The sequence below is a fragment of the Diachasmimorpha longicaudata genome, chromosome 4 (assembly GCF_034640455.1).
Source record: "Diachasmimorpha longicaudata isolate KC_UGA_2023 chromosome 4, iyDiaLong2, whole genome shotgun sequence".
NCBI lineage: Eukaryota > Metazoa > Arthropoda > Insecta > Hymenoptera > Braconidae > Diachasmimorpha > Diachasmimorpha longicaudata.
In genome coordinates, this window is record NC_087228.1 from 9,075,442 (window position 1) to 9,350,422 (window position 274,981).

Consider the following 274,981-nt stretch of genomic DNA (forward strand, 5'->3'; position numbering starts at 1 on the left):
AAAAATCTTATCTCCAATTCGTCAACAGCTATATTACGTCGTCTCGTTGCTAAGGACAAAGGAGATTACGGTTTCCGAATCAATGAGCATCGTCAGTGGTGAAAAATAGGGGGAAGAGTGCATTCAGCTACTTCATCTGACACCGTTGAGTGGGTGAGGGAGAACGAGAATAATCGACGCAGGAACAAGAACTGGGGATTCAACACTGGAATAAGCTTAATTTTCTCGAAGGACGAGAGCTTAATGTCCCGTTTGTTTCTCCCTGTCATCTCATTCTCATTTTTTTCGTCTCCCCGGATTAAACATTGTCCCCACCCACCCTCCGTTATCCTCACTACCCCCATCATTAAATAGAAAGCACAATGCATATTTCAGGAGGCAGGAGACTGTCGCCACAACGCCGGCACAATATCACTCAAAGGATAATATTGAGATATTGGCTCTCAGCTGAATCGCTCGTTAACAATCACAATTTTTCATCGCTCCTCGGTGTTTCTTAGCGAACAATTGTTTCATTCATGATTACTAGAGGGGTAGCAAGAGGCGCAAGACATTGTGTACACGTTTACTAAGACACTGGAGCTGCCAGTAGTCAGACTCCACCGGCTGCTGGGAGGAAAGAAAGACGATGGAAAAAAAAATGATAAACAAGGAGCAAAAAGTGTAGATCTCATTGAATAGATAATGGACAGCTCAGCAAGGAGTTAACTCTGTAGTGGGCCAAAACAATGATTAAAAATGTAGGAAACAACGACGATTAAAAAGAAATAGCTGGGAAAGTTTTCAGGCTGTCACGTTCACTTGAACGGCGCGCACTTCAGTCTACGACCAACGCCCTCAGGTAAGTGTTTGTGTTTGCATTAATTGCTGAATCGCTACAGGCAAAAATGATGGAAATAATTGCAGACTCCGGCAGCGAAGAGAGAGGAAGGGCGTGTGGAACAATGGCGTTACAAATTGTAAATTAAATTGTAGCCGACAGACATTTGCATTATTGCTAACCATTCTATCCCTTTAATGCGCTCAAGGGAAGGGGTATAAATGACTGGGGGCCGGAGGGGAAGGGGGGGGGGGTGAATGCAGACTCATGCCACACCACGAACGTCCCATTAGTTCTCAAAACTCGTTAATTTTACCTCTTACCCCTGCTCGGGCGTTAAGATCTTAAGGCAGGTCTCTGAAGGTAACTCGCAGTTCTTTTATTACGGTAGTGTCTCAATTACATTCAGGTGTGCAATTCGTAATCTGCGGATTTGTTACAATTTCCGGACTCTTCGTCTCGTGGTCAAATGAAAAATCGTGTTTATAGTCTTTCGTCCCGGGTTACTTGAATTTAATGATTTTTTATATTGAATCATCACTTGTTCATGACGGTAAAATAAAAATCAATCTCCCCCTGGAGTATAATGCAATGTTACTGGGGTAGGAAAATGAATTTATGGTAAATGGGACTAAGAGGTAAAAATATACGAAAGTTGAGGCTCCCAGAGTACAACGGCTTTTCAATAAACCTGAAAACTCATGGCCCACTTTTGGCTCCCACTCGTACCACTCCCCCTATTCTTCTTTGGCAGCACCAAGCCCAACACCCCATCCCTTTCATCCCACCCTCCCCATAATTTTTTTTTCCCACCACTTTCTTCCTCCTCAAACCCGAGGGAAGTTTGGATGGCATAACGTGAAAATCGTCCACAGAAGATAAAACACAGTTTTTGACTTTTCAACAAAACTCCTCACTTTATAATTTTTCTCCCTTGTCTTTTTCCCTCCGCTCTCTATTCACCACTTTCATTCTCAAACTCTCTATAAATGAACTTCAGATAAACCCGCAGCATTCCAGTCCGCGATAATGTCTGATGGCAGAGGAGTAAAAGATGGAGAAAACTTGAGTATTGAAATTTTATTTTTCCGACTCGAGTCAGTATTAAATGTGAATTTACAAGTTTAAAAGTTGATAAATTTTGCGTTCACGGGAGACTGTTTTCTCGGGTTGAAGTGCACAAATGGCGAAAAAATCCGTGAGACTTTAACTGTCGAAAACAAGCTGTTAGCTCTAGGTGGCAATAATACACGTTTGTGTATTGAGCTCTTCCTCGCGTTGTGACTGCCAACGGGGTCGAGTGGAAATAAAAATCACCGGTTTAAAGGTACAGAAGAAAAGGAAACGAGGGGGAAGCTTGGGTTATGGCTTTCCAATGAGCCCAGTGGAAGAAAACCGTCTGGTGTGTCGCTGTCGTGTTATCGGCGCACTCGTAAAACCAACTGCATTTACCATTGAAGTCGAGTCATTGTGCGATCGTATCGTTATGACGCCAACTTTTGGTTAACAAACGGCAAACAAAATAAAAATAGGAGACGATAAACGACCTCCAAGAGAATATTTTTGTGGCGCCTTAGGTGAGGTGATGAGCTGGGTCTCAAGCTCGCTAAGTTCACTAAACATAATTTTTAATCTGCTGAGGTCAACGAATGGTAAATTCACATGAATTTCCTGTTTCATAAATTTTATCAAAAATAGTTCAGTTGATTTTGATGGTTTTAATTAATTTTTTTAGTTTCAGGTTTTGACTGACACACGGAAAGAAATGTTGGATAGAAATTAGACTTGTGAAGAAAAAAAAAGAAGGAAAAATAAGACTTGGGAAGGTAATTTTTATGATAAAATTAACCTTCGTCCCTCGTTTCGCCCCCTGGAGGTCTAATTTTTACCTAAAATTTCATTCCCTGTAGAACTTCAATCAATCCACCACATGTTCACCTAATTTAGGGCAAAATCCAAAATCCCAATGTGAATTAAATCCTGAAATGAACTTAAATTCACTTGTCATTACAAGCCGCAAGATGCGTCCACATACTCCACGAAATGCAATACTTCCACTCTCCGAGTTTATTCATGCTTGAGCAACGAGCGTGGAAACTCGTTCAATTTTCCAGGGCAAACCTTAGCTTGCAAACGTACGATTTAAGTAATACGAGAAACTAATTACGAACAGTCGTTGCTTCGAAGGAGTAACGGTTACTTGAAGCGCGCCTGTACGATCCTCCACCAGTTACGTTTAATCCAGCCATGAGACAATCAATAATTCAAACGTACGACGAAAATTTTCTCGTTACCCAAGCTGCTTCCATTAACCTCATTAAAAGCCTCGGGTAGACTAAAATTAAGTAGATAATGTTGAAGAAAGGAAATTTCATTACGAGAACAGAACAAGTGTTTTCCCTAAATTTTATCAGACTCAAGACAATTAACAAACATTTTTGTTATGGTTTTAATTATTTTCAGGCGAGCACTCGGGCCATTTTCGTAGCTAAGAGTAACGTCAAAAAGTACAATGGACGAAAAAAGGCCTCAGGGTAGAGGCGTAGCTCGTGCACTAGGTGAACAAGGTGGAGCAGGAAAAAAAAATAAAGTTTCCTCTTCTCTAGAAAAAATCCCCCACCGTAAAGAGTCCCTTTCATCAGCTTGGTTTCCTCATTAATATGACCACGATGGTTATATATACTAAAGTAGCCTTTGTACCTGTTATTTATGCAGAGATGCGTATATATCACACACAGGACGGCCATACTCTTTGTGGGTATCTACGTCTCGGACAGTTCTCTTTGGCCCTCAACTCCCACCGCAGCTTTGTACTTGTTTCTTCTTAGTTTCGCCGTTTTAGCTTTTTCCGAGAAGTTTGAACATTTTTTTGCGGTTATAAGGGATGTGTCATTTATGGACTGAAATGAGTAAATCATCCGGATAATGGAGAAAGAAATATTCACTGTGGGGTAAGAACTTTTTGACTGCAGTCCTGGACATTTCTTGAAAATTCCGTAACTCGTCCGCACATTCTCTGTCGCAATATTTCATTCACACAATTTTATTGAAAAAATCCCAACAATTTCATTTTTCTCCACAATTCATTGTGTTGAGACACGTTCAATATAATTTTCAGGATTTTTCTTGTTTTCTAATATAAACTACAAAAGACTTGGAATATTCGTAAATGCTAATCCCGAGACCCTAAATCCGATGGTCCTGCAGTACCGGGAATCGCACTGTAATGCGCGATTTATCAGGAAAATGACGGTAATTGATTGATGAGCTATATCCATAACATTCCTGAGTTACACCTCCGCATGTAAATTATCCCCTGGACGGGATGACGAGCATGTGGGATCCCCAGGCATCACTGTTGTGATGTCAGTAGTACAATCACTATGATTCACCTGCGCGAAAAGGGGGAAGTCACTGGGCACTAACCTCCGGTCATGGTCTAGTGGTTGGGGGGCCCACGACGATGTAAAACGGTCATACGGTTGTTAAATGCCCACTGACACACCTGCCAACGGTCATCCCTCTATCGTGTGGGTTTTGATGCATCCGTTTGGCCGTTGACGATACGGTTACTTCATCCGAAAGCCGTTGCCGGTCGCCCTTAAGAAATTTCTCTGCATATAACACCTCCATTTCGCCTCTTCCCCTAGGAAAATCGTGAGAATATGGATTATGGGGCAGTGTATGGCATCATACGAGGAGGGAGATCTCTAATTTGGAATAGAAAATTTAAGTCCCCGGTGCCAACGAACTTGGGAATTTTTTTTTTTATTTTGGATTGAGATATTTAGGGTGAATTGATGGGGTAGGTTCTTAAGAGGAAGCTGATGCCGCGCGTCTTGATTCAAGTGCTCAATTTCTGAGATGAACTCTCGAGGTCTTTACGGGCGAGGCGGGCAAAGTGGTGGAATGAAGGCGGAAGTGAAGCATTAGCTAAACAAGACGATGGGCCACAGGTGATGCTGACACGAGTACTAGTACCTTCAGTGAACTATGGAATTTCTCAGGGTTTCAAATAATTGGAAAATTCTATTATCAGCAAACATTGATTGTCCTCTTTATAGGTTGACAGCTCCATAAAACATTTAGTAGGGGATATTTTATCAGTAGTTTACTGCTATAGAAAATATCCTCTTTTTGTTAAAGTTGATAGCTATTGTTATTTTTATAAATAAACATTATCTTTACTCAACCCTCCTAGTCAAAGGCAAAACTTTTAACGTCTCCTCTGTCGTTGAAAATTTTAATGGAATTAAAGAACAGCTCAGCATCACGTATATTTGTCTCTTGTAATTCGATCATTGCTTCTCGTGCCCTCGAGGTGTAAAGCCTCGATAATGATTATCTCACGAAATTCGATTTCGGAGGTACTGCAATTGAGAGAATTGAAAATGATGGGAATTAGATTTGAATCCATGCAATCCAAAGTGTTTGGATCAATGTTCGGTAATCGAGTTGTCTAGTTCTCACCTGAAACAACTACGGAAACCGAAGTGTACATTCAGGTACTCAGATAATTATTTTCAAGGAATCCAGCCCCCACGTTCCCTTTATTCGTTATTTTTATTATTTAGACTGTAATATTTTCACATTAATTGCCTTCTCTCCGGTCCTCATCTCTCTGCGCATATTATTTTATTTTATTAACAACCGTGCGCCTTGTCCGAGTATGCAAAATGCACGAATGATGAAATCCATCCGCCAATCGTGCAGCAATAATGGAAATTGGATTAGACAGTGTTAAACAATGAAGTTATCGATCTTTCAAGAACATAAGTACGCAACAAATAAAAAAAACTCGAGCATTCCATCAATCACATTGAGTATCGAGGAAACGTACTCATTGCTATTGGTAGACGTAACTCCACTGGATATACGCATCGATGCAGAGTGAAGTATTTGACATGCACTCCAGTATGAAACAGAAATTCTATTCTGAATTCTCCATAAATTGAAATTCCGTGTTAATTCACACGATGCAAAGCGGGACAAATTTGATGAAATAAATCGGGGTGGTATTAAATTGAAATAATCCAAGAGTTTATCAGATCAAGTTTATCCTAATGAAAATAGGGGATACGTTGTCATTGAGATATAAATCTCGTGAAAGGATCTTATGCTGTTTTAAAGCAGTGGAGTTACAAGCTCGGTTTTAAAGTAATTGTCCGCCTTTTGAGTGCTCTCAACGAGGTGAGACGCTGACGGTATAATTTAGCGAGAAACGAAGTCGAGGGTGAGGTCGAGAGGAGTATCTCTCCCTCCCGATTAAATGATTAAACGTAGACCTCTACTATTCCATCTTCTTTGCATTAAATTCTTCGTTATTCATTCGAGCGCATTGTTCATTTCAGGGAATCCCTTCATCAGACTTGAATTTTCATTTTTTCCAAGCTCTCCTCTAAGCCTTATAAACCACTCTTTATTCATGAAGTGGGAGGATCTGGACATCGGATAATTGCAATGAATTGTGCATTGGATGTGAATATGAAAATTATGTATGTTAAAATCCTACGAATTTTTTGCATTAAATTAGATTAATAATTATTTTTTCAAACATTAATAATCATTTGAATTTAAATTCCTTCCCTGCAAAGTTATCCGAATACTCAATATCTACGTTTCTTCCATTCACTATCCCTTCATAATTCATCGAAATGATAGAAAAATATGAACTCTTGCAGCGGATGAAAATAATAACAGTGACAGTTGATAACCTCGACATTTGACAGCTCGTTAACTCATTTTTGTGGCAGTCTATGCACACCACGTGGGCGTCGATTTTAAACCACCACCTGTCAAGTACCCGTAGCCATTGCTGGCCACGCGAGACAATGTGCCAATATTCTGTCCGTGAATTTTTACCCTACCCTTTTGTCATTCATCTGGAAAGCTGCCAGATGGATTAATTATAATCCCTCGGTGACAAATATTTTGCTTGGTATCAAGCATTTCACGGGGATGAGGATAATTTAACGGGGTCGACAACCTTTTTGAGTGATTCATGAGAAATGCATTAACATCAAAATCGCAGGCGTCAGGATAACTGTCTCAATTATATTAATTATACTAAAGTGAAATAATTTTCAAAATCTGTGCCCCTCAGTATTATTTAATGGAATGATCTGTCGATCCATTCCCCGGGGAATATAATTATATAATTCGATGGTCCTGAAGGAGAATTTTCTGACCATCAAGACAGATCGAATCTGAATAGATCAAAGAAGAGTTTATTCATTCCACTGGTGCATGCAATCGACCGGAGACAAGGGAACCTGGTGCAACACAAAGTCGCGAGGACCAAACAGTGATTGCAGCAATCTCGATCATCGCATAATAACGGCAGCTGCAATCACGGCCGCCATCTGCTGCTGGGATGCATAGAAAACGGACGGGGCCTGCTGGTACTTCAAAATGCCCCGGGACCCACCAATTAGCCTCGTCCACGAGACACGTGCCCACTTGCACTTCCAACCACACGGATTTTTGTGGCCTCAGTTAGTGATACTTTCAGGAATATTTTTTATCACTTTTTTGGGAAAGGAGAAACGACAGTTGGCCGGCACTGGAACATCCTCCACTCGTGCCATGGGGCTTCCATCCTGCCTTTTTTATAATGACTCACAGCCAGTGAATTATTTAACATGACCAATGCAGATGGAGATATATTTGGGTTTATGAATATGGGAATTGTGACATAATATCACAGGCTGATATGACGGATTCAATGCATCTTCTAGGCCACGTCACTCACGCGTCTAAATATCCGAGATTCATTATCTCTATTCGTATTTCAATTTATGAATATATCAGTCTCATGAATAGAGACTGATGGGGCTTGATCTGGAATTTATTGAGAGGGGGAAAGTTAAATTGACCAGCATGTGAGGTGAACAATCTCTGCTCTTGGTTGAATGAATTTTGAGGGGTTTACGGGAGGTTTATAGCGGTGTCGGGGGATATTTCATTTTCAAATTGATATCAGTGCTTATTGCTCTACCTGTAGGCTCGTCGATAAACTCAAACACTGGTTGGAGGGGACGATTGTACTCTGCCGGTACGTAGAAACCATTGGATAAGTTATGGATAGTCGGTTTCTCGGGATTTATCGTCAGAAAGACAAATATTTGCAAAACTTACATTTGAAGAATTTTTCCATTGAAAAAAAAAATTGTACGAGCCTACAACCAATTTAAACAGTGCCTTCAGGCTATAAAATAGCTTACAGAATCTTTTGTACAAAGCACCGTACCGTAAATCAAATGTTCAATATCAATGGGAATGTGAGGAAAATGTCGATGAAATAAATATTGTCCCAACTCTCTTATGCTCGTGTCTTGTTGAGTGAATTTTTAATAAAAGTTATCATAGAATGGTGAAATACAGTAGTAATTAAACCGATAAACGTATACTAATATCTTCCAGAGCGACTATCACGCCCTTTATCATCTCGCCCCTTACGTCTCTCCTTGGATCGCGATCGGCGTTCGCGAGATCTGGATCGGCGTTTGCGATCACGACCGCGTGATCGTGAACGAGACCTCGATCGTCCCTTAGCACTGCCGCCACCTCCACCGCCGCCTCCGCCACCTCCTCCACCGCCACCCTTTTTACGACTGTACAAGTAACGACGTAATTCCCGGGAGATTGGCTTCAAGTGCATGAAGTTGCAGAAACCCGATCTCGTGCATTCTCTGTAATTCAGAAGATGAATAATTCGATAACATGCAGACGATGAGGCTCTTGATCTCAATCTTGTATTGCTAAAGAACGAGTCTGAATTAATTGTAATAAACATACTGACCCCATTTCATATTGACGACAGCAAGCCTCCCTGAAGTCCGTAACTGGCGATAGTTCGGCATAAACGGGACGTCCGCCGAACCATCTATTGTTGAGGTCATTGACTGCCTTCTCTGCGTCCTCCTCACGACGAAACTTGATGTAAACATTACCCACGAGGTGATCCCCCAGGTTATCGCACACATTCATCTCCTCAATTTCTCCATATTTATCTTCACACTCGACGAATACATCCTCGAAGAAGTTATCATAGTGCTCCTGCATCTCCTCGTCGGAGACATTGGCAACCACTGAAAAACGTAACCCCGTGTGTATTATTATAATTTTTAGAATAGAAAATTGTGGTCATACAAAGCGATCGGTGACAAATACTTACGATGAGAACCATCTGCACTTTTTGCTGAATTTTGAGGGTTCACGTACAGGTTTTGGAGCAAACATGTCTAGAAATACACGAATCAGTGAGAATAGTATATAAAATGGTAATAACGTTGAGGTAATAATTAATAATTCTACTCACCTGACTGAACGTTGGTTTATTATGAATTCTCGAGCATCGATCTCCGTGTCTGCAAGCTCCAATTTTGAAGTAGAAGGAACAGTTAACTCTGAAATAAATCAGAAATAATGTACCCATATTTGTAAGATAATTAAACGAGCATAACTATAAATAACAAATGAGCAATGAATGAATGTTCTGAAGTCTTCAAACAGTCCCTTTCCCCTCGTCAAAATTACGTGAATACTCACGTAATTAAAATGAGCCATTTGGGCTCAGAATGTGCTCATCACCCATTGACAGATCTCATAAAAAAGATAATCCCATTCGATAAAACATCAAATAGCTATAACTGCAAAATATTTCGCAAAAATTCAAGAATATATGCTGTCCTCCACATGTCCCCGGTTACACCTTCAGTCCCATGAGTTCAGGCCAACACATTTCCTGATGCATTTCAATACCTAGCTAATTAACCTGCCTAACAATTAAGATTACGACACCTATCACCGCTGTTTATGTGATGTTTATATTGACAATTGATTGATTAAACTCAAATATCACGAATAAAGGAGACGGTGAGAGATAACCAAAAAGGGGCAACACTCGATCCAATGCGTCATAACCTGCTAACATTACCATGACTTAAAAGCACACTCACTTGTCTTTCTCAGTACCAAAAATAGAGGCCAGGTACTCAGCCATTGTTGCGAATTGCGCCCTTCCCTGGGTGCAACGAGCGCAATCAATGGACACCGATTTAAATAAATGATGTGAAAATTCTAGTCACTTCACCAACAGGACGCTACGCAGGCTACACTACATTGTTCAAGATGTCGGACAGGCCAGCTGACATCCCTCCTCTGGCGGTAGTTGCTGGAGTTATCCATTCTCTGGCGGGAGACCCTGTGAATTTAAATCGGAGACAACGGAGATCAACAAAATTTAGCCCTCTTCGGACCCTTTTATATGGGATTTGCGCAAGGGAAAAAATTCTAGTCTTATTGACATTGGTATTTTTATCTGAACTAAACCGCGAGGAGTCAATTTCAAACAAAAAATTGTGACAATTCACGAAGTGATACCAGAAATCATCACAAGTGATCAAAAGAGTCATTGTCCGGGCTCTACAGCGCGGCGTTCGTCTCATTCCACACAATAATCGATATTGTATGCTAGTAACAATTACGTCTTTATATGTTACCAAATAATAAAATGAAAAAGATCTAGCGAGAAATTTCCCAGTGCCCTCTACAACTTCTTCATTTTCACTTGCATTTCGCCCCGAAAGATGGCCGATTTCCTTCGTTCGACGGTTCAAATTTTCGAAATGAAGGGTCTCCGATTTAATGAAATCATAAAATGGATTTTTCCCGCTACAGAGTAATTGTTATATACCAGTATATCTGGGTATATCAGTTATTGCGGAATATTTATTCTGATAAAAGTTATTTTTCCGTCCATTCGTGACTCTCGCATACACTGCCCCATAAATAATAGATAACACACTCGATGCACTGTATAATTTGCATATCACAGTGCAAGGGGTGGCTCTCCCCTCCTGTGTCGCGTAATAGATAAAAATTACATCTGGGGTGGTCAAGTTTGCATGAGTCATCCGATCGATTGTTCGCGCCTGCAAACTCGGTGTACGTTCGTCATATTCCTAGCATTTTTTTTAAATAAAAACATGATGATCATCGAGTGGAATCGATCGAAGATTTATTCAATAATTAATTCTAGAGGGAAAAACCGCAGGTCACACTGCGGAGAAACTTTATACTTAATTTATTATTTCCAATTCTCAGTAGAATGTTCAGACAATCTCGTGAAGATTCGGTATTTCATGCAAATTATTCATCGATTTATTGGCAATCATCTCAAGAGAATTGAGTATTCAAAGTCACCTCATGAATTGCAAGAGTTATTAAGCAAAAAACTCATATAAAAATGCATTTAATGACTATTTTTACGGCCCATTCCATTATTATTCTCTCTTATTAGCCCACCAAGAGTCAAAGTTCTTTGAGACAATTCATATACTACTTATAGCACTGAAGAGAGGCACTTCATTTTGAAATATGCGTCTGCATACAGGACCGCAGTCGGTGCTAAATCAAAACCGAGAATACAATTGAAAACCGCATCGTAAAAGCCCCCTCCATGACAAAATACATTTTTACCAGGTGTATTATCGTGAGAAGACGTTCGAAGTAATGCCAATGTGACTGAAAGCTTTCTGATTTTTACAGTTGCTGCGTGAGCTTATCTCCCTCATATTTAATTCATTTATGCCCACTGTCTTGTCATAAAAAACCCACAACTCAGCGGTACCATTTTCATCTGCACTTTACGCTTCTTCATTCGACTTTTCTCTCTGTAACGAGAGTGTGAATGATACGATGAGTGGATAATGTTACTGTATTAGCAACGTCATCTGATATCACGTTATTCACGACTCAATGAGTAAGAGTTGAATTGCGCGTAATGACAAATCTTGTGAAAGAGTTCAATTCAAATGTGACAGATAGCATCATCGATAAATATTGACTTACGGTTTCTTATCACATCTGATAACGTCGAACGACAATTGTGTAATTTTCGATATATCTTGTTTCGTTCGTTGTATCTACGGAAAATAAATTTTCAGTCAATTGAAAATAATCGTCAACTTGAAGTACAAATACACATAATTAAGAAAAATAACGTTAGCGATAGGACTTGAGTTTTTCAGTTTCACTAACTCTAGTCGTTAAGCATGTCACCCTTAATTGCAAAATAATTGTAAATGTCAAAATTAATTCTCTAACGAATTCTGGTGAGGAGGTTTTCTACAGATAAATGTCAAAATAATTTTCATCTTCTCGACTAACTATATCCGTCCAACACGCTTTCTTCCTCGTTATTCACGTGAAAATGGCTCTTCTCACGCAGAGTCATACAATCATAAATAAGTAATAGATTCAGTGGGTTGTATAAAATCGTCGCGCGTCCTGATTCACCCAACTCCGGAACTATGAATCAAGCCCGACCACTGACAAGAACAATAAACAATTTATCCTCTATCCTTAATTCGACTTTTCCATGGACTAATCTCGCTCGTACTCATGGACTACTGAGGGGAAAAAATTACACGCATTTTTATTGACGAATTGTTGAGAAAAAAGTGATCCCCGTATGGAAACAATGGCGTTGTCACCGGAAAACCTTTGAGTTGAGATTGAAAAAATTATATATTCTCTCTTACTGTCGCGTGAACCCACAATTACCTGTGGCGCGTGTTCTTTAACTATTATCCTCTTGGGAATAAAAATTCTCAAAGTTTTTCACTCACTTCCAGCCAACTCTCGCATTCGAGAGAAGAATCCATTTCCCTTTTTTTATTCATTGGCATTACGTGTTTCCAAACATGCTACTCTGATTCAGACTGAAGACCATACATCACCTGCTGTATTCGTGTGTTAGAAATTTACTGAAGTTTCATTAATTGTGACAAGACATTTTTTATGATTCGAGTTTGATTATTTTTTTATTGACATCCCAAACAAGACCCTATCACGTTTAATTAAATTAAATTGAAATTTCATTTTGATTAGGACTTTGAGAATATTTGTTTTATAAGTGAGATTAATTATCCCCAAATTAATTGCTATAATTCTTCTGATTAATTTATCAGCGTAATAATTTCAATCAACCGCGATTCAAAAACGACTAGTGAACACTGGAAGCACATCTTTCAGTCAAGTATTATTCAATTACTCATATTAATTATCACCCACCAGATAACCGAAATAATATTGTTCATACGGTCGTGGGGAGGCGCGCAGGCGCCCCCACGAGCCTCACGTAGATCGAGACCGGGAAGGTCAGCCGTCAAGCGCCAGCTGAGGATTCAGTCCACGCGCGATCACCAAACCCTGAGCACACGATTTCTCCGCGACTTCTCTCTAAATCCCATTAATCCACCCAAAAATTTCCCTCCCGTGTGAATTCCCCTGTGGTGGTACATCTCAAAATTTCCACGGTAGCCCAGAAATTAAAGGGTCGAGTCATCGAAATCAAATCGAACGTCAGTGGATCGATAAACAAGACCCACGTGTTTCAAGGTCACCGCGTTAAGAACCTCCAGACGCGCCGTGACGCAGTCACCGAAAATTCCACTGATCGCAACAATTCGATTGTACTCGTGAAAACAAAAGGATCGAGAATGCCCGCCGATGCAGAACTCAGCACGATTTTGAGCCGCCGTCAGAAGATCAATGATCAATTAGAGGAGGGGAAGGAAGTCAAAAAACAGTACAAATTTGTTAATGTTTACATGGAATTTCACGAACTGTCTCGTCGGGAGATCAAGCAGTACGAGCAGACCTTCAACAGGTGAGTCTCTGTTTTTTAAACCATTTGGCGTATGCTGGTAAATCTCAGTCTGTTACTGAGGCATTTTTATACCACTACCTGTTATGGTAGCGCTGTCAGATGATGAGAGCACGTCAGTTGTAGATCGATTTATCCCCTGACTTGCGGTCAGCGCTGGATCAATGACTCGTGACGTTTGTTCTTCCAATTTAATCATCAGTTTTCTCGATTCAATTGCGTGAGACGAACGTGAAAAAGGGGGGGGGGAGTATTCAGCTGTCTAATTATATCTTGCAAAAAATTACAACCTTTGCAGATTTATTTTTCATGGTAAAAAAGATATTACGAGAATTTACAATTTTTTGTTGGCAGAATAATTTGAGTAAAGCAAAGACTCATTAAATCTTTGAGTCTTTACTTGATAAAAAATTTATGAACACTCATCTGTATATTTTTTACAATTTTGCAAATAATTTCGATGGATAATCTTTGACCGTTCGGTTTAATTTTTTTACATATATTATAGTGCGATTTAATCCTTCCAACAGTTTATGCAAAAGGAAAATCCTATGATTTCCGTCTACAAATAGCCACTAACGAGTAATGATTAACGCACCGCACGTATCCGAAGGTAAAACCAGTGTGAATTCTTCTGCATTACACCAATAATCGAGATTATTTTCCCACAGGATTTATGAATCCATAATTATTTCACGTAATTGATTTATTACGAAGATAAAACTGTATAAATTAATTGTAACGACGAGCACATACGTGTCACGCTAGTTTTTCACCGCGTACTTTCTCCCAGAATGGAAATGAAAATGTTCTTCATCCAATTCCCCCTTCGCGATTGATTTGACAGTTATAAGAACTTTTAATTGCCATCCTGTACGATCAGTCTCAAACTGTCATTATTGCTCAATTGGGGCATCATGGTGCCTTCGGAGCGATGAAAAGTGAGAGGAAATGATTGATGTATCTCATTCCATTTTTATTTATTTACAAAAGTCATCATCATTCAATCTCGAGAGTCAACAGCTCTTGTTTGTCGCATTAACTCTCCCCAGATGTCTCAAACGAAAGCAACAGGACAGTCTTCGACATTTAGGTCGTAATGAAAAATATTTACATTTCAATTTAACAGCTGTTGCTCTGTATCGTTCAAGTGTTATTACATATCGAGAGAACGAGTTCGTCAATCCCTGCACTGAGCTAACTCTGACTGCACCTCCTGTTTATTTAATTTTGAAGTTATTCTCCGGGATTTGATGATTCGTGCCAAATATCTCGACGGGGTCAACATCCCCGCTGGTCTAGAAATATCTCACCACCGCGGTTCCAGAAATATTTGCATTATTAATTATTCGTTTCACTTCTGCACCGGCTTCAATCAACTTACATAATATCAGCTGAATAATGAAAACTAATTTCTCAGAATTTTTAGCAGAATCGATAATTCGTTGAATATTCGAATTTCACGTTTTCGAAAGAGTTCGGAATTTTTATTTCACTTTTTTGCTGGAAGAATTCAGGAACTTGATGTAAATCTACATCGTTGTAATATATGACACCATTGAACTGACTCACGTGTTAAAATTTGATTTATTTATTAAAAATTTCATATTATTAATTGTTTCCCCTTCGCATGGATTTTACAAATGCGTATGATGCCTCCACAGAATAACAGAAAAGTGATGGTAAAGTTTAGTCCTTTCGAGGAAGGAAATGCTATTTAGCTGCCCCGGATCCTGGTACATACAATCGTTACAAGTGGGCATTTCGAGGATATATCTAATTCCAGGAAACACCTGGAGTCTTGTGCGCTCGAAATCAGCCGGCTGTACAGTCCGGAGGCAGGAAAGTGCGTCCCTGGGCCTACCTGGCCACTCTTCGCATTGTTGGATCCGCCGGTTCAAAATATTTCCCTTCCTCCCCACCCGATCCCAGCAAAAAGCCACGAAGAAGAAAAAAGAACGAGTCGAGCCTGGCAGTGAAACCAGAATGAGAGCTCGCCTCGATAAAATACCATTTGAAATATTCGCGGCCCTTTAAACTCCCTCCGTTTATTTAATAAAATAGTTTTAAGGGCCCTCTTTATTTACTCTTCGACGTTTTTCTGAATTGAAGGGTATCAAGGTACTTTCAGTGCTTAATTTTTTTTTCTCCAGTTAAATATTTCCCCGCGAACCGGATAAAACCAGAACAAAAAATATTGAAAAATCTGAAGTGATGAGTTTTTTGACAATTTAATTATGATATGGCAGAGTTCCTGATCAATCTCGTTGTTTTTGTGGGAGTTCCTGCTCAACTCAATGACTTCCGAATTAAAAAAAATGAGTGGAGTGAGTCACACTGTCTGACCAGTTGGCTCCTGAACTCTCCGATCAACACAGGCGCTTCCTGATCCCGTCTAATTGAAATGCTGCAATCAGGCCATTTCCCCCCTGGTCTGGCCTGATTTAAAATGGCAGTTGTCAACTCTACCTAACGAACCGTGATTTTGTGATTAGCTTTTTATTGTCACTGACGCTTTTCATCGGGTTATATTGAATAAATTCTATTTCACTACCAATTAATTTTCCGTTTCTGAGCAAAACAGAAAGAAGAAATATCGATTACTGAAACAAATCGAACTTTAAATATTGAATTCAAGGGTAATTTGATTGTTCAATAATTGGTGTTGACAGTTGCCGTTCTCAGCTTAATTTCAAATTGCCAGATGCACCAGTTCCCTGAGAAACACATCACAGAAGCCCAGAACATACCAAGTAACCGTCATCGTCGCCGTGATATTTGATAATGGACTACATATAGTTATCTCTCGTGATACACTTCCTGCTGTTGATTTAACCACATTTCAGAGACATTTAACCATCCGGATCGAGAAAAAAGTCCCCCCTCCTGATGTTAAATGCAACATTCTCCTATAATTGCACTCAGTAATTATATATCTTGTTAAGTTCAAATTTCTCGTTTCCCCAAGTTTTTACTCCTGTAAATTATGGAAAGCCTCATTGCTTTATTGCTATATGAGTCCCTCTTCAAACTACAAAAGGAGGGAAAAGTCCTCACGGGGCCTTTTACTATGGGGTTTCCCCGGAATATACATTTTCTCGACAAATTCACCTGGTGACTACCAAGGTCGAATATTCTAACAATTCCCGTATTCCAGTGGGAGCCATAAAATTCTAAATCCGTGAAATTTCCACCGCACGTTGTGTCTCGCACATAATCATCTCCTTGAATTGAATCCACACGGAAACAACCGGTTTTCATGTGCTTATCTCCCGACAGTTACATGTGACTTAAAATCCCACGTTTATAAACTTCACGCGATTTTACGGTATAGGCAGCACGCCGCCCTCAGTGTCACTTGATTTTTATTTAAACTCTCAATCCGCGGAAATTATCTGCATGCACGTGTCACGGGGGTCGAGAATAATCGAGAATCGTTGGGAATTTGTGTGATCGAGAATAATATGTAGTAGGAGATGATAATGTTGTTGGGCATGCAATGAGTAAATAGGTGGGTCCGTTATTCATGTTATATGGCACGTCTTGAATACTAATTGCTCTCCAGTAGTCCAAATGTCTGAACGTATTATGTGTCAGGTTGATATCAAAATTAGAAACCGTTATCGATACATTTTGCACCGACGTCGCCAGGAGAATGTCACCGGACTAATCAGCGGCGTTTGTTTTCGTTAATTGATTTTTCATCTTTATGGCAGCAAATTGAATATCATTTTTTATGGCACAATCATTTTTGTCCCTCACGAATAAGATAGTTCCTGGACTTCCCGCAACGGACAATATTCAACCCTCGATTAGTTCCGGAAAATTTTACCCATCTGCTCCGACTTTTCGGGAATTTCCGGTGAAAAATTACGGTATCGATTTTGTAGTTTGAAATCGCGATTATTTATTACGTCTCCACGGAGTGAACCGCCGCATTCCTCGCATTTTCTACAGTCTTCTCTACTAAAAATGAATATTATAGTAAAAATAGTATTGACGTAACCCCCACCGTGAAAATCTCCCCTACGAAGTTGTCCTCAAAAGGAATTCCCTCGCACTCCCATGGACGTTACTACGCAACGTAAAGCTAAATCCAGCTCAGTTTATGACTCTGTGGCAACATCATGCTGCATATAATCGGCGCACAACCCACGTGGACTGTTTAATCGATCGATTTACACCCGATGACGCGTTGAATTTGCCTGGCAGACCCAGTATTTTACCTTGACAAAAAAATTCTCCCTCGTGACAGGAGAATCGGGCAATTTTTTACCGGACAATTTCTCCCCCCGCCCTAGAAATTTCACAATCCCGTGAATTATAGCAAAGCAACATTTGGCCTACGTCTTTCACACGGAGAACCTCACTTTCCAATTCGCGAGCATGCACATGGGCATAATGCCACCCATAAACGCCATTCGAATTTAATGTCAGGCTGATGCCAAGGCCATTCTTCAGGGAATGCCAACTTGGGGGGAAAAAGAATGAAAGTTTAGTCTTAAAATGGACTAATGCAGTTGTTTTCTCGTTCGCATCATTGATAATCACTCACTTATGACTGAAAAATTTCACATTCATGGGGAAATCATTGGGGATAAGCGATACATTACCTGACACATCATTTCCATTACGGGTAACGGTGAATAAATGCCAGTTACCATGATTTTCCGGGGATTTGTTCAGGGCTTGGGATCGATGGAAAAATAATAAATGAGGGAGAATAAATTTAATTGAGTGATTAGAGTTTTAAGCGGAGAAAAATTGTCTAGGCTCTTAGAATATTAATATCGAAATTTTTCATTTATGTGAAATTTGAGATATTTTCGTTGGCGTAGAGGGTACATCAATCTTTTGATTATCCAGACAAATTTGATTTCCAGTTCTGAATTTAAATGAATTGGATAGAATTACAAATTCCACAGGTTTATAAATTTGAGAGAATTCATGAGGGAATTATTCTTTATGTGAAATGAAATTGAAAATGAAAAATGTTGATCAATTTTCAACGGAAAAATATTTCTTTTACTGTCACTAAACCGGAATTACCGCATGAAAATTATATTGAACAACAATAACCAGTTCTTAATATCTTTCCTCCGGGTAATAACAAAGAGCCAGAAGGCCCGCATTGAATTCTTCAGCAAGGCTTCCAGCACCAGCCCTCGAACATAATATCATAGACGTAACACCCAGGGTGTATTTCACGATTCAGCGAAACGCGAGCACCAAGTACTCGAGGGCCTTTCATTATCGCGCGTTAAAAAAGAAAAAAAATCCCATAGCCCAAGCGGCACGACTCCTCCTGCTTTTTTCATTTTTTTTTCTACATGAGGAGCACTCAACCCGGTTGAGACAAATTTACTTTCTGCTCTTGTCACGAAAATGTGTACCGAGACTTTTGGAACTCAGATGGTGATAATTGTCATGCCATGTGCACTTGTCTGAGCTGTTGTTTGTCTTGTCTAGTTTTTCTATTCTTACATGATCACGTCATGATTTCATTCCACATGTCATTCAATCCCCAGTGAAAAGATCGTGGACTCTTGGTGTATCATATTTCTAAACGTTACGTCCTGGAAATCGTCGTAATGCCATAGAATTTTCCATTGGGTCAAGGATTATTTATTGAGGGTACATTCACCTAATGATTCACATTAATGGTTCACAATTGACATTTTGCAGGATTTTTTGTCATTACTGGATATGAAAATAAGAAAGAATATTGATTTCGTCACTTCGATCAACAGTAATTTTTTAAATATATTATTTATTCATGTTTTATTCCTTACTGAAATTAAAAACTACATAATTATACAAAAGCAATCAAATACCTCGGAATTTCATTTGGAAACTCGCTTTAGATTCTGCCCAGAAAAATATTTGGCATTTTTTTTTCCTCTGGATATGAAAATACTTTGCAAATATAAACTCCATTCTCCAATGTACATTCAACTCTAGTCGAGTTTTTAAAAATCCGATAAATATTTAGTGGAGCCGATGAAACAACTTTTTCCTCCGATGAAAAACTAATTGGAACTACTTCATTGAATTCCGATAGATCGAAAAAACGTGAGAACGGGTATGGACGAAAAAGTTGACGCTGAACTCTGTGCTCCATTTATTGCATTCACGATATCTAATCCTGCAATAATGATTTACCCTCTGGTACAACTCGTTTTATTAACACAATTCAGGCGTATTGAGGTCAATATTTCCATTCGCCAACAATTCAATTATCCCGAGTAATATCAACCACTCCAACAATTACATTTGTTCCAATCATTACTGTTGCGCTAATTAACTTCATCATCATTGATGATATTCCACTCGGGGACGATAATCTATTAGAAATTACTGCCGAATTTAATATTCTCATTACTGTCTAATTAAAATATGACAAACAAATTAAATTTCCGTGATAAGAAATATTTTAAAATTGAACAGCAATTAAACTTTAATTCTCAATATCTCCGAGTGATGTTCAATCATACCAGAGTCTCCTCCGGATTTCCTTTCTCATTATTAAAATTAATTAATCCCGAGATGTGAAAGAAAAATTCGCGGTCGTCTTATTTCTTCTGTTGGAGAGTAAAACCTTCTCAGAAAGGACAAAAGTTCCATTTGTTCACCTTGGCCGAGTTTCCGCGTCTCCCTAATTGGTATTTCACGACGCAGAGCTTTATTGCATCTGTAAAAATCCTTCATTAAATCCGAACGTAACCGGAAATGGATAAAACCGAATGAAATTGATTTAAATACCCAGGAATTTCGTGCATGCATCGCAAATTACAGACGTCAGGGTCACGGATACCAGGCAGCTTCGCGGGGAGTAATTACCTTCCCATACGCGAGCGATATTACTTGAGATTTAATGAAAGTTGCCGTAGTGAGACTCCTATCAAACTTCCATACTGCCTCATTTCCTGCATGTGCGCCAAGGAAAGTAAAATCGATGAGATGCAGTGGTATTTCAAGGCTCTCAAGGTCTATTGATTTCTGTCCTCCTTCATCTGGATACCATATCCATTGACCTTTACCGCCAACTACGCATCCCTCGCATCTATTATTATAATTTGTCACCTGACTATAACTTTTTTACTCCGACATTTCAGGAAGCAAACGAGTATTTTTAAACGATATGGAATTATGCTGCGGGAAAACGTATATTCGCGTCAATTAAAACATTAAAGTAATATACAATAAAATATCATTGTACGAAAATAAATGTATGATTGATTTTTTAACATTTAATTCACGGATAAGTCAACTTATCTCGTTTTGTCGCTTTGCCATTAAATTTAGGTGACGAAAACTGAGAGAAAAATGAGAAAATGGCAGGGAAATTAAATAAATATAGTCATCGAGCTGTGTAAATATGTTAATTATAAATGAATTACTCCGTCAAATATTTTTATCGTACATGAGGTGATGGAGTGAAGAGACTATCGCATAGCGTGACAATGAGAAATCACATAGTTTACCTATTCTCGTGGTGCTATCTAAATTTGTACGAAACTTCAATGTTTCCCAAGTAATCGTTATCGTGAAATTTTTTCGAAGAAATCCCAAACTCCAATGGCATTACTCACGTGAGATATTAGCTTTCCTTGCGGCTTATTTATCGATCACAGGGATAGGTCCCGGTGAGCGACATTTCGAGTGATGCGGATACCCACGTCTGAGGTGATACTGCGCTTGGTCCAACTCCCTACGTAATCTCCTTTTTCCGTCTTTAATTTTTGCACGTCGTGTGTGGATTTTTTATCCTTTAAATATTCCAAGCCACAGCGACAAATGGAATTCGATACAGCTGAGCTGTCCGGACACACTTGATATCGCATTACTCACTTCCATGAGAGAGCCGTACAAACACTGGTCTCTTGAACAAGGTAATGGGTAACAAAGGAATACCATAAAACGTCAGGTGACGAGATTTGTGGATACAAGTATCAGGTAAGAGAGGTATTCTCGGCGGCAAATACATCAATGTTGGGTGACAGAATTATGGGGATGGAAAAAATTTAGAAAGCTCTGAGGTTTAAAGTAAGTCCCGACGTAGAAAATTAAACTCGACGTACCATAAACAGTCAAATTTTACCACCTGTCACTCGACTTCATTAACTAATGTTATTATTTTTAAAAGAAAATACGCGATTCTGCTGGTATATTTCTCTGCGCGCATTCGTCGGGGCAAATATCAATAATTATTTAATTTCAATGGAGTGCAGAAGAGAAGAACAAATAATTGAGAGAATAGTCATGGCTTTCGCTTTGGGAAACAGCAAGTTCCGCCGCCACACAAAACACTCGGGTGAAATTCCTGTAATTTGTGAAATAAAAAATAAAAGAGTTAGTGGTCATTAAAGCAGGCTCTGTTAATTATCCCTTTGAGCTACACCTCGTAATGACTGGCTACAAATATTGTGATAGAGCAGTGATAAACCGAATGAAGAGAAAAACATTGTGACTCATGAAAAAAAGAAAATTGTGAAAAATAATTGACAAGAAAATTGCGCATATGTACTCTCCGGTTCAGTCATTGTGACTGGTTCGGTTGTATTTGTGTACTTGCACACACATGGAATATCAAAACCTGATGACCGTTGCCTTGACGTGACTTGCGCCAAACTGTTATTTCACGAAGTGCATAGCACGAGTCACGGGTCACAAACAACCTGCAGCATTATTTTTTATCATTCCAGTGATGAGGAACGATGAATTGAGAGACAGGGGAAAATGAAAAATGTGCTTTTTTTTATTGAACTCAATCTTTTTCACTTCCTGACAGGGGTTTTTATTGAATTTCTTGTTGTGCAATTGTGTCGTCGGGTTTTATCGCAGATGAATACTATTGAAAGGGACATTCATGACGGTTGTAATGTCGGGGCGGTGACAGTTGACTGACTTGTACTTTGGATTTTGCGCACGTGGTATGACGAAAGCGCTTGCCAATTCTCAATCTAGGGTAAAAACGTGTACTTAGGAATAGTTTCACCGCATTACCATTTACTGGCGGCTTGAAAAATCATTAGGACAGACTCTTTGTTACGTAATTTTACACAATACTGTGCCACCTGCATACCGCCAGTCACTTTGTCATGTTTCAGGTCTTGACAAACGTGCTAATTAGCATGAAACATTTTTTTTCTCGGTTATCGCGTTTCTAAAACAGTTTTTTACTTGGGTTTATTGTATGTTGCGACACGTTACGTTTGACTTGAATTCATCGAGTCCACACGAAGCGGGGGATTTTGAAAACATGAAATTGAGTAACGAGTTGATGTATTGAACACTCAGGAATTTTATGACACAATGCAATGGTGACATTGGATATATTAATAACACTAATGATAATAGCATTTTGTGAACCTCCTTTGAACGAAGTTGGAACCAAACTTTATGATAAACATTCATTTTTCGTTAATTGCGATCCGATGTCATGAACATGGAGTGCCTCAGGGGGGAGGTTTATATCCGGCGGGGTGAAATTGTACCTAACGTAGGAAGGAGGTTGTGAAGTTTACTTGAGCAACAGACATCCCTCCGGATATATGTCACGTTTGAATAAAAATTGAATTGTTAGTTTTTTTCGAAAATCCCGACATTTCGAGTGAGACAAAGGGGCGAGTCATGTATCCAAAGGGTTGAAATTTCATCCATCGAGGGGAGGGGATCGTGGCTTCAAATTAACCAACCCTTTTCTCGGGATGCCCGGATTTTCAGTTCTTTCTGGTCCCGTTCCCCAAAATTTACAATTTTTCAATTACCTTTGTTTTAATTTATAATTTGGAAAAATCGAATTGAAGTTTCGGGAGTCGCATCATCAAAATATGTTTGAAAGTATCGGCTTTAATTTTCAATATTTTTTCTTTCAGGTTTGATGATGGAAAAGATGGGTTCCTGGATCTTGCCGAGCTGAAGCGGATGATGGAGGTCCTTGGTGCACCCCAGACCCACTTGGGGCTCAAGGCCATGATCCAGGAAGTCGATGAGGATGGCGATGGTCGCATCTCGTTTCGCGAGGTGAGTGACTCCTTCATTTCCTTTATGAGTAACAAATATTTTTGGTTTTGGCTTTCACTCGTTAAATGCAAATGAAAATGGTTTTCAAGTGTAAGGCCCCAGGTTTTTGTAATAATTTCGGCATTCAATGGGAGAATTTCACAGGCATTTCTCGAACCACCAATTTTGCACCCAACGGCAGACACTGTGCGAACAATAATTGGTATTTACGACCGCTAAGTCGTCAATTTAACCGGAAATATCATAAAGTCGGAGTCATTCTCGGTTATAATGCGATGCTCACCACTTTCGGGGCGTTAAATTTCCCAATTCGTTAACAATCGAATTGTCTTCTGTTGTGAATTACATGAAAGTACGTAACTATTAAATTTACAACTTTGAAATAGTCCTAATCGTAAATTGGGGAAATCGGCGGAAAATTAGAGGGAGAAATTTTCATTACTCAAGTGGGGCCTGTAAAGGTAACTCAATAGGTCGCCATTTACGAGGTACGGCGAAATGGGGAATTGACCATTCCTGGAAACCATCGAGAAATACGCATTTTTACAGATATTGTACCTGGAGTTCTTGTGAATCATATAATTCCGTTTTGTTCCATGATCATTCGAATTACTCACCGGGAAAGTTATTTACTCCGCCACAATAGTTCACTGTTATTCATAATTTATCGGGAACTGTTCCACTCTTGAATTTTTTTTGCAAATCTATCGCGTTCTGGTGAAAACTCCGTCACATTTGTTTATAAAAAATCGTGAAATTTCTGGGAAGATCAACAACATCGACTTTTTCCTTGCTGTTCACTTCACTGAAAAAAATCGGCACATCATGATAATTGTCCATTGTTCATATTTCGGCGAAAATGTTTCTATTATTTCTATTTCTGTTTGTTTTTAGTTCTTGCTGATCTACAGAAAAGCCCATGCTGGAGAATTAGCGCAAGATTCTGGTCTCGGGCAATTGGCCAGATTGACAGAAGTGAACGTCGACGAAGTTGGAGTCACTGGGGCTAAAAATTTCTTTGAGGCTAAGGTAAATTGCTCGAAAAATACCCCTGTTAATTTTTCAACTAGAGCATGTCACCCACAATTCACTAAATTTTCTATTCTTACTTACTGCACACACACTCATATACATTGAAAATGGAGAGACAAATTCGACACGCGAAAATCAAATGAACAACAGATCTTTCGATTTAAAAAAAAATTTCCTTTTCATTAAAAATATGAACGTGAAGTCACGACCTGGACGACCTCCTCCCCGTCGTCAGCACACGGTGGACTCCCCCTCCCTTCTTTTATCGCGTGAGATAATTGAATACACCATGAATGAACCTCAAATTGAATGATTGTTCCTCAATTTCTGTTGTAGATTGAACAATTACGGAAATCAAGCAAATTTGAAGATGAAATTCGAATGGAGCAAGAGGAACGACGACGCGAGGAGGAGGAGAAGGCAGCAAGACGTGCGCAATTTCGCGAGAGAGCCGCTATCTTCGGAAAGAATTAAGTCTGAATTTTAAAAAACTAGGATTAGGTATTATCGTATAAAATGACAATGCTTTTTATCAAATCCGTAGACGAATTTTCACAAGCTGCGCAATATGGTATCCTGAAGTTATTCGAATTACGATTATCGGTGTTATTTAAGAAACAAAATTATAGTTTAGAATGAAAATGTTGAAGGTATAGAAATTACGAACTGTTGGCATTCAATATCATTCAAGTTTTTAAAATTTAAGATTATAAAAAAATGCGCTTAACATATTTTAGCAATGAGAGAGCAACTGAAAGTGTAATTGTATAAGTCTTTAGAGTGTAAAGTATTTTACTTGTTTTTATCTTATAATATCGTGATATCTCACGAATTATGGTCACTTATCGTCTAATCGCAGAGGGGTAACACGAAATCTTCTTGATAGAAGCTTCTTATTTCGTCGTTAAATAGGTCATATCACTTTTAATTGATAGTTTTCATCGTCAAATTTTCTTTTACCTTCATGTGTACATAAACTGATTTATCGTCCCTTCATTCATTGATGTAATGCCGTGGTTTTATTATTTTAAGAATATTCATTGTGATAAAATAAAGGAAAATTATCAAAGTAAATATATATTTTTTCTTTTCCTAAAGTAATTAACATCGCGTAAATTATGTGAACAGCTGCTTCCGAATTAATAAAATTCTGCTGAATGGTCACAAAAATTTAATTAAATGGCGCCATCATATTTTTGAATCATAAATCTTGAAAAAGCTATCACGACCTACTTTATCGACTCATGGAAATATTGGAGGCGTTTGTTCTCAGAGTTACCACTACAGAAATCCTAAAAAATCCCTGACACCAATTTATCCCCCTCCAGCCTCTTGGAATTATGATTATTCTTGTTATGTCGCGGAGAACGTAAAAAAATCACCTTGTGAATTTGTCCGCAATAAAAATTATGACATGGCAAATGGATCAATAAGTTAGTTGAAATGGCTACGAACACATACAGTATTGTTGAATATTACTACGACAGTGCGCCAAAAAGGCATTCGTGTGGCTATTGCAAAAAATTGAGGAGTTATGAACGACATGGTGAGACAAAATTCTCCAAATCAGTTAATTGTTCACTATCAAAATTTAGAAGAAGAAACGGAAATAATTCTAGGAATGTGGGCCCACTATCTGACTGTCCAGGACTACCAGAATTTGATTGATAGGGGCTGGAGGAGGAGTGGGTGTTATTGTTACAAACCTGTCAACACCCAGACGTGCTGTCCCATGTACACAATCAAGTGAGTATTTTCAACGGACCATTTGAGATATTTTTTCACAAATGGCAAACCATTATTTAGCAAACATAATCACAACGAAAAATCCAATTTTTGCAGATGTGACGCATTGGACTTTGTGGTTTCAAAATCACAGAAAAAAGTTATCAAGAGAATGGCGAAATTCTTGAAGGATGGCGAAAGGAAGGTTCAGGAGAATGAGAGTGGGAGAAACCACAAGCCTTATAGCGGTCAATTATCTGAAATTGGTAAGTAAAAAAGTGTCAACTAGTATCAGAAGTTCATGATTGACGTCAGAAAGAAATATATTTTGAGGACGATTTTATTGAATAACCCAGACAATTAAACAGAAAAATATATTTTAGTTTTCCTGGCTTGTGACTGATCTTGTTAAAAAATTCTGCAGTTTATCCCCATTTTTTTATTTTTTTTATTTTTCATGCAGACGTCGATGATCTCCCAGAAACAGAGCTTGCAGAGTATGCAGCGCGTGCCCAAAAGAACATTTTCCAGGATGAGCCAATGTTAGTCACCGCCACGTGCGAGAAAAGATTATCGCAGTGTCCAGAGAATGTCACAGAATCAAAAATCAAACGAGGATCACACGATAAGAGAGATAGCGTTCAAGTGCAACCAATGGTGGATGACAATCAGTCAAATCAACCGCAAATTGTGAAACTAGTACCGGCTCCTGAAGGGCAGCCAAGAAAGAAGAAGCTGATGAGGATTGAGAGGGCGAAAAATCGGCTGCTGGCCCAGGGTAAGACGCTGGCAGAAATCGAAGATTTTTACAGGAGAAAAAAGAAACCGAGTAGGGCGAGACCCATTGAGGAGCTTTTACCGAATTTAGAGGGTGGACAGAATAAGTTAGAATTGAAATTAGTCAGAGTATCGTCTGAGGAGTTTATGGAGACTCTGGATGAGAGCGTTGAACTATTTAAGAAATATCAGAAGGCTGTGCATCATGATAAACCTGAGGATCGAGACAAGGCGTCGTTCATCAATTTTTTGGGGAAGAGCCCGTTGATAGTGAGTACCTTAATTACAGTAGGATGTATCGATGAAAATATAATTCACTTACCATTGAGAATAAGTCACGAATCCTAGATAAAAAAAATAACGTCAAAACCTTATACAAAGTAATAAACTTGAACTTGAATATTTTTTATTATTCATTGCTTGGCTGTAGCACTGGAAAGTTGCTGGTGGTCCACCACTGGGGTACGGATCCTTCCACCAACAGTATCGGCTTAATGACAAATTGATAGCCGTTGGAGTTATTGATATCCTGCCCTACTGTGTATCCAGCGTTTATCTTTTTTATGATCCTGAATATTCATTTCTTTCACTTGGCACTTTCAGGTAAAAACAATCAAATCTACCCGAAATAATTCTAAGTGTCTAAAATAATTATTCAAAATTTGCAATTGAAACCCCCTAAGAATTTCTAGAAGCTCGTTGATTAATTCGGAAAATAGTGAGACCTTTATCATTGACTCATCCCTTTCAGATAGAAAATTAATATTATATTTGTTTAGCTCTTTAATCGAAGTTCGACTGGTTCGAGAATTACATGCGTTAGTGCCAGACCTCAAGTACTACTACATGGGCTATTATATCCATGAAATTCCCAAGATGCGCTACAAAGCTAAAGTAAGGCCATCTTTTTTGCTCTGTCCTGAGACCTACACCTGGCATCCTATCGAGAAATGCACACCAAAACTGGATAAAGATAAATACTCACGTCTTAACGAAGACATCAACGCCCTTGACGCGGATTGTGTGATCAGTGAAGACGACATCAACCAAGTAAATATCGTACAAAACCTCTGAAAAAATAACTGGAAGCGGGCAACGTTCTTGTCCAATAATTAATCATTTTGTAGAGTATGAAATAGGTCATTTATTTACGTAATACACAAGTCCGTTAATAACATTGAGAATTTGTCATTTGAGGCAGAACAAAATTACAGCAAATTACTAGAGATTAATTTGTCTCGTTGTTTGCTCTAATTTTTTGCATTTCATGAACAAAAATAACTGGAACAATTTGAAGGGACGGATTCTCATACATATTATTCCAAAATCATCAGTTCTTTCTACGATTTCTCTCCGCATTTAATTATCTAAACTATCTCACAATGTCCTGCAATCCTAATAATTCATAATTGCTTGTTTTTCTCATGCAGGTTCGGGTGTACTATCGCGGTCCACGATTATACGGAGAGGTTCGCAATACTCGGCTTATGTGTAGCGGAAAGGATGACATGAAAGAAGTCAAGGAGTATGCTGAACTCGTCGGTAGAAAATGTGCTCATAATATGTGTCTCTTCCGATCGTGCTAATCAATCTGATCCCTTAAATCTTTGGATTGACTTGGCGAAGATTAACGGCTCCATTTCATTCGATTTTTCTTCGTGAATTTCAACTAATAATTGAATTTCAATAAAATTCATAAAACATGAATGAGCATCTGTCCTTCATACATGCACCTGTCTTAGGTATTATTGCACCATAATTGTACATTTGTACTTATTGTGTTATGTAAAACTTGTTGATGTAATTCAACGCTTCCTGGACTACATTGCCTTGGAGATGAGTATTTTTTTTCATGAAAAATGATACAGGAAATATTGCTTAAAAAATTCATTCATGAAAATTGTCGTATCACAATGAGTCTTTGCAAAATTTGGATTATTATCTGCGACCGGCGGTCTCGCCTTCTTCTCGGGGTTTCAATTCGTTCCAACTCTGTACTTTTCCACTACCGCCAGCAATAAATATTGCCATGCAAGAGATGCAAACTGTCGCTCCCATCCAGAAGAGAAGTCTCCACTTTTCGATTGGATTCTGCATTACAAAAAATTTTTTTCAATTCTTCCATGCAAAGAAATGAATTTGTTTAACGACTACAAGTATTTATTTAATTTTTTTGGGGCATGAATTAGTCGACATGTATTAACACCGATGGATCATTTGCCACATCCGCCCGTACAGGTCGTACTATAATTCCAAAATCATATAGAAACGATCTGTACCGACCGATCTGAGGTCATGAATACATGAAATGTTCGTGTAGCTGTTTGAACACAATTATAATCCCTGTCCCTTGAGTTATTTAAATTTTGTCCCATGTTGCATGTTGATAAGCGATGATGTGATCATTTTCCACAATTCCCAGTACTGGTCGTACTATAATTGGAAATTCATATAGGTACAACGAATACTGAGGAGTGTGGAATGATACGATTATTGAAACATGAGTTGAGTGTGCGAAAAGCGATCAAAAAGTTTGCACTATTACAAAAAATCCTAACATCTAAGTAGCCTGAAATAAGAGCTTTAACATTCCCTGGAAAATTAAATGAAAATTGAAGTGATGAGTACTAAATTATGTTGATTTTTCAAGTACATGGCAATTGAAAATTGTTTCCCCTTGTTATTTACCTACAATGACAATGGTGTAGTAATGACCTAAAACTAAGACAAAAAATGCGAGCAAGTGGTAGCATAACATCAGTTCAGCGAAATTATTCATAAAAGTTATATTACTCAGTCGCTACACAGATGATTATTCATTTTTTCAGGATTATGAACCATCGTACTATATTTACGCACCACACAGTAGCGACAGATGCCCATAATCCTAAAAAATTTTCCCAATGGCGTGGCGATTAAATAAGCGTGATGAGTAACTCCTTCCATCCCGAGTACAAGTCGTACTATAATAAAAATTCCATATAGAAACGACATGCACTCAGGATCCAAGGAGAATGTTACTTAGGAATTAGATAAGCCGATGAAGCAGAGGGCCCGCCCCGTAGTAACTTGTCGTACTATAATTGTAATCCCATATAGAAACGATAAACTACTACTGACTGAACCATCTAAATGTGCGATAAAGTACCCAGATGTATGTGCTATAATTATAATTAGCCATCCAAACGTCGAGTACATTTCAACTGGAAAACTTTTTAATTGCAGCGATGTAACTTGATAAGCGATGATTTTGTGTTATGTAATGCACATGAAAATCCATGTGTTAAAACAAAAATACAAAAAAGTGATTGAAACAATCACAATTTCTCAGTACTGGAGCCGTACTATGATAGTTATATAACACAGTACAAGCTCGTACTAAGGTATTGGGATTGCTAATGAAACATTGATAAGCAATAATGACAAAGCTTTCAAATAGTTTAAATTTTCCATGACTTACGCCGTATTTTCCAGCTACTTCTTCAACAACTGGTGAAATAATAATCCCCGATAAGCATCCGATGGTGTTCATTATTCCGTACAAGAAACCAGCGTAATTCGGTGATAAATCTTGATTATTCGATAAGTTTGAGATTGAAGCGGCTCCATTGAAGCCAAGTGCCAGGACAAGGAAGACGTTTGCCCAGAAGAAGGAGCAGCCGAGGTAGCCGACGATTATCAAGCAGATTCCTGGCAATAAGTGAGCTGCGGGAGTTATGAAAACTCTGATTAAGGAACCTTAAATTGAGGGCGGAAATTAATTGTCTTACAGAAAATAGTGGCGACTTTTCTCAGAGCAGTCACAGACATAAACTGTTTCCTTTTGATAATATCGCCAGCCCATCCGAAGAAGAAGGCAAAGAGAACTCGGCTGGCCCACGGCAGTCCAGCAACAACTCCACCTTTTGTCAATTGGAAACCCAGGGCTTTTGTCTGGTACAGCATCATGCCATTTTGATAGAAAAATAGCAGGAATAGGTTGCCGAAATGACAGAGTATCAAACATAAGAATGGAATTGATGTCATAATCTTCAGAATGGGAGTTTCACTCAAGCTTGGCTTCTGTTTTTGAACAGTACCTGCTTGAGATCTGCGCAAAAATAACATATAACGTTATTATTCCGTTAATTATCAAGCGCGGAAAGAAAATTAATTTTTACTTGCAGGAGGCACAAGGGGTGAGTTTTTTGGAACAATTATGACGAAAGAAAAAATATATTTACTCTAGAATGAAGTTCTTCTCTTCCTCAGAGATGCCCGGGTGTTCCTCAGGTGAGTCCCAGGCAAACAGATACCAAGCAACAACCCACACAAACATCATAATAGCCGGAATGTACCATCCACTCTCCCAGTTCATGCTCTCTGCAATTCCCGAAATCATTCCAAAGAGAAAAATAGAGCCAAAAGTCCCTCCCTGCAGAGTCCAAACGAAGCGTCCTTTTTCGTCCGGTGGGGCCCACCTCGCCACCAGGGTATGACAAGCGGGAAAAGTGATGCCTCCAGTGAGACCAATGACCACTCGCGATAAAGCGAGAGCTATCCACGATAAGTGAGCAAGTATCGGACTGATCAGGGACACAACACCGGCAAGTATTGATGACCAGAGGATCGCCCGCCTCGGTCCCCATTTTTGGGCCACAACACCGCCGATGAAATTCCCGGGAACGTTACCCCAGCTGTACGCTGAGATCAGTTGGCCACGGATGAAAGGCGTCCAGTCAAAAGGCCTACCGGAGAACAGATGCATCCCGCCTGAAGCTGGGGGTGCCTCTGATTCGTCCTCTCTAAAGGTAACTGGAAACATTCATCATGTTTTGGAGATTGATGATGAGGGAGGAAGCGGGGCACGCCCGATGAATTAAGGGAGCTACCACTTTGACAAAAATTGAGAAGTTGTTTTTCGATAACAGATAAATCTTACCCATTCATAAATGGACGTAAGATCTGAAAGAATTTTCAATAAGTCTGCAGAATTAAATAAGAAAATTCAGTTGAGCTTCTCTCAATTTTTTTATCCTCAAGCGTTACCAGAAATATCACTGAATCCAAGGATCACTTGGTTCAAGAATAAAAGAATTCTTTTTCTGAATGGATCAAAAAATTCTACTCGTAATTGATGATCAAGACCTCTGATAAAAATTATTTTCGTACCATTGAGACCGGGAAAGACAGTGTCATTAGCGTCTCTCTGAAAAATCGCGTGTGAATACCCAGGATCCTCCATATGATCAAAAATTATCGATCTTCCCTCTCGGTTAGCTTGAGCCGCAGCATCGCGAACACATGCCCCCGAGAGTTCATGCTTATCCCCCAGTGTTCGTATCATGGGTACCGCTAATATGCTCATCTGCAGACGGCACATGTAGCTCGTCCAACAGGCAGTGAACATCATGATGCAGATGATAACTCGTGATGGTATCCATTCTGCAAATGGAGATGAAAAGTCATTCCATTTTTCAATATTTGCAAGGTTTGATTTAGTGAGTCTACGAGGGAGCGACTTACGCAGGCATTTCCACATTTCCGATTATAAATTACGATTCAAATGTCTTTAATGAATGATTCAACGGAACCTACGAAACTAGCTGAAGTTGATTGTGAAAAATATTTTTTAATAATAAAACAGTATCGACTCATTGCTATGGAAACCGAGTTATTTCTGAATAAAAATGACTGCGAAAATCACGGTTGATTCGGTTCATTGTTCAATACTAGAAATACCGAAGAACAGGAAACCAATGCGAAACGAGAGGACTCTGTAAACAACTTATGCAATGTTCATTAACCTGGTTGAGTGACATCAATAATAGCATGGCAGTTGTATCTGCAAATCGTTTTTATGTGATGATTTGATAGATATTGTGCGATTTTTGGATCACTTCAGAGATAAGATCAATTTCGTTATTGTGTACCCGAAGGAAACAAATTGACACGAGGGGACATTGAATTTATTTGGCGGGAAATAAACTATTTATCTATATTTACTTTTAAGAGGCTTCGAAAATTTGTTATGGTTTGAATATGAAAGTTGGAAATTTTCCGTCAACCCTCTACTGCCCCCCACTTTTCGAAATTGTTTGTGGTGGTCGTGCGGCAATGGGCATTTCTTATGGCGCCCTAATATTCGAACAACCCCCCCACTCCTCTTGCAATGAACCTTTCGAACTTACGTGAAGCGATAGGTCAAACGTTTCGTCGTTTCTCAGGTGATTCTAAATTAAATTGTAATAATCCTTGTTATGAAAATAGAAAATTTTTCTGGGAGTGAATTTTGAAATATTTCATCTGACCGATAATTTGTTTTTACACAATATGGTCAAAGTCTGTCCCTTCGTTTGTTTGTAAATTAATAGGGGTTTCTATATTAGGTTCATAGGAGGGTACGTCCCGTCTCGGAAAATAAAATTTTGAAATATCTCAATAAATATAAATTTACTAATACATCCCGAAGTAATAATAAACTCTAGGTGGTCTAAGAAAAACAATAATATAATTCTGTTTGATGGGAATTTAAAACAAAATTCTGAACAGGAATTTTGGGTATTTGGTTGTCTGAAATAAATATTATTGGCAAATTTGCTTCATTTTCTTGAGCACTTCTCATTCGAAATTATTAACTCGGTAAAGAAATTAACGATTAGAGAAAATTTTCAATTTCACAATGCGCCTTAAAATCAAATTGAACTACCACGAGCAATAACTTCAAAATTTTCATTTTGCCCGTGTAATTACTTCTCGATTCTAATTTCAAACGGTTGAGTGCTGAGCGAAATACGCTGTTCGCAACTACAGGAGCTCTATCAGACTTCCTCAACGACTCAATCTCAAACGTCTCCGTTAAATTTAAAAATTACTTACTTGGTGTTAACTTTCGGTAGATTTTCTCGTACATAGTTGAGATAACGGTCGATAAAATGGTAAAAAATGAAAAGAGAAGTCAAAAATAAAAATTCACAAAACCTGAAGACGCCGATGGTACCATTATAGCCAAACAACTTTAAACTTGCACTGATTTTACTTTGATGTGACTGAATATGAAAAATCTCGGGATGCACTGGATAGTTCTGTATCAAAAATCACGGAGAGACTAATGAAAATTAGTTGCCAACAGGTAAATATATATGGGCTGAGGAGAGTGAGGGCAAAAGAGGAAGGGGGAGGTCAGCAGAGCGTCTGCAGTATTCAACAGGACTCCCTCAAACTAGTGGATAATCCAGCCAGTCCTTCAGACGAAGAGGGGGTCCAGGTATATCTGTGCGGAAATTTCCGGCTGTCGCCTATTCATACTTTCTGGCAACGAAAATCCCCAAAATGTTGAATGGAAAATGCTTAGGCAAGTCTCGAAAGTTTATGACCTTTCCAATATTCTGCACTTGGTTGCAATTATAAGAAAACTTTCAAATAACTTGACAAAATTACTTTAAATATTTGAATATTTATTTTCCAAATTTTTTCGTTGATTTTCCTCGCCCAGCAATAGACTTATCAATAATGAACGTGTGGTATGGTACGTGCCGTGAGAATTTTTCGATTATGTGTTCATTTAGTGGGCACTTTGCGATAAGAAAGAGCGTTACGGAAGTTTACAAATGTAAAACGTCAAGTGACTTTAATATTTTTCAATATTTTTGAATTTACGGGAAATGTGAGAATGCTAAATGACGGAAGAGTCGTTAAACTGCACATTTGACGCATTTTGGGCTTTGATGGTGTCATGAATTGTTATTCTGAGTCCACGCGCGTAAATCCGCACCATTTCTATTTATTATCAATATTAAAATCAATAATAATGAGGAAAAATGAATGTTAATAACGCTTTTCACAACAAGAAGTTAATTATTGAGTAATTTAATCAGAATCCATATTCTCATATTCTTCCTCTTCTGCGTTTCTTTTTTGGTTTTTCAGTTCTTTTTTATTGTTAAAACTAAAACTTGAGGGCTTTCAGGAGAATCCATACTGTTCTCTATTTTTGTTATCTAAAAAAATATTTTAACGGCTCTATTGTAGAGTCATTGAATTCCGTTCATTTTGGCGTCGTTGTCCAATCTCCAAATGGGGAATCCCAAATAAGTCTCACCTTTTATTTTCTAAATCTCTTACTTCAGGTATTTGTACATATTATTTACGGTTTATTGTTCTATTCCTCAGTAATGTAGTCATAAATAAGAGCAATAAACACCCAGGAATTTGCGGAAATATTGAAAAATCATTACTGCCGACAAATCTTAAGTGAAAATAAAGACGTCTAATCTTCAAATAATTAAAACAATTTAAATGAAAAGAAAAATCACCCAATGGATATCAGTATAGTGTCATAATTGCGCGTCGAAGTATTAGAGGGCAATATTCTCCGCTTTTTTTCAAGAGTATTCAACTCAAGATAGCCAGTAGAATTTATCAAATGACTATAGGAAAATAACAATAAAAAGAGTTCAAGTAAAAACTGCGCAAAACTTTTGAACAAGCCGAGTAACCATTAGTTGATTTTTAAAATTCCTATTAATTAACAGTACTGCATTAGTACCACCTCATAATAATATCTCAATTGAATCTTTCAAAAATGAACATGAAAAATTGCTGAAAATTGCGTCAGACATTTGAGGATCCCTGGGGCTTCTTCTGGGACAGGAAAGAATTTTCTTCACCCAATGCGGTGCAGTAAAATTTTAAATTTGCCCGCCCCATATTTTTCACAATATCCAAAAGATTTTCTCTACGGAATGAATTTTCCTTACAACTGCATGGATTTTTAGATATTTTCTGCCTACTTTTTCCCTCTCCCCAATCATTTACTTTTCGAAAAATACCAAAGGTTCATTCCAAATATTCTCCTTAACCCGCCAACTGTATTGTCTCCTACCAAAGCCTGGAGACTGTCTCCGGGCGTAAGTAATCCGGAGGTACCGGTATTACAATAGGTAGATGACGCATAACTCAACAATACCCTCCTCTCCCCCCCTGTACCGAATGGCCGACTACTCCAGGTAATGCAATAAACCCATCAAGGCCATAAGAATTAATTTTCAAAAATTTTCACTTCATCTCCCTTACCAGACAGGCTAAATAGCTAAATAGCCTGGGTAATCCCTTCCGACTGCCCTCCGTGAGTTTCGCAGTGACCAGGGTCATTAAACAATCCAAAGAAGTAATAATTCCCAGGTATGGCTCGTACTTTTAAATTCCCGAAACGAAAATGTCTGTCCAGTGGTAAAATTTTTTAAAAATTTCTCCAGCATTTTATTCAAACTGTGATTTCTTTGGTACTCACGAGTTCGTCTTTGATATCCGAGGAGAGGAACTTGTTCGTCGAAAATCTCGTCCTCGCAAACCTCGACGTCATTCATTGCTAGTTAGGGAATCACTGAGTCTGGGGCATTAGCCACAGTTTTGATATTTATTATCAGTTAAAGTGCGAAGGTCATTAAAGCTCATCATTACAGTAATTCACGAGCTATTTGATTTGAATATAACGAGGGAAATTCAGCGACGTTGGTAACACTCCCTAGATCTAGGGATCTTTAGTCATTGCGAGATAATCACTAGAGTGACAAGCGTTTTTCCAGTCTACGAAACCATTCAGACAATTTCCAATTGCTTTAGACTTATTTCCCAATAATTACGATAATACGAGAGGACTTTTGGAGTATTTAGACATTGTGGGATAAAACATCTGCGTCCCATCATGACGCTCAACAAGGTAAGAAGGATTTACCTACATTGTAATGATTTGTGCATTTTCTGGGTACGGGTTTTGGTTAGGTTGAACTCCCCTTTTGTTTCAGATGGAAGTGGACGAGAAACTTTCAAAGGGCGAGGGTTTCAAGCCGTATTATATTACGAAAATTGAGGAATTGCAGCTTATCGTTGCGGAGAAGGGGCAAAACTTGAGGAGATTACAAGCACAACGTAATGAGCTCAATGCTAAAGGTATGACAGTTGGGCCCAGATTATTTTATGGGCCTATTTATTGTTCTTATGCTGTAATTGCTTTTTCCCTTTACAAATGAAAGTTCCCTGAGATAGAATCATTTCTTGATATATTCAATGTGACATGAAAAATAATTTAGAATGAAACATTTATGAACGAAATTCGTCAGCAATATGAACAATAAATTTATCAATTTAAAATTGCAAACTTGATCAGTGATACTTTTAATCGACAGAATTTCTCTTTTCTTTTCAGTCCGTATGCTTCGAGAAGAGCTCCAGCTCCTCCAAGAGCAGGGCTCCTATGTTGGTGAAGTTGTAAAACCAATGGACAAGAAGAAGGTTCTCGTAAAAGTTCATCCCGAAGGTAAATTTGTCGTCGACATTGACAAAAACATCGACATAAATGACGTCACTCCAAATTCACGAGTTGCCCTTAGAAACGAGAGTTATACCCTTCATAAAATCCTCCCTAACAAAGTGGACCCTCTGGTATCGCTCATGATGGTAGAAAAAGTTCCCGACTCAACTTATGAGATGGTGGGGGGTCTCGATAAGCAAATCAAGGAGATTAAGGAGGTGATTGAGTTGCCTGTGAAACATCCGGAGTTATTCGATGCATTGGGTATTGCTCAGCCCAAGGGCGTTTTGCTTTATGGTCCACCAGGAACTGGAAAGACTCTTCTGGCTCGAGCTGTTGCACATCACACAGAATGTACGTTCATTCGTGTATCTGGATCAGAGCTCGTTCAAAAATTCATCGGCGAGGGTTCGAGAATGGTCAGGGAATTGTTTGTTATGGCTAGAGAGCATGCACCCTCGATTATTTTCATGGATGAGATCGATTCAATCGGTAGTTCGAGAATTGAATCGGGCTCTGGGGGTGACAGTGAAGTACAGCGAACTATGTTAGAGCTGTTGAATCAGCTTGATGGCTTTGAAGCTACTAAGAATATCAAAGTCATCATGGCCACCAACAGAATTGACATTTTGGATCCTGCTTTGCTTCGCCCTGGAAGAATCGATCGTAAGATTGAATTCCCCCCACCAAATGAAGAGGCCAGACTCGACATTCTCAAGATCCATTCGCGGAAAATGAATTTAACGAGGGGAATCAATTTGAGAAAAATTGCAGAATTGATGCCTGGAGCCTCTGGAGCCGAAGTTAAGGTAGATATTTTCTTTTCATGATTTGGCAGATTAATTTATGGGGGTTACTAAGGGTCACTCGGCTTTTCTTTTCAGGGTGTTTGTACTGAAGCAGGTATGTATGCGCTTCGGGAACGTCGGGTGCACGTGACACAGGAGGATTTCGAAATGGCCGTTGCCAAAGTTATGCAGAAAGACTCTGAGAAGAATATGTCTATTAAGAAACTGTGGAAGTAATTTTTTTCATTTAAATGTATTGCTAAGAAATTTAATAAATGCTCTGGCTAATTTCGATATATTTTTTTATTTCTTCGTACCTAATCCTAGATCGATCACCGCATGCGGAAAACGCTAAGCGATTTTATGATCATTTCATTTTATAATCATTTATATGGTAAAGTTAGTAAAGCCATGAACTTTTTCTCTGGTTCCTCCACAGGACTTTTTCATATATTATAAAGTCCTGCCTCCCTCGCGCCAACATAAAAATATATGTTACGGGATATATTTTGTACTGGACTTAAATTTTTCTGGTGATAGTAATATTCCAAAGATTTACCCTCTGGTTAATCGTGGACGGATTCAAAGGCGTCATGTCTCCCGGGAAAATCCGTCGATAAGTTGAGCTTCACTTACTTGCCTCACCCTAGCGCTGCAAACAGTTCGCCAATGGCATCGTAGTACCTCACCCCAAAAGAGGTAGGGCGCCACACGCAATATCTACCCAAAGATGAAGATCTTCAGTCAATTCAATCCTCGTTGGCCAACCTAGTAGCTTTTAGTATACTAATCTCAGCATAAGTTTTAACATCGGGTATAACCCGAAGTCTCCCCTCCCTTCTCCCTTCATGTTGGTAACGCAGTAATATCCTGAAATTACGCATGCGCGAAGAAGGGAGGGGAGACTTCGGGTTATACCCGATGTTAAAACTGATGCTGACTTTAGTATATCTGTTAATGTGTGTTTAGAGTGCATCGAAAATAGTTGGGAGACAGTTTCAGTGCTTAGAATAAACAAACTCTCTGTTCATCAATGAAAAATTAGTTCACACGATTGTTGATAAGTATTCTCTTCCAGTTATATCCAAATAATTAGTGTCACGCAATTCTCCGAAATCATGGATGATTTTAGGTAAGCAACGATTGGAATGATTTTGAGGTTATGTGACCTCCAAATATTTCATTCACCGGTCTTATCCTCATTTTCAAAAAATTCTGAGGATAATTACCACGAATTTCCTTGTAATTAATGAACGAATAACTAACTCTTGAAATTCTCATCAGTTTCTCTGAGGAGGAGGGCGCAGACACCGCGGATTCCCTGGACATAAAACCCCCTCAAGCAACAGTTGCCCTCCACAAATCAAGCTCCTCACGTCGTAGAGAGAAGCACAGTGACAGACGTGACAGACGTGAGGATAAAGAACGAAAATCTCGTCATCATGACCGAGAAGAAAGGTACGTAACCGATATTCTTTCCATTAAAAATATAAAATATGTGTCTAGTGAGTTTAGATTAGTCAAATACATGAATAGAGCATAACTTCAATCACTCTTATTTCAAAATTTAGGTACAGAGATAAACACAGACATCGAAGGCATGGGATAGAGTCCCTAGACAGATCCGACCGTCTGGAAAATTCCAAAAGGGACAGAGATCGGGCCGAGAGACTTGACAGGAGCTTGGAGGCCCACTCCAGGGATGGAGAGTCTTCTAGACATGAGAGAAAAGATCGTACTACTGGAGATCGTGTACTCGAAGATCTGCGAACTAGGTGAGATATAATTTGTCTTCACTAATCTGGGACCCCAGCCCCATAAAATATTCTTTCCAAAATCGCAGCGGTGATTGTAATAGTTATATTTAATTTTCGTCTACCTAGTTACATTTGTATATGTATTTTTATCAAAAAACTTACTAATAATACTCACCAAAAGGACCTTCATTTCAAGATTGCTGGATAAACGTCGTGAGAGACGTGACGATCCTCGGGATATTCGGGAGTACAAATCCGAATCACGACGCGAATTGCGTATTGAGGAGACAAGAGACAGACGCGAGCTGAGGATTGAAAGTCGGGAGAGTCGTATCGTGACTGAGGACAGTCGTGATCGTCGTGAGATTCGAGTAGAGGAGCGAAGGCACACGTTTATTGACGAGCAGTACTCGGAATCCGAGTTGATAGAACGTGTGGAAAGGGAGAAGAGACACAAGAGGAATCACAAGCATGAGAGGACCAGGGACAGGGAGAAAATTGAGAGGGAGAGGGAGGAGAGGGAGAAACAGTTGCGGGAGCCAATGGATCTTGGGCAGGATGAAGAGGAGCCCATGGACATTACTGATCACCCAATCATTCTGAAAGATCCCAAAGAAATGACAGAACAGGAACTTCGGAAAGAAAGGTACATGAGCAAATAGGGTAATATGGGCAGTTGTGATGATTTTTCAAATGTCGCGAAGCTACTGAATTTTTAATCATATAGAATTTTTTGTCCTCAACGGAGTGCTAATGATCTCTTTATAGAGACTAAAATTATATTCACTCGATTGATTGAATTCTAATCTTTCCGTTATCGGATTCTTGTCGCAGGCTGCTGGAAGCTGATCGCGAAAAGGCCGCAAGACGGGAAAGGGCGAGGTTAGAACTGGAGGAACGAAGATTAAAGCGAGGGGAAAAGCGGGTCCACAGTCCTGAACCTGATCCTGATCAATCTGTTGTGGACTTGTCTGATGAAAGTCGAAGTGAAACTGATGATGAACAATCGAAATCTCCGAAGTGAGTATTCTCTTCTGTAGATATTACAATGTTGCAGTCAACTCTTTTTCAAATGTTTCAATGAATAAAGCTAATCAAATCTTGTTTTTTTACTTGCGTCAGGTCTCCAAGACATTCTTCCGAAGACCGCCACAGTGGAAACGAGCGTTCGTCAGACCATCACACGTCTGACTCCACGAGTTCCACTTCAGAGGATGAGGAAGAGTCAAACGACTCAGCTCACGGTTCAAAAGAGGACTCCAACGATGGTTCAGACTATAACAATGCCAGTCCCTTATCAGTGGATCGTCTTGCCAAATCCGATCACTCGGACGGTGACTCCCCAGGTCGAGTTGAGTCGAACGGAGTGAAACCAGAGGAGGAAGAGGAGGAGGTGAAGAAAGAAATTGTCCCAGAGCTACCGCCATACCTTCCTGCCATCCAAGGCTGCAGAAGTGTTGAGGAGTTTCAGTGTCTTAACAGAATCGAGGAAGGAACATACGGAGTAGTCTACAGAGCTCGTGACAAACGAACTGAGGAGATCGTTGCTCTGAAGCGATTGAAGATGGAGAAGGAAAAGGAGGGCTTTCCCATCACGAGTCTGAGGGAGATAAATACTCTTCTCAAGGCCCAACATCCGAATATCGTTACCGTCCGAGAGATTGTAGTTGGCAGCAATATGGACAAGATATTCATTGTCATGGATTATGTGGAACACGACTTGAAGTCCTTGATGGAGACTATGAAGCAGAAGAAACAAGTTTTCATTCCTGGGGAGGTAAAGTGCCTCATGCAGCAGTTGTTGCGTGCAGTAGCGCATCTGCATGACAACTGGATACTTCATCGGGATCTCAAGACATCCAACTTATTGTTGAGTCATCGAGGCATTCTCAAGGTTGGGGATTTCGGGCTGGCGAGGGAATATGGTTCCCCCCTGAGGCAGTACACTCCAGTGGTGGTGACTCTATGGTACAGAGCACCTGAACTTCTTCTGAATGGGAAGGAATACAGTACTCCAATAGACATGTGGTCAGTTGGTTGTATATTCGCGGAATTGGTGAGAATGGAAGCACTGTTTCCTGGTAAATCAGAAATCGATCAGTTGAACAGAATTTTCAAGGAGTTGGGAACACCCAGTGACAGGATGTGGCCAGGATACAGCAAATTGCCGATGGTCCAGAAGATCACTTTTGGACACTATCCAGTGAACAACCTGAGGCAGCGATTCCACATGTTCTTGAAGGACCAGGGGATGGAGCTGTTGAATAAATTGTTGACGTACGACCCAGCTCAGAGACTGACTGCGGAGGATGCGGTTAAACATGGCTATTTCACTGAAGCTCCACTTGCCATAAATCCGGATATGTTCCCAACATGGCCTGCCAAGTCTGAACTAGGTGCGAGGACGGCCAATGCATCGCCGAAACCGCCTAGTGGAGGTAGGGAGTACAAACAGCTTGGGGATGGCGATGAAGCTGACATCAATTCTTCTGGGGGATTCCACATGGGACTCCTCGACGGGGGGAGACCTCCACCTGTAGGAGGGGGTTTTCATCTGAAATTCTGAGTGTTTTAAGAATATCATCTAGTGTTGCATTTTGTGTGAATGGAAGCGTATTGTAAGTTTTAATTGTGAAGGATTCTCCTTTGAGGAACTACGGTAGCCAATTATACACTCAATTTTGTATAGAACAATATAAAAATGATAATTTTTTAAGTGAATAAAGTTTTGAGGACTTAAAAATGTTGTGTTTACTTCAATTCATTTCCATGGACTATTTATTATTTATTATTTATATTTATATGACAAATAAAAGCATTGCACGTCTCGTTATGAATGGCTGTAGGAATCCGTAATCCATCTCTTCAAATAATGACGTCAGAGGTGTATGTCATAATTAAATACAATGACGGGAATTTTCACATTATTCGGGTTTATTTATCTAGAATACTTCCATGATACATCAATGAGATTTTTTAATTGATTTGATAGACGAAATTTCGTATCTTTTTGGATTACAATAATACAACGAGTGAAAGCTCTAATTGGTGCAGCCGAGATAAATATATTTTTGTGCAACACTCCACAGTAATGCTTTTATAATCCAAAACTACGTTAAGAATAATTCTTCATCTTATTTCCCTGCATTGTTCATGTTCTTCGGCAGCCCTAGGAGTGAATTGATGATCTCCGAATTGCGTTTTGGATGACACATGATTCCACGCTGAGGTAGTAGGTAGAGTATCCTCGCTAGTTGTAGCTCATTGTCCTGAGGTATATTTTGTTATTGAGTAACTAATAATGAGTGTAGAAACAATTTTGACGGACTGAGAGAAAAAATGATTTTCTCAAGCTGTGAAATTGTGATTAATCATATTGAAAACTTTCGAATTGGAATTAAATTATTATTTCTACCATAATTTTCAACTAGTAATTTTTTTGGCCCAAGCAAGACTGGTTTGAGAACTGGTTCCTTTTTCTTTCAGTGTAATACTACGTTATTCTCTCAATGTAATCTCTCAAGGTAATACCACGCCTCTCCCGTATGGAAAATTCGCTGTCATCAGTTCGCGATCAGCATCGTCAATGGTACCGAGCGTTGAATCTACTATGATTACCAGAAGTATCACAAAGAAAATGGAATTCATGTTTTTAATTGAGGGCTTCATGCTCCTGGAAATTAAATTATTTATAATTGCACTTATTAGATTCAATTAACTCTCCATGATTTCCACACAAATTGATGTATTACCTCGGCTTAATTACCTGCTCCTTCCTTCAAATAATCTTCTATGAAATAATAAGATGTGGAATATTTTATACTTCTGTTGAAACTTCGATTAAACCTTGCGATCCTTTCTCAAACGGTATCAAGACAGTTGTGCCGCTCCATTACGATATCCTCGGGATTTTATACTATCAGATAATGCAAGCATGATTGAATCCTGTCGAAAGCTGTCAAGAAAATGCTGATGAATATTGCGGAATACAGAAGATATAACGCTGAAATTTCCACCACACTGCGCACTATAATACATTACGCGATTGAAATCAATATAATTCTTTCTTCTCAATTGAAGCCATTTACATTTTGTACACTTTTACTTGGGAAATTTTGAAAAAATCTAAAACGAAAGATAAATACAACAGAATTAATTAAAATAAAATAAAATTTATTTTGTATTTCCATTTTTTTATTTGTTATCTTTGCTTAATTGCCTCGTATCATTTAACACAACACAAAATTCATTACCAATTTAAAGTTATTCTTAAATATGACAGTAATCGTCAGCCAACCTATATAACATTTTTCGATTATTGACACAAACCTGAAAGCAACAAAAAATATAACTTTAAAATGTAATCTGTACGACACTGCATGCAGGTCGCTAATGAATAATTACTCACTGATTTAGGATGCCCTGTGCTATTTCTCCTTGCTATGGTACAATCTGGAACTGGAATAAAAATATCTGTGGGACCCGAAGGATCTAAAGATCGGCATTTCACACCTTTTGCACAATCCAGCTTCTAAAAAACACTTCAGTTAGTATCATCTTACAAGACTGACTGCGACTAAATAATTAATGAATTCTTATGTACCTGACGGGAGTACTGATGCCTGGACATAAGGCAGATGTTTCTAGCCCTGGTCAACTGACGCTTACAATTTTTAATTGTTGAAGGACAATTATCGAGACACTGGGAATCGAACCTCCTGATTCAAAAGTATCGGTTGAGTTATTAAACACAGCAGAAACAAATATTTCAATCATATTATCAATGTGAATACAAATATAAATGTTTGAATACATTAATTTCAAAATTAAGTTTTGGCAAGTATTTCATCAGATGTAATGACTGACCTGAAGTACCCAGCAATGTTGTCTCTAGAGCAGACCGACCAAGTGAGAAATTCAAGTCTAGTTTTATCAATATGGCTCATAATTCCAGGTGCCCGTGCACAACCCCGAAGTCCATAATCATGTTCAGTCGAGAATCTATATACAAATTACAAATCACTATGATATCCATTTCAGTTTAAATGACTCAGAAATACTTACATATGTCCGAGTTCGTGAGCGCTCGCAGAATAAATCGTGTTAATGTTCACAATTGCAATGCGCGATTGTCGATCCCAGCAAGAAACATTGAACCGTGTTATTCCTGAAATTTCCGTGTTACTTTATCCAAAGGATTCTATGAATAATAGAACATGATAGTAGCAGCTGTAATTACCTAATATATCCTGATCCATTGTATCGCTGAAATTTCAGAAAGTTCCAACGATTTATCATTGAGTGACGGAAGGAGCAATATTTCATTAGAATATGATAAAAAATCCTACGCGGTAAAGCTGAACAGAAAATCATAGTTATAATCTGGAAATTGTTGACGGAGCTTAGAAAAGTGCTGGCCTAGGGCCTCCAGGGCTTCATTTGGATCTACAACCAGATCATCTTTCCTTCTGAGGAATTTATGGGAGGTGATCCATGGATCCGAATAGTTATCCTGATGGAAACAACATTGCAATTTATTTCCAGGGACGATAACAAAGTATTAAGACTTGTCTTACCCTAGGAATGATGATACCAGCAACATTGATTTTGATTTTAGGATTCTCCAGGACATTGAAGAGCATATCAACGGCATTCCAGTAGGCTATCATTCGCCTCAGGGTTTTCGTTTCATTTTTCCTGATGGGAAGCAGCGGAATAAATTATTATAAATTACGGATCCTTTGTAGCAAGCGTTTTTGGCTATTCCCTATTGTTTCGACTTACATAGGATTTTCAGGATTTAGCTGAATCAATATTTGAGGATAAACAAATTCAGGAGGAGTACGGGTGCCATTAGCATGGTCAACCTTGATATTCTGCAAGTCGTTTGTCCCTGCATGTGAATAGAGAGGGCTGTACTTGGTCTTATAAATACAGGAAAGGTTTTTTTTTAATTAGAATGGTACAAGGCATTACCCAAAAGCTGCGAATGATTGAATGAGGCATACTTTTTCAAGAGATATTTCTTATCATAAATGTGCTCCACAGTCTCCGGAGTCATGGAAGCCGTCGGCATTTCTTCGAAGCGATAATAGTTCACCCAGCCCTCCTATAATTCGACAGGAATTCCCAATGTTATCTTGCATATACAATATTATAGTGACGTAAATGTCGCCATAAAGACGAAAATGAAAGAAAATATTTTCTAGTAACGTACAATGGAATTGTCGTCATGGAAAACAACGATTGCAGCCCGATTGACGTAGTCTTGATAAAAATCGAAGTCCCCTATTTGCTCCATTATCTAGGGGCACATCAATAGTTTAATCAATTTCTTTATTCATTCTTCTGATGAGCACTGATAGTAGAATTTCCGAATTGATAGTACCTCGTCATATAATGTATACTCAATTTCTTCAGTAGAATCATTGCGTGCGGCATTCCACACCGGAGTCTCATTGTTCATGAGGATTTTTTCAGTGAGCGTTAAGTTCAGACGAGTATCTTCACCATCGATGTTTATATTAACAAAGAATTCGTCTGTATTAAGATCCCGTTTGGCCCTCTTGGGAAATCTCACTTGTGCGAATCCATAGTCTGGAATTACAGAATTTTTAGAGGAATGAAAATTGGAATCAATTATCTGAATAAAAATGCAATTAATTACCTGAATTATTGTTTAATTCGTCAGTTCTAGGGAATTCCTCGTTATTTATCTGACTTTCCAGCTGAACGGCATAGCTGGACGCACAAGAAGAAACAAACAAAAGTAACATTAACCGCTTCATTTTTAGTTTATTTTGTTCAACGCTGCGATAAATTTATATCAATTTTTCTAAAAGTACATGCTTATATACTCGAAAAGCCAGGAGTTTAATAGTTTATGACATTTGTAGCCTGATAAACGTCAAACGGTTCGAAGCGGGTGTCATCATGATATAGTCATAAGCAATATAATGGCAGATAGTGACGAAATATTACGAAATAACATTCCTTAATGTGACATGTCATCATTTTTTATCTTGCAGAAGTACATTGTTATCCCAAAAGTATGAGTATAATTTATAATACCCTCTGGGTATGACACTTGAACGACGAATTTTAGTTGGACAAAGGTTTGATATAGAGGTGAGGACAATATTCCAATAAATATTCCCAACTCTTACCAATAAATAGCGCATCCCTACGACTCCGACTTTTATGACCTCCAGGTAGCTTTCGACATTGTAAAGTGATAAAAAAAGGTCTTAATTTTTTTAAAGAGCTTTAACATTTATCAAAACCCTGAGTCTTCATTCGATGTTGCGTCGTTGGTTCATGAAATGATCCAGTGTCTGACATGAGCGTGAGAATCTCTCAGAAAGCTCTTGCAGAGCGTATGGTCTGGGATATTCCCTTAATCTCGATAAAATACTCTGACGCAAATTCGCAAAAAGTGGACCGGAAAATTTGGCCAAAAATATCTGATACTCCACGAGTTTAGACCTTTATATACTTTATTACGTCCCCATCCTGTTTCGTTGAACTTGCCCGAGAGAACGGATATCTCTTAGCAGCTGGTTCCATGACGGTCGACGTTTAGTACCGATTGAATTCTCCTATCAAGACATTATACCCAAGACTGCTTAAACGAGGAATTTATTCTCAATTCCAGGAGATAGCCTGTCAGAGTCAAACTGGGAATAAATTCTTCGAGTCAATATGGACTTCTTATAACGAAAATCTAAGTTCCCGAAATACTTGTTTCCTCCACCATAAATTTGTCCCCATTGAAAACTCCTTAGTGGCTCTCCCATGTTTCTCATTGCCATGCGTTATAAACCTCAAATCCCCTAAATTTTGATTCGACATTGAAAAACGAAAAAATACCATTAGTGGAGAGTATTGAACTGAGTAGAAATTCAAACCGTTATTTCAAATTTTCGAACAAAAGTACACAGGTAGGACTCATGCTGTTAGCCAGAAACAGGCTTGGGTTTGGCCTGAGGCGGCCTTGAACCGATTTAGTATGTTTTAGCCGCAGGGACATGGTCGCAAGCATCATCGCGACAATGTGACGCCTCTTTGAGAGTCAGTCAACCTGTTCCAGTTTACTCACATCATTGTTCCGCCATCTTTCTTCTCCTAAAGGAGCTTCATTATCATAACAAGCGTTATTTGACACGCAGCCAAAAAAAAACATGTTTTACCGATGAGTATGACTAGAATCAATGGTCGTAAAGAAAGAATAGCATTCCGGAAATATCCATGGCCATAGCCTTCTAACTACTCGAGCATTATCTGCACGTCCAAGTGCATAATTCGAAATTTGCACAGAGAAAAATGGACGAGGGGAACACCCAGAAGCGATGGATAACAATTAGCAGAACGAAAAATGTCTCTTATTTGGAGAAATCAGACGCTGTTCGAATAGATACGCTATTTTTATTGAACTGATCCTTTGATGATCAAGATCATGGTCAGATGTTTCCATCTTCCATGACTGAGCGCTGAAATTTCCGCAACCGCAAGGACATAAATCTGGGCCGGAAATAGTCACTTCTTTATGGTCAATAAAGCGCTTCCACATATGCTCAGTAAACATTTTACAACAGCCGCGGCGGCATTGTTCTTGCTTTATTTTTTAAAAATAATTTTTTTTTACAGTGATAAGAAGCTCTTCGAGGTTCGAGTAAAAATTCTTGTATTTAGTAATATTTAATGACAGGGAATTGAGACAAGAGTAAACGAAATTTCTCTGTTTGGAAGTTCCGGAATTTTCCCTGTAAAATACTGTTTGAAAGACCAGCTAAAACTGATACATATTTCACTCGTTGAATACATTAGTCGACACCATTATCACATACACGAACCATCCATTAGAAACTCATACCCCCCATAGTAATCAAAAAGCCGAGTGCTCCCTGACCGTGAAAGAGAAGACATCGTCAATAATTTTGCAGCAGTCGTAAATCCACCACCGATGTCATAATTGCTGAGTAGGTAACGCTGTAAGTGATTAATTTATCTCAAAGTCGTGCTACTAAAGCCATTACACCTGTTGTTCCTAGATTTACAGGATTCGAACATCCATTAAGATAAAAAGCATCAATAATGGAGCGAATCCGTGAATCGTGAAGCATTACATCATTGACATTGATTAATTTTTTATTCATCCGAGATCGATGTACTCCCACTCGACTATTTTGAATATCGAGTCCCGAGGTGGCAACGACCTTACGAAAATGACGAGTGAGCTGTACCGTCGCGATCCACCGACTCCCAGAGCGACGATTGAACTCATTAGGTGCGAGCCCAGATAAGTATCGAAGAATATTCAATGAAATATTGAATTAAGCAGGTGAGAATGTAAATGGGGGGGAGGGGCGATTAAAATTTGAATAGCGGATGGGATTTCATGCGGAGATAAAAATATTTTGATTTTCGGGGGTACGTTAAACTCCGGGAATCCATTGCTAATTAGTGCTGATACTGATAAATAAATTAATGTAAAATATATAGAGAATAGATTATGTCCTAGAAACAGTTGTAATTAGTTCACATAATTAATTGCGCTTTGAGAGTGACGTTGAAGATGGGAAAATCAGTAGCAATGAGCGAATTCCTCGACCTCCCCCTCGCAATCCTCAAAATTATTGGTATGTAAGACCCGTAATTATGAGGTACAGGTGAAGAGTCATCGGACCACTGTTTCTTCCACAGACTTGCAAGGGCACAAAGCATCGGACGTTGTGGCACGCGGTGCGGGCAGCGAGGGGGACCGCGAGTATATATGGGGCCTCATACGCGTCCGGAATACCACATTCGTGATTTTGCCCTAGCCAGCAAGGCTGTCTCAAGGGGGAGTCTGTCCTTCTTCAATTATTGCTTGACAAAAGACACGGCAATACACAACAGACAGTGCCCCGGTGCACACGCGAAGACGAAGTGTGTGTCCCGCTGGTGTTTAGTTTAGGCCCGTTACGAACTATCATCAATACGTGTCAAGTGGTTTTCTTGCAGGAAAATTTGAGGGCCTTTGCTTTGAGGTAAATCATTACATTCATTGAAGGGGTTGTTAATATATTCATTAGGGGAAGGCGACAGTATTCATTAATGTCATCCGGCTCGAGTTAATATTGTCGATCAGGAGTGCAGATAATTATAATTAATTAGGAGCTTTATTTGGAGTTTAATGAGCTGGAAAGATTATGGAGAAGATTTCAGATGATTTCATCGTTCCTCGGATGCAATTTACGTGCTCGGTATAATTTCGATAATTGTCATCTTGGGGGTAATTATGAATCATGAATTGTAATCGCAAATTGTAATCAGTCTTCGGGAAAATAGACCGATGCCAAATCGATAAACTCTTTGCTTTTTATTTTTTCCCTTAAATTCGTGATTTATCATTTTCAAATAATTACAATGGCTTCCTCGCTCAGTATTGAATTGAGAATTACTCATTAACAAAAAAGCTAACTCGCCTCACGGGTTAATACTCCCATTTGACGGCCCACACTTCTCAGCCTAAGTGTAGCGAAAATTGAAATCTGATACTTCTCCCACTGGAGTCGAAAATCCCTCGATGCCAGGCCTTTCGCCCATTTATTTTTCTCCGTATAAAAAACGAGAAACGTGGAATCGAATAACCAGGGACCCGCAGGGCGATTCTCCACTCTACAACTCGGAATATAAATTAGCATTTCGCGAATACACGGGGAGTTTTTGGAATCCACATGACCGTGAAATGTATCTCAAACAGGGGATAATCCCCACCGTCAAAGAAAATTCGTCGGCTGCAGTGATTGTATTTTTTTATTACTCCGTTCATTCTGGAATTAATGAGTAGTTTTTATCCAGGCAATGGGTTGGCCAACAGTGGCCTTGTTGGGTCTAACGACCCTGACGCTGGTCACATCGTATCGCATGCCAGACCACGATCTTCTACCACCAGTCGAGAGGCCCATTTCACATTCTAATGGTGATACCCTTCGCCGTATATCTGCGCAGAGTCAGCCAGACGTTATTTCTGACAATCGGCCTAATCTTGAATTCGAGTCCTCCCATCATGTACCCCTCCGCGATGCTGTGGAGTTCAATCCCCACGTTGGTCACTTCACTAGTGAACGACTGCAAGAGATACCGGAGGACATTCCATGGAGGTTCGTTCAATTTTCCCTCTGAGAAATAACCGAAATAGTGATTAACAGGAAGAAATTCATTATTTGACGGCAGATTCGCCTCCAAAACTCCCCTGAGAGAAGCTGTAGAGCGTCGTCCACCGCCTCCCCTGGGGAATCGAATAGTTAACCACGAAGCTATTTGGCTAGAACAATTGCTCCTCCCTGCAGTTCGTCGTAATGAAGGCCCTAACAGTGTTGTCTGCCACTTGGACTCCAGTGCAGTTTATAGGAAAGACCCGTTCTCGTTGATGCCTCATGGGATTCCCAGTAGAAAATGCTCGCACGTTGTTTACAATTCCGCGACAATAGGTATTACATTTTTTGTTTATCCACATTGATAAGCTCAGAATATTAACAATCCATTTGGTTGAAAAAACAATTCCAAGAGAGTTATTGCGACGGGACAATAATTTTCCCTGGAATGTTGTAAAAAATAGGACAAGTTAATTAAAAAATACAACGGCATTACAAATGAATTCAATTATTAAAGATCCTGCGAAGCTCATCATCATCCCCCAGGACCCGGACTACGACGAGATCAAAGGTACCCCCCTTCCACAATGTGATCTCCCCCAGCATAACAATGAACCATTAATGAACCAGTAATTTAATTACCAGGCGGTTATAAAGCAGCCGTCGGTCTGCGCTTCAAAGATCCTTCCGTTCGCGTATTGATTTCAATAGTCTCCCCTGACGCCGGGAAGCTCTACACAGACATAGCGAGTGACTCCCGGTTGACCAAGCAGTTCCTCCAGTCTCTGCTTGCTTTTCTCCAGCATCACCAGTTCGATGGGGTTGAAATAAACTGGGCGCACGCACCCAATAATCGTCTCAAGTCCTTCCTCCGAGCTCTCCACAGGCCTTTGACGTCCCAAGGGTACATCCTCGCTCTCACAGTGAGACCGGAAGACGAGGTAGATCCGGAAGTTGCTGATCAGACAGACCTCCTGTTCTTCCAAGCATGGAAACACACTCCGCAGAAATCAGCGCGTCATCCGGCTCCACTTTCTTTCGTGACGCACTTCGTTGGAAGCTGGTTAAAACGTGGAACCAATCCTAGAAAAATTATCCTGGGAATCCCCACGTTCGGGAGGAGTTATACACTGAGATACAAAAATGATACGAATGCTGGAGCTCCTGTGATTGGACCAGGTATTTTTTATTTGTTTAGTTGCATTAATTATTTTTGTCTCAACGACATTTTTCTATTATTTTTACTTCACTGCAGTTATCTCTGAAATTTGAAATGTCCTCTGCCCTTTATAGTCTCAAAACATTCCCAGAAATGACAATCCCACCAGCAAAACCAATGTCCACAGGTATTCCCGGTCGCCATACGAATCTTCCAGGTGTCTGGTCTTACTACGAAGCATGTTCCATGATCGAGGAACAATGGTACGCAGGGAGAGACACCGAAGGGTCCTACCTGAAGCGCGGGGACCAGTGGGTGGGCTACGAAGATCCAATATCAGTAAAACTGAAGACAGCCTACATCAAGCAAATGGGTCTGGGTGGAGTGGATCTCTCCTCCCTAGATCTAGATGACTTCGTGGGACTCTGCGGGGAGAGCTGGCCGATGCTGATAACCGCCACCACGAGCCTGGGTATCTACGACATCCCCATCGGTAAATGCAGTGAGGATAAGGTGACGAGTGATCCTGATAACTGCTCGGGCTTCCTAATCTGCGATAAAAACAACCTCTACAAGGGTTCCTGTGGAATGGAACGTTTCTTCGATGCCATCACCAGCAAATGTATCAAAGCAGATCCTGCCATATGCAATCCTGGATATGTCCAGAGCTTTGCTGGGGGACATCGTTACCTGGCGAACCTGAAGGAGAAGCAGCAGAAGCAGAGGCTCCAGATGAGCCAGAAGGGACCGAGGGTCGTTTGCTACGTCACCTCGTGGTCGCTCTATCGAAAGGGAGAGGGCAAGTTCGTCCCTGAACATTTGGACACGAGACTCTGCACTGATATTATCTACGCATTTGCTGCGTTGAACCCTGATACTTTGATGATTCAACCGTTTGACCCGTGGGCAGACGTAGATAACGATCTCTATGGCAGAATCACCGCGGCGAATGGCCCCAGAGTCCTCCTGGCAGTCGGTGGCTGGACTGACAGCACTGGAGACAAGTATTCGAGGCTGGTTCGCAGCCCAGAGGCTCGACAGAAGTTCATAGCTACGACAATCAACTACCTACACATGAATGACTTCGATGGACTATCTCTGGAGTGGAACTACCCGAAGTGCTGGCAGAGCGATTGCAAGAAAGGCCCGGATTCTGATAGACCAAACTTTACGAAGCTTGTTCAGGAGATAAGGGAGGCGTTTGATCAGGCGAGTCCGCCCTTGACACTTGCTGTCGCTCTATCCGGGTACAAGGAAGTCATCGACAGGGCTTATGATGTCGTGGAGATATCTGAAGCTGTTGAGTTCATTTCTGTGATGACTTATGACTATCATGGAGCTTGGGAGTCTAAGACTGGGCACTTGGCGCCTCTTTATGAGAGGTGGGGGGACGATAATCCGTATTATAACATCGTAAGTCCGATAATGTATTATTCATTCATTAATTTTATTAATTATTTTTCTTTGAGTGGAGGAAATTTTCGACAATTTATCGGCGGAGAATTCAAAGTTCTATCAAAATTATGATTTCCAGAATTTTACGATGCACTATCTGATGAGCCTCGGAGCCCAGAGGGAGAAACTTGTTCCAGGAGTTGCTTTCTATGGACAAGCTTATCGTCTAGCTTCAGCCTTTCAGCACAACTTAGGGGATCCTGCGAGTGGCCCAGGTACTCCTGGTGAATTCACCAAACAACCTGGTATGCTTGCGTACTACGAAATCTGTGACAACATCAAGCGTCGTAAATGGGACATCGGCGAGGGCCCCAGTGCTCATTTCAAGGATCAGTTTGTAGCATTCGACGATGCAAATAGTATTTCTGAGAAAGGCTCTTGGATAATGCAGAATGGCTTCGCTGGTGCAACTGCTTGGACAGTAGACTTGGATGACTTCATGAACAGATGTTGTCTGGAACCATTTCCACTCCTGCGAAGTCTCAACCGAGCACTAGGTACAGATTTACCATTACGTAACTGATTTTTTTTCTCTTCGATTTCGTAAATTTGCGTGCCTCGGAATCTAGGGCGTCTTCTGGACCCGGCACCGATTGACGAGAACTGCGAACGCCCGTCAGATCCAGCCACCCCTCAACCCCCCACCATGACCACTCACAGCGATGCCAACGACGGTGTACCCAGGCCTACGCATTCTATGACGTCGTCAACTACGACGAGGGCAACTACGTGGCCAACTTGGACGGAGAGACCCAGTAAAAAACCAACGACCACCGGAACTACTTGGCCGACGTGGACTTGGAGCACTGCAGGAACTACTAGCACTACAACTATCAGGTAATTAGGAGTTTTAAAAATTACAGGAGAACAAATCTATTAAAACGAGTAAACATATCACTCCTCTGATCATGAGAATAAAGGCACGAGAAGGTCCTACTCCCGATGTTATTCGAAAACCGCAGGATCTCATGAATAATCTCCTCCATAATCGATCGATAAATATATCAAAATAATAATCAGTGCCCCGAACTTTATATTTCCCAAAAGAGCACCAACACGCTTGACAACAACAACAAAAAAACCCATCGACACCGATGAGTCTCCAGTCCCAGGTACACCTTGTACCACAGGTGAATACGTGCCGGACCCACATAACTGTGGTAACTATCTCCGCTGTGTCCTCGGTGAGTTTCGACGTGAGTTTTGCACACCAGGTCTTCACTGGGATGAGAAACGCGGACGTTGTGATTGGCCGGCAACTGCTAAATGTCAACAACTCACTGGTAATTGATTACGTATTTTGAATAACGACGCGACGCATCAGCACTTCTTCGATGCTATCGTGGAAACCAAATCACTTCAGAACCACAGCAGTATTTTTTTTCATTATTACTAATTAATACAGTATTGATTGAGTGACGGCCTGTCCGTTCATTTAGTCGCTATCAAACCTGTTTCCATATTCAAGACGATGTATTCGCAGACGAGAGAATTAGCGACACGGATCCGGGCTTCACACGTAGTATTCACTAGTGAAATTGTCATTGACAACAGAGACTACGTGCTCTCGGGTCGAACCTGTTAACGATATCGTGAATAAGTTCCAATGGGTGCAATGTACCGTTTACATGGTATTGTTCTGGTGGTTCTTCATAGCTGTTTAGCATTCGAAAGGAATCCCCCGGTAACGGGTATTAAAAATGTCATCGACGAAGGTAACAGACATTCTTGAGACGATAAATAGTTGAATGATTCTTTGGATAATTTCGCGCGTTGTAGAAATCCTCGGTTATGCTTAAAAGCTCCAAAGCTTCAGGAGTCGCTTATTCCCCCACAAAATCGTCCATCACCTCTCTAAATTCATTCAAGTCCTTCGGAACAATTACAGCAAGCGGAAGTACTCAGAAACCCTGGATATCTCAGAGACCAACATACCAGAAACCGACAACCCCGTCACCAAGACCTCCATCACGTCCGACGACCCCAAAACCAGTCCACGGCCCCGTCGTGGGACCAAAGGAGTGCGAGCACGGACAGTACTACCCGTATCCTGATTCCTGCACCCACTTCTTAATTTGTGTGAATAATAATCTTGTTATTCAACAATGCGGTCCTGGTTTGAATTGGAACGACAAGAAGAGCATGTGCGACTGGGCTTTCAAGAATCCATGCAAAGATAAGCCGAATAAGACTTCAGCCTTGATCATGAAGGACAAGACAAAAAATGTAAGTCACTTTGCAACTTAAGGCACTGAGGAAAAAATTAACACCAGGAAGCGATGAATATTTTTTCATCTTTTTCCGAACAACTTCTTCTTATTCTACTTTACATAATAGTTGTTCAACTCCACTTTTAGGAGCCTTGCATCCCCGGCAGTTTTAGCGAAGTCCCAGAAGACTGTGCAAGTTACCACGCCTGTCTATGGGGTCGCCACGAGAAATTTGCATGCGCCCCAGGTCTCCATTTCAACAAGCAGACCCACATCTGCGACTGGCCAGCACGCGCCAAGTGCACAGAAGAACCCGTTTACACAGAAAAACCTCCAGTAGATCCCTTCATCCATGTTACAACCACTCGTCGTCCTGTTAAGCCCACGAAAAATCCGATAACAACGACAACCCAGAACTGGAATGAACCGTGGACCGAGAAGCCAAAGCCCCTTCCCCCGCCGATAATTGATCCATCAAAAGTATCTCCCCTGTCAGGGCACTTCAAGGTTGTCTGCTACTTCACTAATTGGGCTTGGTATCGTCAGGGAGTGGGAAAGTATCTCCCTGAAAATATCGATCACACTCTCTGCACGCATATTGTTTATGGATTTGCTGTGCTGGATTATTCTGAACTGACCATCAGGGCTCACGACTCCTGGGCCGATTTTGACAATCGATTTTACGACAGGGTTGTGGCCTATAAAGAAAGAGGGTTGAAGGTGCTGCTGGCTCTCGGAGGGTGGAACGATTCGGCTGGGGATAAGTACAGCCGATTAGTTAATTCGCCTGCTGCGAGGAAAAAATTCATCGATCACGCTATTAAATTTATTGACAAGTACAAGTTCGATGGGTTAGACATGGATTGGGAGTATCCAGTGTGCTGGCAGGTGTGTATCCATTATCATAAAACTAATAATCTAATGAAGTGATGATAATCATTTCCGGGCTCAACAGGTCGAATGCAAGAAAGGACCGGCGTCCGACAAAGAAGGATTTGCATCACTTTTACGCGAACTGAGCGCCCAATTCAAACCCAGAGGTCTCCTCCTCTCTTCAGCTGTATCACCGAATAAACTGGTGATTGATAAGGGCTACGATGTGCCCACATTGGCAAAGTACCTGGACTGGATCGCAGTCATGACTTACGATTATCATGGGCAGTGGGACAAGAAGACAGGCCACGTGGCTCCCATGTATTACCATGAGAACGATGATGCTTATTTCTTCAATGCTAATTACTCCATCAATTATTGGATTTCCAAGGGTGCACCACCGAGGAGTATTGTGATGGGTAAGAATTATCTAATGATTGCGGATGTGAAAGACAGAATGGGACATTCGCGGAAGGAACTGTATTAAATATTTTAAAAATATTTTGATCCTGTTATGTACTCGCAGGAATGCCACTATATGGACAGGCGTTCTCGATAAACGATCCAGGTGCGGGAACAGGTCTGAATTCCCCAGCAAGTGCTGGAACAGCCGGAGAATTCACGAAAGCCGCGGGATTCCTAGCATATTACGAGATCTGTGACAGGGTCAGGAACCACGGCTGGAAGGTGTACCAGGATCCCCAGAGGCGAATGGGTCCTTACGCTCACAAGGGGAACCAGTGGGTGAGCTTCGACGACGCAGACATGATCCGTCAGAAGGCCCAGTACGTTCGTGACATGGGTCTGGGAGGTGGAATGGTATGGGCCCTCGATCTTGACGACTTCAAGGGCCGCTGCGGCCAGGGAGAACACCCCCTGATGCATACATTGCAACAAGTCCTGGCGGAGCCGCCGACCAAGCACGACAGACCCATAAGACCTCCTGCCTTTGGAGAGAGTCTAGAATGGATCTCAACTCCTCCCAAGAAGATGTCTGCTGCACACCCGGGGAGTCATGTTCAGAAGAAGGAGGATGGATTCAAGGTCGTCTGCTACTTCACCAATTGGGCGTGGTACAGGCAGGAAGGGGGGAAGTACCTTCCTGAGGATATTGATGCCGACTTGTGCACTCACGTGATTTACGGCTTTGCCGTTCTCGATGGATCGACCAGTACCATTAAACCCCACGACTCTTGGGCGGATATCGATAATAGTAGGTATTTATTATGGCTAAAGTGATGGTGGCGATAGCAATGGGTTTGTAGGGATCATTTAAGTACCGCTAAATGACAGATGTAAATGAAATATTCAGGAGATGTGCGGTATCTGGTCTACTGTGAGATAAACAGTGAATATTATAAATCACGAGTTCTCTGAGGATTCTCTGGAGGAATTCTGCTTTAAACTTCGGTGTCGTCCTTTTATAGTGGGAGTTATTGGGCGAATAGAATTTTTAATTTTTTTATTTACATGAATCACATGACAATAATTCATTCGCCTCATCCATTCAGAGTTTTACGAACGAGTAGTCGCCTACAAAGCAAAGGGAATCAAAGTATTGATTGGTATCGGTGGCTGGAACGATTCAGCTGGTGATAAATACAGCAGGCTGGTGAATTCTCCGTCCGCAAGGTCACGTTTCGTCACTCATGTGGTTCAATTCATAGAGAAGTATGGATTTGAAGGATTAGATTTAGATTGGGAGTATCCAGTGTGCTGGCAGGTAATAGTTAAATTTTTTTTTAAAGTTTGTGAGCAATTGGTTTTCTTCGATGCTGGATTTTTTTAGGTCGATTGCTCGAAGGGGCCATCGTCAGATAAACCGAACTTCACAGCATTCGTTCGAGAACTCAGTGAGACGTTCAAACCCAAAGGACTCTTGCTCTCAACGGCAGTATCACCTAGCAAACGAGTTATAGACGCCGGCTACGAAGTCGCTGAATTATCGAAATACTTCGACTGGATTTCCGTGATGACTTACGACTTCCATGGCCAGTGGGACAAGAAAACCGGTCACGTAGCACCACTTTACGTGCGCAGTGATGACTGGGAGCCAACATTCAACGCCAACTTCTCGATTAATTACTGGATCGAGAAGGGAGCACCACCCAGGAAGATTGTTATGGGAGCACCACTTTATGGGCAATCGTTTAGTCTTGCTGAGAGAAGTGAGAGGGGATTGAATGCTCCTACTTATGGTGGTGGAGAGGCTGGTGAAGCTACTAGAGCTAGAGGATTCTTGTCATATTACGAGGTAAATGGATTAGGTTTTTCTGAACAACTACGTCGAGAATTCGAGAAAATAGCTCATTAGTCGATTTGAATCGAGTAATCATTGAAAAAAATCGTACATCAATTTTTTTCATCAAGTCAAGTCATCACATTACATCTTTTAAATTCTTCTAGATCTGTGAGAGAATATTGAAGAAGGGATGGTCGGTAATTCAAGACCCTAACAGACGAATTGGGCCCTACGCATATTCAGGGGATCAGTGGGTGAGTTTTGACGATGCAGAACAAATAAAATTGAAAGCAGAATTCATCAAAAAGATGGGCCTCGGTGGAGGAATGGTGTGGGCACTGGACCTGGATGATTTTAAAAATCGCTGTGGGTGTGAACCGAGTCCTCTTCTACGAACTATGAACAGAGTATTGAGGAATTATCCCCCAGGACCGACGTGCTCTGTCACAGGGAGACCTCCAATCATTCCCCCAGAAGTTCCAACTCACCCCTTCACCCCTGCACACACTTCGACGTCTTCGCCATCAACAGTGGGTCCAGACACAGATGATACAGTCGAAGTTGAAGCAGGCCCACCGCCTCCAGCTGCCATACCCATCGGTGAGTGCCAGGGAAGACTCTTCATGCCCCACAAGTCTGACTGCTCCAAGTATTTAATATGCAATTTTGGACAAATCCAAGAGTTGTCATGTCCCAGTGGTCTCCATTGGAACAGCGATCGTTGTGACTGGCCGGAGAACAGCAAGTGTAAGAAGAATCTTGGATTAGGAAATTCTATTGAATTGACCAATTATTTGAGATAAGTTTAGATGAGGCCATCGATTCAAGGAGAAACGTTTTGATATTTAAAAATTCTGTGATGAAAGGTTTTTCACGGAAGAGGCTGTCAAGGAAATTGAGCAGCCAGAATACTCCTCTTTTTCAAAATTATCGTTTTCAACTCTCCAACTTGAATAAATGTGGTTGTAAGTGATTGCAGTGAAAATATTTCACGAATAATTCTATAATTACAGAATTTTTCAACATCGAAGTGCACCTCCCCTCAATTTTTAGCTTTGAAACTCTTCCGGCTGACATGATTATTAAATAGATCACCGATCATAATTATTATGTCATCTGTGAAGACAATGAAAGTACTCCGTAATTATGTATCTTTTTTTATCACTATAAACTGAATAAAGCTTGATAATTTTTTACATAAAAACTCCGCCCATTGATTACTCGTCTTCTTTATTTAAACCAAAGCTTATTTATTGCTGAGTAAACTTGATATTTTACATTACAAAGTTGTAATAACATTGATCTTATGAATAACACCTAATCTATTCGATAATTTACAAGTTGTTTCGATAATTTTTAGTGTGGAGTCGAGAAATTCAGATCGTTAGTTTGTAAAAAAATGGGAAAGGAAATGATTCATGCGACGGAATCTTAACTGTTGATCATAATTCTATATAATGCAAGTTATAAATGTACAAAGCCGAGTTACTCTAGTTCTCTCTCATAACATTATTGACGTAATCATTGCGATTGTGCACTTACTCTCTGCATCTCTAATTTTCCTTGAAAACGGCAGCAGTAATCGCAGTTAATGATTCATATAAATTCTTACCGAAATCTGCTAACCGTTAAGGCGAATGGAATTAGTACTACAGTTTTGGCATTCAGACGGATTTTTTTTATTAGCACTAGTACTTTTCACTAGTATTTTTATTCAATGAAAAATTTTATTCATCAATTGTGAGTGAATTTCATTGATTCGATATCTAATATTCAATATATTTCCTTTAATCTACATCTCGTTGTTTATATAATACATGCTTTACCGTTATTGTATCTGTTTACATGATTTTCAACATTTCGCTTCTACCGAAATGTTGGATTAATTTTCAAGGCCTAACGAGACTCTTCGAGGATATCTCAACAAAAGTAACCGTCGAAGAGAAATTCCGCTTTAGCAAATCGTTTTAACGTTGTAAAATGATGCAAAGCTGCGGACGATACACAATTTCCACTTATATTTTTGTTCTATGAACTTTTGAATTGGATCCAGATCGAGACACGAGAGGCCTTGACTCACTGTGAGGAAGCTCGTTGATTAAAAAAAACATTCTCTCATTATTTTCACTAATTACGAGAGCTATTTTCAATCTACCGCGTAAAATAAAAAATACGGATTTATTCTTTCACGAATTATGAATGACATTTTATTGTTAATTTCTTTTTCTTTAATTACAGGACAGGATTGATTTACGTATTTTAATTTCAAGGCGAGTTTTATATTTATATATACGACACTGTCATGGCTAAATTCATTAAAAATTTGAAAAACATAATGGGGTTTTTTTATATTTTTGTCTCATGTTGAAAGGTATTAATCTTATGCTTGAAAATAACTGAAATCTTACTATATTACAGGCCACTATGAATCAACTATCGAATACTTTTCGTTGGAATGGCTGGCACAGACTCCCCTCGATTAACCAGAGCTGTGATATAATGTGTATTTCTATAACATTAAACATCTACTTCTAAGCTCGTTTTTCCTTGACTCAAAAATATTACTTCATAATTTGGTTAAAAAAAAAACTTGTGTAAAATAACTTTCAATGTATCTGAATGAACAAGGCTACCTCATGTTTTTCTTCAAACGAGACCGAAGTCAGTGTGCACAGTAACATCTCGATTGTTGGGTTTCTCAGCGGCTGCCATGTTGACTTCGACGAGGGTGTCGACGCTGTTGATTGGGCAACCCTTGAGGATCTTTTGGGCAGCGAGACTGGTGAATTGGACCTGCATGTCACTCAGGCTTGGATAGGAGTACAGATCCCCTCGACTCACAGTCTTCTCGAGATTTGGTTCTGACCCCTGAGGAGCTCTGTGGCTCTTCACACTCTCGAGATTTTCGATGTAGACATTGTTAAAGGAGCCTCCAAAACCGTCAAACGATTTTGTGGGGGATGGGGGATTCGATGAGATATTGTTTTTCGAACCTGGATGGAGAAGGTTACGGTAGCTCAAAGCATCTTTCGATAGGGATAGGCTGAGCTTTCTAGAGTTATTCATCGCGTCATTTGTATTCTTGGTTGTTGGAGCAGATACAGTTGAGTTGTCAATAGAATTCTTGTCAATATTGTTGGCAGAACCATCGATCAGATGTGCTTGACTGTTGTTCAAGCGATTTGTGAGTTTAAGCTTGTTAGGCGCGTCCTCATCCACCTTTGGTTTATTCTCCTTATCAGATTCTGATTTAAGGTCTTTTGTAGCGTACAGGGATGACGGTCTCTCCAGTTTAATCGGTTTCCAGTCCTCCTCGACTTTGCGGGTCTTCTCGTCATCTGTTTTAGAATTTACCAGTTTCTCCTTCTCCAGCATTGCCTTCTGCACTTTTTCATTCACCAACTCTTGTTTCTCCTTATTGCTGGGACACGTGTCCTTCTCGGTTACGTTCTTGGCTGTACCGTTTTCGAATGTTATTACGGAACGCATTGGTGAATTATTTTGGTGGACGTAGATCTTGGTTCCCGGAGAGCCGGATATAGTGGTAGTACTGGAGGCATTTGACGCCAGGGTTACACTGCTGGAGATGGCACGTTCTTGGGGTGGACTAACGGGGGAGAGGTTTGTAGATACTTGAAGGGTTATCGAATTTTGGGCCTCTTGGAGCGGGGTTAGAGCTCCTTGTTGGATGATCTTGAGGGGTGATGACTTTGATGATATTGTGGTGGTCTTCAGAGGGGAGGAGGAGAGTTTGCCACTTGAAGTCGATTTTAGACTGGAGTGGGTTGACTGAGTTGAGCAGGTTTTCTGCAGAATCTGAATAGGAAAAGGTTAATCGTAGAATGATATTTCAGAAATGTCTGAAGATTATGTCCACAAAGCTCAGAAAACATAATTATAACTTACTTTATGTTGTGGGGAGCTATTCGAGGATTTAGTACCACTCCCAGTCGAATCATGACTCGGCCTTCTCGAGCTGTGCCTTGTACTCGACCTTCCAAGTGTCCCTGTCTTAGCCGGACTTCCGTTAGTAGCTCTAACGGAGCCAGAACTACCACCACTTCTGCTTGGCGATGAGTTACTCGAGTGTTTACCATTCTGGTTCTGTACCCTGCCCTGATAAGGATCCTGGCTTGCACTCGATGGTAATACAGACGCCCTGGAGGTGCATCGACTCAGGCTCGAGCACTTTGAGCGCGGTAAGGTGGAGCACGGTGAGCGATGTCGTCGTGAGCTGCGCGGCGTTGAATTTGCCAACAGGCTAGTGGAGTCACCGCTTGGCTGGCGTCTGTGACGACGAGGTAAAGTCGCTGAACGCACTGAACTCGAGTCATCCCACACTTGGAAACTGGCTTGTGACTGGTCCAACCCTTCCATCATCTAGAGAATGAATTAATTGATTGAATCCCAATGTCACAGTTGCTCAAAAAATTATGAAACTATATCCCACCAAAAGAACCTTGAAATTTAATTATAAAATTTAAATGATTACAACGTTTATTTAAACTACTCGTTACCAGTAATTACACATGATATTTCATGAGAAAATGAATGAATGTCATGAAAAAACTGACCGATGGACTAGCAGCTCGTGTTTGCGTTGCAACACTGTGGAGATGAACGACTCTGGGATTAAACCACTCAGTAGGCGGATACTGAGCACTGAAGGTACCCATCAACGGTGTTCCCTTCCTCCTCGTACTGCGCCGAAACAGCCTTGATAGTAGGCCTATCTTCTCTGAAAATATACCAGACAGACCTTTTTTTTAAATAATATAATTGCAACCTCATGGCTCAGTAATTTACGTCTAACACCGCAGGAACGAGGAATGGATTGGCCAGCTCAGGGGTGACTAAAAGGCATCTCTTCGTGCTAATCACTCGTACGATTATTCAGTTTGCCGTGAAATTTTTTAGTCTCTACATTATGCTAAGCTGTTCGTGTTAAATAGGCGTTTTATGTTAATTAATCATCCGTCACCCGTGTTAATGTTAATGGTACAAGCCATTCCCCGTTGGGGTTACTCACTAGTGGGACTGTGAGGCGCACTGTCTGTACTGGCATACTCGGCGCTTGATGAGGTGTCACTTCTCTCCGGTCTTCGTGGTAATGAACGGGAACTTCCGCTTCTGTGTAATCTACGAGCTGAACCCCACAGTCTCAACGAATGCCGCCTCTCCAATCGTCCTGGCACTGATCTGCACCTCGCGAAGAGTACTTTATCGTTTGGATTACCTTGAGAAGTAGAGAATTTTTTTCTAATCCAGTACATTATACAAAATCAATCAATTATTCTATCGAAATTCACCCAGTTGTTCTTCCCACTGTCACCGTACCCCCTCCCCCCCCCCAAATACCTCATGATTAAATTAGAATTGTTGCCAATAGAAGTTTTCAATCAAATATTTTTCTACTTTCCTAACAGTTAAATCTTCCCTGAAATGTTATCACACTCACCTACAATAAATACTCAACACTGAGAAGAAAAAAAATTATCGTGAGAATGGAAAATAATGGAGAATAGGTGGAGACAAGTACACGACAGTTGATCCTTGGCCCGGCGTGTCACTCTGTCATGTTGGGTTAACGGTAGACCCTGTCGTGACCAACAGCTAATATATCGGTTCTACTAAACGTTTTCGTGGGTATAACATCGACACAAGGGTTACTCGATGTTTTTTCTATCCCCGAGGGTACAGTACCACTCTCCAGTTCCCTTTGAACATGCAAATCATCGGCTCATGCTACTCCATTTGTCATCAAAATTTTTCTCCCCGATTGTTCCCTATTTGCTTTCGTCCCCTGTCCGACAAGGGATTAGCGACAAGTGCGGTCATACGGTCACCAGTGAACACCGTTAGAATTGCAACAAAAGGGCGCACGTTCGAGGATCCGTACGTGAAGCTTGAGGATGAAAAAAAGGACATGAAGTTGATCGTTTCACGGGGTTGTCGACCGCATTCCACGGGGTCTTTATCCTCTCAAGGTTTTTCATTCGATTATTTTTTCTTCCATCATCTTAAACACTTTATTCACCAGTTTTTAAAGACCATACGCCTACACATCGAGTGCAATAATTTTCCAGTGGTCGATTGTAGAAACAAGTGCGCAATAAATTGTAAATTTTTATGAAACATGAAAATGTAGTTAAAGGACGAAGACAAGGAGTATTGGCTTCTCCAGGGAGAATAGGGTGTGGGTTTATTACTGGTGTACGAGAGAGAGCGAGAGAGAAAGAGAGAATCATGGGGTATGGGGAATTTTAACAGGGTAACCGGTCAATGCTTTTCCAGTGGAAAGGATGGGACGGGAGCAAATGGTAAACCGGCAGCTCCCCAATCGTAACAGCCAGCGCATGGTGGAATCTCCCCAAGGACAGCAACAACATAAACGTGAATCTCGCGTGTCTGGGTAGGAAACACTCTGGTTTTAAACCATGTGTGATGCTTTTGTGACATTCTTGGCGCCGATATTCTGTTTTATGGACAAATGTTCTAGGGATCGAAGGATCTCGACGTTGTAGAGGAAGTGAGACATCTACTTGGTACATCTATTTGAAATTATTCTCCCTTCACTTATTTGTCTATTCTTTTACCTCCACAAATGACGTCAGCGAGATTCGTTTGTACAGCCTGATGCGTCACATTACCATCCCTGAGGGTGATCATTTCACCGTGAACGAGTGCCATCGCCTCATCATTGCTCATCAACATACCACCCTGTCCCCTGCAACTCCCCACATCACGTGAATTTCTCCTCGATCCACCCGAGTCTCTTCTCAGCCGTCTTGTCTCCGGTGTTACGACAAAGTACCCCTGTGACGTGTGATAGATCTTTCTCTCTTGCATCAACTTGGCTAGTGCATCGTAAACCAAGTCACGACCAGGTCGCTGCATCGTCGGGAAGGCATTCCTCAGGGCTGAACGGAGCGTGTCAAGGGTGGCAGCTTGTCGTTGCGATGTTAATTCCAGAATTGCCCAGCAAAGGGCCTCTGGCAGGGGGGTAAATTGTCCTTGGGATACGGGTGCCACTAGGCAATCTTCAATGTCACCTGTAACAACCGTGAAAATTCATTGGTCAACTGCTTTAATATTTTCAAGTCAACAAAAAAAAAAAAAATCTTATGAAGAGATTATGTTCATCAGTCGCTATCGATCGTGATCTAAAACCACTCACTAATGTTCCGAATCATCGAATGATGAAACGCCTGTCGAAATAAACAGACATTGTTCCATCTGTTCCAATCTCCGCCCAATATCTCCAATGTCTTCATTATTCTCTAAATATCTCAATCAAAATTATAATACATATCTCACAGTGACTATGTTACGCCTAGAGAGGTATATCAGCTGTCACCTTTCTAATCTTGTATATCCAAGTTTCGAATTTCGCGTTTAATACATCTCTCACTCCTTTCGTCACAACGTTGTCGAGTGGCAACTGTCTCTATATTTATGTATTAGAAGTATTCCGGGGGAGAAGGGAGAGGGTGAGGGAGAATAAAACTATCGTGATTTTATTTTCAATAGTAAAACACGAGACTATCGACGTGGTATCGAGTTTCAACCTGGCGACTTCGTACGACATGAGGCACCTAAGCACTGCAAACACGCCTCAGGGACGATACGTACGTGCAGCAAGTGGGAATATGAGGGGATTCAGTGCAGCACGAAGGCTGCAGATAAATTCACTGCCAAGACGATCATTTTTTTTGACTATTTTTCTTTTCACTTGATACGGATGAAAATTCAGTATTTTTACGGGAGACAGATTAAATGATCAACAGTTCCAGGATTTTAATTAGGAATTTCTGAACGAAGTGTGGTGGTAATTAATGTTGAATGACGCGGACAAATATTTAACGAAGCATTGAAGATTCTCTCGATCGCCTCCAAATGAAGAAATCGATCAAATCCAGCGTTACTATCCACATCGGCGTTCCTTCGACGGTGAAAATCCGGTATAAATTTGCCCGTAACAAATACCTTGAACGGTATGCGTGAGAGACACCATGGCAATGGTCGCCCATTTTAAAATAAAACTACACGCATGCAATTACGGTCCTAAGGAAGAGAGAGAGAGAGAGGATGTACAGAAAACCCATCCAGTGTTCACTTTTCTGAGAACAACCACTTGCGGCTGCGCTCCGAGGGAACAGAGGAGATACTGAAAAATAAAGTACTTTTATATTATGTAGAACTGGTGAGTTGATAAAAAAACATTCTCAGGCCACTCTGGATAGTCAACGTCTCAATTAATTATTATGGACGCGTATTTATGGCGTGTGAATTGCGGCCCTCGCTTTGAACCGAAGATTTACAGATGGAAAATTCACGATTCAGTCGCGAGAGTTTAATCCTCGCACTGTAGTTCCATATTATTGGAGATTTTTTAAAATTCTGTTTAGGGGAAGGGCATCTCAAAATATCAGGTGTGTGATATCAATTCCTTTGCTCCCTCATTCGAAAATGAATAAAAAAAGAATTTGGATTATTTGACAGAAATAATCCCTGAAAGAGTTTCATTTCCTCTCACTTATCCATCAAGTCACGTTTCGGGAGGACATCGTGCTCCGGGTCCAATGGGAAATAGTATGGATTTATTCCCTCTCGGGTGGTTCTCAAAATTTCCGAGGCAGAACACAAAAGTTCGCACGTGGAGGGAATAAAATTTCTCGAATAAATGAAAAAAATGTCACTGTCCCGAAAATAACTTTGCTGGATTACCCTCATCACCCTTGAACTGTTCAAACACCCACCACATATTGGTTTATCTCAAATATCTGGCGCACGCCTAGACATCATTATCGACGACCACGAGCATCCAATATTCATGTCCAGCAGTCATGTTACCCCGCAAAAGGTAAATCTAATCACGTACTTGGGGGATGTTGCATTAGCGTTTGCATTATCTCTCATGTAGCGCGAATTATGCGTCTCGAATTTATAATGAATTTTCATGTCCAGGGCGAGAGGGGGGGGGCAATTAATCGAGCGGGTATTAATGGATTCGAGAATTATCGTTCTACCATCGAAAATAAATGAATATCGGACAGGGTTAGAACAGTGTCCGTGACTCAAGGCTATTTTTTCCCATCTTCTGATTAATGTTATGGTCATCACATCGGAGATTCAATAATTCATGGACAAATGCAAATTTAAAATGGCAAAGAATTTCATTGCATAAATCAATGGCTTGAATTTGAAAATAAGTTTTATAAATATTTCCAGAAGCTTGAACAAGAACCCTCGACTAGTTTATCATCCCCTGAATTCCGATGGATCGTCATAAACTGAGCCATAAAATCCATAGCATGTTTTAATCATCCCTGCAACCCCTAAATTCTTCAATTTTCCCGACCCTCGCATGCATTTTAATCTCCCTACCGCCCTTTCACTATCATACTCCCCGAGTCTGGACTCCTCACGAAAAGGCAGACAAAGGGAATTTGTGATCAGCTGTGTTTTGGGTTGCCCTCACTGGTCAGACAAAGAGAATCCATTTCTACTTGCTGTGGTGCAGTTAGTGGTTTTGATCTATTATTCGGGAACTCATCGAAAGTTCAGATATTTAATCGATGAAAAAAGGATTTCCATTTACATTATTTGCCCACAAATTCGCTAATGATTGGAAATTGACAATTTGCTGAGATTTTTTCATAAAATTTTGAATTTTTAACATCAGTCTTTTAAAATGTGTGTAAGACCACAATGTAACAACAATTATGAGTGAGTTCACTATCAGTGAGTTCAAAGTTCCTACAGCAGAGAAGAAATCACGGGATTGAATCCCACGGGGCCCCTGTAAGTCCCATAAAACTTTTATCCTCACCACAGTTGGAATGTCTTCTCTTACCATCGTTTGCCAACGAATGCAAATAGCACATGCTGCACCTACAACGCACATTTTCCTCCTTTATAATGACCAAACCAGCAGTCAAGAGCTCCATCTCACATGTCCCTACCACGTCATCAATTCTCACTGATGATCCATAAAATTCATCGTAATCTTCAATTATTTATTTAATTTTTTTCCATCAGCACAGCTGGGGCTTTTTATATCACTGAATTTTAACCATTATGAGCATCGTTATTTCAGTTTAGCAATGTTATTCTTTATTTTCCCCTATTTCACCAGCCAAGAGACAAGTGGAGAAGGAAGAGCACCAAACCCACACCGTTCATCCCAGGATTACGTTTTTATACGAATGGTGCGTCAGTGGTGCAATAAAATGAGACTTCGAGGACATAAATACGTTACAGATGGCTGGAAGAAGCTTGAACGCTCCACACTCCACTCATTCGTGAAGATAACGTGTTATATTTCAAGTGAAATTATTTTTATTCAAGATAAAATGTTACGTGCCCCTTATGCAATGAAAATCCACTCTGCATCGATACTTAGTTTTTATTTCATGAAGTTTTTACGTTATGTTGTGTCGGTGAGTTTTATGCAGTCGTAAAGACACGAGGTGAATACAAAATTCATTTATGCCGATTGATGTGTTCATAAAATTCTTCTCATTCAATCAAATGTTTCCTAGAAAATACGGCAATTCCATTGTTATTCAATGCAACAGAATGAAATATTTAAGTGATTCTGCACGAAGAAAAATTCACCAAAAAATGCCAGTCACAACCGAAATGGAATTACTCAATTTGAGAAAATAGAAAATTCAAGTCATTCTACATTTTCATATTTAATTTAAGTATTAAACTGGTATATAATCATATTTATCAACAATTTATTGATTCTCTTGAATTTTATTCACAAACTTCACATGTCACAATTATTTCTCCGCTAGATCCAATCAAATTTTATGGAAATAATCTCTCTTCCATCAAAACTCGGTTTTCATATCATCAAGTGTCCTGTGCTATGTTGTACCAGCAAATTTTATGCTTTCATAAAGTCCCGATGTGAATACAAATTGAACTCATATAAGTCGAATTGTCTGTAAAATTCTCCGCATTCCCCGCGAAAAATTCCGCGAAAAATATGGAAACCACGTGAATCATTATTCCGAGTGATTCATGGGGATTTTAATGGACAAATGAAACCCCTGAGACTGATTCTATTGAATTCAATCATTCAAAGGAAAAACAAATCAACTGAAAGTGTAATGATACACCAATAGAGCTGCAATAAATACCCAGAATATTGTCCGGATAAATTATATGTACTGGAAATACGATAAATTCACCATTCGAGATCTTGCGGCAATTTATTGGTGAATAGAAGAATAAAGCCGATGGGGGAGGGATTGGTCTGATACCACGCGTCCGGAGAATCGATTCATGCGTAACTACACGAGGAAAAGTTGGCCACCCACGCGAGGGCCCCACTCACGCCCTTTCTGCATTACTGAATGCATATTGCGAGAGAGGGCTTTGGCTCAATCTGGACAGGTGCGTGTATACACACGGGGGAATGAAGGGGGGAGGGGGGGGGGTGAGTTTATGGGGCCGGTATTTTCTGTACCAGACACTATGTCATGATACAGACGTGTGTATAAAGTAGAGTGCGTGTGGTAACAGTGAAAATAGACACCGGAATGCGATGTCCGTGTCTTCTAGAGTCAAAGAAATGACATTTTTAATCGAACTACATTTTTTATTGACAAATATGGTATTCTAAAAATGCTTCTGTTGATATTCAACAACTCGGTGGATTTGTTTCGATGAAAATAATTGAATAAGACGAACTAAACATTGAATAATTCATTTTATTTATAGTGATGGAAATGAATATAATAATGTTTGTTTATTGTGAATTAATAATCAAGTCTCACTGCTTATCGCATATTCTGAAAGTGGTATACATAAGTGAGGTCATTAATGCGATACTTCTGTAAGTCCACAGATCGTCGATTGATTTGATTCCAATTCGCGTGTTTGTCTGATTTAGAGCGTTAAATGGTAGATTGACATTGTGCAATAATTAATCGGCAAAACCGTTGACTTGACTTTTACATTGGCTAGTGACACTAAACCCGTTTATTGCGGGTGGTTCCCAAGGACCGTTCATGAAAATTCAGTCAGCGGGTATTTTTCTTCCCACCCTGAGAATTCATAAGTTCCGGCATATGGAGGATAATTCCCCCCTGGAGTATCCTGAGCACGTTGAATTACCGGGAAAGAGTCATTCAAAGTTCTTTACGACTGGTTTAAACTCTCGAGATGAGATATAGGAGAAAATAGCGGGTGGCGGCCATCGTGCGCGGGAAAGCTGCGCGTCAAGCGGCGCCACTTGACACCCTCCGGTAGGTAAAAATCGGGTAAACGAGGTTTGGGATGAATGCTTGTTTGTAAATAACTCCGGTTGAAGTTGGGGAGTAAAAAAATTGGTTGAGTGCTGGGGGAAGAGAGCAAGTGCATCCGCAATGTGTAACGGCGATGATCTGGCTCAATGGGAGTTTCGAGAGAGCCACGTGGAGATGTTTATCTCCCCCCGTCGGCAATCCAACCGATCTCGATTCTTCTCGATAAGCCTCTCAGTCTCAATGTACCGCGGTAATAGCGGAAAAATAAACGGTTAAGAATGAACAATTGCAAAAAAATTGAGGTTAAGTGGGTGCGCAAAAACAAAATTTTCTGTAAATTGAATTGCCATCACTTAATCATTTCATGGAACACACGAGTCAGGGCATGTTTTCTGCGTGGGAGAGTTAGAGCTCAGGCATAAACCCCTCTTGTGTACCACACGATCTCGTTTACGATGCCCGGATTTGTCGGGGTACATAAATCGATTAAAAAAACTCCCTCAGAGTTACGGAAAAAATCATCACCGGTGAGGTATAAAGGCAACAAGTTGCACAATTTCCATGGATCGTCGAATGAGCGCGAGGGAAAGGAGCCACTGTTGCTGTTGAATCGCCACGCCCCAGTGGTACAGCATCCGATCTCCAGGTGAAACGAGTTGTTCGTCTTGTATTGTCATGTTGACTAGACGTATTTGACTCTAATGATCCATTCAGTTGACATTTATTGCTGGGTGCCATATTATTATATTCAATGTGACGGTTTTGTTTGTCTCTTTGTGCTCCACTTTTCTGTCAATGGGTTAGAAATTGAAAACGAGGGGAAAATCCGGGGAAAGAGTTATTGCACCCTTTCTGTGCCGTTTCCGTAATTTAAATTGTTAGTAATGTCAGCTCACTCGAATAGTCAATACATGGAGACAATCGCTGAGGAATAATCGCGAGCAGTTACTCGCCTTTTCAGAATTTTTGGGCCGTACTAACGATTGATTTATTTCAAATTTACGATAATTATCGATGCATTCTTGGGAAATTTTTATCTTCAATAAATTATTGTCAATAATTTTTTAAGAATAGCACCTAAATAAGTCAGTAACAGTAAAAATGTCTGAAAATCACAATAATTTAATCTCTGAATTCACGTCAATTTGTCATTCCCCCATTTTTGATTCGCAATTTGAAGAGTAATTTTCTAACAGTGGCCAGCAACGAGAAAGTAAGCAATCAAAATCTGTCGCAAACAAATCTCACCGATTGTGAACGTGAGAGGTGTCGAGGGTTCACATTCGAGGATATCTCATCACTTCAGCAACAGAAGGAATTGTATCTCCTTTTCAATTCCCCCTTCTCCCCCTTTCCGCGATTCTCTTTTCACTTCGATCAAAAATTGCTGGAAGTTGCATTTGCCCCCGAGTGTTACACACGGTGAGGAAAGGAAAAGTTGAAAAAAATTAGAGATGCAATGAAATAGAGGGTATAATACCAGGTATCATCTCATTGGCGGAGTGCAAGGTGCTGGTGTTAGATACCAGATCTTTGCGAAAGTGCAAGTATTCACAAAGTCAAATAGGGAAGTATAAAAAAGAAACGATCAATCACGCGGAAAATTCCACCGGAAGTGGGAGGATTTCAGAGGTAGTGAGTAATTGTCTTCAATAACAGGTCACATCAGTTTCTTTTTTCCACTTCTTCTGGGTGGAAATGTTCGCTTCCTATTTTCGAAACAATAAAACATGTGCGAGGAGACAATGCACTGTGTTCTCTGCTTGATTCGAGAAATTCATTAAGAGAATCGTTGGGAGAATTAACTTATCGTTAAATTTATTTACGAGAAATATTGTGAGACTAATTGTGTATGTTAATCACTGAAGTCCCATTTTGTCGTTGAAATGTTTAAATAAATGACGAATTCATGGAAACTCTGGAATATTTCCTTTTAAAAAATTTACGATGACAGGACAAAATTAATTAAAATCGTCAATTACAATCGACTGCATTTCACAGCCTATCACCAGCAAATTATGTTGAGGCAAGGAGAATGGCAGCTAGAATTCACACTATGAAATTGAAATGTGAATCGCAAAGCGATCTAGGAGTATCCAGAGGTATGGTTCGATGAAGCCAATAAACAATGAGATATATGGATGTGTATAATTCCAGCTGCAACTTGTGTGGGCGTTTGGTGCCTCAATGGATCGATGAAAGGCAACAAACTCGGTATCATAATGTCCCGGGGGTTAGGCGGATGCCGGGAAACCGGGTGGAGACGACGTCGTGAGGGGGGAGTAAAAAGCGTTGCCAAAGATACCAGATCACGTATTGGATTTACATAGAACAGGCTGGCTTTCTTTGAAAAAAAAGGGAAAAGGGGAAGAGCAAAAACAGGATGGGAATTCGCCGCAAAGGTCTTGTTACGAGTTGAGATGATCCCGTGGTCTCTTGCCATTTCTCATGGACAAAAGCGATCTAGGAGGTCACCTCCTCGACACGATGGATCGTGGTGATAAGGGGTTTATCTTCTTTTGTATTCAACTTTCCCGGACTGTGGAGATATCAAACCGGGGTCTGGAGAAATGGATAGGAAAATTTTCGTGAAAATTGTGCCAGGAAAAAATCCCAGGACTGGTACAAAGAACTTCATTCACTGAAACCTGATTTCTTCTCCCATTTCTATAAAAAAATTTCAGAAAAAAAATACAGTAAAGTTACCAGACGCCGGGGATCGCTTTAAGGGATCTAAATAACCTTCCCCTGGTCTCCTGCAATTCCCATCAATAGTAAATGAATCTTTATCACCCGGTGTGAATGGCATCATAACAGCAATGCTAACCCGAAGCTTAATTCCCAGATGCGCCAAGAGCACCGATTCCCCCGGGCGTTTGTGAACGATAAATACAACAACAGTACTTTCGCACGATTGGTCATGCCGATAAGAATCACTACTTTCGCGCCTTAGTGAAATTCCAGCTGTTTCCTCTCTGGGATATTGTCTCCAACGATTGAACAAAGAGAGACGAAAGAAATGTAACGAATAAACGTGATAGGTACACCCGAGTCTCACCAATGTCGGAAGGAATTCGCTGGTGGATTACAAAGTATTCCCAACTCTATCTGGAGTTACATTATGTCCAACAAGGGGAAGTTTGTCGATTGAGAGTGGGCGACCATGGTTTTCCTGGTTTTTCGATAAGACGCAAGCGAACTATCACATTTGTACGATGTGGCATTTATACGTAGGTTGGATACCAATGCACAAAGGTAGGAGGAAAGGGGAATGATAGAAAGGTGCGGGCAGGCTAATAATAGACTTCAACAGGGAGCTGGCAGCAGGTGGGTTTTCATATCGTGACCTCGGATCAATGGGAAATGACGGTTTATGTCAATAGGTCTGATAACACGTGATTTTCGGTGCTGGAAATATTTTGTTTCATCGAGGGAAAGACGAGGAGAAGAATTACGAAATCCAAACTGGATCAACGACGATTTTCCGTCTCCAAAGACTGAAAATATAGTTCAATTCAACATTATATATGAGATTAATTATAAAGGAATCATATTCCGGAGAAAATCATTCCTCAAAAGGCTAACAGAATCGTCGACAATTTAATGACAAGCCAAACAGCGAAATATCTAACAGTAAAATATTTCAATAAATATCATTCCCATCAGTTGCATCTTCCCAGCAACATCATCCAGCCTGAAAAAAAAATAACACGAAGGTTTCGTATTCGTGCAGACGTCAAGCAGCGATAACAGCATCTACAACTGTCATCAAAAAAAGAAACACAATCTCAGTGAATAGAGCCAAGGTGAGGTTGGACAGGTACCGGTGATTCTAGAAATATGAAACAGCCTTGACGGATGAAAGAGGCCGGTAAAATTTCAAACTCGAGTGAGATTAAGGACTGTGTCTTTTCAATTCAATTGTCATGTTGGGGACAATTAAACGAGACAAACAAAGTGGATGGTACGAAGGGGGAGTGGATAAATGCAGAGATCTCTCTGTACGCAACGATCCGATTCCGTTGGAACAGTACCTCTGTAAGTCACATATGCTAGAATATATTCAAACGAGTGGTCTGTGTCGGCAAAACGGTTAATGATTCCTGATAAGGTCGGCTGCTCCATGAACCATGTCGTATAAGTCATTCTGGGCAACTTGGCGACATGCCAAGTAAAATGAATCGGTTTAGATTAAAGTGGGATTTTAATGGTCGACCTTGGTCTCAGTGAAAGAATGAGGAATGAGGGAAAATACGGTAATTCAAGTCTAGTGAAAATATCGACAGACGAAACGTTGAAATCAATTTTAATAATCTATCGGTAACAGGTACAACTGCAATTACCCGTAGACATTGGTAACAATGCTCCTGGAGTATTGAAATTACCGTGAAAATTGATTACAATGAGGCTGTAAACCATTACCATTGACTCGTAAACTGCATAATAAACATTTCAATGGACTGTTTCGAGTCAAGGATGAAAATAATGATGGATACAGCGGTGTAACGTTGTCATTATCGACGTTAACAACCGATCATCTGGAAAAAAAGCCACGGGGAGGACCTCACCATCACTCAATTTTCCTCTACTCTCATCAGTTGTTGGCTGATAAAAACGAGAATTTTTTCAAATTTTCGTAAGTTTTTTACGATATTTATTGCTCAATTATTCTCTCCTCTAATAATCTCCTTTCTTCTCTGGGTTATGAACAAATTACATGAGAGCAAATGAGTTCTGCCAGTTTCTACCAAAAACGATAATTTTCGTAGTAATAATTGCTGTCCTGGAACTCTGATGTCTTTCACTCAACTAAATTCATTCCATATCAACATCTCTGAAATTCAGGTAATCATTTCACTCATCAAAAACCTCCCCACCCCATTCCATCGAGGCAATACTCAGAGACATTAAAAATAATTTCACACAACTATCGAGAGAAGGTGTGGTGCTGTCCCAGGGATTGAGGTGGCCATTGGTACGTGCCAACACTATCAGGATTTATGTCCCCCCATGCTGGCAATCAATACCACCTAGATCCACAACAGTCAGGTATTTTGTTTGTAACACGAGGTCTGTTGAATAATAAAAATGGCTAAATCCGTGAATAAAGTTAAGAGAGTAAATACCGGCTTATGCAATAGTGGTGTTTTAATGGTGTTTCCGAGCCAATTGTTACGTATATTGGACCACCAGAGTAATCACGGAAATACCATGCAAACAAATAAATGATTCTTGTTCCCAGGGATCACCAAATTCAGATTTTCAATTGAATTTTACGATTGGTTGCATTAGACTTCGTTATCGGCATTTGCCTCTCAATCCATTCACTCCGGAGAGCCACATGTCAAATGTATCAGCAGTAGCATGAATTTGCAAGAGTCCAATGGGTTCATTGAGTCACGGTTCACCCCCTTGTACCCCCTAGCAGAGACATTATCCATTTTCCCACGTGTACAAATACCTCGGAGGGACTCAAACTCCGCCCACTTAAACTCTCTGGGTCACCGTATCATCGGTTCACCAGGTACTGATGATCTCCCTTCTCTCCCTCGATGTCGTATATCGTCTTCTGCCACTGAATGCACTCTACCAGTAATCCTTGCCCCCGTTGAATGTAAATTTCATGTAAATCTCTCAACCTCTTGAACGTTGAATCACGATGAGTGGTACAACGACTTTTAACTCGTTCTTTTCGTTGACTTTCTTTAATTTTATACGCGTTTGGGTTTAGGTCTAGCTTGGAGATGGTGTGCGGTGGAGGGCAAAGGTATTCGTGATTGTTGAGTGTATGGGATCCGGGTCGGTATTATTCAGCGAGAATACTATTTTTTACACCCCTTCAAATCCGGAATTCATTAATCCTGTTGTCTCTAATGATCTGCGTTTAGGATACTGGGAAAAACACATTCAGCTAAATGTTCTGATTCTTCTTCTTCATTTCTTCTGGCGATGAAATCTCGCACGTTGTGTCGCTGAGTGAAAACGGAGGCGTTTAACCTACTTTATGATACACAGGAGTCATAGATTTGATGGAAGGAGAGAGAGGGGAAAAAAATGTACGAGACAGCCGTGTGGATGGTTGTCTTTATCGGTGGTTGAAAATTTTCGGATTTATGAATCAAAGGATTTTATTTCAATGGGGAAAATTTCCGACAGCCCACGCGCCATTCACATAAGTCTTTGTATTCCTGTTTCAGTAGCATGTTTTAGAAAATAGATGAGGTAATTTTTCGCGGTGTTTGGACTTTTTTACGATGTCAAGATCTTGATATACGAGCGGAATTGATTTATGGAGAATGAATGGGACTACTGCAGTCCCGATAATTGAGGCGAACATTTTATTATAAAAATAAACCATAGAGGCACATGTAAAAATTGCAATTTTGTCAAATAAAATTAAGAAAGTAGAGATTTTTGGTTTCATTTCAATTGAAACAAAATGAATGCGCAGATAAATTTCATATTTATGAATGGAATTCTATTTGAATGGCGAAAATTTCAGACAACCCACGCGTCACGCACATAATTCTTTATGTTCCTGCTTCACTATTGAATTTTATGGAATAAATAAAGGCATTTTTCGCGAATGTTTGGAGCCGTTTATTTGGTTGGGATCCTGATAAATAAGCCAAGTTGATGTCTGTAGGACGAACGGGTGGTTTCACTTACTCGAGAATTGACGGGGGTTTCTGGTGTTACCGTCCTGGTCAATCGAGAGTGTTGACTCTATTACACTTGTGGGGGATTTTAACACGTGATGGAGATGCAGATATGAAGAGAGAAGGGGAAATTATAACTCTCCCGAGACTGCGTGCCTATTTAATTTGAAATAACTCGGACTATCACAGTGTGGCAATATAAAGCGGAAAAACGAGGATTTATGTCGAGTCGACGCGTGGGTTGACACTGTTGGGTATGCATTTTCGATAGAACGGGGTTTCGACTTCCTACAACTGTACCAGTCGCACCTGGCAGCTAAAAGTTCATTAACGAGTTGGAATTTTTTTTTCAAGGAGAATTTCAATGTTCAGTGACATGAGAGAATTATTCGTTTCAGAAGAATTTTTTAATGCAGTTGTAGAGAATTGATTTATTCTCGGGGGCAAGGAGAAAAGGGAAATTGCTAGATTGATGGGGAATGTGAATTATTTACTGCATCTCTACGGCTAGTTAATTCATTTTGAATTGTTAATTATGAAAATATGTAAATTTTGAATGGGAAAGAAATTTCTAACCAAAGTTCCAGAGATAAATTTGGGAGGTGGAGCTGCGGAAAAAATGACCGAAAATGACTGGTTTGTTAATGGTTATTACACGCAACGCGTATTGTTAGCCATTTGCTATTTTTTCATCAATTATTTTTTTGCACATTCTCTCTGCCTCAGTTTTTATGGAGAGTCACGCAATAATTACGTTTCGACACGTAAAAATTACGTTTCGAACCATAAAATTTATAAAACTTAAGAGGAAACTTTTATTTTTCGCTTCACACTTTTTCCGAGTTTTTACGTAAATATTTTCGAAACTACCTTTCGCACCACGTTTACATTTTATGGTGCACTTTCTGCTGTTTTTGTGCAAGAATTCAAGTTTTTTTTTAATGGATCTTAATATCATGGGGTGAGAAAGATAATTCATTGGAATCATTTGGATTGAAACTGAATACATTGTTGAAGATTAATTTGCAATTATTTAATTGTCCACTTTACTTGAGCTGACTTTCCCTGCATAGATTTTTTTTTCAATTAAGCACATGATTCTCCCAAGTACTTCTTCCTGTCTCGCATTAAACCAATATTTTCAATTTCAAATTCTCATTTCTCGTCAGAAGTGAAAACTCCCAACTCTTCACCCTTCCGATATTCAATTACTGCGTGATAAATATCATTTACTGCTGCACTGTGTAAACAAACGCGATAAAGTAAATATCATTGAAAGTGTGCAGATCAAAGGTGTTTTGACCGTTCACCAGCTTTCCCAGCATTTAACAACCGACACAATAATGCCATTATATCCTGATTTGTTCGATTATAAAAAAATAGACAGGATCTAGCACCTCATTTACATGTGAACAGCTTCCTTTTGGTCAGTCAAATTTTCTATGTATTCAATTTCACTCGATTTCACATGATTGATAATAATCAATTGACTGCAATTTTCATGGCCTATTTCTTTAAAAAAAAATTGCAGGAGTTCCTCTCCTTTTTGTGAATACTGTAAAAAAATTTAATATTCCTGTGACACCAGTCGGTGTATGAAAGCGCCAAAACCCGATTTTTTAGCGTAAAATTCCTAGAAAATCCTTCAATGTTTTCACAATTCCAAAAATTTTCTAAAATACCGTAAGTGGATCTCCACATGGGATTCAAATCAGACGCTTATCCACATTAAAAAGGAACAAACGTCGGTCTAAAACAACTCCGCAAAACTTTCATCTTCTACAACTAGGAATGCTGATTCAAAATTAACTACATCGAGAAAGTTATCCGGTGGTCATCGTCAGAAACTCACCTCCCATTCAATTATCGGAAATAACGCGTAAGTGCCCGACAATCGGCATATGATTGGTAACGTGGGAAACAGAAGTTGGCGATCCATCACTCGGCGTTCACTAATGAAATTTCCGTCGGTATCTCGGGAATTTTGAACTTGAACCCTGGCACATTGGTGAGGCGTTGATACTCTTCTGATATTCTATCCATTGGGTGTCACTGGGTCACCGGGTATAACACATTTTCACGCCAGAATACGTGAGTAAATCACGACTTCCGCGGGTTTGGTTGTATGGGGGAATTTAATTCACTAAATGCCACGGAGCCCGTTAGATTACGTACCCAGTCATGTCGTTTTACACAATTGTACATCAGTGCTCGGAGTAGTTGATGAGTTGGCTGGCAAACACACCACCCACGCGTAAATTAGATCTTTTAAATTTTGCAAAATTCATTTGCATGAAATTATCGTTTATTCTAATGGAATTAGTCATGTCCAGAGACGTTAAACCTCAACACTTTTGTGGATAAATTATTTCTTTATATGTAAATAATCCATTTGCATAGATAAAAATAATAACTGCATTTGCTGCATTAATGGAATATTGCTCTCTAATTGCCCTTCAAATTGAATTTCCGTTCTCCTTATTTTAATTAACGATAAGTCTCTCTCGAGGAAGAAAAATTGATTGACATTCCAATCGCGCACAGTCGATTAATTTTTATGCATCGCGTGCTACTCAATCAATTCATAATTAATTAGGAACTCGTCACGTTGGAAATTATGAAGCCTCAAAATATTTATTGCGAAATAATTTCTTTACGTGTGAAGAAATTATTGGCTCGGATAAAAATCATGACTCCATTTCATAAATTAATAAAAAATATCATGTGTCTGAGTTAAATTTCTATTCCACATTTTGCTGCAATTAAAAATGAAGGAAAAAATAACCAAGTGTTTCACACGTGAAGAAAATATCTGATTGACACTCTAATCTGGGTACAATCTTGGTATTATTTTTGCGCATCAAGTGCTATTCATAGCTCCAAACAGACCACCCTTTCACTCCCATGGGATAATCCCAGTGGAACGTTCATCATCGCGAATCAACGCTTCTTTATACAATTTTTTTTAGTTATGCACAATTCAATACCTCAAGAGTTGTCCCGGTTGAATAGAAATACCTCGATTGCTTGCGTCGGCCGGCCGACATTACGCGCGCATGGCCAATCACCCGGGAGTAAAACCCGATGAGCCTAATGATAGTGAAGGTCGTATCGGGAGGAAAAAAAATGCCAATGAATCGAGTGAAATACAGTCAGCAAGGCGGCAATTACGGAATCGACGACGACTCGGGTATTGTACGGTGCGCTGCGAGTGCGACGTCACTGGTGCTAACGAGCCACACCAGGTAGACCATCCACCGTTGATCTTGAACTTGGTGATCTCCTGTCTTCGATTTTTTTTCCCTTCAAATTCTTCGTGCACACTCGCTTATGCTCGATACCTCGTTAAATCAGGGGGAGGTGCCTCAGGGATTGGCATTTCACGTGATCAATGATTTGATTTATTGATCAATCAAATTGCAATGTCGGGATAATCGTTCAATCATCGGTACCGTAAGCACCCAATGGATTTGGAGTGATTGGGGAAGGGGAATAATTATCTAATATGTCGAAGTTGAAGTGATGGATTAATATATATTGTTTCACTTGAGAATCGCAACTACTAATAAGTTGATGAATCTCATTCAACCCAAATCCTTCCCTCCCCATTTTCACCACAATATCTCCACAATTTTCCCTCCTATCTTCCCCCCCCCCCGAGATCATGATCAATCTGACGAAACCCTTCCCCTGTATTTCTCTCCTGGGAATATTCAATCTTTTGAAGTTATACGACGTTATTCAGTCTGAACTCAATAAAAGTCAGTACCTGGTGTATTACAATCGGATCTGTCCCAGTTGTAGGAGGCGAGGCACTGAAAACGTCTCGTTGTTTTGCGAGCACTTCGTGATTTAGTGAGCCCCTTCGACTCGCCTGGGCTTCCAATTAAATCGGCTCATGACACCCCCGTGTCCCCGCCACATTTCATTTTATCGGTAATGATTCTGCCTTTTTCATCCACTCCTCACCCTCCCCGCATGAGAATGGTTTAGCCTCAATTCACCCGTCGATAAGATGTTCATTGGAGTTCACAAGAGAAACGAATAATCTGATAATATTGAAAGGAAAATTGTACAATGCCTCTGGGTTTGGAGAAAAAAATTTTTCTTTCTCCCTCACCAGACGGCCAAAGATTTTGCATACACGGCAAATAACGAGCTCAATTGATAAGGACTCTCGATACAATTTATGCACGTGAAGTCAGCAGGTACTTTGAAATAAAACGATAAACAAAGACGGAGTACACGCCTCACGACCGTCTTCTTCCGATCACGATCGATGGGATTTGGATACCAACGAGCCGGGTCACAAGGTAACCCGCGACACTGAGCTAAGTTCAGTGGGGGCTCAGTAGAAAATAAAAGGGGAAAACGAGGTGAATTAATGCAGAGCAGTAGCTACGTGGGAATATCGCTGATTTGTGAAAACACCGATCACATATTCGGTAAAAATTGAGAAAGAAATTCCTCGGATGAAGAATAAATGACTCAATCACGAGTGCATTGGCAGATTTCTCCCAATTTCCCTGATTTGTTTTTTTCTCACGTTAATTGTTCAAAGTTCATAATTATGCTGCTGAATTATTTATATTGTCAATGGATTGCACAATGTTTGGGATTTCTCTTCGTGTTTTGCATTCATCGGTTTGTCCTATTTCGATGACTGGGAAGGGTGCGCGCTTCGTGCGCGCATGAATTGGCTTGTCGGTTAGGTACATTATTTATGGGCGTTATGTACTTATATATTTATTACGGAAGGCGTTAATAACGCGCTGGTATTGTCTTGAAGTGAGAAAAAATTGGATTTTTTTCCGCGCTCACGGGAACAAAAATTGATTGTTCACTATCAATTTATTTATCTAATAATTTACTGAATGTAACTGAGTCAACTCAGCATTTATGAGTGATAAATGAATGATGATGAACTCCATATGAAAAAACCCTGATATGTGAAAATGCAGATCATCAGATATTTCATAAAAAAAAAAACATCTCCAGATGATGAATAAATGACTCAATCAGAAATGAAGGATTGGGAGAAATTTCTCTGATTGAAATAAATGAACTCTGTCCCATATTGCATCAGGGCCCGCTGGGTGCGAGTCACTTCTCACGAGAATGAATCGAGACGGTAAAAATGAGAAATAAGAAATGAGTGAGTGGCCAGCGGCGCACACGCGCCCCGCCCGGGTATCTCTCACGTTTTATGAACATGGGGGTCGCGTGTCCGACCGGAGGAAGGCAAAGACCTCTCGGTGTTTTGTGAATTTTTTTTTTCTCCACCTTTTTACTCGGTTTCAGGCACTCGGAGGCTGGGTAAGACAAAAGGGAACGTAGATGGGTCGCACACACTTCCGAGGATAGGACGCCCGTGGGCGGGTTACCGCTCGACGGTGTCGGACGCTTTGGCATTAGCAACGTGTAATTGAATTTGCTGGAAACACGGTCAAGTTGCCAGGAGAGGACATGGTTTTGCGGTGGTTTACGAAAAAATCGAAACATTATCATAATTCCGTGGAAAAGGAATGGCTTTTTGACGTATGAATGTGTTCGATGTTTTGTCACGGAAACGTGGAGAAAATAAATTTAACAAAAACGATAAAATTTTAGGTTTTTTTCTATGTATGGGAGAATATTAAGTCGGTCATCTGTCTTCATCGTTTCTGAAACTTTCAATGAAAGTATTTTCTAATTTTTGCAGGTAGAAACGATCTATTGGTTGATAGATTGTATTCAAAATTTTATCTGTTAACTTTCAGGAAAAAGGATGGAGCGTTTAGTGAAAAAATGCATAACTGTTTGGTAATTTTTGCTGGATACTGTTTTCATGGGGAAATTATGGAACAGGTGCGTAATTTTTAAAGAATTTTCACTTTCGTCCATCGCTACGTCCTTAATGTTTGCCAAAAAATACTCCACCGGTGCAAAAAATAATGCGAAGGAAACCGTAATTTCGCCTTCGCACAAACAATTTTTTACTCAAAAAATAATTGAACTCCCTGCATGATAATTCCCCAGAAGAAAACCGATCCTCCAAGACACCGATTTATTCGCCATTTAGATCATAAATTGATTGCGTGAAACTAGCAAATTAAAAAAAAAACGTTTCCTACTCTCTCAGGGCAATAATCATCAATTCGTTTTTGCGAAGAAAGGCTCCCTCCAGGCCTGTGTATCTGTGACATTATGATAAATGTGTCAAGTGATCGGTATGATTAGTCAACTAACCGGGATCGATTTAATCTCGGTGGCTCCCTGCCTCTCATTAAAATGAAATCGAAATATCATAGGATAAAGCCGGGTTTTTATTCAGAGCCGTTTGGCGACTGGTCTCGATAGACTACATCGATTCGTTCTGGAAGTCTATCTCATCCTGTATGTAGATTGATAATGAGCACATCAGGGAGAAGTCGAATCACCCCTGATTGCTCCTCTTAGCGCCGGTTATAAGTATTTCTGACAAGGATAAAAGATGGCTCATTAGGGTACTCTCTTCGGCAACTCTGAACAACAATTTTCTACTGATAAATTTGCATCACTTAGTTAAGGGTGATTGAATTAATGAAACTGTGACATGAAGCACTAAAAATTCTGCATTTCCCCGACACTTTTTCACCCTCTCAATCTCGACCAATTGAATCGTTTTATCCTCTGCCATTTTATCCCGACCCGATTCATTAATTTAATTATCTCTGCTCTAAAAATTAATTTGTAAATTAATGCGAAATATTTAGCAACAGAAAGTGAATGATTCGCGACCACTAAAAATCATTGGTTGAAATTACCGATCGTTGCAGACCCGGTGTCACTTTGAAAAGTGTCGAATTTTTTCGCCTACATTTCCCTCCGTCCGCCCACCCACACGCAACCACCGATTGCGACAGAATATTTCGAGTGTGCAAATATCTAGGAAAAAATCAAATCCTGCTGAGCAATCGATCAATTACATGCGTCAGCGCCGAAGGGTAAAAAATACCTATCGATAAACGAAAAAGGGATTTTTTCCAGCTGTAATTTTCCCCACGAAGGATACGGATTGCGTGACAAGAGCCTCACGGGAGAGTGTATATGTGTCCATCGAATCGACATAATCGATTTGAATCGACCAAGGGTGAAATAGGTTTATGCAAGCGCGAGTGTGTGGCTCGCCGGAAGGCAGACTTTGTTCCTGTCTCTCAAACGGGACTGCATGAAGGAATGGAATAAAAATTAACGAAATAAAAAAAAAAAAATGCCGGGAAAAATCACTCATTCCGGTTCCAAATAGGTAATTCATCGAGCCGTTCGACGCTGAGGAAAATCGCATTACGGATCAATCGGTTATTATCGCTTGTGGGGGCGGTACTTATCGGCCAACAGGAAAGAAAAAAAATTGTTAATCTATTCATAAACACGATTTAAATCTGTACGGGAGAAATTTCGGCACGAAAATTCATTTTTCAAATCTATTAGTCCTTTTTTAATCGAAGGAAAAATTACGAAATGCGCGCGGACAGCTTTAATTATTTCTAATTAAATTATCCGATTACGTAAATTTGCTGGATAAGCTGTCTTGGACTTGTCTCGCGTCTCGTTCACCATTAATCATAATTACTGTTCATCGACGTGTCCACATAAATATTGAGAAAACATTCGCGCGTCTATATCAGACTCGGCCATTTGTTAATAGTCAACCGACCCAATCAACAGTAAATAATTTTCCGTATCTGCATTGAATCTCGGTAAACATCTCCACTTCGATGGTGCATTCTCGTTCCTCAAAACACTTTGTTGCTGTGTCATGTACAAGATAAGACGGAATTTAGTGAGTCAAAAACAATTCTCAAGCGACTGGATTGGCTATAAAGACAGGCGTCTCGGGTTGCAGTTGAAACACGTTGGGATTGAAACATTTCCTAACGATTTCAAATGGAAAAGGTGGATTGCCCACGCGCGAAAATCCAAGCGCAGGCGTTAGAGGCCGTTGTGGGATATGCGTATGTGTGTGTGACGGGGCGTGGTGAAATGTGCGAAAAAAGATTATCCCCGGATACTGGTGGGAAAACATTGTCCTCTTTTGCATGGAATCATGTGAATAAATGCCGTAGATGGATAGCAGACATTCCGGGTTGAATAGCCATCCGAAAATTATGTTAATTTGGAGTATCAATATGCGGAGAGAAATGGTGGCGGTGTCTTTATTAAATTCCCTTGATCTTTCGAATGTTTCTTGACTCCGGGGTAAACAGGATGAAGGAGTTAAACCGGTCAATGTTGTCGTTGTCCTTCCAACGAGAACGTCCTTGTTGCCGTGGACTCGAGAATGAAAAATCGAGAGTTCAAAACTCTCACTTGCGCTGTTGTTGAAAAAATATTAAAATTTCATGGACACAGAGTTCGCGATGAAAAAATTATTTTTTTCTTATTTTCAATTTCAGTTGTGGAGATGAAAAGTAGAGGATTCCAGTAAAATTTATCGAAAAAATTCATGGAGAATACAAAATAATAATAAATGATCATAATAGGAATAATATTGGTAATTCACGAATAACATTTTCGATTAACAAAATATTATTCCCACTAAATCACTAATCCTCATCGATAAACCCCTTCAACCAATAAAATTGCCACGAATCGTCCAATTTGCCTGATAGATGCAGCAATTCAGCATGCAAGTCCATTCGTTACATTTTATAAAAGGCAAAGGTGTTGTACATCAAGCAAAGGCTGAACTAACGAAGCATCGAGGCGGTATCGATAGTCACCTGTTGGATTGGCGTCTCACGACTTCTAACTCGGATTTTGTTGTGTACTGGTGAGATGATCGACCGGGGATATATTCGAGGTGAGTGAGTGTAAAGGCAAACGAGCTGGGAATTCTCAACGGGCGTTGAATCCTCACTGATGTATACAGGTATACAACACGTCGGCAAGTGGAATACCCTTTGATCGACGAGTGCACCAGTGTTACAAGGAGGGTTACATGTCTGTCGATTCACTTCGTCTTGCTTGAGCGATGACTCGGGGGGAATTTTCGTAAATCGAAAAGGTTATTCTGCAGTGATAGAGAATTCTAGACTGAAAAAAAAAACATTTCTGCCAAATAATCATTTACTTCAGAAAAGTATTTGAAATGCGTCACTTATATTGTCCTAGAACATAATCATTTTAATTATAACGTTGAGTGAACTCCAGTAATAATTGTGAGCATTAAATAATTCATCGCAATTATTCCCTGAAAAAAATCAGAACTTTAGAAATACGAAATAATTATCAATGGAGTTCATTCAAGGTCACGTATAAAATACTCGTTCTCTAGAGTAATAAATCACAGTCGATCCCATCGGGAGTAATTAGACCGAAGAAATACAATTGTTAAAAAATAAATACTTCTCTGAAGTGAATGGATATTTGGCGAAAATATTTTTTTTTCGTATATTTATCATTCGTCCCATGATGGATTGTCCAACTACATTAGATGCAACACAAGACCAATTTTCCACTTGTTTTAATGAACTGTTCTCGCCCGCTCAATTCACCTCCTCAAAATTTTCGTTGTTTTTTCTCCTCTGATGTTTCAAATAACACTGGGAAACATGTATTATGCAAAATCCCCGATTCTAACCGACGATGCCAAGTCCACAATTTATTCAACAATGTACCTCCACGAATAACAAATGAAAAAGAATATATTGGGAATAGAGAAGGAATCTGCTCACAGTAGCGAGACTCCGAGGAATTTTCAACGAGGTACAACCCTAGGTGCTTGGATAGTGTACCCCATCGTGGACCATAGATCACCGGGGAATCTTCTTCGTGGATCTCCGGGATGCATAATCTTGCGCCTCTTGGTGTAGATTACATTATCTCGAAGTTGGCGCACGCCAGTGTATCCCGGTGTTGTACACCCAGAGGGGTACACAGATCGAATGTCCAGCGCACTCTCACCCAGGGTACTACCACAAGAACAGAGGACAACGAGGTGGAGAGGATAAAAATACGGCTAGTGGGTATTTAAACTACCCTACAACGTGAGTACGTGCAATACCAGGAAGACTAGGTGAGTAAAGGATACACCGAATGATTATTCATATCGTGTAGGAGAAGGCTAGTTGTACATGTGTTCACACGTGTTCAGGGACTCAAAGAATTTCAGGTACATTCATCAAATGACAGAGAGAAAGGGGATTTTATTTTTAGAATTTTATCCACAATTGGTGGGAATTTATGATTGTGACATTCAGTGATTGCAAAATTTGGAAATTTCGTCTACCTTTCAATGATGTAATCCCTCATTTTGAGTTGTATCACTGATTTACAGAAATCCATCTCTGATTTTCACACAAAAAAAAATTTGCAATTGAATTAATTAACTATTCAAAAATTAGACTTGAGAGTCGGAGATTTTTGGCCGAAATTTGCTGATAATGATCCTGATTTCACGAGCTTAATTTTATCAGAAAATTCTAATTGAAAGCTTGTTTTCATGTTGCTTAGTCTCATTCACCGAAAAACAGTTTCCTCGAAGTTGTCTGTTATCAGGCACCTAGTCACTGATTGATGAAAATAGCTGTACAGCAATCCAGCCCGAATGTTTACCCACGACAGCAGATAGCTGTTGATTTTTACCAAAAATAATTAGCCATTGAAAGACAGATGGCAACATCTTTGGGCGCTCGTTCTCCATACATCGATCAGTGTTTATGAAGACGCGTAGGAGTTCACCGAGGTCCCGAAGAAGTGCCACGATGCCTTACCAGTGATGCATACACGAAGAGAAAGGGTGAAAAATCACGGTAGGGAACTTGCAAATGAGTGGGAGTGTTATCTGGAACGGGCCAGTTCCCATGACCAGGTATGTGAACTCTTCTGTCTACAGTTGACTCTAGTTTGCCCTGATTTCTGAATGTTAACGCCTAAAGTACCCAACAAACACCTCAATCCCGAGTTTATTCACTCATCGAGATAATTTACCACCTCAACCCTAAACGTATTGCCACTTCTATCCAATAAAAATCCCATAAATTTCACGTATTAAAATTTGATTGTAATTTCAGCATCAGTGACTCAAACGACTGCATTCGCTTCATGAGCATATCCGCACTTCGCTTTCCCATGTTCAATATGGAAAATTGAATTAATAACTGGCATAAATTGTTCGTGACGAAACACAGCAATTCAATATCAAAACTGTGGGGCCTTTCGCTCTCAGTTGGCGAGAGAAGTACCCGCATGATCGATTTTTGAAAATGTAATCGCTCTTTCTTCCAACGGTTCCAACGGCTCAATCCACTGGCTCCAATGGAACCATCTGCTTTATGAGCAGCGGACACTCACTTTCCCATATTTAATATAAAAAACTGGATTAATAACCGGCATAAATGGCTCATGACGAAACTCAACAGGTCAATACTAAAACCGTAAAGACTTTCGCTGTCGGGCGTGGTCAAGGAAGTCACAGTATTATAATCAAATTTGGGAATATGTGGGCGTTAATTTTCATAAATTTTCTGTGCGTAAACTATAAAATGAACTTCACACATCGAAAATTGAATATTGAGAAATCACTGTGAAGTTTTTGGTAATTCATTGTGGAATTGGACAAGAATGAGAATATTGAGGTTCAATTAATAATAAGGACAAATGATTTTGAGAAGAAAATTGGTGAATTAATAACCATTTGATTATATGTTGAGCAGCAATGATGCCGATCGAAACATCTGCTTTATGAGTATCAGCACCTTGCTTTCCCATATTTAATACAAAAAACTGGATTAATAACTGGCGTAAATTGTTCATGACGAAACACAGCGGTTCAATATCAAAACTATAGAGACTTTCGCTCTCGGGTGTGGCGAGAGAAGTAACTGCATTATGATCGATTTCGGAAATGTGTTCTCTCCACATTCATCTTGAGGAATAGCTTCTTGGGCTTTCACTCTCAAGGACTAATTATCAATAAGCTCTAGACACAAATAAACCTCCTATGATAGTTTTATCGTAATGCAATAACTGGCAGGAGTTGACAACATCTTTAACTCCATTAATTTTAGTGAGTTCATTTGCTAGTTTTTCATAGCATTTTTCTATTAATTTTCTCTCCTAAATTTCCGTAAATACTCAAATATTTTTTTGATCTAAATGAAGACTGTCAATTAAAAATAAAATGACCTTTCACATAACGTTTTCATTTTATCTTGAGGAGTAGTCATCACTTGTGCTTTCACTCTCAAGGACCAATTACGATTGAGCACAAATGGGCCCATTCTGATAAGTTTTGTCGTCCATAATAGCAGAATCGCAGTTGAATCTTTTCTCACAGTTTAAACATATAAACGTTAGTCCAACAAAACCCCCGGATATCTCTGTGTTACCCAGTGCGTCGTGATACTGAAAGAAGTTACCTCGTGCGACGAAGTTGGCCAGAAAATTGCCGATTCTCGTTAAGATAACGATAAATGCACGCGCGGCACAGTATAAAGTTACTCGGTTAACTTCCATACGTATAACGAGTTGAATAAGGCCCCAGCATGAGTGGATCCAGGGACACGGATGATCTTATGCCGGTTATAATGTTGTTGGAGATGAGAAAAAAAAAAAGTTTACAAATTCTCCCAGGGCTCTGAGGATGCGGGATAAACGCCTCATGATCGCAGTCAAACGTCTCCGATGGCTTGCAACAATGTGCTAAAGGCCCGTGTGTGTGGGTTTGAATGTCGTTCGATGCCAGTCATTTTGCAGGCCCCACGTGAAATCATTTGCCCCATTAAGCCATTATCGAGAGGTCGACTTTTCCTGATTTGTATGGATGGCATTCTCACACTATTTGGGACGATGAAACGTGACAATGAGGTTGGACACAGGCAATCATCAATTTCATCATTTTATGCTTTTGAAAATTGTGGGAATTTTCTGAAATTGATCAGACAAACGACGATAATGAGGCCGAAATTTTGGGTCATCAGGAAGAGCGCAGGTTCTCCTCTCTTCGAACTTGACGAAATCTGGGTGAAGAGATTTTCAAAAAAAAAAGCATGAATTGGCATTCTCTGGGCCTAAACGTATGGGCCCCATCGATTCTACACATTCAGAATCCCTCGAACTACATTACCACGTACACTAGCCAAGTTAATGAGTGAACCACCTTGAAGAGGCAGTCTTAGCAATCGTGATGCGACATGACTCGGAATACACCACACGATAGACGATTAGGCTCCCGCAACAAGTCCTAGTGCACCTTCATCTACTTGGTGGGCGTGACCGAGGGAGGTCCAGGATTAATTTATTAGCCGAGTGGCAATTATCCGTTACTCCATATCAGTGTATTCGCATTCCCCCGGTTTTTCCCCTGTTTGTGTTGGTTGAATATTGGTTTGCCTTTGTGAGAGGCCAGTGTCTCAAGTTTTTATATCAGTGAAGATCGATACACCGCGATTTTCAATGCTCGTGGCTTCACCTAACCCCCTTGGGCTATCACGTGGCTAGGTGATCCAGCTATTGACTACTGGTATTCAATAATCGTTTAATTATGGGCTTGTGGGTGCATTGATCGTACGGTTCACTGGCACTTGGTGTTCATCACTGATTGGAGATTGGTGGAAATTCAGTCACGGTCAGGTGATTATTAAGTTTTGATGTCTGAGGGGGTAATTCATTTATTTAAAGGCGGACAGATTTGTTAATTAATGGGAGGATCGCGCATTTGGGGTTTTTATTAATTGATACGGTTCGGTGGATTCAGCACAGACTCGTGAGTCATTTCAATTTCCTGAGATTTTTCACGATTTGCAGAATTCACGTACGTTAGTAATAACAAAAGGTTAATAATAGAGGGCAGCATGGGGTGAAATTAATTGTAAAATATTTTTCATCCGAGTGTCACACGCGTTTTCCATTTCTTTTTTGATGAATCAATAGAAAAGCCGTTCTTTCACAGCTTTTATTCCTGTTATTGTCAACTTCTTTCATCCCAACAATTTGCATGAGTCGCGTGGCCATAACCAGGGAAGATGCACCCAAGCCACTTACCATACATGACAAGAAGAAAAGACAGCAATTTTCACCGGAGGGGGTCGACTTATTCGACTCCTAGATAGGGAAATCGCGGCCTGTCAACGTTTAAGCGTGAGATACTCCTTTAGAGGACATGGCCTCGGCCTCGGGCGACTCTCCACCATCGAGATTACTTCCCACAACTAATACTTGTCCCAGTGAATAATATCAACTATCTCGACTTTAAAATCATGTTCATGATTTTTTTTTCCATTCATTTCTTATTCCTTCATTTTGCAGATAATGGGTGAAACATTTTGTGATGCAGTCACGTGCCTCGAGGTAGTCGAGGTAGTACCGACCCAACTGCAGACTACGACGGGCTTTTGATAATGAAAGGATGATAAAAAAAAACTGTGGCTTTCTAAAAGCTATAATTAAAATTGTAATTATATTCATTTATCATTGTGAAATGAGCAATTAAATCACTTTTAATATGAGCTGCTGGATGAAAAATGGGAAGAACTTATCTGACCGAATGAGAAATGTTTAAAATTGTTGGGTTGCATTAGTCCAAGTGAGGGGAAAGGGGATGAGGCCGTGGAATTGGCCGGGATAAAACTCCCCCTCCGGGCGTGCGCCACAGTACGAGAGAAGGTATATGTTGGGCATCTCTTGGTAGAGATGGTGAGGAGATCTGTGAGAAGTCGGCAACACCACCAGGCCACTATCTCTCCACCGAATCGCCCAAGGAATAGAGTTACGTCGCCGTTCATCCTTCCAACTTGGGGTCTTATATGTGTCTGGATACTTTTCACATCTCGTAAATTCATCTTTGACAGCACCTCTACACTGGCCGGGCATTGGCCATTTTAACAACAGGAAAAGATGATGGTGAGGTGAGTAGCGGTGAGGAAGGGGAATAGAAGCTGAGAATCAGATGCTGGGGCAACTGACACTGATGAAAAGGATAAATAACGTACGGTTGTACGCTGGCGGCACTTTTGCGCTGGAAAATTCAACGAATATACGTGAGATACTCGCGAGATTTTGTATTACCAATTGGATATTGAAGGGGTAAAAAATTTTTTTATGTAAATCAAATGAAATGGGTGACAATTCCTGCGGATGACGTTCAAGAGAAAATGATTTTTTATCTGTTTTCGACTCTTGTCTCGGTACGCAAGATCGCTAAATTCCAACAAATGGACGGGATTGCGGAGGGTTGATAGCACATGAAATAAAATGTTTACGGGAAATAAACATGCGGGGAGGGCCTTCAGGGGTTGACATTCCTCACGTCGATAGGAAAATTCCGGAGAAGTGGGAACACCGATGGAGGTGGGATGTTAGACCAGCCAGAGAGAAGTGTTTTTTTCGTAAAAATCGCCAGTCGGGGAAGTACTCGATGCTCGTAAAGATTAAGGAGCCCTATTGCATGGAACACCCGAGGGTTAGGTGATACTTCTGTTGGGGAATCTGAGGAGATGAGAAAAATTGTCATTCCGGTTGAGGGAATAGTGCCATGAATTGAAAGATTCTCAGAACTTGGTCGAAGTAGTACATTGACATTCGGCCATAAAGACCCAGCCGTAAGTAGCAGTTTAACCTGAGTTAATTGTTGTACCGGAGGTAGCGCACTATGTACTCAGGTGTGATGTTTCACACACGTGAGATAACGATATTAATGGCAATACGAGGAGATCCCCAAGTTAAGCCCATGTGTGTTAGTCGAGTGTGCCAAGGATGCCCGCTGGCATGAGCTATTATCAACGGGAAATGCGCCTCTTGTCGCATTATCAACATAATCAATCTCATCAACTACCATGACCCGGTGATTTATGTCATTCAACTTTCGCCCCATTCGGTAGCTAAAATCATGCGAATTTGTTACTCATAGAAAGCCATTTTTTTATGTAGAAATTTTTTTAAAGTTTCGTGAAAGATTGTGGAATAATATCGCGTGTTATTTTGAGTAAATCCATCGGTAGGTGAGAAATTTAAAAATTTTTCTCTTCAGTTGAGCCTGATGGAATGATGAATTTTCGAGCGTCTAGACCCTCTCATCAATCAATAAAAAAATAATCAATGATGAAGGGAGAGAGCGATGGGTTGGAGTGCGGTGTCAGTGATGAATGCGTGGGGTAAACAGCCAGACGAAGACTGGATAAAACGGAAGTGCAGTGTATCAAGACAAATGAGTCGTCCTGGCATTGATGCTGGCGGCGCCCGCATCTCCAGATTAGTCGATTCAACGGAGGAAACTCGGTTGTGAATATCCACCAGGATATTCAGTCAGGGGGGAATATAGAAAAGGCTCTGCGGAACGAGTGGCCTCGCGTGTCCAGACGGCTCATTACGCGATGCCCGGGTTTACACGAATTTTCTTTTCGGAGTTATCAGAAGCGGAAAAATTTCATTAATTCATGTATCATTAATTGATTAAGCAAAAATTGCAGAGCGTCATTAATTATTTAATTTTTAAAATCAGTGAAAGTTGCGCCTTTTCAAGATTTTTTCTCTCTGGATCGTAGCGCAAATTGCATTTTTATAAAAGAAAATCAGAATTACATTGAGATGCAATTAAACATTTCAGAGATGTCTGGAAGGATAATTCATACAATTGTCGATCAACTTTGCAACTAGAAAAAAATATTGGAAGAACAAATTCGTCTCTAAAAATATCATAAATTTCCAATTATTTAATGTTTCTTCGGTCTTCCCAACTCTCAGTGTCCCAACATCTCCGAAGTATTAACGATGGGTGAAATATTTTTTTTTATTGACACTGGCAACGTTTATTTGAATAGAAAGTATGACGTATGTATCAGGGAGTAATTTATAACATAGAGTCGATGAGGAGATGTTAAAGTAACGAGGTTAATTACAGAGTTTCACGATTCGACGGAGTTTGTTGTCGGACTCAAACCAACACTCAAGTTACAGTTGGTACTTTTCGTAATTAATATTATGGTCAGTATTAAAACTTCACAGGGTGGAGTTTACGAAGATTGAAAAAAAAATAATGGGAATATGTTGAATTTAAAATTCGTGTTAACGAGTGAGAATTTGTCTGGAGGATATGAACGTGGGTGGATCAATGAAGAGATGAAAACGCGTATTGACTCTGACTGCCTGATAAGGTGGTTTTCTACGTAGGTGCGGAATTAGTGTGCCACCACAAATTGATACGACTTACGCAAGGGAAAAAGTGTCACAGAGAAATAAAAATGAATCTCCGACATTTCTTCCTCTCATCTTTCTTTTTTTTTATCATATCCTATTTCATCGATTTATGGGTATTTTCGTGAGAAAATATTCTCCACCTTTACTTTTACGATAGGTCATATACTTTCAAAAGGTACGATTAATTTTATTCCTGATATAATCCTGTTCTTCTTGCTTTTTGTAATCATTATCGTATTTATCAATTTGATTCTGTCGACGAAAAAAAAAACTTTCAATTCTCAGTAGAAATATCGGGATTTTGAAACTCTGCTATGATAGAATCTACTGAACGAACAATTGTGGGAACATTTAAAATTTCCCCTTATTCTAGCAAGATTTTACCCCGCGATGACTTAAAAATATTCTCACTCAGTCATCTTTCGCTCAGATCGAGTAGTTGATCCGCATTTACAGATATTTTAAGATTTATTTTGGATATTAGGGCTTTTAAACAGACGATTTCTTTCTCAAGTTAACTTCACTCCTTTCATGAACTTCAACTGCATACGTTAAAAATCAGGAACCGCGAAAAATTTTTTCAACGTAAAAATAAAAATTCCGCTCCGGGAAAAAAAAGTTCAGCCAAGAATTGGCTGAACCAAGACCACCATTACCAGGTACCCTAATTATCATATTGGACATGACCTTGACAAAAAAAATTTGCCCCGGTGCAAGTAATTTCAAACTGTTGTGACTTACCGAGACACGTGATGGCATGATCAGCTGGTGGTCTGAGTACATTACGGGACCACGCTGCCCGTAGTACTTCCAATGCACATGGTGGACCCCCCACCATCAAAACACCCGGTGACACATGTCCCTTGTACCTCAATTGCCTCATAGCATCCACCAACGCTGCATTCCACCAACACTTGGAATTGGCCTCCAAGAAACTCTGCAATGAGATTGAACGAATAAAACAATAAGTAATTAATTAAAAACTTGCATTCCAATTTAATTGCTTCTCATTTTCAATTGAAAATGAAAATAATTAATTTTTCATCAGTTACATTTATCATTTTGCGAATGGTGAAAGTGAAGAATGTACGTTGGCTTTCCCCTTCGGCCAGCGATTTCATGGGTCTCGGGAAGTTACACCGATTTACCCGATGAAATACGACGGTGGATAAGTGTTTACCGCTTGTGGAGGACCGTTGGAGCCACTCATCACCCTCCAAGTTCTTTCGAGTTTTTTACGAGAGGGGATGGAAACACCCCCGGTACTCTTGTTACGACCCTTGGCATTTATGCGCTTAGTGTCATTATGGCGGAGGGTGAAAATAGTCAAATGATGGGTAATAAAATGCAGACAGAGGAGTAGTGTTTTTATGGAGGGGGTTGAAGACAACCCCCTTCTCATTCGTCGATAATTGCGATCGAAATGAATCACTTCAACTCGAAATTCTCAAACAGCACAGGATCGCAAATTCGTTTCCTAAAATGATTTTTCATTTCTAGACAGTGAGAAAGTTTTAATACTTATTATTTCACCGAAATTAAGGTGCAATTAATATCACCGTAACGTACCTAACAACGGAATAATTTTCAATAATTTCTCTTCGTGTAATATCTCTTTGCCAAATATCCTTCACAAGAATAATTTATAAATTCATTCTAACAGTGCAATAATTTTTCTAAAAGCAATTCCTGTTCGTTCGATAATCGAAGATAAGACTAATCATGTATTAACCCGTGAGATAAAGCCACCCATCATCTACATTCCCATGCGATGAATTTTTACGACACTTAACGACACTGAAATCGACTCACTATCCTAAATTACAACACGATAATCACGGGCTTTCCCCACCAGGATAATGCGAAAGGCCCTGGACTAATTTATCAAATGGAAAATAGTAGTGTTAAAGATATACGCTTGATACACCTTGTGATGAAAATTTATGGACCAACGGAGAGAGAGAATTGCCAACGACTGAGGTTGTACTGGAATAATAGGGTTAATTTGTATATTCAACGTACACATGGGAGACAGTAGACGGATATCGCACGCTTGTGCGTTCAAGACGTCGACTGATTTTCACATGGGAACGAGGAATGGGTGGGTGAGATGCCTTGGGCAGTGCATGCAAAATTTCTTACGAATTATACAAAAAAAAAATATAACAAGCGGTTATTTTTTTTCAGCGACTCAGAAAAAATTTCAAACGATCTGAGAACACTTTTGCGATATTAGAAAAAAATTATGTGACGTATCACTTAATAATTAGAATAAAACTAATTTCCCTCGTCGGTATAGGGTTTTTCTTTTCCGAGTGAATGACATAACTGATTTTCTCTGCAGTCGGCCTTTGGACTCGTCTGGCGTTTGATGAAACGTAAGTTTTATCCAAAAATTTCAAAGCCACTGTTCACGTTCACCTTGAGAACATTGGGCTATTTGTGCCAATGGCCACGACCCGCTGCATCATTCAATGGACCCCAACTAGTACAGTCAATCCCCAGGGAGTCTACCTCTTTTTGCCTCCTTCAACCCTAGGAGCTCCACTTCTCCTCCAGACTCTTGATGTGTCCACAACCCCGAGGGATTATTATTGCGAAAGCACTTTACCGTGAGGAAAAATTCGCCCGAAGGGAATGTCGCCGACAAGTTGGAATTTCATAAAATAAAAACATCGGAGTGTTGTTGATTCTGATCGGCCAATTTTTTCATTCCCTGTCCTGTCGCAACGGGTTATTAGAACTGAATTTATAAATCAGTAAGTAACAATTTGAAAAGTATCACTCAACAACGTTAATAATAACAAATTCTATGTAGCACTTCCGTATTTGCCGTTTCTCTGTTAAAATTTTAGTGCAGTTGACAGAAATATTCAGTCAATCACTCCTTCAGTTGATGAATAGAGGGGGAGGGAGGGCCTTTTTCGAGTTAATGGGCCATTTTTTTTCTTATTCATCGTGGAGAATGATTGTTGGGGTACGCGTGTACTTCAGTTGAGAGTTAAGTGAATGGTGTGTACTGGTGTGCAGACGCTGGGAAGTCGGTATATTTCAAATGTTGTCAGGCGCAGAGTTTGCGAAAAATGGGAAGCATTTGGGGGAATCGATTTGACGTCTTTTCAGGAGTGTAACTTACTTCACACTAACTTCTGCACATGCGTGTGAGGGCGGTGAGAATCGATTCGAGGCGAAATGTTTTTGGCATCAATGATTGACTGAACTCACGACTTTGAAAATAGCAGAAGTTTCATAAAGTGTTCTTTTGCACAACATTTGGGAATTTTTATGTGAATTTTTTAAGAACTACGATATCGTCAAATCAATTATCCAAGTCACTTCCGCAATCGCCAATCAAACTTGAGTTCAATAAATTTTCCTGAATATTTCTTTCTGCGGTAAAATCACTTTGTTGTTTTCCGATATTCCATCAATTTGTCACTGAATGAATAATTCCATTAACAATAACAATTTCTACTTTTTCCCCGTGGAGCGATTTTTTCCCTGAAATCGCTTGAACGACTTTGGTTATCCGATTGACAATAAACGAAAAATTTCCATAAAACCACCATTGGAATACCGGTACCGACTGACGTTGCAATATATCACTCGGTCGATATATTCTCTCAGAGTACTCCGCCTGCCAGACTGAATTTCCACAGTGTGTAACTGGCAATGAACTTGCCCAGTGCATCACACAGACACACATATACCCACAAATACGGCATACGGTCGTTGCCGTGGCGGCTAATTATTATGCAATATGCACTCAACGTTCTTTCACGCGCACAATTACCCTTTAAACTGCCTCGAAAAACTTCACCAGTGCACACGTGAGACGGAATTATATTTTCATTTACATTATTACCTCAATCGTAAACGTCTACTTTCATGTGTAACTCCATGGAGAATTATAAAACATTAATTTAACCATCTCTGAATTTTATAGCGTCGTTAAAATGTAACAACACTCCCCCCTCCCCCCCTCAATACCACTAATTCCGTGTAATATGATTGAGTCATTTCGATGGTTTAATTTTCAAAATGAAAATCTTATTTGCTAGAGTAATTTATTGCATACACCGTTAGAGTATTTCTACCGCGACAAAACCATTTGTTCATCATTTTAGTTGGGAATTAATATTTTATTTGCAGAACCACAGGCAATGTTGGTTATTTCGACACATCAAAAGCAAAAGCGACAATTCCAAAAGCATGTCACTGATTGTCAAATGTTGGTAATAAAAAATCAAAAATTCAGTGATTTCGTGCTCCAACGAAATGTGAGTTTTTAATATGGGAAATGATGAAAATACTGACAACATTACAATTGACGAGGCATTACCGTCAATATTTAATCAATCAAAAATTGAATTTGATGCAATGGCTTGGAAACACTGTCTAATTAATTTCTCAACAACCATAAAAACTGCGATTTGTAATCATAAATTTACCTATCACCAAAATTCCAATCGCAAGTCACTCGTTCCAAGGATACACTTTGAAAAATTTTATATTTCAGACCAGTTATAACTATTATTAGTCCCGAAAAAAATATAAACAATTGATTCAACAATATTATAAATTCTCGTAGAACCCTGAACCCCCAAGTGATCCCTCAATCCCATAAAAAAACTGAATAAACAAATAAAGCATTTATAACTTGCACCCTCCTCCCCACCCCCTCCTCGCCGTACTTCCCGAAGAAAATGAACGATCGTATGAATTCACCGAGTCAATTCCGATCATTAAGTGATTGTGCAGCCAAGTGTAAAAGACAGGCAATTGAAATTGTTCGTAATGATAAAGAGTGCCGATGATCGACTCACTTCTCCAGCATTCGTCACTGACGTTCCCAGCAGCCTTGAGGCGCCCCCATGGTACCAGACACTGTCTCTCGTTTGTCCATACATATACACATATACACACAAGCATCTTATCTCAGCCGCGTCCTAGAACCCACCCGTAGTTTAATCAACATTCAAGCCAACCCCCTTATCCAGTCGATACAACCGTAACACAACACACACTGGATTTAACTTGAAAAGCCCCGAGCATAAATCACGATAACATAATTTATATGCTAATATTCAAGCGGTACGCGGGTATCCCGGACGTGGGCAGTACTCGATCCACCGATGTACTTACCCTGTATATACGTTATAAGAAGGTACCTACTTTTACGGTCTTGACAAGTGCGTCCGTATCCACTTGTACTCACCAATCGTAGCGAATACACTAGAGAGAGAAGGATATTACAGATCACTGGGTACGACGTGTGAGCCGATTCTTCCAGCCTCGTCCTCGTTCTCCAGTGTTTCAACGCGTGTTATTTACATTTTTCAGTTTTTTAAAGAACTAACGAATAAATACGTTGTCTTGTTCTCCGTCATTTTTAGGCTTGTTTCAGAAATTTTTTTCCCCCCTATGGAGATATCGGTATCGGTATCATTGACAATGTCGAGAAATCGCTGTCGCTTTATCGAGCGCTGAAAGCCCGGTATCGAGTGAATGAGACGTTATTGGCGCTCGCGGGAGTGTTTTTGTGGAGATTATTTTAATGGGAATTGAGCTGTTACACTCGCTGTAACGAATTTCTCATATTGAAGTGAGATCTCGAGTTATGCCGGTTTATTGCCTATTATATTTTCATTAATGAGTTTTATGAGACACGGGGACAGGTACGGTGTTTTGAAATTTTGCATTCATTATGGAATTTCAGGATTTCATTTTTTTGTCGGCATTGTAAATTGTTGAGAAATATATTTCACACATGGGATATCTGTTTATCAGAATAAAATTATTTAAAATTGGTTCCAATTTGAATAGCGTTCAGAGCGCATCAGTTTAGAATAAATCAATTATTCGTAACGTTGATAATTTCCGGATGTATCACTTTGAATTTTTTATAGCAGAAACACTGGCCCAAAATTTATAAAGTTTTCATCATTTCTTCGTGCGAAAAATTGTGAAACTGATGAGCATTGATCCGGAGTCCCAGGAACAATTTGTCTCATCGACATCGCAAAAAGTAAAATCAGTTTATCATTGACTGGTTTATGCATTACCCAGTGAAGGAGTGAAAGTGTGCAGAATGCATGAGGATCGGTCAAGCCAGTGGTTAACGTCAACGGTTTAGAGGACGATGGTGGTTTTTCGCCTCCTTGTCCACGGAAATCAGCATAACACACGCCTCTATTGAGATCCCGCGATGCCAACTCCCTCCTCCCTTCGGCGAAAGTACACCGAAGCGGTTTTGGTATAAACACGAGTTTGTTACGCACTTGAGTTGAAAGCCAATCTCAAGCCTCCCCAACGGTTTTTTTAACACAAAAGCGAGTATAACCCGGTGGTATGGGTGAATGTTGAAACTGTCAATCCAATTCTGTACAGTACGAGTACGCATGTTCATTAAGACAGTAGAGACTTAACTCTTGTCTCAGTACCGACTGTTCAGATGGATTTCATGGAGTTTATTTTCGTGATAATATTTTCTCAACTCCAGTGGGAAATAAAGTATTTCCGGGTAAATGAAAACTCGTGAGATGAGAATTTCTCGGGGTTTGAATAAATAGTTGAAATCATTAGGTGGAACTATAAATTATATGGGATATGAAGTGGTCGATGTAAATACTCTATTTCAGAGATTCTCACTCGGTAATGAGCAAAAAATACTGTTAAACCGCATTACGAAATTCTATTTCCGGGGTTTTTCATATTTTCTATTTGCAACTTTGACGAAAATTTATGCCGAAGGATTAAATTTATTATAAATTATGTCAGTGGACATGTCTTCGGAGAATTTTCACATTTTTACAGGTAAATTGATAGTGAACATACTCGTAAACAAGCTACAGCATCATCGTAACTGGTTTTAGTGCTAATTTAAGCAATAATTTTTTTTAATGAAGAAAAATATGTTTTTTGATAATAATTTGATTAAATTGAGACGATTCAAGGTCCGTGCAAAATCATTCCTGCTAATAATTCTCACAATTAATACTCCCAAAGAGAAAATTACTCCCCGGCAATTTTACGCCTGAATATTTGTAATCATTAATCAGAACCATAAATAAAAGGTATTAAACAGCTGATGAAAAGGTACGATACGAGAGATGCGTGTACGCACAGTCACGATTCTCTTCCGCGGAAATAAATATAATTCGCATCGCCGAAGGCCGTCTCGACTTTGTAATTCACTAGTTTACCGAGTAAGGAAATTCCTCCTCGTGTTGCCCCGAAGGAGACGCCTCACCTCCTGTTATCTCCCATGCATCCTCCTCCGGGTGGATTCTCTAAAAGCCCAGTGTTCAACCCCAGCCTCTTTAACTCCTCTCCCATTTTTTTTTATTCATCTTTTTTTTTATCGACAAACTGCAAACCACCGGGAAAACGTAACGCCACGTAGTTGGCACAAACGTTTTGCCCGGTGGCTTCCTTCTTCAATGCGTTTTCTTTTATCCGGTTGCGCGAACTCGCGCAAAACTGCAATCCACTGCGATCGTACTCCTCTCAACTAGTTGTGCGTGAGTACAAACTCCAACGGGTGAGGCAATGCCCCCGTACCTCAGGCGGTTTTCTGGGAATTTTGCCTCTTTGAAAGATCGATAACTGATCATGGTCAATCAGATTGCAGAATCAGAGTTACATAAAACACAAACTAATTTGCAGTATTCAAAATTATATAAAATATCGAACACTCTGCACTATTCAAGAGTAATCAAGAATCACTGCAATGATCGATGATATTATAAATCATCAATCATAAATCATAATGAATCGATGTATTATTCCGGTGAGTTCTATAAAATCAATAAGCCATTGAGGAACAATTAAACTCAGCGCCGGCATCTTCACAAAACTATTTGATCCCATCGTAATCCCCCGAGGCAAAAAAATTCAACGACGAGATGAATTTAATATTCATCCGGATATACTCAATCATATCAATTGAACGAGTGCCCATCGATGGGGACTTATGTGATATACTTTAACCCGAGGTATCATCCCCGCGGCCTCGTTCATATCGAAATCGCGATTTCCCAGGAATCCTTACATGGCGTTGAGGCTCGTGGGTGGTGGAGCCGATGGAGGTGCGTTCGCAGAGTCATCTGGGTTGGGAGTAAATATTGGACATGAGAAGGGTCCTTGTTGGGGCCAATCAAGGACGCTCCCCTACGAGAACAAACTCTCCGTCTCTGTTTTTTTTCCCCTGATCACGTACAGATGACAGTCTGACCAATCGTTGATTTGTACAGATGGAACGGGGAAGAAGACCTCGTTAACGCGATATCGATCGTGACGATATGGTTTATTGCAATGAGTCCTTAATTTTTCATGAGATGATAACCATGAGAATAATTTTACGTAATTGTTTTTTAATTGAATCCATTTTGCAGTGACTCACTCATTTAATTTCCGAAACAAATTGAATTTTAATGTGGAGATTTGTTTAGTGCTGCTCCAGAAATTTTTTTTATTGTCATAATCCTACGTGTTTGCACTAACACGTAAATTTTGATCTCAATGGTGAGTAATGATTGCACGTGTTGTGCGGAGTTGGGTAATAATCACTGATTATTGTTCACGGTTGGAAAAAAATTGAAACTTCATGGATAGTCGAGTAATGGTATCGAGTGTGGTAATTATATTCGAAGGATGATTTAGTAAAAAGATATCGTTGATGAACAAAAAATTAATTTGATGTCAATCAGCACGTCAACGAGTTTTTATCACTTTTAATAACAAAATTATTTCCACAAAGTGAATCTGTTGCATTTATAATGCCATTCAACACGACGTTAGATGCTGTATTTTGAAAGTCGTCCGTTCAACAATCGATCGATTCCGATATAATTATTTGGCTTTCGCATATGCGCGAAATTGATCAATTCACTCTCTCCAACTGATCGTTTATCATTCATAGTCGTAAATGTCATCAATTTGATGGTCTGTCATTTTTTATTTTGAGTAGACGCGACGCGTTCAATCCTCATACTTTCCTCATAACCTCCAACAATTAAGCCATCGCTGGATGAAAGGTTTGTCCAATCATATTTGAAAAGTATGATTTTCGAATCGTGAAAGTTGGTGAATAATAAAAAAAATTTCTATTCACATCAATAGTATTTTTCAATAATACCATTCATTGCGTCATAATTATTTCACTTTATCATGTTTATCATGCGCGAAATTTATCAATTTGCTCTCTCCAAATTATCATTCATTATTACCATCCATGAATATCATAAATTTGGACTCGCTCAATTTTCACACTTTCCTCCTAACATTCGGCAATTAAGCCTACGATTTAGTGAAAGATTTGGTCAATTATATTTCCTTAATTATGATTGATCAAGTCTCTCTTTCGTTCCTCAATTATTCTCCTAATTCTTCTCCCAAAAGATTACAAAACGAGATCAACCACGTGTATTTTTTTTCAATTTTCTGCATAAACAATCAAATGAAGGCCGTGTCATACCAAAATAACTAACATTTATCTATTTAAACAAATTTTCTGATACTTGACAAAAAACAGTCAAGTTTTTTTCTGTAAAATTCCCAGCTCTCTAGAGCTAGGAATCCAACATCATCTAAAAAAATGTCAATAAAAAACCTATGGTGACCTCCATAGCACTAAGAATCCTCTACTAATATTCTCCCATCAACTTTTATCACCCTAGAAGGATAATCTCACCGTCGAATTTCACTTTCCATAATCGTTTTGTCATTACCATGACAAACGAGTTCACAATTCCCCGAATGAAAAAATCCAATTTATCTCCACTTACTCTCTTCAATTCCAATATTCTCAAAAGGTTAATGTTTTGACGTATTCTCGTTAGCACGCTATACTCATGTTGACTTTATTACCACCGACATAATTCGTTACTCGATATTTTCCGGTTCTGATAACGCCAGTACCAATAAACTCCAGCAGACTATCACCCATTTTATCCAATTTGTTCAACTCTAGAATTGTTACCCGACATACCATCCCCATCCTTCGCAAATTATAGCCCCCCTCCCCATCCCCACCCCCTGCCCTGACAGAGAGAAATATCTTCATTGCGATGAAACGACTGAAAATTGGAATAAGAATTTATAAACGATAATTTTGCAATACGACAGAGCAGTTTATCATCCATGACCATGTAAATGTTCCTTTACTTGGCGGTGGTGTATCCTTATCGACCATGAAAGAGAAACGGTATACGTTGTAACAGTAAACGGCATTACATTTTATTACCCGGTTCAATGACAGTCCTTTAATATTTAACTAACTGCCCGGTCAAGTGTCTGCACATGTGTTCGAACCGTTATCTCCCGGCGCGAAGTGTTATCACAAATATTTTAAACGCCAGTGTTTATTTAATGTCGTAGAGGTTTACATGTTTTTTTTTTATTCAGTAAAGTGACGATATGGGGAAAAAAGAATTTCATTTACCGCAGGATTCCATGAATTATAGAACATCCAGGATAAATATTAAATGGTAAATATGTATAAACTCGATTTTCTCGGGGTCAGTGATATTGTCGCCTCCCGTAATTGAATAAGTGTATGTAATTTTAGAGGTATAGTGACAGAGCTATGAGTGACTTGGAAATAGTGGAATTGCTCTGAAAAATAGAAATTTTTCAATCGCAGATGATTTAGTGTACCCGGCAGCTTTAAAAAATCACGACAAATTTATTGATTTACGGGGATACGAGAGAAATAATACAAATTCGCAATGTGTCGCACTACCAGAGATTTATGCCAACATCGAGGACAATAACGTCATAAATAAGACAAGTGTTTATCGTAAATTATGTTATGCAAGGTCTAATTAATTTTACAGTCTCGTTGAATGAAGTGACGAAATAATTGGAGGGGATTTTAGCTGGCCATGCGGAATTTCGGAGTGGGTCACTGATTATAAAAAAGTAGGATGCCATTGTTTGTTTTTAACGATTCAGCAGTGACGGACGATGAGGTTCGTGGAGTTTTTTAGGGAATTGTAAAGAGCTTTGGCTTTTGATGATGCTGAGGAGGAGACTCCAGGCCAAGTGGCCTCGGAAATTCAATGGGTGGTCTACATTTTTTATCTCAGACACTGTCGGAGTATTTTTAGACGTACATCGAGGGAAGAATCGTGTAAATGAATAATTGAATTTCAGCGAAAATTCGAGATCACCCTTTTACATAAAATTTTTTTTTAAATAAAAATATTTCCACGTTTTTTAATAGTTTAAATGTCAAACCCTTGAACTTCCTAAATTGATATTCACACAATCAAAAAAATTCCTGCTGTTCTCGACATTGATTTACCCGATTTTGCAACTGGTCATAACTCATTGAATTTCATTACTGTAAATATAACGGTACGTCCAATCGGAAAATTCACTGTTGCGAAATTAAATCTAAAATTTCAAGAGCGCTTTATGAAAAGTTTGATGACATTGAATTCAACCCCATTAGACGCTGAATATTCCCTGAATGCTCTGAATGTATGAAAATTGATTTTCAATATCTGCGGACCTCATAAACCCCTGACTTCTTGCCACTGAAATCTTTGACATTTAATGTTGTTATCATTGATGCGTTTAATTGTCATAAAAAAGTTATTTTCAGCTGAAAAACCCAACACTCATCTCATCACCTCAAATGTCAAGTCCCTGAACTTCCTGAAATGATGGTTACCCAATCAAGAAAATGCCTCCTGTCCACAGTATTTATTTTCCAGATTTCGCAATTGCTCGTAACTCATTGTATTTCATTGCCGTGCATATAACGGTGTGTTCAATCATAGAATTGACTCCTCGAACGCTCCCCTCTGATCGTAAATAACCGATCAACAAGCGTCGAAGAAACGTATCAGCCCTCACTCCACCCCTCCCCGTAACATTTACTCACAACTTCCAGTGTCGAAATACCGTCTGGACGATTGTATTCAGTTTAACGACAGCATCTCCGCCGTTTGTAATAATAAAAACAGCGGGAAAATGATGCAACTAAGGAAGAAAAAAAAATCGAGAATCCAACCGCCAGACGGAGAATCGTTGGTGTTTTTTTTTTTCGAGGTTCACTAGACGATAGTCGTTACTTAGACTCGGCATTACGACGGTGAGGCACAGATTTAAGGAAAAAAGAGATACCAATGGCATCTCAACAAAAAATTAATTGCCCATGACGTCAGTTCCCCTGAAGTAACTCTTGGGAGGATAATAGCGTTGTTTAATTGCTCGTTGGAGAATGAAAATTGCCGACGAAAATAATGATATACGCGGTGAAGATCTCAGTCAGGGACTGGCAAGACTTAATTTATTTGTCATTGATCTAAACCATCAATCATGCATTAAATAATCATTCAACTTACTTGGAATAAATTGTACCCCTTGTCGTACATCCACATCTCGTCAGCTGGATGATGCTCCTTGGTGGTGTCATGCTGATTGGTGGTGAGTACAGAGGGAGGTGGTCCACGACTGAGTTGAATTGCAATTGATCTCTGCAGAAGAAGCAAACACCTCGTTGGCCCGGGTCCACCCGGACCCGTTCCATCACCCAGTATCGAGGACATCTCTTCCGGACCCGGCTAGCGTTGCTTACGACCAGGCGGCGGCATTTCGAGGACTGCAAGCAGATTAAGAATTATGATTAGTTCCGGCTTTGCTCGTTACATTATCATCAATCATTCTGACGGTATCGGCTACGTTGAGATTTATTTGTTTACTTTGAGGATGAATGCGGAGGATGACAGGTTTTTTTTTAATGGGCCGTGTTTTTTTTTTCATTTGTGATGAGTTGATTGAATTCCATTTATAGAACAGGATTTTTTATAAATCATTGGAGTATTATCGCAATTTTTTTATTACAAAAATAGACTTTCTTTCTTTTTCGGGATTGATCGGGTTTCCCAACGATTGAAATATATGTATAGCGGTACAGGTTAAATAATAAACTCAATATAAACCAGAAGCTCCCAATGTAGGAGATAACACAAGTAGAATATCTGCAACAATATGCAATTTTTCACAGCACCAGGGACAGATTCTGACTTTACCATTCCACATTTGTTCATACCCATTGTTTTGCATGAATAACCCTCCTCACGAATACAATTTTTTTTATCGCGAGCCTCGACTGAAGGTTGAGGCTGGAAATATAGAGACCATCAGTCACGTTTTGTTTGTCACACACCATTCACGACTAATTGTGGTATTATTTTCCTCTCCGAAATTTCATAAAAGAACAATGGAAGAAAACAACAATGAAAAAAAACAACAAAAACCTCGTTCTACACAACTCGTAACCTGACAATTCCCACTGATGATTTGATTATCGAAGTTGGGCTCTATTCCACACCTGCCTGAGGCTTAAATTATAAATAATCATTCCAATTAATTCCCATCTTCCCCTAACAACGTGCCAATTTATTTAAAATCATTTCCACCTCTCTCGTCCTTAACGGATCTAACGGAAACGCCACTTTGATGAAGAGTTCCTAATGCTACAATTCTTGAGGGTCGGAGCCTCCATTCGTCATCACATCACAGGCCGCCCCGGGGATGAATCAGTCGTGTTCCGTGGACTTTGTGACCCCCTATGTACACTCAGATGTATGTGAAGACTTCACCCCTCGTCAGAGGGAATTTTCGTCATGAGATAGAACCTTCGACGATCATCTTGTCAACGCCTTCTTGCCTCTAATTGTTTCATTCACCCTTGGACATTTCTCCAGGGGATAGACCAAATTGTTATTACAGCCCAGTAATTTTTTCTCCGCAAAGTTATTGTTTGCTCCAATTTTTACACAGGTATCACAATTATCTTCGTGTCAAATTTGAAAAATTCGTGTCGACTCTCAATTCCCGAACAATGGTATCTCCAGCAGCACTATCATTTATCATTAATGCCTCCCATCGACGATTGTCTCAATCCATTTCTTGGAAATGCAGCGGAACCTGCCAATGTTTGTCTCCCAAAACTTGTCGAGGTTATTGTCCCAATGATCCTCAATATCCCAGCCATTGACCCCATCAACTTTCTCCCTTCCTCCAACATTTTGGTGGGGAGCCACTGCTATCGAGTTACCCGAGTTTATCATCTACAACTATTCCAGCGCATCGATAAATCTCAATGCCAAGTGAAATTGTCTTCTGATATGTCTTAAGATAAATTGAGTTGAATGGAGTAACTGGAATTATCGAGCGGTTTGAATGCAGAATGAGTATTGCCAAGTGAATTTAAATAAACTTTTGGCGATTGTCTGATTGCAAATGAGGATTCAACTGATACACCAGCCTTGTACCACATTTGGTAAGGACGGAAGTGTCACCAGACCCTGATTAAATGTACTTCCTGTTAGAGTGACGATGATACAATGAACGTCAGGACTACTGATCGCCATGTGACCTTGACCCCAGGGGAGGTGAGAGGAAGGGAGGGAGAGCACCGCTGTGACTGGAGGCGCTGACACCTTGGATTACATAATCAGACATCAGAGTGCTAATAAAACGACTAGAGTGAGCACTCACAAAGCCCTCATCTGCATACTCAATCCGAAGGCTCAAACTTGTGAAAATGTCCTCACCAAAACGAGTGGAGAAGGCAAAAATAAAATCACAAAAAGGGGAAAAAAAATTGTCTAGACGGGGACTGGTTTTTCCCGTGAGTGAATCCCTGTTGAAGAGCATTTCTAGGAAACTAGGAAGAGCTGACCATGGAATGAAATTATCCGTCGTCATTTCCACGTCCATTAGGGCTCTTTGTTCCTGAGTCACAGAGCGAAAACTCTCTCTGAGTTGGGGTAGAAGTGGGAGTTTGGCTGTTGGAGATGTTGAGGGGAGAGAAGCTAGGGGTGAGATTGAGATCATGGCTTTGAGGATTTACCGGAGTGGTAGTAACGAGGGGAGAATATTCGGTTCCTACCTCGCGGCCATTTCTTTCGGTGATAGCTTCTGGAACGAGAATCTGATTTAGGTTGAAAAAAATGCCTATTTCGTACTGGAAAGAGGTTGAACGTTTTTGTAGACATGGATTTACAGGAGAACACCTAACAAAACGATTTAAATGCATCAAGTGAGATGTTTCCAGGCGGTTGCCCCCATTCGCACCCAAAGCCCGCTTCACAGCTCAAGGGAGGTAGGAATGATAATAAACCCCATTATCATTCTCTAAATAAGCAAACAATGATCCCCCCAGATAAATAAAAATGCACAAAAAAATTTTCTGGAGCCCAGTAACACACCATATTAAAGTCCAGAAAATTTTCCTCTCATTTTTCGGTCCGTATACTTTCAAAAAAAAAAAATGTTCTCCTCCTAATATTTCCAAAAAAATGGAAATCATGGAGTCTTGACGAAAATCCTCAAACCTCAGCAAGATCACTAATCTACCCGTGAAATTCCATTAATCCTGAGCTTGCAGATCACCGTCCACCGGTTACAGATGGTGCTTTCACCCACATAGAAAGTACCCAGAGGATTGTGATCTCGTTACAACGATACGATTGTACCAACAACCGTCTGATTTCAGTCTCGTTGTCGTACGTAGGCAGGTACACGCTCAACTCGAGTATAAATTCTTACGTTACGTATCCAACAATCGATTTCCATCTGCTGGAGACCCCGAGGGTTAAACAGATAACCGTATTCAATCTCATTTCAGAATTTATACTCTCCCATCGGGTTAGAACGTTTTCATTAGATCCTTTATATCGATGCCACATGTAATTAATACCGAGTAAGGAAAATAGGAGTGACCAAGTAAGGATCACCTGGAACTGTTAGACGTCAGGGTAACCTATCTTGTGCTCACCCAAGGAGTAATGTCAATAGTCAGATGAATCAATGGGCAGAACAATGGAATATCGAGATCCTGAATAAAAGGGGTTAACGCACTATTGGGGAAGACACAAGAAAATTAAACGGACACGTGTGTGGACCAGAAAAACTGGTGCAACAAAATGGGACATTAAATGCCAGTTAAATAATTTTTTCACCCATAGATTAATGTTCAGTAAACATGACCGTTCTCCACCCGAATATCTCTCCACGTACTCGTCTTCAATCAATCAATTGATACATTCACCAATGTTTTCAACGTTATTTTTATCACTGTGATTTTCAAAATCTAAATTTGGTATCGAATGAATCTTTTACCCACCTATGGCAGCATTTACCCATTGCTGAAGCATGAAACCGTTAGTCACCGTACCCAAAGGATCCCGACCTCTCTTGTGTTTATGGGGGACACACTGGAGTTAATATAACTCCTCTCGCCGCCTCAATTCCCGATAGAAAATCTACACACCAAAACCCACGGTGTGTCAGCGAGCCCAAGCATTATGTGGCGTTTCACCATGATTCTAAAAAAATCTCAGAGCACGACTAAAACCGCCTTCCATAATGCGTAATGCCCAGGTAATAACGATTTACGCGTCAACGTTACAGGATGAGGTCGAGGTTAACGATCTTTTCCTCTGGGTTAAACTTCGAAAAACGCCATTATCCCGGCAAAAATACCGTAGATCGTCCAACAACTTATCAACTACTTGAAAAAACCATAGATTTCTATTACCGCCTCGTAACCAATTCCCGTATGTTAATTGAACAATTAAATAGATAAAGACAGAGTGCGAGAGAGAGAGAGAGAAAAAAAAATTGGCGAATTGCGCGTAATGACGGAACAACTTGTTATTACCGTCGATTGTAGTTTATCCCCCCATTCTCCCCTGTGCAAATTACCCCGAATTCCGGTTTTATAGTTGCGGGTAATTGGAAAGGTGACTTTGAAGAGAACCGTCGAAAGGCGATAATGATCGATAAACTGAAATCGAAGCGATTTAACCAATCGACTTAATGTGTAATGCTGACTTTCCCGAAGACAAACCCACAGAGTTCACTGCCATAAACGTGACGCTTATAAGGATCTCGTCCTACTTTTTACTCACAGAACTGGGAAGATTCGAGAGATCGAGTGGTACCACCCACTCAGTAAAACTACTGTCCTCACCGCGTCTTAATTCGAGAGATTAGGCTCACATTTCGTTTTATCGGATAAATTCGTCATGATTGAAATTTGTAATCTTCGGAAATCAGAGGTTTTCTCCATCTGCAAATGAGACATTTGATGGACAAAATATTTTCGTGACGTTTCCAAGTCCTACACCATTTTGTAGACATTTTTTTAGACACGAGAAAATATCTGATTGACGAGAAAATTGTTGGAGTCTCATATTGAGTATTACAACACATGTATTTACGAAAAAAATGTTATCTATCATAGATTAGGAGATATCACTCAATAATCGACGGAAAATTTGACGAAACCCTGAAGCAGATCCTAGAATTGAAATCATCTGGACTTAATAACTACTGTCTAGATATATCGCAAGAATGATTGCCCAAAAGTCATCACATCTCACCGATGCGGAACAATAACATTAGCTTTCAGAATATCCGGAGGTAATCATCAAATCCCAATGAAATCCACTTGTCCACTGTAGTGTCCAATCATTCTGATTCTGATTTGAATTTCCCGCCACGCAAATCTTTCCTGAAACTCCAAATGCATACAAAGATGAAAGTACGGAGATGAGTGTCGAGTATTTCCAGGTCGGTATTATGCTCTCTGTGCGCTCTCTCGTTGCCAATCTATAGACCCCAACGCGGTTTGTTTAATAGACTCGCGACTCAGCAACAGAAATAAAACGTATGTCTATAATTCCTTTTGTGGGGCCGGCGGCCAAACGCCGGAAGCGAACCCCATAGTGCCATTACCGAATAATATGTCCGTTAGAAAGGACGTAAACTCAATTCGTCGCCTACCTTCATCGTCGTGTAATTAACCCATGAGCCTACTTTGAACGAAAATTCTCAGCGCACATCTCAACCAGTCACTCCCACCATCACAATGATTCACTATTTATTTATCTTAGGTTTGAATTTTTTTTTAATGGATATGAACTTGAATGATATTATCACGGTGGCCATAGACCGTTAGACGAGGAGGTTGTAACCTCCCAGGATTTTTATCAAGAGATGATTAAGGTTGAATCATGCGCAGCAGGATACAATTCATAATCAAATATTTAGCCTGACGGTTACTTCACGTGAAAACAAATTTCACAAACTTTCAGCTTTTACTGTAATTTTGACAGAAAAAAAATGGGATAAGTTACAAGATTAGAAACATTTACTGAAATATTTTTCTTATTGATTGGTTGGAGCTCGAACATTTAATTTTTTAATCCCTGAATTCTTTGAAGTTTTAATGACACGGAACTTTAAAAGAACGTGGCATGGGGGAAATTAGGAGTCACATCACTATTTTCTCTGAACATTTGAATACTATTCCAACAGTTAGATCGATAATTAAGCTATTACCATCTAATAACACATGTGTCGAAAAATAAACGTGAAACGATTCTAAAAAAACTCAGGTGAAAACAAATCTGGAATTAAAATCCAATCAGAAAAGTAACGTATTTACGATTACGTAAAGACTTCAAAAACAATATTCAAACAATTCATATACAACTCAACTGTACCCCAGTCACACTAACTAATATTTCCCTAATTATCTTTTTTTCTCCTAATTACCATCCGATTTTCCTCTCCGTATCAGATATTTGGATCTCCCCTATCTCCTATTACTCAACTAAATTCAATAAAATAAAAAAAAATCAAATTAAATTTAAACTATCAATTTCACTAGAAACGTTTCCCGACAGTCTTTCCGATAATGAGCTTCTCGACTATAAAAAATCGTTCCTAATTCAGTGATAAAAAAAAATTTCTCTCCGAGCGGATCGATTAAGCCGTCAAGATCTTCAGCAGATGCCTCACGTCACGCTATCGTACCCTCCAACCACACCAAATTGATCTCCAATCGATCGAATGACTATCCACAGCTCTTTACTACCTCGCTAAATAAATATAATCTACACATGTGTGGGTATAGTATCCATGGATTGGGCACCAAGAATTACCATTCTACTTGACAAACCGGCAATTACCACTGTCGCACGCACACCCGCGTTATTCAAGCGTATCTGTTCGACGGTGAAAAATTCCCCTGCGGATATTCATCTGTAATAAATTCAGGGGGAGATGTACGCATGTACGCGAATCACTTGTGCAATGGCTTTGTGGCGGTACAATACAAACGTAAAGACAGGTTATTCTTTTTATCGACGAGGGCAACGATCAAGGACAATAAAACGAGATGGGTAATGACAGCCACTCTCGCTGCAAATGGTGTCTCCACGCCTGGATCTAACCCCCATCGAACTAGTTTCAGTTTTTAAGGGACGTTACTAAACTAGAAAACAGGTTTTTTTCCTATCTACGAAGACAAATTTCTTTAAAATTTACGTATCTACTCCCTAATCTGCCTGTCAAGATAACATTCAATAGAAATTACGGAAAAGTAACGCATTTTTTCAGTGAAATGCGCCCGAAAAAAATGTAAATTTAAGACAAAAAATCGAGACAATCCTCTGTCATGATAGAGATCATAATTTTTCGAAGGATAAATTCCCCCCTCCCCCCCCTCAATTGATTGATGAAATTAGGGAGACGTAATAAATGAATAAATTATCAACTTCTGAATGGTATTGTTTCGATATATACATTGAGAAGTCGTTTAACTTTGTTTGGTGTTTACCAAGACTCCATCGAGTCTCGTTCTAGTTCTTCTGGTGATCACTGTTTTTTTAAATTCTATCCCGTTCCCCCTCGGTGTTTTCACACACTCCCTGGTGCATATCCCGTGGAATCCATATGCGGTTTCTAAACTTGTCCCAGTTCCTTCCAGTGGCTGGATTCATGGTTCTCGTGGAGCTGAGTAATGAGATCCTGGGGCTCGATAACCAGGGAGACGCGCGTATCAATTTCAAGATAGCGGATTTACTTGCCGAGCGAGTGACAAGGACGTGGACGGGTTTTAGGGTTTTTTTTCAATACGTGAAAGGGATAGTTGGCTGTGTTTCACGGCAATATTCTTATGACACTCCTGATGATTATTAATTCATTTTGGGGTAGATTTACTGAATAATAAGGTACCTGAACCCACCACGATTTGCCTTACGGGGTATGTTGCGCAGTCAGATGGTAAATGGCTCGGTATATTATTTCCCCTAGAGCTCTGGATCCGCTGGAAACCCCTTGGCCTCCGCGGTTATGAATAAACTAGCCACAAGCACACGAGCCATAGTACCAACGGCCACGACCACCCAGCAACACCACCCCGGACCCTCCCCAGCGGAAGGGATTCTTCTATTGGAGCCAGAATGTTATCGTGCCGACGGTGCGGTAGTAACGCCACCAGAAACATTGAGAGTCAGTCCTTTGGAGAAACGGCCTCGGTCTCAATGAACAAGAAAATATTTCGTTTCAGTCCCACGAACCGATGAAAATTGGGAACTTGATGGGGCGTTCTATCAATCGCGATCCGATAATTATCAATATATATCTAGTACCTTATCGAATGCAAAAAATATGTATTTCCTTCAACCGGATTAGAAATGAAAATTCCTGAATTCATTCGCGTGAAATCGTCCGCGACATCACTAGTGTACCTCATCCACCGAGAAACGGTGAAACGTCGGAATCGAAGACGTTCAAAATTTCCCTCATCACGAGGTTAACCGATAAGACACTTTTTTTGTGCCCCATATCTCGAATTAAAACGTCTTGACGATGCGACTTTTTACCGTAAACTCTCCTGTCATTTTTTTTTCTCCCATCTACTTTCATCGATTTGCTTCGTCGTGAATTGAGAGAGTTCAGAGTCTTGGACTTGATGCTGATACTCGTGATGGAAAGGACTGGATAAAGATGTCTCGGTCAGCATGAAAAATCCCATCGATGGAGGGGCGGGAAGGGGGAATGGAAGGGTGGGGGGCAACGGTACCCCCTCACGAAGACGAGTTCCGTTTGTTTGAAGGATGTCAATTGTGTTCACGGGATGTTCATGGGAGGGTGGGGATAACAGTGACTCGGTCACCAGGTACAATAAATATCGCGAGGTCTTTGGGTATCATAAATTGCGGAACGAGGGAACGTGACAGTCTCCTCACGTTGATTTTCCCCTCCCGACGCCTTCTAGAGCTTTAACGATAGTCATGGATGCATCTCCTTCTGGTATAGTGAAATGTCGGGGTTTGTCTGGGAGTTGAACGATGGGAAAATGACGATGTTTCATGACTCTCGGGATAAATAACAAGGCCAAGTATGAAAAGAGGATCACAAAAGGTGGATAAAATTGTTTGAATTCTCAGGAAGATCGCGGGATTATTCAGACCTGATTATTTATTTTCTCCCCATAATCACAAGGATAATTCATGTTACGTTACTCGACGAGTTTAATTTTTTAATTTCACTTTTGCAATATCCAGAGATTATAATTTGCCGGAATTATTCGTCAGCAAGAATTGAGGGAACATCAAGCCCTTTCTCAAGATTCTTCCTCGAAGGGAAAGTTTAGTCAATTGGTTTTATTTCCGGACCTTGTTCCAGCCAATGTTTTTACTGCTCATCAGATGTGAATTGCCAGTGTTGTTGGTTAAATACTGATCCATATATGCACTGAAAGAATTGAGGCCCCCACGGCCACTTGTCTGCGAAGGTCGTAGTCGGCACGTGTACACAGATACACGTCGTTTTGATTGCACATCATTAACGATTTCGTGTGTCTCACCTATATGGCAGGAGCAATGAGTAAGATCGACCCAATTGTGAACCACCGAGTCATTACTAAAATGTAAGTACTGGTATTTATTCTTTTCACGTTGTACGTGGCTGAGTGGTAGCTTTTCACTTTCGTAAAAGTACTCGCTATCTCGAATCCAAGTTATTACCATTATCGGGTGGAGTAATGGGGTGGAGGGAGGACATTGGGTGGTTGGTATGAATCGAAAGTCGACGAAAACGAGCGAATCGTGACCCGACTGGCCACACGAGATCATCGATGAAAGCCAAAACAATAACGGTGGAGCGATTATTTATCGCAGGAAGTGGACGATGAAAATGAAAGTGTGAGGAGAATAGTGTCGTGATGGAAGGGTTATAAATACTTGTACGAGGTGATACTTTATGATTGTAATCAAGTTTTTGGTTAGTACCTCTAAGTACCTCCTAGTGGGGCAGTTAATTATAATTAAAATTCAAACAATTTAAGTCAATTAATTTTTATCTTTATCTTGACTGAAATTTTAGATTCAAAAATTCACTCAACTCTTCTATCGACACTAGTCCTCACAATTTTCCTGTGTCAGCAGGCATTTCTTCAAGGCCAACCCCGGAAGCCTTTCTCCGTTCTAGGTAAAACCGACAAGATTCCCCCAGTACTATGAAGAACACCCGAGCAAATATAACGCAGAGGCATCGCGAGACTCGTCCCTATTATCTTGCAACCGTTAATCCCACCGTTGGTTTTCTCCTGCACTGGAGAGTACTTCCGGCAGTCCAGCACTTTACTCAGTTAAAAATTCACCCATACCTCTCATTCGACCTTCTCCGGCCATTTTTTATAATTAGATTAATCGGTTATTTATAATAGTTGAAGCTCGACGAGTCTCGATTTTTATTATTTTTACCCTTCACATTCATTCCCAATTTTACTTTCGATTTTATTTCCCTTTTTATTGTCTTCCATCGAATGGATGGAATTCTATTCACTCCTGATTATCAACATTCAGGAGCATAACATTTAATTGGCAACAATGAAAAAAAATTAATAGTAAATTTATCTGAATTTTTTCGGTTCCCATTATCTTCTGAATGAATGCATTTTTCATAACGAATGTTCTTAAAGTAAAATTTAAAAAAATGGAAGTTGAGAGCTTTCGGTTATTAAAATGAATTTTCATTTTTCCTTTCACACGCGCGCCCTTTTTTCTCTAAAAAAATATGAAAAAACTCTCTCTTTTGTATTTTCGTTCATAAACATTGCGATTTCTCTTTCATCCAGTACCCACACTTCTGACGCCCATCGTGTGAGATTAGCGTGCCGCAATTCTTTCTAATTTCTAGCCAAGTTGACTTCTCGGACACTTGCGGTTGCCACTACCCTACACGTAACTCAATAGCCATCATATACACACCCACCATAAAGCAACATGTCCACGCGTTTCAACTGTTTTACAAACACTCAGTACAGAGTGAAAACACCCACAGCCGGTCATTTTGTTTATTAAACTTTCGTCATTCTCTTTTGTTGATTTCACTGGGAGTATTTTTGCATCAGTATGAATGAGAATGAAGGGAGATAAATCATCGGGCATCATCAAGGCTGGAGTAATTTAATTTGTTAAAAATATTCGAGTGATGCACATGTGCTGTAGGCTCTTCGGGTGTGGTCGATCGTAGGATAATGTCGGTGAGCGAGAGGGGTGAAGTGCCCAACGGCGAAAAGCCTTTTGCCTTCTACCAGGTGGGTAAAAAATTCTTTATGGATAAATTAAAAAGAATTCAACGTACGAGAATGGTTTGAAAGTCATGAAAAACCAAATATTAATGCGCTAAATTATGGTGCGATGGTAGAAAAATTTTGCTGAATTGAAGCCATCGAATTTACATTAGAGAGCAAAACTAGAAAAGTATTTCACCGAAAAAAAAGTACTTGAATATTCTCAAGTTCCTAATCTATTCGTCTGGAATAGAGATTGACTCTGGCATATTCCATGAACTTCTATTCGACGTTTTATTCAATTCACAAGAGCGTAATGTCATTTTCAAATAGTGAATCAAAGTCTTTGAATGGATCTTGGCGATGAGCGACTGAAGATAATTTGAATTTCGATAGAGGGCCTAGAACATGTGAGGGAGAATTTGTAATCAAATTTATACGATTTTCGTATTCGTTTGAATCGACATTCTCATGAAGAAAATGGAAAAACAGTTGGTGATGGTGATTGTGGAGATTTGCGGGTGATTTGTTTGTGATTTTTCAACGGTAATACCGCAAGGAAAATAAGAAAGAGCAATTTTCACGATCGTTCCATCATGTCCACTGGGCTATGGAGGGATTAAATTGCCCGGTGGGTACATAAAGATCGGAGGCTCGTGACTGGACGATCCAAGTGCACATGGGTTTCTTTCAACGCCTTCGAATCCGAGTGTTCATCCCGATGGGCTGAGGGGATACTGGTGTAATCCACTGGTATTATGCCAACTTTTTTAAAAAGAATCTTTGCGTAACAGCTACTGGACTGCTATAAAACAAAGTATATGCGAAAGATTTTGGTGATGATTGGGGCTGTAAACGTTTCGTTTCGAAACTTTCCAATATTTTCGTTGATAAATTATATTTCGGAATTTGTCCAATTGGTCGGTTGTAAGGGGCAGCTTAAAATCACGAGTTTTTAGGGTTTACGGAGAAATGAGGCGGAGAAATTTCACGAGTTAAAAAAAAAATATATATATACATATATAAATAAATAAATGGTGAAGGATATCTCCGGAAGAACGTATGCCGGATGTGTTAAAATCATTCCCCTAGGTCTGACTACCTCTTCCAACAGTCTGAGACCTCGACATTGTCCTGCTGACCCCATAATTTCACATCAAACCGACAAAAAAAATTTCGTCACGCTCGAACCCCCAAAACCAGACTCACCAACAAAAAACCCAATTCCAGGGTCTTCCTTGTGGTCACTACCCAGTGAAATCGTAAATTCCAAAAATCCTTAAAAAAAAACTCGAACGCCAATTCACCGCCAATCGATTGAGATGCGCGTGATGAAATTAATTCCTCTAATGCCTCCAAAAAGGATTTCCAATACAACGAACAAATTCCCTGAATGGTCCATCAATATTCCCAGAATAATCAAACTAAAATTAACAGTTCCCACGGCTTTCCCCATAAAATTACGATCGATCAATAATACAGTTACTTGCAATTTTCAAGATCCTTGCCGGAAGTTTCAACAAAAATTTTTCAGATCTAGCCAATCCGACATCGGCTAGACCAGTAAATTGGTGATTGGCTGAAGAGAATATCTCAAAATCTTTCCAAGTGGCCAAACAAAACAAAACGGATGTTTTAAATTCTGATGTATCTTCGATCGAGTAGGCGCATGGGGGCATTTTCTAGGTCGCGGACGGTAAACGCAAAGGTCGTCGGTTGTCACGCGGAGTAACGAGAGGATTCCCCATCGGGAAGGACTTGTTACACGCGAAGGAGAAAGTACAAACTATTTTCTCATCCGTTTTGTGATGTTGATTTAACAAAGTTGCAGGTATAAAGATACAACTGGTGCCCTCCCCCCCTTCATCCCCCCCACTGAGCCCCACTGAGACAGACTATCTCAATTAATAGAGAAATATACAGATGGAATACAAGTCGTCATCCTAGATTTAACTCTCCTCGGGATATCTGTTCACCGGAAATGGCAAATGATCCATAAATTGTCCATTCATCCCCATTTTTATGATGAAAGTTTCTTCACGTTTGTCTCGATCGGCCCCCAGTGCCACTCTCGTTGATTCCACGATCTTATTTATTGTTAATTGACTCAATGTCAACTGGATCAATGTATCATTGGGTGTCGGCAATACGTGTCACGAAGAGAGAGATCGCCATGGTCTCTCCCTCCACGTGTGAGTTATGCATCACGTGAAATGTTGTTGGTAATAATTACTATTTTTTCCTTTTATTTTTTACAAAAAAATTGTCCAGGTGCCGCTCGTTTAGCAACTTCGAGAGACATGTCACACCGATGAATGATCTCGATTCATTGAATTAATTGTACATATGTTTTCAATGTCAATGCGCGAAGTTTATTAATCGTCAAGCGGTTGACAACGCGTGGATGTGAGGGCAGCCGTAATTACACTTGATTTCTAGAGGGGCCATTTTCTCTTCGTCCGTTGTCTTCGGTGGGAATGGAAAGAGAGACGGAGTTTTCGTGAGATTCAGTGGGTAAGGGAGATATTTAAAGGGTCGGTGGGCTGATAAATTTTCGGGGTATTATCTAATGACTCAGTGTATAATATCATTTTCTCATTTTATCAAGCATCAGAACTATGAAACCATCAGGAGTCCCCTCTCAAGTTTCTGACTGAAGTTTAACATGATTTATCGTGATAAATTTATTTCTAAAATATGAATTAAATACGGAGATAAATTTTAGGTAATTTTTACACGTCCAGTGAGTGACACGAGGGACGAAGGTTAATTTTATCTCAAAAATTAGTCTCTTAAGTCTAATTGTTCCAACAAAACGACCTAAAAAGTGATTGATTAACATTTCGTCTCACGTTTCGCCCTCTAGAGGTCCAATTGTTATCAAAAAATTCTTCTCGCGTATCTGTTCACTGAATATTCTGGAGTAAAACGTCATTTCAACGCTGTAGACAGTGTTCGCCACCAAAATCGAATCTCGTAATTAGTACAGACTAGTAAACATCACTCCAATCACCTCGAACTGTCGACAACAGCGGTAACACTTTCAATTTCCCCTCTCTCCTCTGACAATGATCCCTCATCCGCCAGAGGTGAGCAACAAGATAATGCATTTAACCGAAGAGAGATCGTGATAATGAAACGACGATGAGAGTAGTTTACCCAGTGTTGTTGCGCGTGGGCACAAAAGATATTCACACGGGGGATTTAGTTTCCCGCGGGGCCGCGAGATCCACGGATGATCGATTCGCTCACCGAGATAGTGTCAAGTGCGATATCGATCTCTCCACGTGTCGTAGGTTAAAGAAGAGGAAGGAGAAAAAAACAGCCCGATGCCACAGTATATAAAACTAATCTTTCACATCTGAAGAAGCCAGAAGTCTAACAATGCCTAATTAAATAACAATTAAATAGCACCCGAATGATGGCTCTGGCTAATTTTCCAACAATACTCGTGCCAACGTACTGGCAATTATCCGTTGCTTCGTCAGGGTTATGTACAGCCATGGACACGAAACCGACAGGAGACAGGAAGAGGAACGACGAGTGAATTTCGTGAAAGTCCTTGAAAGTACCTTGAACATTGTTATTTTAATTTCCTGGAAATTCCATTCCACTTTCAAAAATCGTTATTTCGATTGTCTTCCGCCTACAAAAATCTACTTTGTCACAACCAACGATTTCCTATTACCCATAAATATAACAAAAACAGGAAAAGTAATTAATATCTCGAAAATTACGTTAATACCAAATTCGTTTTTCACGTATCTGCATTCAGGTTTACGAAAGAAACCAGAGCATTTCTATTTTCTCAATGAACAAATCCATTTTCATTTGGATTTATCATGAAATTCACCCAAGTGATAGACGTGATTGATTGACACCACCTCCTGTCCCAGTTACCAGTCCATCCCATCTTCTCTCACCACTTAAAAATTCTCTTTTCCATAATTACAAGTGCATCACCGATAATAAGTTGCAGGAGAAAAGCCGCCCGAATAAGTATAAATGATCCACAACTATCTGCTGTGAGTTTCTTGCAATTAGAGTGTACCCATTAAGTGTACAAGGCTCAAGTTAACTCGGGCTTGGAATCTTTTCAGGCGTAGACATTGTGTCCAGGCGTCGTGACAGCATTGTCCAATGGATGGATTACAAGAGCAAACTGGTCTAAGAGGGGAAGCAAAACGAAAACTTTCTATCTGTCGAGACGGACACGCGACCCCTCTGTCACTCCCTCCATCAATGGCCACTACATCATTTGAAGGTACGACTGTCTCCTCCTGTGGCTCCATAGCCACCACCAGACACGTGCCTAAATGCCAGGAAGGAAAGTGCAGGGAAACAGGCAGTAGCCACCTGATCGCCAATTTTCTGCCTATCAATGTGATTGGAAGAGCACATTAGGAAGATGCAAATTTACTTGACTGATTTTAACTTCAATTATCAGTACGAAATTAAGTTATTGGAAGAAAGGAGTCAACTCGTCAATCACCTCGACACACTAAAAACCACAACGAACTGATTATCAGCTTAATCATATGACATTGATGTTTGTCATCCTCCCAAATTCAAAAGAAAGAGTCTAAGAACACGTTCACCCACTGAAACAGCACTTTTACCCAAAAATTTCTCTCCGTGTGGGCTGTTGTACTATCTCCTTCCACCTATAACGGTCCCCAGACGAAATTTATTACCCTGACGATGGATAATTAACCCATATCTAAGAAAAGACTAGTATCAATCTACTGTCAAGTGAGCGATTATCAAAATCTTTAAAACTGGAGCACAGCCTCTTACTACACAACAAATAATAGCCCGAACTACATCATCATCACCGAGTCATAAACTATCAAACTAGAAAACAATTGATCCCCATCAGTTCAAATGCTTGCATTCTCCAACCGTATCCAATACTTCTCCCCCCCCCCCCTCCCGCAGCTCCACAAATAACTTCAACTCCAAAGGTGAAAAACTCTCGCAATCGAGCCAGACTATAACCAAGTAAACAACTCTTACAATAATTATCACCCTCGTGTATCCGTACATATTTATCACTCCAAAGTAATCCAAAAATGGTGAGTCGTCCAACGCCCTCGTTACTCTCAAGGATTACGCAAAAGCCACACAGCTTGACGATACCTCCGTAAAAGGATTTAGTCCTATCCCTTGAATGAAGAAGTTCACTGGTAAGAGACAACTCTACTGAGATACGTATTTGTTCGGTGCTTTTTGAGTTGAGAACCTTTGGAATTCAGGTTCTTACCGCTGGTTCTTAGTTCGTGTGCGACTCTTGGGTGGCAACAGTGCTTCGCTTCGGGCTCCACCGACTAACCCATTACATCAACCCCAACCGGAGGCAATCCGGGTTTGAATTCCAGCCTGGAAAGGCCTTGAATCGCCTCCATTTAATCGTCTTTTTCAAAATTCATAAGAAAAGCTCCTTCTTGAAGACAAACCACTCCCAATAATTCTGATTACCATTCTAATTAATGAGCCCTTATTAATCTACTGGAGAGGCTCATCGTCAGGTTCAGGTAGATTAATAATTCTGATGGAGATTGTGAAGGAGATCCTCTGAATCGTAAATCAGTAAGAAATCCATTTTCTCACATTGCAAAGTTCCTCATTGATGTAATATCAGAGGTCCGGAAGAATTGCGTCTTTTATGGGTGTTCTCAACGCTTCTATGGGGCCCTATGGGCAGTATCTGGAGAGGCTGCAGTTATCCGACCTTATAGTTAAGGTCGGACTCAACTGTAGACTTCTACCTGCATTTTGATCGTTAGGATAGGTTCGGAATTCTGAGGTGGGATCACATGTTGCACCTGGGGCATTCAAGGGGCCTCTTGGTGCGATCTACGATAGCCTTGTGATGGGAGAGAAAAAAATAGAAGCATTCCGAGTATTTTCCTCAATGGAATACATTTATTGGTCCCTCCGAGCTATTTTGATTCTACGTTTGTAATTGTATTTTTGCAAACACTTATAAAACAAAATTTTTTAGCTGCAATTATTCCAGGGAAGTGAAAATTCCACGAAATATATCATTAAATTTTCCAAGTTCATTTCCCGATAAATTATCCAATTTTTAACATCTTTCGGAAACCAAATTAATCTGGAAATTTCGAAAATGATCACTGGAGAGAAAATTTACTGCTCAATAATAACAAATCGTCATTATTTGTGAAGGAACTTTTATGTCTCATTCCGCATTCCTCTTACCACGTAAGTCCCACAAAACTAATCTCATGTTATCTATTTCCCTCATTTCCCGCGTTGAATGAGTGTTAATGCCATTTTTCCACGAATCTTTCATAAAAAAGCTTCCCAGTGGTATTCTATTTTTATCACATCCTCAACAAATGGATAACTGTTCACACCTATGCAAATAACTCACATGTCTATTTCCACAATTCCATCATTTTCCCGTAAACTTAAAAATTCCGTTAGAAAAAATGAAGGAAGACGCACAAAACGAGTTTCCTGATTCGCAAGTCCCCGATCCACACCGATGGATATTATCATTTTCAAACTGTCACGAATGAGGGAAGTGCCCCACGCTCCCGTGACATCGATTCACATCGATAAACGAATAAATCGTGACGGTATCGACAGAGTCCTTTATCCACAAAGCCCTTTTTTTTTCTATATTCACTGTCATTTTTATTCTTCTCGTCAGCGGAACGATACACATCGCATCGTGTTGTTGCTCACTCGCAGAAGAGGATCGTGACACGACCCAATTGCCCCTGCAGGATACGATGTAATAATTGTACCGATGATTTTGTGTTATCAATTGGAATTCAATCCCAAGAACAACTCGGAATTACTATTACTGATGCACGTTATTACCATCGTATCGGTTTATTGAAACGTCGGGGTTTAGGAGAATGAGAGCGTGTGATACGCATCCGCCCGAACTCCTGCGGCGATTATTGATTTTTTTTTTTACAATCAATAATCATCGACATGATTATCAGAAAATCATTTTAAATGTCACTGCCATTGCGTGACCGGGAAAAAACGAGGGCGTGGAGAAAGAAGTAGTGGAAAAATTGTAACTCAGATCTGAAGGTAAAATGAACACTTGGGATGTCCTCCCAAGATAATGATGATAATTATAAAAAATTATCGATTGAAGTCTGTCCACGTCCGTCACAAAGAAGAATAGTACTTTCCACAGGAAATTACATTATCTTAGTTTGTCTGAAATCCTATCAGTCCGAATCAATTTGCACAAAATTAAACCGAATGGTATATCAATAATTAAAATCTGTAAAAATAGTGTTGACAAGAAGAGTCTTCATTGTGAAATTTTCGCATAAAAAACTCTCTAGTCAATAAAAACCTCGATTTCTCCTCGTGTAGATTTTCCCCCTGAAGAAAAATCGACAAAAACTAATTGGTGTGATCCTGTTTAGATGCATTGAATTAAGGACAAAGCGACGAGGAAGGATTGAACAAAAATTTATTTAGAAACGAGCTGAGGGCGTGGGGAAGGTCAATGGTGGCAAGAAGTTGGGCATGCTGCAGCTTCCCGGAAGGATGTCTCGCTCACTTCGTCTACTATCGTCGCAGTAGCTCTGAGGCCTAGTTGCTAACTAATCAGAGGTCATAACCCGTAGTTTAATCGTCAATTTATCGCGACTACGTCGGTGTGCTAGTTTCGAGTGAATCGCACCAGGGTGGGAGGTAAAATCGGTATGTTTGATTGAACTGTTAGAGAGCATTAGAAAAATTGAATAATTGTTCCGGATAATTTATTATCGATTTGATGGATAACTACATTTTTATGAAGATATAAATTTGTCGAAAATAACTTCATAACCTTTCGCCAATAAATAAGCAATAGCTCAGGAATGATCACTTAGCATATAATTTTTTTAAATCATTGTAATGAAGAAATTTTACTGTTATTTTACTGTGTACTGTTGAAGAGAATAATTTTAGCGACCATAGATGTATTTTTTTTACCGCCTAAGTCATAAAATATGTGGCACAAACAGGTATTCTTTCATTGAATTTTATTTTACTCCGCGATTACCTTTCGTACAGTAAATATTGCCGATTATTTCACGATATTTTTATCCCAACTATCGCAATGATTCGCGCAATAACTCTAGGTCAATATTTATTCTTCGAAATAATCTGCATATGAATATGGGACTGATAGTCCATCAGCTGTGGACTCTGAACGAACTGGAAAAGACATTATGAAATGGTTTTGTGTGTTTTAAAGAAGCATTGTTCGAACACTCCCGCAAGGCAATGATAATTTTTCCTCAAATTACTGGAGTTACGCAATCATTGCCCATAGTTATCCAACGCAACTCCAGACTGAACCCCAGACGCTACCTTCTTTACGGTTATTCTCACTATCTTCGGTTCGTCCTATCGTCAAGTTACAAAAGTGGATTGAAGGATCATTGCGCAAGTGTTTATTAACGAGTGGATAATTGAGTCTGTCTTCAATAAATAAATACAATGGGGAGAAATTGGAGTGATGAAAACACATTTCATAACAAATTTCAACAATATCTACGGTAAGTTAATATATGACGATTCATTTTTACTAAATTTAAGAACAGAAATGGAGTAGCGACAATTCTCTCCATTTTTAGAAAACCCTAGAATAATTTTATAAACAATTTCTCTCCTCGTACTTCCCAGTGATTTATTCTAATGACAAAAATGATTGTCGTGGTAGTACAGTTAGATTCTCTCGTTTCAAATGGTTTATACCCCATGCACACAGTTGGTCATGACTTAAACAGTTGTATTCTTCATATTTCGCACACCAAGTAAAGAAACCTTCATTAATATTATTCAAAAAATTCACGCCAACAGAGCAACAAAGAAAAATAAATGTGCAAATCCATTCATTTACTTCAAATAAACTATTTCTCCGAGTCTATCCATTATCGTCTCTTACCCGTAAATACTTGAAAGTTTCGATACAACTTCCACCAACATTTCCATCGATTCTAATGAAATTCCATCAATTTTTGAATAATGATACTTCACCGTGATTTATTCTAATGGCAAAGATGATTGTCGCAGTAGCATAGTTAGATTTTCTCGTTGCAAATGTTTTATGCCCCCATGTACACGGTTATTCATGATTCAAAGCGTTGTATTCACAATTTTCTTTGTATATAAGGTCAAAGCCCACTTTCTTGCTACCTCACCAGTAGCGAGACAGAGCCACAGGATCACCTGGGGAAGAGTGTATATGTTACTCCCGTCCTGGTTGTCTCGTCGACGTTATATCCCCCCTTCTCATACCTCCCCTCGCTCTTCCGACTACCGAGAGGTAATGGCTTCCCATAAAAGCGGATCGCATTCTCACGATCGCATGTGCTTCTACGTCGCATACGCCTAGTGCCCCCGCGCTCACATGGGCCCACACATTTACATTCGAAAAACTATAATGCCTACAAAACCCTCTGGCTCACCATGCCGGCATCACAGAACGTGACCAGTTTCTCCGAATTTAATATTTCATAGGAAACGGCCCATCTAGGATCGTGAGAGATGCCTCAGAGAGTCAATTACAAATGTCAGATTCAACTTCGAAAAATGTTGAATTTCAATAAAATCACTCGATCGAGCCAAATTTCATTTATTGAAGTTTCTTTCATCCATCATCACTAGTTTGTCGTATGATTAATCTGTTCAGACGAAGAACTGTTACGATGAAAGTGAATGGTACTTTTTTTTTTATTTAATTAGCTTCTTAATTGTGTGAGTAGAAATTGCTCAGCGGGAATTGAATGAATCAAATTTGACATTTTGTTTTTTTTTTTTCTGTTGATGTCGGAAATGAGGGGTTTTTCAGGAGAAAATATCAAGAGACCTTTTCTACATATTTATTTTGGTATTTTAATGAAGGCAATCGGTATGATGATGATTGCATCACTGATCTAAAGAAGAGTTGGAAAAATAAGAACTGAAATTGATGTATGGGTTTATTCGAATCGTGATAAATGATTTTTTCTTATCAATTGAATTCCCTGATTGGCATTGAAATTTGAATAACAAGATGATTTTCAAAATTGAATTAAACTGCGATTTCGATTAATTGACAGTTTGACATGTCCATCCAAAATTCTCCTCGTTCATCTGATTAAAACTGTAAAATTTCACTGGAAGAATTTCTTCGAAAACGTTTTCCAAAACCCAGTTAATAATTCGAATGGAATTTTTTTTTCCTCCGGGTCATATGCAGTGCAATAAGCCGAAGCTTTTAGCACATCTGTTATGTCAAGACTATCAATCCTCCACTGCAATAATTTTTTTTCCCACTGTCTTCAAAATTATTCATCATTTGTTGAATAAAATTTATCGCCAATGGATAACAATGATGGAATACACAGACTGATAAAAGGTGAATGGGAGTGGATGACCAATACGGGTGTATCCAGGCTCTTGAGCATTACCTGCGTGTGGGAAAATGTTATTGAAATTCCTGGCGAGGACGGGAGGAGACGAGAGAGATGTGGTATTGCGGGGGTACCCGTTAGGAGGCTTCAAGGATATCCTGTGTCGCGTGCAAGCGAGAAGTATGAATTACATCAGCTGATTCGCTTTCACGAATGCGTATCCCGAGTGTCTCCTCTACTGTCGTCATTCAAAAAGTGGAATACCCGAAGTTTACGTTTAAAAAACGGCATTTTTCATGAAATATCTGCATCCACCCGGGGATAATGGGCAAACCACGGTGATTTTTTTTTCTATTCATTAACAATCATCCGAGATAATTAACTGTTTCGTTAGTGAGGGAGACTTGTACAGTAAAAGTTTAATTATTCTCAGCGTACAATGTACACAATTAACTTGGCTGTAATTAAGTATATGGTTTCAGTTTCTGTCGTTCCCACCGGAAGCTCGGGGAGATAATAAAGAAGGCTCTTGGGTCATTGGGACTGGTTGAGAGAGGGGTTGAATGAGATATCGGTCCATAACGAGATTAACCCTGAGGGATTCATAAACAGGAGAGAGTATAAAGATAATAATTTTATCGCAATCCTATTCAACCCTTATTAACGCACGACTACGCCACAAAAAAAATTATCTTTCAATGTAAGAAGAGAATTCTCTGCATATCGAGAACCAAAATGAAATGAATTTGTAATTATCGCTAATGTTTCCATGATGATAAGACCAATAATGCAGTTCAAAATTTTTTAATACAGCAAAAAAATGTCAGACAAAGACATTCATTTTTTTCTCGTCCCCCATCCTCGAAAATTCCTATCTCTTCATCTCCCGTACAACAATTGCCAGTAATATCCAAATAAAAAGTGAAACCCATAATCCCCAAATCCCTCCTACCTTTACGTAATCCCCCGTGAATTTAATCAAGAACACACGAAAAAGACCGCCGGACTCTTACTTTTTTTTCACCTCTGAAATATGATTTCGAAATGTTGGTGACGTTGGGGCCTCATGTATGCATCAAGGAGAGTGCATTGCACAAAGGAAAAAGTAAGAAGGTGAAAAAAGAGTGAAGAAAAAAAAAAGAAAAAACAAGCGTCGGGGGTCCGTTGGTGGTGCAGAGAGTAAGGCGCCGCCATTGTGAATGAAAATAATTGCGACGGCGCGGCTCACGGGACCCCAGGTCGCGTGTAATTTATATCATGCCATCTCGGGGATGGTGAGGCCAGGAAGAGGGGATTCCTACGAGGTTATTAATGTCGACGAAGAGCTTTCACGATACCAGCGCCACACAGCATCACGATTGCCGCCTTATTTCGTTCGACAATTTTTGCTTTATCATATTTTCATAATTCCCCCCCCCCAGCGCCCCTTCTCACTCTCCCCCACGCGGTGTAATGAAGTTCGATATTCAGATGCCTCTCTTCGTCGAGATTAATTACACGGTAAATATTTAATATTACTGGTCGATGCATTCAGATGCATCCGATCGATGTGAAACTCTCGCGTTGATTTTTTTTTCTTAAATTTCTTTCACTATCAGATTTTTTTTTTAGTTCTTTTTTGGTTTAATAATCGAGGGGGGAGGAGGACAGAATTATAGTAAACAGATAAATTAGCCACTGATTAGACAGCAGGCCTCTGATGGTTTTTCCATGGCGCGTGATGCGTGTTCACTCTCGCTTTTCAAAGTTAAAAGAGGTTGAATGTTAATAAAAAAAAGGCAACTTGGTACGTATAAGGAAGATGCATGGGGGCCTCAAGATGAAAGATTACTCAGGAAAAGAATGAAAGTAAATACGTGTAGAAAGTCCAGTGCGACAACAATGATTGTTTTCATCGTGGTAAATATGAAAATGGATAACGAATAATTATCATTAATGCACCGGTGGGTTAATTGTGTCAGATTATTATTTCTATTTTCCTTTCATGGTGGAGCTTGTAACATTGGAGGGGACTTATGTTCATTAATCGGTGCACGAGCACCAACGGTTGTGTTGATTAACCGGAGATTGAGAGCCAATGGGGAGTTTTAACGATAATTTGGGAAAAAAATCGGTCTGTTTTGGGTTTATAGAGTTAACGGAAGTGTTTGCCTTTTGGGCGGTGCACGTGTAAGAATTCGGTGGAGTTTCACTTTTTTTAACCCGAGTCTTGGGTCGAGGGACAATGATGAGAGGTATGATATAAGTGGAATTGTTAGGGCGGCCTCAAACGTACGGAGAAATTGGGATTAATTGTTGATCGTTTGGAACTGTGAGGTTGAATAGATAGAATTTATTTGACAGAAATAATTTCTGTAATCGGTGCGCGAACTTAAGCACCGCAATTTTCATCAATAATATCTCTTCGTGTAACCGCTTACCAGCGAAATTTAAATTTTTATCTCTATGTGTATCTAACACTGCCCATAGTCATTAGAGACAAAGGAAAAAATCTCATTTTGAGATTATCAATCTTAAATACCGTTCTCCCCGTGTTTTGCAGAATGAAAATACTGTTTGTCATTTTTTGTTTCATGTTATTATCGCAAGAAAGATCAATGAATTCGGAGATGTGGGCCAATTGAGAGTGACCAGGTAGGCGTGGACGATCGTCTTCGGAAGATTATTCGTTGCCCAGGGGCCCTCCGTTAGACTCCCATCCTCGATTTCGATTCTCAAATTTGTAATTAGAAATTCCAATTGATGAGACCGACTCACCCACTGAACACAAAATAATTTTTACATTTGCCGTGAGCATTTCGAGATTATTAGATTACTATTCTCTTATTTTTCGTTGATGCTTGAAAGTGGGAGGTACAAATTCGCTCTACTTTTGCGCAAGATTCAGCATTAAGATTCCCGAAGAACTGGTATCACATTGGCTCGGTAACAAGCGACGTTAGGTATATAATGAAATACGTGATTCATCTCTGAGGTGAAACCCCTGCGTGTATGTATGTTACAACTTGGATTGGCACGTGTGTTGTGTGCAAACGCTTCAACTATTTGGATCGGTTTTTTCCTCTTTTCAATCTACAAAACCTCTCCCCCTCTGTCTTGAATTTCCTCATGACTCGGTTTTTAACTGGTACTCACGCTCATTTTTTAATTGAAGAACTTTCAAAGCCACAAAATTGGCACATCGTGCCCAACTACATGATTATTATTAAATTTTCAAGCTAAAATTCATTCTCTTTTGTTATTATTTGGCTGAGTAATCAGTCGAGAAGGTAATATTGCACAATATTATTTATTATTTTTAAAAATTTAATCTCGCGAATGGTGTAGAACGAAATTCAGTAAAAATGTGTCAAACGAAAGGCAATTTCTACAGAATATTCAAAGGCATTTTGTTAACAAACACCTGATCCCTATCACGACGTTAATTAATAGCCGAACTCCACATTAATGTAACTGAAAATTCTATTCTCCATAAAATCGCCATACAACCAGTTATGATAAAGCGGATGCCATTTGTAATTACATACTCGAGTGCTCTTCCTCCCACGCGTCTAAATGCGTGAAGAAAAAAATGGATTATTCGTGCTAATTTTTCGCATTTTTTTCTCAAATCACCGGGTAATTTCTCCTCTCCCCCTCATACTCGACAATGAAAGTGTTTCTTATTCCACGGCTTTGGGTCATGGATTTAGAAATTAACAGTTCCACCAACTAGAACTAATCACATACTTCTATTTACGTAAAAAAAAATTCACACTGGAAATGATGATATTTCCGTGAATTATTTTATCGCGTTAATTATTATCTCCCGAGTTAGATAAATACGACGTCAAATAAATGGAAAGTAATCGAATATTTCTCCAATTTCCTCCTACAATCCGGAAACATGGGAATTCTCGTTCCATCACCCCCTCAACTATCGGATGAGATAAGAAAATAGATAAATTTTTCGGTGGAAGAAATATTTGAAGAAGATAACAACCGACAATTGTCCCCTGTGGTGATGCTACAGATGTTCAATACCATATTTAGCCAATAATACCTCCTACCGGTTCTCATACCCAATTGGAAATACTCGTAAACGCGCACCTCATTCTCACTGGCATCACCTCAAAACTCATCCTCTCCTTTTTTTTTTTCAGACTCGACAGCAGAGCGTAGGTGAAATTACGAGTAGAGGAGTATGTTCCTCTTTCCTATTAGCCTCGTTCGATTTCGAATGACTCTCAGAAACTCTCTTCATCAGAAATTTCTAATGAGGGCTTCTCGAAAATCGAAGTAATTTCCATTTGTTACGATGTTTGAACTTGAACTTTTCTACCGCATCCTCCAAAAAGACTTAAATTCTAACCACCAAATTGAAAGAAAATTAAACGACCAAACTGACTAGAAATTTCCAACGAAAGTATTATTCAACGAAAAAGAAAATTAAAGTGCAAAGCGTTATTTCCTTCTCTTCTCTAGGCGCATACCCAGTGGTTTTTCAAGTGCTCGTATCTCGATTAAACATGAAGATAGCCCTCCTAGAGACATGAAAACAACTGAAAAATAATCGTGGAAGTAGAGGACGACTACCTTGGATGACTCCGTGCTCGACGTCATCCACATCCTGGATTTACGCTCGAGTTCTCGTGTTTTTGCCCTCAAATACAGTCACTAACCCGGTGTGACTCCGGCGTATTAGTGTGCTACCTCACCATCTCCTTAATTTCTCACATCTCATTCTCGACATAACCGCTGTATCATGCTAAACACAAACCCTCTGTTCATTTCATTGAATAGAAGTTTGTCGACCAACGGAGACGCTGATTCGTTCTAGCCTCCAATTTTCACACAAACAACTCAATAATCAAGGGAACAGGGTCAAGATTTTTCGGTTCATCCTGGCCGATGGGGTTGACAAAGAAAGAAAAGTTTGATTTTTCATTCTATTGAAATTTGTCACATGATGTTGAATATCAAAATATTTTTCTTCGTCAGAAACTATCCACTGATGAAAATTGAGGATTTTTCAAATTAAAAATATGATAATTTTCTCTTACTCGAAGAAAAGGATATAGTTGTGAATGTCTAATTTCTCCTTGGTCTGCATTCTACCGTATATTCACAAGTTTCACTTATTTTGACAAGTCTACATGTATTAATTTCTATCGCCCCGTTCCAATTTAATGAAACCCATTTATTTTCATACCCACGTGCAGTTCAATTGGTGTCAAGAGTTGAATTTGAAGCTGTGTACGTACTTCAATATTTTATTTTTGAAACAAGATAAAATCATTTCGGAGTGAGAAATATTAAAATTCTTCAGAGTGACTGTGACAAAATTTGAAAGTCTCTAATCAGTGATGAGACGACTGTGTGACTTTTGAAAGAATTAAGCGCCCCGTTGTGCCCCAAATTTCAGATTAAACCGTGGCATTCATTTTTTCGTAGTTTTATAAAAAACATTGGGTTTACGGTTGATATTTTTTACCCAAATTTAAAACGCGAATGACTTAATATACTTCACCTGTATCTTCATCAGTATTTCGAAACATTTCCCTACTTTACATAATATTTTAACTCACCGAAAAAAATTTCATAACACTGGCACATCCTGTGATTAATTATCATGCAATCGCAAGATCAAATCAAAGAATAGAATCCCTCATCAACTGTTCTTATAAAACACAATGACCTGCATAAACTAATGATACTATATTTATCTCGGAAATGAATATGAGAAATTCCATAGAATTTTTTCATTTCAACTCAAATATTCTCATACATTCAAATTAACCAAATCGTTTTAATTAGACGAAATCAACAAATAAAAACGACTATCTATTCATTAGAAAAAATAAAGTTAAATTAAATGTAACAAAGTAACCCATCTCTCTGCATGAATCTTCCTCAAAGTTTCAAAATCCTGACCAGCTCATTACGTTAATTGCCCCAATTTACATAATCCTCAAACCCACCGAAAAATATCATACCACCGAGACATCCCATTATTAATTGTTAACTAATTTGTATATCGCATCACCCAGAGACCCCCCACAAACTATTCTCATAAAACAATTCTCGCATGAAGTCTCGACTGAGCTAATTATGCCACAATATTTTCCCTCGAATAGAAATAACAAATCAAGTAACGTGAAAGTTCTACAATACCTTCACACACATCACGTGGCTCACTCAAATACCCAGGACTAGCCCGAGTCATTACGCAATTAGTCCTCGATGCATAAAAAGAAACTAATTGAAAAAGCAACATCCGCGACCTCGTCCTTCCAGGGACACCGGTAATTTTATTGATCATGCTTGAAGACCTGACGCAACGATGCGACAGGAGTGAAAAGCCTCAAAGAGTACCTCAACACTAGCCAATAGGACATTTGTACGGAATAAGTATCCTCTCGTTGGCAAGGCCGACTTTCGTCACGCCTGGCGAATCGATTTGATCGCGAAACTATCGACCCTCAGATTTCATAGATACCACCATCGATAATCCTCATGACTTTTCTCCTATTACCTGACCATTTACAACTTTGTTTCATAAATTGTCGGTTATTTTCTAGCGACAATGAGTAGGTTAATTATCATTCGTTCATCAATTTCCATAACATGCATTTAATTCGAGCACTTTGCACGATTAAGCTGCTTAAACTATAAGTTACAATTCTCCGTGAATTTGGAATTTATAAAGACTTCAGTGAATTGTTCATTCGGCTAAAAATATCGACAAAATAAAATCAATCTTTTAAGGAAATAATCTACTACTTTTTAGTTCAATAAATTTGGGGAAAAGTGACTCCAACTTTTAAGTCAAAATTAAATCGTACGTTCAATTGGATGGAATGAGAATTGAGAGCGAAAATAGTTTCGGAATAGTTGCCTAATCCTTCAGAATTTCTGACAGCGCGAGTAAAAAATCAACTGCCACTGCCATTTTATTTTCAAACAGATCGATTTATAATTCTGATTTGACTAATTTGTCGGCTATCCGATAGCGCCAATGGAGAAATAAATTATTATCCATTTATTAACTTTCCAAAGATATGTTTAAACTCATTAAATGCATTACTATGTAAAACTTGAAATTCGAGGGACAATTCTACACGACCATTGGTTAAATTCATTTCCCACAGTGAATATTACGATCCCTTGAATTCGAATTCCAATTAATAATTATCGTACACACTTGCTTGATTCTCAAACTCTTTATGCAATTTATAATTTTGTATTGTCTGAATTATTCGCGATTTACTGGGGACAATGGACAAGGCAATCATCCTCCATTGATGAATTTACAAACGCACATATCCCAATCAATATATTCCATTGAATCCCTTATATCATTCAAAAACTCTAGAAATAAGAGGAATAACGGCATTAGAATTTTCAATATTGGGAAATTCAATTCAATTCAAGATGGGATCGTCCATGAATTTTTTATCCCCTTGAGAGCCGCAACAAATTGAATTTTTAATGCTGCGAGTGTATCCTGACAGATAGAAATTTACCGATCTTACTATAGAAATCAATTATTACATTCAATTGATTTCATAAAATTCACTACATTAATTCTCTATCAGTTCATGCACGAAATAAATAAATCGACCCTATTCTAAACCCCTTTCAAACGATTTAAAATTCTGTCTTGTCTAAATGACCCTCTATTTACCATCGACAATGGGCAATGCAATCATCCTCCATTGATCAGTGTGCGAATGCACATACAGTCCCTTTCAATCCCCAACACTTTGAAATCTTCGGGGATTTGCCTACCAGCTGCGTATCAATTTTTACCGTACTGACTAAACTTCACTTCAATATTAAATCTCCTTTTAATTTCCAATGTCAATGTTTAACCGTAACTAGCAATAATTTTTCTTCCCATATCAATCCACAAATAAGACTCTCTTTTTCTTTCTCCAGTGCAGATGAGTGATGCGCATGGACATTCATTTTTTTTCAGCAACATCAGCGCTTCAGTAAATTTCAAGTAAAATGGAATAATTTATCATTTCAAGAAGAGCGTAATTCTTTTCCAAATCAATGTCCTTTCAATCGACTTATGAACATGAAAAAAGCTCAAGTTTGCATTGAGCCCCACCCTCTCTTCAAATAATTCAAGTTTTCATAACACGCCAAATTCCACCATTATGATCACAACTGCGAGAACAAAAGATCCCACAATGGCCTCCTCGATTCTCCCCTATCGTTCGGAAAAATCCCCATCGACGTGTCTTAATATCCTACCTCCTCAACTAATTCTATTTTCATCACAATTACTACGATATATACTGATATATATATTTCATCACTCACCAGAAAGAAAACGTGATATCCAAGGCTCCTCAGCACGATTACAAATAAAAAAAAAAATATCGTTCAATCACAAATGTTTAATTTATCTCTTTTATGGTTGTTAACATCTCCCGCTTTTCCACCACTTCACTAGTCACTCCAAAAAGGGGAGTAATTGAGACACGTTGAGTAAACCGAGTTGAAACTCCCCACTGTGAAAAATCTACAGAGAAGGCGAAAACCTCGAAAGTCCCGCTGTCCCTTTTAGTTTTTACTGTTTACGATAAGAACAAAGAAGTTGAGGCGCGAGATTTTGCAGTGCCCCCTCTGTCCTTGAGGTGTTTTTTTTCCTCACTCACTGACTACCTCGCCTCCGTAACCTCCCTACACGGGTCGTCTCCCGAAACTAACCCACCAAACGAGTTCACGAAATGCTCCCTCGATGCGCGGAAAAATAATCGCTCCTGACGCCTCAATTTAATACCACACGATCGTTCATATTCAGTTATTGACACCACAAGTGATTTACCCCACGAGAGTCCATCAACAATTGCGAATAGAGTGCGTTAAAACAACTCGAAATAATATATTCAGTAAACGAGAGAACGCGCACGCACACACAATATTTACATCTCGACGGTCGGCAGTGCACTGAGGCTAAGGGACGGCTCAGTGGCTAGTCGAGTGGATTATATTCGCTGATCGAGAGACCGCGCGCGCGCGCACACGGTGTTAACGTCTCGGCTATCGGCAGCGTACTGAGGCTAAACGACTCAGTGGCTGGTTAAGTGAATTATATTCGGTGATCGAGAGAGCGTGCGCGCGCGCACAAGATATTAGCGTCTCGGCTGTTAGCAGCGTACTGATCCTGAGGGACTCAGTGGTTGCTTGACTGGCGGATTATATTCGGCGATCGAGGAATCGCGCACGCACACGATGTTAGCGTTTTGGCTCCTAGCAACGTACTGATGCTGAGGGACTCAGTGGCTGGTTCAGTGAAGGATTCTATTCGCTGATCGGAAGATCGCGCGCGCGCACAGACAATGTTAGCGTCTCGGCTGTTAACAGCGTACTGATGCTGAGGACTCAGTGGCTGGTTGAGTGGAGGATTATATTCAACGATCGGGAGACGGCGCGCGCGCATGGACGATGTGAACGTCTCGGCTGTTGGGAGCGTACTGATGCTGAGAGACAGTGGTTGGTTGAGTGCCGGCTAAAGTTGCACGAGCAAAACTGGCTTAAGAGAGGCGCTGTACAGCCCGCCTGACGAGTCCACACGCCCCTCGGTTTTGCTGTTTCGCTTGGGATCGCGGGTATCGGTTCCCTGTGCGACTTTAACCGAGGAACTTGCCTCTGAATTTGACTAGGTAGGTGTGACGAGTATCTGTGTTGAGTTGGGGACTTTTTGAATGGCGAGGCAATGCGCTTTGGGGGAGAAGGATTGAATGGTGCGGGGGTAGAATGCGGTGGGGTACTGACACACACACTTGTGCGGAATCCTTGCCGTTTTCGGGAGTGCGAGGGGCAGAACGAGATGCTGGGACAAGGGGTATAACTGGGCGATTGAGGGGAATCCATCGATTTGGAAGAGACAAAAATTTTGGTGTTCGTCATCATAGCTATTTCGCAGTGATATGGTATCTAAAAAAATTAATTAGAACTCAAATGATTATCGGATTAATTTTTTTTTTAATGTTTATTAATATGGACAAGTAAATAGGTATTATAGAATATAATTTTTGTCCTTTTATTACATCAACATTCGGAACTTTCTTGAATTTTTCAGAAAATTTAAAATCCGAACACTCCTTACAAATAGATTGAATATTAGGTAGATCTGTCAATTCGTTGGTGACTAAACGTAAAATAATTTTCATAAATATTACTCACTCTGAAATTAATTCTACTAATGTATACTGTAATTGGATTGAAAGGTTGGACGGAACATGGGATTTCACCCCAGAAGGAGATTAAAACGGGAATATTCTCGAATGTGATAGTTTAGAATATTCGAATGAACGTCAGGACCACAAGATCAATTAAATCCTGATGTATTCAATTATCACCCGCTCCATTAAAATAAATTGAAATACACTGTTAATTTTCAGAGGAGTAATAATGAATTAGATTTAGGAGGAAAAGGCGTATAAAGTTTCTGGTTTCAGGTGGCGTTCAGATTTTAGATAGACATAAACCAGACCGAAATAATGAAGCTCAATACCGAGACTCGAAGGACAGCTTAAACTTCCAAAATAATTTATGAAAAAATAATTCTTATTGGTCATTTCAGCTTTTTTAGTCTTAAAATTTGTCATAAGTTCAGGTGAAAGTCGATGTTGTATGCGATTTTTCAATGGTATCTCCCCATCGGTATAACACAAGAAAACAAACTATCCACTCTAAGATTAATCCCATCGATACATTCGTCCCACCACCCTCGTCGGATTAATTCGTATACGCCACGCTCCAACAGCCCTCAATAGGCTAATGCCATGAAGAAGAATAACATTTATCCACAACTGAGAATACTTGAAGCAGTGGGATTGAATGCAGCGATAGAATAAAGAGTGCAGCTGTCATAATAGCGGCTCGTGGCACACTGTTGAGTGAATGCCGATGGCTCTGCGTTTGGTAGTGCACAACGACAGCCGAGAACGACAGTGAATCCAAATGCGGCGAGAAAAGAGAAGGAAAAAGGCACATCGGGGTGCACACATCGGCGAAATAAGAGCGAAAGAGAATGAGAGAGACGGAGGGAATGAGGTGAGAGTTGAGAAAGGGAGATGTGCAGAATGAGGTGCAGCAAACGGGGGAACTGACAGCTGTTTTCAGGGGAAACGAGATAGTCAGAGAGAGAGGGGGAGAGATGGCTTGTCTGCAGAATCGTTGCTCGTTGAATGTGGGTGGAATATCCAAGGGGACCATTGGGGCTTCGACATGGAAGGGCCGGGGAGGGCCAGGGGCCGATGGCGCTTAGGGTGGAAGCAGTTGCGTAGGGGGAGATGTATCGAAATAATCGCAAGGTTGGACGCTTCGGAAACTGTTATGGGTGACATTGTAATGCAGAAGGATATTCATGTTTCGGAGTTTTACAGGTTTTACGGCTTATATATTCGTGATTTTACAGCTAGAGAAATAAAAACTTCACGGGTAAAAACAACTTGAGATTTTCACACGGAGAAGAAATATTCCATAAAAATTACGAATGTTTTTCGGAATTCCGAGGCGAAATTTGAATGAAACTCTTATATAAATTTCACTTAAAATCGGGGAATTTTTCCGAACGGTGAGAATTGAGTGATTAAATTTTTTTTATCGGAAGAAAATAGAAAGTTTACTTTCGGAAGAAGCCATTGAACACCTGATGAAGAGTCAATTTTCAAGTAAAAGGAAAAAATATTTGAGAAATCAACCTATTCGTAGCACATTCCAAAGAATCATTAATTCAACGATCAACACAGCTATTTACCTTTTGTCTTCGGGTTTTGTAAATTGTCTTTTTTGTCTTATACACGCACAACACCGCCTGCATAACACGAGCCATGGTTTCGATGGGTATATGAACCATCGTATTACAAACTATCAGGCGTCATGTCGGGCCACCTCATTGCACCATCGCTCGTACAAGGGGAGAGCGAAGAGAAGTCTGTACACCCATCGGAGTGACTTCTCTCGTATTACACCATCGGTGAATTGGTCACGGGCCCCGGGGCCCAAGACGTTAAATTTTGCGATTTATGTTCAACCCATTTTTCTTCGTTTTAAGAACAACCTACAACATGTGGTGGTATACAATGTTCAAAGAAAATACCACGGGAGTTTGTGTTCCGTGACACCAAATTTGGGAAGAGCGTGCATTTTTTAAACCGTCCAGTGCTGACGAAGGAAATTTGCATACAATTTTTTTTTTCACCACGGGCAAAAAAAATGACCGGCAGATTAATTCAGAAGCGACTGACGTGCATGCGAATCACTGGTAATTACTCCATCCTACTTTTATTAATAATTACAACCGGGTTTTGGCGAATCGGTAATTTACTGTGAGTGAAATTCTAAGTGTTTCATCTGCTCTCATTAACAGGGATAAATGTTCAAGCGTCGATGGAGAAAATTGTGATTGATTTTAGTACAATATTATTGCAATTGTGATATTGTTTCTTCCCATATTTACTTATAAATTATTTACGGAACTCAAATCCTCATAGAATAATTCAAGTGTCACCATCCACCTGTTAACAAATCCACAGTGTGACACGGTTTTGACTTTATTATCCACCTGATTCTCTTGAAAACTATTTGAGAGACCACCGAGCGTAAATTAGCATAAGTAGCGTGCCACGAGGTTAATATAACGTGCACGTAAAGCTTCAGTGCTCTCAGTCTCGTACGTTTTACGATGCGCACACCACAGCCGAAACAATTCCCCTTGTATGACTTTTATTTGCGGGAATAAATGAAAAACCATAAAGACTTTAAACTTGACGCAATGCTCCTAGGAGCCTCCATTGAATGACCTGTATTCGGGGCGAATACGTACAGCGCATTGACAATGAGTTAGTTTCTGATATAAAAACATTCGTCGGTGATGGGGAGGTGAAAGAGATTGGCAGAGACCCATGTGCTGAGGAGAGTCGCCTTGAGAAGGTAATCCAGATACTGTCTCTCAGTCGTTTCGAGTGAGAAATTGTCGCTTTGCATATAAAAGAGTACTCTCGGCTTCTTGGGCTCATGGGCGCCTGGGAAAATCGAGGAGGAAATTAAATCCACGGAGTTAGGAGAGGAATTAAAGCGACGAAAAGGAAAATAATTTAATGAAATCGGTATAATTGGGAATTTCACTCGAAACTTCTAGTGAAAATTGTTGAAATACATTTGCATGGAATGTTCAGATTTTAGAATTGGAAAAACAATCGCATGCCCATGTCAGCGTCAGACTGGAGATTATTTTACAAGAGAAAAATATTATTTAGTATTTATGCATTGCAGAATCCAGGAAGACTGGGGCGTAGATAATCACATGCAATGAATTAAATTTTTTTATGGGACCGATTAATGAAACACTGAGTTTATATCACCTTCAATTTAATGATATTCATGGACAGGATGTTTTGCGGTAACAGATGAGCTAATTTTTTTATGGAGTGCTGAATAATATTTTCTAATTATCCATGAAACGTGAAAGTCCTCGGACATTCCAGGACATGATTCAACAATTTTGTGGACAACATGAGAGGTTACGGATTTCGTATTGGGTAATGGTACTGTGGATGAATAAAATTTCATATTTTCCAGGAAATTACAGACTATAAAGACTAGAATATTCAAAATTATAAATTGTAATCCCTTGATTTTTCAAATTTGCGCACGTTTTCATAAACTGATAATATTAAAATTTACCGGTTTTATTAATTCCCTCACCACCTGTGGATCTACCCCGCGATAATGATTTTCAGGAATTTTAAATAGCGCAATACAACAAAATGAACAGTATCGGCCAGTCGATTCGCGCGTGTTCGACAGATAGAGGGCGGACAGTTGCCGAGATAAATACCCCATTTTCTCATTGCCCTGACAATCTCGAGACTCGGCTTTTCTCCAGCCGGTATTTAAACCGCAAGATTATCGCCAGAATGTCCAGCCTGATGTTTACGACAGATGATTGAATCAATTGGAACTCAAATAATTCAATTAATGTTGATCGACCTGTTGAAATATCCCTGTCCAATAATTTCCATTCCAATAATTACTCTCCCCAATTTTTCCTCATTCCGATTGACGGTCGGCTGACAGCCCTTGACTCGTGTGTAACTCATTGAAATATCTTATCAATCTATTGAAGTGGGCGCGGAGAATTGGTCCAAGGCTTGTGCACCACTCATGATGTTATAGAAACATTTTCACGCCACTTTCTTTCGCATATTGCCGGCTATAACTAATTTCACGGAACAGAAAATACGCATTGGTTCGGTTTAACGTTACGAGTAGAATTTTGCGCATGTTTCTACGCTGTTAAATCCCTCGGGCTACCGTTTTCACGCCCGCACCTTGACTTGATTAGAAGCCTTCAGATTTTAATAAATAGCTTAATGGACGTATTGAGATGTCGTTTTCACGCTGAATCACAGGCTTGCTAATAACGAAAAAGAAATACTATGGGTTTAATAATATTTTTCATCGATTATTAAGTGCTGACGCACTTCCTGCTACTCCGAGCGAAGCCGTTTCTTTATTTTAAGGAATATATTTGGCAACATTAAGTGAACAATAATTTTTCAGTGAGTTATTTTATTGAGATGTGTCCTGGATCATGAGAATTCGAAGATTCACCATTTTTTTTATCCACAACGCAGCGGAAGCCACAGACTGTCTGCGGCTTTCACCTCTTTCCAAGTCCATTGTTTTTCTCTGAAGAACTCGTCGCCTCAAAACCAACGACTCGGGTTACAATGTGACACTGTTTTTGTATGTTCCGAGCCTCCAGAAAACGGTGCTAATTTCTTGACCCGTAGTACCTATTTCTATTAACCTGCGATTGGCTTTTCTCATCAAGTAAATTGCGGGTAGATCGTGGAGAAAAAAGCATGGGGTTATTGAATAATTTTTTTAAAAACAGGTGAAGTGCATTATCGACTGATTGAAAAAGCGTAAAAGCCATCAATTGAGTGAAAGTATCGTTCAGAGTGGAAGACAAGCATCGAGGGTTATTCCCGAGGTGATCTATTGATTCTCCAGTATTGCAATTTGCTGGCATAAAACGCCAGAAAACATTCGTAAATTAGATGTGTCATTTAACGTGAATTATTTTGCGAGTCACAGATGTGCGAAGTTATCGGGCGGGTTAATCTTAGTCCGGGGTAATGTGAATAAAAATTATTGAAAATTTGAGTCGATTGTTCGATAATTTTATGTAAATTTGACGGAATTTTTGCTAACATCACGTTTTTTTTTGTAAATTCCTAAAGTTTATTATATTTTTGCCAGACATTATCTCCACGTTTCGTCCATTTTCTTTAATGAATGGAGGAACCTTCTCTCCTCGTTTCACATTTTTTTCTTCGATATAAAGAAAATTGTTCCGACAAGTAAGAACGCTCAGCGATTACTAGACTTGTTTGGTAATTTTTCTCCAACTTTTTATCTCCGTGTGAATTTCACTCTTCAATGGAAATTATTCTTTAATGAACAACATCTGCAGCCACTCATTGTACCTCTCCACTTCCTAACCAACCAATTGTTGAAGATTACGTGTGTAATCGCCTCGGTAAAACTCTCGGAAGTCCCGGGAAAGATACTCATGAGGTAAAAGCGAAGACTGTTGCTGGGAAATGTAAATATCATTTTTTATCCAACGCAGAGATCACTTTGCCCGCACTCAGAAAACTTCCCCAGCCCCTGATAGAAAAATGATTGAAAGTTGTGAGAGCATGACGATTACTCGACTCGTCCAGTAATTTTTCTCCAATTTTTTTTCTCCCTATAATTCTCCTGTTTCAATTAAAGTTATTTCCTAATGAATAGCATGTGTAGCCACTCGTTATACCTGTACACTTCATAACCCGTAAATTGTTGAAAATTACGTGCGTAATCGCTGAGGTAAAACTATCGGAAATCACTCGAAAGATACTCGTGAGGTAAATGCAGAGGTTGGCGCAGTGAGAAATGTAAATACACGGGGATGAAAATTTTTATTTTAATTCATCATTAGTGTCGATTAGCGATGCCGAGTTAATGTGTACACAGGACCGAAGTGTATTATTACGTGGATGTTTTACATTGCAAAACTCACGAGCATACGGAAGGACAAAAAAGGGGGGAAATAGAGAAACGAACGAACAGAAAGGCCGCGCTGTGAGCGACAGGGCTAATTGGTTGAGCCGCCGTCGGCGTTTGGTTCAAGTGCATAAAGCGCTAAGGAGTTTACTTGCATTTACCTGGTGAATATGCGGTTGTAACGTCACGATGGGAACGTCAAAATGTCCGAAGAAAAATTAATAGATTAATATTTTACCTTGAATTTATTTTGTTTGCATTTGTACCACTGACTTTGGACGATAATTTGTAAATTGTAAATTTATTTCTCAATTCTTTTCACATCTGATATCATCGCCCACATCTTGATTGACATGTTAATTTCATTGTGGCAATTGGTATACGGTATGCGGATATCTGATATTTTCTTTCATTTTTTATCAGTCCAGGCTTTTATTGCTTTCGGGGTTGTTGGATCTCTGTAGAGCAATAAATAAAATTAAAAATCTAAATAGATAAATGAATAAATAAATAGACCGCTCTTGCTACTACATTCACCACTAAGAAGCTATTCCACGACTGTGTGACACATACACCCAGTTTTTCTAACAATTTTTCCTCATCCGAGATAATTTCTCCACGCGTGGGACGATTTCTTACCAACTGCACGCGTTTCTCCGTTTCCTGTTACGGTGGTGAGCCCAAAGTTTTCAACTCACCGAAGTATTTAGTATTTGCAACGAGAAGAGAGTTGTCGAATGATCCCACAATAGATCAATACCCTATCGTAGTCCTTCACAGTCGTGGAAGTTACCTAAAATTCCTGACAACCGCATTTCCCTCCACAATTAAGGAGAAGATACGTCATTTTTCTTGAATAGTTCTCTTCATCCACCAGGAATTTCACTGACATTTTTAATAGCGAAATTCACATCCTCACAAGCAACATTTGATATTCTCTCCAATTGCCGAGTTGAAATATCTCACCGAAGATGAACTCGATGCTGTGTATGCAAGTGCACCGTCGGCCTTATTCAGCATATTTGGCGGTACACGGAATAGACGTATTTGCCGTGGGGCAGGTGCGAGAGGTGCAGAACGAGGCCGATACCACGTCTGGTTCTATAACAAGACAAGAAGGGTAGGCTAATTCACTGTACATATAAAATACCCAGCATCTTGGAGCGGCAAGGCTTGTGGTCGATAACAAATCGAGACACGCTTGTGTCCAGTTGAAGTATCCCGATACTCATCGAGAAGACTTTGCTTTCTAAGGATGCGAAATCACGAAAGAACGACGGACAGGTGAGGGGGGAAGGGGGGGGGGGTGGTGGCAGGGGCGGAAGGGGGGAGAACTATCGCCGGCAGGTGGTTTTAGTTAAAGTAAAGAAGGTCGGAATCTCTGTACTGGCAGTGAATTTGTTTATGTTTACATTCACCACAGCGAAGCGAATGAAAATGCATCATCAAACCTCGTTGCTAATGCGCCGTCGGACACTTTCCATTATGGTATGCGCGTGTTAAACATTTTTATCAATTTTTACATTGCCAATTTTAATAGTCAAGAGCTGGACATTGTTGGTGTTGATAATGCGATTGAAACTTTCTAAATAATTTCTTCTGGCTTGATGCAACTGGTAAACGAAGGGAATATTGACGTACGTTCGGGTAAAAATAGATTACGTTTTGGTGCTGCAAAATATATTGATAAATTTTAAAGAATATGGTCGGAGTGAGTTTGGGATTAATCAATTTAATTATTCATCCTTTCATTCTGGAGAAACCTCCAAAATAAGAATTAAAGAGAATTCATCAGCGATTCGGCCTTAGTCATTAATTATTTAGTTACTAGTCATTATTAGCATTGATTGATTTTTTTCTTCCTATCGACTTTCTGAATAATACATTTATGACTCCACAAGATTTGAATGAATATGAGGAAGTGCATTGTGTGTAGTAAAGTTCCTGCGACCATTCTACACATAAAAAATTCTAATACTTGACATGTATTTACTCGTCGCAAGTAATTTACATTTTTTATTCTGTAATCACTTGATTCTCCTGACCATTTCAACCCACGTGCCCCTGAAGGTCCCGTGCATTAAAATATTCTGGTATTCAAGATTCATTTTGTCGCAAATGAGCTCACTGGAATCGCGCAAAAACATCGTCAATCTTCCCGCATTTATTGTTTCCCTCATTTTTTTATTCCCATCACATGTGCCGATGTGTAAAACATATTCATGATGCAACGCGGAACCTCAGCGATAAATGAGAATTTATTGAAGTTTCATAAAGTGCAATCACAGAGATTTAATCATCGACAATAATTTATTTCTCTGGAGTAAATATCGTCCCATATAATGCATGATTTTATTCTCTGAGTAGTACTGTAAAAATACAAATCCTCTCTCAATTGTCCACTTGTTTTCTAATAAATTTTCGGCCTGTAAAAATTACATTTTCTAAATTGATGTAAACGTGGGCTGAAAGGGACATTAGCACCCAATAAGAACGTTGGCATAAAAATACGAATGGGGGTCAAATCGTGGGTTCATCCGATCGCCTGGACACGTGTACCTCAGCAAAGTACCATAACCCACACTGTAGACTTTATCGAATTACACCATATCAGCTCATCTCCTTCGCCAGTCACAATGTGTTCCTCACAATCGCTCTTGCCCCGGCACTTTCTACGACAGGACAAGAGAGGGAGGACGCACGCGTAAATTCACGGGACTTAATGCCAAGCGAGTGCGATAAGGAAACGAGGGAACAGCGATTTTCCCCGGGGAAACGGATGCACTTGCAGATGACCATGACTCGTTTATTCCTGGATCTCTCACGTGGGTCATTTTGCCTATCGTGATTGTAGAAGTCGTAGCTGATCATCCGGTGACTTTCTAAGGACGTGAATACCGCCACTGGGTAGATTATACCAGCCGCTAATGAAGCTATCTCGTGGAAATTTACTTCTCGTACGTATACACTGAGTTTTATGTACACCGAGTGATCGTTAAAGTTTGTTACTTCAATTGGGATAGTCGATGCAGTGTACGCGGGGTAATTAAGATAGGAGGTCACCTACATCAGCGCTATGTCGGGCAATTTGCTTTTCATTCGGTTTTCCATTTCGAAGGATTTTACCGAAGTTTCTTTTTTTCAGAATCGAGGGGAGAAAATTTACAACTGCGTTTACGGGGAGTATTCAGACGATGAGGAGAAATTAAACATTGAAAAATTGTACCAGTAATTATGTTCATCAATTTTCACCTAAAAAGAAAAAAAAAATTCAAATAAAATTCACCTCCTGCGTTAAAAGTAGCGCTGACCTTTTCACACCTTGAAGACTTATTTAACGACTCGTTAAATCCGGTTGGTGACATAAGACAGGTCACTCACACCTAAAGTTCAAAGCTCCATAAAATCTCATCACTATAATTCAATAATTAAAAAACTAAGCGTTGAATAATTCACAGATTATTTTCCAACTCATGGGGGGTTGACACGTTTCATAAGAGCTTGAGCCATTGCAATGCATTAAATTCAACGCAGGGGAAAGTTGTTGGGACGATTCCACCCCGCGTACCTCGTGGATAACTCAGAGAGTTACGTCGACTCCCACGTTATCGTATCGCTGTTAAATTCTCGCCATAAATTTACCAGCGAGATTCGACATTATACCAGCAGCCATGAGGCACATATAGGCGTGACCCGGTGTTACTATCACCCATGAGTTGACTGGTTCGCGGAGGGAACGTCACGACGCCTCAGGACTCCTCATGAGCTACAACAATGTCCTCTTTTACACTCGGGTGTATTCCGCGATGATGAGGGAATGCCAGCGGCTTTGAGAGGTTGGAATGCATTCCTGGGGCTCGTGACAACGATGGATAATGTCGCTTTAGTGTCGTGATCGTTCGAGTCGTGTTGCGAGTACTCGATAATGGGATTCATTCGCATATTTAATCATTTCAATTTCACTCTCGTGGGGAAAATAAATTGATGGCGGGGACATTGTGGCTGAGAGATTATTCCTTTGAGGAGGACACGTGGGACTATTACACTCCAGTTATGATTCATGAGGTGTAGCTTTTTTTTTTCTAATGAATTTTCAATTCTCTCTGGTATATTAGTTAACTACGTCTCGTCCATAGTGGAGAAGGTTATGAAATTCAGATGTGCACGGTCTCCTCGTGGGATTTTATTGTCGCTTTCAGTATTTCGTTGAATATTACTTTTTCTCAGGTATCAGTTAATCACAGTGTGATATTCGAAGACCCCAAAGTTCATTTAATTAATTTGTGGCAATGACAATGGCAATAATGACAATCAATAGCTAATTCAATTCAATTGTCAATTCAATTGTTTTCAATTCCTGCAACGAAACATTTTATTACTTTCAAAGATAAAATTCCCTTAGTCTCTAGATAAATTGGAAAAGCTCGTGGCCTGCAGTCCTGCAGTCTCCCACACTCTCTCACTCCATCCATAACAGGTGCTAAAAAATCAGCCGTGAAACTGCCTTGAACCCAGTGAAAAATCATCTACAAAATGCAAAACGATGTATCCTTGACCAGTTGCCCCACCATTGCAATCAATTTGGTGGCACAAACTACAAAATACCCAGACATTCACGAGCCATTCGCCGTAAGCTACGACTCAGCAACGACTTTAGCACACCCGCAATTTATTGCGAATATTTATTTTTACGCTGGTATATTTTTTCCACACTTAACCTCTGGAATCCATTTTTGACTTTTCGCCTTTGTCTCACGTCTCGCGGGAGAGGGATTCATTGTGGGTTTTTATTGAGCAGCTGGAGATATTCAAAAACCGAAATGGGAATAATGCAAAATGTTAACGGGTTTCGCAGGCGCATATGTGTGGTTTCGTCGAGAGTAATCACCGCAAACCGAGGTGACACGAATGTCACCGTTGTAACCAGTGTTTTTAAGGTGTCTTAATTTCAGACGTTTGGGGTTTTGGTATTTTCTTAATTAAATTATCCAAAGCTCATCGATATTGATGGGAGTCATCTCATTAATCTGTATTTCAATTTAAGAAGCTCAAGGCATTTTTCCCCTCTCCTGGGCCTCCTAGAACTAAAAGGGCCGGATTGGGAATCACTTCGATTTTCCGGGATGTCTCAGGAATAATACAGAGAGCGTTATAAATCCTATGGCATTGGATTCCCCAGGCGATTTACGATTTTTCGAAGATCCATTCCGGAACTGTAGTGGGGAAGAGTCTATACTTCAAGGTCTGCTACGGGCCCCAGAGACGCGTCGGGACTCGCGACTGAGTTATAACCGACGTTTCATCTCTTTCACTTTCCTCCCAGCCGACTCCTCCGCCGCGCCATTTCTTTTCATCCATTTCATTTCTTCGCCACTTTTTGCCCGTTTTTCGGTGCCGCACGCCTCATTACCTCCAGGCGATCGGTCAATTGGTCGCTTCCAGGCTAGTTTAGCTATTTTTAACACCGGGACTGGGCGCTTATTTCGGTAGATTTTTTTTCCATCGTATCTCATTTTTGGTTTTGCGCTTCAGTTTGGCCTGAGATGCGTCATGCGAAACGACTTTCGGAGAAAAGAATCTTCGAGGAACTCAGAAATCGCGCCGACTGTTGAGTCATATTCATTTTTTCCTGACTTTCTTGTCATCGAAAAATTATAAGTTTCCATTGATCGCGTGTTATCAATTGTTTCATGAATACAATAACGAATGTCTGACTGTCATTCATCCTTTCGATACATTTTTACCAACATTTTTATCCTCGTTCTGCCCTCATTCATTCGCTCGTTATCATTTTTGTCCATAATTGAGGGGCTTCCCATTTTTCCAGTACTCATCCTAGAATTTTTATAGACAATTTCCCGTTGTATATGTTGGACCTGATTGTACAAGTATTCCCGCACATCCCAGGGATTAAAGCAATCCAACGAGTCAGATAAATAACCCACTTCACACCATCTCTCTCGGCTGTCTTCAAAGTGCCTCTTCAATTAGATCATATCATCGAAATACACTGCAACAATGTGAAACCAAAAGAATGCCGCGAGGAATAACCAGGTGTAGTCTGCCGACTTATTTCCTCAATTTCCATAACGCCTTTCTCATTCCAACGTCGCGAGTGTACTTGGAGTCCGCACCGTTACGCGCCTCACACGCGATATGAGAAAACACGGACCGCTGGCTACGTCGGGAAAATTTGACGATGAGGGGCGAATAGACAGGGACGACAAGGAGAATATTCCCATGCTTTCGATTGGAACGGTTCTGGAGTGCTTGAAGAAGTCGTGCCACGATGAGGCTCGTATTTCAACTAATCGCTTTTGCGTCTGTTTCAGGTGGATCGATGACGTTCTGATGCTTCTTTTATGATGACGGTTAGTTGTTCACAATTTCATGGTTCGTGAACACCAAGAGGATAAAAACCTTACACCGCAGGCTCTTCATTCATTTAATAAGAATCATTGTTTCGGTAAAAAAGGGCGGATCGATCTTTACGGACGTTTATGGTTCCATATTATTGGTTCCTTAATTACAATTCCACGATCATTTAATATTCCAAACCATTCCAACACCTTCCATTGGACCCCATGGAAAATAACCACGAAAAACTCCGCCTCATCTGACCCAAATGCCAAAACCAATGCAATCAATTTCCCTCATCCCCAAGTTCCGCCTTTCCCACAGTCTCTAAAACCTTCTGCAACATAAAAACTCTCAATAATAATTTGATTAATGATCCACCGATTAACATCTAGAAACGTTTGAATATAGTGCACTTCGTACCCCATTGAAGAGAGTGCAGTGCACACTCTCGGCGCCCGTTGCGTGATAGTAATTGCACCGGGGCCTTGGCATTGAACTGGCCCTAGTGTACACACTATAAAATGAAGTTGAATTGCCTCCCATTCATTTGATTGCATATCACTGTGAGTGCACAGTGCGGGGCACCAGCCCCCTGTTAAACTATGCGTACTTCCTTCGGTTGTCTCTGAGGACACTGCCGGAAGGCGGAAGGGAAAGAAAAAAAAAATTCACAGAGTAGAAAAAAAAACATACGGAGGACTCGTCAAGACGCCGGGGCGCCCACGGAAAAACGAGCCTCTGGGTGCTCTCACGGATTTTACGAGCATTCCCCGTTTACGACCCCTCACTCTTTCGAAGGGGTCACTTAACATAACGTCTCCCCCCTCCCCCTCCTGCCCCCAGATTTTCGATTCTCCGGGGATTTTTTTTATTTACTATTTTTAAAGCATCCCGAGACGGAAAAAAATGAAAAAAAAAATCGCGTAAATTACTCGAGGGCATTTATTACGCTTTAGTACAACTGTCGTCGTAAAATAAAACTGAAAATACAAACTGCCTGGGTTATCAAGTATTTCTACAATGTTGTGAGTCATTAACATCGAAACAATAACGAATCGATTATTGAAATTCTCCTCAGTGCAGTAATTAGAAAATACTGAGTGAATTATTATTGGGCATTAAATGTATTTACATCGGATTTAATGTTAATATATAGCCCCTTTTCTCATAAACTATCTTCATAATTGAATGAGCGAACTCTAAGCCCGTGCATTTGACGAACTTTCCACGTAAATGCGCCATTCGATTAACATAAAATAAATGAGATAGAAGAATCCTCCGGTATTTACTTAACTTTCGTTTCAACGGAGGATTTTAAACGAGTAATTGATTACCGGGGATTGATTAACGATGAGACATATTGATATGGGTAATCAAAGGTGGAAATCATGCGGTTTTAAGGATATTTCATTAACTCCATTTTGCATTTCCTCATTTTAGTATTGGATGAAGGGAACCAAATGTAAGGGAGGGTTTCTGTCAGCTCTCGGCGGAATTGCGATACGGGGGGTTCGAGAAGGGAAGAAAATGTAAAAATCCTAAAACGATTTTAATTTTAATTTACTTTATTCACATGATTTCATAACTCTTGAGAGAACCAATTGTTTTTTTTATTGCCATCTTTGGCATTACGTAGCACTTTGATAGAGTAAATACCACATTTCGCACAGAAAGAGCGCAGTTAGAGTTGCGATGGCTCGTCCCGATAAATCGTACTAATGCTCGCAATTAATCTCGTACACTGTATCCCCGACACCGACGGCTTCCGGAATGAATACCCACGTCACGAGGCCCGCACGTTTCATTTGCAACCTTATGCTTCTGGGACCCGCTGGAGACTCTTCTTGTACTTGGAGTAGATTCAAAGTCGCAATTTCCATCCGCTCTGCGGTGACTTTCCACTCAGTCACGACTAAACCCACCAGTGGTTTTAGATCAAACGAAATACTCACGCTTTTTTTTTCGTCATGGGACTCATCCATTTGCATACGCGATATGTGAGTTTAGAGTTCGTGACCATGTCGAACACTATGTCTATTCAATTAAAAGTGCTTTTACGTCCATTTCGATGGTTGTTACAGCATTCCGAGTGCTTTTAGGTTTCATTGTCTGGAAAATCGTGAGAAAATTCATTGACTGGCGGTGGACATTGTCACCAGAGGATGCGCACGCAGTCCCTTTGTGGGGAGTCGTATTGGGACCATGTCTGGGGCCTCACGAGAAGCCATAAATTCCTCTAGTGCTGAAATTTTCCTTCTGTTGTTGCTGGAAAGGCGTCGATAGCTGGTAACTGCCCAATGCTAATAATTGAAAATAAATAAAATAACTCTGGTACTGTATTTTTACCGAATGAACTGTATTGAATATTCCCGATAACGAATGTGAAATCTGCCTTGACACCGCGATACTTGATCGATTTTTAATATTTTGATTACAACATTAAGATTCTGATGTAATTGTTTTTACTGGATTTTTACCAATATTTCTCAGTTGAGAAGGTAAATTATTGTTTGAGAAGAATCGATCGGAAAGAAGTAATGAACGAGTTTCGTAAGAGCATATCGAATAATAATCGAAGTGTATTGTTTATATCGATCGCAATATATTAAATTTTCTCGGTAATGAATTTCACAATTATATTGTCACTCCGATGTTTGATCGATTTTAAATATTTTGATTGCACCACTAACTTGTGGACGGTTCCGTTTGTCGATATTTATCGATATATTTCACTTCGTACATTGCAAAATCTCTCGGTGATTCAACATCCCTCAGACATTATTTTATGTGAAGAACCATAAACGCCACTTCCAGTGAAATATTTTCTATTAAATTACGATTTGTTAAACAGTCACCATTCAAACAATAGAATTCCTCGAGATTTTTTCGTCAACGATTCTTTAAATTCGTCTTCGTTATTTTCACCGTATCATTCCGACATTTTTATGGAGTTGTCTAATAAAACGATGGGGTTCGATTTAGTAATGTTAATGCCATATTTCCAACAGTGGCTTGTGAATACTCGGGTCTATTGTCCGATGCCTCTTCCATCTGTTCTCACTTGTTTACTCGTCCAGTAACTGCATGAGTGCCCCAGGTGTCACAACAATAAGATCCTTTAGCAAAATGTTTTCTCATTCCGGGGAATTTATGTACCAGGAACTTGTGATTAATCAGGTCTGTGTTTTTAGGGTACTCCATTGAGGGACAATAGTGGAGTGTTGCAGGGAGAGGCAATTGAATTATAGACGGACCGTGAATATCCAAGGGACACTGCAAAATTGATTTTGACAGGAAAATCACGTGACGGGATTTATTACATGAGGAGGCAGTATACCATTTCCAGCCTCCCTGATTATATTCTGCGGTAATATATTGTCCAGGACAGTATGGAGTTATGGGGTGGAGAGAGCGCTGCGGCGTTTTCCAACCATATGCAGGATTGAAGCAATTATCCACGCATGAATTGCCCTCCCACCCCCTCTGCAACAATTCTCCCCTTCTAGAACAGGCTTTTATCAACGATTGCAAGTTTGGCAGATTGATCCTGCTATAGATGAATTTTCTGCGATTTTTTAATTAGTTTTCCGGAATGTGGGACTTCACTCCGAGAGTGATTCGGTAAAGTCGTAATTGTTTAAAAATATTATCATTTGAAATTCAAATTTTATACGAAAATTACAATCAAATATCAATTTTAAATGCAACGATCGGATTAAGAATTCATTGAATCTGGAATGGAAAATGAATAATTAATGGTTAACTACGAAGTCAGTGTTATTATTCGCCTCTTCGACTGGTGTCAATTGTTCGATGAATAGCCGATCCAATAATTAATCCTCTCCCCTCGAAACGATCTGGTAAACTTTTGAACAGCTGGAACGAGGCGGCTGCTCTTTCTGCGGATCCCCTCATGTTAAAACCCAAGGGACCTTTCGCCTCTCCTGCCATACACTGGCAAAAATGCAATCCAGCTCGATATCCATCGTTTTGCAACTGTGGTCTCACGCGGGGTTGGCATGTTGAATTTTGCACCAGTGAGTAGGCCATCATCGAGAAATGAGGGCATCGGGGAAGAAAACGCCATGGGTATAGACCAATTAATGTTTAATAACTCAGGAATGGGTGCCACGCTAATTAACTGTCGATAACGGATGACCTGATGATCACAGACTCTTGTGAACTCACGGTGTAATATGAGATGAGGCGAATTATTTTTAATTCTGGAGTTCAATTCAATTTATCTTGCCAATTAGATTAATTTTTACCCGCAGGGAAATAACCTCGAATGGCGCGATATTACATGAAAGAACTGTTTTAAATATTTTTCTTAATTAAATGGAATAAAAATTTGGCTGCAAAAATTTCTTTCAGTACAATAAAATAAATGCAAACCAAATTTCTCTGAATTTACGAGAATATTTGTGCGAAAAATCCCATGAGAAATTTTGCATCAGCAAGAACCAATAGTTAAATGGATGCCCCTCATCGCTCAAGGAAGACGCCAATGCCAAACAAATATCATACATCTCCGCAACATTTCGATACAAACCAACCCCACCGTCATCATTTCCAGGTAAAACATCTCACATTAGCATACGTAATTAATCCCACTGAATTCTTTATCGGCCTCTTACTTTATCACGTGTACAAATCCCAACGCACCTCAATCCACCGATCCGATGCTGACGCCCCACTGCATACACCCGCGTAAATCCTCCTCAGAAAAGCCACGAACGTGGGAAAGAGATTAAACCTATCCATATCGTAACCAGAGAAAGAGGGGATGGGGAGGGGCTGTTTCCTTGTCATTTTCTTTTTTCAGAAATCAAGTTTGCGTGGAGAACGCGATAGCCGTTTGCCATTTATTCTGAATAACTGTGCCACCTTGCAATCAGTCTATGCAACATATTGTGGACTTTCTGTTCTCATCGTTGAACCAACGAAAAAACGAGACTGAGTAGTTAGTACTCTATCCATTCGAGGAAGAAAAAAAAAATTGAAAAATTGTGAAAAATAATTTTATCACGGTGCCATGTACTCCCGATCAAATGTAAACCGCTGATGTTATTCAAATCAAAAGATAGTAGGGTCCGAGGGGAGGGGGAAAATCACTCGATGATGATAAAAATGTGGAAACACCTTTTACGTAAAGGACAACCGTATCGAACGACTTTCCCGCCTACACATAATATATTCTCGCGTGTAATGTGCTAAGGATTGAATTCACATGGGGATATTAGCAGCAGGTGAATATACAGAGTTTGTTTATTTGTAAATTGGATAGCTCGGGCTGCTGCTGGGAATCTGGACGTATGAGGGGAGCCATTTCAATAAATTTTCATTTGGGAGCGAGAATTTCAGATTAGGGAAATCAGATGGACATTTAGATCTGTAGGATCATTGAATTAAATCATTCGGATTAAGTAATGATGTAAGAAAGGGAATTCGCTGAACCTATGGATGATTTTTTTCTTCTAGATAGATAATTCAGGATGATAGTCGTCTGAATATTGAAAATCTTCAATAGGTTTTAGTGACATGCGGTCTGTCATATGAATTATCAGCATTAAACATGCAATTTAAGTCATGATTCCACCGGGGACATTGGGAAATTGGTGGTGAGTAATGTCGTGCGAAAGTAAATCATATACCCTCGAATGATTCACTCTTACGCAAAGAGGAATTACGTTTGACGGAAGACGGGGAGGAGTTTATGGCATCAGGCGCAACTCTTCGAATGGATTTAACGTCTTTGAGGGGCTGGAGCTATAGTCTAGATATCAAACGAAACGACAAAACGGTGAGGATCGAGAAGTTTGCGGTCGAACAAACCGACCGCAGTACTCTTGTGGTGAAGTATGGAGACGGTAAAAAGGGAAACGAGGGAATTCAGCAGACGCACAAATGTGCAATACCCTTTTTTATTGTTCGATGCTATTTCTGGGGACGCTTCGGTGATTCTCACCCAGCGGAGTTTGTTGCAACGTGGGCGTTTTATGGAGCGAAATAACAGGCATTGAAGAGAAAAACAATTATTTCAGAGTTTGCCTTGATGAGACAGTCGTCCTGACGAAATCAATTTACGGAAATTCGAGGATATGTTGCTCTTAATGCAGCAAGAATTCATGACTTATTAAAAATAATAGTTTGGCACAGCCCTTCTCGAAAGATTGCAACAACTAATTTATATAATGAAGATGCAAGCACGACGTTTGCATTTTGTAGAAATTTAGTAACTCATTTACAGAATTTTTGGTGACATTTGCGGAATGACAATGAAAAAAGAAAAATAACTTTTTATGTTCAGTGGAATATGGAGTGAAGGGTCGATTAGAATTGAATAAATTCAGGACCAATTGATGTTGATGGAGCGCATTAGCCGAAAATGGCGGACAGTGTATGAAAGACAGAGGGCGAGTCATCTAATCTCTCCTCCCGAAGTTCTATCCGCGTTTATAACTACTTACTCATGCAGGATTTACATTGAGTAGATGTGAACGAGTACTTCACGATGGACAGGCCAGAATTATAATCTCGAAAGAGTTAAGAGTCCATTTTTGATTGCCGACTGGCGCGAGAAAACTCTTGATATGAGACTAGAAATTTATTTCACGAAAACTAACGCGTGTTTCCCTCCCAACTTTTTTTAAAAATTAATTCGAGGGCACACGCCTTCACGATCTCATTGCTAATTGCCATATCCGCACTGTCCTGGAAATGTTTGCAAGCGGTTGAGGTGAAAATTAATTGACCGGGATTAAATTCCCAGGGGAATTAACAGTTCGTGGTTAGAAAACAACTCGGATTGCCCCTTGGGAGTTGATATCCAGTTTGGCTAAGTCGAGTGTATCCGGGATTTTTCTTAAATCACTCGATCCAATACATTAACATGGAATACTTGGAATAACGTTTGGGTGGCATCACAAAGGGAGGCTCAGTTGGAGTATCGAAGGTACATAACGGGTGAAAGTACAGGCGACACTGGTGTGTGTAAATGATAGTCAGTATGAGCATTAATTCAGCGGTGTTTGGGACGGGACACAACCCGAGGGGGTACAGCTGCGATCTAAATAACTGGGTACAGTCGGATTGCCATTAGAAAAATCGGAGGAAAAAATCCGCTCTTGTTTTCTAAGCCGACAATTAGCAGTCGTAAAGACGTTGAGGCCCGTTGAGTGCACTCGACTTTCACTTTTAGCTGACGTTTACTTAACAATTGTCATTGAATTAGATGAATTAATTCGGGGATTCTAAGCATTTTTATTCATTCAAATCATTCGCGTATTTTTAAAGTCATCAAATTCCTTGAATCCGGTATCGCAACCTAAACCGATCGGTTCTGCGCGAAAAATATTAATTAATAATCCAACAATGTCCGTACATGCAGTCCGAGAAAGTGGTACATCTCAATTCACCAGCACTCTTTCTCCCGGAATCCCCATCGATGAAGTGAAAGCCCAAATCATGTTCTCCCCTTCCGTAAATAAAAGCCCGAAAAGCCCTCAAATTGATGATTAGTACCACCACCGCATGTACAACTTTATCAGTCGTCAAATGTCCGCAAAACCGCTCAACATCATCAAGAACTCATGATAAAGTCACATATGCCACACCAATAGCCGCAGAAAATCATGAATCACAACGGCAACTTCCGACTTGTGATAAATGCATTGAACAATTTTACCATACGCAACAATGTCAGCAAAATTTTCCGCGATTACTATCTCTCCTACGATGTGCATGACAGTCAGACAAGACTATTAATAACATCCACAGGGACTATCGGAGGGGAGTTGCATTACGAAATTATGGCACTGAATGAGATGAAATCCAAAGCCGAATGCATTAATTCCGTAAATTCATATCGCACTCAACGAAATGTCACGCAGTTTAGTTCAGCTGAATTTCGCCTTCCCCTGGCCCCTCGCCGTTCCCCGGACTTCTCAGCTGTGCAGGGGAAAATATTTCCTTCCTCTTTGGCGTTGCAACGCTGTTAGCTTTTTCCTTTGCCTCCTTGCAGAAAGGACCACCGCCACACGGGACCCATGCAACAACCATCATTAATCTTGGTACGGTGAACACCCGCGCGTTACGATGCTCAGTGAGAGGAGGTGGAGGTAATCCTGGGCAATCGCGTGTCGACCGGAAGAGAGGTCCTGCCTTCCCTCCCCCTTCTCCACTCATATCGCCGAAGGATGAATTATGAAAGGGTCAGTGCTGTAGGTCGTTGTTGTATGAGGACAACTAAATCGCACGATAGGTGAGTTCATTATACGTTTAAAAAAAAATCGAGAACTTTGGATGAATTTTTAATAAAAAAAAAAGCACAGTTGTTCCTCGATCAATACTCGAGGAACAGTAAAATTACGGTAATAATGTCTTAATGATTCTCTCTTCGAATTGTCTGAAATTCCATAGATTGTTTACTAAAAGTTGGCCTTGTTGTTCCGCTCATTTGTTATCAGTAAAAGAATTTGGATAATTTACAAATATTATCAATCTTTGAATTCAACATTTCTCGATTGTTAATTCTTCAATTGTTGATGAGTTAAAAGGTGGGTAATGCGAGGGGTCATCGAAATGTTAATTGCCACATAATGAAAATAAAAATAGAAATGAAATCTGACTCGTGGCACACGCGACTTGACTATGCAAAAAGCCATCGTGACTGTTCATAATAATAAACAGTGTGCCTTTTCGCCACATAAAATAGAATCAACTCCTCATTCTTCAAGCATTATGAGGCACACCAACACATCCACCATTGTGTCGTATATCAGCATCTCCACTCAGTTGGGGTTTAAGAGTCGTGCAATGGAATTTTTACAATGCATTACTTTTAAATAAAAGCATCTTCCTTAATTTTTTTTAACATTTTTCACCGCTGAACATTGCCCCATGCACAATACACGCGCATACGATTAATAGAACTTTCTCCCCTCAATACCAGCTACGAAGAAGTTCATACTGTTTATTTATTTTTTTTTTTCAACTCCTCTCTCGCGCCCCAGTCGATGGCTTATCGTGCAGTTGCGACGCAACCCATCGGCAACGTTCCAGCACTCTCTATAAAGTTCTCTTCCCCATTGGCAAATTCCCTCCACTTCTTCACCAAAGACCAGCTCTGTCTCTCGCGACCTTATGTTAAGCTCGCCCATTATCATCACCATTAAATACCACCTTTGCAGGCCATTATGCAAAGGGGAACTCGTAGAAACCAGTCAATCCGTTGAGACATTTTTGATTAGTTGATTAAACTGATCAATTTGTGGAACAAGAGTGTAAACCATAATTGCACGGATTATTTTACCTGTCGATAAGATTAATCGGACATAATTGTGGACCATAAAAATACAGAATAGACGATATCTATTTAATTAAAATTGCAACGTAATGAACAATTCATTTTCTGGGCAAAAATTCTCATCAATTTGACGCAGCTCGTCTTCTGCGGTCAAAACTTATGCTTAAAATCGAAGCGTAATTTTACCCGCGACAAAACAAATAAAAATAAAACCACGACAGAGCCGTTAGAATTGATCTACCACCGATCCGCGGTATCATTGTAATCACGACTCATGGATACAATCAAAAAGGAAATAGGCGCGAAACAAATCAGAATGACTCGTCCATCTAACGGGTGCCCTCGACTAGTGCCTCCTTGGTTACAACTAAACCGAATGTATCTCCTGGACCGTACCTACAATTACCCTTTGAGCCAGGACACTGTTATTAATGTCCCGTTGTCTTGTCCCCCACCCAAGTGTCTCATTCTTTTCCCATTGACTCTATTTACTCTCGTTCAATTCGTTCGATAGGTAATTATGATATTTTTTCATTAGGTGCACGAACACTGATTCCAGAGAATGGATGCAATAATTAATTCTTTTCGCAGTGTTAGTGAATTGTTGAGATCTTATGATTCGGTTTCAATGTCTTGTTAATATTGATCATTTCGCGGTACCGATGACGATTCTTAATGACGCGTGTCGTTGGAAACTTAACGTTTGTTTTCAATCGCTGATGGCTCGTTTCATTTAATAATATGTTAATTAATCTGCTATATCATAAATTGAATTTATGACATGGCCTGTAGAAAAATTATTCATGTTTTGAAGACTATAAATTTGATGAGTATTAAAATCTTGTTTAACTTTAGGGACACTAATGCATGAAGCTTCTAATTAAGATTTAAAAACTTTACGTCAAGGTAATTATTTATAAAATACCTCCAAACTGAAAGAAATGGGACCAAGTTTATGTGTCATTTTTATTGACAACTTTCATCCATAAAAATGATGTTAACCCAAATTTCACTTCATTAAACTCTGAGATGTTTTGGAAAAACAAATCTGCAAGTAAAATATACTTCTGTAAAGCTACTTAACGAGAAAATTGAAAAATACCAAATGGAAATAATAAACTAGGGGAATTCACTTGACCATCAGCAATGAATTTTTCCGAATAACATCCTGCCAATAATGGACAACAAAATATCGTCAAACAGCTGCAGTGAAACCAAGTTTAGTAACTATCCCATCGCCAACGTTACTTCCATTATTGTATCCTCAATCTCATGATTTATTAATACATTTATATACACCGATGATGTGTTTATGAGGGACGGGAATGTCCGTAGTATCCCATTGGCGACCTGAAAGTGCTTCGGTGTCATTAGTTTTCGTCCCGGACGTTTAAGAGTTGAAGGATTAAACTCTCGTGGGATAGTGTTTTGGTCACGATTGGATGAGATGACGGAGAGGGACAAAGCGAAGGCTTTATGACACTGCTCACCACATCTTTATCCCAGGGGCATTTTGGTGTTATCACTTTGAATAATCGTGACTACTTCCTCTACGAGGAATTGAATCAAATAAAAGCTAACGAGATTTGACAAAATATTGATTGAATAAAATTCTGGGAAAATTATCAAACCACTTTTCCCCTTCAGGCGATTTCTATCTATCCTTATTCTCCCTGCAAAAATATTTTTCTCAAAGAACAACGCCTCGAAATATTTTCAAAACAATCTTCAAACCCTCGCAACACTATCCTCAATTATCTTGAATAACACATCCGCTTATCTCGGAGCCATCCCCCTCACCAAAACACGCCTTTGTATACAAGTGACACTGGATACCTTTGACAAAAGGGTAAAACCCGTGTTTGCAAAATTCCACGGCTATAGTATTCTAATTGAGCAAAAATACCTCTGAGTGCACCTGTCAGGCTTCTCAATACATCATCCACCTGATGCACTTTCCTAAAAACATGAAACTGCTACCCCGTGTCAGGTTTCCATAACAAATATCCCAGGAGTGGAAAAAAAAACCTCAAACCCCCACAGAAATTGACTCACACTCCACTCATGATCTTTAATGTAACAAAGGGGTTTCAGGATGGCACGAGAGATAACGAGATATTGCAATGATTCTATTTTATAATGAATAGCTTACATGTGGCCTATGAGTATGTGCAGGCGGCATATTATCGAAGGAAAGTCTTTGAGTGAACGCCAGACACTTGATCCTCTTGCACTAGGTACAACTCAGGTGCACTTTCCATACACCAGCTGAATTCCTCATCGTGATAAAACAACTAATATATCATATTTTATATTAAATTACCTGGGTTAATGGTGTTTGGGAGATGGAGGTGGGTATCGTGATAATGAAAAAATTCTTTATAAATAAAAATATTTTGAGTTATTAACGGATAGAGGAAAGTTTGCACCAATGGGATTTATTCCGGATGCCGGTGACTTTTGCTTGTTGTTGGGGATTTTATTTATTCGCCTTTTTTTCAACAGTGGGGTTGCGACTTTCCACTGCCAATGTGCAGTTGAATTTTTATGTGCGAATTCATCGATGAAAATTTTCATTTTTCACTTGCGAAAATTTTACCATACGTTATAAATCTATTTATATACATTTGTTTGTCGTGAGTGGACTTACTTGGGAGAAAGATTTTTTTCTCAGCACAGACAGACGGAACTTGGATGATGCAAATGGGATTTATTCAGGACACCTCTTGACTTTTGCCTGTTGTCAATTTTTTTCAATTTTTTTTTTCAACCGAAGCCTTGTCACTTTCCATTAGCAATAAACTGGCTGATATATTCCAAGTAGTTTTACAATGTTCATCTGTTCTTTGAATTTCCTAACACTCCGGCAATCGTATTGTCACGTTTATTTATATATTAAATGCTTTATGCTAAATCGTCGCGTAGGCAAACACACACTTTTGCTTTCAGAATTGTGGATTCCCATTGTTGGATGCCACCTTCACCCATATTAGCCGCCCACCCACACAGTATTACCACCATGGTATTGCTGGATGATGTGGATCGTATGTTTTTGTCTGACCCGGCGCCGCATCCTCGTGTGAACATAAAATCGTGGAATGTATCACTGGAGATATCGGAGTTATTGGGGAATATGTGTGATTTTTGTTTCTAGAGTTTGTTGAGTCGGGTAGTTTTATTGGCAACTTTCGACGTTTTCTACACGATGGGGGCCTCTTCCGCAGTCCAACAATACCGAGAGATGCTTTCGCCGTGGTATTGCATGCACCTGGTCAAGGCGACAAACAATATTCCGAATGGAAGATCGTGGGAATTTTCGTTTCCACAGTCTCTCGGGTTTCGAGAGAAGAGGCACAGAAAAATATCACATTTTTTATTACTGTCAGGCATCGTAATTTCTATTACTTAGAGAACAAATTGAAAAAAAATTATTCTACGTCTGTAAAAGTGCACCACGAGTCATCCCTTCCTCATTTCTATCTCAAAATTTAATATAAATAAATGTATGTTCAAACAAAATTTATATAGGAGCACTTGTCGGACGTTCTTCAGACACAAATCATCCATTCGACATTAATAAAGAGCGAAAGTGCAATCGTAAACTTCCTTCCGAATTTTTATAACAGGCTCAAGGCTCATTTCCATCGCGATTTCAGGGATTTATGATCCATCAAAAGTTTCCGGGCCAAGCAGGTGGGAGGACCAGACGGGAAATGAAGATGGAGAGACTTTTTAAAGATTTCCGGCTGCTTTTCGGGACTCACTGCGTGATACTTGCCTCAACATTTGATTGTCGACTACAAACTACGTGCAACTTCTGAATCCGGTAGTAATTCAAGTCAGGAGTCGCTTTGCTTAACGAGATGTAACTCAAAACTACTTACGTAATCTACTTGGAATAATAATTCTGTTGAGTATACATGGTTGAAGAGGTCGCCGACGAAAACTCGAATATTACGACGGTCGCGGGTGAGGCACGCCAGAGCGTTATTCACATTTTATTAATTTCACTTTTTGTGCTCTATTGTTGCGTCCGCAAAACCCCAGTTTTTGTAATTCATTTGGAGCAAGTGTTTTATGCAGTAATCAAAACTCGGTCGCGACTGAACCGTAGGTTTATTGGCCATTTTAATTTCTGTTATCCAAAGAAAAGCCTCTTCACCATCAACAATTTCCAATTAATGAAAAACTAGGAGCTGGAAAAATTGTCTTTTCAACGAAAAATCCTTTTTCCACAGCAGAAACAATTGTTCCATAAGACAATAGTGTCACGTTGAAAACTTCCAAAAATAGTCCTCGCCGTCCCTTATTTCACTTCTCCCAACGAAAAAAAAACGAAAACTACAGGTAAATTCGTGAGAAGTTGGCGAAAACCACTCATACTAAATATAAACTGTATCACAATGTTGTAATCTCCGTCTCATTCCCTTGCGGAAGTCACTTTTGTCGCAGTGCGACGCTGCAAGGCGCACCAGAAACCGGGTGTATCCACGTCGGTCGTTGCACACAAACCCGTGTAACGACCCCCTCCCTCCCCCCCGCCCCCCAGATATCATCCTCGCTTGCATCCAGATTTCACGTGACTCCACGACCGGCCAGCAAAATGTCGTCCGTGTTTATCGCACTGAGGAGTCCCTGACCAGTGTCAGGTTAAGTGTCAGTTCCACCACTCGAATTGGAAATTACCAAAAGAGAGAGAGGATGGAACTTGCTGTCGTATGACGCATGGCGGGTTGGATACGTGCCACGATGGGTTCACGTGGTAATTTCGCGAATATATCTCGTTGGTAATGCCACCGGAGCTTCTCTATCGCGGAAGGATTCGTTGTTTCTTGGAGAACGACTTAATTCCACTTCACTGTTTACCGGACTGGAGCAATGACTGTCAGGTCAGTCCAGAGAGAGAGTCATTATTTCTCGTGAATTCTCCGAAGGTCATTTGTAATACCGCTTGAGAGATTTTTCATGTTTTTTCTGTTTTAATATTTCGTTTTCGATTTGAATTATCTGACAGGGTATTGAGGGAGGTTTTATTCAGGCGAAATTCCTATTCTCAGAATGTGGAAATTATTAATTCACCCTCGAAGCTGGATTGAACAAAAATTCATTGAAAAAACCTGGGATCTTCTCCAGCACTTCCTGCTATTCTCCACTTATTCGGTTTCTGTGGCCAACTCGTGCACCAGACACCTATAATATTTCCGTAACCGCCGAAGCGAGCGGTTCATTGCACTTTGCTAACAAAACTTGGAAAGCTATCGATGATCCGGCAGCAAATAAAACGTAAAAAGTTGACTGATTACTGGAGAAACAACCTACTGGCGCCCCAAAACTCACAAGAAGTTTAAGTTTGTCGGGGTAAAAGTATTTTTAAAACTCGTTGAGCACCGTCCGGGCCATCTTTGGTGCAACATTGACTGTTCGAGGAAGTGGCCATTCCACCTGGGGGACAATGATACCAACGCCACTGGCCAATTGAAATTTGTCCGTGGGTTTGTTTGATGTTTGTCCTTCTTTTTGCTTTTGAGCCAAAAGAATTTCCGTGCCGTAACACCCTACACAATTTTTTGTGAATTACATTCTTTGATTTTCTCTTCTCCAAAATTATATTATTTAACAGATATTTTTCAAATTTTTACGTGTTCTAAAATCGAGGCCTGGAAAGTTTTAATCCGTAAATTATTGTAAAGTCTCGGGGAACTTCGGGTAAAATGGAAGTATCTGCACAATTCGCGGTGACTCCTCGATCCGGAAATTATAAACTATTATATGCTGCACAGCTCTTACAATTCAAGTCAGAGTATGTAATACTCGGATGGGGCAAGTATTTTTAAAACTCGTTCGATACCGCCGCGCCATGTTCGGAGTATGGCGCCGTTTTGCCGATGCGTATGGCCGATGGGTGGCCCTTGGATGGTACTGCAAACGGGTGACGAAAGAAATCCCAAGTGCCTTACCTCTTCTGCCTCTCTCTTCCCCGATCACTGTGTTCAGTCTAACGAAAAGGAGGAATTGTATACATGAGCTCATACTTTTCTTCTTCATCTCTTCGATTATGCGTTGCGGATTGCCCTCAAAGTCGTGAGCTGAGAGTTTTACGATGCCGTAAATGCCTGCGGCAAGGGCTAAGGGGTATCCTAACGACGGAGATTTCCGTGGACCGCGAGGGCGTGGAATTTTCAATTTCATGTCTATTTTTTTGACAGTCCGGGGAAATTCGGGGCGTGAAAATCTTTTAAAAAATAGTAAACTATTTAATAAAATCTTATTAAATTCTAGTAAAAGTTAATGTCCCGGGGTCCGGGGGGAATCGCGAGGATTTCCGCACGAAAAAGGGTCTACACTTTTCTGGTAAACTGTCAACACAGGGGCGATTCGGTCGAGACCCTCGGGCCCTCCACAGAAACAAGGCCGAGACACTGATCTCTGATTCGGTTTAGCGATTCGTAATTGCATTTGAATTTAATACTTGTTGACCTGAAGCAGTGCACTGTTGTCGCTACCCTCAACGTGATGAAGCGCTTAAAACTCGTTTCGAGTTCATTTCCCTCCCGTTCCCAGGATAAAATGGCTTCGTCGAGTGCGGAAGGATGTCCAGGCTGACATGTTTCTCCAAATTCATTATCGTAACACTCACGATGCGCGTTGACTTCTGACAGATAGTCCAATCCTCTCTAGGGGTAAAGAAAATGTCTGATGATAATAATCTGTCGTATCGATCAGACTTAAGTCTCACTAATTCACCTACTTTTTCCCAATTTTCAACTTGTGTCATTAAGGTAGTGGAATTAGATATGTGATTGTTGTAACAGGTTTGCAGGTCAGCAAAGGTTACATTCAAAACTTTCGAAACTTCTGATGAGAAGGTGTCTGTGCACTTTTTCACATCTTTTCCTTTACGCACTGCTTCTTGAAAAAGTTCCTTAAATTAAGACACGAGAGAGTTAAAGACCTGGGAGGTTTCCTATAATTTGCGGATTTCCAAATTGTCTTGGTAGCCTTAGAGGATTGGATTTAGTCGTTATTGAATTTTATTGGTATATGAAAATTGAAGAAGGGGATGGAAACTTACGGTAGGTAAAGTCGTGTTAGCAGTGGTGACCAAAAGTGTCCGGTTTCTTCTCAAAAAATGACGCAGGGAAATATACTCTGAAGTGCTATTCACAAGCTCACTGGTATATTCTCTGACAAATTTCATAGTCTGGGTGACGAATTCGGTCACTGATCCCACGGAACTCGTAGAGTTCAATGCACCCACCTTCAGTCAAAATTGATGATTAAAGCTAATTATACGAAGCAGACTAATGTTACAAATTGTTTAATAATTACGGAAGTGATGAGGAGAGCTGCAAAAGCAGCGATACACTTGTAGAGACTCATTTGATGATCGATACTGTGAGGTCGGTTCCAAATCGGTGATTCTTATATTACGAAACTTGTCCTTCTTTAAATATTATGACTATGATGCTATCGACTGTGGAGCATTTGAAAATTAATCGAAATAGACATGAATAACGAAAGTAAATACGTCTTTCACGTGGATAATGTACATATCACAGTTAACGTTACACAGATGCCTCGGATCGTAGCTTATCTTCTTTGAACCAATCGATTCCTTCTCAATTTAGTATTAGAGATAGCTGATATCTTGAATTTATCATTCTAATTTTTAACAGCTGAATAACTAATGGGTATCAATTAAACTCGAAAGGTTATTAACACTGATCGAACAATTTTCAGAGCAAATGATTTTTATTTTTCTTCATCTTGATTAAGTTTTAATGTGACTTATTATAATTTCTATTTTTATATTTTTTCAGATGGCAGTCAGCCACCTTCAAATTTGGAAGCCGTTGTGGGTTCGCCGTGTCTTCTACCCCTCCGTAGGTCTGTACCTTTACCCTCTGTGAGGCGAATCCTATACGACATTATTTATTTCGTTATTAATTTGTTTCGATGACTCCTGGATGGTCGTTGCAATTTTTGGTAGCTCTTCGCTCACGCTTGTCTTCGATTCTCTCACAGAAAGGGGTAATTTGCTGGGATCTAGCTGTTCGTCGCTGACGCCAACTCCGAGACAACGCTGTTCGTTTTTCATTGCAATGTAGTAATTTCGCCTGTAGTAGATGCCCGACAACGTGAGGCAGTTCAATGATCTTATGTTATTGTACGAGATCCACAAGTCTCCATTTCTTTTCATTTTTTCTCCCTCCACTTTCCAGGCTAAAATTGCATCATTGAGTGTAGTGGAATGATCAAGATCACATTCCGCCCCAAAATCTTTATCGTAACATTCAATATGGCTACGAATTTGCGATTGGTAATTTACACCTTCCTGCGAACAGAGAGAAATATCCAATAACAATAATGTTGAGTCTTAATCTCTTTTTCAATTCCAATGATAAACTTACCGCTTGCCAAATTTCTTCTCGAGTTACTACTTCACTGTAATTAGCCATGTGACTCTCGCGACACTGTGTCAATTCATCAAAGTGTTGATTTAAGAGTTCCGACACTTTTGATTCGAATGCCCCAGTGCAGTTTGTAACATCCTTTCCCTCACGTAATTTCTCTTGAATAAGTCCCTTGAATTTACGAAAAAAAAATTAAAGAACTCGTTAATTATTATTTGGAGATTATTAACTGGAGTAACAAAGGCTTTGAAGCCTTTGGTAATCCAAAATATGATTGACTTCACATTGATTCGACCTTTGTGTTCTAAGAGATCAGTAAACCTTTAAAGGAATTTACTGATAGAAATATGAATAAAATATACGTAATAAAAACTCACTGAAAGCTGGTCCCTGTTAAATACACTATAGACTTGTGCATTCGTTCTCCTGACTCCGTATACATCCATAATCGTTTTAGAACTCTCAGTTATGAGCTCAGTAAAATATTCTCTGGTCGTTGTTAAGGTCTCGTTGATGAATTTGAGCATCATTTGTGCGGAATGGTCCATCGGGGATGCTTCGATCTTGAATGAAATTTACCCGTTAAAGCAGATTGAATAAAATAAAATGGATCACTGATGATTTTTTCATAATTACGTGAATGACGAGGAGAGCTGCGAATGCAGCGATAAACCCGTAGAACTTCATTTTGGGATGAATACTTTGGCAAGAGTACACGATATCGTAGTGATATTCGTAGCTTTTTATATTAAAATCCGCCATCCCCTCTCTTTCCGGAACCGTAAACTTACGTTTCTTTATCATAATGATGTGAATACATCTGAGAAGGGGAAAATCACTATAGAGCATACGTAGATAATTAATAACAGTTTATTATCATTACAGAAGTCATTGGCCTAGTAGTTTAGCATATCTTTTCTAATTATCCTTATAGTTTCTTTGAAATCATATCCGACTCATTGAAACTGATAACACTATTCACTTCAATTCAATCGGAAAATAAACTGCGTTCAAATCTATACGATTCAGCTATTTGCAATCGATCCGGCCCCACTTTTCAGACTTTTTAAAACTTTCATGGATTCGCCCCGTAAATTTCCAGAACAGAAGACTGAAATATTACAATGGGACTATTGTCTCTTCAAAGGATAACTCCTGTGGCCTGATAGCCATATAGAGCCTGTCAGACAGTTTATTTACAGCTGTCAGTTCAACTATCTTCAGTTACATTTTGTCTTACACCTCTGAATAATTGATGAATCGATCAGAATCTATTCTGTTGTATTACCCGATACACAGTGTCTGGACTGATTGGCTCCTAATTATTTTCAAGTTCGATTCATCTCTTTGACAGTTGATATGATGAGACGGTGGCGACGAACTATTCGGAGAAATGATATATTCGGCCACGATCACTTCAGCAATGAAATCTTTCTCTTCTTATAAATTACAATAAATTACAATAACAAAGATTATTTTCAGTTTCTGCATAAATTTCGTACTTTCAGTAAAGCTTGCGGCGACATTTCAGTTCCAAATAGCGAGGTGACTCTCTCTTCTGATCCAACTTCCCTCATCTTTTTGTTTCGCTAATTTGGCAGAGAGTTCATTCATCTAATGGGCCAGCTCGATACAAGACTGCAAAGCCTTGCTCCTCACCGTGAGTTCCATTTTAAATAGCCGATTTGCAGCATTGAAGCATTTTATTGTTTGAACCTTTCTCGTACGATTCAAATACTGTATTCTACTTTGGATTGTTTGTCCATTTGACTTCCACCCTAGAACGGCATCTTGGAGAGCTGTGCAGTCCAAAGGGTCACAATGGTCTGCGCATTTCTCTCCATAACATCTCGGATCGCGATTGATTTTCTTCTCAAGTCGGTCTCCACGCTGTAGATAGAGAGTATATCGGAATGTTAAATTTGATTAATCTTTTGTATTGAGATGATCTCTTTTATATTAAAATGATCTGCCCACCGTCTGCCATCGGCCGAATTTAGCCTCGATCGTTGCATTATCGGGCATATGTTCAACCATACAAAAGTCCAATCGAGCCACGTATTTAGTGAGCATAAAGTCAATTGCTTCTGCAGTGCTGTTAAGACATCGCTCAACGTTCTCTCCGTTATGTTGATCTGCCACAATAGGGTTGTCATACTGACAAGAAAAATTGATCAAATATTCACTCCAATTACATGAATGTGGTAAATGTAATGCAAATATCGAAGAATTCCTTCGAGAACAAAACTTACATGGGAATCTGGCAGATTCTGACCAGTTTTGTAAGCATTTCGTATCTTGGCTACGTATTTGTCATGAATAGCTGCAGACGAATTTTCCGTATCAGCAATTTTGAACTCTAATAGAGTGGTGATGGTGTTGCTGATAAATGTTGTCGATTGGGATGCGTTCGTTTCAGTTGCTTCTGCCTGAAAGTGAAGGATCAAATGCATATTTCCAAATTAGACTTGTAATGCTATTTATGACAAATAGCCTTCACATTTTTAACATTATTTTTCTCAAAATCTAGGAAATTTAATTTTTCTTACATTATCAGATAATTTTGAACTGTGTTTATTGGCCATAATAAATTTTTTTCCATTTTTCATGCAAAGATTTGATGGATTTGTATTTTTAGGCAAGATTGCTCTATAAAATATGAAAATCCATACTTACATGGCTGATAAGAATAACTGCAAACGCAGCGACCAGGCAAGGCGAGCTCATAGTGCAACAAATTGTTCAATACTGAGTAGTTTCATAAAGTTTGACATGATTTTTATATGCATCTTAGATTCCCCTCCCTGCATGCTGGGCAATAAAATCTGAGGTCATTTCTTATTTTGGAAATACACTCATAACAATCCAAGGCCACAATAGATATGATCGAAAAACAACGATATCGAAAAGATAGGGCACCTCAAATGAATATTTGATTGCATTACTAGGTAATTCATTTATTTTTTCCATTATGAAAATGTTTGCTTTCCCTCAGGTGCAAATTCGACTACTGCTTGTGCAATTCATGATGTACCCGCCCAATTACTCTCGTCGTTGAATATTTTCTCAGTATAATATTTGTACATAAAATTATTACCTATATTTTTACTGATTTTTTGGTAATATCGACTTGAAATGTTATTTCTTATAGACAATATAATGAGTACAAAGGTTTTATTTTCACCACGATACATACGAAATTCATAATTTATACGTAATAAGGTTTTTCATCTTCGAATATCATGACACAATTTGGATTTCACATGATATCATAATCTGAAAGTGACTTCTAAGTCATTTTAAATTCATTTTGAAGTGATTTCCGAGTAAATTATTCACTCGCTAATTGACTTCAAATGGTTTCATTCCCGTTCACTGAATTTTTTCCCCATGTCGTGATCGTAAATAATCACAACAATGTAACTCACAAAAATGCGATTCTCTCTGATGCCAAATAATTTACACTTGTTCCTATAAATTCGCCTCATTCTCATAAAAATTTGAGTATTTCTTATAATGGCGGTTAGAGCTATCCTTAAATGACTTTTTCTACATATATTACCTTACTGGAAAACAATCCTCAATAATAATAATAATAATTGTAAAATTGATGAGAAGCAATTACATCCTGATAAGCCATACCCGACGTATTCAAAACATATTATTGATATTGTTATGTTATTCGTCGTATTATTAACCGTCTAATTAATAATATTTATTATTCTCATTACCTAAGTGAACTTTGTAAATGAATCACATTTATTTCTGCATAATAATCGCCTAAATTACATCGTCAAATATTATGTACAATTTCTATTCTAATACCTTACGTCAGAAAAATCTGTTCTCAGTCCTTCAGTTCAAAATTGAAAAACAATTTTGGAATCTTATCTAGTATCAGTAAAATATTTTCTGTTGACAATGTATCACCTACTCTACGGCCCCCTCTTATGCGAACGAATTGCAGTGATGCATTCTACAGCGATTTGGTTATGAAAAGCATGACCTTTCAGAAATTGTTTTTTCGATGTTGCGTAGCATTCCAAAGTTCTGTTCTTCTTTCTGTTATTGAACTTTTCCAGTTTTTTGTTCAACTTTCGCTGTCTGGATCGCCAAGATTCGATTTTTTTTTTAAACAGGGTACACCGTATCGATTGACACTGCTGCGCACATTTTTTTTTAAAACATTCAGAATAATCCGGGATCATCTTTTGGAGATTCTTTCCTTTCTATGAACAAAAAGAATATCGGAGAACAATTTTTAGTTTATCGGGATGATGTACTTCCTATTGAAATGATGTACTCACTCTTCGCCATTTCTCAGTTACGTTGTTCATGCGCGTGTAATCTGGTATGTGCTCATCTCGGCAAAAATCTAACTGCCCTGTGTGTTTATTCTCAAGAGGTAAAACTTTTGATTCGCGTGCATTCACACATTCGTCAACGTTTTTCCCCTCCTCACGAGCTGCTACTATGAGGTGCTGAAACTAACGACGGAAAATTAATTAAAAATTGATTCATCATTCACAAAATGTCTCTAATTGAATGAATATCCTACAACTCTTTAAATTTGAGCATTTTTAGTTAAGGAACATGAGGATCATGCATGTTCCAATACTTACTGGAGGTTTTTTCATGCTCACAGTACCGAAAGCGAGGCTTTCGCTCCTCATCAACAAGTACGCTATGTCTATACCATTATAAAACTCCTGCTCATAAACTTTAGCGCGGTTGAACAGATGATTAATCATTTTGTCAATACGTGCGGACATCGCTTGAGGTGAATCCGGAAGTTTTGATTCAGCCTGAAAATAATATAAATTATTTTTTATTAGAGCAAACTCCACAAAACTATATTTTCAAATCAACTCTCTAGTTATTTATTACTTTACAACAAAAGGAAAATTACCACCATCTTATGGCGGTAATTTTCTCAGAACCCAACCTAGTCTATTTACCACCACATTCATCGCTAATTACAAAACTGTTTAATTGATGACTTTAAGATTAATTGATTTAATGAAATAATCACTGGGAGCTACCTATGATTAATTTAAGTCTCGTGGTCGAGTCTGATACTTAATGAATACGAGAAATTCATTCAGAAGTCGGTTTTATTACTTAATGCAGTCAGTCATTTTCTGATGATGAACCCAGCTTTTAAAAACAATCTTACTGAAGAAATAATGCGTATGAAAGTGGTTTAACAATAACAAACCATACGTGCCAAATGCGACAAACTGACCTTATTTTTCCTCACGGAATTAAAAAATAAAATTGTTGACGTGCACATGAGAATGCTAAACAAGATTTTTTTCTGTTGCTCTTATCTACGGATAACACAGGAATCCCGTTTTTAATTGCCATTTTCTTTCACTTTTTCTATGTCAAAACACATAAATATACTAGTAGAAAAAAATTGTGACTTTTAGTAAATATATTTTGAATTTTTACATACATTTTGACACTTATTTACTTTCAATTTATTGAATTAACTTTTTTAATTTACACCACTGAAGTTAAATTATTTTGCTATTCGATTTTCTCCGCAGAATCATCATTTACCATTTTTCGGACAAAAATAGACGAATAGTGAAGAACTTTCTATATGAGGAATTGGTTTATTTGTTATTTAAGTGCGAATTTCGGCAGAGAACAGGAAAATAGATACTTACATGATTGGTAAGAATAGCTGCGAAAGCGACGATAAATCCCCAGGATCTCATATTTCGACTAATACTTCAATACTGAATGCCTTCATATCGGTTTACGTGATTTTTATATGGACGTAGGTCCCCCCTACCCGTTGCTTGTAACGCTCGTCATATTTTCCATTTTGAGGTAAATATTCATCACCTCTGAGAGCCTCAATATCCACAACAGACACCGTATGACATCAATATAATAATTCGACTCCGAAAATTAACTATTCTGAAATTTTCCAACATCAGATCATAATCCCTTGTCCTAATTTCACGAAAAAAATGTTCAGTAATAATTACGCAGTCAACCTGTGAAGTTTACCTGATAATATTGTCAGTTTCTCACACAACGCACATAACATTTACGAATTTGTCCAGGAAATTCCGCGATGGTTCGAGAAATTTTTTTACAAACACATTTCGATGATTTCCTCCGTGCATAATCAACTGGAAATAGTTTTAATAGTTTAAGACTGATAAAGTATTCGTAAAAATCGGCGTATTGATAAAACTATCGCCGGTGAATCACAATCATCAAACAATGCCCAGATTAGACAGGTTTTTGAGGTGATAAAGGGCGCCTCGCCTATCGGTGATTCTTCGCTTATGAGTTTATGTCATTTACATGTCTTGATTATGTCACGTATTACGAATGTCACTGGCTGTACATGTCATCTTTATATTGGGACGAGAGTGTCGTTAACGACCTGTTCAGATGATAAGCCAATGTCCATTATTGGTTCTTAGAGAGAGCACAATTGCAAACAAATAACGTAATAGAGCCTCTCTTAATCGCGATTTGTCTATTATTTATCGGTGGGTATTACCAATTTATTAGAATCGACGTTTGATTTAATCCCTAATTTTTAAGTTGCGTCCACTGGAATCCTATGATGAATTCCTCGAAGGTTGAAATGATTTCTGAACACAAGTAATATCTCACGATAATGAATGATGATTTTATTGAAGATAAGGAGTAATGACATCAACAATGATTGTACAAATTTTTTTCTCAGAATCTCGGACGTGTTCAACGACACCACCACCAATGGTTTATCATTTATGATAATTCCAGAAAATCAATTACATATCCCCAATGATCAGTAATGATTCCTAAGGAAATGGTATATTTTTCGGAATATTTTTTCTTGTATGAAATATAAAACAAATTTTATCCCACTGTCATTTTGCCACTGATTACATTTCCAGGTGGAATTCATTGGGCCTTGATAAATAATAATAATATATAGTAATAAGTAATATCTAGTGCGTCAAGAATGATAGAAGCGAATCTATCTTTCAACTCATCACACATTCGATATCATTCCAATTGTTTATGTGAAGTGAATGGGGAGTAGAACTTAGACTATCGTAAAATGAATTCTTTAACTACGATAATTTTTGTGCAAACAATATTTATTTCCCTTCAAGGCGACTGAGTTACAACATCCAACATTACATGCATTCCTAGATGAATATCTTACTACAATGGAAGCTCCAAGCAGCTCACGATTACAAGTTATCAGTCAATTACACGAATACTTTCGTATCATGCTTTCGCCGACCTCCTCCTACTTTGTTTAAAACTTCGTTAAAACTAATTTATTTAATGCTCTAAGGAATCGTGCTGTAAGGAATCGTGGAGGATTCCTCAACTTCAGAATCGAGTTGAGTCAGACAATATTTAGTGATTGTGTTCTGAGTGTCGTGTCCCTTTTGGAATTGATGTTCTGATATGTCGAAGCATCGGAAAGTCCTCCTCTTCATAGCATCAGTCGAGCGATCCACATGTTTTTTCAGGTTCTCCCCTGCTACCTTCCAGAATTCAACATCTTCCTTCAGTAAACTGCAGTCATTCATTTCACATTCTTTACAATCTTTGTCATTGCATTGAAAATTGTTTTTGATCTGCTCTTGAAGCTCCTCTCCTCTCTGTGACCAGAAAAAATATTAAAATAGTCAATTAGATTAGTAGTATAATACATTCTACTATTTCTAACACTTATCGAGTTCATTATTCAGAAAAGTAGAAGGAAAAATGTAAAATAATTGTTTTGTACCCAGTTTATTCAAAGTGTATGGAAAACAACCGCATTTCGCACGATAGAGAGAAGCGAAAAGTGCACTTTTCAGGCGGATATGGATAGTGGAATGTCCTTTGCATGCGGCTGATTTCTTCTGAATTGAGATGATCAACTTACCAGCTTCCAGCTGTTGATCTTCGACTCTATGCGCCGATAATTTGATGCATGTTCAATACCACAAAAGCGCAATTCTGTTATGTGTCTATCCCGCAGCTCCACAAATTCCTTGTTACTGTGCTTGAGGCATTCGTCGACGTTTTTTCCCGCCTCTCGAGCGGCCTTGAGGGCGTCATTAAACTATCGAAAGCAACAAATTAAGGAATTTCTTAAGTAATAGTTATTGACTAGGCTGATAAAAATACGGTTGTGCGGGGGTGAAAACAATTTTTTTATTCGCCTAATGTTTGTACTTACAACTGGATTTATAAGACTAGAACTGGTAACTTCAAATGCTCTAGTTCTCTTGGCAATGTAGTCGCTACTAGTAATCTCAGAAGCATTATTCGTACTATCTGTTTTATAATCTTCGATATTTGCGATTGTGTTTGAAATGAATTCGATCATCGAATCGGCTGAATTTAATTCAGCTGCTCCTCCCTGAAATCGATAGCAAATGTTAGAACAATGCATCCTTTCGACATGAATAATTACTGTTTTCTGAAGAGTTGAGAACAGCTGGAATTAAATTTATAAATACAAAGATTAATGCTTACATGAGTGATGAGGATAGCTGCGAAAGCAGCAATAAGGCCGAAGGGTCTCATCTTTTTACCAACAGCTCAGCACTAAATGTTTTCACCACAGTTACCGTGATTTTTATACGACTATTCCCTCTTTCTCATGAAATAAGTACTACTATAATGGGTCTTTAAAGTTCTAAATGAATGCTTATCACTATCCAATTCTAAAATACATATGAAAAACATTATACACAGCCTCTAATGAACATTTGATTAGGGAAATGATTTGGTAATTAATACATTCCTTTTCGCTGCCATTACTAAATTTCTAGATTTTCTTTCCGGTTTGGAACCAATAACACATGCTGTCATTAGAGTTTCACAAAATTTTGTCAAAGAAAATTCACCAATTCTCGACTTTCTCGTTCAGGCCTCGGTAATTGTCGCTCTGTCAATGATTATTGTATGACTATTGTCAACGACAATAGAATTGGCCATTTAATACGTGGGACGGAATTGAAATGAGTAAGAAATGAATGACCCACTTCAGTAAATTGAGAATTGTCTCGCAAACGATTGGAAACGCTTTGCGAATCCCGTTCAAGTAATGCCAATTCAATTGCGATGACTGCAAATTTTATAATATTGCAATGAATAATATATTTAGGTTTCTTTATCACAAACAATTGAGTTATCCTTTATTATTTGTCGAACAGTTTTCTTGATTTCAAATAAAATTTCCAGTGCCGACCCGGTAAATTTCTGTTGAAATTTCTCTCTTCGCGTTTTAAGGTAAATGTCCTTAATTATTGGTAATTATTTTCAGTTATTGTGTGGCGCAATAAATTATTCTGTGAATCCTAGCATTTCGGGTTCATTGGCCCTAGACGCACTCTATTATCCCAAGATATCAGACTTGATAATGGAGTCCCGAAATGTCCAAATATCGACGAGGAAAGTTGAAAGATCTGAGAGGCGGGGGAATAATGTTGGCAGTGGACCGTAATACCGGGACACGGAGTTTTATTAAAGCGTTGAGGCCAATCCGATTCCGATGCAGGAAAAACGGGGAGTCCCCTCTGGCTATCTTCGTTGTCGGCCGATAGCCAGAGAAACGAACGCCCGTGATTTATTCGTTCACAGATACCACTCCGTGTGCAACCACACATATCACGTGGCATCTTCCTCTATTAAAAATTTTTTATTCATGTTAAATGTGAAATTCTGGGTAATGAATGCATGAATGAACGAACCTCGGGGCCAAAAGAGTTGATTGTATGTTTTTCAGATTTGATTGGCTTTTTTTTTGGTAATTGAGTATTTATGAAAGGCTTGATTATAGCCCGGGACCACTCACGAATAGGTGAGTCCGATGATTCGGGACAAGGCTCGTGTACTTGACAATTATTACCGTGCAGTCTCTGATTGAATGAAGGTCGCTATTTCGAAATAAAATTTCTTCAACTCTATTCTCATCGCCATCAACGACGCTACCTCGGCTGGGCGCGTTCAGCCAGTAATGCTCACCGAAAACATTGATACGGATCTCATGACTTCCCTCGTCATCCGAGTAACAAATGGAGGAGACGATCAATAAATTTTCACGGCCCATTCAATTCTGATATTTTTTTTTTCAAGTAAACTTTCAAATTTAGAAAGCCAACGGATTTTTCTGACGGAGATGAGTAAATAATTAATTTCATTGATAAATTCCGTCCTGATGAATTCAATATTTCTTCCTGTGAGAATGAAAATCTCGTGCGTTCACGGATGGTTTACATTCACCGGTGTAGAAAGCTCGTAAACTTGACCTGTGTAGCTGCATTGACACCTCTATTAATCTTGCGCAATTGGTGGAGCCACAAATTTATCTCAATGGTTTTATCGTTCCGGCGGTCGGGTTTTAGAGACACTTTAATCGCTCATTATGCATAATTTGATAGGCTAATGATAATCAGTTTCATTCAACGAAATCATAGATCAACGGCTGAACTTTACTGAACATCATCTCCCGTCTTTTAGATATTCGAGATAAAAATTCTTAGAATTCAAAACAAATTTCTGAAATTTTCTGAACGAGGTTCAGTGACAATTGTCACGATGAAACAATTTACGATATTTATTCTGATGCTTTCAGTTTTGATTTTAATGACATTCGTCAGATAATTTTATGAACTCATTAAACCTCACGAACTATTATGATATCGTACTGATGTTTATTATTTTCACAATTGATTTTTCTTCACAAATTGGCCTAAAAATGTCTTCAAATTTTTTTTAGGTTTTTATTGCAGAAATTCGAGCATCAGAAAAAAGTGTGTCACCTAGAAATCAGCGATACAGGAAATATTTTCTGTCGAGTAAATATTCACGTTGCATTGTTAAAAAATTCGCTTTTTTCCTTGATTTACGACTCTGTTCATTAATTTTATAGGCAGAAATGAATATTCATAGCCGAGATGGGAGTGATTTTCCAGTTTTCTGGAATATTGAGCAATTGCGGTTTTTGTGTTGTAGAAATCGACGTCAACATGACTGTTTTCTCAAAAAATTTTTATGTGAAACCACGCAACTTTTCTAGAGTGTTCCGTATTGATCATTCAACATTCCTCACCCTGCGGGAAGACTTCCATAATCATTGACTCCATTAATCGTCCATTATCCGCAATTTAGTAATCATTAATAATCATAGTTATTTAATATAATCGTCTATCAGCCCTATATGCTGAACTTCATTGAACACATTCTCTCCTTCTCTCTTTGAATATTCAAATTATGCCCAGATAATACACAGAATTAAAGTGCACTTTAAAAACTTGAATGAAAAAATATTTATACTAAAAATTTTTAGAAACTCTCACGTAAAATGGCGGATAAATAAAGTATGTTTTGCGGAATAGTGACGATGCAAGTTGAATTGTTGAAGAATTTGCATTGTTCCTGTGATTTACGACTCTGGTGGTTAATTTTATGGGCTGAAATAGATATTCATAGCTATATTTGTGGTTTGTCTTGGAGAAATCGACAGCACCATTATTGTTTTCTTGAACAACTCAGTAGATACTCTATCCCCCCAGAGAGTCAAGTGAATTACCACAAAAATTTATTGGAAATAACTATAAATTTTCCTAAAAATCTCCTATACCATCGATCCCCTGATATAAAATTCCGGATATTTCCGTGGAAAATGGCACATCAAAAATTCTCAATGGCCTCCTCACCTCCGCATCCATTCGGCAGTGTACACATTCGCAAACTGGAATGAACTTCCTACGAAATATTCTAAAAACTCCACAAAGAGCTCAGCAGGGAAAGACGAGGATGAAGGAACGCGCTGAAAGAACTCGGATGAGTATGACGTAACCGCAAACGTTCATCAGTCCTAATGGTACAGCATTGCCAGTGACCGCAGAACTAAATGAAACTCGTTCCAACGACGGCGCATACCCGTGCAATTGGAAGGGTCCCAGTGTATCCGAGGTAAAATTATACCATCCGGAAAGATAGCCCCGAACAATTTGCCAACATGCGATTAGAATTCAAAGTACATCGAACTACTGGAAGGGGAGAGGAATTCACAAGTAACTGAATGAATAATTTATTGACCGGCGGCTACAAATGTCCACGAATATTCGTAGTATTTTTTATTTTTTTGGTCCTCCAGGTGCTCGAACCAGTCAAAAACGCCCGGATTTCGTAACACAAATAATGAGCCTGTATTACGTTTATATTGCCATTATATAATTACGGTCGCCGTTTATAATATCCAGGGAGTAATGACTGCTGTCGCGAAAGTGTCTGGGCAATAAAAGAGAACAACCGTACGGTCACTTACATGAAGAGAAATTTTTCGTTGGAGTTGGACTCTGTGATAAATTATACGGTTACGTTTGATTTTTACTTATCAGGGGCTTCGGTTCTATAAATTCCCTTTTGTTCAACAGTGTAACCTTGAGAGAAGGGTGCAGATCATCTGAGACTAACCGACGCAAAATATGCGGTTAAAAAAATAAACCCGTTGCCCAGGGAATTGTTTACGTGACAAAAATAATTTTTTTTCTCGCATTTCACCATGGGATCCCCTAAAACATCGACCTTTGCCACATGTACCGACCGCCTCAACCCCTCCCACGGGATTCATCTCATGTTTGCCATAGTCAGAGTGGAGTGAAGCACATGTGGAGTGGAGAGCAATGTACACAAGTGCCAAAACTACGTAAACTCACTGGTCAATGCCCCATTCCAATCCATCATAAATTCAGGGGACGCAGACCAGGATATCGAGTCACATCTCCACATCCGCACTCCTCTGGGTTATGTACATTCTGGAGAGCATCAAATTTCATGGAACTGTCTCTGGCGTGACACGTGACGTTGCCTCACTGTCACGAATTACAAATATTAACATTATCAAGATGAGTGTAATTGAACGAGGCGCGGATTTAAATCAGATGTATCGTGAAATCACTCATGCCATCGTCACTGATTATTTTTCACTCGAGTGTTTACGTAATGTTCGTGGGGGGAGTTTATGGATCAATAAAAGCCATCGACGATGAAATGAGAATTTTAAAAGATGATTTCTTTTGAAATTTAATTTCTCGTGTGAAGTGTTAACGGAACTACTTGTCCCGGGAATTTTACAACCGCTAGATCGCCAGGAGTGATAGGGGATATTCCCCGATCACTCGTTGTTTTAGTGGCTCAGTGTGGATGTTATAATAGTCCACGTAATAATGTGGAATAATATGGCAGGGCCTCTGTGAATTTCTGCATACAAAGGAGGAGGTGATACTGGGATATTTTCACGTGGGCAGAGGAATTATCTCACGTTTTCCAAGGTGGTTATTTCTGGGAGGCGTATGGCAATGACAATTAATTGTCGGTCCCCAAGATTTTGAATTTTTAAATTTTATTCACCGGGTGAAAAAGTTCCCGATAAATTTCTCTTCAATCCTCGAAATTCCTTCAGAACGTACTTCGACAAATTGAAACAATTTGAATCATTTTCTACGCGAAGAAAATGTCGTAATTGGAAAGTCACCGATGTATTCATAAAAAAACTCGATCGATTAAATATGAATTTATCAAAAAATTTCTCCAGCAATTAATTTAAAAAATTTATTCACAAATTGATGACGAAGTATTACCTGTTTAAATGTTTTTTATTTGGACATCTGGAGGAATGCGGTTTTATGATATATCGATTCAATTCAAATCGAATAAGAGTCTCGATTAATAAAAATAAGTTCCGTTAATAATTAACGAGGTGGTTTATATTTACAGGGTTGATCGATCCAGGTGATTAGACCCACGGCGCCTCTTGCCTCCTGCTGCCCACGTTTGACGCATCGTTAAAACACAGAGGCGCCTGCTATCTCTCACGAGGAATGGAAACAAATTGCACGAGGCCATTGCCGTATAACGTGTTGCGAGGATGTCCTACGGTCTCATTGCCAGGTATTTCACCTAGCTAGTATCGAAATATCGGGTGAATGTCAAGGAGGAGATTTATGGGACGACGACTGAGGGAGGATAATGTAGTGTAACTATTTGGGTCACTAGTCAGTGACACGGCGGCAAATATTTTGACAAAAGTCCTTTTGTCATTTTGTATTCTGCAGCCACTGCACGGCTCCTGCCGTGGTTCCACTCGAAATTATCGATTTCGCAGGGTCAAGGTCCTCTCAACTCGTCAATGCAACGCACGTGCGTCTCTTCTCCCCCTCAGGGTCTCCTCGTCCCCACGATTCGCGGTCCAGAAAAATTGGCCATTTTTAATTTACGTGAGAGTGCATTGATCCCCGAGATCTGATCGCACCTGGTGAATTTAAAATGACCCCCTGAACCCCCCCCCCCATCGCCCGGTGCATTAAAAATGATAAATCGATTCAAGTAATTCCGCACCTCGTCCACTCAGTATTTTCTCCAAATTCCATACGGGGAGGATTGAGGTTAATTCAGGCCTTCCAAAGTAGCAAATAAAGATACTGAAAGAATTCAAACACCAAAAAGAGGCGTCAACTAGCCTATTCTCGTTTAATGCGATTCCTGCGGTCTAGGTCAGCCCTGGGAATATCGTTTGGTATAATCATCAGCGACCTCGAAGCACTATTAAGCGTTTTTCAGTGCACCGAGTGATGAGGGAATAGCCGACAAAGCCTATGAGACTCTCACAAGACCCCTTACCAAGTAGATGATTCTATGGTATGGTTTGTCCTGGAGAATGCAAGTGGTATTTTAACAGCACTCGGCATCAGTGTTATATTGGTTGTCGGGTTAATGAGGTAAATCATCGTTTCGTGAATGCAAAAATCTGGGAAAGTTGCTTGAAAAATTCATTGAAACCCCTTCTTTCCTTCCAAAATGAGATAATTAATTGCCGAGATCAAATGAATTTAGGAAATTGAGGAATCGTCATCTCCTGGTGGCACCACTCAAACGCATACAGTTAAATTAGGGAGATATAATGCAAACGTATTCTCATAACTTCGGTGAAAAGAATTTCTTCCCAGGGAAATGAAAAAAAAACTCACAGAAATCAAATAAATTAGAAAAAAACGGCAGTAATCAGCACCTGGTGAGAAAGCATTGAATTGAAAAGAAGGAAAGGAAGAAAAATAAAGACACATGAATATGAATTTTATTCGGCTGAGAACAAGTATTTCCATCGTATAACTAGGAATTTTCTTGTAAATATACTTTCCATTAGTTTCGTCTTCTTTCCGGCATTGTAACAGGCATGCAACCCATCACGGCTATACATCAAACAAACGCATACGACGTTTGTTTGCCTGATCCTGCAGGATGCCCCCCAACGAAACGGTAAACGCATTTGAAAATTTTATTGTCACATTGGGAATGAGTGTAAAGGTGATAGACAGATGAATAAAATAAATTACTCATAGAAATGGAAGTGGGGACTTTAATGCCCAATCAAAGTGAGGGATAAATTTTTTATGCACCTTTGGACAGTCTCACGGGGATACTAATGTCTCCAGTTAATCGGATAATAACTCATTCATTCTTGGCGATTTCCACGCATAAATACGCGCCACGATATGACACATCACGCGTATTGATAAATCGCAACCACTTACGAAGATTCATCGGAGTGTCTATTAATCCCACAGTTCACAGATGAATCCTCAATTCCTGTTGTTTGGTGAACAAGTGTAAAAAGCATTTGTTGAGAGATAAATGTCAAATAGCCTTCACTGGACTTACCAGTGGTGTCACCCATGATCACCCCATTGGCCCCATTCCCTGGAGCGATGTCTCTCCGGTCTCAATTTGGAGCGATAATTAACTCCGATTTCTCATTGAGATCCACCCTAAAATGGGAAATTTTCTGTTTGACCGCTGATGATGCACCTATTTAAAAAAATCACTGCCTCTCACTTGGGTGAAGCACATGGTGGAGGTGAAGTAAAGTGATTTGGAAATCTTGACAGTTGAAAAGTGAAATTCATTTCATACACTGGGGAATGCATCGTGAAAATCAATGCCTGGGAAGAAAAGATCTATCGGTCAGAGTAATTATGAGTAAACAATTATTAAATACTAGTTCATTGTAAATTATCACGCGTCATCGCAAAACACATTTATTACGAATAAACTTTTATTGATAATCAATAACGCAGATTAGACTTTATGAACTCTTTTTGTTTTGTCACAATAATGATGTCATTGGCAATCAAAAAAATATCAGTTTAGTCAAGAATACATTACTTTATTTATAAATCCATTCAGCAAATATTAATACGGACTCTTTTCATCTATTTTAATATCATAAAATAATCTCCATAAAAACTCATCGCGCCTATTCATTCTATTGCTCTAAAATAGTGTGCACCATATACTTGATCGTGGCTGAATGACGTTATCATACGTTGCCACCGGGAAAGTAGGAAGTACAAACACGACATATTCCAACTTTCTTGAGAAAACTAATATCACCCGGTGGTTGAGAGCTCAACATTTTGCGGAATAAAAACGAGGGGGTTGGAAAAAAAAATTTTATCCACGAGAGTCCCTAATCCGCCCTAACCTGAAAGACGAGTTCATCCGCAGTATGAGAGGAAGGTACCGTTGCACTAGCCAAGAATTGCAAAGAGAGAGAGAGACGATTGGATGGGGCATTGCGAGAGTAAGAGGAGAACAACACCGCGAATATGAACTAACGTGCGGTGTTACGCTAATAAACTTGACATGTGACTAATGGTGTATATTGCATATCGCTGAACAAGATATGTTAATTTTTCCGGGAAATTTTTAGATTCATCCTGAAATGTGAAGAAACATGCTTAAGAGGTTTTCCGAGTCACATTACAGTTATTCGAATTTGCAAGATACTTAATAATTTTCGGTGGAAATTTATCGTAGGGGAACGAGTGTGTGAACCTTAAAAAAATACAAGTTCCTTTATTAGTTCCAATGAAATTATATTCACAGATTTCTTTAGAACCCCCGCAAAACCCCAGTACAATCACCACCAACCCCACATTCCGGAAGAATCTCTTGCATAATCAACCCCCAAGCACGTGTTTCGCGAAACTCTCTTCCGCAAATAAAACCACCGCGAATTTGCCGCGAGTGCCCAGGTGCCCACGATGTCACGCCGTGCATCACCAATACTCCCCAAGAAGATTGAGGATACCGCATTAAAAAAATACAAAGGTCAGAATACAATGCCAATTCCGATACTTCCCCCTTCATGCCAGAGACATAACTATTCCCTTGATGCGCCTCGAGGTGAATATGAAAAAGGAGACACACCACTTTCGCGATGCCCCATTGTAACAATGTGGATATTTAAATCATGCCAGAGAGAAAACGACAGGTTATAAATACACCAAGCGATTTTGCAACTTCACTCGGAGAGAATTAATTTTTCCACATTGTTGATATTTCACATCTGGTGTTTTGATTTTAATCAATTGACCGAAACCAGTATTGTAATTGATGTTTGTTGGAGATAAAGGACCAACGATGACAGGCCATTATTGGCCATTTCCATGAACAGCCAATGAAAAACGCCCAATGAATGATTTTTCATCATTGACCATTGAACGTGGCACACGCAGCAATGGCCAGCGGCAATTAGCACAGATTTAACTGGAGTCGCGGCCTCGCTCCTACGACATTCCAATTTCACCTCCTCCCCTTTTTCCCCCCTCAGCTCGTGGCACCTACTCATGTCGGTAAATGCGCACTGCCAATCAATCTTCAAGCATTCACCGAGTGTAATGAAACATTTCAGCATCACACGGGGCGATCTAATAAATGGCAATGCGCTATTTCATCGGTCATTCGAGTCATTAACATGTAATCGAGACTGGCGAGGGGGGCGGAGGTAAGGGAGAGACAGTGGGAAAGTAATCGAGAGATGACGGCTATTAATGGAACGATATGGAGAGATGATGAGCGGTGTCATCACATCGTGGGATGATTGATCAATCAATACTTGACACGGTGGGGAGTTTCTCGGGTAAAATCTCTTCAGAGCTCTTTGCCTTCTCGTTAGGGGACACAGCGTGAACACTTCAGGTGAGTCTCGGTAAACAGTGTACTAGGGGTATTGCTTAACTCGAGTGTTCGGGATTACTTATGGAATGGACTGCATTTCGTCAAAGTGGTTGGGTAAAGGTGGAAATCCGATGGAATTCCAGATTTTTGAGCGGTTGATTCGTTAGAACTTCTCAACTTAATGGAATTTTCGATCAAAACACGAATATCCACTACCAAATTACACAGAGGGTCTTGTTGAGAGTATTAAATGTTTGTTGGCATTTGATAAATTAGTCACATTCGTCAGAGTTCTTAATTAGTGACTTTAAAATTTAGGGCTATTTTATTATTTGAAAGTTTAAGAAGATAAATCAATTTTGAAAAACTGTAGTCGCTAGTCATCATCGTCTTGCACCGACGACCTCGATGGGTTTGGTCGTCAATACCTCGGGGTGAACATATTCATATTTTTTTCCAAATGCATGGGTCAGAGTGTTTTATGATCCTCGTTACGATCACCGTGGTAAAGGGGAAAAGGAATGAGGACTCCAGCGCGATGGAGAAGATGACACGCGATTGTCCCACGAATTGTCCTCTCACGTTCACCGAGACGATGATAATCTCACCGAAATCCAAGCAGTGAGAAACTCGTCGGGGGGTTGTCATGATGTTGAGTGTTATTGATAGTGTCGTGATCCTCTCGTTGCGTCATTTACGGGGGATAAATGTTGTCGAAGGACGGTCAACATGTCAGCTGAGATCGCAGGATGATATTTTTTGAAGAGTCATTTATATTGATCGTGAATTTGCACTGAAACAACTTGTCTTATTGCCACACAATGCAGTTCCACTGAGATTAAGAACATTTTATTGAACAGTAAATTAATGAAAAACTAGAGAAATAAATTTTATTTGATAAATTTCAATAGTCAACATCACTGAAAGTGAAATAACACGATTTCCTGCTTTCACACTTTCCTTTTCCCAAAAATATTATCTCGTTAAAAAAATAATACTCCATCAATTATCACTATCAATTATTTTCGTCTAAAACTTGGCATGAATAGCCTGAATATATATGCTATCCTCACTTCAACCGCGCTTTTCTTAGTTAACAAACCTCAAATCCATTCGTTACCTGATGTTATCGTGTTATATGTAGCCCCAATAAAAATTCAAGGAATTTCGTCATTGGACATTCACAATTTGATGAGGAAATCAATACAAATTGTAAATTCAAATTCAATTATTTAAAAAATATGTTCAGATACAAATTATCGTCTGTCCAGTGGCTTTCGTATAAGTTTCCCACCGTTATGTAAAAATTCAAATACATTGGTAATTTTTCTTCAACTGACACTTCGCCCTACCACAAACTCCCCCAAATCTTCCATCTTCCCTTACACATTTTTCAAACCCATTCATAACCCCACGAACCTTCAAAGATTTTCATCATCACAAAATGAAATTTGTGCGGGGTAATCCCAAGATTTGTCGCTTTCTTCTGATTGTGATTGGTCTCCAACTCTCGTGGATTACCTCTCAAGCAGTGAATAATCTACCGGGATGATATCACAAACCATCCCGGGCAATGGGGGAGTGGGGAGAGAAGGCCTGAATGCGAGGTGGCATTGCTTTCAGAAACAGCTATCCCCCCAGTTGAATGCATTGGATGCACCAGCTCTCTTTGGTGAAGTCTCCTCTAACAGGACTTTCTAGATTGCTCGGCAAAAGGACTAATCCCCGCCCACCGGTGGGCGATAATGTCGGTGAGACGATGGACCTCTGCGACGCACTTTGAAAAGCAACTCTTCCCGGCCAAATGATAGCTACGAGCCTGATCGATACGTATTACCAATTGCTTCTATTTATTTTCTCCTTTCTAACTCGACGCCTGTTTCACTTCCCCCTATCGTTCACTCCAGATTTTTTTTTGTCAGACAATCGGCAGATTGTTTGTGTCAAGGCACTTGGAGCTGGTGATGAAAAGCCATCGACAATGCGCTCTAGCTCTGTTGGAGAGTCAATGTACGTGATACGGTGATATTACCAAATCAGTGACATACGTTGCGTCAATGTATCCCCCCGGCTAATTGAGAAAGTTGATCACCTATATGTCTATTGCCTTGAGGGTGAAACAGTGTCTTGATGCATCTTGCTGGAGTAATTCACCGCGTGGTACTCGAGAATTACAACTACAGAGGAAAGGCACGCTGATTTACTTCAACTTGCTGACACAATTATTCAATTAATGTCGCGATATCAATCATTTATTCTGGTTTAATTGCATGAGTTTATTTGTGCGATTAATGCCTAGAATTTATGAATTATTTAATGCGTTTGACCCTGTTTTTTTTTATCGATCTGGTTTTTAATTGGAGAACAATTATTCGTGGAGTTGACGGAATTGACGGATGTTTATAATTTAGATAGTAGCTGTACAACAATTATTCATTTACAGAATAAATATGATTGGAGACGAGTTGATATTTTCTCATAATCGGAGAAATAGCTCATTCGAATGAAATGAAAGGTACTCAAGGATCGTTATCGCTGTCGTTAATCACGAGATTTATGGAACGAATTTATCAATATGTATTTCACCAAAAAATTGAACAATTTATCAATATAATCATTTCAGTTATTGCCTAGCATATATTTTCGTTCATAATTTTTCTTTCGTGGGATATTTTCTGATTTTTTGTGAGTCACGTCTGACTCAGCGTTTCCTCTAAAATTCATGAGTTGAAAAGTGTTACTTGACGCTGTCAGAGTACAGTCATCAGCCGCTAACGACAGTATCCGTATTTGCACACTGGAAAAATGTATAACACGACGACTCTTCGAACTACTTTCTAGCCGGTCTTCTGCGTTGACTATAAACGCATCTAAAAGAGTGCAGCATTGGTGAATCCAACTGCACTCTCGTGGCAACCCATACACCGGTCGACCTTGCGAGAACGTCGATCTCTTGGATTCCCCACTACTCGTTAGTCCCCCTCTTCAGCATCCTCAACGATGCGCACAATCCAGCATTCACCCACCGTCCAATCTCCATATTAAAGTGATCGAATTTATGGGTAGCACTTTCTAAGTGTCTTTTCACGGCTTCACGCATTACCTCAAAATCCATCTTACTCGAGTTTGCCAATTTACTGATGATTCTTCCGATTATTCACGTATGCGCAATTTACAAAATTCCCAGGTGAGTCTACCGGATGCCATGGACTTTCTACCCAGCGGGAGATGCTCTTTGAGGAATCGGATGGCCAGGAAGCCGCTTCTGTGAGGAACCAATGGGCTCGGGGGAAAAAAGTTAATTGCATGCAAATTTTTTTTGCCGAAATTTTTTAGTCCAGCGGAATCCGGTCTTCACAGGTCGTTGGGGAGAATTCAATTTTATGAAGTTTTTAGTAGGACTTTTCAAGAGAACTACGTTGACTTTGAGTCTCACTTGAGCCAAATTTATAGAGAAAATTTCACTGCACAAGGGAAAATTCTTGAATTTCCTCCGCTATTTCGCAATATTGCTGTACCATCATTAATTCAATCCCCGGATTAAACCTAGAATACTCGTTTATTTGCCTCACACATGAAATCACGTGGGTGTAATTCAAGAGAAGAATATCGTAATACTAGATGGACCACTGCACTTTACACCACACCGGGATACATAACAGGGTATCCTTGAATGAATCCTGGCTGCGTTTGCACAATTTTTTTTTATCTCATCTGCGATGGATTTTATTATCGCAAGTTCACTTGTGCCCCTGTTTACGAGGTACATTCGCATCATGAGTCTTCGAGTTTATGTGACTTTTAATTTACCGAGTTCTCAACCTCCGAAACACAATGTCATGTTTTTTACGGGTAGCTCTTGAAAATATCGTGCAACTAAGGACATTCGGTTGTTCAATTAGCGGTGAGTTTCTAATAAAATGTCCAAATAAAAATGAGACTCCAGAAAAAAATTTGGCAAATGAATTTTTATGACTGTTTCAAAATCTAGAGAGAGATATTTACGACCCGAATAGCCCTGCGGTTTCTGATTTATGGGGGGAGAACAATATTGCGTGACACATGACCGAAAATTTATGAATTCTCCACACATATAAAAATTATCCACACAGCGCATTATAACACTAATCAGTCGTAATTACTGGGCTCTTCCGGTCTATCCGCTGAAGGAAGAGAAATGTTCGATATCCGAAATCACGAAAATCCTCGTCAAAAGGGAAAGAGATTTTGGCATAAGGTTAATACAACAATCTCACAAACAATTATTTGTTTATTGCAAAAAAAATATTTTAAAGAATTCATCAGCCCAAATGAACTTCATTAAGATTAATTCTAATTCAAGATTCGATTGCCGCTAAAATTGAGAATTAATTGAGCAATTCCCAATTTTCGGTGGTCATTTACCCCGAACCATCACTTTCCCCTGTCCCCCCCCCCTCAGATGCCGCACTCACACCGCTTAACCGCTAATTTTTCCCATCTCTCGACTCCACGCAAATGCCCCACATGGTCACGACGAGAGTAAAACTGCCGGAAGTAATTCCCACTCCTAACTCGTAGAGAAAAACAAACTCAATACACCAATGAATCACCTCAACTTGAGTGGCATTGTTATTAGCCTTTAATTAACGCACAAATAGGTAGTAATGTTTTATTAGCATGAAGTTATTAACGTTTGTGATAGTCCCATGGAGTATGGCAGCCCCGTAAGTCATAGCAGGAAGCGTCGACGTCTGAAAATACTGATGCGATACACACGATAATTGGTTTATTGAAAACGAGTACGCGCTCCCCTCTCCGCTCCCCCCTTCTGAGCAATAATTCTATTAATAACATGACATACTGTTGATTCATACATTCCCAGTTCATTAAACCCCGGAATTAATGGGTGAGAAGAAAAAGCAGCTGATAAAGAGAGAAAATTGCGCTTGATAAAAAAATTCAAATGTCATATATCGAATTGCAATTTGGCGAATTATCTGCGGATGTGTGACGCTGGTGATATTGCTCTCGTATGAGATAAGGATAAGGAGGTACGAGAGATCGTGAGAAAGGGTACGGCACCAGTGGAGGGCAGGGATGATGGCGTTACAACTGAAGAAACTGAAAGAGCGAGTTTGGCTTTCAATAGAAATTGCATTTGTCCTGGTTCCCCGTCGCCGTCGGCTGCGGGTAAGCGCAGCCCATCTCTCGAGACTTTTCCTTTGTCACCTATTTCGCTCGTTTCGCTCTTAACGCGCTTGCTCAGCTACTGCCACACATTATAAATACCTTTGTAATACCTCTGGTGTGAGAGGAGTGCAGCGGCTTAACCTTGGATAACCCGACGACACACTTGCAGAAGCGGAATGCTGACCATTCACCTTAATTACCCTTCGCGCCTCTCATAGAATACCTCCTAAATTTATCAGGTGTCAGGAGAATTGAGAGGTGGGGAAAGGGGACTTTGTCGCCGGTATCATTTTTCCTTTGTATTAAAGAGTTGGTCTGAATTTAATGGGGTAGTGGGGAGGCTGTAAATTATCTTGACTTGATGATTAATCAGTGATACATGAACAGGCGTAAAAAGCTTCTGGTTATTAGTCACAAATATTGACTTGATTTCATTATTCCTTGTGGTTTGACGGAAATTGTTCAATGTAAGGCCAAGATTTCTCCATTCCCATCGTTCGGATAAATTGTTCTGTTCTAAATTATAAACGACATCCTCAATTCGGTACTGCACTCCCTCCATTTTAGGGTGTAATTAAACAGCGCTTTCCTTCAATTGGCGGAAATTAGTTAAGTGGAGTAGATTAATTAGAATCATTTCGGGCGAGGATAATGGAAATTAAATTCAAACGGTGGAGAAAAGTAAATTGTCGCTAATTCTAATTGTGAGTATTCAAAAGAGAAACAATTTTCATGTCAAGGATAAAAATACCACGATGTCTCATTATTTTACGACATATCACAATGTATTGTTCGCGATTCGCTATCGTCGCAACATTTGTTTAAATGCAAAACAAATTTGTATGTGGTAAGATGAGTCAATCCGTGAAATTTAAGTCCGATGGATGACGCAACGTTGTGAATAAAAGTGCAGTCAAGAGCAGGAAGGATGTCAAGTGGGCATCTGATCTCACCGACGAAATTTTTCATCTTTTAATTCCTGAATGGTGAGGAGAGACACTCGAGCCGAGTAGCCGGTAGCAACCGATCAAATGGTGAATCTCGTACACCTTATTTTAACCAATTTTTTTCCGTATCCTTTTCTTTTCCTGTATCCTCTTTCTCACCCCATCTGTGGTGCATCTTTCAATGCCTCTTTCCCGTTGAAACTTGTGCTGTGCGTGCTGTATCTTCGATTACGTGTGAACGGATATCCATGGAGCGCGTGTCGCAGTACACGAATGAACTCGAGTATGTTGGGTTTTATGTTTGCTTCCTAGGGTCATTGATCTAGCCTGAAATTTTATCATAAAACATTTATTCTATTATTTTCATCGCATATCTACTATTACCCCGAAATAATTCTTGTAGAGAATAAAAAGTATTAGTTTATTATTTCTCTTAAATAATAAAATTTTATCCCTTTGTCGCGATTCATTTCAACCTTTTAATTAAAAATAAACGAGCGCCGCAGCGTTTCGCTCTCATAATGACCAATTTCAGATTAACGTCTGAACGAGCAAGTACCTCATCTACTGCCCGGCCATCGACTTCTCCCACCCCAGCTATCGTTACTCTAATGAATACGATGAACCCCACTCGTGTGGACGAACTCCAAAACCGGAAGACAGAAGAATAATATTTGAAATCGATTCTCTCCAGCATCTGATGCTGCGGAACCCGCTTGGCATTTCATTGCATTGCTCTGTGGTATTGAATTTAACGGGTATAATACAGCGACACCCACGCGTGAATATCAGTGCGTCGAGACACCCCTGGAGTTCCAGCATCGGTAGGCACGCATTTGGAATTTATCCACTCGGTTAGACTCCGATCTCGTGTATTATACCGCATTAAATTCTCAACTGCATTCTAATCTCAGTGTAATAAAAGTACGGGAACAAAGTGCTGGAGACTTGGCTATAAAAAATAGACGCAATGTATCAGATGCCATAATATTATTCAACAAATCTCAGAGAAGGTAGTGGACGGGTAATGGAACCCGTTTTGCCCTCATATTTTTATCGATATTAGTGGGAATTATTTTTCGATTATCCGGGTAAAATTTGTGCTTTTTTTCTAATAATTATTATTGAATATTCTTCTTCCTGTAGCTTTTATCCGAATCGCACTTCACATGGAATAGTGTGAAACATGTATTAAAAATATTCCTGAAAAATTGACTTTGATGTAGAATAAAATCTCCTGAAGTCGAGTATCCATATCTCCCCTGGCGTCTAGACACGTGGGCAGTGGCACCGGACATGTATTAACCATCTTACACAATGCATCTGTAACTAAAGGTCTCGGTACATAGCTCAATTCGATAATACAAGGACCGGACTGCCTGGATTTAGCACAATGGGGTCTCAAGTTTACACGATCCAATTATACGTAATACCAGCGGTGCACAATAGTCCATACCCCCCGGCAACAAACATCATGCGGGTGCGCGTAACCGTAAGCCGCCGTAGAATAATAAAACAAATTTTTTTTTACATCCGAATGAGAAAAAAACCAAATGGAAAAAGTTCCCTAACAATCAGGGCCATTGTCTTTTGCGATCTTCGACGATATCGAAACTTAATATTTCATCAGACGATACTATCATCTAGTCATATCTATGGGCTCATAACGTCTAACAATGTTGATTATTATCAGGTGACAAGATCGATGGAAATAAAAAATACGGTTTAATCGAGGGCCTCACACCTCTCTAATGAAGCAAGTGCGCAAGCACGGCCCAACGTCTCACGATTATTATTGACTTTTGAAAGTATCCGAGGTGATGATCGAGAGTGTGAGGCGCGGGTGATTGGACTATTGATTGTGGATTCATAGATCGTGGGCAAATGAAGAGTAATATCGCTTGATCAGTCTAATAATTTTTAAATTATCCGTAAAGGGCTGAATGAAAAATGTGAGTGGAGTTTGCAGGGGGGAATGAAGGTCTTGGGTCGGCTCGGCGATACTAACAATTAACCCCTCATGTAGGGGGTCGACCCATGAGGTAAATTAATTAAATATAACAATTTGACGTGCACGTGGAGTTACGGTAGATTGAAAGGTCTATGTAAATTCGCTTGAATATTTCTAGTGGGAATTATCTATTGGCTATTGAACGGAGTAAAAGTTCAGTTTGCAACTTTGTGAAATTTAGTATAAATTAGTTACTGTGTAATAATATTTTGCAAACAAGTGTCTTTTTGATACGATGCAGGTGTAATGTTACATAGCTTTGCTTTATCTATTCAGAGGTTTGATAAACTGCTGACATTAAACAGGGAAATTATAGCAGGATAGTTATATATCAACGAAAAGATTGAAAATAAACTGCGAATAATTTTAATATTTATGAGGGAAAAAAATCCAATCCTTGAAATCGTACTCCATTAAAAAATAGGTAGTCAAGTACTTTTACGAATGAAAATTAATAATTACAGGGGAAACAGCACAATTTTAATACCTCGTCAACGAAGTTCCGATTCCCAGAAATACGTCACGTTTGTCCTGACGTCTCCCATTGAAATGTCGCTAAAGTAGAATTTTCGCGGCGATGTCTTCTCAAAGTGGAAAATAACTGGAAAAAGTAAACAACAAATACCACATTGCGTTCTCCTGAACCCATTCCCTCAAGTAAATTCAACCCGGATATCACCTAATATCCATCATGAACCCCCCTCCCACCAGCCACAACACCGCGTTAAATAACATTCACTCGGTTAAATGTACTCAATAACAAAAACCGTAGATTTATCGTAAAGACGCAAAATGGCACCGGATATAAAACGATCGTTGATTCACGATAGGTTTCAAATGACACCCGTTGAGATCCCCTCATTTATCGAGATGCAAGCCCCGAGATAATCCAACGTGTGTAAATACTCGACGTTGTACTAATAAAGTTATTCAATTAAAGTAAGCGCACTCAATTTTTCGTGGAATTTAATGGAAAAAATTCAAACCCGGAAACCCTAAAGCCCTGGAACACGCATATCTCCCGCGGATTTCATATCATCCAGATAACTTTACTGCCCTGTACTCATTAAAATATTGACGATGAAGCAGCCGGATATTGCGCTGAATATTCAAATATCGCTGTAAAAAAATGGAATTTTTTCATCGTGAATTATGAGAATAAATAAGATACGGAAAACTGGCATAACTAGTCGTGACATAACTGGAGGTAACATAGTGGTGTCGTGTTGCATCCGATGGAGGCCTCAACAGACAGGCGTCGTAAGAGGCCTCGTGTATCCACACGGCAGTGTATCATCCTGACGAAGACACGCATTCGAGAATAAACGGCCGGGGGGAGGGGGATATGTACTGACCTCTAAAAAGCCAACTTCACATGTACATAATATTTTCCGGGGATCGGTGGTCTGCGTGTGCGCAGTGATCAATCACTCGTTGCATTTCAAATATTGAAATCTCAAAACGTCTCTATTAGAAATCAGGGAGGTTTTTTTTTTCAGTTGGATCATCGCGCTTGTGAGTTGTACGTCACAGTCGGTGATAAATCGTTACATGTGACAAGATGTAGAAAGTTTTCAGCATGGAGATTGGTTGGTATTATTGGAGGAAAATGGAATGACGAGATCAACCTATTTAGGTTTAAAAATCATGTTTTTTATATGAACAGCAGATGTAGAAATTGTTTCGTTCAAGTGGCATTTTATTTTTATTCTTCTTACCTTTCGAAAAAAAAACGCTGAAATATTTTGGAGAAGAAAAAAAAATTGAGCACTAGCTTTTGTCAAAATGGAATTTCTCCTCGGGGGGATGTTCTTCCCCGCGTTTTTTTCGCCCCAAATAAATCCAAGGCTCACCCCTTGATTGATTGACGATTGGCAAACCCTATATGGGGCCTAGTTGTACTTTAAAATTGCCCAACCGTGCCTGTTGCAATCGGCTGTATGGCCCCTCAGCTTGTCAAATCTACAAATTACGTAGAACCCGTTGGGTTCACTTACCCATGAGTAAAAACTCGCGTGTGTCACGCACACTCGCACCGGCAATTTCTGATCATGGGAAATCCAAGTTGAGCGTTTACAGCTCCCGCAAAGTTCTCATTCACGCCCCCGTTTTAATTCACCACTAAAATAAATCCCAGTTGGGTATAAAAACGAGAGCCTCTCTCAGGCTGTTACCAACTCGTGAACTTTATGAACTTCACGTGTTTACAGGCGAGTTTACCTTTCAAATATCACGAAAATCAATTCAATTGAGTGGTGCACGCGTTGGGGTATCGGTCTCGTTCTGGGGATGTGAGGAGCTGATCGGGAGCTGATGGGTCAATGAATGGCAGTTCTCGGAGGTCATTAGGCACGGAAATACCTGAAAAATAGTTCTCAGAGGTGTCGAGGAAGTCACACGGTAAAACCTCCAATGTTCCCCAGCATTTGACACCTCGTACGTGTTCCAACGTTGTCCCGCGTCGTTTAACTGTATTAAGTTTTGTTTACACCCACGCGTTACCATGTAATCGCTCCTGAATTAATCGTGGATTATGTCTGACCCACACGGTCACTCGGTTTAATGTACTTTTACATGGACTCGAAAACTGCATTAACCTTTTTACACTATTCCTGAAGTTGCAGTTATGATTATGAAAATTACGAGTTAGAAAACGGTAATTTGAGTGAAAAATTGGATTATTTTATTATCATTGCGCAAATCGCTTGAGGTGAGGCAGGGGTGATTGAATAACAAATTCACGAGAGAAAGTGATGTATCTTATTTTTCCAAACGGAACGTAGTGATAAAGAGTTTCACCTCTGATGTTAAATAAAAGAAAAGAAAAAAGTGAAAATGGCAAATTGACTTCCCGAACTCCTCAATTAATTGGGCCCCCAATTCAATGCTCTTTTCTGTTTTATCTGAATTATGAAATTTGCAAATTGGAACCTCAGCAACTTCATAACATAATTCACTCCAAAAGAGAAGTGAATTACATGTGCCTCTATCGCAGCACCAAATGCTCTAGCCATGAGTTGTTTCCAGCCAAAGGGGCATCACGGCAATATTCACTGCCGCCCCCGCACACTGGCCCCTTGTCGTATGGATGCTATCGTAACACAAGGCCCCTTGGTGTTATGCCCTAACGCAGAATTCGCTCACGGTGCACTCTCTCGTGTGTCCGTCGATTAAAATCTGACTGGAATTTACAACCGACGATAGACAATCTCGGTATTGATGTACTGCAGGTCGGCCCAGCGTTTTGCCAAGTTAACGTGTAGGAAAATACACAGGACATTGTATATTGGGAATTTGTTATCTTGAGTCTATCAAGAGCACGATCTTTCAACGCGCGTCTAGCGCGATCTTTCAACTCATTATGTGGAGTTTCCCAAAAGTTATATTTGTCTGGATATTTGTACGCGGGGGAAACTATGAGGAGAGTATTCAGGGTGGAATACCAGGAATAATAGAGTTTTTTAATTGTGTACTAGTATGAGAAAGTTGCCTGGAACAAATTATTTCCAGTTGTTTCAGCCACTAATCGCGAAATTTCCATGAATATCAGCCCATGAGGACGACCGATGAATAAAATGAGGAGCCCCGCAATACTCGAAGCTTTCATGAATCTTTTGCGGCCAAGAAAGTATCTCAATGCGCAATTACCGTCGGCATTATTGTCCGATCTTCGTCTTGCCCGGAATTTTGGCAAAAGGAGCGCTTGCTCCAACCGTGGAGGCAGCAGAGGGAGGTGGAAACGGGCACCAGTAAAATGCCGCATTACCTATAGACCCAATTCCGTCGTCGAAAAACGAGGCCTTAAACACACATGCGTAATGTACGTACATTTTAAACCTAACAGATACACCTTGCAGAATAAAAATTCTCCCTCTCCCCCTCGACACTTGAGCCGTTCGTATAGGGACTAACGGTCGCAACAGCCTCGAGCAATTTTCACTTGGTCCCAGATTGCAAAGAACGAGAGACACGAGAGTGTGCTTGTTCCGTTCCGTTTTGTTCTGTTTTCAGGGATAAAAAACGAAACACTCGTTACCTTTGTTTTCTCAGCAAAATCGAGGGGAAACGGGGTTTGGATTGAGTTGGGAGTTGATTTAACTGCTCGAGAGAATTGATTTCACGGGAATTTTTAATTCACCGGTGTGACTAAAGGCCACCGTCCAGTGCATTTAGTTATTCGATTCCTTCAGAGGATTGCTGGATGTATATTTAGTCTACGAGAATCGTAAAACTGCCAGGGGTTAGTGATACGCAGTCGCGAGAAACACTAGTGGAGGAAGTTGAGGATAAAAAAATCATAATTAATTTCCAGACCAGGCTCATCACTCATCCAAAATTCTGAAGTTATTGAGGTGTATCTTGACTTTCACCTCATCCCAAAATGAAACCGCAAACGCATCCTTGTGAAGGATGTCTAAAAATTGCACCGGAAATTTCCGCAAAAAATTTTCAACCGTCCGGCGGCGTAAAAACTTGAGCCGAACTCCATAAACCACAGTTCAATCGGTGTTTAACCTGTCAATGGACCCTTTTTCCCTCCGGCAACTCAATGCAACCTTTATCGTGGACTATTGTTTTCAAAGGCAGTGAATAAAAATTAAAGACTCGAAATAAGTAGAAAAGGAACATACATCGGCATAAGCTTTGTCGTTGAGTCGTTAAACTGCCCCGAGCGTCTGCGCGGAGGCCGATCGTTATGGGGTTGTCGAACCGATTTTAAGAGGTCGCAACTCATACAGCCAAACCACGCGTTATGCACCTCAAAGACTGTATCGCGTGTGTAACTCAATGGTTAATAATTATAGAAGAGTACGTTACTTCTGATCGGTTATTTACTGCCTTTCAAAATAAATTCATCTTCAAGTGGAGAGAGTACATTGTGTGGAGGATAGCAATTATTGAATTCAAATGAAAATGATCTTTCGGGTTCTCTTATTTTACGAAATGTCAGATATCGATGCTCTTCACACGTGAAATAGTTTAAATTCTATTTATTTTACCATTAACGTCATCTAAGAAAGTCTTTCTGAATAAAACACTGATGGAGTAGTGAAGTTATTTTGTGAAGTTGTTTTGAAATGCAATCGGCCTGAACCTGAATTCTCATTGGCCAATCGGTTGCGTGAAGTTAACCGCTTACAAATACGCGGTAATTTCAACTTCTTCAGTCCCACAAATTATTCTTCATGTCGTAATTGTCTATTTCCCTATGTTAACTTCAGTAATTTCAGTTCCGCAGATTTTCCTCTGGTGCAGTAAACATGGTGATTAATGAAAAGTAAATAAATTCGTCTTTAAATCTTAACAAATTATTGTTATTCAGTCATTGGTTATAATTCAGTTATTCATGACTCGAGTAATTAAGTTCCTGCTAATCAATTACTTACTGTCTTTCAAAATTAATGCATCATGAAGTAGAAACATTTAATGATGGAGAACGGAAATGGTCTTTCATTTTCAGTTATTATAATTTACTTTCAAAAATAAAAAAACTAATTAATAATTGGCCATTCAGGAACAATTATTCAATCATCAGAATCATCGGAAGACTATAGACTCCAGGATCAACCCTGAATAATCACTAATTCATTTTTACCATATATTATAACATTTCCGTAAATGTTAAAATAATATTCCCATACAAATAACCTGGAACGAAATAGACAGGAATGTTCAATGATTGAAATTAGTTGCAATAACTCGAAGAGGATGAGACAAGTCCATTGGAATGTGGTCGCAAGGGGTCTCTCTCTCCTGAATTAGCCTTTGGCAAGAAATACCTCCGAGCCACACTGAGAATATTCTTGCACACACTCGTTCCAACGAGTTACGAGGATTTAGGACCGGTCCATTGCAACAGACAAGCCCCCGAATATGTGCGCATCCAACTGGCTCATCCAACGTGAGACCAATACCGTGGGAGATGCGTGGGTGAAGCATTTAACAGGCTAATGTTTAATTACTCCCACCATTGAATATCGATGATGGGGAGGTAGAGTGAGTAAACTATTGTTCATGTGCAGGGATTTAATCGGTCTGATCTAGATCGGTATCAGTTGTCTGCACTGCGTCGTGAGGACTATATTGCCATTTCCAATTCCATTTTTTTAGAAAAAAAGTGACGAAGGTGAGGGAGGGGGAATTGATTTAACATCTGGAGGTCTTTTAGTATTTTAAAAATGGAAAAAATAAGCAGGCGAAGCAGAGTAACGTCGTTTGATCAGAACACAAGTAAAAAATGTTGGATGAAAGACGCATCTCTTCCCCTTTTTCTAGACCAATTCAGGGGCTGTAAAAAATCATAATTAAATACCGGTGTGATGTATAACTTATAAGGTGCTTGTATACTATTATTTTTGGACTCTGCCATTAGTTGATCCGGTGTAGTAAAAAAAATCAGTTCACACAGAAGTTTTTTAAAGTGTATGATCAAAGATAGGTTTTTTCCCTTTTTTTCGGAGAGATTCTGTAATAGTTTCAATAATATAATTATAGAGACTAGTTATTTTTTCTCCTTATGCTCTTAAAAATTATGAGCGAATCCTCTTTCTCCATAGAATGATTGTTTACAATTCATCAATTGAGTTAACGATCAGTGGACAGTGATAATAAAACCCAGTGGTCGAAAACTGATCAGTTTGCGTTGGTACGTGTCCGGGAGAATCTTGACACTGATCCAGATTCTTTTGCGCCATTTTGAAAGGGCATTCCACCCGAGTCCAATCTCGCTGGGACTCATGGGCCCACTGGGTCTGGTGGCTCAAGATATTCGCGCGAAAGATAATATCTTTCGGCGTGAAGATATCACAATGATGAGCGGGGAAGGAGGCACTCTGCGCTGAATTCATTGCTCATGGTGTGCAGAATGCGGGCAACGAGTTTACGACCTCGATAAACGCAATACGTGAATCAACGTTTGCTCATTTTCGGGCCACCTGGATATTCGGGTATGTCGTTAATTTGTTTCGTGATTTAAAGGTGTAATCATGGGTTATTACGGGAGACCGGAGGAATTATTTATTTGAGACATTGAATTGTTGATGTAAGACATGGAACAATTGCGCCGGACAGGGAGTTGATTTATTCTTGCGTAAGAAGGAAACCCATGCTCAATGAAATTTGGTTGTCGAAAAATTTTGACAAAAAATCCTCCTAACAATTTACAATTTCTGAATAGTTCCATTTTCGTCACTAATCTTTATTTTTCATTTCTTAAATTTTTACAAATTATTTAATTATCACAATTTCACAGAAAAAACATTTTTTTGTCGAATTTTTTATAACCTTAAGAAATTAAGAATTCAAGCGGCTTTCACCATTTATAATAATTTCACGCCATTCGATTGACAAATTTGAAATAAAAAAATAGAGAATCCGTGTTATTTTCGGCACCTAAATTTGTCCTCATATATATTCTCGGACCTTCAAATTAATTGATGAATAATCGTTATCTTCCTTTTTCAAACACCTTGAAATAAAGAAATCATAGAACAGCGTAGAAATGAATGAAGCATAAACAAGACAATTTTATTTTTTATTCACAAAAGTTTCATGTATTTCCGTTTTTTTTTTGTTTCTTTTTCATCTATTATCTCCCATGGTATATTCACAATTACGTCTGACATATGTTTTTTACCTCTAAACATAATCTTACATCAATTATATTAACTCATATAATTAATCACTTACACAGTATAATTCACGCTTCTTAACACGATGGCGTAATCTATCCCCTCGTCTAATGATTTCCTCTTCAATAATTTTTTTCATGTGCTCCTTATTTACTTCAATTTAATTAATTCTCATTAATTTTTTAATCATCTCACGAACACACCTACAAACACACAATTGTCATTGTTTTAGGATCAACCAGAAATACGTCGACCTACTATACATAATTTATTTCATAAACGTCATAACGTGATTCTCAATTGATACAATCTAATTGTCATAATTTTCTTTAATCGAGTGAGACATCTCCCTTAATTGCCTTCAATCGATGATTTCCTTGTTAATTTCACTTTACAGATATATTCGAATGATGCAGGTTGAAATTTAGTCATAATAAATCAGTAGATACATTTCATATACTAAATTTAACATTGGCTCACTCTCTAATCAAGACTTTTTACCTATAATATATTAAATTTTGATGAATTTATAACTCTTATCGTGAATCACCATTTCACAAATTTAATATTCCTGGTTGAACAACTTCCCTCCGGACTGCTGACTATAAATTCACTTTATCGCAATTACACTGGAGGTTTCTCGGGTTTCTTTCGGAGTATGTGTCAAAAAATATACGTATACGCCTGTATTTCTTGAATATATATAATTGCAGCGTATTAATTCACCAAACAGGGATTTCTGGGACGTACATCAAGGTTCGAAAATATCGAAAAACCACTGGATTTTCGTCATTTTCAGGCTTGAGAATATAATTGGATAATTGCAACACCACTGTTTTCATATTTAATTACTGTTCGTTTATTTTTGTTTCTCAAACTCTGTTACTGTAAACTACAAATATTGTTCTTTATACTTTTTTTCACTATTGTAAAATCTGCTTCTCCATAAGGCGGACATTTTTTTGTTTCACGAGACATAGACATTGATTTTTTTTCTCCTTCATATTACATGTCTTACATACATTCTCTATAGACTACTCAAAATTTTTCCTCACTTTTTTTTCTCGCTTTCTCATTCACTTCTTTTTCGTAGAAAACAAAATGGCATCTTTTTGGCATTGGAAGAAAAAATAATTTTCTATTTATAAACTTCATTTTTCTTTACTCACTTTTGTCACCATTTTTTCCCTTCTACTTCAATCGCCTACTCAACTGTTAAATATGTGATTTTTTTCATTGTTCCTCAGACTTCATAATTTTTCATGGCTCTCGATAACTGTAGTTAAATTTTTTCTTCAATGATTTTTCTCTCTTAAATAGTCCTTTAGTTTTGATAGTTTTTTTTCTTCCTCTTTCTGTATAATTATTGCAATTCTTTACTTTCTAATTTCATACTTTATGAACTATTTTGGCATCGTCGCATGAATTTCTCAAAGGAAACATTTTAGTAAAATATTTCAGAGACTCATGGAAGTGATTGAACAGCGACACGTCAACCTAGAATGTTCAGAATAAAAAGTAAATTCACACAATCCTCGGACATTCACTATCTGGCAAAAACACGGTGACGAAAAAATCAGAAACCCAGCATGAAGAAATAAAAAAAAGTCTTTCCAAATAACCATCATTCAAGAATTCAAGAGAAATAAACCACAACGATTTGCGAATAAATAATCCTTAAGCTTAAAAAAAAGTGAGCACACGTGGACATTACAAAATGACATCTCATAAATTTTATATTTCTTTATTAAAATGGACTGTATCATCTTTTGCTATTCATAATCATAGAAAAAAAACGTCTGTTACAAAAGAAAGGGAAAACAAGAAAAAAAATGATTCGAGTATTTTAATTAGAATATCTCTATCCGTCCTTACGCAATTCTATTTTATAATGAAATGAAATTAATGAAAGATTGGTGATAACTTAGCTTAGAGAAGAATTTGGAATTCATTTGGGATGGATGCGAGAATGATTGTTGATGACAAATATGCCATTGAAAATTATCTCATATTTTATTTGATTATTAACATCATTTGTGCATCGACTATTCGTTCTCGTATCGTTATTTTTCCCCGCTAAAATTTTTTTTAATAATATTGGTATTCAGTAATAGTAGTACAATAACACTGGTTTGTCAAACTTAATTAATAAATAATTAATTAAATTAGATTATATTACTAATTATTATATGTGATAATTACTGAATGATAATATATTAATGATTCTTATAATACTCCGGGCGGGAGGGGGAGGGGGAGGGGGCTGACGAGTAGCCACAATTATCTTATTTCATTTGTTCACTCTTAGTCACTACCTCGATCCCGCACACGTCGAGGTATGAACCAAAGATTTTTCATGATTTTTTTTCACTTTTCTTTTTTCAATTTTTCCCATTTCAATCGTTTATCACTATCACTAACGACGGTGTACTGCTAATTGTTACAAATGATTCAATAATCGTCTAGAAATCATGCTAAATTTGCTCACTCGAGGATCGACATCGTATTGAGTAATAAAACAATCACGACAAATAAATAAATAAGATTTTTTTTAATGTTTAACTATACGATTTATGGATCGTTATCGATCCTCTTTTTTATAATCTAGGTTCTAGATAAAAATGAGACAGAAAGACTACAATTTGTGTTTTTTTTCCTTTTTGCAATTGAATAAAAAGATATTTGAAGAATGAAAGATTAAAGTTAAAAATATATGACAAAAAAATCACCTAGTATGTACAAAATTCAGTAATATAAATAAAACAGTCATTTGTTTCAATGACGAAAATTAAAATGCCATGATAGTTTCAATTGTAAAATTTTGAATTTCACATTTTTTGGAAACAGGTTTTTACAAATAAATCCAAAGACTGGTATCAGGAGAACATTTTTTTTAATAAAAAAACGTCTGAAAGGTGCAGATAATTCTGAGCCCCAATTTTTCCTTAAAAAAATTAAAATCACGTTAAAGTCTTCGTGTCTTTTTAATGATTGTTAGAAGAAAAAATGCTTTGTACTCAAACGCCACTGGCGAGTGGTTAGTAAATTCTTTAATTAACGTAGAATGTCTCCAACTCAGTACGATCGCTAAGTGCAAACGAAAAAATAATTATAAAAATGACATGAAATAATGGTGCGTTAAAAAATAAATACAAAATATAACGAAGCACAAATTTACAAAATGTCGCTAAAATATTCAATAGCTCTACCATTTTATCAATTAAAACTTGAGATCATATAATCGTGTTTCTCTATCATTACTATTTGTTTGTTCGTCCTTTGCATTCGCATCATGGAAAAGTGCGTCATCGATTGTGCTGGTGACTGTACAACTAATCAACAAGAAAGTGAAAAAATTTACAATGCAATTATTGCCCCCCAGTAAAAAGTACTTGGAGCTAATTTACATGAAATTAAGAAAAAATTAATAATTAAAAATTGTGATGTTGGGAAGAGCAAAGTCTGTGGTGCATACAGTGAGATATGTATCCTCAACTACCATTAATTGTCACTCGTTTGTCGACTAGCTAATGAGATACACAAATTAAAAATAAAACTTCAAAAACAAAATGAAAGCCAGCCACTAGAGAAAATTGTAATTGTACAGTCAAACAAATTCGTAGATTTGTCCCTCAGATTCATTAAAAACTAATCATATCAAAGTCTTTGCACAGTAAGACATGGCAGCCCGTCCCCTAATAATCCTCACAGCGCAAAGAATAATGTCCGTCAGACCAGTTAGCATTCCCTAGAAAGAAAGAATCTGCTTCATACAGTTTTCTCAACACCATAAATCCCGTAATCCTTACAAAAGCTACCTGGCTATTTCTTCTGTTTTTTTTTCTGTATAAAAAATGGGAAGTTTCATGTACGTATTTGATTTTCACATATTCACATCGATACCCAAGTGGAATAGAAAAATGGCAGTGCAATTTGTCTCAATTCACAATAATTACAAAAGAATGAATGGTATCGATATTTCCCTGAACGGACATAATCCTTCAATTTGAATTAAGGACATGAGTCCAGCGATACGATGGCCTTAGAACACGTACGTTCACCATTATCGTGAACTCATCCTATGGCACCACCCTCCTGATAAGGACCAGTGATCATGCAGGGATGCATTGGAAAGAGCGTTGTCCAAGTCATAGTTGTATAAGTAGGTGATCTCATCATGAATTGAGAGCTTGGAATATTAGGAATGTGCGGCAATGGTTTATCACTTCCCGAAGACACTGACGTTGGAGTCGTGACTGTTTGTGTGGTACTGGTGGTCCCGGATGTTGATGGCTGAGTGACGCCGAGCTTCCTGAGCCTCATCTTCTCCTCCCACTCGTCCCAACCGTGTCTAGGTCTATTGAGATTTCTGTGCTGATAGAAAACGAGACTTATCCTTGTTGGATTCAATCTGTTGGGCTTCTTCAGTGCAGTTGTGCAGTGCATCTCGTGTTTAGCGCACTCAAAGAGAACACTGCCATGACTGAGGGCAATGGCAACACCCCCCATCTGAGGATCCTTGAAGCACTCCTCGTTGTCCGAAAAATCTGCAACTTCCCCGAGGGGCTCTGCCTTCGGTGGAGGCTCCGGTAACACTGGAAAATACGGGGGATGTCCATAAATGTCCCACCTAGGTGCCTCCCACCTCGGCCACCCTGAGTTCAATCCCTGATAAGGCACCCCCTGGTAAGGATACTGAGGCCCAGGATAGTGCTCTCTTTTTGGCTGTTGATACAACTGCTGATACTCTGGATTCTGATAATTATATCCTTGGTAATTGTATCCCTCCCACGTATTCGCATAAGGCTTATCAAATACCGGATAACTAGGATGATATCCGTACTGGGGAAACGCATGACCGATTCCCGGCATGGCGTGAAAGTCTTGCACTTGCTTAACATCATCCCAACCTGAGTTGTGATTCTCATTTTGTCTTGTGTCGTGATAATCACGCAATTTATCTTGCTGATTTTGATAACCAGTTCTACAAGTGTCCGAGTAAAGGACGTCCTGTTTTGGTTGTTGAGGCTTTAGGAATGTTTTATTCGTGGGATTTTGGTAATTGTTATCGGACGGGCTCTGATTTGGCGCTGTTCTGGACGGTGGACGTCCCTTTGGGACACGAAAGGGTGACGGATCAACTGGTGTTTCCCAATTTTTTTGGTCTGTTGAATTATTTTTAACATCCATCTGATGATTCAAGTGATGATCAATCTTTGGACATTCTGGGTTACTCCAGGTATTCAGTACATTCCAATTACCGTGGTAATTAGTGGCTGTTTGATCCGATGGTACTGGGTAATTACTGTAAACCGGTGGTTTTGCGTCAATGTGACATCTATTACGGTGATCCTGTTTCTTCTCACCACTGACACCGATGTATTGTCCATGATTATCTTCATGATTATGGTGGTGATTGGATTGCATCGTAAAATCGGTATTTGGTGGTATTGCTGGACTCGGAGGGAACGAGTCTGACTGGTTGACATTCGTCGTACCGTAGTCAGTGCGAGATGGATCTTGGTATTGGGATCTTGGTGGGTAATTGAGACGTGGGAGTTGTGATTTTGGGTATGGCAGTCTTTGGTGCATCACTGGGGACTGTCGAATTTGATCCTGGGGCCCTGGGTGCTGCATTACCCGTGGAGATTGGTTGCGCTGGTCGAGAGTTGGAGAGCTGGGATAAAGAAATCTTGGAGAGGCTGGGGGTGGTCTGTTGTCCATCGGGTAGTTTCGATTTTGAGGAGACTGAATGTTGTAGTTCAGGTCACTCGGAGGCCTCGGAGACATTGTGTAAGATTCTCCTGGAGTAGACGGATGAGAGCTCCTTGGTGAGACTGCTTGCCCTCGTGGAGAATTACTATAGTTACTGCCACGAGGAGATTCCACTGTTGAATGAGGAAGATTCCTTGATCTCGGTCGGTGATCGTCTTGAGAGGCTGATGATCGCGGTCGCGTGTCGTCCAGGCTTGTGCTGTCAGGGTCGACTTTATTATCTCTCTCTAACCCTCCGAATGAATAGTCCCCCCAGGGATTCAACCAGCTGTTCTTTCGCTGGTCCAACCAGTTGTTTCGGTTCCACTGTTGCTCGCCTTGATAACCCCAGCCCTGGTACATAGAAACCGGTGAGTCGAGGACTGTTGAGGAGACCTGAGAGCTCTGGAGTTGGGCGTCCATACCCTCGAACATTGATGCCATTTCCAGGGACAATTGAGGGTCTCGTCCTGTCGACACTGGTGGCCGTGATTCAATCAATTTCTCAGGAGTTTTTAGGACCTCTTTTTTACTTATTCCGGTATCTGGCTCGTCCTCTTTTCGCTTTTTACCGTGACGTCTGCAGGGCTGCAGGGGTACTGATCTTACTCGGACCTCACATGGATACCTGACGGTGGAAATTCATTCAATTTAGATAAGAATCTTTGAGGAATAGGAGTAATGGGGAGAGCCGAGGGTCAACTTACTTCGTTAAAACTTCAACAGCACCGGCTTTAATCTTCTCCTGCTGTCCATCCTTCGAACCGTACTCGTCAGTATCCTCCATTATGTATAATGGAAGAACGTGGAGTTGCTCGTCCTCGGGGCGGGAGAGAGAGCGATGCTTCGTGAGACTGACGACCTGTGATGCAACAGAAAACAGAAGTTTTTTAATAAAATATTCCCTTCGGGGGGGATTCATTCTGATATGAGATGGGTTCCTTGAAAATTACATTTTTAAAGTCGTTTCGAAATGAAAAACGCAAAGTTCTAGTCAGGAAATGTCCCATGTTGATGGGAATGAAACGCAACTTGAGAGAAACTATTCGGGGAATGTTAATTTAATATTTATGATTGCTTTGGACCTGACAAAAGAATTTACATAAGAAAAGTTTATTATTAGTTGAATCACGATTTTATATTTTTTTAGAAGAGATTAAATTTATTTACCACTGTGCAACCGTTGTTCATGTTATGAAGATCTCGGTGTGAATGTGCACAAAAATCCATACAAGCAGTCACACCCGAGAATGGTCTACCAGGTTTAAATCCCAGTCTGCACTCACTAGCCTCTCGCTCGAACTGCGTCTGATTGTTGAACGCTTCAGGTGCCAAGCTCAGGTACAGGGGTGACAACAGAGTCGCCAAAACGTGCATTCGTTCCTCCACCTCTTGCTCCTCCGTTCGAACGGACAATCGAAATTTCCGGACAGTTTTGCTACGAGCGTACTTGCAACCATTGTAATACATGGACCAGGAGCAGCCGAATGAGTAACTAGCACCACAGCTGTCTGGATCTAATCCCTGGCATGCGCAAGTTCGCGGCTCGTTTGTGCCACATCTCCGAGTTGTTGGGAGACCGAAACGATTGAGCTTGTGTGTCAAAAGAGAGTAAATTCGATCAGCTTCGTGCGTTGGTACACCCTCCCAGGCGACCATTGCCACCACGATCCAGGCTGTTGCACATTTGTGACCCTGACGATGTTTCACGATTGATAAAATTTTTTCCTCCAGTCCTGAGCGTCGAAGTATCTAAAATAGACGGGGAATTAATTCGTAATCTTGAGTGGGAATTACGTGAATTGTGTTCGTTATTGAATGAGGATGAAAAAATAATCTATGACATGGATTGAGTACATAAAAAAATCAAATACATATGTTGAACATCCTCAGTTAAGTTTGCAAGAAAAAAACTTCCTGTTAACTCACCCATTTAGCCATTGGACATCCTTGCGTAGTTTTCCCCTCCTTCCCGGTATAAACTACCTTTTCCATTCTAATGGCACTTCCTTTCAATCCAGTTCTCCTCTCAAGATCATTTCTCAAGTCCGGAAGACTGGCAGCAGCACCGAGATGAGTGTAGTACGAGCCAGGCTCCGGTGGACCTTTGATTGGGTTTGGAACCTCATGTTACTTACAACATCGACTTCGTAACTTTAACTACACAAGCCCGATGAGTAGTGAGTATTCTATCGATTTATCTGTTTCAATTTTTGTATTGATAGCCGATTTGGGGGAATTCTACCACAGTGAAGCCTTCAATTCACCATCCATGTTGTTCTAACAATTTGATTTCGTATTTTTGGTTTTATTGATTTTTTATCAAGTGTACTGGTTAGTGTGTTCTCTCAATGTTAGTGTTGTGCTGTATACACAATGTCAACTCACATTTATCAGCTGGAAAACAGCCGCAGTCCGGTACTTCAGTTCTGACATTGTTCTTGAGTTTGTCGAGGTGTTCTTGAAGTTTAGCAGTTGCTGTTGGTGTTTTTGGACTGCCCGGTGATTCGTTCTTCACGTCGTTGGATGTTGATGGTGAATCAGCTATTATTTCGTCCTGAGTTTGAAGGCCCTGACAGCAACCTTCACGGAGGTGCTCTGGGGTTGGTTGATCAGTGCCACCACGTCGACAACACCATGATCCAGTCTCTGTTGATAATTTTAATGGGCCACCATCACCCCGGAATTTGTAATCACTGTCATTATCCTCTTGATCTGGCTCGGTTTTTATTGTCTTTGGAAGACTCTCTGACTCCTGGGACTCTGATAACTCAGCTGTACAATTGTACTCCTGTTTTATTGGCTGTTTAAAATCAATTCCACTGGGTTTTTCATTCATAATCTCACTGGTATTTTTCTCTGGTCCTTTCATCTGATTGTCCTTACCTCCAGGTACTATCCTAAGTTTTTCGTGAAACGACTTGTTATCTTTATCGTGGTCAGTCTGATTATTATCCCACGCAATCTTCTTCTTGTTATAATCCTCAAAGTTCTCCATTGAGGGCACTTCATTATTCGGTATTATTTCAGAGTTAACACTGTTACCGCCTCCAGTCCAATCCCATAAGCCACCACCGCCGTGCAAACTATCGTCACGAGGGTGGTGGCTATGCAATAAAAAATTACCGGTCATTGATTCGTTTGTCTGCGGCATTGACATCATCGATGGCTGATTTATATACTGATGATCGGGCCTCTTTTCCTGCGCCTTGTCATTTCCTTCGTGCGAGTCCCGTATTCTGTCGTCAGTGGGAAAGTCATTAGAACCGTTTGGATTTTGCTGATGACCCTGCGGCATCTGATGATGTCCATGACTCATCTGCTGTTGGATCTGCTGTTGTGCCTGTTGCTTATCGAGAATCATGGATCTCAATCGACTTTGGAGATTAGATGGTGTACGATTTCCCTGTTCTGGATCTTGATAGCCGCTCGATTTGGTTTCAGTCTGCTGCCAAATGATTCTCTCCCCCGAATTTTGCATGTCTTGTTTGTTGCTCTGCTGCCCCCAGGACGGATTCTCCGTTGACGTGGGAGACCAGTTCATTTGGTTATCGACTTTGGAGTCTTGATTCCAAGCCGCTGGCTGATGACCGGGAGTTCTTCGTGGACTTGGCTGGGAGTCTGGCCACTGCTGCTGAGGCTGTTGACTACCATCACTCTTCATACTATTTGGTGACCAATTCGGTTGACTAGTAGGCGTATCTGGCCAGGACATCTGGTTTGACGGGGTTAATCGAGGATTCTGATCTATCTTTGTCTGACCTTGCTGCCACTGCTGATTCTGCTGCTGGCCTGAAGGCGTCAGTCTTGGATTCTGATGATTGTTGCTTTGCCCCTGTAGTTCAGGACTATTCTGCGGCCAATTATGCTGGCCGGAAGGTGTCATTCTGGGGTTCTGAGGGGCGCTCTGGTGCTCGGGCAGCTTAGGGGAGTGCTGAGGCCAGCCAGATTGTTGAGCTTGAGATTGTGACGATGGCGTCAGTCTCGGATTCTCCCGCATCTTTGGACTCTGCTGAGGCCAGTTCTGGGTTTGCTGATTACTCTGCAACTGCTGGCCATCGCCGTTGTCCTGCCACGATTGAGGTGTCTGAGGTTCTTTGACACTTCCATTCTCCCAACTCATATGACTCGGTGGTCTTGGCACTTCCTGCTGTCCCTGGAGCTGCACATTCTGGTCAATCTTTTGTATTCGATTGTCAGACCATGTCATACCATTGTTACCCATTTTAGCGCTTGAATTTGTGTCAGACCACAGGGCACCCTGACTCGCGTCAGATACAGATGGCTGCCTTGGCACGTGTTGTTGTTGGCTTTGACTCTGCCATTGACTTGATTGCTGTTGTGGCTGTTGACCCATTTCAATGTAGCCTGGATATCCGTTAGAGTTGTGTGAACTCTGTGGGCCCGGTTGAAGTGGATACCCAGGCATCTCGTTTCCCGACACATTTGATGTTGCTATTGTTGCAAATCCTTTGACTTGTGTATCACCCTGATTTGTTTGGGGAGTCTGTTGATTAGATTGCTGTTGTTGGGTGTCCATGTGGACTGAACTACTGCGACTATTTGGTGTTGTTGAGGGCGGTGGTGCCATTGTTACATCCTGAAAAGAGGATCATTCGATCTGTAACTTAAAAGTCATCGATTTTTCCTTCAATTATCGTCACGAAATTGACGTGACTTTTTGACTAGTATTTAGGCTTTGGTTAGTTGTTGGGGGGTGTTGGAGGAATGCTGGGCCTTACCTGTTGCTGATATCCATTGACGTACTCTTGACGCTCGTAGCCAACCGTTTGGTTGGGAGTTGCCGCTGGATCCATGAATTGACCGTTTAGGGGTCTTTGGGGTGGTGGGGCACCTGTTTGGGGTGCCACTGGGGCTAGGGGCGATGGCTGGCCAGTTATTGCATATTGGCCGGTACTACCAGCACGCTGAAATGCTGATTGATCCGTTGCTATGAAGGCCTGCTGCTGGTAGGTCACTGGAACCATGAGAATTTGGTCTTCTAGTTTTTTAGGGACGAAAAACGATAAGAGGAGTGTTAATAAAGGTGGTCATCTTGTATGGTGATGGTTAGTAGGTATAGGCCATGGGATTTGGGACTGAAAAAATGATGTTCAGTTAAGGTACGCTGCTGTTGTGCTGTTTGGTTTTTCAAGCTGAAGTACGAAGGAAAGGCCAAAATTGATCAATTGATGGTTCATTAGGATATGCTGGGATATTATTGACAATTGGCTTTGGTTGAATCGAATTTCCCAATATTCCATGACCCATACATATTCAAAAGACAAAGTATGTTTCATTCTGTCTTTCATTATGCATTTCCTTACCTGGTTGGGGATGATAGGGGGTTGCAGCGCTATACTGCGTGTGGTACCTCAGCTCGTCCAGTTGATTAGGTGGTGGTATCTGCTGGATAAATTGTTGAGGTGGCCATGCTGCCGGTGTGGCTTCCACCGTAACAGCACCCACTGGAGCAACTCCCTGGTGCCAGACAGCATTACCAAAGCCAGCTGCCGGCCGAAATCCAGCTCCAGTGTCACCGTAAAACGGCATTACACCCGGTGACTGCAAAACAGAAAAAAATCAAAACTGTAAAATTCAAGAGAAATTACTATTTATTCTGGGACTTTCGTGATAATAAATTTACTCTTTTGTCAAGAGAAAAACATGAAACTGTTTGAAAACTCGTGAATCACAATTGTGCATCGTAAAACGAAGGACTTCTGAAGAAATACAAGGATGAATATTTTATTTACTAGAGCCAACGTGAAAGCCTCAGCTATTCTTTTCCTTCCCTTCACTTTCGCTTTCAAGTTTCAGAAAAATAGAGGAATAAGGGGAAACAAAGAGGGAGGTAAAAAAAAAACACTCTGGCTTATCCCGTTAAAACTTTGCTGGCTTTGATGCCCTCCCTTGCGCAATGCTGAGGGGTCTCTCTCGTAATATCACTTTTTCCATCCCCTTTCTATCTCTATCTTTGTTTATCCCAGTGTACCAGGGAAAAACTGTGAAAAGCACTGGGAAAATTTATAGCCCGTGCGCGAAAGAGCTCTCAGCAGGGACATAATACTTAGGCGAAGAGAAGGGATAGTCCGAGCATCCCTTCGTGCATGGGCTCGTTTTCCGGGGAGCACTCACCTCAGTATGGATGCATGAGTATTAAGGGAGAGTACAACACCAATGGTATGAACACACTCGGGTAAATCTACGCTTGAGGGAGCACTCGTCTCCTGTATTGTTGGGTAATATTATTTATGTGTGAAACTATTAAATTTTCTGTCGCGAGAGAAACTCTTGAATGGAAAAATACTGATAATTTTACTGGAACAAATTTACTTCAAATAAATATTCCAGCAATTTTTAAGCAAGAGACGATCCCCTAAAAATTACATTTTTTTGTTCTCTCGGGGAAAATCCATTCCATCACTTTCTCGCCCGGAATTAATTGGAAACTAATAAAAAAATGCTTTCGACTTTGGAATAAATGCATCCGCGATTCAATTACCCAACATTGAATTACAATGGTAATCCCGGTGTTTCCCCTCCTCGCCAGTGGTCGGAAGCGAATTTCCTCGGGTCGGTTAACGCAGCCCTGGAAATTCAAACGGAAGTTCGGTCTGTGGTATTTCAAACGTCGCACTCTTGGGGTTCTACAAGTGAGAATGAGATGGAGGATTTGAGGTCCCTCCCAAGCACCCCTGCCACGGTTGCATTCACCAGACGCTTCTAGTTTCCTCAATCGCCGTGGGCCACACTAGACACTGGGACAGACTCGTTTCCGTTTACTGGCCGCGGTCTTCCCTCTAAATTACCCTTTCATTCCCTTCCCCAGCACTTGCACCTCCAAAGTAATCTCCAAGGCACATTGTTTCCGACTCTGCGGAGATTCTGGGTGAAGCGATCTCAATAGCCCCCTGGGTACTTGGAGGTTGTAGAACGACTGTTATTAATCCCCTTCCCTGCACCCCTGTAATTTCGGTTCTCTATGCTAATTTTTCCCTAGTAGATGTGCGGAGTGAATGGAAATTAAAAATTTATTGTTTTTCATCATAATTAGAGAGAGAAAGAGAAGAACTTTGTAATAAAAATTATTCTACAAAGTTAGTACGAAGCAATAAAGTTTAATTTTTAATTGTCATTTCACTGGTTTTATTTGTTTATAGACAACGTGAGATACTCTAACACCTCTCAAAAGAACAAATAATACGAATGAACATTGTCTATACTTTTGAATCGAGTGTTTTTTAAATTGAGCTGATTGGGCTCTTTGATGTTTGCCTCCAATCAAAATAATTGGATTACTAATTAGGCGAGTTTTGTTTGCTTGCAAACGGCAGCCTTCATTAAGCCATTCGACCGTTGTCGTGGGTGGGGAAACGAAGTATACTTCATGTGTACTCGGAAAACAGGGAAATTGATTGTCAATTGGCAGCTTTAGCTGTTAATGGCTGATGTTTACATGTGTGGAAAAGGAGCGATGTATTCGGGAAATGAGTTATTGACTTTGGGTGATAATCATTGAGCAATTAGCAATTGAAATGTCAGGAACAGTTTAATTCATCGAGAGAATTTAGTCGTTTCATTCAATTATGGAAAGTGAATTTATTCTGCTTGAATTTCGAAGCTTCATTGACACACATGAAAATTATTAAAGGCCTGCGATGAAATAGTTTATTTCGCGAAGATTATTGAGAAGAAACTGAACCCTCCTTCAACGGAATATTTCTTTAATGTTTATAGTATTTTAATATTTCAGTACTCCAAATTTTAAATCAGATTGTCTATTGGTGACGAATAAATTTGTTTATGGCATGATTTTATTCCGGTGATAACTGACACTTTAAAATTCATTGAATGAATCAAACACCGCAGTGAATTGAATTTCAAATCAGTACGAAATTGAAGAGCTAGTTGACTGAATTTTCACAATTTCCAAACTTTTCCATTATACATCTAATAGAAATTCAAATTTCTATTGAATTTTCATGAAATCACCGGTTTCTGTAGCGACAAAAGCCGTTAATATTCGCTAAAAAATAATAAATCGAACTAAAATCCGAAAATGCATTCAACTGAATTTTCCGCACATGAGAATTGAAGGAAAAAAATATTGGAAGCTAGTAGTACACAGAATTCATTCACTCCCATTTCATTCACCTTCAAATAGTCCAAATCCCCTCCAAGTGCATTACAACCCAAAGTAACGACGAGGAGCGGCTGGCGTTCAAGGTCTTGAGCCGATGATCCACAATTCGGATGAAAGGTACACGGATAGGCGAAACGAGGTGATGCGGTTGAGGAAATGGGTGTTGAACTCGAACCCGCAAGTGGCCGTGTGGATTGGTGTTTGTGGCCGTGGGGGTCTGATAACATCGAAGGAGTGGAAGAGAGTCGGCGATGTTGCTCGAGGGGAAAAGGTATGAGTTTGTACGGGCATCCAGCCAAGTGAACCGCTGTACTGACACTCTCAAACCAAAAGCACCCGTACCCACCCATTGCCAGCTTTCAACCCAGTATCCGATCTTTGCAAACGTGTGTCGAGCTGTTTCCCTCTTCAGTGTTATATTCCCCCAGTGGTATTATGTAAGGGATGAGTGGGCGTGAGAAATCCATGACATTTGATAGCGTGTGCTACCCTGACCTACGACTACGCGGAATTTCTTGTTCGGGGGATAAAGGGGGAATTATTGAAGTAGTTGAAGGGATTTTTTTTATTTTTCTCCATTAACCAGTCTCCTGGACATGAATATATAATGATAAACAGTTCTTTCAACATTTTCAGGATTTTGTTAATTTCCAATCATTCATTTTGCAAAATAAATTGAATGAGTGGTTTTTTGCCTCTGGATGCACTATCGAATTTTCGTTCATTCCAAACCATAATTGAAATGTCACATCCGGTTAACAGACGTGTTAAGGACCATCACGAACGGGATCACGAATTGTTGGACAATCCCGGAGGTTTTTATTACCCTCACTTGTAGAGTACGAATAACACGAATGTCGGTGGAAAGTAAAAGTGAGAATCATCAATGGGCGTTTGTGTATCAACGTAGCCAATTTGTGGTTTCAATTCCATCGACGAATGTCAACGCTGCCCGGAGCGTGATATCCTCTGTATATAATTCATTGACACTTCTGATAGGATCGGACTGCGGGAGAATGTCCGACACACGGGTTATGGATTTATCGGTGATTCAGTAACAATCCAACGAATTGCGATGGATGGATATTCCATTAAAGGGTTGTGGAGATGAGGATTTAGTGTGGGCATGGATGAGGTGAGAGCCCAATGGTAATTCTGAACTGGGACGTGGGGATGCCCCTCGGCGGGCTATTCCCCTTGGGGTAATTTCGGATGAAGTGTTCCAAATCCCATGAAACTCAATCGTCAATTTGAAAAAAGGGCACTTTTGTGAACAGAGGTGACACAGAGGAAAAATTTAAAATTCCATTATTCAAATTCTTCACCGTAAATTGTTCATTTCTGGGGAAAGGGAGACGCGAGGGAATTTACGAGAGAAAGAATTCCATTATTGTATTTTTTAATGAATCGCGTCTTCGTTCTGTCGCAGAAACATCTTGCAAATATGAGAGTGAGACGCTTAATTTTCCTCAGATAAATACGAAAATATATTAGTAATTTTTTTTTTAAACTTGGCGTCATGAAATTCCACTTTTGCTCAGAGTAAATTCGTAATTTTTATTCTCTAAGAATGTGAGTACAGAATACCGTAGAAAGTGGAAGGCATAAAATATTTCATTATTCAAATTGTTCGGAGACCAAATTCCTCATTTTATCACAGAAAAGTGGAAACTTCACATCGCCGAAATGCCCGAAAAACAAAATTACTAATTCCATCATACAAGGTCCGCTGATTCTCAAAGGACCGAGCTAGATAAAAAATCAAATCTCATGCTGTAAATTTTCCTTCACAGTAAATTGCTAATTTTCATGTTCAGGAACCGAGTAATTTCATTATGCAAATTCTATCAAATTGCAAGGACTGGATCTTTAAAAAAACGAATTTTTTTCAGCGGAAAATTATGAAAATTAAACTAAAAAAGCGAACGAAAGCAATCAATGTCTTTAAAAATCGCAATGCTTCGAATTCCATTGTAGTCTCCATAAAAAAAACAAATTTGAACCAACTTCAATTGCACAATATTCTCGTCTCGCCATTTTTTTCTATTTTCTGAAATAAATTGCAAATTCACCGACGATAGAAAGAATTCAACGGTTGCAATGCTGTAAATTGCCGATGAAATTAATGGAATTACGGTGGGTGAATCATTAACGTAATTTGACCGCGTCGCGAGTAACGAAACATCACGGTTACCTTTGTTTCGAATTCCGGCTCGTTGAGCTGCGCAGTCGTTTTCCCCCCTTTCTCCTCTTCCACCCAGGTGTACCACGAAATATACGCAGTGGCCTGGTATATCCAAGTGAAAACCACATGTGCCCTCAACCGCGCATTGGCTTTGCAATTTCGTCTCCTCCCCGTCTCTCTATCTCTCTCGCTCTCTTTGCACACCAACAGCTCATGAGCTTGCATATATTTCCCCCGACTCTCCGCCCATCATTCCACCAAAAACAGGTACCGGAATTTCGTGGTCTCGGTTTGGTGCATAATTGCGCGTTCCATCGCATAGACGATACAAACGATTTCTTCGTCATGAAGGCCTCAATGATCATTCCCAGTGACGCTGATACATCTGTTGGTCAGGACGTGATTTATATTCCGTCCTAGTAAATATCTATTAGCACTGGATCAAATCATTGCATTCAATATGACAGCCACGAGAAAAATTCCCTTAATTGAGAAATTGATTCAGGAAACTATTCCTGACATTTCATTTCCACATATCGATGTTAATTATTAATAAGAAAGTTGTCCCCCCCTCGTAATGTTGTATATCCTCCTGATCTCCTCCTAAAGTTATTTTTTCGGTAACAGTAATTTTCAAAATAAATATTGTTCACCCGCTATTTTCAAGTTATGAACATTGAAAGAAAATTGAGGAGAAATGGAAAGAAATAAGAAGCCCACCAGAATGCAGACGATTAAAATACCGTCGTATAGAGAAGACAGCCCATCTGATGTGGCGCATCGTTGAGAAGAAGGGGTGTGTTAGACCAGTGGCAGACGTCGGCTCAGTGGGGAAGCGGGCGGTGACCGACCGCCAACGCGAATCAATACCCGCAGGAACAGGAACTGGCAAGCAACGACGTGCATCAGAGAAAGGTAGAGAGATGGGAGAGGAGAGACATCCCCGAGAGAGTTGGGTAGAGAATTTCAAAAGGGGGGTGACAGGGATGGCATTGAAGTGGCTGTACCTCATCCCATACGACGATGGAACTTTTGCCGTCCCAAGATCGCGTGAATTTGCGTGAAAATTTGTGGATAGTAATCAAGGAAAAATCTGTTTTCCCATTACTCATGAAAAAAATCATTCTCCAAGTAAAAATTTTTTCATCAATTTAAGGGTTGTGATTGCCAATTTATAATATTCCCCGTTCACTAATTTCCTCGCCGCAAATAATTCCCGGAAATGCAAATGGATATTTATAACTGATCAAATGGATCACTCGCGGGTTCCATTAAGACCATATTTTACTCATTAATTTACGATGGTTTAAATGGACCGCCTGAATGATTGTCGGTAGCAAATTGGCTTTTCAATATTCCGCTACAAATGCGCCATTTTAATCTCTGGCCTAAATAATATAGATTCATACGGAGAAGATATTTTCAGATATAATTCCCTCCAATTTTAGGGTATAACTCAATATGTTCAAATGATTGATCTGGCTTATAAACTTATCGACCCTTTCTCTCTTTGCAATGAATTAAATATGTTTCCCGAATTATCCTTGAAAGCATGAACTCCAGATTCCATGATTTATCCTATATACGATCCTTCAATTTGAAGAAGACAATTTTGACTCTCAGCACACACGATAACCGCCATAAATGGGCTGGGTGTCTATTAATAATGACCTGAATGAAATCGCGATGATCAAAGTGAAACTGGAGCGGTGCGATTGCTGATAAAACAGTAGTGACACTAGTACGTGGCACGACATGGGTGACAATACTTGATACCGTCATGATGATATTCTTTTCATGCTAAACAATCTGATAACTTACCATTGATACAACTGGAGGTGGTGGATTTCCGTTTCTCAATGCTCCCGCTTGCTGATTCGCCGCCGAATTGAGACTGTCCTTTGTCTGCTGCATGGGATCAGTGTGAATTGGCTGCTGATTCTGCTGTTGTTGTTGTTGCTGCTGCTGTTGCTGTTGTTGGGGTGTTTGATGCTGCTGGAGACCACCAATACCCGCTTGAGGACTGCCAAGACCGGTTGGCGCACTGTCAGGGGTACTCACTTGTCTTGCTATTTTTCGGTAACTCTGGAACAATAAAATTTATGGTAAAAAATTAAAGGAACATCTTCAGGTTTTTACGATTTACTCCCATTCTATCCCCCACAACCCCCTGTACCGAATTCACCGGAGGTTCGGTTTGAAAATACCTTCAACAGTTTGATGAACTTAAATTCAATTAAAATTTGCGGAATGGAAAGCTCGATTCAGCTATCCCTGGCTTAAAAAAAATCCATCAGTGTGAAGAATTTATCTTAATTGATCTCAGTATTTCTAAATTGAAAACAACGATCTCCAGGAATGAACGAATGAGCAATTGTTCGTGGACGTTCATAAACCCTGTGAAGTATTCCAATATCCATTGTTCTAAATATATAAAAACAAATTGACAGATCATTGTGAGAGAATCGACGTAGCACCAATGGTCTTAAAATATCTAACCATGAGACTAAACTGGAACACAGGTAAACTCAAGCTGTTACCATAAGTTCAACGTGCCACTGGCACTCGCCACAAATGACATTCCCTTGGTTTTGAACTTTGGTAATAGTTTCAAGAGCCCATACCAGCAATAATAGCTGATCCATAATTCCACATTCGGGATAACTTGGAAAATTTATACGCTGGCAAAGAACGTTCCTTTGGCAAAATTATTTACTAATTAGGGGAAAGTCACGTGGTAGATGGCACTATTTATATAGATTCACTGGTAGCGAGTACATATTTTTGGCAAAAAAGTTTTGTTCCCCGCGAAAGATTATAGAAGATAGTCGATTGAGTTATAGTGAGTGACTCACTCAACGGAACTGCATGATTAATTGAAGACCATATCCAAGAGGAAACGAGCACTTTAGTCGATTTAATTTGATGAGAAATTACTTTGATAATGCCACTAGTGAAGTCCAATAAACTTTTAATTAAAAATATTTTCTACAATTTTAATTGAAGCCCCCGAATTCCTCAGCAATTGTTCTCGCCCCTTCAATTTATCGCCAACATTTTTGGGAGAAGTTTGAGTCGTAAAGTATTCTCAGACAATGGTGGAATTATTAATGGACCCACCACTTGGCGAATTATCAAAGTTTCAGGGGTGGGAGGAGAGAGGAGGATGAGGATATCCCGAAGCGACTGCTGTCTCTTGAAACTTAAATGATGCATTTTCAATACTGTGAGTGCCGCCCCGAATGACATAAATGATCGATCGATTTTACAGAATTAAATGCTATTTTTACGTCAGTGAGTGTAATATTTTTAGAAATGTAGATTAATTTTCATTGCTGTTGTGCGGGATTCATTCATCGCGAATGTCTCATAGGACACTTTGGCACTCTGCCCGAACCGGAAACTGGCGATCGGCCCTTCCGTTGGAATTCGATTACGTGCGTTGAATGTCTTGTATATATGTATTGTTATGACGTGGTTTTATTTGCTTCGGGGAAAAAAACTTTCGCGAAAATTATAGTGCCATCCGGTTAGAAATGCCTGTTTGGCGAATAGTAGTGGGAATATGTGAGATGATAATCTCTGATCGCAAAAAGTTGATTCGTTAAAAAATGAAAATGAGGAAGAAAATGGAGAATGTGAATATGAAAGTCGACGATGAGTCATTCCTCGCAAAAATTGCCATTCATCAACTTCCTCTTTCTCCATCAATTTTTCATTCCCGACTTTCAATTGTATTTTCAAATTCTAGTTGACCCCGACACTGGATGACTCTAAAAATGGCCGAGGGGGAATTTCATCGTTTATTCTCCAGTTACTCTCTGCCTCACAAAATGCAATTTGCGAGGTGCATCGTAAAACTGGGTGGTGAACAATATAAGGTTGGAGGAGGGAGGCCTTCAGGGACGCCTTGTGGCACGACTTTAATATCGAAGGCGACGGGAGCAATCACTCTCGTCTCGTACAGTCACCGATGAAAATATTCGTCCTCAGGATGACAGAAGAATTTCGATTTTTCACGAGTGGTAGTTCACTCCATCATTGTACGACCCCGAGGAGAAAAAATTGCAATGACTTTGGTACAGAATAAAATTTCTTAATTTCCGACCGATTTCAATAATTTTTGAGGTCTGCCAATTATTGGTGAAGTCGAGGCCTAAACAATAGAGACAATGTTACGAGATTTTCTCGGTAAGATCGAAGATGCCTCAGAATTGGAGATAAAATCCTGATAATCATTGAAAATTACTCATTAGAAATATTTGTTCGACCATTGTCTGATTATTCGCGCCTGAAATAGTTCTGCTCATTCTCTTCTAGCGAGAATTAAATTTCCCGGAATTTCGTTTTGAGTGAATTCAATTATTCAACTCGGTTTCAATTGACTTCATCACTATTGACCCCACAATTTTAAACCTTTGTAGCTCCGAAATTAACGAAAAGTGGTATAAAAAATTTCCACCGCAGAAATTGAATTCCCACATTAACAAGAGTTTTAACATAATTAAAACGCATTCAATGGATACCAATGACCTACCAATTGTCCACCAAATTACGTGGAATTGGTATTCGTTAATCAAGGAATTATCGCTCACAGTTAGCCAGACTTAACAATCGTGTTATCTCGTTATCAATGAACTTTCGGAATTGAACTGCACACAACAGTAACCCCGAAATCCAAGTTATTACTACACTCATCGTAATTCATAATTCAAATGGCTTTAATCTGCATCCGTGATTTTGTGGAACTTTCGGTTGGAATGAATCCGTGGAAACTCAGCGTAAACTTCATGAAAACTTTTACAAGCAGTTTTCTACGTTAATTTCAGCACTTCTTCGACTGGAACAATTCATGCATCATTCTAAATTATTCATGAAAATCAATTGGATCTAGTCGACAAAGTGAAACACAAGGAATAAAGTGTGAGAGCTAGTTCATCCCGATTTAATTGCTAATTTAGCTCCTGCTGATTTTCATTTATTCTATGCGACTCAGGTAAATTTGAACCAACAGATATGAGCTGTTCTCTAAAAAATAATCTCATAGAGATTTTTTTTTGCATAATTTGTTCTCCATTCTTCATCAATGAAAAATAAAACTAATGACTTTATTAATGAAATTCATGCACCGCCGTAAAAAATAAAGAAATGATAGAAGACAGCAGGAGAACACCCCCTGAGGTGGTGTAGTTTGATGGAGTGGAGCCAAGCGAGGCGTAACAAGAAAACCCAGAGTGGCTCAGACTCCCCAGAAGGAGCAACCGAGACTCTAACCCCAGGTATTTAACGTTTAAAAGCCACTGGCTTCGAGACTCTCCTCGGGGGAGGATTTACCCACCACGTGGTGTTCCCAACCGCATAAACACGTGACTACCGATGCAACACTTCTCTCCATTCTATGCCTTCACTTCGCAGTTTAAATGATCAGAAAGAGAAGAGAATTGGAGAAAAGAGCACTAAGCTCTTTTCGACCAAGCACCACTGGAGTAGCCCTTGAGTCACTATTTTTTTTCTCCCTCTCTAACCCTTCTCGCGCTTCTTTCAGAGGTATGTCGAGTGTCGATTCACCCCCTTGTATCCTAGCTCCTCGCCGCTGCCAAGCCTCTATAGAATCTCAACTTCTCCAAATGAGAGGAAATAATTTTTTCCATTTTCTTCTTCACATTTTCCATTCCACTTCTCTGCATTGGTTGAATAACGTCTGGGGTGTTCGTGCAATCATGGCAAATTACGAGGGGCTAGTCTGGGATTGAATTATACCGTGACTTTCATATGGAGTCATTTTTTTCAAAAAATACTCCGACGATAATTTGATAATTTGTGCACACTAATTTGACATGATATTGAAAAAAATAAAATTTCGAGAGATCATTTCTAGTTCGACCCAAGCATTTAATTCACAAATGAGATCTAATCGAATTGAAATCATTAATTGCCTGAATAAGGAATCCAGATTTATTTTTGAAAAATCGTCGGGAGCGTTTCAAATATGACTTTGAAAAATTAAAATCCTTCAACGTCAGGAGTAGGCGATGATTTCAAGAATAATTAGCCTCGTGGAAAATTCAGCAATTTACGAAGGGGATCAGAGGGCTTAATTTGAGGTATTCAGGTGCAAAGTGAGGAAGAGAATATACAAAATACATCAGACAATTTATTTAACTTTTTCCCGCGCGACGAACAGGACAAGGGAAGATGGATAATTTGACCTCGGCGCCGTTCACTGAACCGTCTCCCAATTTTTTTATTTCTCATCTTTTTTATTCTCCCGGTCTCCACTCTTTTACTGTATGCACACGTCGTTTGTCGGCGGTAGGTAAAAATAGAATTGAAAAAATTCGAGAAAAAAAGGGAAACGAATACGGAATACAGTGAAAGAATGAAAGTGTTACTGTCGTTTTCAATCGCTCATTGCGGCGAGACAACATGATGTCTCTCGTATTACAACAGTTATAGGGGAGGTACGCGGCTCACCTTTCCCCATGTCTACGAGCTTGAGTGTCTCGTCGTGCGCGGGGTAAAATCGATTTCCCGCGTCTCCGAGCCGATTTCTTCGCTTCAATTCATACCATCGACTTCTCAAATACCTGTCAATGGGCGAAAAGGCTACAACTCCCTAAACGACATGCCATCCTCGAAACTTCTTCATGTCATAAAAATAGTCATTAAAAAATTAATTTATCAATGAATTTCAATTGATTTCATTTTCACATTGAATTTAAAAATAAAACTCCTCGAAAACCGTCTAATTCCAAGAATCTACATCACCAAAAAAAAAAATATTTCATTCTCGCATTCTCTCAACGTCTGCGAATTAATCTCACCTCGTGTACCCGTAGTAAATCGTCCACCCCAAGTGTCTGGTATCACTCGCAGTAAGACATGTCACACATGAGTCCTACCCCCGTTACCCTCACTATTTCCCTGGAGGAACATCCCACAAGCGAAGCAATTAAAAATCCCGCTGCAATCACTCCCCAAACCACACCCACTCCCTCAAGCCTCAGGGGCCAGAAAAATATCCAGCGATTAGAAAAAAAAAATCAACCCCCTAAGTAAATAATACTTCTGATATTCCCCCGGTGCGCGATAGCCTTGTTTTTCCCTCAATAACGAAATACCGTCTGATACCCGTGCGAGAGTAAGCGCGACTATTCACCGCGCGTGCCGTACACCGAAACCATACCCTCGTAGAGTTGTATACGTGTATCTTTCATTCTCCATCTTCGTTTGAAGCCCAGTCCAGCCTCGTCTCACTCGTGTTCAACGGGCCTTCTCTCCTCTTCGTCGAGTACTCCCTTTCCTCTGCCCTCCACCGCCAACCAGCCCCCCCTCCTGCCCCTCCTCGTTACAACCCTCTTTCCCTCTTTACCCAGCGCCATCCCTCTCCTCTTTTCCAATCCGTCTACCCCAACGGCATCGAGGCACACCGGTTGGCTGGGGGAGTCCCTCTCTTGGAGGCACTCACTCACTCTCTCTTTCCCTCTCGGCCCTCCACCAAAGTCCCTCGCGTCAATTGCACCCCACACTGCCTCCTTCGTTCCTCTTTCGGGGGTAGAGGAGGATGAGGAACAGAATCCCGCAGACTCGGTTGTTCTCGTATCTTTCCGGTATGTCCTCTCTCTTTCGTTGTAATTCTCTTTCTCCTTGGGTGGCTCGTCTGTTGTTCCACGAGGGGGATTTTCCCGAGTTGTTTATTTTCGTTTTTGATGAACCGTTTGAATGTGATATTTTTTTTTTCAGATGAATGCACCCCGCGGGGCGAGGGGGTGTTGGGGTGTTTTTTCCTTGCCGGTGCAAGTCTTGGTTGAGGTTTTTTTTTACTTGTGAATCGCGTGGAGACCTTTATTCCCCAACCGGTAGCACATAGACGCCGGGACACTCGTCTGTTTCTACTGGCGGCGGAGAGGAGGGTGAATGTCTCGTCTGACCGCGGTGCTTTTTTTCTACTGAATGCATAACCATGAAAATTCGATCCTAGTGGGCTAGTTCTGCATGACAACTCGGGAGGTCTCACAATTTTGAAAGTTAAATTGGAATTTTGCATTAATTTTTTTAGAATTCTTCGGGGAATTGCTCGAGGAATTGTGACGGAGGAAAATGTGAATTGAGGGGATGGGGACAGCGGAGAAAATTTTCAAATGAAACTTCAGGAGAATATTCGCGGACAGATTTCAGAAGATGTGGGACATTGGTGTTGGAATTTAGAGTTGAATTTTCTTCCAGTTGCATGATTTGATACTTTTCTAGAGAATCGTCAGATGCCATAAAACAGCCCGGATATTTTAGAATAATTAGATGTGTGCATCTTTTCATTATCAGAGGAATTGTTGTGGGAATGCCCGCGAAGTTCAATATTTCAAGTGATAAAAGAATTTACAATAAATATAGGCAACAAGTTGCAGGAGGTGAGCTTCCGAGTTTTGTTTGAAGGCGAGTACCAAAGGCGAAGAGGGCTGACATTCGCCACTACATCACACCCTTCCTCTTTTACGTGTCAACCCTCTGGTTTACATTGGTATACTCACTCGCTCTCTACCAGCTACTCCGTCACTCAGTCATCCCTTTGAAAAAGGAATAACTGCGAGCGATTCAGAGGATAAAAAAGCTCACTCTGACACGCTATACCCCGAGTGCCCCATTCCATCATGTTTCACTCGTCTGCTGGACTTTTTTGCACGTGGGTTTTGTGAAGTGGATGAACATAGAGAATAATCAAAAGTTTTGACCGAATTGATTTATCACCTGTTTCCCAATCCCCTAAACTAAACAAACGCAATATGAGGACAAAACAAAGGGATGAAATAAACCGAGAGAACGAACAATTACACAAAAAACTGCAATAAAAAAATTCCGTATTAGAAACTCCATAATTTATGTAAACGAACACGTATTGAATGCGACATAAAATCAACTTTGGTAAAACTTTTCAGTTGATTTACTCGAAATTTCCGAAGTAATATCCCACTAAAATGCACCTAATAAAAAGTCAAATAAAAATGAAACAACATTAACGTCCCATAAACCAAGTAAGCTTTGACATTCATTAGTGAGCCAGTGAGAATTCATACAGGCAGTTGGACCAGCTGTATATCCCCCCGGTATTTGCAAAAGCCAGACGCAAAACGAGCACAAGTACAACAAGAGCTACACGCGATTTACGAAAGCATAAAATATCCCCCCACACCCACCAGCCCCATCCCAACATTCTCCAGTATTTCCCCACTAGTGCATTTGGCCTAGAGTCAGTCGCTAGGCCAAAATGAAATTACACATTGCCCTCTTACCCCCTCAATTCTTTATGCAACTACTCCTGTCTCGTGTTTTAATTTAATCTAACTTTTGAGGATTATAAATTGGTTTCTCTCCCTGGCCTCGCTGGCCCCGCTGCACCTCTAATGATTCTTCGTTGATTAAAATAGTGAATGAAGTGGGAGCAGTGAAAAATGAATTGTAAAAATTCTTCACTGAAGTACAGATAACGGAAAGGAGAAAAGTGTGATTGAGTATTGTGATACTATCGGCCCTTTATCGGCTCAATCGAACATAAAACGCAATCGCGCACGTGAACGAAAATGGACACGTGCCGAGGGTATGATGCAGTCGAAGCAATATATATCAATTGTATTGTTCGATAAAACGATGGAGAATCGCGTAACTTTGTCGTATTACGTTGTAACATTGGGCTCAATGGGAGGGTGAAGGATTGGGGATATGCGTCCCAATCTACTTACCATAATAAATGGTACGAACCGTAATGAGAGTACGGCTCGGCGAATCTACTCATTAAATTTTTTTTTCTCTCACGTTGCGCAACCTCGTTAGAAAAATACATCGTAAATTGTGGGATAAACACTGTAATGGCGGGGTGAGTTTAATTTTCATTTTTTTCATGAGTCTTCTTTATTTCAGAGCTAGTTGGAAAAATGTGAAATGACACAATGCAACATTTTCAGAGAGAATACTAGGAAAGAGATAATGTTTAATAAATATGGAGGTTGATTGTCATTTTTACGAGATTTCGAATTTCAGTGGGACTTTAATTTCTACTGGCAATTAAACGTTAACTCTCAACCAGAATATTCTCGTGAATTTTTCAATTACATAAATACTTAACGGGGAGTTCATAAAATTCTAGAATTTCTGCGTCACTGACGCGGAAAAAACTCAGAATAAAAACACAGAAGTATCATAGAAGTGTTCGATGAAAAAAAACCTCCCATAAAAAAGGGAGAATATCAATGAATAAATAGACCACGGTTCCTCGAAATGTCAATAATAACGGCGTTGCAAAAACGAAGGGTGGATTAAGACAGGTGTATACCCGGTGGGATTTTATGCAGAGGGTTATCCATAAATAGTTGGCGCCAACGGGATCGGGAAGACTTCCCTCCACGTTCCCCTTTGGAGAACCCGCGCCGCACAAGGTCGTGCGACCCTCTACGTGTCTCTGGGTCCACAATTCCACGTACAACAATGAAATCAGGAGTCTCAAAGCACACGTACCATTGGATATAAAAAAAAAACGAGTAACAGCCAGACGGGCGCCAGCGTCGTAAAAAATAAGAAACCGCGGGGCGGCGAGGGGGGAGGAGTAAAAGAAAATGAGCAAAATTGTTGAGCATTTCCATCATCTCTATTTTTTACTGCCAACGGTATGATGAAGAGGTGAGGTTATTAAAGGGGCCACTCAATTTCTTTTTTTCTCGTCTTTCGGGAAAATGCACCACTTGAATATCTAGTCGTACCATCCAACCGCCGGGAGACTCTGAGCCTGGGGGAGGGGGGAGGGGGTGGGTAAACCTGAGGGAGAAAATTTTAAACATGGCGGGTGCCGAACAGTCAGGCGCACCACGCATCGATCAATAGCGCCTTGTTTAATATCAGTTCTCAAACTCCTCTGTACAGCCAACGTCAAGACTCTACGCTGAATTTTATTGTCAATTTTATCTTGAAAATGAGATAAATTCATTGAGACGTGATGAAAGTGGATGGAGACTTCCATCAAAATGTCTCTATTGTTTTTAGTTGATGCTGCCTTTGCAGAGATGTGGCTTCCGCTCTTGCGAGCGAATTTTTTATCCTTTCCTCCCCCCTCCCCCTCTAGGATGGAGATACTGTCATCATTTAAATTGAAATTCTCTATTTTTTTAATTGTATTGAAATTAAAATCCAATGCAAATATTATAATTATAATTAAGATTAAAATGTTCTCAGTTAATGAATCTCCGCTTTGAAAAATTCTTCAATTCGTTTTTTTGTTTGTTTCGAGGATTCTTGAGAGTGATAGGAATGGGATTGTTTCCCGTCCGCAGGTGGGGGATAAACACGAGAAATGTGCAAAAAGGGATGATCGTAAACATCGTCGGGCGTTCAAGTGCCTCTCAACTCCGAAACCACCCGGTACAGACCCCACGTCGCTTCCGGGCGACACCCTCTCACCCTCTAGTTCTCGGGCTCTTGTGGCTGAGGGGTGGGGAGAAAGAGAGAGAGAGAAAGGGAGGTTCTCTTTTGTATTCGTGTGGACAGAGGTTTTGGAGTTGTATTGGGAAGCTACATATTTCTACTGCTATTCGAGTGGCAAATGGCCATTCAATAAAACACTTGTATCTAGTACTTCTGGGTTTTTAGGGGTTGGGGGGAGGAGAAGATTTTTTTTAGTAAACTCACCCTTGTTGTCCCCTTTCCTCGGCCTCTCCCTCGTTCTCTGAAAGCACCTTCGCCCGTTTGTAGGTGATACAGATGCTGCAACAATTAAATTAGGTAATTAATATTAATTTTCATTGACGGAAAACACATAAAATAAAAATATAACAAATTCTTATTTTTATGGAAATTTTCCTGGTTTCTATTCATTAATTATTTTATGTTAATCTTTAGGAAGTAAATTCATTACTTCGTCAATTATTACTGTTCTTAAAATATCCATGAGGTTCATGGTTGCTGGTAATTGTCGATAAACTAGTTTTTAGAATACTTTTTATCGCGGAAGATAATAGAATTCTGCATTACCCGTCGAAGATGAGAAAAAATAGCGGGAAAAAAATGTATGAACGGTGGGTAAAGAAGAAACTGTTCCTTCCGGCGACGATAAACTCCAGAAGTTGCCTACCACTTGCAACGAAAAAACACAAGCGACTGCGCAGAACAACCCCGGGTGAAATTGATTTTTTTTTGCGCGCCGACCGCGCACAAAATTGAATTACGCTCCAAACGAAATTCACTGAAGCGCGACGAGAGATGGCTGAATGAGAAGTCAAGTTCCTGCATTCTGTTTCCCAAATTTTTTTGTCAAGTCCCCCTCTCTCTAACTTAATCAAGAGCCCGAAGGATAGGCTCCAGTCGTTGGGATACAAAAAGTGAATTCAGTATCAAGGGAGTAGTGAATCAATTTGAACATTGATAGATTTCGTTCGCTCTCACCGGGATTTTTCATCATTAATAGGAAACAAAATTTGATTTATTCAAATAATATAGTTTGATCGGGAGATACTGAAGGTCAACTTTATCAGTCCCTGAGCGCACATCAAATTTATTTCCATCGTAAAAGATAAACTTCCAGTAGATATTGTCAAATGAATAATTGAATTCGAAATTTAGACGAAAATCCAGAGGAATTAAATTTTTTAAAGGGGCTCAAACAAATGTCACCACTAATTCAATAAAAATGAACGTGAAAAATCCCATTAAATTGTACCGACATCACCCTCAAGTCGTCCTCCCCCGCAAAAAAAATGTAGAAAAAAAATCTCCCCCTCAGCTTGAGCTCTACGCGTGGACGATTACGGTCTAATTCCCTTGTACGCATCTCTCTCATGTAGCCCCGGTGAAGACCTCAGCATCCCGCATAACCTACCTGCCTTGCTAACCCACTCTCCACATACTCTCACTCATCCTTTAGCCTCTCACCACAATGTGGCACCTAGCATAAGTATCCGTGTCGCGGGATAAATGAGCCCACGCTCGACAGACAGGGGTTGCCCCACACCTTCACGCACGCATTTTTTTATCCGCAAGCTTTCCTGACAGAGGATAACCCTCTCCCTCCCGATGCACCCTCATATCTTCTGTTCACTTGGAATTCTCTCATCCAACTTCCTCGCCCTTGCCCCTCCCAACAAGGGATCCCCCCCCCCCTGCGTGGAGCCAGAGGGACATGAGTGCAGGGCAAATGTCAATATCGACAGTGTGTTACAAAAAGGAGTGAATTCAGGGGCTGCGCTAATCAGGGCGTAATTAATTAGCAAGGAATTCTCCTGACAAGTTGAAACGCCCAACATCTCTCTTTTTTTTCGAACCCTCTGGCACGGAAGAGCAAATCGCAATGGCTTTGAGGCTGATAGGCATACCTACCCCTCGTAGTATGAGTTAGTCACTAGGTTAATGCACGTTATCATGGAAAAAAATGGGTTTTGATGTAAAAATAGGGCCTTTGAAAAATTCATCCCTCTGAATGAGTATTCATGCATAATTGTGCACAGTTGTGCCACTCGGATGGAGACTAATGATAATTAACGTATTTCTTCGGCGAGAATCCACATGGAGCGAAATTATTGGTGAAAATGGAACTCACGTATCATAAACGTGTATATTCCCAAATTCCTGATACATAATTTTATTTAGACCTCGCGCTCGATCGATTCTCCCCGGAGGATAAAGAGAAGATTACCGAACACGTCACGTAATTGTGGAGTGAACTTAATTTTGATTATCTTTTCCCTCCGCATGAGAAAAAATATATATACGACTACACGAATAGTGATTTTTTCTCTTTTAGCCGGAGGTAATTTATTGAACGTGAGGGTCATTTGGGCCGAAAAAAGTGAGCCTGCATTCGGTAAGAAACTATCCCAGTGAGCGTAAAAAATTCCTCAACATTGCGTATAATTTCTCAGTAACGGGGAATGTTTTTTTGCTGAACGAATCGTAAAGTATCCTCCACAAACAGGTATTTTTCCATTGAATTACATTTTGCTCCACGATTACCTTTTACACGGTTTGTTCTCACAATGCGAAGACATTGCCTTCAGTGATTTTTGGGTAATCGTCCTCCCCTCAGGGTTTGTCCCTTGATCTACAACTCAGTCGTAACATTAATTCATATTGAGTAAGTCCTTGATCAAATCAGCGAATTGCTTGCGCCTCATTACTGTATATCCATCGCGGAACGCGCACCATTTTTTAAAACCATAAAAAAAAAGCACGACTGACGTCAAAATGATGCGCTTAAAAAATTCATCCCTTCGATCTATCATTAGCGGATAATTGTACCCCCTCGCGTCACTTATTCATAGAGAACTCATAATTAAGGCAATTCTCTCATCGAAAATGTTTTTAGCTTTTTTTTATATTCTCTTTAATGATTTATGTTATGTGACGTGACTCGGAATAAATGGAAAAAAAGATAATCGTGCTTCTGTAAAATTGCTTCGGTATACACGATGGTATATACTCGACGACACTATCAGTACATTCGGATCTTTAATTCAACGTGAAAGTTTCCAACCCCGGGCTCGCGCCGTCATCGGCATTCGACATGCGCTCGTTTTCCTCGTTATTTTGTTTTATGTACAGATATTCATCTTCTTTTGGCGTTAGCCGCATCGCTTTAACGTATACTAGCGAATATAATTTCAAACTGAGAATTATTTATTCTTATTTTGGTACTGTTGTTGATTTGTTCAGATTGTTTGGCTGTTGTTGATGCCATTTTGCTTGGTAAGAGGGAACCTTGGGATTCGCAAAAGAAGGAGCCAATTAGAAGTACGCGCTCTCGCGCACACACTCGCTATAACCAACGGCACAGCAGCTGTCAACGATTGAACGATAAGCTAATTAAAATATTTCGTAAGTACTGAGTTTGGTGGTTGGAGGGACAAAAAATTGAAGTGAATATACAAGAGTACCGTTCGACAGATGCCGGAGAAGTGATAGTGGTACATCGGGTGATGGCGGATATCAGATGTAATTTTCTAGAGTTTTTAATTGCTTCAGGGTAAAGAATAAATTTCCATGACGAGAGACATTATCCTGATATAGAGGTCCTGCGGAAAGTGTTTTTCAAGTCATTGATGGTTTTCTAATATTTTTATTTAATTTTTCAAATGTAAAATAAAATTGTTTTCTCAATGTGCAGTTTAAGAATCATTTCTTTCTTAGAAAAAGAAATATTTTTTTCCCGTCAATATTCCCGGTAGCAAAAATCAATTTTCAGTTCAATTCTTACTCATTTTTTCAGGACAATCATTATTATTAATTTTTCCTCAAGGTTGCACGTGTTAATATTTCTTTTTCTCCCAGGGGAAATTCGTGCTTGTAAAATTAACAATGGGAACTCCGTCAGCTGTTATTTACCCGTATTTATTGTTCCACCATATCGACCATTTGGTTCAAATTGATGCCATCTAGGTGCGACCTTGCAACTAGGCCGTGAGAAGAAAAAAAAAAGCCGAATTTTTCCCGAGTCATTTTTCTCGGATGATCGATCACACTGGAACGACCGCCCCGTAATATTTTTGTTCGAGAAAATAAAATCGTCTCGACATGAGGGCCAGATGTCGTGCTCTGCGGTGACACAATGCAGCAATGTGCAGGCAGAATGTAGAGACAGAGATTAACAATCGAAAGTCGATATTGCTATGGGGGGAAAAATATCGGAAAGTGTAACCGAGTTGCCGGAAGCGTCTGGAGCCGAGGATTTTTCGGTGAAAACCAAAGTTGCGTTTGGTTCTCACCATTCGCCTTTTATTTTTGGTGGTACTGTCTCGCGATAAGCGCAATAATGCGGCGATGATAATAATACACGGCCAGAAATGTTGGAGGCCCTTTTTTTATTCAATTCAATGGAGAAAAAATGCTTTTACCATTTTCTGCCGCGACAAAAACCGGAAACACCTCAGGAGAGACTAGAACTTAATCGAAACATCGTACGCCATTTTACCCATTCAATTATGAGCTATCGCAAAAGTTGATACACCCCGTATCGTGTGCCAATGGAACTCAGCTGACTTTAATTCCAACAAGACCATTTTATTTCTCAAACGACAGATGGCCGGCGCGCGTTGGCTCGCGAGCCCCGAAAGAGCCGTTGCTTTCATTAGAACCCCTTGGAACGGTTAGAAAACAGGTTGTTATATTCCACCGCCCGCAATAACGCCGGAAGGATAAGGTTTGTTTAATTTTGCTTTTAAATCGGGTCAACGAACCGAGCCATTTTCAAAATAACCAATCACCCCTAGCCCCCTCAGTCTTCAACCCCTACTTTTTTCCCCCGGAAAAATGACTTTTGTAATAAAGAACAGAACAAAGTCCATTCACGTCTCTATTTTCCCTTCTCGACTCATGAATATTTTTTTTACTATTCCGGTTTTTGTATTATCTCACCTCCTCTTTCGACGGCAATGATTGACATACATAAGAAAAAAATGAATAATGAAAGATGACGTCTTTATGGTGCAGTATTGCAGGCAATTGCATTCGTTCTCAACCGCATAAATCGACAGTCGTCGTTACGGCCGATCTGGCCGGAGTAATAATTCAAATTTATGGGGATCATTCTATCGTCGAAAATTGATGACATCTCACTGCCATTCGCGCAGTCATTCTTCGTATTTTTCAGGCGTATCCTCCCCCCAGGGGTACAATCCCCATTGCAATCATTTCTCATTCTAGGCGAAATGGATAATTATGTTCCTTTCAGTCTGCTATTTCAGGAGAATTCAGATGCACAGAAAAAATATCTAGAAGTACTATTCTGTTCAAAAATGTCATCCATCTTTTGGTGTCCAATTATTCGCATCATAAAATGACTGAAATAATTTTTTAAAGTGAGAAATTCGTGAACTTTTGCGGTGCAACAGGCATCAGATACATCTCAAACTTCTTCTGCTGAAGATAAACCGCAACGTACATCGGGATTTCACTGGTCGATTGCTCAATTTTTCCGTAATTTCTGAAAACTCGTAATAATCGAGACAACGCATTCGCCTGCACCTTAAAATTCACCGATAATTGGTACATTCGCGGAAAAAAAAGGAGAAAGCGTCGCACTGATCCTCCGGATGAAGGCCTTTACCTCAAACCCATACAGTACAGCGACGAAAAAACCAGCAAGTATGAAAAAAAAAGAGTATAGACTTGATGTTAACGGCTTTAATAATTATTTTTACAACGTTTCCGAGTAATACGGCGTTCATCGTGGTCGTCGTTTCGCTCGGGCGCCTCGCAGCTGGCCCTGACAGTGGTGCCTTCTATATATTCGTGTATACGAAAGGCATGTACGCGAGTCAGACCTCGAAAATGTAGAGTTTTAAGGGCGTAGCCGCATACGAAAATGGAAAAAAAAAACTAACCAACTCTCACTAGTGCATACGGCGGGGTAACAGTGTGTTGCTTGGGCAGGATGCACGCCTTTTTCCCGTCAAACTGCCACGATACTGAGGGAACAGGCAATGTTTATGCTGGAAACATTGCATCTAGCTTTTCAGGAGTGTTGACGACCAACAGCAGGCGCTCGTGCAGAGTAACTCCCCTACCACCGGTTCATTTAGGGTCCGATCATGTTTTATGATGATTCCGTGAATATTGACAGTGGTAATGAAATGGACGAGGGGTATACAGACATCTTCTGGATCATTACATGGATTGAATGAAATATTCTGAATAAACTACCCACTATATCCACTATAATGAGTAATGTCAAATAGAATTATCAGCATTTGCTTCTGATTTTATGAAAATTGAAAGTGGTAGCTGGCCCTCGGAAGGGAGAACTTGTCATTGCTGAGTGGGCCAGGGAATTTCTAATTCTCCAGAACCCACCCCTAAGCCGTACAAATTTTCTACAGACAATCTCACAAATAACACGGAAATATAGGATTCAGTTCTCGCTCTACTTCTTCCGTCAGTTCGGACCTCATTCAGACTATCGTTTTCTTTTTAGAATGTAGGAGCAAAGAATTAATGGAACTATCGCTGAAGATCCGGGAAATCGATTTTAGTTGTTCTTTTTCTACTTAGACAGTTAATATAGCAATTGAATTTTATTTTTGAGGCCTTGGAGGACCACCACGAGAGTCTGTCCGGGCTGATGATGACAGTGGAAACATTCTCAAGTTGGTAAAGATGATGAACAGACGGTTTGAGGGACAGGGATATATCTGGTGCACATGGCCCGCGTGGCATTTGACATTCCCTTTCTAGAATAAATTATTTACACGATGGAGAACAGTTTTGAAAAAATTGATGAGCAAGGTGGAGAAAAAAAAGAAGCTCGCTAGCTTCTGAAGAAGCGACGCGAGTCAACTATTTTGAAGTAAAAGCCTTTTGGAAGCCAAAAAAATTTGTCGAATAGGGAGTGCTCATTAATTAATCCTTTCAACTGGCAGAGGCGCACAATTATAAAATAAATGACCTTGTCACTAGTGATAAGCTATGCGATTACGCAGATTAAATGAGACAACACAAAGAACTATTATCTGCAGATGATAGCAATCAATTCTATTACATGTGCGAAGCAGAAGATGTTCATAGACCCTGAAGAAGCAACCAGTGTCAACCAACACAGTAAATACCACGTGGATTGTCCACGTGGATGTGTTATTGTTTTGAAGCACAAGGGTACTATCACCCTGACGTGGCCCAGTATTTCGGGTAAAAACGATAGCGAGAAATGGGAGTGAGGGGGAGTGAGAGGGTCGGATACCCCCGAAGTCGACCAACCCTCCAGGAGGGATTTCATTCATGACCCCCGAACTTGCCACCCCCGTCTTTTCGCCTCGACTCCTCCGGGCCGAGGGCAGGCGATACATTACCACCCATCCCGAAAAGGGTGGTAAGGGTGGTATGGTGTCTGATGCTCAATGCTACCCCGATTTTCCTCCTTTTTTTTCATAGTACCCGATGCCTCACCCGCTATGACCGAAAAAGGGGAACTCGGATTTAGCCATTTGATATCTTAATACGATAGGGGTAGAAGAAAACGCCCTTGTATTTTGCTTGACGCCTTATACCACCCGTCACGAAGAACCTAGGTCAGTTTACCGTTTCTATTATGTAACTGTGGGTCTAACCCCTGTCGCTGGACAAATAAGTCATTTGCATAGACTTCTTTCTGGGCCAAGAGAGCGAGTTACATGGAAATTAAGAACTTTTAACACTTGGGCTTAGAATGGTGGGTCTGTAAACACGACAATTACCCAGATAACTTCATAATTTTGTCGAATGGGGGAAGTGAAAAAATTCAAAATAAAAAGTTCAATTCATAGTATCCAAAGCTACAATTTTGTACGGTCAACAAATAGATTAATTTTGTTTATAACTTCATCATCATATCCAGCCAAATACCTGGGTCCTTGATGAACCAATGATCATTTGGAATTCAAATCACTCCATAAAGATATCAAGGTAGATTACCCCGGCCCAGATCGAGAAATCCGATAAAGAATCATTAAGAAGGCTCGTGTACCTTATGCTGAAGTTAAAACGAGGGTTTCCCAAATTCACGAGGTGTAAAACATGAGAAAAGGGTGGGCGCTATACACCCGGTCTTAAGAAGATTGTCTAGACACCAGGTGTCACCATCAATGGAACCTCATCCACGAGGGTGTGTTGGTGGCGCACGCTTACAGGTAATTAACTCGAAGGGGTACATAACCTAAGAACCCTCGCCATCTCTTATTTATTTTTTTATTCGAAGGGGGAGACCCCCTTGGTGGAGTCACTGAGGTACCACGAAATACTCCCCCATACGAAAAAAAAAAACAGGGAACCAAATACGGCACGAGCCAAAGGTCCGACCCATTGTCGGCACGTTTTCGTCTCGTATGCGTAGCCCCCCAAGGTCGTCTCCAACTTCCTCGAAAGGCTCAGAACCAGCTGGGGCAAAAAATCAGGAATCCGTTCGCTGGTTTTCTATTACATTTTTTTTTCTCCAACTCGGATACGATTTCAGGTAGAGATTTCATTGAATAGTTTGAAGTGAAAATGCCATGACAGAATTTGGGGAGAAATTCCCGGGGGCTTCCCCCACGGGCTTTCACCCCTTGTATCCAATTTGACCCTCAAAAATGGCTGTAAAGTCAGTGGCCTTGGCACCTCTTATTTTACTCCGTCGTCTGTAGACGAGTTGGAAAATCCATGGGGAGGGTGTTCTCTACGATTTGCTGGTGAAATTGGAGGGCCTCAACGACATTTACCAGTTTATTTTCCCTTTTCTTCTCCTTCAGAGCTCATTTCTTTTTGTCGGCGGGATATCGGTCGGCGGTACAGTTTAGGGAGGATTCTGACAGAGTTCGAGGAGCAGACATTCTCCTGCCATCAACTTGTGAGACACTATACTGGGGGGTGACAATAGTGGCGATATCTTTCCGGTTGAGAGATGGGATGATTTGCGCGATTTTGTATAAATTATTAGTGCATCGCAATTACTTTAAGATGTTACTCGATTTGTGGAATTGATGAAGAACAAAGAAACATTCAGTTGTTGGTTCTCCGAATACCGATTTAGTGATTCAAACCATTTATATCTAATCGTGAATGGCATGTCCACAGATGGAACGAAAAATTGCGAGAATTCTCATCAAAAATGCGTTGAACGTAAAAATAGACTTTATAATATTCCTTTCGGAATGAGAAGTACTCCCCGTCATGACGAAACTCGACAGCTGCTGGTGAGGAATATCTCCAATATCTCATCACTTCTAAAGTTGTACAAATATTTTCCAAGTATTCCCAGTGAAATTCCGAGACTTGTGAACAAGCGTTCATTTGTGAGTGCAAAAGGTCGTTAATTGGCCAATACCAAATTAAGATGATGATTATGAACCTACTAAAATGAGTAACTGAATAATAATTCAATGAATTTAATAAAAGTCTGTCTAAGCAATCAGATGAATGACGACTGGAATCCTGTGAAAGCCATTTTTACAGTCAGTGGAATTTTCTTTCTTCCCAAGAGCCCGTTTTGAAGGTAGACGGAAGGGTTATTTTTTATCGAGAATTATAACATTCAACCAAACAACTCCATCGGATATCTCCAAAAGAGATCATCCAATTCATCAAAAGAAACTCTCGTTTATCAAGCTCTCATTCTCTCCGTTTTTCGTGGAGGCTCGGCGACGTCTGGATGCTGAGGAAGTTTACTGGCCATGAAGGATGAAAAAAATTAGTAACAGATGGTCGCCATATTGCCGAAGGAGCAGTATGGCTAACTGTATTAATTAATCATCAATGAAATTCGTTCAGGTATATCACGCACCGAATTAATTCCAACTTCCAAAGATCGTCATCTGTTGAAAGAGGAAACTCACCTAATCGCTGCTATTGTCGCTATATTGCGTGTAAGGTTTTTCTCGAAGGGGATATGAACCCAAACAAGCCTTAGGTTCAAGGTTATAACCACCCTCTAGCCGGCGGACTGCTGTCTCATCCGCCCACCGACGTTTACACCCCCTGGAGACAGACCCGGCTGGTGGGCAATATATACAATGTCGTGTTATCGTACGATGACCACGGACAACCCACGGAAATACCGAAAGTTTGTGCGAATATGTCGGAAGTCGTCAGCGTCATCTGCTATTTTTACCCGCGTCGTTAACGCAATCGAATATCGCCAATTTTTTTTCTGTTCTCAGTCACTTGACGTACATCGCATTATTTCAAGTGAAAAAAAATGTCCGAGGACCTAGTGGTCGCCGTTTATGCCTCGATAGGTGAAAAATGGAAGACCTGGTGCAGCCAATGAGAGGCCTCATGCGATAGGACCTTCCGGGAATGCCCAGCGACAACCAGAGACAACTTCATGAAATCAAATGGAGAAGAAATCACAGATGAATTGATCAATAAAACTGCAAATTTTATTTTTGTTGTTTGTAAGTGACAGTCTCTCTTCTTCATGATACGCTCTGGCATTTTCCATCGCACTCCAATCCACCCGACGGCCTAACAGTCCACTTCCTAACTTAATCCGTAACTTCCGACGCCGCAGCAATCTGACATCCTTTTTATTTTCATTGGGTCCGAGCCACAACGCTGATCACAGACTCATTCGTCTAACGTTCCCAGGATTATTTTTTTCTATCGAGCTAGCGCGTGTTTCGTACACCATCATCGTCATAACGTTTATGTTGCACATGCGTATACGCCGCACAATACCCAACTAATCAATTTACTAGTTGGTCGAGAGTATACCATTGAGTCAGCGGGTTGTATATATAGAATAAAAAGCGTTATATGATGATGAACGTCGTGGCTCAAGCTGGTCCAACCGAGAGCAAATTGGACCGGCCATGGCGGCAAAGCTTGAGTGCGGCTTCCGTCGTTCACCGTTACAGGTTCATAAAACCTGTTAACCAATTATTATGCAGGGTGTCCCCGACAATATCTTGTTTCGATTCAGCACAGCTGCTCAAGTTGGTGGTTTTTTTTTTCAATTTTTCGCGGAGTGACGGGTCTATTTCCGGGCGGTCCTCGGGATTCTTATCAGTATCTGTCATATATCAAATTGCTTGTCATTTGGAGACCTAATTACGACGGTAATAAAGGCTGTTTCGGTGTATTTAGTCGATTTGCACCTGGCTTCGATAACGTCAATGTGTACCGTGAGGTTAATTTTCTTTTTATTGAATGTCCTTTCCTTATCTTCCAAATAATTTCCAAATTCCGGAGATCGCGGATAATAATTGGCAGGGGAAATTTCATTTGAGGGAGAAACAATTGCATCATGTCTATTCCAGTTGGAAGAAAGTATGATTCAAGTGCTCATTATCACATACTCGTTATGATAAGGTGGCCTCCCCCTGTTTAACTTGACGAATTGCTAAACCCAAACAAATTTTCGTCAACGTTCCTCTCCCCTTTGATGCAAAAAGTTCGCCGCAGCTCGGATTTGAACCGAGAACTCCAAGTTCCAGACCCACATATTCTCTCTCATTTTCTCTCTCTCTCTCTCAGATTCTCCCTCTCTTTCACCGTCTGGCCCGTATGCCTACCTGGTGCGTTAACCAATTTCGCCACTGCGGCTGCGAGCATTATGAACTTTGAAAAATTGCGGATTCGCGGGGAATCGAACCCCGGTCGGCTGGATGAAAGACTAAAGCCGTACCACTCATCCAATATGCTCACTTCAAATCTATCGACGGAATACTGAATCACAACGAGTGAAACACTGGGTGCATTGACGTGTTTATTCCTCCGGAATGATTTAGTATTGACCAGTGATACGATAATTTTTTTTCGTCTGAGTTAGTAGCGACGAGAGACAGAGAGAAAACATGATATTTAATTTTTCTGAAATGAGAGACTTGAGATACTGCTCTGGCATCGGTTTATGAGAAAATTCTTGGAGCAGTTGCACATCATTCCGGAGAATCTTGACAATTTTAATTAAATTCAGTTGCCGCCCAATGGAGAAGTTCGAGACATTGGGATGAATGAGGGAGGGAGACGAGAATTCTTCTTTCTTCTGAGGAGTCTTCACTCCAAAAAATTATTACTGAACGGAATGAGGAAACAATAAAAAAGTAAAAAAAATTTTGGACAAAGAGAGAAATGTACTTCGACGTATCGTAATTTTGAGCATTTCCGCCATGAAAAGGAAGGCGCAACGGCATGGGGGTAGTAGTAAAACACTGGAAAAAATACGTGTACCTAAAGGGTAAGAAGTAAGAAAACTCCCATGTCCAACTTCCCACGATTCTCACCCGCATTAGTTGATTGAATTGCCATCCGGAGTTGGGGCTCATTTTTTCATTCAAAACCATCAAGCCTATTTATCATATTAAAATTATCATCCTTTCTAATTCAAAAAAATTATAACTGTCAATTTCACGAGCAAAGACAAGTGCCACCAAGAAAATAGAATAATTGCCAATTTCTTGAAGTAAACAAATACAATAATCAGTCGGGATTCGAGTTCCGAGTGATCTGCGGAGCGTATGCGTGACGCTATGGCAGTCGTGCCGATGAATAATGCACGGGGTTTGATACTTGGAGCAGTAGCCCGAGGATCACGCACGGTTGTCAACTTGATATAACTCTCTTTAGTAATGCCAGCGAAAAGATTTTTTCTGGTGGTCCACCGGAAGTGGGCTGTGAAATTTGAAAAATAATCCCAGTTGGTCGTGTAACTGTTGTCAGAAGACGACGCTCGACATCCGGAGGATACTTAAAAATAACTGGTATTAATGTTTGTTTCATCATGCCATTTAGTATTGTTTCAATATAAAATTATTTGATTTCTTACAACGCGGGCCATTCAACTCGTCCAAAAATACCCCACGCTCCTGCAGCAATCGGTATCAATCACTATTTTCATAATATGTTTGCAATGGTGCATATTTAAGTTGCATAAAAAGAATTTTTTCAACATTCAAATGGATTTTACATAACTTTAGCCGAATTCTCAGGAAAAAATGAAGCCACGAGAATTTACGGTTGTCGTCCAAGTTTTTTTTTAATTCCCAAGATATTGGAAACTCAAACATTTATAACTTCCAAATGTCCACCTGTCCTTTCTATGAGAAACAAAATACCGAATTATAATAATTTTTAAAAGTTCGACTTCTTAACGTGAATTCACATTCACAGGCAGCTGTCGCCATAGTTGAAAAAAAAATATGTTCATCGCATGAGCGAACATCGGATAAGAAAAATGACCGTAAATTTTGAGAACATTTGAGATTCAGTGCGTGTAAAAATGAAATTCAATAGAATTGACAAAATTGGTATTTGAAAATGCAGCTGTCGCATGATGTCAAAATTTTCGAAACAGTGTATTCACCCCCTCACGAAATATCTTCGAAAACAAATAAAAAAATTCCGAAATTTCCTGAGCAAAGCGGAAGTGTCTGATTATCCCGGTGAAAATTGAGGAATCCCGTGATGTCGGGCATAACCGGGTATATGAATATTTGAAAAAGCCCAGGATTGCAAATATGCGGTTTTTCATGTGTCATCGCGTGTTTGCGTGAGAGTAGTTTGGGGTTGACCACCGTCACTCCTACGCGACGGACACATTCTCGTGGCTCATGCATAGACAGCTGCAATGTATGTCTGTAGGTTAATGCAATTCACTCAGATCTCATTGTGAGAATTGTCCATCGTCGAATTGATTGATAAGCTCTTTAATACACGTACGTCAAGCACCGAGACATGCCTCTGCAAACGGGATTACAATCATTGCACTTGAATCATTGAGGGTAATTTTTCACGTGAAATTGTCTGGAGCAGTTGAAAAAAATGATTATTATATTTTTGATTATATGATGATATTTTTTTCCCATTGTACTTCTCGTGGTTTCACGCGAGCGCTCTTGACAGTGAAACAATATTTTTCCAGTGAATCACGTGTGAAAATTTCCGAGTGCAATGCTCGTGACCTCGGACGCGCTAAATGTACATGTATGTAATGGCAAGTATATATGTAGTATAATGCCCAGACGGCATCGGAGAGAAACGGAGCGGCAGATGTTCAAATGCACGCTTGGAAAACCGGTCGGTGTGTTGATGTAGCTGCCGTCGCGAATCGCTATAAAAATATCTACCATTGTTGCAACGAGACGCTCACACATACGTGGCCATTTGTAACGGTCTTATCCAAAATGGATTCATCATGGGGATGATTTTGAGAATGATCGGAATTATGTGGATCATTTTTCATTTTATTCGCCCATTGATTTCTTCCCGATCGTCCCTGCTGGAAGTTCCGTGGAAATTGGCTGTATCGGGGGGAGATTATGAGGTGGATTTTAATAACTGATTAACTACCATTCAAAAAGTATTTTTCAATTTCTCTAGACACTTCCGATTGCTTTCTCCAAATTTTTCGAACTCTGCTTTCCCACAGGGGAGAGGAATGCCTGATATTCACACCCCTTTTATCGATAATTTAATTTCGTAATTCCGAAACCGATAAATCATTTTTTTCTCTCCTCAAAAAAATTTAATTCAATTAAATTCAGAGGAGAAGTCCCTCACACGTCATCAACTCGAAAAATAAAATCAAGTTGAAAGGAAAAACTAGGAATAAAAAATTCAGGTACAAAAGTGAAGTCTCTGAAGCCAGGTCAGAAGGATAATAATTGCAGACAGCTGCGCACCGAAGGCACTAGGATCCTTCACCAAGGTCCCGTAGATCGAGGAGGAATAGTGGCCACGCGTAAATTTGGATAATTAATTTTTTTCTCAACTTCACCCATCTGTAAAAAAACGAAAAGAAACCCGTCCATCATTGTCTCTTCCTCAACGGCCCATCCGCCAGTGGAATAATGCCCTTTTTTATGCAGCATCCCCGCTGGATAAATTTTCCCAGCACCTTTCAACCTTCTCGATGATACACGAATAAAAAAATATTCAACATCTCCCAGGATGATTGAACAGCGAAGGAGGTCCTGCCGATTAAACATCCGATCATTGGGGAATAAAAAATTATAAGTAAATCTCGGCTGATGACAGCTGCGACACCCGGACAACTTCTAATTTCCGTCATTTTTTCTCCATCGTAAAAGGAAATGGATTTCCTCCACACGTGGTCCTCGTTTAGGACATACTATCCAGCGTACGAAGCCACTCTAAATCCCCAGAAGAAGTGTAACATCTGTCCAAGCCGAGTGAGCGTTTTCGAAGGGCAGTAAAAGTTCAGCGCAACAGCCTATTTTTCGAAAAATCAAGCGTCGACTTAAGACGTTCGATGGAAATAAATATTTCTCGAAAATTCTCGACAATTACATCGAATGTTCAAAAAATTTTATGAACCTCCTGTGTTATCTTCACGTTCTGCTTCGAAAAATGTCTCAATCGTCGGGGAAAAATTACGGTACGACTCGCTGTCCCCACAGCGGTGAGTCATCAGTCGGGTGGTTAAATTTTATGGACCAAATCGTAGAATTTCCGTGACGATTTGGACAATTTCAGTTCCGTCTCACATTTTTTACTGAAATTCATGTCGCTCGTTTACAAACTGCACTTCAAAGTGTAACTTAAAGATTTTTTTTCAATTATTCAGTCTCCCTGAAGTAAATTTCCTCCCCTCGAAGTTATTTTTCACGTGCAGTAGACTATTGTTGGATAGAATTTCACGATTGTCATCCCTCCATTTAAAATCCCCTCACCCCTTATTCGCTCAGCACTCCAGCAAGATTTTCCAATTCTCCTAGACCCAGATTCTAGATTTCTGGAAAATTTATAGTCCACCACCCCTCGCCGCAATAGCACGTACACCAAACAATCCGGCAGATGGCATTTTTTGATTGCGATTAATCCGATTACTCCCCATACCCCCTCTCTTCCACCCCTTCTCCCTCACGACTGTAATACTCTCTTTCAAGTTATGTACGCTCGCTGCAGACTGGAATACACTGAAATTCAAACGTTATCTCGCCCTTCAGAATCGTAAAGCGTCTGGTGTACGCGAGTCATTTTGTGTTTTATCATTCCCATAAATCTGTATCGAGTGATCTAACAAAATGCCCAGGTATAGAATATCATTTTTTCCCATCCCGAGAAGCGATAAAAAAAAAGACATACCAACTGGAGTTAAATGATCACTATTCGTTTCGTTAAACCGGATTGTTAGATCCAATCGACATTGTTTTCGTTTTACCAAAAAAAAAAAAAGAAGAAGAAATAATGAAAGACAATTGGAGGTACTGGACGCATCTGCTTGAATTCAAAATGGCGGGTGCCTCCTCGTTAATCACTCGAGGAAATGCACCTTCATTAAGGCGTCCCTTGACACAGGGAGGAGCCCTGTGCCCTGTGCTTATCGCCGACAGTAATTTCGTCATTTTCAATTTGGGAAAATTTACCGCAGATTCTTTGCACTGTTCCATCAAACTGCTGACAGAAGGGGGAAAATAATTGAATATGTTGAACTAAAAAAAGAATCTAGAATCACAAAAGAATGATATAAACTTACGATGGGAGGTTTTCGAAGCGAGATAGAAGATAGAAGAATCTATCAAGGAATGTGTCAAGATAAAATGGAGTTGATAAGAAATTTCCAACAATTTGATGAAAATTTCCAGTAAAATATTTTCATCTCTATTTTCTCACCAAAATCTTTGAAATCCCACTCTTCGACTAATACCGATGTACAAATGATCCATGCGATCTCCTGCAGACGCTGAAAATCTCACCGTAACTATGGCAACTGTGCAAACAAGATGGCCGACAGCTTCCGGTTTTTCAGAGGGGTCAGCAGCTGCCCGGGAATCTAGTTTCTATCCTCCATCGTCGTTGCAACAGAAGGCTATTTGAGATGGCTTTCACGATTTTGTTTCTGGTATTTACATCCCAGGAAATGAAATCCCCCTCAATTGATTATTTTCATCCCTTGAGAGCTATGAGGAATCAATATCGGGGCTCACAATGGGACTAGTCGCGTCCGCTGAGTACTAGAAACTACACGGAGAATGAAATTGATGAAGAATTACCAAGCAAGCGAAGTCATTGTCGAGCAAAATCCATTTCACTTGGGCTTTGAAACGTAATTCTGTATAAGTCTGAAAGATATAATTTTTCGGACTATTCTCCATGATGTATCACAGGATGATAACAGGGGAGGGGGGTGCGGGGCTTAACGCCAGTGAGTAGAAAACATTCAGAGGGGTGGATACTCCTCAAGTTTAATTGGTCCAAGCGGCTTAATCTATCTCCATGTAAATGAGCGTAATTAGCGTGGACCATAAATCAAGGTACGCTCAAGACTATCGATCAAAGGATAGTTGGGGAGAAGGTGGAGTATCAGGGGTTATTTTTTCTCCTCAGTATTAGTGGATAAATAATGTGTACCACACATAGAACGAAAATAAAGAACGATTGAGTCGAAAGCGAAGCTGATTTTGCCGTTAGAACTAAAACTAATGGCCGCTCGTAATTGGTATCAGCGCATTTGGGGTCCTGGGATACGGGATTTAGGTCCCATTAGGATTAGAATTAGCCATTGTGACGTTATGGCGAGGCACATGTGTTGTTGTGCCTTCTGGAAGGACTGTAAATCCAATTTTCTGGTGTATAACAACTGATCTTACGGTTTTATATTTCTCCCGTTCAAACCATTGTTTTTCTCATTTTTTTTTTCGTTCGTAAAATTCGTTCAGTTGAAATTGAAATTCCTAAAATTTCAACGAAACTCATAAAATTGTCGAGCAATTTTGGGGTTTCCGTTTTGCTTCGTTTCACCGGTATTTTTTTTTTCTTCTTCTCCTCGCTTCGAATTTCTCCAGCCACATAAGTTGTTAAAATCGTTCTATATTGTTCCACCATCGATTAAACTTCAAAGTATAGAGAGAACTGTGTAGAATATACACCGGAGGCAGAGAACTAAAAGAAATATGAGGCGCGTCGTGGTGCCCCCATGGCGCAAATAAATCATGGTTCCGTTTCTCCCGTAGTTTAGTCACAAATACACATACAGACTCGGTATGGATTCTAATGTGGCCCTTTCTGCCTCGTCTGGCGCACATGCACACTTCAGAATTCTCAATCGACTTTTCCTCGTGATCATTCTCCACTACCTCCCCTTCCTTTTTTTTATATCCGTGGCACCCGGTCATCTGAATCGAAGACACAAAAAAAAAATCACGTAAATAACGAGAAGGCGATATCGTCAAGCCAGCGTCATCCTCCGTAAATTTCTCCGGCGCATTACGAGGGGGAGAAAAAAAATGTTGGCAAAAAAAACTGGGGGAAAATTTTTTATTCACCCACTTCTTCGCCATTTTTTGCCTCTCCCTGTTCCCTATAAAAACATCATCGACACGATTGTCTCTTGTATCACCGCTGGGTACACGTTCAATACGAGTTGGTTATATTCGCACTTGTGACGTCATAATTAACCGACAATCAGAAGCATTGTCGACATAATTCCCGCGCCGTTGTGTCTCACTGCAACTTGTGTGCTGTATTATTCATCCAGAATAGAACGGAACGAGCGAAATAATTTGATGAGATCAAATGAAATCGTTTTGGCATAAAAAGAAGTGAACACGTGATACACGTGAACATGTGACAACCTATGAATTGTATCTAGGGCTTGAATAGAACCGAGTACTGGAGAAGAAACGAGGGAGAATCAACATCTGCTTGAATTTCACATTATTCAGAAAGAAATCGAAATTTCACGGAGAGTTTCGTAATAATTTTCAGGAGAATAACATTAAATTCAACTTGAGAAAAAAAAAAGTATGAGAACTTGGAATTGTACGGAAAATCGAATCAAATAGGCAGGAATTTTCTACCCCCCTTGATCTTCCGATCAATATTTAACGACAACTGTTAATAGATTTTTTAATAAATTTATTCCCTCAGGTTTATCACAAATATCACCAATGACCAAACGCTACAGCGACATCTCCTCTCAATTTTAATTCATCACTTAGATTTTTCTCCCAGTAATCACTCGACATTGGCGAGCCCGTAAAGTACCAAAAGCACCAATCGATTCATCATTTACCCGTGAGCGATTCCCCAGAATTAAAGAATAAAAACCGTCGGATAAATCGCGCACGGAAGCGAAACGCGTAGAGAGATAAGACGAGGTGTCGTTACACTCGACTTGTCAGGACCATTTGACATCCCCCAGGGGTTGGGTTATTGTCGTCAGATGACACTCGTCAAACAGACGTTAAGCAGTAGGAATAAAGAACCGGGATGAAATAGAAAGCGATCGCCGAGGAAAAAAAACGGAAAACATTAAAGAGTGGATGGAAAAAAAAAATGCCACATGAAAGGGATGAAGACAGTCTGGAGCTAATTTCGATACGGCTCGGGGTAAGTGCAGGACAGTGGCTCATGGGCATTGTTCATGGCCGTCACGCTGAAAAACCTTGACGTAAATGGCCAATTGGTATATAACACACGTGCACCATGTACGAAAAGGAGAAATGCCATTTTCCACGTGGTACCTCCCTCTTCTCGGCCAACCACTGTCTGTCCCACTCACTGTTACGTACGTTTAACCATTGAATATAGCTCGTATTTTGCACCAGTTGTGTATGTGTGTGAGTGCGTGACTCGGCTACGCCCGGCTTCATCGGCGATGTATGTAGGACATCGGGGAGAGCAGCTGTCCGACAGCTGGAGGACCCTTTTTACCTGTTTCTAACCCATCGCACATAGCAGTCCATATATACTCAATGTACTCATATCACTCGTTTTCTCAAAGAGTTTCAATACCTTTGAGAGAAAATACGAGGGCTGAACGGCCAGGGGAGGTGGATGATGGGGAGGGACTAGCACGTGGCCCTAACTGACCGCATTTTGTGTCTTCTCGCGTGCTGGGGATCATTTATTTGACAAGTGTACTCGCCAAATCACTCGCATCTACTGAATTCAATTTTTCATTTAGTACCACCGGTCAAAATGCAAATGCAGTGTATTTTTAATCGTCATCTGCAACACCACAAATTTCCCTCGGTTTTTCCACTGCAAAAATGACAATTCCAGTAATAACATCAAACTTATTAAATTGTGGATAAAAATTTCCACAATTTTATATATGTTAATGAAGAAATATTCTTGAAATACAGTTTTTACGGCAGAAAGTTTATCAAAATTGGGTTGAACACCGAAATTTTCCCTAATTTCTCGGGAAACGACTCGAGTCCCAAGAGACTACTCCCCCTTTCCTCTGGGTGGAATTCACGAGTCAAGGCCAACCCTCCCTCCATGTCTCCTACACGTGTATCATCCCTCATCCCTTCAAATCAGACGAAAAAAATCGAAAAAGCTCCTACTGCCGGCAAAAATCAAATTCATCCGTAATAATATTTCTCACGTAATTTCCTTGAAAAATTTGTTACTTCGTCGAATGAGGAAATACGATGGAGTGAGTCACACACAGTGAATACCCGGTTGCGCTCACTCGAGCGATATATCTCCTAGGCATCAGGCACGCTACGCATTGGGCCACGCACAGTACACATGAGCGCTGCGCGCGCGCTACCCCCTGCACCTCGAAAATCGATACCAGCGAATCTAGCCAGATTATATCCTTACAGGGGCTTCACCGCTGCCCGTTGCTTGCAGCTACTCCCCTCTCCATCAGCCTACACCCCCCCATCCCCCCTGGCCCCGCCTCACCCCAGGTCCTTCAGTTATCCTGAAGTACGAAAGCAGTTTAGAGGCGGCCAACGTCGATTTTTACTGCGTCTGTGGAATCGATTTGGCGTTTAACGAACGATTTAGGTGGCCTATACGTCTCACAAGGACTCACAACATATGAAAAATTGGTGAAAGAATTTTTCGAAAAAATTCAACAATTTTTGGGGACTTATTAGGGAAAGGTCTGTCTCCGTAATATATTTCTCTGTTATTATTAACTTTGAATGTAGATTTTTAGTGATATAACACGGATAAGAAAAATGCTAATGACTGGCGATAAGGGCATTTAAAATGTAACTAAAACATTGAAGGATAACTTTACTTGCTACTTTTTTCCATAGCAGCACTTCATTACCCCCTACTTTGCAACATTTAACCATGAAATTAACGCATAATTACAACGAATATTGTAAGTATCTGGTATGGCGTCGATATCGCGTTATTTATTTTTAACCCCGCAAATGCAACTTTACATTTTTCAGGGGAGTAGTAGGGATAATTGCACGCTTGTAACAAACGCCCTGGGCCACCTTGTTATTACTCGCACGTGAACAAATATGCACGTGTGCACGTGACACACGGTGACATGAAATGCGCGAAAAACTTTTTTTTTTCTTTATACATTTATATTACATCAGTTTTCAAACAGGGGAAAATATTAATTCGCTGGCTCATGGTTTTTTTTTGTTGTATATCTTTATCTGTGTGGAGTGATTACCGAAAATTGCGAAGAACCCTTTCCAAAATTCCGAGAATATGGTACACGGGTTTATGGAGGTGTAGCTCCACCCCCTTGTATTATTCCTTATCCAATCCTTTAAACTTGAGGTTGGAGAATCGAGGGAAAGGGGGAGGGCAATCAATTGACATTGTTCATTGAATCTCTAATGATAACTCTTTCGCTGAAGGCTATTGTGAATATACGGAGACGAATTACTATCATAAATGTGTTACAATTCAATTACAGGCTTGCAATGAATGCTCATTGTATTTTTTTCCATATTATAGACGTTTTTTACGCCAAATGATAACGAAAATGGAATAAGTTATCGGCAGTTGAATTTATAACGTTTCTTAGTTATCTATGAATTTTTCCACAAAAAATTAGAGTATAATATTTTCTATTCCAATTTTTTAATCCTTAATCTTGTAATTTCGATTGAAACTAAAAATTGAATTTGGTTTTTATAGTGAAGACTCAAATGAAATTGAAATGATTGAATTATCCTATTCATTAAATTCTCCTATTCAATCCATCCGAAAACCATTTAAATTATCATCAAACATTTCAAAACTCAGTGAGAGTTTCTCCACATATCGGCAACACTTAATAATTTAACATAGTGCAGGCGCCCTCGTCTTCAAAAAACCCCGAAACCCGTCTCTCGTAATCTCCAATCCCCTTATCTGAAGATACTTCTGTTGATTCACATTCCCGACTTTGCATAGGCCCCTCGAGTGCAGTGCAAGGTAAAAATACAAAAATAAATAAGCGTAAATAAGCCAGAGAAAAAAAAACCGCGCGGGCGTTAGAAAAATATTGTCAACCACCTCAGTCTCGATAAGAGGTACAACATCCCCGAGACGAACTTACTTAAAGGCGAAAAAAAAAAAATAATCACCGAGAGGAGAAAGAAACGTACAGACAAGAGTAACAAAGAGAGCCCTGGCGAAAGAGATTTGCACTGAAATATCCGGAACATGAAAGGAAACTCTGAAATTCAGGGAGAGGGGAACACGTGAGGACATACGAGTGAAGGAAAAAAAAAATTTGAGGAGAGTGCGGGTAACGCGCGGCATTTCCTTGCTTCTGAGAATGCTGTATGTACGATAGACACGCGGGCACACGCGCTGAATAATGTAAAACTGGCTTTACAGTTTTGTCCTGCGTCCTTTCTCACCCACCCCCTCCCGTCCCTCCTCCCTGCCGCCCCACCAAAAAATCTCCCTCATTCCCTTCCTTCATCGCTCTTTCTCGCAAAAACAAAATGGACCTGGCGTTGTTGTAATAAAAAGAAAAATACCCGAAAGACAAAAGGGAATAAGAGAAGTTTAAAAAGAAAAAAAAAATGTGAGAATAGGGAGCGGAAGAGTTGGAAAAAGCGTGAAAAAGATAAAGGAAGCAAAATGAAGAAGCGAGATAGGCATTGTAGGGGGATGGGGGATGGAGGTGTGCGTATGTTTGCACTTATACCTTGAAAAGGGCGATCGATCGAATGCGTACTAACGCATTTCTGCGTGCGTCGAGTCTCACTGTGTGCGTGATGGTGCGGGGGTGGAGGGCGACAAGGGGGTTGCCACGCGGAACGCGCTGTGCGATGCGTACGGAACATGGGGGCCCGGGGAGGCTGTGTGACTCATCCTGTGGGAGAGAGGAGTCCTGTTCCCGTTGCAGGAAACAGGGCGGGAAGGGGTGTGGATCGATATATCGACTGGCAGAACCTCGCGCGCTGTTGTACGACGAAAAGTGCGTACGACGCAATTTCGTTGGTTGGGGGATGTTTCTGAAGAGAATCGGGGTTTTTGTTTGTGATTTGGTTTTATTTGGGATTGAGGAATGCTCCTCGGTGTTTATTAGTATTAAATATTTGGGTTGTTTGCAAAGAATCTATCAGAAAATAGCCGATAATTTTGGAGTGTTGTATGTTCTCTACAATTTCCCTGTGCAAGCAATAAATAAAAACGCAGTTGCAATCGATAACTGCATTTATAAAATTATTTTTCACATTATGGAGGCCAGCCGTCACAAAACATTGCACTTCATGCATCAACAATGACATTTCGTAGAGATTGAAAAATGAAATCCCGACAGATTGGTTGAGCCAGAACCGCTGATGAATCGGAGAACGTCCAAAATGACATATACCCCGCATTCACTCTTTTATACGAATGTTAATTCCCCATCTGTCGCTGCAAAGGTAGGATCCCAGTAATGTTAGACCTGAACAGAAGTTTTATTTGCCAAGGCGATAATTCCCGGATCGATCGACCTTTCTCTAGCTCTTTCTCTGCACCCCCAAAATACGAAGGGGTTGAGTTAATCCCCAAATATGTTAGCGCGAGTTCATGGGAATTTTCTACGACTTCTGGGGTTTTTTTTTATTCCTGTAACACGGTGTCTAGTGTCGGTACAAAATGAGAGTATGGAGATAGGAAAAATACGTAATACGCTTTTAGAAAACTTGGGACATATTTGGGCACCGTGAAAACTGACGCGCAGATAATCGAGTCTCTAGCTCCCTCGAGAGGAAAAGCCTCCATGGGGGATTTCCTCCTGGGCTTGAGGGATTTTTCTGATGCTCTTCGGGAATATGAAGGGAAAATAGATCTGAGAAACAAGAGAAATTTGGATAAATAAAAAATTAGTACGTTTTTAAATTTTTGGTTCAATTTTCTATACAATTTTAGAAAAAAACCCAGTGAAGTTTCTCCAAAAATAATCACACAATAAATAATCAATCGTTCGGAGAATGAATTCAGAAAAATTGCTGGAATAAATGAAACGTGAATTTAATCAAGTTCAATTGAACTTCAAAGAACTGCTCTTAAATTTCCTCCCTTTCTTCACCCTTCATGTAATTTAATTTAGAAGTACAACGGTTTCAGAGCTTCGCGAATAATTCCTATCGCAACAATTCTCCTTCACTTGGTTCCGGTTTCCTTCGATAAATCGAAACGGGGGAAGCCCGTGAAAAGTAAAACGAGAAAGAGGATATCCCCCGCGCGAGACTCACGACGAAAGGGCGAGACTGCGGCGGGGTTTAAAAAAAAAAAGAAAAGGGGCACCGAGAGAGCGAAGTATTCGGTTACCGAAGAGAGAGTTTACGATGCAAGGTTTAAATTATTACAGGTGAATATAAAGGAAACACTCAAATATGTATGAAGTGGGTTGGAAAAAAGGTGAATTGAAGATTCTCGCACTCAATAGAGAGTTCACGTTGCTAACCAAATTTTGCGGGTTTATTGTTGTGTTGTTGATGAATATTTTAGTAGGAATTCATACGCTAAAATTTCCGGGATATGGCTGCGAGGAACTCACATAGAGAGAAAGGGAATGTTCGAGTGCAATGACACGATTAAACTTGTGCATGAAATTTGCCATTTGAAAAAATATAAAGGAGAATGTTTAAGGCTATTCGAATATTTTTTACAGTTCCGGGCAAATCACCTGAGAACGTTCTAAAAAAAAATTGTTAATACCAAATAATGTTAATAAATTGTTAGTGCGGTTATGGTTAGTAGATTTAGTCACACTTCTTAATGCTAGAATTAGTAAAAACAGGGGTTAGTGTTTTGTGTTAATAAGTTGTTAATGCCTCTGTGATTAATTTTCGTTAATTACGTTGAACGCGCAGTACCCCCGGTCGCGTGGGGCCCCAATTACTTATTGAAATTATCAGATATGCCGAATAATCTACGCGATCGCAGGCCAACAGTCTTAGTAGTATCACCGAAATGTTAGTTGTATGTTAGTTATGTCAGTTATTCGTTAGTACTTTTCATTTTTTAGTTTGATTAGTCACATCAAGAACACCCTAAGACTTGTTCCACATAAATAACCACAACAAATTTATTATTCAGTATTTTCATGACTCGTTACAACGGTTTTATTATCAGGTAGTTAATTTTAATGTCATTTGAATGGAAGTTATCTTTGGGTGAAGTCTTCAATACACAGTTGTTAGTAAATTGTTAGTGAGTGGTTAGAAAAATATTCGGTTAGTATTTTGAATTAGTTAATCTAATAAAAATCGTAAGGGTTCCCATAAATTTCATTTTTTATATTGCCATAATTTTAGAAACTGGACATTTCTGCCAACACTATATATTATTTCAATTTTTATGCTGCAATAGGAAATTTCTTCCAAATCATTTTAACAGTTCTGATGGCGATACAAAATTTTCTATCCACAACATTAGAATAATTCAAACTATCAACAGCCATATCTCCTAATCCCTAATCACGAAATCCCCCCCCCCCCAGCAATATCAATAATTTCCTAAAACCAACTAAACCGATTAAACAATTCCAATAAAACTGAAAATTAATAGCAATGAGTTTTCGTCCTGGTAAACGAGACTTTGAATAGTTTGTAAAACGGTATGCGTTGCTTGGAAGCGGCGATAAGTGACCGATAAGCGTATGTATTGCTAAGTTCCTCCAGGGTTATCGATGCCTCAGGGGCAACAAACTCACTAGCGGCCATGCTGTCGGAGGATAAAGTAAATAATAACCAACAAGAGCAAATGCGCATTCAGAATAATAAAAAATGCCCGATAAAAATAAACGATCCTGATGAAGAGGCAGCTTCTCCATCGCAAATCAATTTCCAATATTGCAATTAGTTGGACCTCTGAGGTACATATTGCAAGCGCTTGCGCATGAGTACCAAATGAAGGGTTAGAATATGGAATTTTACCCAAAAAATAGGCCCACCCTTGCCCTCCACCTCGCCAACGCCTTCTGGCAAAATTATTTCGGCAAGTGAGAAATTCCACGAAATTGGGGTGAAAATTACTGCGCCCTGGGTTGAATTTTACCACCCATGAGTTCCTTCACACATGACCGATTGCCGACGCATCGCCAACGCCTCACTGATAACCATTTCTCCCAGAAAAATCTCAACTATCAATTTTTAATAGTGAAATTCTCTGGTCATTTCTATTGAAAATAATCCTCGTTACCATTCTACTTTATGGAACGCTCCTGTCATAATTATCTATGATACCAAAGAACCACGAGATGATATATAACTTCCCTTCGTTGTATTTTGATAATCCATAGACTTTCTAGTTTAGAAGCGAATATCGACGACAAACCTATCCCGAAAATTATCATTCGATTTAAAAACCCATCTCCATATAAAACGACGAAAGCCCTCCATCATCGCATTTGGAAATCATCGCCCGGAGGGTGAATCCACGAAATTCAAATATCACTCTCGACTGAATCGTAAACTCCCCGCCACGAAATCTCTACCAAATGTGTCTTTAACGAGATAAGCGCTTAGAAGTGCTATCGCAAAAGAAAGATCTCGGGAAAATTACGAAGGCGTCCATCCCAAGCTGCTAAATAATAGAAATTATTTTGTATCGAAATAGATCGAACTGCCCCTAACGAAACGAGGAACTGTAGCTCCTCATTTAAACTCCTAAGAAATAGAGATTAATCAATTTAAAAAAATCACACAAATATCCTGGGAAGTGAGACTCCTTTTCCCTGTATTCGACCACCCCGGGATCAATTTCGATTCTACATTCTTCTCCACCCAGAAGACACCAAACAAACACCCACAAACAACCCGAGAAGACCCGCCGAGATTTATGAATGAATGAAAACACCCAGGAAATCAGTATTACGATGGGGTCTTCGTGTTGGGGGCGATGCGTGATCGCAGGTGTAACACACGTTCGCCACGACCCCAATGGTTATTTTCGCTTCATTTTTTTTTTCGGCGTCGAGGAATAGCATCTAGAAAACACGCGGAAGAAGTGCGACGGAGACAGGCTCTTCCCCGGGGATAAGGAGGGTGTTTGAGGCCATGATAGCTGGTGGAAGGGGGTTGTTTTGACGGCGAAGCTCTATATACAATGGTCCTGGACTCTCGAAGGTTCATCCATCATCTGGTATTACTTTTCCCCTGAACTTCGCTGCAGTGACTTTTTTCCTTTACCCACTTCCTGTCGCCCCCTGCGCTGAATGATTTTTCTCTCTATTTTCATTTGATCCAAGGAGGGGAAAAAAAGTTGAATTTATTTTTTTGGAGCTCTTCGAGTCTCTTTGAATCGTAGTATTGATTATTGGGAATTTGAGATGACTTATACCCCCTCTCCAGCCGCCCTTTCTCACTCGGTCTCCCTTTCACCTCTTCCGTTGGAAGCCATCGATTCGAAGCTCTGACAATTCGTCTCAAAAGTCTCTTCTAATGCTCATTACCCCAACATTTTTAGTTTAATATAAAAATTACGTTATCAATGTTGGACTGACATTTTATTTTCCACCGTTAATATCATTCTATTTTTGCTTGTTTTTACTTGAGGATAAAGTTATCGTGATAAATGTGTCACATTCGAAGCAATAAATAATCGAAGAATTCACGAGTTTTATCGATTTAACGTATAATGTAAAGTGACTTTGGGTTATTAATACTTTGATTCATTCTGTCTTGGGCATCGGCGTTCGATGCCCGTGAGTCATAGGTCAAAACGTAGCAGCAAAACGTCAGGGGATAATTGATTTGTTTGCCTCGCAAAAATCTCACGCGATCACTGTACATCCATATTCGTCGTTCCTCATATATCTCCACAAACATTCGATTCCGCATCGATCAATGGAAAATCATAGAAATTACTTCATCAAAATCCGAAAATAAAGGGGTAAACGACAGGATGGTTAGAGATCTCCCTTGGTTTCCCCGATATTCCTCCAGAGATTAATTGAACACACAGACAAATTAAATTGGCTGTCGCAAGACATACCAATTCAAACTATCAGCCTAATTTTTTCATCGGTAACAAAAAGGTTTTAAAAATATGAACAAATATGTCGTAACTTCGAACACTAGTTATCCTACAGCAGTCGATAAAAAAAACCACGAGTGTGTTAATTAATCAATTGAAAAACACGAGACCACTGATTTAATGTGAAAACAACTTATTTTATTTTCACAGAAGAGAGTTCGATACGCGATTATAATGACCCGTGGGGTCTTGAGCCTTGAACTTGCCCTACGATAAGACACTGAGAGAGTTGCTTACGTCCATTGGCATCGTAGAGTCCGTTCACTCTATCACAATTCACTACCTCGTTAAAACCAATTATTAAATTTATCACAACAGCCGTCCGGAGAGGGAAAAAAAAATCAATAGACTTTCCTCCCCCTCCTGGTATACTGTCAAGCAAAAACAGAACATGAGATCAAGTTTATTCATGATTTGGGTGAAGCAGAAGAGAGAGTGAATTCCAACCCCTCTGTTGAGTTCAATGTCACTGCAATAATAAACCAACGGTTATCTGTATTTCTGTATTTCCCTCCGGGAATCCCTCACTCTACCAATTTTCCCTCTTTCCCTCCCCCTACGGTGCCGCATTGAGCCCCAACATCGAGGCCAAGTTCATCTCTATATATACCCAAGTACGATTCCTGGCCCACCCACCGGGCAAAACGGTTCAGCGTGTAAATCCCACCCTCGTCTCTCCTCTTTGCTCTATATATTGCCCTCCCTGTATCACCTAAAACCCCTACGGCAAATACATACTAGTAAATACTGAAGATACAACTTTCGCACGGAACTCACATCCGCCTTCTACTGGAACATGAGTCATGCATTTCCAAGTGAAAATTCCATATCGCAACGCGTTTTTATTATGGGCATGGATTTTCATTTTCAATGAGGTTATCTTTAACAAAACGCGTGTCGTGGATATGCCCGTGGGAGCGAAAAGTAGTGGCGAAGACGGGAACGTGTAAAACCGGTTTTTACCCTTTGTGGATTTTAATGACTTTATAATGAACAATTATGAGGGGAGAATTGTATCAATTTGTTAGATTTGAACGAATGAAAATGCGCGATGAGAAATTTAATTATTGAATTAACAAATCTACTTTTATAATGACGAAGGGCGATTTTTTTTTAGTGTCCCAGGTTTGTTTCTTGACAAGCCTTCTTGTCAGTCAAATAACGTACGCATTTCCTCGTTGTATTATTCATCACCGCAAGATAAACAAATTGAAAATAATTATGTTGTCTAACTAAATGAGTGGGGATGATTATTCATATGTGATTTCCGAATTTTGTAAAATCATAATCGTCCCTCCTCATCATCATCGAATAAATAGTTAATCTTGAATCATAGACTCACCTTTTTCTCCGTCAGCTTCTCACACCGTCTCATCTTACAGATCTGATGGCTCTTGTCATTTCTGCATGGTGCACAGTCACCGCAGTTGTCCTTTCTCTGGCATCCAATGCACTCGCCACACCGTTTGCGTTTCTTTTTCGCCGGTTTATCACCAAGTCCACCATCCCCATCACCATCACCAATCCCACCGCCCAAATGTCCATGTGGACCACGATTACCCGTCGACGATACCGCGGCAACTTGTCCCGAAGACTCTACATTACCACTACCATCCTCCGATTCCATTGAATCACCTCGATTTTTTCTTCGCTCCTTTTTCCTCCCATCGATCCTCGAAGATGGTGATGAGTCAAGGACCGTTGACATGGGATTCTGGAAATTGGTGTGATGCAAATGTGGATACTCCTGTTTAACTACTGTGAGAACTGTGTGAGGTGTATGACCAGGAGGTGGTGCAAATGCCTGAACAGGATTTGATCCAAGAAGTTGAATGTGTCTCTCATCGAGAATCTGTTGCTGAAGAGCTGGTACTTCTCGTGCCTGTACAGGTGCAGGTACGAGTGGATAACCAACCGGTGTACGATGTGGATGAGGTGGTGGTGGTAGTGGTGAACCAAGTGTATGAAAACTTGGTAAACCAACAGCTGATGTCACAGGTGGTGAATGTGACACTGATGCCGGTGAAAGAGGTGTAAGGGCTGTCAACTGTGGCTCTGACTCACTCGGCGGGGCAAATTGGCTGGCAAAGCTTGGCAAACCATCGGGATTTGGATGGAGGCCGTGCTTTGATTCCCATGGACGGTACTGACTCGCAAGTACAACTTCACCCCGTGAGTCTATCAGGCGACCTGTCAGACCCTCATAATAATCCCACGAGGATGTCAGACCGAGAGTCGCGTCCTGACTGTGGAGAGTTGTTAATGTTGTACCAGTGTCCATTGATACGTCACCGGAGAAACTACTGAATGGCGGCAAATGGCGATTTGGATCACCAGGTCCAAGGTTGCCTGGCGATATCGACAGTGCCGCCGGAGGGCTCACCCTCTCGGGTGCTACCTCCTTTTTAACCTCGCCGCTCATCTTCTACGAAGCATCCTCAAATCCATCACTCCTTCGAGGGTTTCTATCGAAGGTGCCGGTGTAATTGATAATTTATTTGATTATCGATGGAGTATGATGGGTAATTGCTGTTTATTTTTATTCGCGAAGAGTTCAATGGGGTTCGCTTGTTACGCTGGGACACTTGGGGATCATACACACGACATTTAATAGATTATTTATCTGTTCAATTACACTGCGATCGTGAGTTTCGTTGAGCTTCACGCGGGAATATCTCCACTTAATCCTCCTTTTGTACTCGACAGGTTTAGGCTACGAACTGAAGTAGATTGGTTTTTAACTTTTTAATTTTTGTTTATCATTAACTTTTTAGTTTTCCTGAGCGAAAATTCGTCAACGTTTTTTTAACTTAATTTTTTTTCTCTTAAACTTGTTTTTTGCTCGATAAAATTTGATAAAAATTTACTCCTCGGTGCTCGTTTAAAAAATGTAGAATACTTACAATGTTTAACTATAAATTCCTATGCTTTTAGACTCTGTCTGGTTTTTATTTGTGATTTTTAGTTATTTTTTTTTTGCTTTTTAAATAACGGTGTGCGGAGAACTTGGTGCTTTCTCGAATTAATCAGGAGTTTAGTCTGGTTTTAATCTGTAGTTTTTTTTTTAATCGAGCTGTTTGCCCTCCGCTCGTTAGAGTATCGTTGAATGATTAGTAGAAAATGGTAGATTCTTTGGTTTATGGTTTAGCTCACTTATTTCTCTGTCACACGGTTGTATTTAATTTTTTTAAATCCCTTTTTAAAAACTTTATAATAATTTTAATCTGTTTCACTTTTTTTTCTTCTTGTTTTGCTTTTAATCCTCTCGATTTGGCACTGGCGGACTTTATATTTGTACACTAGAGTAAAATACGTATGTATCAATCCTTTGTCTCCCTTTCACAATTTCTGCGCATTAGAATCCTCTTCTTCCTTTCAAACCTAAGCTCTTGGGATATTACGACAATATAGACACTAATTACGTGATTCTTGATTCGTAAGAAAATATAAATCACTTGAGGTTAATGTGGCTTGTTTGAAGGCTGTTGATTTGTACGATCTGAAATCAAAAAAAGAAACATTCATTTGAATACAATGAATTACACTGTTACACATTTTCAGTTGACATTTCCGCTACACTTCTCGGAAATTTTTATTACATTACAGTCACATTAAAATTCAAAGGAGTTTTATTCGTTAGAACTGTGAATCTCAGTTCAATGATTCCTGACAGTTGATAAAAATCCGAAAAATGTAGGCGAAAGTACTGTGAAATTATCAAGCAATTCAAATTTATATGATCAATTTAACGAAAAATCACCTATCAACTATTCCCCAAATATCAATGACATTCAAAAGTGTATCTCAATCAAATTTCAACGAATTATTCATTCACACGTGAGTAAACAGAAATAACATCTCCAGCAGAGCAAAACGTCCCTGTCATGTGACTATTTCTCAACTACAGCTGAAAAACCTCGACCCTGGATTTCTCGGAGATGTCTGCATTCGTGTTGTATGCTCGGTGAAAATGCCAATTCAACACGCAACCCGGTTCCCCCCTCGACACAACCACGTGTGATACTGGGCTTCCGCGCACGTTGACCACGCGCTCGCCCGTTTCACCCTCAAGGTTACTATTACGAGGCCCTCCCTGCTCGTAAGCCAACCTATTCCCACGTTTTGGTATTCACTAAACAAGGCGTCTAAAATACAAACGTTTCAATCATTTAAGTGGTAGATTTTCGTTGTAAGTAGACGTATAATTTACCCGCAACAAAGTTGGAAAATTCACTCTTTGTTGCGGATTTTACTTCACGAGGGAATAATGAATAATAATTAATCGTTCAACCGTCAAGGGGGAGATATGGAAGCAAATGATATAGCCAAGTGAAACCATTCTACCCCACCCATATTGATTTAATAATTAAATACGCACTATTTCATGAATTCACCGAAAAATTTTCAGTAAAAATCCGTCAAATTGTCCTTTTTTTCTACCAGAAAAGTATTAATTCACATTTTAACGCGTGGAAATGCCGGAAAAATACGGTATTTTCCTGCACAGTAGAACGAAAATTATGAACGCGTCGAGTTTGAAGCCATCACTGGCAACTGGAGCGTCGGCTTGGGGCCAGGACGAAATATCGACCCGGGTGTTTTGTTGACTGTGTGCATGCCCGAGGCCTCTCACCCCCATTCCTCCGACACATGGAGGCGCACACAACTCAGCTCGTATTAACTCCAAACACACGTATGTAACACTATTGCATGAACACCAGCCTACGTACATACGTCATTGATCGGTTGCACAGTTACATTGTGAGCAACGCGTTGTAGTTCTGAGTTTACAGGTGTAAGTATCACCATTTATACCAGCACTACCAACACGTTTAAATCTGTTTGTGGGGAGGGGTAAAGGGGGTACTAGTGACTAGGGGGTAAATGGGAAGTAATAGTTCACTCTTGCTCTCACTTTCCTTGTACCATTCTCCACTATCTCAAACACTAACGGAGTAAACGGTCTCCGGTGAGCTCCGGTACGTGTGACCGAGCTTTCGCTATCAGTGGAAACTTGCACTGCTGGTCAGACACTCTTCAGTCAGATTTTTTCCCAAATGAAAGGAAAAATTGTTTGAATGAAACGAAAGGGACAACTGCACGGAAAGAAAAGTACCACAGAAACAACATAACCGTTTGGTAATCGTTTTGAATTTTTGCAGTTCTCGGGAAATTACCGTACCACTCAGTAAAATTACATAACTGTTGGACAATTGTTCTCGAATGGGTACATAAAATTTACCAAGAACTCGACAAATATCATTGGGTGATACGGGATTTTTCACCGAAGGGCCGAAACATGATTACCAAGTGTTCAAGTAATTTAGTTGTAGAACTGGTTAATGAAGCCAAGTGGATTGTCAATAATTTTTTCAAATTGAGTTAATAGCGAAGGCTGCATTCGAGTACATGTCTGTTTGACATTGACGTCATAATTCAAAGATAGCTTGAATCGTCAACCTCATTGTGAAAATTTAAAATATCATTCACTCGTACTTTCAATGAATTCAGAATTGTCATTTCATTACTCGTAAGGGCAATACCCTCAGAGAATTGGACATCATGAGATGAAATAAAAAACCGACACGAAAAAGACAAAATATGAGGAAAGTTTTCAAGAGCAGTTCCATAAATTTAACTTCATTTATAGAAATCTGGAACCCGATCTGCACACTCAATATCATGAATTTCAATTGAATTTACGATCGACTGATTCGCACATTTTCTCACCGATCTGGAATATTCCAGAAAATTAACCTTTTCATATCAAACGATCATTGATAGTCGAATGACAGCTACAATCCTCAACATCATTAAATAATTTCACTCCACCATCAGATTTTCAAGATGTTCATTACTTCATACGATAGTCGGTTAGATTTTCAGTCTCACCAACCAAAGCTTTCTCAAATGAATTGAAAACCAGTAAAGAAGTAAAATATGCACGCAATCTTCCACCCTATTCCCCCATCATCCTTATTATTAAGAAATGATAATGACAGTGCACGTCACATCATTGTTAATAAACGAAATAGCGTCAGTACAGGGGATTGAACTTTCCTTGGCTCGTTCATAAATCGTCTGGACTTGAATACCGCGAACTTTAGTCTTTAAAGGTCGCGAAACTCAAACGTCGCGACGATACGAAAACCGTACAGAGCCGCGGGTTGGTTAATACAACAAGTGATAGTGAAGAGTACATATTTCTGTGGCGAGATAACGTGTACCATCCCCCTTCTCCACCAACTGCGTCGTTTAATAAAATCAGTGCCGATCATTGCCACTGAGTTTCATTTTATTGTCATTATTGTGAAATGGCAATAACGAAAGTAAATGTGGAAAATGGCGGATGCGATACAGTTAAATTTTATTGTACTGCCTCTCTTCGACCCAAATAATCCCAGCCACCCAGTGGCTTATCACAAAATGGATTATCATTTTCACATCTCATGAATATTTAATGCATTTATTCACTCATCTTCTCGTTTTCCCTTCGCTCGTACCGAGAAAATTATTCTCAAGGAAAAAAAAAATGATGAAAAAAAATAAAACAACGGCGCGCGCGGGAGGGCGGAGGGGAGCGGGGAATAATTTTTCCATTTAACGAGGCGAAAAAAACTTTGAAGTGAATGCAGTGGTGGAAAAAAAAAATTAAGGTACGAAAAATATCCGGTGCTGGCTTTCGTCTGTTGTGCTGGGTTATACCAGAGAGGCAGCAGCTGGTCTCCTCGTCCATGCACTTTCGCTGAATCGACCGTAGCTAACGCACGAAAAATTCAATACCCGCCTCTCTTTTTCGTTTGCGAGGAGAAGTGCCTGGACCCATAGTGCACGCTCCGTCGCGCTATACCCAGTGCTACTCAACGAAAAATGTGTATGGAATTTATTTCAAAACTTCTTTTTGCTCCGATTTTTCCTCCAGTTACTTTTTTTTCCCCCTCAACATGTGCTGGGGTTACGTTTTTTCTGGATATAGAGTATGACGAATATTTCCTGGAAGTGCGCATTACGCTCTGAAAAGCCGAGAAATTAAATTTGTTGATGAGTTCATCAATTTTGCACAAAGGTAATGTCGTTTCTATTATTTTTCCCATTCTTGGGCCGGACGAATCGCGAAGGAGTAATTTTTTAATATTGAGCGACTCCCTATGGCGTACATTATCAACGACGCCATTTTCCCCAACTTCCGGTGTTGCTTGTCGACCAATAATTTTCTCATGCTGCCGCGATAACGCGAAAACACCGCCCGCCGTCCCTTATCCCCAGTAATTTCCATTTTGACTCGAGAATGTACAAGTAGTTCGGGTAATTTTCTCTGGCAGAAATTCTCATCGAAGTTTACGGAACAGATCAACAGGATTTTTTCCGCGCAATTGCAATTTTAGATTCGAAAGCTTCTCTTCAGCCAATCCAATTTTGACTGTTTTGAAAAAATTGTATGTTTCAACGTGCAACCCAATAGTTCATCGACTTATCAATTAAAAATTTAATTCAATATATTGGGAAAAAACTGCGAATGAACTGGCGAAATTATCGGCAAAACTGAACTCTCATTCAGAATCAAATTGCCAACTTCACAGACTGTCGTCCCGCTAGTTATTATTTTCCCCGGAGGTGGCGCTAATTTTCAACCCCAACCAGCCACCACAAAATGGTCGCAGGTCGAGTGGGCAAAGAGTGAGAGAGGGTTTACTGAAAAAATAACCAAAATAAAATGCAAAGCAAAAAAGTCGCGACGCCGGGTCTTCCTCGAGCAAAAAAGCTCGACTACTTCTCGGGTACACTTTCGCCGACCTCGTGGCTCGGGTCTCTCGCTCTCTCTCTCTCTTTCTCTGCGACAAAGGCTGGCTTGATTCAAGGTCTTTCCACTCATACAACCGTAGCTTGGTTATTTCGTGTATATAGAATGGAATGGGACGAAATGCGAAACAGAGAAGTGCACACACGCAGGCGTACAACACTCTACGGGCACGTTCTACGGTCTCTTTTCACGAACGTGTTTTTGGTGGTTAGGTTTGCCAGAGGATCTTCTCGATACGAATATCGATTTCTACTTTTGAAGATCGTGAAATTGAGAGACAAATCCATCAATAACGAAACGGATGTCTCATTGCTCCAAAAGACCAAAGAACCGCCAAATGACCTCCAATTTCATCAGTGCTAGGGACAGATTAATGAAGATAATGAATCAATCCCGTAATCAGAAACAATCATGAAACCAGCGATTCCTAGGGCGGAATAAAAAATATTCTATTGATTGAAAAAATTGATTCACCAGTTGGAAGCAAAGAAACGCCGTCGCGCATGCGTCTTGGTCAAAAGCACTGATATTGTTGCGAGTATTTTGGCTCCAGTGTTGGCATCAGCCAAATGGACCCTCAACTCCCCACCCAGTGCCCACCTTCGAGATATCGGAAATGATATAAAATTGCGTCCACTGCGTCGCTGATATTTAAATTGGTTCGCTAAACCCCAGATTAATGGGCTGAGCACGTACATTGTCATCGGCTGAGCCATGCATGAAGCATAAAAAAAAATTCGAAAAAACCATTCACGAATGAGCAATAAAAAAAAAATCCAAGATAAACAACAAAATGACAAAGAAGCGTTAGCATTATCGTATTTTCCCTTATCCATTATCCAATGAAAAAATTCGAGTTCAGTGAACATGGAAATGAGAGCGGTAATCGAACGTCATAAATAATCCATTCATGTTTTTGAAAACAATCAGAGTCTCAAAGGTGAAAATGTGCTGCACTGATGCGTCTAATGTTACTGGGGTATTACTCTGGCTTGGTATATTCACGTTAATCCTGATACTTTGGTATTTAGGTACATGCTGAGGGCACCCGGAGAGGACGAAGAGGTAGAGAAAACGCATTTGACGTTAATCCAGGGCCGTTACCTCGTTGCCTCGAAACACACATCCGGTGTACACCTATACAAGATCACTCGAAAAACACTTTTGTTGTTTTAAATGAACAACTCAAAATACAGAAATCAAATGTCAGAAGTGTTCATCGGATAAGGATTATCCCTCGATTAAAACGGAAATAATCCTTATGAACATCAGTGAATATTCCTTTTCCCCTTCGGTATTTTTCAATCCTTTCAAATTTTTATGCAATATAAATTCTCCCCTGAATATTTTGCGGAATTAACACGAAAAATCCATTTACTTTTGCCAACAGTTAGATATAAATTTCACTCCTCATGAGCCCGGGAGTAAATGGCCTGGCGAGTCAGAAGAAATTTTACTATAAAAATATCGCGAAATATCACACGAAACTCAATCTCCCGAGCTTCCCATCACCGAGATGAAATCAAGGACAACTGTCTCCCGGTACAATCGATCGGAGACCTCAGCAAAAGCCGTAACTACATTTCCCCATAGATACTTCATTCTCCCGCATCACCGCGTGCAGAGATTCTGAAACCGTCGGGGCGATAACTGCAATAAGAACTTGCATATAACAAGGAGAGAGAGAAAAAAAAATTAACGAAGAAAAAGAAATCGTGAAAAGAGAAGGGATAACCCAACGAAGAAACCCGGGCCCGTAAATCTCGCTACGGCGTCCGTTGTTCTCGCGCTACTCCATCCTTCCTTACTTCCCTTCTTGACTCCGGCCCCGATTCCCTTAAGCACACATACACCCGTACACATGTATAAATTCTAAACTGTGCCGAAAGTCGTCTCGGTTCTTGGAATTGCCCAGGGAAAAAAAAGAAAGGGAAAACATTTCTCCGTGGTTACGAAACGGTAGCCCTTTTCTGTCCTGGACTCTTTTATAATGTGACCTCGGGCATTTGGTTTTTTACATTCCAAACTGTTGTACATTAACGATGCATTAACGTTTGCCGAAACCACGGGATCATAAAAAACCCCCCACCCCCGGATATTTCCTCCCCACAACAAATGAAGAATTATAATCGTTAAAAATATCCCGAAACATGACTCACGAGTTCGATATTTTTTTTTTTCTCTAAAAAAATGCATATGCACATGAGAAAAGAAATGAAAGAACTCTCGTCACACTCATCGCTGCTTCCCATTTTGCATGCACACACTGGCGAAACTCAACGGCCAAAAGAAATGAGTGAAAAATGTAGACGACGAGACGAGAAACAAAGACGGGATTACGAGCGAATGAAATGCGAGATAAAGAGCAATTTCATATTTTCGTATTTACGTGAGAGCCAACGGTTAAAAGAATAAGTGTACAGTGTACACAGCTCACCTTCTCGATTGCCAAAATAATTCCGAAACACAGCTTCACAAAAGTAAGTAAATAAACATCCCGATTGCTAATACCACCATTTGTAATCGTTGTCACGTGATCATGGACGCCAAAACGATTGAGAATTATGGGTAGAGCCATGAAAACAACAACACTGGCGACACAGCAGTAATAACAGCCCCCAGAACAACGGAATCACACAAAAGTTCAAGCATTCATTATCAATTAACTGCTAAAGATTTAAATAAATAAAAGCCGTACTTGTTGTGCTCCATTCGGTTAATAATTCATCCTCCACCCCTAACCGGTCACCTCCCAAACCTCAAACATTCAGTGCTCGTCACGCAATTGTTATCCACAAAAATTTACACCGTTTCACGCGCATTATTTCGGCTGTTTCTTCTTTTAAAACGTATATCTCCGTTAGATATTTTTTTTTTCGTTTTAAAACGCGATAACTGTCGTATCACGCTGGGCGACGTACTCGTACGTCTTGGATATTAACGTCTCTCCTAAGTTCCTCACGCGTGTCTTCCATTCGTCGGCGCGTACGACTGTGTATCCCTGTGTGTGTACATTATAACCCCTCTGAGAGATTTCTCCTCACTCTTGCCTCCCCACCCTCTTCTCACGAATTGCGTTAACAGACTGTCCTCTTTTTTTATTTCCCACTGAAAAACGTAAGCGCGCGCACCACTTTACTCAGTTGTATACTTCTCCCTCTCGATGTTCAAGAAAATTGAGGGATTTTTTTTTCATAAACATTCCCTCATTCACCTGTCACGAAAGCCCCGCGAATAATCACTCGATGATGGACACTTTTTTTAACGTTCCTTCAAACTCACCGTAAACAATATTTCCTTTTGTTACTAGATTTGTGTTTTTTTTTTAATGAATTAATTTGAGGTTGATGAACACTTGGAGTCACACAGAACGAAAAAAATTAACTATGTTATGATTGAAATAAACTTCATGGGTTTCGGGGGATTTTTTTTTTCTTGAAAATGTGTACCTTTGGTTGCGGGCTGGCCCGTGCTGTGCGTGCTCGCCGCGCAGTGACTGTATGCTACCAAAGAGTATTCTTTGTCCGACCAGTCGCAGCTGCCCGCGTTTCGTTAACTCGGCCGTTTACGGAGACAATCGTCAATCCTCGGGGAGCCCTGTGTCATCCCGAACCGAGCAGTGGCGGGAACCCAGGATATCAGGACTATTGCTGAGGGTGGGGTGGAAAGGGAATGCCTGGAAACGTGGCTACTTCAGGGGGTTTATGTATGTGTAGCGGTGGTGCAGGAGTGTTTGTAGAAGTGGGGCTTTTTTTTTTATTCTCCTACTCTCATTTTTCTCGGGGAGTCGCACACACGTCTGTGCGCGCGCAAAACGCACATGAGATTCTTGCGCCATCTTGCTGCAACCCCTTGGCAAATGAGGGATGCTGGAGGAAGTGGGCTTACCCCCAGCCCCCCTCCCCGCGATCGCCGCGAGGCGGAGGAGTTTGGGGAGGTAGTGGGCTTCAGTGATAGAATGATTCATTTATTGGTCGAGAGATTTTGGGAATATTGGGGGTAGCTGAGGAGCTTACATTTTGGTATGGAAAATAGTATCGATTCAAAATTGTATGTTTGTGTAATATTTAAAAAATCTATGAATATTAGTAGAATGAATAGTTGAATAATTACATTCATATCTTCCACTCGAGATTGATTAAATAATTAGTTTCAACATTTTCATCATCTTCCGACGAAAATCATGAATTGACCAACAAGTATTATTATCTCAAGCGAATAATAACTTTGATAATAACGCAAGCACGTAAACATCGTCTTTATCGAAATCTTGCAATGGCTAAACTGTTGAGAGGCCTGTTGGCGTCACAGCTTTTTCGTAATCTCGAAAATTACCCGATACACGAGGAAAATCGTCACTATCGATTGGCTGGGCGTAAGTGACGGGGATATTCGTGAATTTAATGCTATCGACATTGCGTTTTACGACCGCTCTTTTACGGCTGTCCGAAAATTTTCACGACTCCGCAGCCGTTGAGGCGATTCACCAGATGAGAATGCTCGTCACCAGGCTCCTCCGCCTCAAGATGTTAGATGGAGAGATTCCGGGCGTCGGGTGACGATCAAGAGGGTTTTATAGATGTTTATCGAAGGTGCCAACGTCACCCAACTACTGTGTAGAGATTCTTCTATTTTTCTCTCTGTCTCGTCAGTGTAGCCCCCATGTGCTGGGTGAGATTGGACATGTGTGCGGGTGCATTCAGAGGTATGCTAAGCACCATATGTCCTTGAGGAAAATTTCATTGGACGCATGTCTGGGTTGACTTCTTCATTCCACAAAAATACCGAGAAAAATCGATGTCTTGTCTACGATGCGTTTTTCAAGAAACAAAATTATTTGAAAAATTGCCAGAGAAAATATAAAATCTCATGAAAAAATACATGGAAATTAATCAGTAAATATTATCAATTTCACAAGAAATAAAAAATCTCACTCTAGTTCTACAAATGATGACGATTCCCACAGAGTTAAAAATCGGCAATTTACTGAATGAAGACGTTAAAGGGATTCAAAAACTCCAGAAGGCGCAAAAAATCCTGCAATGCAGCAATTAATGTTGACGTACAGCAGAGGAATCTCACATCCGTTGTAAGTACAATAAAAAAAAAGCACAAGACAACATAAATTAAATTCAATTTCACTGCGGGTGCCCATCGCAGTCACGTGAGCAGTAGTGCTGGTAAGAAAAAGGAGCTCTCCGATTTTCCCAGGTAGATTTTCCCCGCATATTTTTAACGGCCACCCGGTCACGCATGCACACACCAGAGGACACATCACGCATTGGAGCACGCATCTAGTCTAGATGGCGTCGACGGCTGATAAAAATGAATGGTGAATGAAAAAATGGATCAGGATGATGCGGTACGTTGGAATATCTGGTCCGTCGTTGGTGTTACGCCCCGGGACAAGGTTCATTATCATAACAATACGGGAACAGCGTTATGCAGATATAAATTAATGCGTATTCTTCTATCCTTGGGGGTTGGCAACCACCGAGTGACAGTGGAGATGCATCATGCGGCCTTGATCCTGGCGATGCTGGTTATTTCCTGTCCTTCTCTGCTTTATTATTATTCGCCTGTCGATCTCTGTCACTTTCACCCTATACCCAGTTTCTTCTCATACTGTCACGTACCATTCTCTCACACGCACTTCAGGATTAAAGCGTGCTTGAATACTCGTAATTTGTTGTGTTGGCTCTTTTCGCTGTGTGAATTGCGATCTCGTTCTGAGATATCGGGTATTCTGGGGGTTTTTTATTTTATCGTATTATGATAATAGTGATTTATGGGGGTGACTGATAAAACGTTTATTTAGAGAGGTCTTTGAGAACTTAGCCATACACTGTTGCATGATAAATGTGCAATTTGTTTGAAATAGAATGTTTGATGAGTGATGCAGAAGAAATTATAATCCGGACAATTTATCTTTCGTTAAAATTAGAAACTTCTAATTTTTGCACTGTTAGAAAAAATATGAACTTCCGTAGCTGCGAATTGTCAGGACAGGGAAAGCAAACCCGATACCAAACTATTTAGTGATAGATTCATTTCGCAACTTTTCGTTAAATTAACGAGCAAATGCATAAGCACGACTATTTATTTTATCAAAATTATGTAATATAAACAGTGAAAAATACGGAAGACGAAATCTCTCCACTGTCACAAATCAACCCATTACCCGTCTTGATCTCCTTAATGATGTCCATTCTCACTGGCCACCCCTGCACCAATTGATGCCGCTGGATTTGCGATGACGTCAGGTGTGTAATACCCGTAACACGAATCAATATTGATTAATATTCCGATTAATTCCTATCGTCATGCACTTGGTCGCATCTGTGCACTGGCACTGATGCACATTATCCGAGCAAGTGCTCCAACAGTGAGAGGGTTAACCCAGACGATTGGAAATTGGGGCCAATATTGGATGCGAACGGTAATGAGAACCGGTCACTTCTACGGTCCACGAGTAACTGCCGCAAATCCGTTTAATCGTGAATTGCTACATCTTCACAGGTAGGTGAGCCAATCTTATTCTAGTATTACCCCTTATTCCCCCTCTATTTGTCTCGGGGAAGCGATATTGCAGTGTACAATTGATGTTCATGTCATCAGTATTACGCGAGAAGAGCTAATATTAATAATGGTGTGCTAATTAAGGAGACAAGAGCTAGCCATCAGGATAAAATTGATTATCCATTGATAACATAATTTAGGGGATGGGTTCGGAGTGGGTGCTATTGTTTTCACCGCTGTGGGATATTCTTCGACAGTTATTTTCAGGCGATAATTACGATACGCTAAACAATTGGACATATCCATGGCTATTCGGGCGAATAGTCTTTTCGTGTTATGGATGTACGGCTGTGACGAAATACTGTTACTTCATTCATTGTAGACCACAGAACTAATTAGGGGGATGATCAGTCCAGGATTTCTAGGGTAGTTATTGGGAATAATCCTATTTCGGAATCAGGGGGTTATGCATAAGTTCGCATGTGACTCCGAGTTTCTACTTTGGTTTTAGAAGAGAGTTCAAGAAATTTTGAGACATGAGACACGTTGCACGTGGTAATTATCATTTATCACGCGAATAGAAATATTAAATATAAGATGTGATAGTAGCGTAATTTTTCGCAGACGATTCCATGAAAATGTCATAGAGAAACATAATTAGTTTTGAGAGTTCTGAAGTTTCATTCGGCGAATGTTTTTTTTTTTATTAATTGTCAATGCGACTGGGAAATCTGGGCAATGGAGAATGTCTTGTGTCCCCCGTGAGCACTAAATGACTGGCTCTGACAATCGTGGAGTGGCTCGTTGGTGTGCCTTGTTGGCTCGTTGGGTCTTTAACTCGGAGGGGGAGGAGGACGCGAAATGAGAAATGGTGGGAGGAGGTTAAAGGGTGGAGCTCAAATCAGCCGGGTTACGAGGGAGATTGGAGTTGTACGAAAATGCTAAATTGCGAATTCACGGGAAAATTCTATCTCGCGAGGCATTCGATTTACTCTTTATTAATTACTTGGCCGGGGAGAATTTTCATTAGGAAGAGTGGAGTGGGCTGATGTTGAATGAAGTCACATCAATAATGAGGGGGGAGGTGGGGCTCCGGGTGGATTGCGATGGTTTTCTCAGTTGAATGAAGAATGTTTTCTCAGTGCAAATGGAAGTACTCAAATGGGGTTTCATTTTTCAATGGAAAAATGAAGAAAATGTAGCGAAGTCTCGGTGAATGTCTGGCAAGTACAATAAGAGAGGGAGAAAGTTTGTAAAAATCACGAAATTGCAGAGCTCTATGTCAGGGTTCTGAATTTTTGGGTACAATTTCTTCTGTTGAAATGGAAGAATTTTTATAGTGACCTTTCCCGAGATGTTCTAGGGTAATGTCAAGAAATGTTGAGCATCTGTTGACCCTTTTGTTAATTTCTTGCCAATGAAAGAATTTCCACCTGTGCTCGCATATTTAACGTTGAATGAAGTTGCATGAATACTACTGGAGTTGATGTGGTCTCAGAAAATTGCGGAGTTCTTGGCACTCGAATGGAGAACATTTTCTCAGCGCAAAAGGAAGTACTTCGCTTGTTCAGTTCATTCGGGTTTTATTTTTCAATAGAAAAATGAAGAAAAAAAATAGCAAAATCCTGGCAGATGCCTGGGGGATACAATGATGCTGAAATAAATCAGTTTATCGATGAGTGGGACAGGGTGAGTGGAGAGCGATAGAGGGAAGGAGAGAGACTGATCAGGTATAGAATAGGAGACCTATGGGCCACCAGTCGTTGTCCCATTGTATCGTCTCTGCGAAGGAGAGGCCAGCGGTTCCCAACGTTTTAAAAGCTTTACTTTTTTGGGATGAATCAACATGTCCGCTTCGCCCAACGAGATATCGTTGAATCCTGGACTTTAACAATACAGAGGAGATGAAATTTCACCCTGATTTACCGTCATTACGCCGAGTTTTTCGATGTACTCCCCGGTTCCTCCAGAATTACGGCGTTTGGAAAGTTAAAAAGCAAAATGGCTGACGTTAGCTTCCCTGTGAGAAGTAAACCAATTGAATTATTGGCTGAACGAAGCAGAAACTTTTCACCCTCTCTCGCAGCAACCAGTCAAGATAAAAAACATTTATTTTTGTGGGTAGATCGAATTTTCCCCCAAGGGCTAGATGATATCGATCGACTTGGCGGGGGGAGACAGACGTTTAGCCGAAAAGTGAATGCCATTGTCGTTATTTTATCATGTTTCAGATGT

General features: G+C 39.9%; 15 protein-coding genes and 2 long non-coding RNA genes across 38 annotated transcripts; 6 read left to right on the top strand and 11 right to left on the bottom strand.

Moving 5' to 3' along the window:
* Positions 1-8,152: 8,152 nt before the first annotated feature.
* On the bottom strand, positions 8,153-9,981 carry LOC135161970 (splicing factor U2af 38 kDa subunit). Its single transcript, XM_064120013.1, has 5 exons — positions 9,781-9,981; positions 9,141-9,228; positions 8,997-9,063; positions 8,622-8,910; positions 8,153-8,511 (listed from the first exon to the last, which is right to left on the bottom strand). Exons 1-5 carry the CDS (start codon positions 9,822-9,824, stop codon positions 8,229-8,231), a joined length of 771 nt encoding a protein of 256 aa, XP_063976083.1. The 5' UTR covers positions 9,825-9,981; the 3' UTR covers positions 8,153-8,228.
* Positions 9,982-13,001: 3,020 nt separating this feature from the next.
* Positions 13,002-25,625, top strand: LOC135161971 (EF-hand domain-containing protein D2 homolog). Its single transcript, XM_064120014.1, has 4 exons — positions 13,002-13,496; positions 23,372-23,519; positions 24,414-24,548; positions 24,888-25,625. The coding sequence occupies exons 1-4, from the start codon at positions 13,327-13,329 to the stop codon at positions 25,023-25,025; spliced, it is 591 nt and encodes a 196-aa protein (XP_063976084.1). The 5' UTR covers positions 13,002-13,326; the 3' UTR covers positions 25,026-25,625.
* On the bottom strand, positions 19,237-21,361 carry LOC135161972 (uncharacterized). Its single transcript, XR_010298887.1, has 3 exons — positions 21,086-21,361; positions 20,256-20,556; positions 19,237-20,184 (listed from the first exon to the last, which is right to left on the bottom strand). It is a non-coding gene; the product is annotated as an uncharacterized LOC135161972 (long non-coding RNA).
* A 257-nt stretch (positions 25,626-25,882) lies between the features above and the next one.
* Positions 25,883-30,758, top strand: LOC135161956 (arginyl-tRNA--protein transferase 1). Of its 4 annotated transcripts, none has more exons than XM_064119988.1 (7): positions 25,883-26,097; positions 26,147-26,297; positions 26,394-26,542; positions 26,740-27,323; positions 27,484-27,656; positions 27,833-28,103; positions 28,484-30,758. In XM_064119988.1, the coding sequence occupies exons 1-7, from the start codon at positions 25,995-25,997 to the stop codon at positions 28,637-28,639; spliced, it is 1,587 nt and encodes a 528-aa protein (XP_063976058.1). In that variant the 5' UTR covers positions 25,883-25,994; the 3' UTR covers positions 28,640-30,758. The 4 variants fall into 4 exon arrangements, with proteins under 4 accessions (XP_063976058.1, XP_063976059.1, XP_063976060.1 ...); XM_064119989.1 differs by having other exon boundaries at positions 26,153-26,297; XM_064119990.1 differs by having other exon boundaries at positions 25,884-26,097; positions 26,171-26,297.
* On the bottom strand, positions 28,173-36,436 carry LOC135161955 (putative inorganic phosphate cotransporter). 3 transcript variants are annotated; one of them, XM_064119985.1, is made up of 6 exons: positions 36,325-36,436; positions 32,205-32,477; positions 31,277-31,847; positions 30,824-31,143; positions 30,514-30,758; positions 28,173-29,144 (listed from the first exon to the last, which is right to left on the bottom strand). In XM_064119985.1, exons 1-6 carry the CDS (start codon positions 36,398-36,400, stop codon positions 28,992-28,994), a joined length of 1,638 nt encoding a protein of 545 aa, XP_063976055.1. In that variant the 5' UTR covers positions 36,401-36,436; the 3' UTR covers positions 28,173-28,991. The 3 variants fall into 3 exon arrangements, with proteins under 3 accessions (XP_063976055.1, XP_063976056.1, XP_063976057.1); XM_064119986.1 differs by lacking the exon at positions 36,325-36,436 and adding an exon at positions 33,912-34,495; XM_064119987.1 differs by lacking the exon at positions 36,325-36,436 and adding an exon at positions 32,559-33,556.
* A 147-nt stretch (positions 36,437-36,583) lies between these two features.
* Positions 36,584-38,426, top strand: LOC135161957 (26S proteasome regulatory subunit 8). The gene is made up of 4 exons (XM_064119992.1): positions 36,584-36,753; positions 36,839-36,983; positions 37,240-38,153; positions 38,229-38,426. Exons 1-4 carry the CDS (start codon positions 36,739-36,741, stop codon positions 38,367-38,369), a joined length of 1,215 nt encoding a protein of 404 aa, XP_063976062.1. The 5' UTR covers positions 36,584-36,738; the 3' UTR covers positions 38,370-38,426.
* Positions 38,427-39,074: 648 nt separating this feature from the next.
* LOC135161590 (cyclin-dependent kinase 11B-like) lies at positions 39,075-42,632 on the top strand. Of its 2 annotated transcripts, none has more exons than XM_064119294.1 (6): positions 39,075-39,264; positions 39,417-39,590; positions 39,704-39,907; positions 40,071-40,535; positions 40,724-40,909; positions 41,012-42,632. In XM_064119294.1, the coding sequence occupies exons 1-6, from the start codon at positions 39,251-39,253 to the stop codon at positions 42,453-42,455; spliced, it is 2,487 nt and encodes an 828-aa protein (XP_063975364.1). In that variant the 5' UTR covers positions 39,075-39,250; the 3' UTR covers positions 42,456-42,632. The 2 variants fall into 2 exon arrangements, with proteins under 2 accessions (XP_063975364.1, XP_063975365.1); XM_064119295.1 differs by having other exon boundaries at positions 40,086-40,535.
* A 170-nt stretch (positions 42,633-42,802) lies between these two features.
* On the bottom strand, positions 42,803-43,777 carry LOC135161596 (pigment-dispersing hormone peptides). Of its 3 annotated transcripts, none has more exons than XM_064119302.1 (3): positions 43,656-43,761; positions 43,421-43,562; positions 42,803-43,158 (listed from the first exon to the last, which is right to left on the bottom strand). In XM_064119302.1, the coding sequence occupies exons 2-3, from the start codon at positions 43,556-43,558 to the stop codon at positions 43,024-43,026; spliced, it is 273 nt and encodes a 90-aa protein (XP_063975372.1). In that variant the 5' UTR covers positions 43,559-43,562; positions 43,656-43,761; the 3' UTR covers positions 42,803-43,023. The 3 variants fall into 3 exon arrangements, with proteins under 3 accessions (XP_063975372.1, XP_063975374.1, XP_063975371.1); XM_064119304.1 differs by having other exon boundaries at positions 42,805-43,158; positions 43,424-43,562; positions 43,642-43,777; XM_064119301.1 differs by having other exon boundaries at positions 42,809-43,158; positions 43,642-43,777.
* A 299-nt stretch (positions 43,778-44,076) lies between these two features.
* On the bottom strand, positions 44,077-46,717 carry LOC135161591 (venom metalloproteinase 2-like). Its single transcript, XM_064119296.1, has 13 exons — positions 46,557-46,717; positions 46,278-46,486; positions 46,107-46,193; positions 45,866-45,998; positions 45,674-45,782; positions 45,466-45,586; positions 45,238-45,401; positions 45,129-45,154; positions 44,954-45,056; positions 44,756-44,890; positions 44,493-44,607; positions 44,298-44,420; positions 44,077-44,218 (listed from the first exon to the last, which is right to left on the bottom strand). The coding sequence occupies exons 1-13, from the start codon at positions 46,675-46,677 to the stop codon at positions 44,159-44,161; spliced, it is 1,506 nt and encodes a 501-aa protein (XP_063975366.1). The 5' UTR covers positions 46,678-46,717; the 3' UTR covers positions 44,077-44,158.
* Positions 46,718-48,528: 1,811 nt separating this feature from the next.
* On the top strand, positions 48,529-60,170 carry Cht10 (Chitinase 10). 5 transcript variants are annotated; one of them, XM_064119289.1, is made up of 17 exons: positions 48,529-48,879; positions 48,940-49,175; positions 50,732-51,033; positions 51,107-51,363; positions 51,545-51,598; positions 51,673-52,206; positions 52,374-53,599; positions 53,721-54,138; positions 54,211-54,478; positions 54,689-54,924; positions 55,530-55,867; positions 55,999-56,739; positions 56,807-57,143; positions 57,251-57,937; positions 58,236-58,447; positions 58,514-58,978; positions 59,131-60,170. In XM_064119289.1, the coding sequence occupies exons 3-17, from the start codon at positions 50,735-50,737 to the stop codon at positions 59,767-59,769; spliced, it is 6,711 nt and encodes a 2,236-aa protein (XP_063975359.1). In that variant the 5' UTR covers positions 48,529-48,879; positions 48,940-49,175; positions 50,732-50,734; the 3' UTR covers positions 59,770-60,170. The 5 variants fall into 5 exon arrangements, with proteins under 5 accessions (XP_063975359.1, XP_063975361.1, XP_063975360.1 ...); XM_064119291.1 differs by having other exon boundaries at positions 49,050-49,175; XM_064119290.1 differs by having other exon boundaries at positions 48,529-48,871.
* A 9-nt stretch (positions 60,171-60,179) lies between these two features.
* Positions 60,180-138,269, bottom strand: LOC135161589 (uncharacterized). Of its 2 annotated transcripts, none has more exons than XM_064119293.1 (8): positions 137,136-138,269; positions 107,402-107,658; positions 95,787-95,982; positions 65,563-66,018; positions 63,996-64,202; positions 63,541-63,704; positions 62,873-63,346; positions 60,180-62,782 (listed from the first exon to the last, which is right to left on the bottom strand). In XM_064119293.1, the coding sequence occupies exons 2-8, from the start codon at positions 107,603-107,605 to the stop codon at positions 61,613-61,615; spliced, it is 2,871 nt and encodes a 956-aa protein (XP_063975363.1). In that variant the 5' UTR covers positions 107,606-107,658; positions 137,136-138,269; the 3' UTR covers positions 60,180-61,612. The 2 variants fall into 2 exon arrangements, with proteins under 2 accessions (XP_063975363.1, XP_063975362.1); XM_064119292.1 differs by having other exon boundaries at positions 63,541-63,725.
* Positions 138,270-138,393: 124 nt separating this feature from the next.
* Positions 138,394-154,993, top strand: LOC135161597 (uncharacterized). Of its 2 annotated transcripts, none has more exons than XR_010298834.1 (3): positions 138,394-138,481; positions 153,344-153,530; positions 154,436-154,993. It is a non-coding gene; the product is annotated as an uncharacterized LOC135161597 (long non-coding RNA). The 2 variants fall into 2 exon arrangements; XR_010298833.1 differs by lacking the exon at positions 138,394-138,481 and adding an exon at positions 138,707-138,751.
* Positions 154,994-168,323: 13,330 nt separating this feature from the next.
* On the bottom strand, positions 168,324-170,570 carry LOC135161592 (uncharacterized). The gene is made up of 5 exons (XM_064119297.1): positions 170,468-170,570; positions 169,602-169,785; positions 169,343-169,528; positions 168,963-169,136; positions 168,324-168,886 (listed from the first exon to the last, which is right to left on the bottom strand). Exons 2-5 carry the CDS (start codon positions 169,767-169,769, stop codon positions 168,470-168,472), a joined length of 945 nt encoding a protein of 314 aa, XP_063975367.1. The 5' UTR covers positions 169,770-169,785; positions 170,468-170,570; the 3' UTR covers positions 168,324-168,469.
* Positions 169,812-171,775, bottom strand: LOC135161595 (uncharacterized). Its single transcript, XM_064119300.1, has 4 exons — positions 171,642-171,775; positions 171,218-171,394; positions 170,943-171,122; positions 169,812-170,855 (listed from the first exon to the last, which is right to left on the bottom strand). Exons 1-4 carry the CDS (start codon positions 171,690-171,692, stop codon positions 170,580-170,582), a joined length of 684 nt encoding a protein of 227 aa, XP_063975370.1. The 5' UTR covers positions 171,693-171,775; the 3' UTR covers positions 169,812-170,579.
* A 369-nt stretch (positions 171,776-172,144) lies between these two features.
* Positions 172,145-174,699, bottom strand: LOC135161284 (uncharacterized). The gene is made up of 4 exons (XM_064118718.1): positions 174,641-174,699; positions 173,588-173,770; positions 173,273-173,452; positions 172,145-173,194 (listed from the first exon to the last, which is right to left on the bottom strand). The coding sequence occupies exons 1-4, from the start codon at positions 174,689-174,691 to the stop codon at positions 172,901-172,903; spliced, it is 708 nt and encodes a 235-aa protein (XP_063974788.1). The 5' UTR covers positions 174,692-174,699; the 3' UTR covers positions 172,145-172,900.
* A 1,366-nt stretch (positions 174,700-176,065) lies between these two features.
* On the bottom strand, positions 176,066-183,366 carry LOC135161593 (uncharacterized). 2 transcript variants are annotated; one of them, XM_064119298.1, is made up of 5 exons: positions 183,339-183,366; positions 177,465-177,655; positions 177,166-177,348; positions 176,869-177,048; positions 176,066-176,599 (listed from the first exon to the last, which is right to left on the bottom strand). In XM_064119298.1, the coding sequence occupies exons 2-5, from the start codon at positions 177,513-177,515 to the stop codon at positions 176,282-176,284; spliced, it is 732 nt and encodes a 243-aa protein (XP_063975368.1). In that variant the 5' UTR covers positions 177,516-177,655; positions 183,339-183,366; the 3' UTR covers positions 176,066-176,281. The 2 variants fall into 2 exon arrangements, with proteins under 2 accessions (XP_063975368.1, XP_063975369.1); XM_064119299.1 differs by lacking the exon at positions 183,339-183,366 and adding an exon at positions 180,653-180,739 and having other exon boundaries at positions 177,465-177,536.
* A 20,189-nt stretch (positions 183,367-203,555) lies between these two features.
* Tet (Ten-Eleven Translocation (TET) family protein) lies at positions 203,556-269,786 on the bottom strand. 7 transcript variants are annotated; one of them, XM_064119281.1, is made up of 11 exons: positions 269,677-269,786; positions 259,769-261,925; positions 230,476-230,550; positions 220,627-220,890; positions 213,802-214,039; positions 213,217-213,476; positions 210,863-213,074; positions 210,404-210,579; positions 209,645-210,226; positions 209,182-209,336; positions 203,556-209,102 (listed from the first exon to the last, which is right to left on the bottom strand). In XM_064119281.1, the coding sequence occupies exons 2-11, from the start codon at positions 260,846-260,848 to the stop codon at positions 206,795-206,797; spliced, it is 7,350 nt and encodes a 2,449-aa protein (XP_063975351.1). In that variant the 5' UTR covers positions 260,849-261,925; positions 269,677-269,786; the 3' UTR covers positions 203,556-206,794. The 7 variants fall into 7 exon arrangements, with proteins under 7 accessions (XP_063975351.1, XP_063975352.1, XP_063975355.1 ...); XM_064119282.1 differs by lacking the exon at positions 269,677-269,786 and adding an exon at positions 269,510-269,670; XM_064119285.1 differs by lacking the exon at positions 269,677-269,786 and adding an exon at positions 268,926-269,503 and having other exon boundaries at positions 213,217-213,452.
* Positions 269,787-274,981: the final 5,195 nt, after the last annotated feature.

Coding starts and splice junctions, on each gene's coding strand:
- LOC135161595 (XM_064119300.1), bottom strand. CDS start 171,692: ATGAGCTCGCCTTGCCTGGTCGCTGCGTTTGCAGTTATTCTTATCAGC. Junction 171,395..171,641: donor CAGTTATTCTTATCAGCCAT/GTAAGTATGGAT, acceptor CTTCACTTTCAG/GCAGAAGCAACTGAAACGAA. Junction 170,856..170,942: donor AATTCGGCCGATGGCAGACG/GTGGGCAGATCA, acceptor CTCTATCTACAG/CGTGGAGACCGACTTGAGAA.
- LOC135161589 (XM_064119292.1), bottom strand. CDS start 107,605: ATGTCCTCGATACTGGGTGATGGAACGGGTCCGGGTGGACCCGGGCCA. Junction 66,019..95,786: donor TCATGCCATCACGTGTCTCG/GTAAGTCACAAC, acceptor CGGTTGTTACAG/GTGACATTGAAGATTGCCTA. Junction 63,726..63,995: donor TGCGCCTCACAGTCCCACTA/GTGAGTAACCCC, acceptor TTTAAAAAAAAG/GTCTGTCTGGTATATTTTCA.
- LOC135161971 (XM_064120014.1), top strand. CDS start 13,327: ATGCCCGCCGATGCAGAACTCAGCACGATTTTGAGCCGCCGTCAGAAG. Junction 13,497..23,371: donor TACGAGCAGACCTTCAACAG/GTGAGTCTCTGT, acceptor TTTTTCTTTCAG/GTTTGATGATGGAAAAGATG. Junction 23,520..24,413: donor GTCGCATCTCGTTTCGCGAG/GTGAGTGACTCC, acceptor GTTTGTTTTTAG/TTCTTGCTGATCTACAGAAA.
- LOC135161957 (XM_064119992.1), top strand. Junction 36,984..37,239: donor TAATGAGCTCAATGCTAAAG/GTATGACAGTTG, acceptor TTTTCTTTTCAG/TCCGTATGCTTCGAGAAGAG. Junction 38,154..38,228: donor CCTCTGGAGCCGAAGTTAAG/GTAGATATTTTC, acceptor TTTTCTTTTCAG/GGTGTTTGTACTGAAGCAGG.
- LOC135161593 (XM_064119298.1), bottom strand. CDS start 177,515: ATGAGACCCTTCGGCCTTATTGCTGCTTTCGCAGCTATCCTCATCACT. Junction 177,049..177,165: donor CTAGTCTTATAAATCCAGTT/GTAAGTACAAAC, acceptor TGCTTTCGATAG/TTTAATGACGCCCTCAAGGC. Junction 176,600..176,868: donor AGATCAACAGCTGGAAGCTG/GTAAGTTGATCA, acceptor TTCTGGTCACAG/AGAGGAGAGGAGCTTCAAGA.
- LOC135161284 (XM_064118718.1), bottom strand. CDS start 174,691: ATGAGATCCTGGGGATTTATCGTCGCTTTCGCAGCTATTCTTACCAAT. Junction 173,771..174,640: donor CAGCTATTCTTACCAATCAT/GTAAGTATCTAT, acceptor TATTATTTTCAG/GCTGAATCAAAACTTCCGGA. Junction 173,195..173,272: donor TAACTGAGAAATGGCGAAGA/GTGAGTACATCA, acceptor TTTTGTTCATAG/AAAGGAAAGAATCTCCAAAA.
- LOC135161956 (XM_064119988.1), top strand. CDS start 25,995: ATGGCTACGAACACATACAGTATTGTTGAATATTACTACGACAGTGCG. Junction 26,298..26,393: donor TGTCCCATGTACACAATCAA/GTGAGTATTTTC, acceptor CAATTTTTGCAG/ATGTGACGCATTGGACTTTG. Junction 27,657..27,832: donor CTTTCACTTGGCACTTTCAG/GTAAAAACAATC, acceptor ATATTTGTTTAG/CTCTTTAATCGAAGTTCGAC.
- LOC135161592 (XM_064119297.1), bottom strand. CDS start 169,769: ATGATAAAGAAACGTAAGTTTACGGTTCCGGAAAGAGAGGGGATGGCG. Junction 169,529..169,601: donor CAGCTCTCCTCGTCATTCAC/GTAATTATGAAA, acceptor ATTTCATTCAAG/ATCGAAGCATCCCCGATGGA. Junction 168,887..168,962: donor GAGAAGAAATTTGGCAAGCG/GTAAGTTTATCA, acceptor CTCTGTTCGCAG/GAAGGTGTAAATTACCAATC.
- LOC135161970 (XM_064120013.1), bottom strand. CDS start 9,824: ATGGCTGAGTACCTGGCCTCTATTTTTGGTACTGAGAAAGACAA. Junction 9,229..9,780: donor TTTGGTACTGAGAAAGACAA/GTGAGTGTGCTT, acceptor GATTTATTTCAG/AGTTAACTGTTCCTTCTACT. Junction 9,064..9,140: donor ATAAACCAACGTTCAGTCAG/GTGAGTAGAATT, acceptor GTGTATTTCTAG/ACATGTTTGCTCCAAAACCT.
- LOC135161955 (XM_064119985.1), bottom strand. CDS start 36,400: ATGAATGACGTCGAGGTTTGCGAGGACGAGATTTTCGACGAACAAGTT. Junction 32,478..36,324: donor CGGATATCAAAGACGAACTC/GTGAGTACCAAA, acceptor CTCCATTTGCAG/AATGGATACCATCACGAGTT. Junction 31,144..31,276: donor GAGAAGAACTTCATTCTAGA/GTAAATATATTT, acceptor ATTTTTGCGCAG/ATCTCAAGCAGGTACTGTTC.
- LOC135161590 (XM_064119294.1), top strand. Junction 39,591..39,703: donor CATCATGACCGAGAAGAAAG/GTACGTAACCGA, acceptor TTCAAAATTTAG/GTACAGAGATAAACACAGAC. Junction 39,908..40,070: donor CTCGAAGATCTGCGAACTAG/GTGAGATATAAT, acceptor ACTCACCAAAAG/GACCTTCATTTCAAGATTGC.
- LOC135161596 (XM_064119302.1), bottom strand. CDS start 43,558: ATGAAGCCCTCAATTAAAAACATGAATTCCATTTTCTTTGTGATACTT. Junction 43,159..43,420: donor TTCCATACGGGAGAGGCGTG/GTATTACCTTGA, acceptor AATATACCTCAG/GACAATGAGCTACAACTAGC.
- Tet (XM_064119281.1), bottom strand. CDS start 260,848: ATGAGCGGCGAGGTTAAAAAGGAGGTAGCACCCGAGAGGGTGAGCCCT. Junction 213,075..213,216: donor TCAATGGATATCAGCAACAG/GTAAGGCCCAGC, acceptor TCCTCTTTTCAG/GATGTAACAATGGCACCACC. Junction 209,337..209,644: donor TGAACAACGGTTGCACAGTG/GTAAATAAATTT, acceptor GTTGCATCACAG/GTCGTCAGTCTCACGAAGCA.
- LOC135161591 (XM_064119296.1), bottom strand. CDS start 46,677: ATGAAGCGGTTAATGTTACTTTTGTTTGTTTCTTCTTGTGCGTCCAGC. Junction 45,783..45,865: donor CAATCATTCGCAGCTTTTGG/GTAATGCCTTGT, acceptor ATTCACATGCAG/GGACAAACGACTTGCAGAAT. Junction 45,587..45,673: donor CTAAATCCTGAAAATCCTAT/GTAAGTCGAAAC, acceptor GCTTCCCATCAG/GAAAAATGAAACGAAAACCC.
- Cht10 (XM_064119288.1), top strand. CDS start 50,735: ATGGGTTGGCCAACAGTGGCCTTGTTGGGTCTAACGACCCTGACGCTG. Junction 51,599..51,672: donor GGACTACGACGAGATCAAAG/GTACCCCCCTTC, acceptor TTTAATTACCAG/GCGGTTATAAAGCAGCCGTC. Junction 54,139..54,210: donor AAGTCTCAACCGAGCACTAG/GTACAGATTTAC, acceptor CTCGGAATCTAG/GGCGTCTTCTGGACCCGGCA.